Source organism: Salmo trutta, chromosome 20 (genome assembly GCF_901001165.1).
Source record: "Salmo trutta chromosome 20, fSalTru1.1, whole genome shotgun sequence".
In the NCBI taxonomy this organism is placed as follows: Eukaryota; Metazoa; Chordata; class Actinopteri; order Salmoniformes; family Salmonidae; genus Salmo; species Salmo trutta.
In genome coordinates this window covers 21254667-21477339 of record NC_042976.1, presented here as the reverse complement: position 1 = coordinate 21477339, position 222673 = coordinate 21254667, and the positions used below count along the sequence as shown (strand labels likewise).

General features: G+C 43.2%; 4 protein-coding genes across 13 annotated transcripts; all 4 read left to right on the top strand.

The window, feature by feature from the left end:
* The first annotated feature begins 36104 nt into the window (after positions 1-36104).
* LOC115155675 (LON peptidase N-terminal domain and RING finger protein 2) lies at positions 36105-42958 on the top strand. Its single transcript, XM_029702552.1, has 10 exons — positions 36105-37411; positions 38505-38623; positions 39413-39535; positions 40210-40371; positions 40490-40815; positions 40944-41058; positions 41349-41470; positions 41587-41908; positions 42053-42202; positions 42339-42958. Exons 1-10 carry the CDS (start codon positions 36670-36672, stop codon positions 42495-42497), a joined length of 2340 nt encoding a protein of 779 aa, XP_029558412.1. The 5' UTR covers positions 36105-36669; the 3' UTR covers positions 42498-42958.
* A 22493-nt stretch (positions 42959-65451) lies between these two features.
* On the top strand, positions 65452-160962 carry LOC115155674 (mitogen-activated protein kinase kinase kinase kinase 4). Of its 9 annotated transcripts, none has more exons than XM_029702544.1 (32): positions 65452-65833; positions 66143-66208; positions 117530-117586; positions 120969-121094; positions 124205-124315; positions 124668-124758; positions 124929-125059; positions 125367-125421; positions 125542-125620; positions 126016-126191; positions 126291-126363; positions 126491-126701; positions 129174-129335; positions 129423-129491; positions 133130-133285; positions 134743-134958; positions 137365-137477; positions 139300-139457; positions 139658-139755; positions 139980-139988; positions 140532-140713; positions 141590-141692; positions 142291-142623; positions 144199-144313; positions 144550-144717; positions 144812-144955; positions 148224-148358; positions 148858-148958; positions 149132-149281; positions 149486-149645; positions 149768-149907; positions 157753-160962. In XM_029702544.1, the coding sequence occupies exons 1-32, from the start codon at positions 65777-65779 to the stop codon at positions 157834-157836; spliced, it is 4029 nt and encodes a 1342-aa protein (XP_029558404.1). In that variant the 5' UTR covers positions 65452-65776; the 3' UTR covers positions 157837-160962. The 9 variants fall into 9 exon arrangements, with proteins under 9 accessions (XP_029558404.1, XP_029558402.1, XP_029558403.1 ...); XM_029702542.1 differs by having other exon boundaries at positions 129423-129506; XM_029702543.1 differs by lacking the exon at positions 139980-139988 and having other exon boundaries at positions 129423-129506.
* A 21224-nt stretch (positions 160963-182186) lies between these two features.
* Positions 182187-185016, top strand: LOC115155672 (interleukin-1 receptor-like 1). Its single transcript, XM_029702541.1, has 2 exons — positions 182187-183236; positions 183922-185016. The coding sequence occupies exons 1-2, from the start codon at positions 183146-183148 to the stop codon at positions 184413-184415; spliced, it is 585 nt and encodes a 194-aa protein (XP_029558401.1). The 5' UTR covers positions 182187-183145; the 3' UTR covers positions 184416-185016.
* An 8204-nt stretch (positions 185017-193220) lies between these two features.
* LOC115155671 (interleukin-1 receptor type 1) lies at positions 193221-218519 on the top strand. Of its 2 annotated transcripts, none has more exons than XM_029702539.1 (11): positions 193221-193511; positions 208249-208326; positions 210583-210835; positions 211093-211273; positions 211903-212092; positions 213981-214043; positions 214217-214352; positions 215639-215790; positions 216011-216154; positions 216741-216920; positions 217649-218519. In XM_029702539.1, the coding sequence occupies exons 2-11, from the start codon at positions 208251-208253 to the stop codon at positions 218140-218142; spliced, it is 1869 nt and encodes a 622-aa protein (XP_029558399.1). In that variant the 5' UTR covers positions 193221-193511; positions 208249-208250; the 3' UTR covers positions 218143-218519. The 2 variants fall into 2 exon arrangements, with proteins under 2 accessions (XP_029558399.1, XP_029558400.1); XM_029702540.1 differs by lacking the exon at positions 193221-193511 and adding an exon at positions 197375-197408.
* Positions 218520-222673: the final 4154 nt, after the last annotated feature.

The following is a 222673-nucleotide window of genomic DNA, read 5'->3' as shown; positions in this document are numbered from 1 at the left end:
ATGTTTGCCAAAAAAGTATTTGACACTTCTCTCTTTTCTCAATGACATTCATACATCATTGAAAATAGGCGCAAATTTACATTTGTTCAACGTGAGCGAGTCTGACCATAAATCAGAGACCACTATGATGACACCCCAAATGTGTATTATGGATCGCGGGAAAAGGCCAGGAATAGGCTTTTGTAGGCTACAGTCCAAGTGATTTCTTCCAATGGTGTGACTGCTGTCGGCATCCAAAGATTATCCAACTTGAATAAACTCTAGAAGATAAGGATGACAGCAGTGGTGTAGTTTACGGTGATACTGATATCACTTATTATTGATATCTACATAGCGCATTGATGTGAATCACACTGCTGCTTTTTCATTTAGCTATTTGCGCCTTATGGATTGTGGTTGTTGTGGATGGCTGTTCACAAATCTAAATGTGTATTTGAACCCAATAATGGTTGAATTTCAGAAGTTGAAGCTGCCTATCAATCATTGTTTTTTAAACCAGCGGACAGAGAGTGAAAAAAAATCCATAGGCCTAATGGACACATGCTCAAACTCGCTCACTTTTGATAGACATAAAGGGACAATCTGTAGTTGCTACTTCCATTTTTGTATTTATAAATTATATACAGTACCAGTAAAAAGTTTGGACACCTACTCATTCAAGGGCCAAAAAAGTGTTAAACAAATCAAATTATATTTAATATTTTCAAATCTTCAAAGTAACCACCCTTTGCCTTGATGACAACTTTGCACACTCTTGGCATTCTCCATCTTCATGAGGAATGCTTTTACAACAGTCTTGAAGGAGTTCCCACATATGCTGAGCACTTGTTGGCCACTTTTCTTTCATTCTGCGGTCCAACTCATCCCAAACCATCTCAATTGGGTTAAGGTCGGGTGATTGTGGAGGCCAGGTCATCTGATGCAGCACTTCGTCACTCTCCTTCTTGGTCAAATAGCTCTTACACAGCCTGGATGTGTGTTTGGGGTAATTGTCCTGTTGAAAAACAAATGATAGTCCCACTAAGCGCAAACCAGATGGGATGGTGTATAGCTGCAGAATTCTGTGGTAGCCATGCAGGTTAAGTGTGCCATGAATTTTAAATAAATCACAGACCGTGTCACCAGCAAAGCACCCCCACACCATCACACCTGCTCCTCCATGCTTCACGGTGGGAAGCACACATGCAGAGATCATCTGTTCACCTATTCTGCATCTCACAAAGACATGGCGGTTGGAACCAAAAATCTCAAATTTGGACTCATCAGACCAAAGGACAGATTTCCACCGATCTAATGTCAATTGCTCGTGTATCTTGGCCCACAGCAAGTCTCTTCTTATTATTGGTGTCCTTTAGTAGAGGTTTCTTTTCAGCAATTCAACCTTGAAGGCCTGATTCACGCAGTCTCCTCTGAACAGTTGATGTTGAGATGTGTCTGTTACTTGAACTCTGTGATGCATTTATTTGGGCTGCAATTTCTGAGGCTGGTAACTCTAATGAACTTGTACTCTGCAGCAGAGGTAACTCTGGGTCTTCCTTTCCTGTGGCGGTCCTCATCAGAGCCAGTTTCATCATAACGCTTGATGGTTTTTGCGACTACACTTGAAGAAAATTTCAAAGTTCTTGACATTTTCCGGATTGACTGACCTTCATAACTTAAAGTAATGATGGACTGTTGTTTCTCTTTCGTTATTTGAGCTGTTCTTGCCATAATATGGACTTGGTCTTTTACCAGATAGGGATGTCTTCTGTATACCACCCCTACCTTGTCACAACACAACTGATTGGCTCAAACGCTATTAAAGAAGTAAAGAAATTCCACAAATGAACTTTTGACAAGGCACGCCTGTTAATTGAAATGCATTCACGGTGACTACTTCATGAGGCTGGTTGAGTGTTCAAAGCTGTCATCAAGGCAAAGGGTAACTACTTTGAAGAATCTCAAATATAAAATACATTTTGATTTGGCTACTACATGATTCCATGTGTGTTATTTCTTAGTTTTGATGTGTTCACTATTATTCTACAATGTAGAAAATAGTAAAATAAAGAAAAACCCTTGAATGAGTAGGTGTGTCCAAACTTTTGACTGGTACTGTATATATTATATATATCCATTGATTGTTGAAGAATATAATTTATAATTGCCTCATGAGCTTAGTTCAACTGTCACACTCCACAAGAACCCAAAATATAAGCTTGTTTTTCTCCAATGTTTGTAAACATTGTAAATGTACAGAAACACGGTATAGCATCATAACATGGTTAAAACAATCATTTTGATATCATGGATGGTCAGTCCTTGCATCCATAGCTCTGTGTATTCATCTGAGAGTGGTTACATTTCTCCAGGCCCATCCCTCAGCTTTTACCAAAACAGAGGCTGGGCGGAAGTTTTGTTATTGTTTCATCTGTGGATTTGCCCTTTAAACAGCTGCATATTTTCAAGATATCAAAGTGTCATCAGCAAAAAGGTTAACAATAGGCCTATAGCAAATGCAGCATATGGCATTCATTTTTCACGTAAATAGCACTTTTCAGTGGTGCTCAAAGCATACCATTCCATGAGTGCAGCATTTATTTTTCAACTCGAATCAATGAGCCAAATCAGTCCTCCATGACAATAAAATCATAAACAACAGAGTAGAGCTGGCTAATAAGTCCATAGTTTTGGGGTTATGCTCAGGTTAAACAATTTTGCTAATCTATACTTCCATATTTCCAAGTCCTATTTTTGAAGATTAAGAGGTATAACATTTATTGGAATGACTGGAATTCTGATAGACTTTGGTTTTTAATGTAAAGATATAATTGAATCATATTATTATATGTAGTAGAAAGCGATGGGTTTGAAGAAGCCTACATAACAAACCCATAAAGTAAAATGTAACATCCATATATGGCCAGCTATGTAAACGTTAACATACATTTTTCCTGCAATAGATGATGTTCACTTGGTAACATACATTTTTGTCTTCTTCTAATGCCTCCTAATGGGAAATAAATCTAAAAGTAACAGAATGTAATCAGATTACATTACTGAGTTTGGGTAATACAAAAGTTACGTTTCTGACTACAGTTTTGGACAGGTAACTAGTAACTGTAACGGATTACAATTAGAAAGTAACCTACCCAACCCTGATGTCACATATCTGTGTGTGTATCTATTTACCAATCTTTTCAATCTGTGATCTTGAGAATGAAATCAGTGAATTCTTTTGAATGAAAATGTGTCATCTACATTTACATTTTTGTCACTTAGCAATCGCTCTTTTCCAGAGCAACTTACAGTTAGTGCATTCATCTTAAGATAGCTAGGGGAGACAGCCACATATCACAGTCATAGTACAAGTAGCTTACAGTTTTTCCTCAATAAAGGAGCTATCAGCAAAGACAAGGGCCAGGGTTATCTTAAGAAAAGCAAGGGTGTTAGTCTCATTTGCCTCTTCTAATCTTACCTAATTGAAGCTACATGAATGTCAGTGTTATCTGTGTACATTTAATGATATTTAAGTGTAATTTTTCAGTCTTCATTTGTGTGAGCACAGAGAATGACTGTGATTGCTGGGGCCGGTTTCCGTATTTAAGTGTGAAAGCTGAAGTGTGGGTCGGTGTATCAAGTTTCACCTGGAGACAATATTCGAGAGAGGCTGTGGATTTGCTGTACCTGTTCGATTGACCATGGATGGAAAATAGGGCAGAACACTCAAGGAGACCCAGACACCCGCCTTGGAACATGTAAAACACAACCACATGTAAATTCTCCATGCTGTCTGTTTAGTCTATGTTAATTAGTAGTTATGATTGCTTATAACATGGTTATGAATGCTTATTACATCCTATAACATCCTGCTTCTGATAGAGTCACTATGCTCTATGATGGAAAAACAAAAGCTTTTGCGGTTAGACTTCAGCTTAACATATCCTTAACAAAAATATAAACGCAACATGTAAAGTGTTGGTCCCATGTTTCATGAGCTGAAATAAAAGATCCCAGAAATGTTCCATACGCACAAAAAGCTTATTTTTCTCAAAGGTTGTGCACAAATTTGTTTACTTCCCTGTTAATGAGCATTTCTCCTTTGCCAAGATAATCCATCCACCTGACAGGTGTGGCATATCAAGAAGCTGATTAAACAGCATGATCATTACACAGGTGCACCTTGTGCTGGGGACAATAAAATGCCACTCTAAAATGTGCAGTTTTGTCACACAACACTATGCCACTGATGTCTCAAGTTGAGGGAGAGTCCAATTGGCATGCTCACTGCAGGAATGTCCACCAGAGCTGTTGCCAGAGAATTGAATGTTCATTTCTCTACCATAAGTCGCCTGTAATGTCGTTTTAGAGAATTTGGTAGTACGTCCAACCGGCATCACAACCGCAGACCACATGTAACCACCCCATTCCAGGACCTCCACATCCGGCTTCTTCTCTTGCGGGATATTCTGAGACCTACCACCAGGACAGTTGATGAAATTCTGGGTTTGCACAACCAAAGAATTTCTGCCCAAACTGTCAGAAACAGTCTCAGGGAAGCTCATCGTCGTCCTCACCAGGGTCTTGACCTGACTGCAGTTCGGCATCGTAACTGACATCAGTGGGCAAATGCTCCCCTTCGATGGCCACTGGCATGCTGGGGATGTGTGCTCTTCACAGATGAATCCCGGTTTTAATTGTACCGGGCAGATGGCAGACAGAATGAATGGAGTTGTGGGGGAGAGCGGTTTGCTGATGTCAACACTGTGAACAGAATGCCCTATGGCGGCAGTGGGGTTATGGTATGGGCAGGCATAAGCTACGGACAACGAACACAATTGCATTTTATCAATGGCAATTTGAATGCACAGAGATACCGTGACAAGATCCTGAGGCCTATTGTCGTGCCATTCATCCACCGCCATTACTTCATGTTTCAGCATGATAATGCAATTCCTGGAAGCTGAAAATGTACTAGTTCTTCCATAACCTGCATACTCACCAGACATGTCACCGATTGAGCAAGTTTTGGATGCTCTGGATCGACATGTACGACAGCGTGTTCCAGTTCCCGCCAATATCCAGCAACTTCGCACAGCCATTGAAAAGGAGCGGGATCACATTCCACAGGCCACAATCAACTACGAAGGAGATGTGTCGCGCTGCATGAGGCAAATAGTTGTCACACCAGATACTGACTGGTTTTCTCATCCACGCCCCTACCTTTTTTAAAGGTATCTGTGACCAACAGATGCATATCTGTATTCCCAGTCATGTGAAATCCATAGATCAGTGCCTAATTTATTTATTTCAATTGATTGATTTCCTTATATGAACTGTAACTCAGTAAAATCTTTGAAATTGTTGAATGTTGCGTATATATTTTTGTTCAGTGTAGAAAGGACAGTACATTTCAGAGATGAGCCTCAGAGACAGGTGCGAAGATTTATACCTCTAATAAGACATTGTATTGATTTGCCAACACTGTAATCTGGATTGAGGGACCAACTACAGCCAACCTAGAGGCATGGCTCAAAAAAGGGTTTAGGCGGTGGCCTCGTCAGGGGGCGTGGCAATAGGCACGGTCAGCCCGTCGGCACAGCTGAGTTGTACAGAACATTTTGGCGGTGTAGAGAAAATATTGAAGTTTTAAAGCTAATTTCTGGCAATTCTTTGCATTTTGCCATGTCTATTGATGTGTTATTTTGCTCAAGCATAATAACAAAATAAATACTGCTAAATTAATCGTTTTTGGAATTTTCATTCTCCCCGACTGTCTAGCTTTTATTGTGGTGATTGTAAATTCTCAAAGATTATATTATTTAAAAAAATATATACCGTAATTTTCGGACTATTAAGCACACCTGAATATAAGCCGCACCCACTGAATTACATTTTTCTTTTATTTTGAACATAAATAAGCCGCACATGTCTATAAGCCGCAGGTGCCTATGCCTATGAACTTTACACAGGCTTTAACGAAACACGGCTTGTAACAAAAATAAATAGGCTTTAACGAAACACGGCTTGTAACAAAAATAAATAGGCTTTAACGAAACACGGCTTGTAACAAAAAATAAAAAAATAACAGAAAGCTTTAGTTGTCTTTTTGCACTGAGGCAATTCCTCACGCTGCTGTTTCCAACGTCTTATCATCGACTCATTAAGACCAAGCTCCCGTGCAGCAGCTCTATTTCCTTTTCCAACAGCCAGATCAATCGCCTTCAACTTGAAAGCTGCATCATATGCATTTCTCAGTGTCTTTGCCATGATGAGGGTGACAAAATGACTACCGTAATCAGAATGATGGGAAGTTTGAGAGCACTCGATTTCATCTAAACAGTAAACAATTTTTTTTTTTACCTTAACCCGTTCGGCAATTTCATTGGTCTAATGAAAGCTTCATGCAGCCAAAAAACTGAGCACGTCACAGAATGTGTTTTTTTGGAGAAAAAAAATGGAAAGCGGGTAAAATCCATATATTAACCGCGTCATTGTTTAAGCCGCGAGGTTCAAAGCCTGGGAAAAAAGTTGCGGCTTATAGTCCGGAATTTACGGTAGGTCCATTATCTTTTCTACATACTTTATATCTAGTTTAAGTCATTTCATTTTACACTGAAAGCATTTTTCCATCCTGAAAAGGAATTTAATATATATATATATATATATATATATATAAATATATACTGCTCAAAAAAATAAAGGGAACACTTAAACAACACAATGTAACTCCAAGTCAATCACACTTCTGTGAAATCAAACTGTCCACTTAGGAAGCAACACTGATTGACAATAAATTTCACATGCTGTTGTGCAAATGGAATAGACAACAGGTGGAAATTATAGGCAATTAGCAAGACACCCCCAATAAAGGAGTGGTTCTGCAGGTGGGGACCACAGACCACTTCTCAGTTCCTATGCTTCGTGGCTGATGTTTTGGTCACTTTTGAATGCTGGCGGTGCTTTCACTCTAATGGTAGCATGAGACGGAGTCTACAACCCACACAAGTGGCTCAGATAGTGCAGCTCATCCAGGATGGCACATCAATGCGAGCTGTGGCAAGAAGGTTTGCTGTGTCTGCCAGCGTAGTGTCCAGAGCATGGAGGCGCTACCAGGAGACAGGCCAGTACACCAGGAGACGTGGAGGACGTGGACGTGGCAACAACCCAGCAGCAGGACCGCTACCTCCGCCTTTGTGCAAGGAGGAGTAGGAGGAGCACTGCCAGAGCCCTGCAAAATGACCTCCAGCAGGCCACAAATGTGCATGTGTCTGCTCAAACGGTCAGAAACAGACTCCATGAGGGTGGTATGAGGGCCCGACGTCCACAGGTGGAGGTTGTGCTTACAGCCCAACACCGTGCAGGACGTTTGGCATTTGCCAGAGAACACCAAGATTGGCAAATTCGCCACTGGCGCCCTGTGCTCTTCACAGATGAAAGCAGGTTCACACTGAGCACATGTGACAGACGTGACAGAGTCTGGAGAAGCTGTGGAGAACGTTCTGCTGCCTGCAACATCCTCCAGCATGACCGGTTTGGCGGTGGGTCAGTCATGGTGTGGGGTGGCATTTCTTTGGGGGGCCGCACAGCCCTCCATGTGCTCGCCAGAGGTAGCCTGACTGCCATTAGGTACCGAGATGAGATCCTCAGACCCCTTGTGAGACCATATGCTGGTGCGGTTGGCCCTGGGTTCCTCCTAATGCAAGACAATGCTAGACCTCATGTGGCTGGAGTGTGTCAGCAGTTCCTGCAAGAGGAAGGCATTGATGCTATGGACTGGCCCGCCCGTTCCCCAGACCTGAATCCAATTGAGCACATCTGGGACATCATGTCTCGCTCCATCCACCAACGCCACGTTGCACCACAGACTGTCCAGGAGTTGGAGGATGCTTTAGTCCAGGTCTGGGAGGAGATCACTCAGGAGACCATCCGCCATCTCATTAGGAGCATGCCCAGTTGTTGTAGGGAGGTCATACAGGCACGTGGAGGCCACACACACTACTGAGCCTCATTTTGACTTGTTTTAAGAACATTACATCAAAGTTGGATCAGCCTGTAGTGTGGTTTTCCACTTTAATTATGAGTGTGACTCCAAATCCAGACCTCCATGGGTTGATAAATTGGATTTCCATTGATTATGTTTGTGTGATTTTGTTGTCAGCACATTCAACTATGTAAAGAAAAAAGTATTTAATAGGATTATTTCATTCATTCAGATCTAGGATGTGTTATTTTAGTGTTCCCTTTATTTTTTTGAGCAGTGTATATATATATATATATATATATATATATTTATTTTTGCACTGTTTGGACTTATGCTTAGGCGAATAATGCTTAGGCGGCCCAGCCAAGAATTTAAATGGCAGAAGAATCCATGAGTGTACTGCCTCAGATGGCTTGACCCGCAGCATTGATCTGCCCCCTGCTTTGAACCAATTAGCCCATTTGATTTTAATCCCTGCTAGCCAACAGGAACCTTTCCTGTTCAACTGTGTTTATGACTCCCACTGTTCCCACAGGTAACTCCAGAGAGATACCATACATAAAGCTAAAGCCTCACATGAGAGTGATTGTCACGATTGTCGTAAGGAGTGGACCAAAACGCAGCGGGAAAATGTATACTTATGTTTTTTTATTTGAAGAAGGAAAAACAAAATAAACACGTATACAAAACAAACGACTCCAAACAGTCCCGTCAGGTGCCACAAACACTAAACCAGGAAATAACTACCCACAAACCCCCATAGAACAAACACCCCTATAAATAGGACCTTCAATCAGAAGCAACGAGAAGCAGCTGCCTCCAATTGAAGGTCAACCCAATAAACACCACATAGAAATAGACCAACTAGAAATACACTAACATAGAACATAACCCAAACAACCCCGAAACACCGTAAACAAACACCCCCTGCCACGCCCTGACCAAACTACAATAACAAACAGCCCCTTTACTGGTCAGGACGTGACAGTGATAAAGGGGGAGATAGAAGGCTGTACAGAGCGAGAAAGAGATACAGTAGATGAAATGAGAGGCAGAGAAATGCCAAAAAGGAGAGAGGTGGAATGAGAGAGAGAGCAGTTACCTGATAGCCAATGCTCATATTCTCCATTAAGTAGGAATCTTGTTTTATATGAGTAACGCCAAGACTGCGTCAGGGTCTGAAGAGTCCTCTAAAGAGGGCCACAATCTCATAATGAGCCTCAGAACAGCACAGTGGGCCGAACGCTTTTAAATGGCCTCATCACTAGTTTCCTATTTTTGCTGTTCTTTTCAGGGCAATCACACAAGACAGTTGGTGATTACAACACTTACATATACATGAAACTCTGCGTATGCATGACTATTGACAGTTGCAGACAAGTGTTTATGACACGGAACTCATCCCTCTGTTAGATGAAAGCATACTTGCTCCTTTGTAAATATCAGAATACCTATTAAACCAGGGTTAGGGTAAATGCCATTTTAATTGCAGTCAATTCTGAAAGCAAACCAAATTCCAATTCCACATTTTTCTCATGGTTTGGAATTTCAGTGTGCTCTCTGAATTTACATGGAATTGATCCCAAAACTGCATTGAACCTGGGGATTTTTGCATGATGCAGGGTAGTGTGTGTCACGCTCGTCGCAAGGATGGGACCAAAACGCAGCGGGAATGTGTATACTCATCTTCTTTATTTTGAAGAAAACCAAAATAAACACTTAATCAAAAAAACAACGACGAGAAACAGTCCAGTAAGGCACACAGCTACACATGGAACAACTACCCACAAATCCCAATGAGAAAACACTCCTATTAAATAGGACCTTCAATTAGAGGCAACGAGGAACAGCTGCCTCCAATTGAAGGTCAACCCAATAAACTAAGCATAAACTAAGCATAGAAATATAATAACTAGACAGACATATTCTAACATGGAACATTACCCCCCAAAAAACGAAACACACTAAACACACGGAAGCTCTGGACGGGGCACTGTCGCCGGAAGCTCTGGACGGGGCACTGTCGTCGGAAGCTCTGGACGGGGCACTGTCGCCGGAAGCTCTGGACGGGGCACTGTCGCCGGAAGCTCTGGACGGGCACTGCACACTGAAGGCCTGATGTGTGGGGCTGGCTTTGGAGGCGCCAGACTATTTTCATGCACCACAGGGCTAGTGCGAGGAGCAGGAGCAGGACGAACTGGACTGGGCTGACGCACTGGAGGCCTGGTGCATGGGGCTGGTACTGGAGGTACCAGACTGGAGACATGCACATCAAGGCTAGTGCGAGGAGCAGGAACAGGACGTACTGGACTGGGCTGACGCACTGGAGGCCTGGTGCGTGGTTCTGGCTTTGGAGACGCCAGACTAGAGACACGCACCTCAGGGCTAGTGCGAGGAGCAGGAACAGGGTACACCGGGCCATGAACAAGCACTGGAGTTCTGGAGCGCACAGCCTGCACCACCCATCCTGGCTGGGTAGTCACAGTAGCCCTGCACGGGCGGAGTGCTGGCACAGGGCGAAATGGGCTGTGCAGAGGCCTGATGGCTGCTGTGCGTAGAGCAGGTGTAGGGTAGCCTGGGCCTAGGAGACGCACTGGTGGCCAGATGTGCTGCGCAGGCATACTCCTACCTGGCTGGATGCCCACTCTAGCACGGCACTTGCGAGGGGCTGGGATCGCTGGCACCGGACTGTGTGTGCGCATGGGCGAGATCGTGCGCACTTCCGCATAGACCAGCGCTCTCATGATCCGCTGCTCCCTATAATAAGCATGGGGAGTTGGCTCAGGTCTATTGCCTGACCTAGCCACACTCCCCGTGTGCCTCTCGGGTTTTCTTGCCAGCCGTGTCCCAGCATAGCGTTCTCTCCAATCTCCTGCTGCCTCCGCTCTCCTGGCTTCCTCCACCTGTTCCCATGGGAGTCAATCCCTTCCAGCCTGGATCTCCTCCCATGTGTAGGATCCCTTTCCGTCCAATATCTCCTCCCATGTCCATAAATCCAAAGAGCTCCTCTTCTGCTCCTTCCTCCGCTGCTTGGTCCGTTGGTGGTGGGTAGTTCTGTCACGTTCATCGTAAGGATGGGACCAAAACGCAGCGGGAATGTGTATACTCATCTTCTTTATTTAGAAGAAAACTAAAATAAACACTTAATAAAACCGACGACGAGAATCAGTCCTGTAAGGTACACAGCTACACATGGAACAACTACCCACAAATCCCAATGAAAAAACACCTCTATTAAATAGGACCTTCAATTAGAGGCAACGAGGAACAGCTGCCTCCAATTGAAGGTCAACCCAATAAACTAAGCATAGAAATAGAATAACTAGACACAGACATAGAAATAGACTAACATAGAACATTACCCCAAAAACACTAAACAAACACCCCCTGCCACGCCCTGACCAAACTACAATAACAAACAACCCCTTTTACTGGTCAGGACATGACAGTGTGTGTGTGTGTTACAGTGAGTGAGAGCGAGAGAGTGTGTATATCTGTTTTTCTGTCAACACATAACGTTTGTGTCCTTCTCCCTAACCCAAAGTGATGACCAAACCCACTTCAGGGAAGGACTTAAAGGACAGTGATACACCTCTCCCACAGTGCTGTAACCCAACATGCTGATGCTAGGCTGGATCTGGAGTCCCTTATTGGCCGTGGGACTTTATAGACCTTTGGGGACAGCTGAGGAGGATTTGCCTCAGGCACTCCACTGGAATCAATCAATCAAATGTATTTATAAAGCCCTTTTAACATCAGCCGATGTCACAAAGTGCTATACAGAAACCCAGCCTAAAACCTCAAACAGCAAGCAATGCAGATGTAGAAGCATGGTGGCTAGGAAAAACTCCCTAGAAAGGCAGGAACCTAGGAAGAAACCTAGAGAAGAACCAGGCTCTGAGTGGTGGTCAGTCCTCATCTGGCTGTGTCGGGTGGAGATTATAACAGTACATGGCCAAGATGTTCAAACGTTCATAGATGACCAGCAGGGTCAAATAATAATAATCACAGTGGTTGTAGAGGGTGCAACAGGTCAGCACCTCAAGAGTAAATGTCAGTTGGCTTTTCATCCCCGAGCATTCAGAGTAAGAAACAGCAGGTGCGGTAGAGAGAGAGTGTCAAAAACAGCAGGTCCGGGACAAGGTAGCACGTCCTATGAACAGGTCATAGTTCTATAGCCGCAGGCAGAACAGTTGAAACTGGAGCAGCAGCACGACCAGGTAGACTGGGGACAGCAAGGAGTCATCAGGCAAGGTAGTCCTGAGCCATGGTCCCAGGGCTCAGGTTCTCTGGGAGGGGGGGAGAGAGAGAAAATTAGAGGGAGAATACTTAAATTCACACAGGACACTGGATAAGACAGGAAAAATACTCCCAACACAAACAATTGCAGCATAAATACTGGAGGCTGAGACAGGAGGGGTTGAGAGACACTGTGGCCCCTCCTGACGATACCCCCGGACAGAGCCAACCAGGCAGGATATAACCTCACCCACTTTGCCAAAGCACAGCCCCCATACAGCTAGAGGGATATCTTCAAACCACCAACTACCCTGAGACAAGGCTGAGTATAGCCCACGAAGATCTCCCCCACGGAGCAAACCTGAGAGGGACGCCAACCCGGACAGGAAGATCACGTTAGTGACTACACCCATTCAAGTGACGCACCCCTCCTACGGAGGGCATGGAAGAGCACCAGTAAGCCAGTGACTCAGCCCCGTAATAGGGGGGAAGAGAGGGGAAGAGAGGGGAACCGGCCAGGCAGAGACAGCAAGGGAGGTTCGTCGCTCCAGTGCCTTTCTGTTCACCTTCACACCCCTGGGCCAGACTACACTCAATCATAGGACCTACTGAAAGTGATGAGTCTTCAATAAAGACTTAAAGTTTGAGACCAAGTCTGCATCTCTCACATGGATAGGCAGACCATTTCATAAAAATGGAGCTCTATAGGAGAAAGCCCTTCCTCCAGCTGTTTGCTTACAAATTCTAGGGACAATAAGGAGGCCTGCATCTTGTGACCGTAGTGTACGTGTAGGTATGTACGGCAGGACCAAATCGGAGAGATAGGTAGGAGCATGCCCATGTAATGCTTTGTGAGTTAGAAGTAAAACCTTGAAATCAGGGAATCTCCCATGAGGATTCCCTTTCAGTTGCATTCTACACAACTATTTGATGTGATTTGATCTTGATCTCCTAAGCACACTCAGATAAGTAGTAAAAGATATTGGCTCATTATAGTGAGTTTCCTTAATCTTGTACTAATTATTGGCTCCCAATCTTTTAATTTCCTGTGTTTCCCTGTTGGTACTTGAAAATTATGTGATAATATCCACCTCACTCTCCCTTTCCTTGCTTGGTATTAACCTCTGAGGGAGTAGAGTGTAAATGCCTACCTTAGTGAAGGTGTGAGGCCTTCAGCACCGTGTTAATTAGCCTCACAGCGAGACATGGCTACGACGAGATATGACGTTAGCACACAGCCACATGCCCAGTTCCAGGGATCCTATGAATCACAGTCAAATGTCAGGGGAAACCCTAGAAGGTGTCAAATCACCTGTCCCTAGATTAGACGGTTTTATGGGAATTAGTGGGACGTAAACTTCATTATACGGGCATTATAGGGGGCAGCGTGACGGGGGCTATCAATGCCTAACAGTAGGGCCCAGTAAACCCACATATCCTGCTCAGGATAAAAAAAAACACCTCTGATCCCCCTTTGACTGTTTTCTTTCCCAATGAAAAGTGGTAAATGTGAGTGTCGATGGTAATACGGTTAAAACAACCCACTGCTGTAGTTTAATGTTTGAATTAATATCCTTCAGAATGTTTTTCTTTCAGACAGTGAATATTGTTTTATTGACTAAATGACTCTACTATAAACACACTATATCACAGCTGAACATTTAAGTTGTCCTACCTTAACTTATTTGGTCTTTCGTCTTTTAAAAGTTAGGGGACAACAAAGCGCCGTCTTGCACACACAATGCTGTGTATTCTCACTGAAATGTGTCTATGAGCAAATTAGGTAGCATTTAATGTTTATCTATTCAGCTGTAGTTAAACTTTCATTATTGACAGTACTGGTCAGGCTGGACAGGGATGGGACAAATCTAGATTTTATGATTTAGTTTATTGACGGTCATAGATCTTCCTTCCAGGAATTTAACACTGTGATGCTATGGTCGTGAGTCTGTAATAGATTGACTAGGTTAGTCATCCTAGCCCAATCAATGACAGACTGAACACTTCTCTCTTCAACAAAGGTCATATTCTCAGTTAATGCTGGATGACTAGCTAGGATGGAACCTACATGTCTGTTGATGACTCAGTAGATTGTCTTACAACCAACGGCAAAAAAGGGTTTACATTTTTTTATGAGAACGAAACTGGAATAAGGCTGTAAAGGACAGGGTGCCATCTTGTGGTGTATAATGGTAGCAGACAAACATCTGTATAGAATCAGATAATGAACAAGATGAAAATCCTGAACGAGCACTAGTGTCTGCTTGAGCTATGGTCAGACTTGCCATCTGTCTCACTAAAGCAGAATAAGTGCACGTTCATTAATATGAGGGACAGAGAATGCTAATAAATGAATTCAGTATTATTACCCTGCCGTGTTCCACTAGTTGTTCTTTTGTTTTGATCAATCAAATCAAATCTTTTCACGTCAGATCTTTTCTAGAGCTGATTTGATTGGTCAAAAGACCAATTAGAGGAAAAAACATCGGAATTGGGTTGACTGTGTAAAAGCAGCAGTTGATCCATCTTCCATGCCTTAAAGAGGGGCACTAAATGAGCAGAGACTAGGCACTACACAGTGTGAATCATTAATGAGCCTATTACAGACTACATGTACGTAAGCCTACCAGATGAGCTAAACTACTACTCACTTCGAGGCAAATAACACTGAAACATGCATGAGAGCACCAGCTGTTCCGGAAGACTGTGTGATCACGCTCTCTGCAGCCGATGTGAGTAAGACCTTTAAACAGGTCAACATTCACAAGGCCGCAGGGCCAGACGGATTACCAGGACGTGTACTGCAAGCATGCACTGACCAACTGGCAAGTGCCTTCACTGACATTTTCAACCTCTCCCTGTCCGAGTCTGTAATACTAACATGTTTTAAGCCGACCACCATAGTGCCTGTGCCCAAGAACACTAAGGTAACCTGCCTAAATGACTACCGACCCGTAGCACTCCAGTCTGTAGTCATGAAGTGCTTTGAAAGGCTGGTCATGGCTCACATCAACACCATTATCCCAGAAACCCTAGACCCACTGCAATTTGCATACCACCCCAACAGATCCACACATGATGCAATCTCTATTGCACTCCACACTGCCCTTTCCCACCTGGACAAAAGGAACACCTATGTGAGAATGCTATTCATTGACTACAGCTCAGCGTTCAACACCATAGTGCCCTCAAAGCTCATCAATAAGCTAAGGACCCTGGGACTAAACACCTCCCTCTGCAACTGGATCCTGGACTTCCTGACGGGCCGCCCCCAGGTGGTAAGGGTAGGTAACAACACATTCGCCACGCTGAAGATCAACACGGGGCCCCTCAGGGGTGCATGCTCAGTGCCCTTCTGTTCACTCATGACTGCGCGGCCAGGCACGACTCCAATACCATCATTAAGTTTGCCGATGACACAACAGTGGTAGGCCTGATCACCGACAACAACGAGACAGCCTATAGGGAGGAGGTCAGAGACCTGGCCGTGTGGTGCTAGGACAACAACCTCTCCCTCAACGTAATCAAGACAAAGGAGATGATTGTGGACTACAGGAAAAAGAGGACCGAGCACGCCCTCATTCTCATCGACGGGGCTGCGTGGAGCAGGTTGAGAGCTTCAAGTTCCTTGGTGTCCACATCACCAACAAACAACATGGTCCAAGCACAACAATACAGCCGTGAAGAGGGCACGACAAACCTATTCCCCCTCAGGAGACTGAAAAGATTTGGCATGGGTCCTTAGATTCTCAAATGGTTCTACAGCTGCACCATCGAGAGCATCCTGACTGGTTGCATCACTGCCTGGTATGGCAACTGCTCGGCCTCCGACCGCAAGGCACTACAGAGTGTAGTGCGAATGGCCCAGTACATTACTGGGGCCAACCATCCAGGACCTTTATATCAAGCAGTGTGAGAGGAAGGTCCTAAAAATTGTCAAAGACTCCAGCCACCCTAGTCATAGACTGTTTTCCCTGCTACCGCACGGCAAACGGTACCGGAGCGCCAAGTCTAGGTCCAAGAGGCTTCTAAACAGCTTCTACCCCCAAGCCATAAGACTAACCAACACCTAATCAAATGGCTACCCAGACTATTTGCATTCCCCCCCACCCCACCCTCTTTTACACCGCTGCTACTCTCAGTTGTTATCATCTATGCATAGCCACTTTTTACTTTTTTTTTTATTTCACCTTTATTTAACCAGGTAGGCTAGTTGAGAAGAAGTTCTCATTTACAACTGCGACCGGGCCAAGATAAAGCAGTGCGACACAAACAACAACACAGAGTTACACATGGAATAAACAAACATACAGTCAGTAACACAATAGAGGACTTTAATAACTCTACCTACATGTACATATTGACTCTGTACCGGTACCCCCCTGTATTTTGTCTCGCTATTGTTATTTTACTGCAGCTCTTAATTCAATTACTTGTTACTTTTATTTCTTATTCTTATCCATATTTTTTTTCAACTGCATTGTTGGATAGGGGCTCGTAAGTAAGTATTTTACTGGAAGGTCTACACCTGTTGCATTAGGCGCATGTGACAAATTGGATTTGATATATACAGTGTGGTCCAACATTATTTATACCCTTGATAAAGTTGAGAAAAAATGACTGTATAAAATAAATAATGAAAATACTGAGCTATATTTTTTGACCAAAATAAAGGGGAGAAATTATATAAGTTTATACTAATACAATTGCTCAAAGAAAGAGATTTTGTTTCTCCCAAAAAGGTAGGTGTCAAGATTACTGACACCCCTGTTGTGAATACCTTTCAAAACCTTACCGTGCCAGGATAACGGCACTGCCCCTTTTTCTAAAATGTTTCATGAGTAAGAGAACACATTAGGAGGGATCTTAGACCATTCCTCTATACAGATTCCTTCCAGATCCTTGATATTCTTTGTCTGCGCTTATGGACTGCCCTCTTCAATTCAAACCACAGGTTTTCAATGGGTTCCATGTCCGGAGACTGAGATAGCCATTGCAAAATGTTGATTTTGTGGCTAATTAACAATTTATTTGGGGATTTTGATGTGTGCTCGCGGTTATTGTCTTGCTGTAAGATCCACCTGCGATCCACCTACCAAGTTTCAGCTGGGTCGTTCCACCTCAAAAGGCACAAGAAAGAGGATCTCGACACCCTCTATCTCCGATGGTTCTGAAAACATTTCTGTTGTTAGAAATAGATAAGATTAGCATTCCTGCAACATTATTTTGTATAAATTTAATATGATCTTTGAGAAATTAAGCTAATTGATTGCATCCAAATTGGCGATCTTTATTTATAGGATTCATATAATATTCAATAAATATAGTACCTTACATCCGATTTGGACCAAACTGTTTTCTAACAATGAGTTAGAATCCAAAGGAATGGCCAAAAGCCACCCACAAAACCTCCACAACCCACACCAATCCCACACCAATCCCACCCACACAACGAGTATATAGTATCAGTTCTCTGTGTCTGACAAGTAGTTTGGAGCTGAGCCTCAAAGTATTGTTTCTTCATCCTATGCAATGTATTTCCAGTGAATTTGGTGATGTTTTTTCCCCCTGTCAAATGAGTCAATTAAGTTGATAAGCTTATGTCCCATTCTACATCCTGATATTACCAGGTTCTGACCACTAGATAGTGCTGTTCCTGCTATTAGATGAAAACAGTTTGAAGATCCCCCTTCAAAGTTAAAGGGATAGTTCACCCAAATTACAAAATTACATTGGTTTCCTTACCCTGTAAGTAGTCTATTGCCAGGATATGACAGCAACTCATGCTTTGGTTTTGTTGGCAACTGTTTCCAATGTTTAGCATTTGTGGCACAAATCCAATGCAAGTGAATGGTACCTACAGTGCATTCGGAAAGTATTCAGACCCCTTCCCTTTTTCATTTTTTGTTACGTTACAGCCTTAATCTAAAATGGATAAAATATTTGTTTTCTCAATCTACACACAATACCCCATAATGACACAGCGACCCCAGATTTGTAGACATTTTGGCAAATTTATTAAAAATAAAAGCAGAAGTACCTAATTTATGTAAGTATTGAGACCCTTTGCTATGAGACTCGAAATTGAGCTCAGGTGCATAGTTTCCCTTGATCATCCTTGAGATGTTTCTACAACTTGATTGGAGTCCACCTGTGGTCAATTGAATTGACTGGACATGATTTGGAAAGGCACACACCTTCCTATATAAGGTCCCACAGTTGACGGTTCATGTTAGAGAAATAAACCAAGCCATGAGGTCGAAGGAATTGTCCGTAGATCTCTGAGACAGGATTGTGTCGAGGAACAGATCTGGGGAAGGTTAACCAAAAATGTCTGCAGCATTGAAGGTCCCCAAGAACACAGTGGCCTCCATCATTCTTCAATGGAAGAAGTTTGGAACCATTCAGACTAGAGGAGGCCGCCCGGCCAAACTGAGCAATCGGTGGAGAAGGGCCTTGGCCAGGGAGATGACCAAGAACCCGATAGTCACTCTGACAGAGCTCCAGAGTTTCTCTGCGGAGATGCTAGAACCTTCCAGAAGGACAACCATCTCTGCAGCACTCCACCAATCAGGCCTTTATGGTAGAGTAGCCAGATGGAGCCACTCCTCAGTAAAAGCACATGACAGCCGCATGGAGTTTGCCAAAAGGCACCTAGAGGACTCTCTGACCATGAGAAACAAGATTCTCTGGTCTGATGAAACCAAGTTTGGCCAGAATGTCAAGTGTCATGTATGGTGGAACCTGGCACCATCCCTACAGTGGCAGCATTACATTTATATTTTAGTAATTTAGCAGACGCTCTTATCCAGAGCGACTTACAGTAGTGAATGCATACATTTCATGCTTATTTTTATATTTATTTTTTATTTTTTTGTACTGGCCCCCCGTGGGAATCGAACCCACAACCCTGGCGTTGCACACACCATGCTGGCGTTGCAAACACCATGCTCTACCAACTGAGCCACAGGGACGGCCAGCATCATGCTGTCGGGATGTTTTTCAGCAGCAGGGACTGGGAGACTAGTCAGGCTCAAGGGAAAAATGAACGGAGCAAAGTACAGAGAGATCCTTGATGAAAACCTGCTCCAGTGTGCTCAGGACCTCAGACTGGGGCAAAAGTTCACCTTCTAACAGGACAATGACACTAAGCACACAGTCAAGACAACTCAGGAGTGGCTTAGGGACAAGTCTCTGAATGTCCTTGAGTGGTCCAGCTAGAGCCCGGCCTTGAATCCAATCTAATCTAATCTCTGGAGAGACCTGAAAATAGCTGTGCAGCGATGCTCCCCATCCATCCTGACAGAGCTTGAGATGAGAAGAATGGGAGAAACTCCCCAAATATAGCTGTGCCAAGCTTGTTTATTTAATTTCACCTTTATTTAACCAGCTAGGCAAGTTGAGAACAAGCTCTCGTTTACAATTGCGACCTGGCCAAGATAAAGCAAAGCAGTTCGACACATACAACAACACAGTTACACATAGAGTAAAACAAACATATTTCACCTTTATTTAACCAGGTAGACAAGTTGAGAACAAGTTCTCATTTGCAACTGCAACCTGGCCAAGATAAAGCGTAGCAATTTGATACATACAATGGGCTGTTTACAGATGGGCTATGTACAGGTGCAGTGATCTGTGAGCTGCTCTGACAGCTGGTGCTTAAAGCTAGTGAGGGAGATATGAGTCTCAAGCTTCAGTGATTTTTGCAGTTCGTTCCAGTCATTTGCAGCAGAGAACTGGAAGGAAAGGCGACCAAAGGAGGAATTGGCTTTGGGGGTGACCAGTGAGATATACCTGCTGGAGAGCGTGCTACGAGTGGGTGCTACTATGGTGACCAGTGAGCTGAGATAAGGCGGGGCTTTACCAAGCAGAGACTTGTAGATAACCTCTAGCCAGTGGGTTTGGCGACGAGTATGAAGCGAGGGCCAACCAATGAGAGCGTACAGGTCGCAGTGGTGGGTAGTGTATGGGGCTTTGGTGACAAAACGGATGGCACTGTGATAGACTGCATCCAATTTGTTGAGTAGAGTATTGGAGGCTATTTTATAGATGACATCGCCGAAGTCGAGGATCGGTAGAATGGCCAATTTTACGAGGGTATTTTTGGCAGCATGAGTGAAGGATGCTTTGTTGTGATATAGGAAGCCGATTCTAGATTTAATTTTGGATTGGAGATGCCTGATGTGAGTCTGGAAGGAGAGTTTACAGTCTAACCAGACACCTAGGTATTTGTAGTTGTCCACGTATTCTAAGTCAGAGCCGTCCAGAGTAGTGATGCTGGACGGACGGGCAGATGCGGGCAGTGATCGATTGAAGAGCATGCATTTAGTTTTACTTGCATTTAAGAGCAGTTGGAGGCCACGGAAGGAGAGTTGTATGGCATTGAAGCTCGTCTGGAGGGTTGTTAACACAGTGTCCAAAGAGTGGCCAGAAGTATACAGAATGGGGTCGTCTGCGTAGAGGTGGATCAGAGAATCACTAGCAGCAAGAGCGACATCATTGATGTATACAGAGAAGAGAGTCGGCCCGAGAATTGAACCCTGTGACACCCCCATAGAGACTGCCAGAGGTCCGGACAACAGGCCCTCCGATTTGACACACTGAACTCTATCAGAGAAGTAGTTGGTAAACCAGGCGAGGCAATCATTTGAGAAACCAAGGCTGTTGAGTCTGCCAATAAGAATGTGGTGATTGACAGAGTCGAAAACCTTGGCCAGGTCAATGAATAAGGCAGCACAGTATTGTTTCTTATTGATGGCGGTTACGATATCGTTTAGGACCATGAGCGTGGCTGAGGTGCACCCATGACCAGCTCTGAAACCAGATTGCATAGCGGAGAAGGTGCGGTGGGATTCGAAATGGTCGGTAATCTGTTTGTTGACTTGGCTTTCGAAGACCTTAGAAAGGCAGGGTAGGATAGATATAGGTCTGTAGCAGTTTGGGTCAAGAGTGTCCCCCCCTTTGAAGAGGGGGATGACCGCAGCTGCTTTCCAATCTTTGGGAATCTCAGACGACACGAAAGAGAGGTTGAACAGGCTAGTAATAGGGGTTGCAACAATTTCGGCAGATAATTTTAGAAAGAAAGGGTCCAGATTGTCTAGCCTGGCTGATTTGTAGGGGGCCAGATTTTGCAGCTCTTTCAGAACATCAGCTGACTGGATTTGGGAGAAGGAGAAATGGGGATGGCTTGGGCGAGTAGCTGTGGGGGGTGCAGTGCTGTTGACCGGGGTAGGGGTAGATAGGTGGAAAGCAAGGCCAGCCGTATAAAAATGCTTATTGAAATTCTCAATTATAGTGGATTTATCGGTGGTGACAGTGTTTCCTATCCTCAGTGCAACGTAATACCCAAGAAGACTCAAGGCTGTAATCACTGCCAAAGGTGCTTCAACAAAGTACTAAATAAAGGGTCTGAATACTTATGTAAATGTAATATTGCTTTGTCATTATGGGGTATTGTGCGTAGATTGATGAGGGAAAAAAATATTTAATCCATTTTAGAATAAGGCAGTATCGTAACATTTGGAAAAAGTCAAGGGGTGTGAATACTTTCTGAATGCAATGTATATTAGCATTTTCAAAATGTCATGTTCAAATCATCCTAAGGCATCTAAAAATGTATTCTGTAACTCAATGTTACTTATCGATGATTTGGAAATGAAGCGTGAATATGCGAATGTAGGTACCATTGACTTTCATTGAATTTCAAGCACAAATGCAAAAAACTTTTACATTTGAAACAGTGGCAAGGTGCGAAGATGCTGGAGGAAACAGGTACAAAAGTATCTATATCCACAGTAAAACGAGTCCAATATCAACCGCTCAGCAAGGAAGAAGCCACTGCTCCAAAACCGCCAGAAAAAAGCGAGACTACGGTTTGCAACTGCACATGGGGACAAAGATCGCACTTTTTGGAGAAATGTCCTCTAGTCTGATGAAACAAAAATAGAACTGTTTGGCCATAATGCCGATTGTTATGTTTGGAGGCAAAAGGGGGAGGCTTGCAAGCCGAAGAACCGTGAAGCACGGGTGGCAGCAACATGTTGTGGGGGTGCTTTGCTGCAGGAGGGACTGGTGCACTTCACAAAATAGATGACATCATGAGGTAAGAAAATTAGGTGGATATATTGAAGCAACATCTCAAGATATCAGTCAGGAAGTTAAAGCTTGGTCGTAAATGGGTCTTCGAAATGGACAATGACCCTAGGCATTCTTCCAAAGTTGTGGCAAAATGGCTTAAGGACACCAAAGTCAAGGTATTGGAGTGGCCATCACAAAGCCTTGACCTCAATCCTATAGAACATTTTTGGGCAGAACTGAAAAAGTTTGTGCAAGCAAGAAGGCCTACAAACCTGACTTAGTTACACCAGCTCTGTCAGGAGGAATGGGCCAAAATTCACCCAACTTATTGTGGGAAGCTTGTGGAAGGCTTCCTGAAATGTTTGACCCAAGTTAAACAATTTAAAGGCAATGCTACCAAATAGTAATTGAGTGTATGTAAACTTCTGACCCACTGGGAATGTGATGAAAGAAATAAAAGCTTAAATAAATCATTCTCTCAGCTATTATTCTGACATTTCACATTCTTAAAATAAAGTGGTGATCCTAACTGACCTAAGACAGGGAATTTTTACAAGGATTAAATATCAGGAATTGTGAAAAACTGAGTTTAAATGTATTTGGCTAAGGTGTATGTAAACTTCCGACTTCAACTGTATTTGTTTGGTCTTCTTGCAGTCAACTTGCAGTCTTCAAATGATTTGTAATTATGTTCTGGCCCCTTGACCATCTGCAAAAACAATGATTGGCTGCGACTGAATCTAGTTGATGAACCCTGATCTAAAGGCTTGGTTTCTCTATGGACTCTATTGACAAGGTATGACTGCAACCAATGCTTTGGTTTTGTTCGCAAGGTCTTTTGCTGTTGTTCTGGGATTGATTTGCACTTTTCGCACCAAAGTACATTCATCTCTAGGAGTCAGAATGCGTCTCCTTCCTGAGCGGTATGACGGCTGCGTGGTCCCATGGTGTTTATACTTGCATACTATTGTTTATACAGATGAACGAGGTACCTTCAGGTGTTTGGAAATTGCTCCCAAGAATGAACCAGACTTGTGGAGGTCACCAATTTGTTTTCTGAGGTCTTGGCTGATTTCTTTTGGTTTTCCCATGATGTCAAGCACAGAGGCACTGAGTTTGAAGGCAGGCCTTGAAATACATCCACAGGTACACCTCCAATTGACTCAAAGGATGCCAGTTATCCTGTCAGAAGCTTCTAAAGACATGCCATCATTTTCTGGAATTTTCCAAGCTGTTTAAAGGCACAGTCAACTTACTGTATGTAAACTTCTGACCCACCGGAATTCACTGATCCAGTGTATTAAAAGTGAAATAATCTGTCTGTAAACAATTGTTGGAAAAATTACTTGTGTCATGCACAAAGTAGATGTCCTAACTGACTTGCCAAAACTATAGTTTGTTAACAAGAAATTTGTGGAGTGGTTGAAAAACGAGTTTTAATGACTCCAACCTAAGTGTAAAAAACTTCCGACTTCAACAGTATAATATTTCACTAAAACATAATCATTTCAAACCTTGCTTACATTTGTATATGATCACATACAGTACCAGTCAAAAGTTTGGACACACATACTCATTCAAGGGTTTTTCTTTGTTCTTACTATTTTCTACATTGCAGAATAATAGTGAAGACATTAAAACTATGAAATAACACATATGGATTCATGTAGTAACAGAAAAAGTGATAAACAAATCAAAATATGCTATATTTGAAAATCTTCAAAGTAGCCACCATTTGCCTTGATGACAGCTTTGCACACTCTTGGCATTCTCTCAACCAGCTTCACCTGGAATGCTTTTCCAGCAATCTTGAAGGAGTTCCCACATATGCTGAGCACTTGTTGGCTGCTTTTCCTTCACTCTCCGGTCCAACTCATCCCAAAGCATCTCAATTGGGATGAGGTCGGTTGATTGTGGAGGCCAGGTCATCTGATGCAGATCTTCATCACTCTCCTTATTGGTCAAATTGACCTTACACAGCCTGGAGGTGTGCTGGGTCATTGTCCTGTTGAAAAACAAAAGATAGTCCAACTAAGCACAAACCAGATGGGATGGCGTATCGCTGCAGAATGGTGTGGTAGCCATGCTGGTTAAGTGTTCCTTGAATTCTAAATAAATCACAGACAGTGTCACCAGCAAAGCCCGCCCACACCATCACACTTCCTCCTCCATGCTTCACGGTGGGAACCACACATCAAATCAAATCGAATTTTATTGGTCACATACACATGGTTAGCAGATGTTATTGCGAGTGTAGTAAAATGCTTGTGCTTCTAGTTCCGACAGTGCAGCAATATCTAACAAGTAATCTAACAATTCCACAACAACTACCTAATACACACAAATCTAAGTAAAGGAATGGAATAAGAATATATACATACAAATATGTGGATGAGCAATGACCGAGCAGCATAGGCAAGATGCAATAGATGGTATAAAATACAGTATGTGACTTCAGGTGCTGTAGGTGTCCTGGAGGGCAAGCAGCTTGCCCCTGGTGATGCGTTGTGCAGACCACACCACCCTCTGGAGAGCCCTGCGGTTGTGGGCAGTGCAGTTGCCATACTAGACGGTGATACAGCCTGACAGGATGCTGACATGACGACAGTTGTGCGTCTGTAAAAGTTTGTGTCACATCTGCTCCCACTACGCCCTCCGGTGTTCAAATAATAATGTGCAAATATTGTACAATCCAGGTGTGCAAAGCTCTTAGAGACTTACCCAGAAAGACGGCACTTCGTACGCTAGAAGAAGAGGAATGTGCGAGAAGGTTCAGACGGAACTGGCCTGTCGAGACAACAACCTCTCCTTGGACACACTCATCGCGATGCCCATCCGTCTGGATAAACTTCTTCGGGCACGTCGGCACTCATCGCTCAGTGAACACTTTGGATCAGAGCCTGGAACCCATGGAGGTAGGGGTCACATGCCTCCCCCGCAGCAACGCAGACAGAGACAGCTGGGGCTCTGTCTCTATTGTGGTCAAGGAGGGCACCAGTTCCAGCAGTGTCCGGTACATCCCAACTCAGGACCCACAAGAGCAGAGAGACGGTCACGTGATCTTCCACCTCCTGGGGTAGGTGTGAGTATCCCCTCTTCATCACTTTCAGCCAAACCCTTTTTGGTGTCGATCGCACTAGTTGACTGTCCCTCATGTACTGTTTCGACAGCACTGGTGGAGTCCGGTGCCACGGGGAACTTTATTTATCAGGCCCTTGCCTCCTCTCTCAACATCACCTCATACTCGCTCTCCTCTCCTTTCCCGGTTCAAGCCCTCGATACTCGGCTATTAGGTTCCACACACCCTCACCGTGGAGTCCATCCATCAGGAGAACATCCCCTTCTTCATCACCAGTGCACCAGCTCACAAGATCATCCTCGGCCTCAACAACACAACCCAATCCATCTCATGGTCGAGGATGAAAATCACAGACTGGGCACCCGAATGCCGGAGGACCTGCTTCCCCATCCCCTGTGGTTCCACGTCGGTTGAGAGTCCTGTGGTTGCCCTTCAGCCAAACATCCTGGAGGTGTACCAGGACCTGCGGGAGGTATTTTCCAAAACCCACGCCACCATATCTACATGTACATACTACCTCAATCAGCTTGACTAACCGGTGTCTGTATGTAGCCTCGCTACTTTTATAGCCTCGCTACTGTATATAGCCTGTCTTTTTACTGTTGTTTTTTTTCTTTACCTACCTATTGTTCGCCTAATACCTTTTTTGCACTATTGGTTAGAGCCTGTAAGTAAGCATTTCACTGTAAGGTCTACACCTGTTGTATTCGGTGCACGTGACAAATAAACTTTGATTTGACCTGTCTCCCTCATCGCCCCTTGGACTGCCATCGACCTGCTTGCAGGCTCTGTGCCCCGCGCAGACGCATCTACCCTCTGTCGGTGGCTGAAACCCAGGCCATGGAGGATTACATGCATGAGGCAGTTCAATGTTTCATCGGCACGTCCACTTCTCCTGCGTCGGCAGGTTTCTTCTATGTGGCCAAGAAGGATGGAGGGTTACACCCATGTATTGATTACAGAGGACTCAATGAAAACACCACCAGGTACCGTAACCCTCTCCCGTTGGTGCCGGCAGCCATCCAACAGCTCCGCGGAGCCCGGTTCTTTATTAAATTGGAATGCATACAATCTCATCCGCATCTGGAAGGGGGATGAATGAAAGACAGCTTTTAGCACAATGTCTGGTCACTACAAGTACTTGGTGATGCCATTTGGCTTAGCCAATGCTCCGTCAGTGTTCGAGGCATTCGTCAATGATGTGTTCCGGGACATGCTCGGAAGCCAGATGATCGTGTAAATCGACAACATCCTGGTCTACTCGGCTACCTGGAGGATCACATCGCTCACATCTGAGTAGTCCTGGAACACCTCCTGGCTAACCACCTGTTTGTCAAGGCTGAGAAGTGCCAGTTTCATCAGGAGACTGTCTCCTTCTTTGGCTACCAAATCAGCCCGCAAGGAGTGAAGATGTTCAAGAAGATAGGGCCAGTCCCAACCACCATAAAGTCAGGGGCAGTCCCAACCACCATAAAGGGGTTACAGTGGTTTTTGTAGTTTGTCAACTTCTACTGCAGTTTCATCATGAACTTCAGCTCCATCGCCGCTCCTCTCACCTCTCCTCAAGGGTGGGTGTGGAGTCCAGCAGCTGACGAAGCCTTACGACTACATAAGGGACATTTCTCCTCCGCCCCATTGCTCAAACACCCAGATCCCACGATGTCCTTTGTGGTGGAGGTGGACGTTTCAGAGGTGGGCGTGGGGGCAGTTCTGTCTCAACGACAAAGTAATCCACAAAAATTGTATCTGTGTGCATATTACTCTAAGAAACTGTCCCCTGCAGAGAGGGATTACAACGACAGTGATCGGGAGCTCCTGGCAGTGAAGTTGGCATTAGAGGAGTGGAGACACTGGCTGGAGGGCACCAAGGACCCATTCGTCATCCTCACGACCATCGGAACCTGGAGTACATATGGACAGCGAGGAGACTGAATCCACAACAAGCAAGCTGGGCCCTTTTCTTTACAAGAGTTGACTTCATGCTGACCTATTGCCCAGGTTCAAAGAACACCAAAGCCGATATCCCGTCTGTTCGATTTGGGAGAGTGTCCTATCCAGAATGCACCCATAATCTCTTCCTCTCGAGTCATAGCCACTGAGTTCTGGGACGTAGATGTGGACACCCGCCAGGCTCTGTAGAGGGAGCCCTGTCCTCCTGAGCATATCTATGTTCCCATGGAGATAAGGGATTGACTGCTGACCTGGGCGCACACAGTTGTCGTTGCTGGACATCCAGGTATTTCTTGCATCCCCCAATCTATCTCTGAGAAGTATTGGTGGCCTAACTTGGCTCAGGACGTTAGTCGCTACGTCAACTCCTGTTCTGTATATGCTCAAACCAAATCCCCCTGGCACACTCCAGCAGGGAAACTCCTTCCCCTTCCCGTGCCTCAGCGTCCCTGGTCTCATCTATCCATTGACTTTGTCACTGATCTCCCCTCTGACGGTTTCACTACCATTTTGGTGGTTGTGGATATATTTTCTAAATCCTGTCGTTTCATCGCTCTCTCTGGTCTCCCTACCGCTCTCCAGGTCTGAGGCACTATTCCAGCAGGTCTTCTGGCATTATTGCCTTGTGGAGGACATCGTCTCAGACCGTGGCCCTAAATTCACCACACAGGTATGGAGAGCCTTTATGGAGAAGCTAAGGGTCACGGTCAGCCTCACTTCTCTGCGCGGCGTCATCCTATGGCTGGAGCCGGGGGGGGGGGGGGGGGGGGGGGGGGGGGGGGGTACTGTCACGTCTAATCCCAATCCTGCCCTCCAGCATTTGACGTTGCCGGTTTGCTAACAACCGGTCCTCAAAACCATCATTACGCGCACTTGGCATTCATCATTACATGCACCTGCGCTTCATCATTAGGCACACCTGGGCTCCATTACCTCCCCTTTATTTGGCACTCCCTTAGGTTCTTTCCCCAGGCAGTATTGTTTCTGTTGTTCATGTCTAGACCATACTCCTACGTTGTATCGTTTCATGTTTGTTATATTAAACTTACCACCTGCTTCTCGACTCCCAACGTCTACGTTACAATACTGTATACTCGTTGTTGGGACTGGCATGCAGTCTGTGGGTGGCTTTTGACGATTTATTTGGATTTCCCATGTCTTACTCATTGTTAGAAAAAAGTTTGGTCCAAATCAGATGTTAGGTACTATATTTATTGAACATTATATTAATCCTATAAATTAAAATGGCCAATTTGGGTACAATCAATTAGCTTAATTTCTCAGATCTAATTATATTTCAACAAAATAATGTTTCAGGAATGATAATATTATCTGTTTCTAATGACCGAAACAATTTCAGAACAATGTGTGATTGGTGGGTGTCATGGCTTGCTGAAATTACATGGAACGACCCAGCACACAAGCACACATCAAAGTCCTTAAAAATACATTTTTAATTGGGCACAAAAATCAAAATTTTGCAATGGCCGTCCCAGTCTCTGGACTTAACTCATTGAAACCTGTGGTTTGAACTGAAGAGGGCAGTTCATAAGCGCAGATGAAGGATATCAAAGATCTAGAAGGATTCTGTTTGAAGGAATGGTCTAACATCCTTCCCAATGTGTTCTCCAACTCATAAAACATTAGGAAAAGGGCCAGTGCTGTTATCCTCACAAGGTGAGGTATTGAAAAGTACTGAAAACAGGGGTGTCAATCATTTTTACTCCTTACTTTTGAGAAAAAATATTATTACTTGTTAAACAAAATATTTCTCTGAGCAATTGTATTAGTATAAAATATTATTCCCCTTTATTTTGCATACTTAGCTCACTATTTGAATAATGTATTTTATATAGTCATTTTTGCTAATCTTTATCAAGGATGTCAATAATTTCAAACTGCACTGTATATATGAAAGTTTGTCTTTGGTTCTTAAATGAAATCATTGTTAGAACAGGAATGGCTTTGGTTCTCAGTTAAAGTGTTAAGAAATCATTTTTAAAATTAAATATAAATGTCATATATCAAACTGTTAATTCAATTACATTGCGATCACTGACAATCAAAATAATAACTGTCAATGGCATTACGCAAATCCAACTAAATCTTTCTCAACAAATTATGTAACCAAATAGACATAGCGGCCTTGATTAGAGGGGATTACATGGGGCCAGTCCAACCCAGGTAGCTAAGCCTTCACTTCCTCCCTGAGAGAGAGAGAGAGGCCTGACCTCTGGGATTCAATCCAACCAACCATAACAATGTTTAAACAGTGTCTCTGTTTACCTACTACTACCCATGCACACTCTGTATTCTGGAAGTATCTACCTGTGAGGGTCTCTACCCGGGCTGGTAGTGGTGGTAGTATGTTTTTAAAGTAAAACCTGTCATTTTATTTGAACATGGGAAAAATAACTAATGCCCTTAAAGGAAGTATCGCTGTCTTCAGACTCAAGCCATCTATCAGCCCAGCCAGCAGAGCTGACCGTTATGTGTGGCCACTCAGGGCGTATACTCCAACCCTGGCTAATCACCTCATCAAGTGGTCACAGCCGGCAATTTGAGGCCAAAGAGGCGCAAAACCAGCATGACTGTTGTTATCAAGTAGCCCTGTTTGCATCTTAAGCTTAACAACAAGCCCCAAGTTATGTTGTTTTCCTTCAGGGGGAGATGGTTATTGCATCTCTCACAGAACTAAGCAAATGAGAGGTTGTATGGGAAGCGCTTTCTCTTGTGTTAGAGTAGAAGAGGACTCCTTATTTTAGATTATTGAATTTATTGATACCATGGAGAAGACTGTTTCTTTGAATTGACAATTGCGCATTGAAAATAGAAACAATGTCTCTTGGGGCTGTTTTGAATCAATAGCGAGAGTGGAAGGTTTGCATGCATATATAATACGTCATCCACACAACTGAAAGGTTGCTGGTTTGAATCCCCGAGCCGACTAGGTGAAAAATCTGTTGATGTACCCTTGCCCAAGGCACTTAACACTAGTGTTGCTCTGGATAAGAGGGTCTGCTAAATGGCGAAAATGTAAAAAATGTTCAAAGAAATATGTCATGCATCTTGCATGAGGGCAAATTAGTTAGTATTGTATAATGACTGTTTCAACCAACAGGTACGTTCTGTTTTTTTATTCTAGATAAGTGGCACCTGGAACTTTTCCCAAATACTGTGATATCATGAATGTAATTTAGCTCTGGCAAATCCTGACCAAGGTGGCCCAGATCCTAGGCATAAACATCCAACATAATCCTGATAATGTCAACAGCCTGTTCTGTGTTTCTGCTCCCCAAATACCAGTATATGATATGATCAATAACCCTAACTGTTTTACTGGACTTTTTTGAACAATTTAATGGCCCAAATATATCACTTTGCTCAGACACGTTCAGCACCTCTTGGCATGATCTTATCCCAACTCTTATGCTAACATAACTCTTATGAAATATAACTCATATGTCAACATTCTATAACATCGCTAGTCATGGTGATTCATGAGATACATGGTGGTGAATGTGGTGAAACGTGCATAACGTACTGGGAGGCGTTTCCACTCTGTCAGTGAGTTTCATAACAGTGAGTTTCTTCCTGAGCGGGAATCCTATAGATTACTCTTCTTAACCAGAATCTCAGGTTAGCCACGGACAATTTTAAAAACATAGCGATGCATTCACAGATTTCACAACACACTGTGTGCCCTTAGGCCCCTACTCCACAACTACCACATATCTACAGTACAAAATCCATGTGTACGTGTGTGAATAGTGCATATGTTATCGTGTGTGTGTGTGTATGCATGTGTCTGTGCCTATGTTTGTGTTGCTTCACAGTCCCCGCTGGTCCATAAGGTGCTTTTTAATCTGTTTTTAAATATAATTTTACTGCTTGCATGAGTTACTTGATGTGGAATAGAGTCTGTTCTGTTCTTGGGGATTGTGAAGAGACCTCTGGTAGCATGTCTTGTGGGGTATGCATGGGTGTGTGAGCTGTGCACCAGTAGTTTAAACAGACAGCTCGGGGCATTCAACATGTCAATGCCTCTCATAAATACAAGTAGTGGTATTTGGTATTTAATTAGGATCCCCCTTAGCTGTTGCAAAAGCAGCAGCTACTCTTCCTGGGGTCCACACAAAACATGAAACATAATACAGAATGACATAATACAGAACATCATTAGACAAGAACAGCTCAAGGACAGAACTACATACATTTTTAAAAGGGCACACATAGCCTACATATCAATGCACACACACAAACTATCTAGGTCAAATAGGGGAGAGGCGTTGTGCCGCGAGGTGTTGCTTTATCTGTTTTTTGAAACCAGGTTTGCTGTTTATTTTAGCAATATGAGATGGAAGGAAGTTCCATGAAACAAGGGCTCTATATAATACAGTACGTTTTCTTGAATTTTCTCTGGATTTGGGGACTATGAAAAGACCCCTGGTGGCATGTCTGGTGGGATAAGTGTGTGTGTCAGAGCTGTGTGTAAGTTGACTATGCAAACAATTTGGGATTTTCAACACATTAATGTTTCTTATAAAAAGAAGTGATGCAGTCAGTCTCTAATCAACTCTTAGCCAAGAGAGACTGGAATGCATAGTGTTAATATTAGCCCTCTGATTACAATTAAGAGAAAAACGTGCCACTCTGTTCTGGGCCAGCTGCAGTTTAACTAGGTCTTTCCTTGCAGCACTGGACAATAATCAAGATTAGACAAAACTAGTGCTGTTAAGAAGGTAGAGCAGCGCTTTATTAAGGACATACTTCTCACTGTCTAATAACGGATGTAAAAAAAGAACAATACCAAAAATGAGTTATGTAAAAATGATTTCATACTCCACATTTAGGGGGGCCAAAAGGGGGTCCAAAATTGTTGTCACAGGGGCACTGGCCCTCCCTGGCCCTCCTCCCCAGAACCGCTAGTGGGAGGGAGGGAGAGAGGAGGGATGGTGAGTACGGTGAGAGGCAGCCTCGCTGCTGTTCCCTCTCTCCCCTCAGACGGACCATCAGATTCAGGCCATCAGTCCAGTAAAAAAAAGGTTGGAAAACACCTACTCATTCAAGTAGCCACCATTTGCCTTGATGACAGCTTTGCACACTCAACCGGCTTCACCTGGAATGCTTTTCCAACAGTCTTGAAGGAGTTCCCACATATGCTGAACACTTGTTGGCTGCCTATCCTTCACTCTGCGGGCCAACTCATCCCAAACCATCTCAATTGGGTTGAGGTCGGGTGATTGTGGAGGCCAGGTCATCTGACGCAGCACCCCATTACTCTCCTTCTTGGTCAAATAGCCCTTACACAGTCTGAAGGTGTGATGGGTCATTGTCCTGTTGAAAAGCAAATGGTAGTCCCACTAAGCGTAAACGAAATGGGATGGCGTATCACTGCAGAATGGTGTGGTAGCCATGCTGGTTAAGTGTGCCTTGAATTCTAAATAAATCACAGACAGTGTCACCAGCAAAGCACCCCCACACCATCATACCTCCTCCTCCATGCTTCACGGTGGGAACCACACATGCGGAGACCATTCATCTACTCTGCGTCTCACAAAGACACGACTGTTGGAACCAAAAATCGCAAATTTGGACTCATCAGACCAAAAGACAGATTTCCACCAGTCTAATGTCCAAATCCTTCTGTTTCTTGTCCCAAGCAAGTCTCTTCTTATTATTGGTGTCCTTTAGTAGTGGTTTATTTGAAGCAATTCGACCATGAAGGCCTGATTCACGCAGTCTCCTCTAAACAGTTGTTGAGATGAGTCTGTTACTTGAACTCTGTGAAGCATTTACTGGGGCTGCAATCTGAGGTGCAGTTAACTCTAATGAACTTACCCTCTGCAGCAGAGGTAACTCCAGGTCTTCCTTTCCTGTGGCGGTCCTCATGAGAGCCTGATTCATCATAGCGCTTGATGATTTTTGCGACTGCACTTGAAGAAACTTTCAAAGTTCTTGAAATGTTCCGGATTGACTGACCTTCATGTCTAAAAGTAATGATGGACTATCATTTCTATTTGCTTAATTGAGCTGTTCTACAACACAACTGATTGGATCAAACACATTAAGAAGGAAAGAAATTCCACAGATGAACTTTTAACTTGGTTTCTCAAATTATTCCCTCGCCTGGTTCTCCAACTGCTTCTCTGATAGAGTTCAATGTGTCAAATCGGATGGCCTGTTGTCCGGGCCTCTGGCAGTCTCTATGGGGGTGCCACAGGGTTCAATTCTTGGGCTAACTCTTTTCTCTGTATACATCAATGATGTCGCTCTTGCTGCTGGTGATTCTCTGATCCACCTCTACGTAGACGATACCATTCTGAATACTTCTGGCCCTTCTTTGGACACTGTGTTAACAACCCTCCAGACGAGCTTCAATGCCATACAACTCTCCTTCCGTGGCCTCCAACTGCTCTTAAATACAAGTAAAACTAAATGCATGCTCTTCAACCGCTCGCTGCCTGCACCTGCCCGCCCATCCAGCATCACTACTCTGGACGGTTCTGACTTAGAATATGTGGACAACTACAAATACCTAGGTGTCTGGTTAGACTGTAAACTTTCCTTCCAGACTCACATCAAACATTTCCAATCCAAAGTTAAATCTAGAATTGGCTTCCTATTTCGCAACAAAGCATCCTTCACTCATGCTGCCAAACATACCCTCGTAAAACTGACCATCCTACCGATCCTCGACTTCGGCGATGTAATTTACAAAATAGCCTCCAATACCCTACTCAATAAACTCGATGCAGTCTATCACAGTGCCATCCGTTTTGTCACCAAAGCCCCATATACTACCCACCATTGCGACCTGTACGCTCTCGTTGGCTTGCCCTCGCTTCATACTCGTTGCCAAACCCACTGGCTCCAGGTCATCTACAAGACCCTGCTAGGTAAAGTCCCCCCATATCTCAGCTCACTGGTCACCATAGCAGCACCCACCTGTAGCATGCGCTCCATCAGATATATCTCTCTGGTCACCCCCAAAGCCAATTCCTCCTTTGGCCATCTCTCCTTCCAGTTCTCTGCTGCCAATGACTGGAACGAACTACAAAAATCTCTGAAACTGAAAACACTTATCTCCCTCACTAGCTTTAATTACCAGCTGTCAGAGCAGCTCACAGATCACTGCACCTGTACATAGCCCATCTATAATTTAGCCTAAACAACTACCTCTTCCCCTACTGTATTTATTTATTTATTTTGCTCCTTTGCACCCCATTATTTCTATTTCTACTTTGCACTTTCTTCCACTACAAATCTACCATTCCAGTGTTTTACTTGCTGTATTGTATTTACTTTGCCACCATGGCCTTTTTTTGCCTTTACCTCCCTTATCTCACCTCATTTGCTCACATTGTATATAGACTTATTTTTCTACTGTATTATTGACTGTATGTTTGTTTTACTCCATGTGTAACTCTGTGTTGTTGTATGTGTCGAACTGCTTTGCTTTATCTTGGCCAGGTCGCAATTGTAAATGAGAACTTGTTCTCAACTTGCCTACCTGGTTAAATAAAGGTGAAATAAATCAAAATAAAAGATGTGTGCCATTCAGAGGGTGAATGGGCAAGACAAAATATTTAAGTACCATTGAACAGGATATGGTAGTATCTGTCAGGCTACCGGTTTGTGTCAAGAATGGCAAATGCTGATGGGTTTTTCATGCACAAACAGTTTCCCGTGTGTATCAAGAATGGTCCACCACTCAATGGACTTCCAGCAACACAATATTAGGAAGGTGTTTTGTATTAAGTGTGTATAGTTCTATATTCAGGAAAATAACCCTGATTGTTTCACAATATGTGATGTGAGCAATCAACACAGTGTTCCTATGACAGATGCATTGTGTCATAGACTAGTCAGGTCAAACAAAATGAGAGACTTTTAAAGAGTTTACCTTGAGGGGTGCAACAACTGTGTGATATAATCTTAAAACAAAACATTCTCTCTGAAAGATAAAGGATGTATCTTCCCTGTACTTTCGTAATGTGATTATTCCTATTTTCTTTGTTTAGTTTAGACCATTGAGATGGGTAGAGCAGCAGCCAGTTGTTTACGATTCATGAGGCCCCCCTTACAAGGGCCGAGCAAGCGCCCCCCAGATTACTTCCTGTAATCCTACACATGGGGGAGACTGAACATTTTGTGAGTTTTATAACTAATCTCATGCTATAAAAAAATCCCATGAGGCTGATTGAAAATGTTGCCGTTTTAAAGCTAATTTCCTGTTATTCTAAACATTTTGCCAGTGGCAGCATCATCGTACAAATGCGAAACGTTGGGAGATGTAAATCATCATAAAAGCGGAGCCTTTTACAACTTTCAAATGACACAAAAGCTATTGTTACCTGGCTGAGAGATGGAGAGAGGAAGAGTTAGGGAGACACTTCCACAGCCATTACAAAATTATACATTTTGTAGCTACTTAGCCTGCTATCTGAGTTGGTCATATTCTTGTTATTATCATATCGAATAATGCCTAAAGTTTCTTTTGAAAATGGCATCCACCAGCAATTTTGACCACATTTTCAAAGGATAGGATTACAGTTTTCCGTGTCTTTTAAATCACTGCAATAGGTTTTGACAGTGTTCTCAAAACAATTGTAAGTGTTATTCTCGCTTTGCTTCTCATGTAAATGATTACATAAAACAATATATCCCACCGGTTGTTACATGAATTGAGTGCGGGGTGATTTACAATGTTGATGGTATTGGGTATATACAATGTGTCGTAACCATATAATGGACCAATGACGTTTCACCAAGTAACGACACGTGCTTATGTGCGCGGCGATGCGTCTCTGAAATTGAATTCATCAACTGAACAGCAAGATACCTGCCTTTTAATTTAATTTTTCCTAACAGTTAGAAGTTCATTTGGCCATTTAAACGGAGTAGGAAATTTGCAAACCTCCGATGAAGGATTTGTGCTGCCAACAATGTTTTACAGACCGCCTTCTTGCTGTGTTTTGAGGAGGCGTAGCTAGCGAAGTTAACGTTATGTCACAGATTGGAGGTTTGGTTATGTCAGCCACCTAACGTTAGGCACATGGGAAATGGGCATTACGGTGCTGTAATGCAGAATCGGTATATATAGGTTGACAAAATGGGAAGTCTTCATACGAGCTATTTTGACGTTAGTCACCAGCTTGGTGCGTGTTCTATTCGGCTCTCGCGGAATACGGCCTACTAGCTTTTCTCTTGGAAAACAACACGGGTCTTTCACAATGGCACATGTAAAAGAGTCTGAATTATTTTTCTGATGAGTAAGGAGTGTTTTTGTCTGATTATCAGCTAAGTTGTCAACACTGCTAGCTAGCTAGCTATACGTTTATAGTCCGAGACGAAAATGGAGACGGGAATCCAAGCTCATCAGTTTGTCCACGCGTTATCCAGCCCCGGAGCAGCGGGTATATGCACTGAAATGCTCGAGGTGGCAGCGGAAGCAACCCGGGCAGGTGACTACGACCTTGCCGCGGAAATCTATAGCTCTCAGCTGGTGGACCTCCAGCATCCAGACCGGGGCATCTGTTTGCTGAAAGCTGACGCTCTTGCCCAGGCCGGGCGGATAGCGGAGGCGCTTGACTCGTACTGCACCGCGGCCAACATTGGCGAACTTCGGCCGGACGAATTGCAGCTTTTGGTTGTAAACATAGCACGGACTCTTCGCGAGAAGGAGCTAAACATTCAAGGGAAGGCAACGAGTTGTCATAAAAGTGGGAATGGAGACGATGGTGTTGGGGGCGATACAGAGGCATTTGAGGACGAACCCCTGGACTTGTTTTCGTGCCGCCTTTGTAGGTGTTTACTGTCCGAACCAACCACCTTGGAGTGCGGCCATACGTTTTGCAAACATTGTTTAGAAAAAGAAACTGTCAAAGACTGCATACAATGCAAACATAAACTGAACAAAAAAGACGTACAGATCCTACCCATTGGGCTTAGAGTAAATGTCATCCTCAGTAGTTTGTTGGATAAATGGTTCGACTCTGAAAGTAAAGCCAGGAGGCATTGGATAGAAGGTGAGGTCTCACAGAAGAAGCACGACTACTCAGATGCTTTGGAGAAGTACAACAAAGCCTTAGAACTGGGTAAGATAATGTAACATTTACAGTTGGGATAAGCAATTGTCTGATTCTTATGTTTTAGAACAGATTATGTATTTTATGTAACCCCTTTACCGATTTAAAACCAGATGACCTACTTTTCACTATTTCACATCGTGTCACCGATAGGGGGCGACACTGCACTGCATCTTTCGAAGCAATTATTTCATAAACCCAGTAGTCCCCACTCCCCACATTTCTACTCTGACTCCGAGTCTCATACCCCATGGATTGATATAATATTCATTGCATAATGGTTGTGCTGTTACATTAAAATTGACTGAACTCCATTATCTTTCCCTCACCAGCTATCATTTTACCAACATACTCCATGTGTTTCTTATTTAGGGAAGCTGCCGGGATTTAGGTCACTCCCTCCTCCTCCTTTCTACTTTTGAAACACCCGATCAGCGCTGAGCAGTTCACTCCCTATAGATATGGACAGGAGTTGTTTTCCCCAACTGTGTGACCCGAGTTTGACCAAGAGAAACTCAGGCCCCTAATTAGCCCCTTAGAAAAAAACTTGTGTCCTGACCCTTAATACAGAGAGAGCATTGAGTCACAGTCAGGAGTGAGAGTGAGCCAGCATCAGTGTGATTAAGTCCTTTGGCGTTTCAGTGGAGGCTGGCCGCACAGCAGCTCTGACTGACTCCATTCTTTCTGCTTTAATGTCAGCTACTGACCCGGTTGTGTAAATTGGGGCACAGCGGAGTCATGTCATCCACAGAGATTAGCCAAAAATAGGCAATCATTAATCAGAATGTTGACCTTCTCTCCCCTCCCCACTAGCCAGAAGGGCGATACATGCTATTGTAGGCCTAATTCCCAGCACAGATTGTGCATGGGAGATTACAGTGCAATATTCTAATTGAAGGAAAATGTTTTCTTCTGTTTGCACATGATAAAAGCATTTGGTTGTTTTCTGACTCACTGTAGGATTGTCTGTGCATTTACAGGCTGGATGCCTGCCCAGTAGCAAATGTCATACTGTGATTAACATCCAACGTCACAACAATGTACCTGTTTGAAAAGGTGTAAATTACATTTTCTCATTCTGCTTGGTCTCTCTGTTGTGCAGCGCCATCTGTAGGTCGGCTACTGGGACAGCGTGCTGAGCTGCACTTAGAGAGTAAGAACTACAGCCAGGCCATCCAGGATGCAGAGAGCCTGTGTAGACTCAACCCTCTCTGGCCAAAGGTGAGCGAAATAGATATGCAACTCAATCTACCCAGCAGAGTATAGACCACTAGATGGTCTCTGTATATGTGGGCCTAAAATATTAATGTCTCTGTCTAGTTATTCACATTTGACATTTTAGTCATTTAGCAGAGGCTCTTATCCAGAGCGACTTACAGGAGCAATTAGGGTTAAGTGCCTTGCTCATGGGCACATCGACATATTTTGTACTTAGCCGACTCTGGGATTCGAACCAGCAACCTTTTGGTTACTGACACAACGCTCTTAACCGCTAGGCTACCTGCTGCGGTTATGTAATGAACACCAACTACCTCTCCACAGCCACAGGCTGACCCAGCTAACACCCAACACATTATACATGCTTAGGACTGTGTAGCTATGTATGTGTTAAAGTATGATTTGGAGGCTGCTATGTGTGTTCACAGGTGATATAGGATGCTACACGCTTGTGTGCATGTTAATATGCAAATTACCACTGCTGACAGAGATATGCAAAATAGAACAGATAGAGCTGAAACCCAGGCACTGTGGATAGGGAAGAGCTTATGTTGACCTGATTGAAGAGCTCCTGGATGTTATGACAATAATTACCAAGTTGGGGATTTAATTCCCATGTTTTGCCGTTTTTAAAAAGTTATCTCTTAAATTGTTTAGGAAGGGCACTAACAATACGTTATCAGTGTTTTGAATATATACTTCAGAGGTATAATTGAAATGCCAATAGAGTAGTTCCTGTTCTCTTTTTGTGTGTCCCTACTCAATGTTTTTCCTCTCGCTGTGTTTTCCCAGGCCCACTACATCAAGGCCTCAGCCCTGAGAAAAGCCAACCGCAACGATGAGGCCTTAAAGGAGTACTTCATGTGTGTGGCACTGAAACCTGATTGGATGATGGTGAAGCTGGAAGCCCAGAAGGTAATACACAATTTTACCCCCCCTTCAATTCAGCATTCCTGTTGAAGCTAGTTCAAAAATGTAAAAAGTTTCACTCTTTTGTCCATTTATTTCCATTACACAGGATCAACCACAAACATAATGCCCTTAATGTCACATCACAATAGTATAAAAAAATCACTGTACAATTGCTATGGTACTAATGCAGTATCACTATGTACGATATGACAGTGTAAATCTGGCTCTATGCTTACCAGACAGGATTAGTTTGGTTTTAAATCCTGCTCCACAATAGGTGATGACGCAATGCCCCCATTCCAGCTGTCTTAGCTGGGGAGCTATGCCAACCCTATCCCCTGCTGTCACTGTGGCCTGTTTTAGTATCTCCACTGCTGTTACATATTCACTGCAATATGTACTGTCACTATGACAAGACCATCTGTTCAGTATGTGAGCCATGTCCTTTATTTCCACTGTCACATATTCCCTTTACACTATGGATACTATTTCAAGTTCCAAGTTTTTTTGCACTTGCACAAGTACAATAAAACACCTTTCTTACAGAGAGAGTATTGAGGCAAGTCAGGAAGGAGAGTGAGCCAGCGTCAGAGGGTGATTAAGAGTTATAAGCTACTTATGAGTGCTATGACATTGTATGAGCGTACTTACTGACAGTGTGTTCTCTGTTTTTGTAGGTGCTTAGTGAGCTGTTCTCGTCAGTGTTTGAGAAGGATGGTCAGCCCACTCCCATACATCCTCTACAGGGTGGTCCCTCCACTCGCCTCCTCAAGCCCCCTGCCCTGTACGGCTCTCTAAACCCCTTCACCACGCCACAGAGGCCTGGCTGCACCTCACAGGTCAGTACGTGCATACATACATGCGCACACACACACACACACACACACACACACACACACGTTTACACTCCCACACACCTATTTCTCATAGTAACCCCTCTCCTTTTCCATTCTCCAGGACTTAGAGTTCAGAGTGAGTAAGAGTTCTTTGTGCGATGGTCCCTCAGACTCCAAACATCCCCTGTCCCCCAGCAGTGAAGCTGAGAAGCCCTTGCTAGAAGACGCCAAGAGCCTGGCCAGTGTCCTGGCTGCCCAGCCTGCCCCCCCAGGCAGCCTCAAGAGACGACACAGTGGGGAAGGCCTAGCCTTCAGCCCTCCCTCCAAACTTCTCAGACCAGATGAAGCCTGCTCCTCCTCTCACCTTCCTGTTGCTTCCCTCTGGGGAAGGACGGTGTCCTCAGACCTGCTCGACAGTAGAGATATGGAGTGCTCCCTCTGTATGAGGTAAGAGGACCATCAACCAACCACCACACAATTATATCTTTACGGTTAGCTACTCAGGATGTTTGATTTTCAGTCAATAGTGATAATTACCTCTACTGATAAAGCTCCTGTTATTGTGTTTCTTCCAGGCTGTTCTTTGAGCCTGTTTCCACCCCCTGTGGACACACCTTCTGCCTCAAGTGTCTAGAGCGCTGTCTGGACCACAACCCCAACTGCCCTCTCTGCAAAGAGAACCTCTCCGAGGTGTGTGTATATATATATATATATATACACACACACACACACAGGAAGTAGCTGTGCTCTATATGTGTATGGAAGGCTTAAGGCAGAGCTGGTGATTATGAAAATTTGCCTGTAATTTCTGTCTTGTGTGATAGAGATTTAGTGTGACAAAAACAAAGTTGGCACAAAGCTTCCTCTGACACAGGTATTAAGCTAGGATATTGGACCAATATAAAATGTAAAGAAAAATGCACAAAAGACATGGATGATCCAATCAAATGTAAATGTTCTATTCCACTGTGTAATTCCAGTATCTGGCCACTAGAGGGTTCAACAAGACCCTGCTGATGGAGGAAGTGCTGCAGCGTTACCTGGGAGATGAGCTGGCGGAGAGGAAGAAGATCCACGAGGAGGAGATGAAGGAACTGGCAAAGTGAGTCGCAGATTTGATCATTTTACTTAGCCATTGACTTAATTGGTAAATTAATCCTGTAGTCCTGCTTTCTATGCTAATCACTGACCAATCTCGTGTCCCTCCTTCCACCCTAGCTTAAACCAGGAAGTGCCGATCTTTGTGTGCACCATGGCCTTCCCCACCATCCCCTGTCCACTGCACATCTTCGAACCGCGCTACCGCCTCATGATCCGCCGCTCCATGGAGACCGGCACCAAACAGTTTGGCATGTGCATCGCTGACGAGTTGAAGGGTTTTGCTGATTACGGCTGCATGCTGGAGGTCCGGGACGTCAAGTTTTTTCCTGACGGGAGGTCTGTGGTCGACACCATCGGTGTGTCCCGCTTCAAAGTACTGAGCCACGGCCAGAGAGACGGATACAACACGGCCAAGATCGAGTACCTGGAGGATAAGAAGGTGTGTACTGGCAAACGCTGTGTGTGAGGAAGGTCATGTATGTGGATACAAAAAGTGCGTTATAGATACTCGTATCCTCACTTTTGTACGTTTGGTGTGATTAGAGTGTGTGTACGCTAACTGTTTTATATTGTGTGTGGTCAGGTGGAGGGCCAGGAGTTAGTGGAGCTGCAGAAGCTTTATGTCTCTGTGTATGACCAGGCCAGCGGCTGGTTCACCTCCCTTAAAGACAACATGAAGAGCCAGATAATCAGCCACTTTGGACACCTACCCGGGAAGGACCCTGACCCACAGGTACGACACTAACCTAAACATCTCTTACACACACACACACACACACACGTCTCTCTTGGTGAGACCCACACACTCATGTCATACAGTGATTGAGTGTGTTGCTGTTATCAAGTTGACTTCCTCCCTCTCCCTCCAGGGTAATCCCAGTGGTCCAGCGTGGGCTTGGTGGCTGTTGGCTGTGCTGCCTCTTGACAACCGTGCCCAGCTCACCATCCTGGCCATGCCCTCCCTCAAGGACCGCCTCATTGCCATCCGCAGGGTCCTGATCTTCGTCACGCGCAAGAGACCACGATGACCGCTCAGCCACCACCACAACCACTTAGACCATGCATGGTCATTCACTCAATCAGTAAACCCACTCAGCTTTCATATGAGGGAAATGCCTTTGACTCCTTTACAAATGGCGCTCTCTGAATCTGAAGACATTGGGTTGGATTGTAGGGAGGGATAGGGAGGTCATTGTTTCTGGTTACCCATCCATCCACCTATCAATGTCCAGTTCACCTGTCCTCTGTCACAAGAACTCACTGGAATTATGGACTTCTGTCACGCTATCTCTCAACTTCTTATGTCCCCTCTCTCAAGGGAGGGAATAAGAGAGGGCAAAAATCAGACTGGTGACTGTCATGATGTGCCAGAACTGAACAGAACTGGGCCGACCAATTAACGGTGTTGGGTCCACAATGTGACTTGGTGTACTTTTTTTTTTATTTTTAAGAAAAATAAAGACCTGACAAGTAGCCAATGGCGAATGTATTGGGTTGTCTTCAGTTTGGGTGTTATGTTTCTGTTTAATCCCTGCTGACTATGGTGACTCATATATAAAACCCAGAGTGATAGAAACCTCCAAATGGAGTAGAAGGTGTACATATGAGAACCTGCTCCTGCTTAAATGGCCTCTTCATTTCTACATGGCTGGGGAAATGGATGCAAAACCAGAAGTTTTGCATCTAGCCCAGTCATATGTACAGTTGAAGTTTACATACACCTTAGCCAAATACATTTAAACTCAGTTTTTCACAATTCTTGACATTTAATCCTAGTAAAAATTCCCTGTCTTAGGTCAGTTAGGATCACCACTTTATTTTAAGAATGTGAAATGTCAGAATGATAGTAGAGTGATTTATTTCAGCGTGTATTTCTTTCATCACATTCCCAGTGGGTCAGAAGATTACATACACTCAATTAGTATTTGGTAGCATTGCCTTTAAATTGTTTAACTTGGGTCAAATGTTTCAGGTAGCCTTCCACAAGCTTCCCACAATAAGTTGGGTGAATTTTGACCCATTCCTCCTGACAGAGCTGGTGTAACTGAGTCAGGTTTGTAGGCCTCCTTGCTCGCACATACTTTTTCAGTTCTGCCCACACATTTTCTATAGGATTGAGGTCAGGGCTTTGTGATGGCCATTCCAATACCTTGACTTTGTTGTCCTTAAGCCATTTTGCCACAACTTTGGAAGTATGCTTGGGGTCATTGTCCACTTGGAAAACCCATTTTCGACCAAGCTTTAACTTCCTGACTAATGTTTCTTAAATATATTCACAATCTTCCTCCCTCATGATGCCATGTATTTTGTGAAGTGCACCAGTCCCACCTGCAGCAAAGCACCCCCACAACATGATGCTGCCACCCCCGTGCGTCACGGTGGGGATGGTGTTCTTCGGCTTTTTCCTCCAAACATAACGATGGTCATTATGGCCAAACAGTTCTATTTTTGTTTCATCAGACCAGTGGACATTTCTCCAAAAAGTACGATCTTTGTCCCCATGTGCAGTTGCAAACCGTAGTCTGGCTTTTTTATGGCGGTTTTGGAGCAGTGGCTTCTTCCTTGCTGAGCGGCCTTTCAGGTTATGTCGATATAGGACTCGTTTTACTGTGGCTATAGATACTTTTGTACCTGTTTCCTCCAGCATCTTCACAAGGTCCTTTGCTGCTGTTCTGGGATTGATTTGCACTTTTTGCACCAAAGTATGTTCATCTCTAGGAGACAGAATGCATCTCCTTCCTGAGCGGTATGACAGCTGCGTGGTTCCATGGTGTTTATACTTGCGTACTATTGTTTATACGGATGAACATTGTACCTTCAGGCGTTTGGAAATTGCTCCCAAGGATTATTCAGACTTGTGAAGGTATACAATTTTTCTTCTGAGGTCTTGGCAAAAAGGCACTGAGTTTGAAGGTAGGCACTGAGTTTGGAGGTAGGCACTGAAATACATCCACAGGTACACCTCCAATTGACTCAAATGATGTCAATTAGCCTATCAGAAGCTTCTAAAGCCATGACATTTTCTGGGATTTTCCAAGCTGTTTAAAGGCACAGTCAATTTAGTGTATGTAAACTTCTGACCCACTGGAATTGTGATATAGTGAAATAATCTGTAAACAATTGTCCTAACCGACTTGCCAAAACTAGTTAGTTAACAAGAAATTTGTGGAGTGGTTGAAAAACGAGTTTTAATGACTCCAACCTAAGTGTATTTAAACTTCCGACTTCAACTGTATATACCTCAATAATAGTGGTAAAGTAATAATCGCATGTCAAAGAAATGCTAAAGAGTCCTAAAATTGGTTTAAATGTAGATTGAAGAGATTTGGGGTTAAACTCATATTGACATTTTTGGAAACTTTCAGTAAAATAGACACATGCGTTTCTACACTGTAATTTGACATTGTTTATGAACATACTTTTGTATGTAGAGACCTAGTGGATTAAGCTATTTCAGGGGTGTGTAGAGAGCAGCGCTGGGGTCTTGAGGTTGCGAGTGGAGGGACCACCCTGCAGAGGATGTATGGGAGTGGGCTAGCGAGGGTGTATAAAATCAAGCACACAGCCATGCAATATCCATAGACAAACATTGGTAATAGAATGGCCTTACTGAAGATCTCTGTGACTTTCAACATGGCACCGTCATAGATTACCACCTTTTTAACAAGTCCGTCAAATGTCTTCCCTGCTAGAGCTGCCCCATTCAACTGTAAGTGCTGTTATTGTGAAATGGAAAAGTATAGGAGCAACAACGGCTCAGCCGTGAAGTGGTAGGCTACACAAGCTCACAGAACCAGACCGTTGAGTGCTGAAGCCTGTACAAATAGTCTGTCCTCGGTTGCAACATTCACTACCGAGTTCCAAACTGCCTCTGGAAGCAACGTCAGCACAATAACTGTTAGTCGGGAGCTGAATGAAATGGGTTTTCATGGCCGAGCAGTCGCACACAAGCCTAAGATCACCATGCGCAATGCCAAGTGTCGGCTGGAGTGGCGTAAAGCTCGCCGCCATTGTAGTCTGGAGCAGTGGAAACGCGTTCTCTGGTATGATGCTTCACCATCGCAGTCTGACGGACGAATCTGGATTTGGTGGATGCCAGGAGGAGAACACTACCTGCCCGACTGCCTAGTGCCAACTGTAATGTTTGGTGGAGGAAGAATAATAGTCTGGGGCTGTTTTTCATGGTTCGGGCTAGTCCCCCTTAGTTCCAGTGAAGGGAAATCTTAACGCTAAGGCATATGACATTCGAGACCAGGGGTGGGCTACTCCAGTCCTCAGAGGCCTGATAGGGGTCGAGAAAAAGTGTGACACCAAACAAACACAGAAGATGAATCAAATTGCATTCCAAACTGAATATCACGATTAGGTGATTATTGGAGTCAGGTGTGTTAGCTGAGGCTGGGGCAAAACTCTGACACCAATTAGGCCGTTGAGGACTGGAATTGCCTCCCCTGTTCTAGACAATTCTGTGCTTCTAATTTTGTGGCAACAGTTTGGGGAAGGCCCTTTCCTGTTTCAGCATGATAATGCCCCTGTGCACAAAGCGAGGTCCATATGGATTTTTTGTTGTTATGAGATTAGTGTGGAAGTACTTGACTGGCCTGCACAGAGCCCTGACCTCAACCCCATCGAACACCTTTGGGATGAATTGGAACGCCGACTGCGAGCCAGGCCTAATCGCCCGACCTCACTAACGCTCTTGTGCTGAATGGAAGCAAGTCCCCACAGCAATGTTCCAACATCTAGTACAAAGCCTTCCCGGAAGAGTGAAGGCTGTTCTAGCAGCAAAGGGGGGGACCAACTCCATATTAATGCCCATGATTTTGGAATGAGATGTTCGAGCAGGTGTCCACATACCTTTGGTCATATAGTGTATCATAGTTTAATGTAATCAAACTATGATAATCCAAATGATAGTCCAAAACAACAATAATGTACTGTACGTGTATAATTATTTTGTTTCACCTTGATCTGTTTGAAACATAACTCATTTTTGGGTGGTGATATGACATGCTGTATTCCCCATGTATATTTGTAAAAGTATCTGCATCAATTTTGTATCTGGAATAATAAAACACTCATGTTCAGATATGTCTGAAATGTATTTTGTTTCTGATTGTTTTGCTTGAAGTGGTCAAAAGATTAATGGTCGGCATATCATTGTGATGTTATCTGCACAGGAAGCTGAACCAACTAAGTCACAGTAGAGATAATGGATTGAGAGCATGTTTTGCAGAGACAAACACAGTGCACATAACATGCAAATTACTCTCATTGAGGAAAATAAGTCTCCTATAATATTTATTCAGATATTTGTAGAATATCCCCCATTTTAGCACCTGTAGGTATAATTGTATTTTATATTACTTGATAAAATATTGAATTTGGCCTTTACATACTATTTTACACGTTGAATAACACTTTCATAAATGGCAAAACAGACAAGTCAAATAAATGATAAGGAATAAGGTTTCGAAGTGTCTACTATATCTAGGAGATGTAAGAAAGGTCAGGATATATATATAACCCCTTTTTTTGTGGGGGGTGCAAAACTACTTCCATTCATTTTTGGTACTGGGACCGGGTTACCTTCATACTAGTCCCGTGACACCTGTGGGGGTCATAGAGCAAAACGGAGAACACCATCTTGTTTGTGAGAGTGGTATAGTAGTTTGGATGCTACAGACGTTTTCGTGAGAAGACCGATTTTCGGGATGTCTCTAAAAGGCGCTGCATGGTCTGACGTCTGCGTTGGCCGTGCAGTATTTACGGTGATATGGCCTCTGCAAGAGTCAGGGCATTCATACGTATTGTGCTTAGAGCTGTTGTGGAGGAAGTTCTCAAGGAAGTGAGTGGGCCTCCTGCCCTCACCTACCTTCAACCAATCATGTCAGTACGGAGCCCTCCGCATTGTTACAAAATTTGAGAGGCGCACAGCGATGCGGTACGGAGGTCAATTTGGCCTCTGGATGCCTCCGGGGGCTCCGACCACATTTACAGATCAAGCTTAAATTGTCTTTTAGTCTGACAAACAATGCTGTAGCTCTGCCTTTTTCCACCGCAGATGCGGAAGGCCGACATAGGCGGTTGTGACAGACATTTTGTATTATGTTAATTAGATTTAATGATTAAATAAAAAATATTCCGTTTTGAAACTCTGATCTTCTGACATAATCTGCTGCTACCTTTGGCTTGTCCCTCTTAAATATCTGTTTTTATAACATGTTTGCTTGGTGTTGTCTGTTTATCCTGGAAGGGTTTATGAAATGTTATTTTCTGGCCTTGATGTGGACCCTCTGCTTTTACAGGCAAAGAATTTTACACCAAGGTTTCTGTGCCAATGCACCACACTGTTGACATAAGAGTGTAAAAGCACCAGCAAATCAGCTCCAAGTGATTTTAATTTGAGAAATCTGTTCCAAATTATTCCCACACAGAGACATACAGTAGGCCATGTGATCGTATACAAATGTAAGCAAGGTTTGAAATGATTATGTTTTAGTGAAATATAGTGCTGAGCGATTAACCAACATTTTTGGGGGGTTATTAAACAACTAATTGACCAACATCGGTTCAATTACTTGAATTCCATTTAGGTCGGGTTTTGTGAGCCCAACGCGCCGTTTCTCTAGAGAGAAATCAAATCATTCAAAAGAGAAATCAACTCTAGAGCTATGTGGGACGTTGGGCTGAAGGGAGTTGTAGTTTTCATTAAACAAATATTGAACCTAGTTCAGCACAGAAACGTGGTAATTAACTACAATAACCATAATCCACTGCTTCATTTCCCCCGGCTCGGCTACGTGTCAGAGGAAAAGGCGAAGCTAAAGGTTTCTCTCTCTACATCTGTCCAAGATAATCCCAATTCGTCTCTATTCTTTTATTTTGGGTCTAAACTGGTTGCCTGCCTTCCTGCCAACGACTCCCATAGAGCCCCTCAGTGGAGGTGTCATAATACCCATAAAACCTAGTGGTCAAACAAGGAAATTGTTCAAAATTGTTTTTCCACCATTAATTTTTCCCATAGGGGATTTTTAGAAACTCTTAAAATAAGGGCTGTGTTTTATGTAGGCAGAGCAACACTTGTTTTGAGCCTCACATTTTTAGCAAGGCTTGCCTGTTTTACATGTTATTTTGGCATTAACACGTGTCACAAATCAGTTTGCAAACAATGTAAAATATATATATATCATTGAGTTAATAAAGCTGCAAGGCAGCTCCAAAATGCAGGTGTTTCAGCCTAGCTCAGTGCTTTCTGTGGTGGTGGGGCAAGCCAGCAGAAAATACAGAGCATTGTGCTGTGATTGGCTCAGTGTTCTGTCACTCATGGAGACAATACATCACTACCAAGTCTAAGGGTAGTGCTCGAACATTCAAGCCCGTTGAGTGCTGCCATAGAGATATATTAGAAGTGCCCATCCAAGAAGGCTCAAGGTAATTGGCCACAGATAAAATGACAACAAATCATGTGATATGTATAGTAGCTTTGATTGGACTGATCATGTTAACATCATACTTTCAAAATCTTAGCTAGAAGTCATCATCATGAATCAAGTCGACAATCTACTGGCAAATCCTTTTTAATCCTTGTCATATGAAGATAAATAATGAAGAGAAATTATAGATGTATTGGTGCTCATTGGCCATTGGCTCATCGGCCAAGTTGGAAATTGCAAATTCAACAATGAGTGGTTTGGAAGGAATCAGTGGCTAACCGTAAGCATTGCAAAGCAATCATTAGCCTGCTATTCAGTGGTGTCATGACGTTGGCCTGTGGGTAAGGTTTATGACCCCCCCCCATAAATACCTTTCTCCCTTTCTCTCTCTGACCCTACTGAAGGACTGCTGTCCTGAAGGACTGCTGTCCTGTTAAATATAGAGAGTCTGGGAACATCAAACAAATGGGGAAAGGAACCATATTTTGGTAATAAAACCAGTTGGAAATATGCTTTGGAATGTAATGAGTATGGATGTCAGTTCGGTTGTCATCTGAGACATTATGACTGATGACAGGACGACATAAACTGTACCTGGGAAAGTATACACCCTCTAGTTATCAGAGTCACATGGAATTGTTATGCAATTGAAATGTTTGATATTGAAATTGTTTGTTAGGAGATTAAATGTAATTTTAGCTTCCAAATGAGAGAAGTGGGTTTTCATAAGGAAAGTGCCCTGCTTGATCAGTGGCCCAACCCTGTGAAGAGACAGGGGTTATAAACGATGAAACACCTCCTTCCCCCTCTCCACTATATAAGCCTTTGATGAAAAGATAACCACATGTTCCAGTACGTGAGGTCTGCAGTCTCTACGTTAGAAGGACACACATGTCAAGTACAGAACTAAGCCAACCTCAGCGTGAGCTTTGGTGGTGAATGGTATGAACTTTGAGCTTATTCACTACAGAAGTGATACTTCCTAGCTGTTGAGTTAGCAGCGGCCGCTATAGACGTGGGCTAGGAAAGGACAGACGACGGATCCAGTCTAACAACCAGACGAAGATACCACCACGTATCCAATGTACCACCAGAGACATTCTTCCGAGGACAGGAAGATCTGTTGGCCAACCCGGCCAGCATCTACGACCAATCTACCGAAGCGCAGCTCAGAGTAAATATTTATTGCATTTTCCTTTTCCAAATGGGAGGTAATTTAGAATGCATAAGATAATGTATTTACGATAGCATAGCTGCTGTTTCTTTGTTCCTAAATCTTCCCACTCTTTCATTCAAGCCCAACCCCCTTTCCTTTGTGTAACCAGCCATCATGTATGACATCATTTGTATTCGGTGTATTTGTAATTCTGTGTGATTAGTTTAGGTATTTAGTAAATAAATAATTAAACCCAATTTTGTATTGCTGATTCAACTTGTTAGCCCAGAGTATACTCTGCTTCCTAAGAATTTAACATTGTTCAATGATCCGAAAAGGGTGTGAACAGACATATTTGGCGCACCCTGTGTGGACTCTAAAACTAGGCTGCACGTTTGGGTAATTTCGATAACATATTGGAGCCCCCGTGCGAGGAATCTAAAATAGGATGACGCTTTCATTTTGATTCAGCCTATATAAAATTGAAAAGCAGATTACATAATATACCAAGTTTATTATATACATTATGGGAATTGTAGACCGGAATTATTGGTGCGTGTGTGCTCTGGAGAATCGCCTCCGTGTTGTGCTCTGACGTAGTCAGTGGGTAGCATAAACTATACATTTATGTATGATGGCTGATAAAGCTATCTGAGAAATAGCGCATTTGGCCAAACGCTGGGCTATTTCTGCCTCTCGCGTTTCAGACGCGTGTTGGCTAGGTCATTATTAATTTCTCGAGCGAGGACAAAGAGCCAGCCGATTTAAATTTAGGAGAGATTAGCTTGACCAGCGATAAGTATCTCTCTGTCTCTCTCGCGTTTCGATGCGAGTAGACCACGGTGCATTTCGTTGTTTGCCGCGAGTTCCAGTTAAAATATCGTCAAATATCGCCGAAAAGGGTTTGAACATAATACGTTATAAGTAAAACCTTTCCCTTGCCAAGGGAATCCTATGTTGAGCATTTTTCAGGCATAAAGTAGCATTAGCTTGCTCGAGATGCTAAGCTAACAAAAGGGAAAACAGCCATTTTGTTATGTGCCACATTGTAAATCCTCCGCCTTGGGTACTTCCGCTAGATTTCAGCGTGTGCCAGCAGGGACCTCTGAAGAGTCACCAGTACTTTCCTTCAAGAAGAATTAGTCAGGTAACACTCAAGTCGTTACTCATGATATCCAGACGGATATCGATGTCTTATCCAATTGAACTAATAAGTGAAATTGCCAGATTTACATTCTCAAGTGGATCTTTTAAATAATATCCAAATTGATGAGTTTTCTAAATGAGACATTGTAATCTTTTTTCCACATTAACCTAGATGAATAAACCTCTCAGGTTAATTAAAGTTTAAATCCCAAATAGCCTATACAGGTTTGATTTATCATTAAAATTGATCAATCAGTAAAATTTGGTTTTTGCAAAACCCATTCAGTAATCCAGTACTGACAGAAGTCCTGCCCCCGCGGGAATCCCATGTGGCTTCGGCCCAAGGAAGAAGTGTACCATAGTGGGGAGTGTTCCCAACATTTGATCTACTGTTTACACTTATGATATCCAATCAATGGAGATTGTATGGATTATCATCTCATTCAATTTAATAAATTAAATTGTTGAACATACCTTAATGTTCTTGCAATCAAATGAGACACTTTTAAACTTCCCATATTATACTGGATGAAGCAACCTCTCAGGTTAATTCAAGTTTAATACCCAGATAGCCTACCCAGGTAGGATTAATCATTGGCATTGATTAATTAATTCAATTTGCTTTTGCAAACTCATTCACGTCCAACTTCCACATTACTGGTACAGTACTGATGGTTCGTCAACATCTATAAATAGATTAAACTTGTCTTTGCAGCTTCCAATGAATTCCAAACCCAAACATTGAAAAAAGTAGGAACATTTTTCCTCTACATTTTTCTAATAATGTGCAAGCTACCAAAGGAGGTAGTCACCACTCCTCCGCTAATTAGTGAACCTCCACCCATAAAAGGATTGATCTCTGACCTCAGCAGCGATACCAACCCTAATTATGCCATTAGCGAAAAAACAGCCGAAATTGCGAACGCTCTCCAAAATCAACCATCAAACACAGGCTTTGTGACGGTTCTCTCCACTTTAGCACTTATGTATTGCCATCAAAGGTTGGCATCGGTCCAATACCACAGTGCACAGCTGAAGCACGTGCAAGACATGGCTAACATGAGCGCACAGGTGGAGAGAACTGAGCAACTATTGACAAAAGCAGGAAATGAAAACATTCTGCTAGCCGAGGAACTGCGTTTGAAATCGGAAGAATTAAAAGTTGCAAATACTTATGACGATGAACGAGCACAAACTCTCGAACAAAATCGTAATCTGCAGGAACAACTCGATTTAGCCAAAACTAAATACGATGTAGTCCACTCCAAACTAGATAAATCTGTCGAGTTATCTATAAACAGGAGCGCACAATTTGATAACATGAAGGCAGTTTTGTTGAACGTTTTGTTGAACGTTACTCAAGGTAACAATGTTCTACTCCAAATTCTGCAGACCAAAGACGATCAGTTGATGAACACAATGACAAAGTTGGATGACAAATCAGCAGAACTTATTGAAGTCGCTGACCAAATGAATGATGAGAGAACTCAGGTGATGAGGATGGAAATATTGATTTCTAAGCAAGCAGAGGAAATCTCATCACTGAATCTCTCGCTCCGTACTCGAGACCTCTATCTGCAAACCATGACAGATAAGTTTGAGACCGAAAGGAGCAGAGGTGACACTCACGTGTCCAAAATCGGTACTCTAAGCGCTCAAGTGGACTCTGCAATGCAGCAGAAGACCACCCTTAGGTACCATCTGGAGGAAGTCCAGAATGGTCACGCTCTACAGCATGACTACCCATCCAAGCAACCGGAGTCCGGTACTCAAAGGAGTGAAGACGATAGGTTTCAGACATTGCCTCCATCATGTGTCCCTCAGTCTTCTCCTCTTGGCCATTCGGCACTGAGTAATATGGAGCCTCTTGGCCAACAAAGCCAAAGCTTGGCTTCTCCTCTTGGCCTGTCGGCCCCAATTTCTCCACAGGATGAAGCCAACCCTCTCCGCCCGCTTGGCGCGAAATACCTTGACAAACTCGTCAAGAATTTCCCCACCTTTGACCCCGTTCCAGGTCAGCCAAACGATACTGAGACGTTCCTAGCTGACATAGAAGATGCGTTGGATGGCTACCCGAACGCTACGGGGTCTGACAGGGTTTACCTGTTGAAGCGAACGTCGAATAGACACGTGACAAGGTTCATACGTCTACAACAGCAACACGTGCTAAATGACTACGCTAAACTTGCCACAGCTTTGAAATTAGAATTCAGTGGTTCTGCGACTCACAAACACGATAGCTCACTGGCTAACACGGTCAAACAAGCTCGGGACGAACATCCACAAGCTTTCTACCATAGGCTTCGTTCAGCTTACTTTGGCCTACTCACGGAAACAGGAATGGAAGAGCTGTTACCATTCAAACAAATGTTTCTGTCGAACATGTATCCCACCTTCATTACCTACTTGGGTCCTGCAGCCCACGTTGGCTTGCCTATCTTACAACTCAGAGAGCTTGCAAGCACAGCTTTTGAGGCATCAAAAGCTTGCAACATTAAGAGCCTTGACCACTCGGTTTTGAAGTTTGACCAGGAGCACTCACTCCAGTTAGAGGGTGCATTATCAGGTATTGGAGCGTCGAGAGATGACGCACAACAACAGTTTCTACCACGAAACCATGATTCCAATAACCGCCGCGGTCGAAATAACTGTAAAGTACGTCGCCTTCAAAATGACTACCGCTACAATCGACCTGTTCGCTACGTTCCTGCACCTAACCCACACAAAGTGTCAGAGCACAAGGGTAACAAAGGGTTGAAGGACAATCAAAACGTAGACCAATGTTCTCCAGAAGTCCCACTACGGGAAGAACTAAAGCGAGAACAATTTGAGAAAAGGGTAAAAGATAAGTCACAAGGACTAGACGGGGAATTTACGGACACCAGGTCCGCAGAAATTAACACCCATAGCAAGGACGTTAAAGTTCAAATTTCTCCCGCTCTCATTCAAGACCCTATCCAGGGCCCGCTTGATCAAGAAACAAGCCCCCGGGCTTTGTCTGTAGACTCTGATACAAAAGTTAAGAAGAAAAAGGTCAAACGCTTCGTTAAAGCCAAGCCCACTCTAAATCGGAAAAGTCAATCTGCTTCCACCTTGAACAGAAATGGCACATCACATCGTTGCGAACGACCACTCCACTTTGTGGGGAATATGTTCACTAACCACGAATCTAAACGGCCATACCTGGAAACAGTCCTGGAGGACTGCTTAACTTGTCATGCGCTAATTGATTCGGGTGCGACAATATCACTCATCTCTCAAACATTGTTTGATGATCTCAAAAGGGCTTTGAAGCCAACTAAACGTTGGTTAAAAGTGGAACAATGCGAAACTACACTTCGAGGGGTCACTCAGACTGCCTCGCCTCTCACGTTGAGAGTCATGCTGAAACTACACTTCAAGGACGTATCGCTCGTTCACCCTGTGTATGTTACCAGCCTCGAAACTGTACCCCTGCTACTTGGAGCAGACTTGATGGATCGATTACTCCCATTGATGGATTGGAAAACCAACCAGGTATGGTCACAGGCCACAGTGCCTTCTCCACTGACCAAACTGTCTTCCCTTAACGCTAGCTGCAACGCAGTCATTCACGAGGGGTATCTGTCGAAAGCACCCCTTGGGAAAAAGACGTTTAGAAACCGCTTGGTGCAGAATCCGATCCAAGGAGATATTACGATATCTCGACACATTCCATCAGCCAATCTGATTGACCATTCTTTTCATGATTTCGAGCCAGCTGTCTCTGTGAATGAGCAACTTCCCTCCTCCTTGCAGTCGTGCAATACGGTAGTTGAGATGAACTTCTCTTGCCCTTCGGACACTTCCGCAAGCACTGCGGCCGTCTCAGCAAGAAAAACATTGATGCGCAGAGTACACTCTGCTTCCGATGATACACCTTCTGCTTTGTTGGGGACTGTCACCCCTTACAATGACACTAATGGCGTCAGTCCAGCAACTGACCCGATGACTCCCACTGGTGAAACACTTTGCGATATCACAGACCGATATCCTCGTCTCAGTTTGCAGGTACTGAAGAGGTTGCCACACACGGACACGGTGGTGACTGACAGACCTCGACAGCCACTGAGGGTGTTGAAGCACAAACACCAGGAGATTTGGTTGAAAGGTTACAGCCATTCTCATAATAACGCGGCCACTGACAACTCGTACATAGGGTCCGACCTTTTCGTTTGCGCCTCGGACGCCAACACCACCCGCTGGTGGGGGGGTCCCGAGACACAAAGGGGGGGAATAGTAGCCCAGACCCACGATGAGCCTCATCGAGGCCGGTGGGGGGGTCGAGACTACGGACAACACCGTACGAGGCCGCCAGAGCATAAATCAAATCTAGTTGTAAACTCCCCTATGAGAACAGTGAGGAGCAGACAGGCCCCTAGACGTGGATTATCTTAGAACACATCTAAGATAGTACTGAGGTGTACCACACTGGTCGTAAAGGAAGTCCAAAGGACTTGTCCACCTCCAAAACAAATGGCAACAATAATCATTCCTTGCCATGTGTAGGTTCAACTACAATACAGCTAGTAATATGCTCCAATCATGTGTTCCGGTAGATAATATTTCAGAATAAATCGGTAGGACAACTGGACCCCTTGAATACCAGTACCAATACCACAGTCAGTCCAGCAACACTCAGTAAGAGTAAGAGGATTAGTAACATCACAAGTTAAATTGCTATTGATAATAGCGACATAGGAGTCACTCAGAGTGCAACACGGGGAAGGGAATCTCCATTGCACTCTTCCAATGGTTAACACATGCCACTAATAAATAGAACCCTCCGTTCAGGAGAAAAGTTATTAGAAGTCATTAACCATGATCACACCACGTACGACTGGTCTAATACTTAGAGGACTTCCGTCGTGAGGTTAGCTCCTCCGTGGATAACATAGCTGTGAAATAGACTTCATACCTACCGCCACTACAATAGTGGAAGACACCGTGACTTGTAGAAAACTACTACAGACTCCCTTGACACCAATTCTGACTGACCTCCAGGCATTGACCTGAAAATTACCTGACTACGTCAGACTCATTCTGAACAAGTTGTAATCTGCCAGGATACTTGGTTTTCTTCCCTTGACATGCGCGATTGTGTAAGCATAAACGCACATGCACAACGGAACATCCAATTAGGATTTATGCTAGGACCACTTAAGGGTCCAAGCAAAATACCAGCCTTAGTAAAGTTGAACATTTACTTCTAGGCCTTTGACTCTACAGCACTCACCAGTTTTCTAACCAGAAGTCCATAGGTCATCCTTGTAGACTGCCCAATACTAGTGCCTTACAGCTGTAGACTTATCATATAGTTGTCAACTTAGGATAGTACCCTAAGCGCCACCCCGCAAATTAGGAAAGCCCTAAATATGACATTAGACAATGCCATGATAGGGTCATTTTGCCAAGACCATGGACGTAGATAGAATACAGTCCAATTAGATGATTAAGGTGGCATAACTATATTTTGTTTTGTTTATGCTTTCATTCATTTTGTTTAATTTTCTTCGGCACATAGAAAGTGATTAAGCCATAAACAACTTGGAACGTAATGAGTATGGATGTCAGTTCGGTTGTCATCTGAGACATTATGACTGATGACAGGACGACATAAACTGTACCTGGGAAAGTATACACCCTCTAGTTATCAGAGTCACATGGAATTGTTATGCAATTGAAATGTTTGATATTGAAATTGTTTGTTAGGAGATTAAATGTAATTTTAGCTTCCAAATGAGAGAATTGGGTTTTCATAAGGAAAGTGCCCTGCTTGATCAGTGGCCCAACCCTGTGAAGAGACAGGGGTTATAAACGATGAAACACCTCCTTCCCCCTCTCCTCTATATAAGCCTTTGATGAAAAGATAACCACATGTTCCAGTACGTGAGGTCTGCAGCCTCTACATTAGAAGGACACACATGTCAAGTACAGAACTAAGCCAACCTCGGCGTGAGCTTTGGTGGCGAATGGTATGAACTTTGAGCTTATTCACTACAGAAGTGATACTTCCTAGCCGTTGAGTTAGCAGCGGCCGCTGTAGACGTGGGCTAGGAAAGGACGGACGACGGATCCAGTCTAACAACCAGACGAAGATACCACCACGTATCCAATGTACCACCAGAGACATTCTTCCGAGGACAGGAAGATCTGTTGGCCAACCCGGCCAGCATCTACGGCCAATCTACCGAAGCGCAGCTAAGAGTAAATATTTATTGCATTTTCCTTTTCCAAATGGGAGGTAATTTAGAATGCATAAGATAATGTATTTACGATAGCATAGCTGCTGTTTCTTTGTTCCTAAATCTTCCCACTCTTTCATTCAAGCCCAACCCCCTTTCCTTTGTGTAACCAGCCATCATGTATGACATCATTTGTATTCGGTGTATTTGTAATTCTGTGTGATTAGTTTAGGTATTTAGTAAATAAATAATTAAACCCAATTTTGTATTGCTGATTCAACTTGTTAGCCAGGGTTCGTGAAGATAACCAAGAATTTACAACTTTCATTATGAGACTGAAAATAAAATGATTAAGATGACGGCTATCGATGTAAAAGATTACTAAGTATTTTAAGAGTTTATTCGGAAGATAACGGCTCTATAAACGTTCTTCCGTGGTGCCCCGACTTTCTAGTTAATTACATTTACATGATTAGCTTAATCAGGTAATATTAATTACAGAAAAAGGATTTTATAGAATAGCATGAAATATCACTTAATCTGGCATAGCCAAAGACACGACAGTGGAGTGGCTGTGTGTTCCCAAGATTAAGGGTCTCTTTTCCAAGTTTAAAATGATAAACATTCAACATTGGCCATGCTGTCAATGAAGCATGATTGCTCGAAACAACTGTTAACTCTGAACTGCAAAATCTGACTTTAGTGAGTTCAAGACAACTGGGAATGTTTTGAACTTTTATCCAACTCGGAATTGTGAATCGTGAACTCGGGCCTCTTTGTAGAGCTACGACCTGAAGATCACTGACGTAATCATGATTCAACCTTTTTCTTCCAGTTCCCAGTTGTCTTGAAAGCACCATAAATCCAGAGAATGCTAGACTTTGATGACAAAGTTTGCCCACAAACGACCGCCACACCACCTTCCTGTTCAAGTGAGCACAGCACAACAAGGTGAGTCCAAAAATGTATTGTATTCTGCTGCATAAATTATGTATTATGCCAGGGAGATATGTATACTGTATCTAAGAAAGTAATACTAAGTGTATGTTGTGTAGTAAGTTGTTAGTAGCCCATGTGCCTCACCTTAATTATTTGGTATATTTTCACCTCTTAATTTCGCCTAATGTTCTGACTTGGTGGTGCACACATAGCCTATAACCTATTTTTGAGAAATGTAATCATCTAATATTGTAAGAGCTTTCATTGGCTGCTTATATGCCACCTTTATTTATCCTATGGTTCTGACATGGAGTACAGGAAGAACACTGTAAGAACGGCACATGTTCTGAATTCTATCGCTATACATTTCAAAAGTGATGAACAAATAGTTATATTGACTACGTCCGTCCTATCTCGCTCATTAATGTCTTCATTGAAATTACAGATTGCCTCTTTGTCATAAACAAATGAATATATACCATATGAAGCATAACATATCATACCAATTGAAGTGCCCCGGCTTTCCAGAGCCCTATATTCCCCTTTAACTTTGTGTTTTCTCCTTTCTAACCTCTAACCGTGTCTCTGTGTGCAGTATCCTGTGAGGCCCAGAAAGTCAGTGCTCAGATGGAGTGCGGTAGCAATGCTGGCCTGGTGGCATGGGAACAATGAGAGCTCAGGCGGCTCCCGAGTGGCGCAGCGGTCTAAGACACTGCATATCGGTGCAAGAGGCGTCACTACAGACCTGGTTTAATTCCAGGCTGTATCACAACCGGCCGTGATTGGGAGTCCCATAGGGCATTGCCCGGGTTAGGGCTTGGCCGGGATAGGTCGTCATTGTAATTAAGAATTTGTTCTTACTGACTTACCTAGTTAAAAAAAATATTGAATAAAAAAATGTCTTCCTACCTGGTGCGTGCAGTTGGCCCAGACTGCCACTGGACCCATTGTGACAGCAACTCCACCAGCTGCAGTATACCCAGCATGCACTGTGGTCAGCACCACAACCTGACAGTCACAGCCCAGGTGTTCGTAATGTTTTGTACACAGTGTATAGTTAGTCTGCAATGTGGCTGTTGCTGGGCAGTGACGTTGAGCTCTTAGCTGTTGGTAGCCTGCAGTAATGTTGTTTGACCACCGGGTGGTAGTGGAGAGTTACAGTAGATGAGTCACTCAGTGTGGTGATTGTTGGAGCACTGAGTTCACAGACACTCAGACAGACAGGCAGACTCCTCATGTTCTCCCTTTGTGACAACAACAACAGACAGAACACACCCCAGTCTGCCTTTGATGGTCACCTAGATGCTGAGCACAGATGTCAATATAAGGCCTTGATCCATGAGGTGAATATGTTGATTCAGAACCGTAATCTATTTCCCAATAGATTGATCAAAGTAATTTAATATTTTTCCTAATTTCATCTGCTGTGTTAGTCTGTGTCTACATCAATCAGCTTGAGAATGTATAGCCTACAGCTATCTGCGTGTATGGTTTATCTGTACATGTTTATACATGGTTTAAGGTATATCTGACAGAAGGAACAGGTTTGAGGATGTCTCTGTAAAGTAATTTTTGCCATGTAATGTTGTAGAGTTGTTTTTGTTATGGTAGGTGACTTAACTAAGTCATCATCCAGCTGGAACTCCAGGTCTTTGCTGATCCTGTCGCAGCCCTTACGAGTTTGTAAAACACTCAAGCACTCAGGTGTGCGCACACACACACACACACACACACACACACACACACACACACACTTGTGGTGCATGACAGTACAGAAGCCTGGAACTGTATCATCGTATCACATGATGCTTGAACCAACAGATCCCGTGAGATATTATGTTTGTTGGCATCTCATTTCATTTAGATTATCATTTTGTAATAAACCTATCCCCTGGAGGTGCGTGAAATTGGCTGAGGCTTTTGAGTTACACACACACATCCTGTATATTCTCCCCTCCTGTATATTCTCCCCTCAAACACCATACACATCTTACCTGTAAATATGAAACTAGTAACTGGGTTGTACAGGAATTACAACGCAGACACGAGGAGTATTTGCATAGTAATTTGAGTATTGTCACAACATTATTTTCTAGACCAGAGTAACTGAGGTACTGTCTACTCAGCAGGAGTATAAGATGGGTTGCATTTGTTTAGAAGGGTGTCAAATATGTTATCCTTGTCTGTAGTGTATATTATGGGGTAAAGGGCCACGGAAAACTCTTCATATCGTTCACCTGCCCATAAAACCCCTCACTCCCTCCCTCTTCCTCACCTCAGTGCAGACCATCTGTGAAAGTGTGTGATTGTGTCTGGAGTGCTGTGGTAGCTGGATGGGTCCTGAACAAACATTGTATTTTTGCCCACACCTGCCGCCTATATATTGTATGCAAACGGTTTTGCTTTTCTGCTTTTCTCTGTGGCCGGAGGAGGAAGCAGTGTTTGTGCGTGTGTGTACAAGCACAGTGTGACAGTTATCAGACACCACAGGTTGTAAAGGTGGTTAACTGTAATACTGAATAAACAGGAAGAATTGAATGGCTCTGCTTTTGCACTTCCAAGTCTTTACCACCCTCTTCAATGTGTCTGCTCTTGTTTTCCACTTTTGCGCCCCTGAGGCAAGTAGGCAAACACACACACACACACACACACACAGACACACTCACACACACACACACCCCCTGAGGTGAATCTCTTCTGTTTACCCAACCAGCTCTAGTGTGTAGGGGGAGGTATGAGGTTGTTAGGACAGACAATATTTAAATATTCTGTTTGCATGCTCAAATATTGAACTTTACTCTACTTTTATAGACTGCAATGGTTAATGAGAGTTTTTGTTTTGGGCATATTTGGATCTGCTTACATGAGAGAAATCACACAGACTGAGTGATGAGGATTGTTTAGGAACCGAGGAACTGTTTACTTCCCATATTGCCAAATTAGATTCTGTGAGGGAATGCAATTTGGAAAGTGACATCATTGTAATGTATAGGGTGTTGGCATTAAAGAAAGGTACATTACATACACTGAGGGTACAAAACATTAAGAACACCTGCTCTTTCCATGACACAGACCAGGTGAATCCAGGTAAATGCTATGATCCCTTATTGATGTCACCAGTTAAATCCACTTCAATCAGTGTAGATCAGGGTTAGGCAACCCTAGTCATGTTTTTTATTTAACCGACCTAGAAGACCAGGTGTGTTGAATTTAGGCAATCACTGAACTGATCAATTAGCTCAGTTGGTCAGGTGTGGTGCCTAGTTGGAACAAAATCCTGCAGTATCTGTGGCACTCCAGGAACAGGGTTGCCTACCGCTGGTGTAGATCAAGGGGAGGAGACAGGTTAAATAAATGTTTTCAAGCCTTGAGACAACTGAGACATGGATTGTGGATGTGTGATATTTACAGGGTGAATGGGCAAGAAAAAATATTTAAGAGCCTTTGAACGGGGTATGGTAGTAGGTGCCAGGGACATTGGTTTGGTGTCAAGAACTGCAACACTGATGGGTTGTTCACACTCAACAGCTTCCTGTGTGTATCAAGAATGGCCCACATCCAGCTAACTTGACACAACTGTGGGGAGCGTTGGCGTCAACATGGACCAGCATCCCCCTTGGAACGCTTTCGACACCTTGTAGAGTCCATGCCCAGACAAGTTTTTAGGCTGTTCTCAGGGCAAAAGGGTGTGCAACTCAATATTAGGAAGGTGTTTCGAATGTTTTGTGCACTCAGTGTATATGAGATAGAGTAACAACTGACTGCAATATGAGTGGTATTACAGTGCAGTGCAGATGCAGAATAAAATGCTCTTATGTTACAATAAGGCCCTTTTGACTGAGGTGAACTAATCATAAAGGCCATGTGATGCCAGAGAAATATAATTCACATTCAACAAAAGAGCAGGGATAGATGCTCTATAGAACATGGTGAAAAGGAAATGTATTGAATAGAATTACTGTGAAAATATACAAAACTGTTCAAAAGTTTGGGGTCACTTAGAAATGTCCTTGTTTTTGAAAGAAAAACACATTTTTTGTCCATTATAATAACATCAAATTGATCAGAAATACAGTGTAGACATTGTTAATGTTGTAAATGACTATTGTAGCTGGAAACGGCTGATTTTTTATGGAATATCTACATAGGCGTACAGAGGTCCATTATCAGCAACCATCACTCCTGTGTTCCAATGGCACGTTGTGTTAGCTAATCCAAGTTTATCGTTCTAAAAGGCTAATTGATCATTAGAAAACCCTTTTGCAATTATGTTAGCACAGCTGAAAACTGTTGTCCTGATTAAAGAAGCTGGAGCATCAGCATTTGTGGGTTCAATTACAGGCTCAAAATGGCAAGAAAAAAAACTTTCTTCTGAAACTCATCAGTCTATTCTTGTTCTGAGAAATGAAGGCAATTCCATGTGAGAAATTTCCAAGAAACTGAAGATCTCGTACAACGCTGTGTACTACTCCCTTCACAGAACAGCGCAAATTGTCTCTAACCAGAATAGAAAGAGTGGGAGGCCCCAGTGCACAACTGAGCAAGAGGACAAGTACATTAGCGTGTCTAGTTTGAGAAACAGACGCCTCACAGTCAACTGGCAGCTTCATTAAATAGTGCCTGCAAAACAGCAGTCTCAACGTCAACAGTGAAGAGGCGACTCTGGGATGCATTAACAATGTCTACACTGTATTTCTGATCAGTTTGATGTTATTTAATGGACAAAAATGTGCTTTCTTTCAAAAACAAGGACATTTCTAAGTGACCCCAAACTTTTGAACGGTAGTGTATATACTCAGAGACTTGTCCCGAAGCCACTCCTGCATTGTCTTGACTGTGTGCTTTGGGTTGTTGTCCTGTTGGAAGGTGAACTTTCACCCCAGTCTGAGGTCCTGAGTGCTCTGGAGCAGGTTTTAATCAAGGATCGCTCTGTACTTTACTGCATTCATCTTTCCGTTGATCCTGACTAGTCTCCCAGTCCCTGAAAAACATCCCAACAGCATGATTCTGCCACCACCTTGCTTAACAGTAGGGATGGTGCCAGATTTCCCCCAGACGTGATGCTTGGCATTCAGGCCAAAGAGTTCAATTTCAGTTTCATCAGACCAGAGAATCTTGTTTCTCATGGTTAGAGTCCTTTAGGTGCCTTTTAGCAAACTCATAGGGGGCTGTTATGTGCCTTTTACTGAGGAGTGGCTTCCGTCTGGCCACACTACCATAAAGACCTGAACTCTGGAGCTCTGTCAGAGTGACTATCGGGTTCTTGGTCACCTCCCTGACCAAGACCCTTCTCCCCCGATTGCTCAGTTTGACCGGGCGGCTAGCTCTAGAGACTTGGTGTTTTCAACTGCTTCAATTTAAGATTGCCACTGTGTTCTCGGGGACCTTAAATGCTGCAGAAATGTTTTGGTACCCTTCCCCAGATCTGTGCTTCGACACAATCCTGTCTCGGAGCTCTACGGACAATTCCTTCGACCTCATGGTTTTTGCTCTGACATGCACTGTCAAATGTGGGACCTTATATAGACAGGTGTGTGCCTTTCCAAATCATGTCCAATCAATTACATTTACCACAGAATGATCAATGGAAACAGGATGCACCTGAGCTCTATTTTTATTTTTAATAAATTTGCTAACATTTCTAAAAAACTGTTTTCACCTTGTTATTATGGGCTATTGTGAGTAGATTGATGAAGATTTTTATTTATTTAATCCATTTTAGAATACGGCTGTAATGTAACAAAATGTGGAAAAAGGGAAGGGGTCTGAATACTTTCCAAATGCATTGTACATACTTCCATGTACATACTTCCACTGTCATATATTTCTTCCCACAGTCCAGGGCCTCAGCGGCCCGCTCAGACAATACCCAGCAGTCAGACGTACGTACAGCAGTAAATAATGTACATGTCCTATTTCTGGCAGCTAGAAGAACTGTGACATTGCCACATTGTAAAGACAGCTGTGGCCGGAAGAAATAGGGAACCATTTTAACGATGGCAGCAAGATAAACACATTTACAAACTTTAGTACTGTGATGTTGATGGTGGGACAGCATGACTAACCTAGTTCTTCAGCAGCAATGACTGCTGTTATATACAGGATAATTTGGGGCCTTCATGGGCCTGTCTTAGTTGAGTCATGGGGCATGGATAGGAAACTGATCCCCACAAAGAGCACCTTGCTTTGGGACACAGCCTGGACAAACAGCCTGCTCACTGACATTTCAGTCATTGCGTATGACATGAAAAGAGTTTGCAAAAAAGTCTGCTGATATTCAGTGGTGTTGGAAGCAATGGGATAGAACCCAACAACAATACCAGGGTTGACAGCAGTGGTGAAATATTTAGCACTGCTTCCATTTCACATGCTCTAATTAACTCTTCATCTGACATAGAGAGCTGGAGGTTGGCGACATTCACCACGTTACTGTGTTGCCTACAGCACAGGCCTCAGAGAAAGATGGAGGGTGTTTTCATAGATTTTTAAAGAAGGTTTGTCCAGCTTTTGTTGGTTAAGTCAATGTTTTGAGAGGATGTATTGATTCAGTACAATTCAGCCGTTCAGCTGATCTACCACTGTAAACATTGTCTGCACTAAAGCTACAAAACGTCCTTTTTATGAATTACAGGCTATTTGTCATTGTTAAAGACTAATGAGTTAACTGACCAAAAGCCTTATCTAACAAACTGACAGACAGCAGAAGAAGAAGTTTATGTGCCCTTGCAAGCACATAAACACATTTTGACTACACCTTACAGTAATATAGTAAACAGTTTATTTATCCATCATAAACATGAATAAATCCAAAAGGTGACACTGATCTCTACTTCAATCCCTCTCCCACCAATACAATGTGATGAACAGACCCAGGGTCAAATAAAGATTGTGTCCTTGCATGGATGTGGTTTTATGAAGACTACAGGAAAACAACAATGCTCAAAAAGTCATTATTATGAGTTTAGCAGCAGGGCACATGAATTCAGCATGTTTGGATTAATTTCTGATGGGGGAGCTCTTCACTATTATTCTCTCCATCCACTCCCCCCTGCACCTGCAGCGTCTTTCTCTCGGTCTATCTGTCTCTCAGACACTGACTGATTCTGCTTCCTGTGTTGGTGAGGCTTTACAGTGGAGTGAGTGGGAGAGCGAGAACGAGAGATAAAGCTCTTAAATTGAATTGAGACTGAGAGAGGGGCAGGGCGGAGAATTGAGAGGAGCAAGCTCACTGCCAACCGTGGTAGCGCAATATGGAGTAATCGCGTCCGATCGACAACGACGGGTTGTAGTTTACAAAGAAAAACCCGCTTTTGATCGATAGCAAGGAATAAGATAACAATTTCAATTATGAGATTACGGCATTGCATATAGACAATTGACTTGAAGAGACTAAAATAGACGTTGCAATTTCTATTTATTATTGAAAAATGGCGAACGAGTCTCCAGCTAAAAGTCTAGTGGACATAGACCTTGCCTCTTTGCGGGTGAGTGCAATGCATGTTATGCGGATTTGTGTTATTTGCTGTTCAAATCCTTGTATTGTAATTTTATTGACGCCACCATGGGATAAACCCTGGTAAAATGTGTCACAAATAGTATGCGTTGTTCTTGTTGTGGATACCGTTAGATGGCTGAGTTCCTATCATTCTTTTGTTTGTAATGCTCTGGGATATGAGGCAATTCGGTCGCAACCACCTGATTTAACGGGTTGTAACGTGGCCCTAACTAAACCATCCCTATCTCACAAACAGTTATTTGGTAAATGTTAACCATTTGATCATTTAATTTTATAGGACCCAGCTGGTATTTTCGAACTGGTGGAAGTGGTCGGCAATGGTACCTATGGACAAGTATACAAGGTTTGTTTGGATTTTCATATTCCATATAGGCTATATACTCGAAACTAGCTCAAACATGTATTTTTCTCCCTGCTCAAGATAAGCTGCAATTATAGACCGTTGGACCAGTGCGGACTGGATTAGTAATGCGCTGAGATGTAAAGGCAAACCTATATAACTGTTCCTTTTATTTTCTTAACGATTTTTTCGTGTGTTTTATTGTGTTAGGATATACCAACTGTTCGTTTATTTATCCGTCAACAACATGTAAGCCAAACCAGACCCTCATTTCCCTGCCAATGCTTAGGCTATCATACGCGCCTGACAAACTTCTCCTGTTGCGCTACTGGGTGTGCACGGTTGCGCATTCTAGTTAGGCCTACTGTATACTCAGATCCGATGCCGTGATAGGCAAATTGACATGCCACTGTAATAACAGTCGACTAGCTCAGCATGGGATTCGATGTGGAGGAGATTGCGCCTACAGTATCCAGCTACCGTCACCCCTTCCCCATGTCACTGGAGAATGGTTAGAGCGGCCTACCTACATCACATCCTGTTGTTTTGAAGCTGCTGTTACCTTGTAGAAAGAGAGAATATGTCCAGACTTGTTCAAAATAGACGACTTGGATCACCCAGTTGTCGCCTGATTTTATTGGTCACATGGATTCCAATGGAAGACTATTAGACCTGGGTCAAATATATTGTTTGAAAACTTTCAAATAGCCAATTTGATAATGATTTAGCTTGCCTGGTAGCATATGCAATAGAATAGTCTCAAAAGTGCCAACTCAAAGCCAAATAAATTGCGCTATATAGATTATGTAATTAATTACATATGTCAAATACATAAACTTATTTCACATAAAATGATCTGTAAAACTAACATTTGGACAAAAGAGTCCTCCGTGGGTGGAAACACTCCAACAAACACATGGATTCACAGTGTACACAACTACACCCTACTGTATACAATGACCTGGCTGACCAGGACTGGAAACACTCCAACAAACACATGGATTCACAGTGTACACAACTACACCCTACTGTATACAATGACCTGGGCTGACCAGGACTGGAAACACTCCAACAAACACATGGATTCACAGTGTACACTACTACCCCCTACTGTATACAATGACCTGGCTGACCAGGACTGGAAACACTCCAACAAACACATGGATTCACAGTGTACACTACTACCCCCTACTGTATACAATGACCTGGCTGACCAGGACTGGAAACACTCCAACAAACACATGGATTCACAGTGTACACAACTACACCCTACTGTATACAATGACCTGGCTGACCAGGACTGGAAACACTCCAACAAACACATGGATTCACAGTGTACACAACTACACCCTACTGTATACAATGACCTGGGCTGACCAGGACTGGAAACACTCCAACAAACACATGGATTCACAGTGTACACTACTACACCCTACTGTATACAATGACCTGGGCTGACCAGGACTGGAAACACTCCAACAAACACATGGATTCACAGTGTACACTACTACACCCTACTGTATACAATGACCTGGGCTGACCAGGACTGGAAACACTCCAACAAACACATGGATTCACAGTGTACACTACTACACCCTACTGTATACAATGACCTGGCTGACCAGGACTGGAAACACTCCAACAAACACATGGATTCACAGTGTACACTACTACACCCTACTGTATACAATGACCTGGCTGACCAGGACTGGAAACACTCCAACAAACACATGGATTCACAGTGTACACAACTACACCCTACTGTATACAATGACCTGGCTGACCAGGACTGGATCAGGGGCCTAGTGATGAACTGAGTCAGTCGATATCCAGTGATACAGTGATCCAAGCTGACCTCCATCAGCTCTACATAGCTGTTCAGCAGGGTATGATAGAAACATGTAATAATCAGAGCACATGTCAGAGGTTCAGAGTGAGGATACACAGTGGTGTGTATTCACGGACGCCAACGGAAGCCAGGTGTCCCAAAAATATCTATCTTTTGTCTCTCATAAATTTTCAAGAGGCTGAATGTATCTCACTGGAGAAAGCATCCCTCTGTCTCAGTATGTTTTTTTTAACAGGTAAGTTGACTGAGAACGCATTGTCATTTACAGCAACAACTTGGGGAACAGTTACAGAGGGATGAATGAGCCAATTGTAAGCTGGGGATGATTAGGTTACCGTGATGGTCAGATTGGGAATTTAGCCAGGACACCAGGGTTAACACCCCTACTCTTACAGTAAATGCCATGGGATCTTTAACAACCACAGAGTCAGTCCACCGTTTAACATCCCCCTACACAGGGCAATGGGATATTTCATTTAGACCAGAGGAAAGGGTGCCTCCTACTGGCCCTCCAACACCACTTCCAGCAGCATCTGGTCTCCCATCCAGGGACCAACCCTGCTTAGCTTCAGAAGCAAGCCATCAGTGGGATGCAGGGTGGTATGCTGCTGGCGAAGGCTATCTGTGTAGCGTATCTATCTGATGTCTGGTCAGAAAGAGTGTGACATTGTTGCCACCCGTATCATTGAATGCATGGGAAGCCAGCGAGCATTTGGCATCCCTTGATTAAAATAATAGCCAATTAGCGTTGAGCTAAACTGAGTGAGCTCAGCTGTGAATGGTCCTGGCGCACCCCAAAAAAATTATCAAGGGAAGCCAGTTTGGGTTTGGCTTCAGACCAATCACAAGCCAAATGTCATTATTGCGGAAAACAAAAATTAATTTGTTGCATTTCAATGTGTTGTTGTCCTCTGGTGGCTAGCTGGCTAAAATCGTCCCTTTTTCTAAATTAGCCATGGATGGAGATAGGGATTTGGACTTGTGATTTTACTTAATTCTCCATACTGGCTAATGATTATAATGGCGATTCTGATCGACCGTAAATTCATACATTGTGCCCCTGGCCTGAGAGGATGGAAGATCAACATGTAGCTAGATATAGTATGCTAATGTTATCTAGCTGGCCTGGCACATCGTTGCCCATGAAAGGAAGTTAGTCTAGTGAGCAAGTATTTTAGCCAGGTAGTCTAGGACAAAAAAAACAAAAAGTGTGTACTGTATGACCGAGTGATAGACCGTTTAGGCAACATGAAAGAGGGGAATGGTATTGGCGTTTCTCTACATGTAGAGTGAGTCAACATGTTTTTTCTACTTACACACACACAGAAATCAGTACCATGGACAGCCACATCATATTTAGCTTACATTGATGGGACTAAATCGTTTTTGCTATCTTTTAGTTGCCATTGTATTAGACTAAGCATAGGTGATTAGATGTTGAAATGGTGCCGGAATAGTGGAAGCAGCTCCCGTTTTCTTTGTGTCTTGCGGTAACTCTCCATGGTTCTAAATCAATAGTTGATTAGTAGTCTGAAAATTTGTCAAAAACATTACTTTGCTTGACCATGCCTAGGGCATGTAACTGTTTGTTACATGCAATATGTTTTGTGGACTTTACCGGACAGATGTTGCTCTCCGGTTTTGTGATGAAAGAAATGTGTGGTTGAATTTATTCTGTCACTGTTTTCTTATTGTCTCGACCTTTCGGCCGATATCACGGTGTCCAGGCATATGAACTAACAGGTTATAGAGCAAACAACCCAATTATCACAACACAGGTTGTAATATATGCCTTTCCTTCTGCATCGGCTTCCCCGGTGATTTTACCCACACACAGCTACTGAAGATACAGGCCCCTCTTCCCTCCAGGAATCCACAGAATGTCAACATCAAGATACAACCAAGATTTTTCTGTAGTGTGTCATTATCTTGATTCTGTCTAAAACCATCCACTCTGCATTTGGGTGTGTGCTGACAGGTTGTCTTCCTTTTAGGGACTGTAGCAGATATTCTCTGTACATAAATCTAAAAACATACATTCTGTAGCAGCCATTTTCTCTTGAACAGATGATATCCTTGACTGAATCAACTTGTTTTATATGAAATAATTCACCATGAGTAGCTAGCTACAATGTCTTCTTAGATCCAGGGACTGGCACATAAACAATTTGCTATATATAAATAACCGGGCATAAAGAAATGTTACATCAAATCATATTGTTTAGGGACTGCCAACGTTATGAAGGCTGCCGGTGGATTAAGCCTACTCGGTCATTAAAATAGAGAGTTTCCCATATCCCACATTCATTTAGTGCCTCAGTCTTGGTGTGTGTTTGGGGTTTGCATATGTTTTGATCCACAGCTGTGTGTGTTTGTGTTAGGATCTGCATGTGTATATTCGATCTACAGCCCTTTTTGATTGGTCATCATATTCAGACGTGCTAATGCCTTTTTTGTAGCTGTGTGGACAGCAGCTGTTGTGGTGGAGAGAGAGATTTCCCTCAGATTACACAGACCCACAAAGAAAACAAATCCAATTTTAATAAACTCCCAAATCCAGTTTTGATAAACTCCCATGTCTATTAGTTGAAATACCACAGTGTGCAATCACAGCAGGAATATTTGTGACCTGTTGGCACAAGAAAAGGGCAACCAGTGAAGCACAAACACCATTGTAAATACAAACTACACTTAGTATGCAACACATTACGAAAATGACAGACTGACCAGGTGAGTCCAGGTGAAAGCTATGATCCCTTATTGATGTCACTTGTTAAATTCACTTCAATCAGTGTAGATGAAGGGGAGGAGACAGGTTAAATAAGGATTTTTAAGCCTTGAGACAATTGAGACATGGATTGTGTATGTGTGCCATTCATAGGGTGAATGGGCAAGACAAAAGATTTAAGTGCCTTTAAAAGGGGTATGGAAGTAGGTGCCAGGCACACCAGTTTGTGTCAAGAACTGCAACGCTGATGGGTTTTTCATGCTGAATAGTTTCTTGTGTGTATCAACAATGGTCCACCACCCAAAGGACATCCAGCCAACTTGACACAACTGTGGGAAGCATTGGAGTCAACATAGAGAGAGAATCTCATAATCAAAGGTGTTTTTGTTTAGAGCAGGAGTTGTAATGGGACATTCTGCATGCATGTCTCACACCCTCTAGTCCTAAAAACATCCTACCCACACTGTCAGTCAACGAGTAAGTTTAGCATTTCCCCCGTGGGGGTAAATATTTTAACCCAATTATAACCCCTCATAATAACTGTCTGGTCCACTCTACAACTGGTCAACGGTTCAGTTAATTCTAGTTCGTCTGACATGGTTATTTTCAAGGAACTTGATATTGTTTGCTTGGTCATCAGCTTTGCTGTAGAGAGCTGGTGGATGTTAGTCAGACGTGAGGAAGTATCAAAATGGCAGAAGTCATCATGTAATGATGAGAAGTTGGTGGCTTAAGCGGTGTACTGTGTATACCGGGGTATTTGGAAATAGCCACGGGATGTTTTTTCATTACCGTCTATACCGTTGAAAGGATTTCTTTGAAGTTTTTCAATACATTTGGATATTTATAGATATTTTTTTTCAACTTGTGCAATGCGTTAGAAGATAAAGTAGATTGTGTTTTTCATTTCACCTGTCACATAATTTTACATTAGGAAGCTTACGTAGTTACCCAGAACAGCTGAGCCAGTCAGGTGATTGTAAATAGCACAACGGGAGAAATCGGGAGCAAGTGAGTCCAGCTCTGTATTGACAGGGTTGCGTTTTATATTGAAAGTCAAGTGTTTTTTTGCTTCTATAGAGTGATTAGGGACGTGCAACTATAGTTTTCCTTAACAGAAAATACATTAGTGCAACAAATTGATTAATTTTCATCAGATGACAACAGAAGTGTATTTGACTGCCAGCCAGACAAGTAAATGAGCTTACAATGAAAAAGCAAGGTCTTTCTTCTAATGTTTAGACCTGTCATATAAAGCCAGATATATTTCCTAATGTTTTTCTTAAAGTTAATCTTGCATTTTACTGGAGAAAAATGGTCTGGCTTCACCGAGAGGAGAAAAGTAGCTAGACATCAGTCAGAGTGCTGTCAGCTGATAGAATGCCGTTCGTGAATTCTCATCTGAGTTTAGAAGTGAAACTGAAGCACAAAATTTGTCTGATGCTGAGCAGAAATTACAATAAGAAGCATTTTAGATCTGCGTTTACGAAACGCAGCAAGATATTTCTCGGCCGTCTGCTCCTCCCTCTTCTTCGAGCAGAGCATGTCCAAACTCACCAAAGTCTTCGGTTAGCTCCTCCCTATAAATGTCTAACTTTATGAGCTGGATTGCCTGTCTTTGCAATTAGTTTATTTTCGTTTGTGCTTATTTAGCTATCAGCCTCCATGGAAATGTTCTATTACTTGTGCTAATTTTGTTAGCATTCTGGTAATAGATGCCAATGGTATTTTTAGCATTTTTGGCGCCCCCTTGTGTACCAAGCCGGTAATAGGGTAAATCCCGGGGTGACAGAAGGACGGTATGACGATATGAAAATCTGGATACCACCAAACCCCACACTGTTTGATGCAATGTCAATCTGAAGTTCCATTTTGGACACAGAGAATGATGTCGAATGAGTCTGATTGCTTATTTGAGCTGGCTCAAACGCATTAAGAAGGAAAGAAATTCCACAAATGAACTTTTAACAAGGCACACCTGTTTAATTGAAATGCATTCCAGCTGACTACCTCATTAAGCTGGTTGAGAGAATGCCAAGAGTGTGCAAAGCTGTCATCAAGGCAAAGGGTGGCTACTTTGAAGAATCTCAAATATAAAATATATATTGATTTGTTTAACAATTTTTGGTTACTACATTATTCCATATGTGTTATTTAATAGTTTTGATGTCTTCACTATTATTCTACAATGTAGAAAATAGTAAAAATAAAGAAAAATCCTTGAATGAGTAGGTGTGTCCAAACTTTTGACTGGTACTGTATGTGCCTCACCCATACCTATGCATAACACATTCCTTTATGGTTGCACCTAAAAATCAGCTCCTGTAGCTATCATTAAGTTTACAAGGGACATCTTTGGATCATGGCGGAAGGAAGGTTCTGTGTCAGTCCATCTTTTCCATTCGTTTGAAGCACCTAGGCATGGTTGGCTGAGCTTGCTTTTTGAACTCTGGCTTCTTCTTCTCCTTCTCTCTCTGGGACCGAGGGCTTTTATCAGGCGCATGTTTGGGTTGGGCATCAATACCTTACATCAGAGTAAATACTGGCAAAGACGGAGAGACAGCGTTGCAGCACTTTACAGATGGGCCAGGGGGAATTTTGGCTTGGCTCTGCAGGAGCTGGCTGCTTTAGAGATCTCCCCCTGCCCTGACCCTCCACCACCTCCTCCTCCATCTGCCCTAGGTTTACAAGAGATGAGAGAGGACAAAGATGAGAGAGCGAGTGAGGAACAGGGTTATGGTCCATGGTGGGAGGTGTGATGCGGTACAGTGTCCATGTAGTTTGTAGTGGGCACCTACACTTACTTACAGTAGCTTAAACGTACTAGAAGCCTGGCAAGAAGTATGGCCTGATTTTTCACCTGACTTTCATTTCCACCCTCTGCTGATTCAAACCATCATCCCTGCTGGTGTCTTTAAAAAAACTGAAGGAAAGTGTAAATTTAACACTGGATTGCTCCTTTTCACAGTAATGTCAGGCACACCAGTCCATGGCATTAGCTACCCCCTAATTAAAACACTGTTTGTGGTTAACACCTAGTTTCCCCTCATTACCTGCTCCAGGTGTAGGTCCTTCATGAACATACCGACATTCTACCCAGATGAAGTCACTGCTACTGCGTACTGAAACGCTGGCTCGACTCTCCCTAAATAAGAGTTTAATAGAGAGACTGCAGTTGTCCTTTCCTTCCCAGAGCCCGGCCACCCAAGCACATGGGCTCGGGCCTAATGCTTAACCCCTGGCAGCTTGCTGTGAATGGTGGAAAAAGCTGCAAAACATACAGCAGTCCACCTCTTTCCTCTCCCTCTGCTCTGGCAGTAGTGGATGAGCCCTCATTGTGGAATGCAAGGCCTGGGCTGTGTCCATGAGAATTAAGAGGGGGGGACTGGGGGGGTGAAGAGGGAGCGAGAGAGAGAGACCTGGCTTTTGGCCCCAGATTGACTTGACACCCCTTTGACTGCCCTCAGGGTCAGGTGGCTGGCTGGCCCATTATCCAGCCATGCATAGCCATGTCTAATTGGCAGCTTATGGCCATGATGTGACTGGTCGGCAACTTTACCCCCTCATTTAGATCTTGTCCATTTACCTCCTCCCCCTTTTTAACTTGTCCCCTGATTATTAAGCTAGCTTATGTCCTGCTATCTACCCAGCTAGCCCCCAGTGCACCATGCTCACCCAAATGAAGACGCAGTGACGGGAGTTGAGACCTGATCAATAAGGGCTAAGTGTTGTTCTTCGCTTGCGTGCCTCCAACAAAATACAATCATCACAAGCACCAGCTGCTTGTTTGTCCTGATCGCCTTCAGACTCATTAATTTCCAAACCATAAGCATCTTTATGTCCCCTGTGAAGAGACAGATTGTTATACAATGCACTCAGTATGTGTTCATGCTCTGTTATAGGGCGGCCCAATGACTAATACATTCAGACAATGGGGTAAATAGACAGCCATTCTAGCTCCCAGAGACAGTGACAGCACTGATCTTTTTGAGTGCATTTCTGTGAAAACACTATTTCCTCTGTGTGGGTTTGACAGCTCACTGGATACTTTCTTCACAGATACAACTTTGAAGTCCACAATGCTATTTTGCAAGACTTGCATTGTTTCATTGGTCTGAAGAAGGCATTACAGTATTATGTCTATGTAGTGTGTAGAGAACAAGTGTGCTATGCTGGCTTTTAGGTCTTTCAAAATGAGGCTGCAGCTCTATCCCTAAAGAGGGTTAGTTTTATTTTATTTTTTAATTTCACCATTATTTAACCAGGTAGGCTAGTTGAGAACAAGTTCTCATTTGCAACTGCGACCTGGCCAAGATAAAGCGTAGCAAGTCGACACATACAACAACACAGAGTTACACATGGAATAAACAAAACATACGGTCAATAATACAGTAGAACAAAAGAAAACAAAAAGTCTATATACAGTGAGTGCAAATTAGGTAAGTTAAGGCAATAAATAGGCCATGGTGGCGAAGTAATTACAATATAGCAATTAAACACTGGAATGGTAGATGTGCAGAAGATGAATGTGCAAGTAGAGATACTGGGGTGCAAAGGAGCAAGATAAATAAATACAGTATGGGGATGAGGTAGGTAGATAGATGGGCTGTGTACAGGTGCAGTGATCTGTGAGCTGCTCTGACAGCTGGTGCTTAAAGCTAGAGAGGGAGATATGAGTCTCCAGCTTCAGAGATTTTTGCAGTTTGTTCCAGTCATTGGCAGCAGAGAACTGGAAGGAAAGGCGGCCAAAGGAAGAATTGGCTTTGGGGGTGACCAGTGAGATATACCTGCTGGAGTGCATGCTACGAGTGGGTGCTGCTATGGTGACCAGTGAGCTGAGATAAGGCGGGGCTTTACCTAGCAGAGACTTGTAGATAACCTGTAGCCAGTGGGTTTGGCGACGAGTATGAAGCGAGGGCCAGCCAACGAGAGCGTACAGGTCGCAATGGTGGGTAGTGTATGGGGCTTTGGTGACAAAACGGATGGCACTGTGATAGACTGCATCCAGTTTGTTGAGTAGAGTGTTGGAGGCTATTTTATAGATGACATCACCGAAGTCGAGGATCGGTAGGATGGTCAGTTTTACGAGGGTGTGTTTGGCAGCATGAGTGAAGGATGCTTTGTTGCGATATAGGAAGCCGATTTTAGATTTAATTTTGGATTGGAGATGCTTAATGTGAGCCTGGAAGGAGAGTTTACAGTCTAACCAGACACCCAGGTATTTGTAGTTGTCCACATATTCTAAGTCAGAACCGTCCAGAGTAGTGATGTGGACGGGCGAGCAGGTGCGGGCAGTGATCGATTGAAAAGCATGCATTTAGTTTTACCTGCGTTTAAGAGCAGTTGGAGGCCACGGAAGGAGCGTTGTATGGCATTGAAGCTCGTCTGGAGGTTAGTTAAGTGTCCAAAGAGGGGCCAGAAGTATACAGAATGGTGTCGTCTGCGTAGAGGTGGATCAGAGAATCACCAGCAGCAAGAGCAACATCATTGATGTTTACAGAGAAGAGAGTCAGCCCGAGAATTTAACCCTGTGGCACACCCATAGAGACTGCCAGAGGTCAGGACAACAGGCCCTCCGATTTGACACACTGAACTCTATCAGAGAAGTAGTTGGTGAACCAGGCGAGGCAATCATTTGAGAAACCAAGGCTGTCGAGTCTGCCAATAAGAATGTGGTGATTGACAGAGTCGAAAGCCTTGGCCAGGTCGATGAATACGGCTGCACAGTAATGTCTCTTATCGATGGCGGTTATGATGTAATTTAGGACCTTGAGCGTAGCTGAGGTGCACCCATGACCAGCTCTGAAACCAGATTGCATAGCGGAGAAGGTACGGTGGGATTCGAAATGGTCGGTAATCTGTTTGTTAACTTGACTTTCGAAGACCTTAGAAAGACAGGGTAGGATAGATATAGGTCTGTAGCAGTTTGGGTCTAGAGTGTCACCCCTTTTGAAGAGGGGGATGACCGCGGCAGCTTTCCAATCTTTGGGAATCTCAGACGATACGAAAGAGAGGTTGAACAGGCAAGTAATAGGGGTTGCAACAATTTTGGCAGAAAAATGTAGCTAGACATGCACGAGTCTTTTCTTAGTTATTCTATCTAAACCAAGAAGGAGACCAGTAGATGGCTATGAGTCATAGGTCTACACAGGAACGCACACATGTCATGTCACTGTCAGTTCATCAGTCATGCGTGTTCGATGTGTCCTGATAGGTGTCCCGTGGTGTGGGGTAGTAGGTTTAGCTTAGTCAGATGTCGCTCTCCGTCTCCCCCTCTCTCTCTCTTTCTTCCTCTTTCTTGCTCTCTCGCTCGCCTGGCTGTATTGATTCTAAACAGAGAGCCTGGTGCTAACTGGCCTCACAGACAACAGCTCATTCATTCTGCTATCTATTTCTGACCTCCTTCTGACTGATAAGGCCTAGAGAAGAAGGCCTCTCTGTTCCACACCAAAATGTCCGTTGTGGCCGGCCAGCTGCCATCAGATCCATGTGTACCGGACAGACAGATGTACCAACATTACAGACCCCTGCTGTAATGTTGTACCTCACTCTTCTTTGTTTTAATGGCTTTTTGTATTAAATAAAAGTTGTATCTCCTCCAAACACATTTCTGACCATGGCCCTATTGTCTTCCATTTTGGTTTAACCTTAAATATATCTATCAGTTTGTATCAGTGTGTTTATTTATACAAAGTTTAATTTGTCTTATTTTGTAGTTTTTCTTCACTTAAACTCCCACCCACTTCCCACACACACTCACTTAACACACACTTCCATGCAATCTCCATATGTCCCTGATTCTTATAATGGCTGTTTTTCTTCATTGGGGGCTGCCTCTTTCCTTTCACCCCCTTCCCCTCCACTTTCAGGGCCAGGCAGCTGACTGACTGGCTGGTTGAACTGAATGACTGGCTGACTGAATGACTGTGGGCCTCATTAAGGTTGTTTTAATCTGATTCACAACGCTTGAGTGCTGCCCAAGTCACCTGACTAGAACACAGGTCACCTGACTAGAACCTAGGCCTGTGATTGGAGCAGAGCACCAGAGCACTTCCTCCTGTAGCTGGGCAGACTCTCTAAACTCCCGAGAGAATGTGTACTTCAAACGCACAAATGCACACAAAGATACATCCTCATAGTCTATCTAACACATGCATACTTCCACACACTGATGGAGATTCAGAGTTGAACCCGGACGTGCTACCTGTCCCAGACCTGCTGTTTTCAACTCTCTAGAGACAGCAGGAGCAGTAGAGATACACTGAACGATCAGCTATGAAAAGCCAACTGAAATTTACTCCTGAGGTGCTGACCTGTTGCACCCTCGACAACCACTGTGATTATTATTATTTGACCCTGCTGGTTATCTATGAACATTTGAACATCTTGGCCATGTTCTGTTATAATCTCCACCCGGCACAGCCAGAAGAGGACTGGCCACCCCTCATAGCCTGGTTCCTCTCTAGGTTTCTTCCTAGGTTCCTGCCTTTCTAGGGAGTTTTTCCTAGGGAGATTTTGTCGTGCTTCTACACCTGCATTGCTTGTTGTTTGGGGTTTTAGGCTGGGTTTCTGTATAGCACTTTGAGATATCAGCTGATGTAAGAAGGGCTTTATAAATAAATTTGATTTGAACACTGACACTCTTTCGCATGCACTGACTGTACACATACACAGGCTTGTGTTGAGACACTGACTTTCACTTTCTCTCTCCCGTATCACATTTAAATTATTTGAATACCCTGAGGAACACACACATACAGTACCAGTCAAAAGTTTGGACACACCTACTTATTCAAGGGTTTTTCTTTATTTTTACTAGTTTCTACATTGTAGAATGAGAGTGAATATGTCAAAACTATGAAATAACACATATGGAATTATGTAGTAACCAAAAAAGTGGTAAACAAATCAAAATATATTTGAGATTCTTTAAAGTAGCCACCCTTTGCCTTCATGACAGCTTTACACTCGTGGCATTCTCTCAACCAGCTTCATGAGGAATGCTTTTCCAACAGTCTTGAAGGAGTTCCCACATATGCTAAGCACTTGTTGGCTGCTTTTCCTTCACTCTGCGGTCAAACTCATCCCAAACCATCTCAATTGGGTTGAGGTCGGGTGTCATGTCCTGACCAGTAAAGAGGTTATTTGTTATTGTAGTTTGGTCAGGACGTGGCAGGGGGTGTTTGTTTAATGTGTTTCGGGTTTTGTTGGGCAATGTTCTATGTTAGTCTATTTCTATGTCTGTGTCTAGTTTATCTATTTCTATGCTTAGTTTATTGGGTTGACCTTCAATTGGAGGCAGCTGTTCCTCGTTGCCTCTAATTGAAGGTCCTATTTAGTAGGGGTGTTTTTTCATGGGTTTTTGTGGGTAGTTGTTCCGTGGTTAGCGTTTAGCCTGACAGGACTGTCTTCGTCGTCATTGTTTGTTATTTTGTTTTGTGTTCACGTTCCTTCTAATAAAGAAGATGAGTTTCCACATTCCCGCTGCATTTTGGTCCAATCCTTACGACGAGCGTGACATCGGGTGATTGTGGAGGCCAGGTCATCTGATGCAGCACTCCATCACTCTCCATCTTGGTCAAATAGCCCTTACAGTGGTTCCTCCTTTAAAAGTTGCAAGCTTACGCCGCAGGACTTAGAGGTAATTTGTGGTTTAGTACGGTGCCCTGCGTCACCACTTCATTGCACCAGACCAGCGCAAGGGAGAGTTAGAGCACTGATTATGCTTTTGGGGCCTACTGTGTCTCTGACAATGAATGGGCGACATAAACCTAAATAGAAACTGATAATTGTGCACGACTTCAGTATTACTCACTAAAACTGTTGTTACACTAAGGTTTTTATAATTTTATTTTGTTAGGATTATTTTGCTCTTACTGTAGTACTGTAGCCCACTCCTGACCAGTCACGTTGTACAGCGCCTGAGTCGGTCTAAGACACTGCATAGCAGTGCAAGTTGTGTTGCTACAGATGCTGGTTCAGTATCCGTGCCGGCCTCGACTGGGAGACCTATGAGATGGCTGTAGGTTTTTTGGTTTTTCTCCCTCTAAAAACAGAAATAAATAATTCTAAATAACAAACTGGCTTTATTTACAGATTAGTAACAATGTCTCACCCCATGTTCAAGAATGGCCTTTTTCTCACTAATTTTACGTTATTTGAAAACAAAATGATCTCCAAAATATTTAAGGGGCATTACACTAATAATAGCACTGACTAGGGAAACGTTCCCGCTGTTCTGTTCTTAGTGCCAGTCTGCACATTCAGACTAAAACAATGTAACTAATAATGGCATCTTTATGCATTCATTAATACAATAATGATACAAATACAGATGTTTATTTAGTTATGAATCCATAATGAATTACTATGGGAATAAATATCACTGAATTACAGAAATATCCCCCAATCCTCTATATGTAATTATTGGTGGAGAGTCGCGTCATATTTTTCAATATACTGTAGGCCTACCGTAAGCAACATGAGTCTCACTAGTGTTGAGTAATGTGCAGTTAACCTCTTACATCTAGGCGTTCCGCTAGCGGAACCCCGTTCTGCCAGCGGAACGCCTAGCCAACAGCCAATGGGATCGCATGGCGCGAAATACAAAACCTCAAAAATCCAATAATTTCAATTTTTCAAACGTATGACTATTTTACACCATTTGAAAGATAAACCTCTCCTGAATCCAACCACGTTGTCCGATTTCAAAAAGGTTTTACAGCGAAAGCAAAACATTAGATTATGTTAGGAGAGTACATAGACCAAAATAACCACACAGCCATTTTCCAAGCAAGCATAAATGTCAATAAAACCCAAAACACAGCTAAATGAAGCACTAACCTTTGATGATCTTCATCAGATGACACTCCTAGGACATTATGTTATACAATACATGTATGTTTTGTTCAATCAAGTTCATATTTATATCCAAAAACAGCTTTTTACATTGGCGCATGATGTTCAGAAAATGTATTCCCACCAAAAACTTCCGGTGAATTTACAAAAATACTCATCATAAACATTGACAAAATACATAACAATTATTTTAAGAATTATAGATACAGAACTCCTTTATGCAATCGCTGTGTCAGATTTTAAAATAGCTTTTCGGCGAAAGCAAATTTTTTAATATTCTGAGTAGCTCGCCATCACGTTCAGGTCACTATCCAAAGGGTAACGCGCGAGTGCAATTCGAGACACAAAAAGTCAAAATGTTCCATTACCGTACTTAGAAGCATGTCAAACGCTGTTTAAAATCAATTTTTATGGTATTTTTAACGTAAAATTGCGATAATATTCCAACCGGACAATAGTGTATTCATTCAAGGAGGAAAAGAAAAAACAGCATGCTCGCAGGAACGCGCATATCCAATCTCTTTGTCCTCAGGCAGACCACTCAGTAACTGAGCTCCTATACTCTGCCCAGAGATAGGAGAAGGCTCAATCCACTTTCTGAAGGCTTTAGACAGCCAATGGAAGCCTTAGAAAGTGCAACGTAACAGCACAGATACTGTAGTTTCGAAAGGGACTAGAAAGAAGAACTACATTTCTCAGATCCTACACTTCCTGGTTGAATTTTTCTCAGGTTTTTGCCTGCCATATGAGTTCTGTTATACTCACAGACACCATTCAAGCAGTTTTAGAAACTTTAGAGTGTTTTCTATCCAAATCTACTAATTATATGCATATTCCCGTTTTTGGGCAAGAGTAGTAACCAGTTTAAATCGGGTACGTTTTTTCATCCGGCCATGAAAATACTGCCCCCTCTCCATATCAGGTTAAAAGTGGTGTAGGTCTTATTTATTTAAAGAGCATATTGAAGTTAGAAGCAATAGAATTTTAGCACCGTTCCCCGCTGCTCTGAGACGAGCATGGGGACTGGTCTTGATAAATCAATGAGATTTTATTTTCACTGAATCCCCGTTTGGGTATTGGTTAGACTAGAATTAGAAAATGATGGTGTAGAAATGTAATGCTCTTATTGCAACCTTTATTTAACTAGGCAAGTCAGTTTAAGAACAAAATTCTTATTTTCAAGGACAGCCTACTCCTTCCTCCCCTTCGGGGAATTGAACCCCGGTCTCCCGCAGGACACTGGATTCATTAGCTAAATAGCCCAGTACTCTACTCCCGACCATCACGTTGTACAGCGCCATATTTTCCGTTCCATCCTAATGGAAACCCAAAGGGTTTTTTCGTTTTCCTTGGAAAAGAAACACCATAATATTAATCAAATTAATCCCAAGCTAAATTTATAAAAGTAATTGGAAAGGTAGATACAAATTATTTGTGACATTGTGGTTACAATAAAGAATGTAAACAAGGTGCTGTGTTTTTATTTACGGTAGTGATGGACAGCTGGTGGCATTTTGAAAACAGGTTTTCAAACACTTGTGGCCAGATTAGCAGGACAATAGACTCTTTATAACCCGGATACTGTAGGTGTGAACATCCCCCTACCTGCAATGTATTCGATGCTTAAGTACTCTGAAGTGTTACATTTCCAACTCAAAACAGCAGTACATTATTCTTCATCAACATCTTTATGCTTTCGTTAATAAAATAATGATAAAAAATACTCTTTCAAACTGCTGATATTTATTTAGTTATGGATCCATAACAAATTTACTATGGGAATAAATATCAGTGAATTACAGAAATATTGGAACAAAGTTGTCTAATGAAGGTAAACAAATGGTTGCTTACTGGAAAATACTCTTTCAAACACACGGTCACGTTGTACAGCGCCATTATGGCTATTAGCATAGCTATATTTTGGCCTTTATGGGAGACGCACAATTGGCCCAGCGTTTCTCTCCCTCTAAAAACAGAAAAATATTTAAAATATTTTTTCCTTTACAAATATTATTTTGGCATTTATTCAGATTGCAATCGCTCTCTTCCATTTTTTTTTAAGACGAAATAACCTCCAAAATATCATTATATATTATCAAGTTGATGACACAGTCATATAGTCAGCACCTACATAAAGCTGGGTGACTCACTCACTCATGGCTTTGGATCAAAATAAATACGTACCAACATTCTTTCTGATAGTCTTTAATAAAGAAATGTCTTAGTTATCCTGACCTGGACACCATGTATAGTATTATAATAGCCAATTATGGGCTATTAGCAGGACAATATACCTTTACCAGCACCTCTCTGTATTTTGATACTTTGCTCCGGAATGGATGGGCATTGCTACAGATGCAGGTACGATACCCGTGCCGGCCATGAAGGCCTGACCCATGAGGTGGCTTTTGGTTTGAATTTAGAATCCTCCAATCGTCTATATGTAATTATTGGCGGAGAGTCATGTCATTTTTTTACGATATACTGTAGACCTACCGTAGGCGACATGAGTCTCACTAGTGTTGAGTAATGTGCTGTTAAAAGTGGTGTAGGTCTTATTTATTTAAAGAGCATATTGAAGTTAGAAGCAATCTCCGTTAGTCTAGAATTTGAAAATTAGGGTGCAGAAATGTAATGCTCTTAGTGTAAACTTTATTTAACGAGACAAGTCAGTTAACAACAAATTCTTATTTACAAGGACAGCCTACTCCTTCCTCTCTGTCGGGGAATTGAACCCCGGTCTCCTGCGTGCCCTGCCCACACGACACAAGGATTCTTTAGCTAAATAGCCCAGTACTGTACTCCTGACCGTCACGTTGTACAGCGCCATATTAACCTAGTCTGTGCCTCACAATGACACAGTGGTTGGAACCAAAAATCTCAAATTTGGACTCATCAGACTAAAGGACAGATTTCCACAGGTCTAATGTCCATTGCTAGTGTTTCTTGGCCCAAGCAAGTCTCTTCATGTTTGTGTCCTTTAGCAGTGGTTTCTTTGCAGCAAATCGATCATGAAGGCCTGATTCACGCAGTCTCCTCTAAACAGTTGATGTTGAAATGTGTCTGTTACGTGAACTCTGTAAAGCATTTATTTGGGCTGCAATCTGAGGCTGGTAACTCTAATGAACTTATCCTCTGCAGCAGAGGTAACTCTTGGTCTTCCTTTCCTGTGGCGGTCCTCATCAGAGCCAGTTTCATCATAGCACTTGATGGTTTTTGCGACTGTGTCAAAGTTCTTGACATTTTCCGCATTAACTGACCTTCATGTCATAAAGTAATGGTGGACTATCATTTCTCTTTGCTTATTTGAGCTGTTCTTGCCATAATATGGACTTGGTATTTTACCAAATAGGGCTATCTTCTGTATACCACCCCTACCGTGTCACAACACAACTGATTGGCTCAAACAAATTCACTTATAACAACTCACACCTGTTTATTGAAATGCATTCTATGTGACTACCTCATGAAGCGCTGGTTGAGAGAATGCCAAGCGTGTGCAAAGCTGTCATCAAGGCAAAGGGTGGCTACTTTGAAGAATCTCAAATATTAAATATATTTTGATTTGTTTAACACTTTTTTGGTTACTACATGATTCGATGAGTAGGTGTGTCCAAACATTTGATTGGTAGTGTGTGTGTATGCACATATACACAACCAACACACACTCACCACCCTGTTTGCTACAGTGGAGGTGAATAGTGAAAGCCTTGTCTCATTGTAGTTGTGGATGCAGCCGTGGGCATTTTGACAAAAGGCACGAGAAGGGCAGCCTCGTTCTCTCTCCTCCTCCTCTCCTGTCTGTGCCAACTCTTTGCTCTGAGCTGGAAGACTCATTAGCAAGGTGTTCTACATGCCAACACTGCCTTTAACAAGACGGAAAGAACTGATGCAATCCTCTCCCGCCAGCGAGCTTATATACAGCACTGGGACCCCCTTCCCAAGTGTACTGCTAAGGTATTGAACTGACTTCACAAAGACCTTCCCCCTCTCTCCACAAAAGCCTTGCAGTTCCGACTAAGTTTGTCTCAGTTGCACAGGTGTATTCATTGAGGGGAAGTGGGTGGTAGGTTAGGGGGGTGCGGTATAGTTGTCATGGCGATGAGTTGCCATGGTTTTGTCTCAGGGTTCTGGACAGTATGGTACTTCATTTAAACTCTGGTTCCCTGTTGTGTGTGTGTGTATAAAGGGTAATCTGTTTCCAGTTCCACACAGCGATTCTCAGTGTAGTGAAAGTCAGGCTTTAACTGACTTGGTGACCTGTAACTACCTCTCCACCCCCTCTTCCCCAAAAACAAAAGCACACTTTCACCCTTCACCACATACTGTAGGGCAAGTCCAGACAAAGAGGAGGGCTAGCACGTGCTCCCCTCGTCTCTCTTTCTGCAGGTAAGCTCATCTGATGCCTGTCATGCTTAGCCCATATCAGTTTCATGTGGAGCAGGGCCGTACCCTGAGGAAACAGGGAGGTAGAGGGGTTTAGGCAGGTCTTTAATAGCTGGGCTCAGGACCAGCTGGCAGAGGATGGGATGGGAGGGGAGGAGAGAGCCCTGGGTGGTGTAATAGAGAGAAGATGGACCAGGGTATTTTTGGATAGAAGTGTGTTACTGGTGGTGAATCCCTAGCTCTACTGAATGAATGGCCATGAAGGTGCCCCAAGACTTCTGTCTTGCTGGCTGTTAGTTTTCACCTATCTCTCTGGCTCTATCTGATCTCGTCTGTCTCTTGCACTCTTTCTTTCTAAATCCCCCATCCCCATTTCTCTCTCCCTTCCCTCCTCCCTTTCTTCTCTCATCCCTACATAGGGTTAGCTGTGCCACATGTGTAAGTTATGTGCCAGACAGTGGTGGGTTAAGGCTGAGGGTGAGCGTCCTGCCTTAAATCAATTGGCCTACTTTTGCACTGCACTCAGCTCAGGGGCTGTGACTGGTGTGTGCTTTAGGGATGGGCATTTGACATTTTTAAAACACAAGGCCCACACTAGGGAAAACAATGTGTGCATTTGTCTATACGCCAACAGTGCACAACAATTCCTAATTTGTCATAACCATTACAGATATCAAATCCTAATTGCTAAATTGCAATATATGTACAGTTGAAGTCAGAAGGTTGGAGTCATTAAAACTTGTTTTTCAACCACTCCACAAATTTCTTGTTAACAAACTATAGTTTTGGTAAGTCGCTTAGCACATCTACTGTGTGCATGACACAAGTAATTCTTCCAACAATTGTTTACAGACAGATTATTTCACTTATAACTCACTGTATCACAATTCCAGTGGGTCAGAAGGTTACATACACTAAGTTGACTGTGCCTTTAAACAACTTGGAAAATTCCCGAAAATTATGTAATGGCTTTAGAAGCTTCTGATAGGCTAATTGACCATTTGATTAAATTGGAGGTGTACCTGTGGATGTATTTCAAGGCCTACCTTCAAACTCGGTGCCTCTTTGCTTGACATCATGGGATAATCAAAAGAAATCAGCCAAGACCTCAGAAAAGAAATTGTAGACCTCCACAAGTCTGGTTCATCCTTGGGAGCAATTTCGAAATGCCTGAAGGTACCACGTTCATCTGTACAAACAATAGTACGCAAGTATAAACACCATGGGACCACGCAGCCGTCATACCACTCAGGAAGGAGACGCGTACTGTCTCCTAGAGATGAATGTACTTTGGTGCGAAAAGTACAAATCAATCCAAAAACAACAGCAAAGGACCTTGTGAAGATGCTGGAGGAAACCGGTACAAAAGTATCTATATCCACAGTAAAACGAGTCCTATATCAACATAACCTGAAAGGCCGCTCAGCAAGGAAGAAGCCACTGCTCCAAAACCGCCATAAAAAAAGCCAGACTACAGTTTGCAACTGCACATGGGGACAAAGATTGTACTTTTTGGAGAAATGTCCTCTGGTCTGATGAAACAAAAATAGAACTGTTTGGCCATAATGACCATCATTATGTTTGGAGGAAAAAGGGAGAGGCTTGCAAGCCCGAAGAACACCATCCCAGCTGTGAAGCACGGGGGTGGCAGCATCATGTTGTGGGGGTGCTTTGCTGCAGGAGGGACTGGTGCACTTCACAAAATAGATGGCATCATGAGGAAGGAAAATTATGTGGATATATTGAAGCAACATCTCAAGACATCAGTCAGGAAGTTAATCTTGCGTATATCCTACCACTGGGGGCGACACAGCGCATTTTGGAAAAAATTCGTTCCCATTTTCAACGGCCTACTAATCAAACTCAGATGCTAGGACATGCATATACTTATTTTATATGGATAGAAAACACCCTAAAGTTTCTGAAACTGTTTGAATGGTGTCTGTGAGTATAACAGAACTCGTATGGCAGTCAAAACCCCGAGACCGATTGAACCAGGAAGTGGGATTCTGAATTGTGGACTCGACTTCACAGCCTTCCCTGTAATTCACAACGTGAAAAAATGATAATTGAGCACTTTCCAGTGCATCCACTAGATGTCCCCAGTCTTTACAAAGTGTTTTGAAGCTTCTGCTGTCGAAACTCAGTGCAGGAGACGATGTGGCAATTGGTCACAGTAGGAGGGCCATCAGCATTGTGACGTCGGCGGCCGTGTCTGCCCCCACCTTTGGAAACGTTTTGAAAAACAATGAAATCGTCCCACTCGAATCTGATTGGCTCTCTTGTTGAAACAGGCCCTGAAGATTAATGTTATACAACGTTTGACATGTTTGAACGAACCTAACGAAGGGAAAATAGTCATTTTTCGTTAGCCAAGTGCCGCGCACGGATCAACATTTGGTTACAGCCTTAGGACGCGCTAACAACAGCAAGCTAATGGAACATAAAGGATGGACTTTTTCGACCGAAAATACATTTGTCGTGGACCTGGGATTTCTGGAAGTGCTTTCTGATGAAGACAACTAAAGGTGAGGGATTATTGGCAATATTATACAAGATCAGATGTGATGTGCGATTGTTCCAAGATGGCGACGAGCTAGGCTTTCTAGCTCATTTTCTGAGTATCGCATCCCCTTTTATCTCAAAGTGTGATTACCCTGTAAAGTTAATTTAAAATCTGTTATGACGGGTGTTTTCAAGAGATATTCATCTATAAATCTTAGATTGACAATATAAAAAAAAAAAAATCTTTTCGAATAGTAATTTATAAAATTGTAGCACTGTTTCCCGGGACGCATTTTATGAAAAAATAGTTAGTCAACGTCAGGTGCCGATGTAAAATGCTGTTTTTATATAGAAATATGACCTTTATTGAACAAAAGATTCCATGCTGTGTGTAACATGATGTCCTAGGTGTGTCATCTGATGAAGTTTGTAAAAGGTTAGTGCTGCATTTAGCTGTTTTTTGGTTATATGTGATGCATGTGCCTGGTCGGAAAATTCATATGATGCTACTTTTACCATGTACTCCTCTAACATAATCTAATATTGTGCTTTTCCTGTAAAACCTTTTTGAAATCGGACAACGAGGGTCGATTCAAGAGAGGTGTATCTATAAAACGATATGAGACAGTCCTATATTTGAAAAAATATATATATTGAATTTCGTTATGCTAATGTCGCTAGGAGTTTTTCGCTGGAAAATGATCCCGCTAACGGGATGAGAGTCTCAAGAGGTTATTAAAGCTTGGTTGCAAATGGGTCTTCCAAATGGACAATGACCCCAAGCGTACTTCCAAAGTTGTGTCAAAATGGCTTAAGGACAACAAAGTCAAGGTATTGGAGTGGCCATCAGAAAGCCCTGAGCTCAATCCTATAGAAGATTTGTGGGTAGAACTAAAAAAGTGTGTGCGAACAAGGAGGCTACAAACCTGACTCAGTTACACCAGCTCTGTCAGGAGGAATGGGCCAAAATTCACCCAACTTATTGTGGGAAGCTTGTGGAAGGCTACCTGAAACGTTTGACCCAAATTAAACAATTTAAAGGCAACGCTACCAAATACTAATTGAGTGTATGTAAACTTCTGACCCACTGGGAATGTGATGAAAGAAATACAAGCTGAAATAGATCATTCTCTCTACTATTATTCTGACATTTCACATTCCTAAAATAAAGTGGTGATCCTAACTGACCTAAAACAGGGAATGTTTTCTCGGATTAAATGTCATGAATTGTGAAAAACTGAGTTTAAATGCATTTGGCTAAGGTGTATGTAAACTTCCGACTTCAACTGTATGTACTGTATATTCAGTCAATGAAAAGGCCAATGCCTTTCAAGATGAATTTATCTAACCCGTAATATCAACTGGTTATATTATATCATGGAACACAATCTTCAGAAAGGCAGTAACCTCAGCAGTGGTGCTTGCTTGAAGAAGCCTATGGCTGTGCAGTGGCATAGCCTTGTTTTGTTAATTTAACAGACAACACACTGTTATTTCCCAAGCCCTTATCACAGCCAGACCAACCTATTTTATTGTAAAAACATGATGTAATATAGAACAGAATATTTTTTCAAATGACAAAAGTTGCAAGTGTGAAGTGACGCGCGTCTGGAACAGTTATTCTCAAAGAGTGATCATTTGAAGCTGGGCTCAATTGGGCAATGTTGATATAAAAACATTGCAGGGTTACAAATGAAAATCGTTCTTTTCGCTATACAGAGGTTTGATCTAGATTATTCTGCCATCTTGTTTTTTATGTTCTGAGTGGATGAACAGCTCCACATTGAACAGTGCATGGTGATGAATCACAGCCAGGACATCTGTTTGGTGAGAAGGACTATGCTTAATGATTCTGATGAAAATACGCTCTTTGTCAAACTAATGTTTTAGCATGTTTTCAGTGTGGAACCCGTCTAGCTAGCCTAGGCTAACCAATTGTAAATGGCATTAGCAGTTCGCAAAGTAGCATCTCATCCCTAATCTGCGTGTGTGCCGTGCACACACATATTTGTAGGTCAGACTCTGATAAGAAGACATACGGACAGACTAACAGTGCATGTCTTCAGAATGACATGATACAAGTCACCATATTGTGTGTTCACATACATTAGGTGGCTCACGTGATGTTGTGTGAGAAGGTGACTTTATCTCGTTGGTATTGACTTGAGGTGTTAGAAGAAACTCTTCAGATGACCAACTGTGTTAGCTGATGTTATTCATTAGTTCCACAGGTTCACTTTTTCCACACACACACACACACACACACACACACACACACACACACACACACACACACACACACACACACAAACACAATCCCACTTATGAATGAGGGAAAATCAGACCCCAGATTGTGGCACTAAGGGGTGGGTCAGGGATGTTACTCAACAACAGTAATACATCACAGTAAATATTCTGTTCATCATTGTGGTGTGTGTGTGTTTGTGGCATGTGTGCATGAGTGTATGTGTGTCAAGTGGAAAAAGCATCAATGGAAGTCAACAACAGTACACAACACATAAATGCCTTGGATGCACGGAAGATCTGTGTACTCATAAAACTCTCCCTCTCTTTCATCATCCCTCCTAGGGCTGGGGATGAGACGATATGTATTGTGCATATCGGATATGCATTGCGTCTCCCGATTTTATATGTACTGAGATTGCAATTATTGCAATTTGATGTTCGAAACATTTTGCTCACTATATATCTTCTGCAGAGAGGAGAGAGAGCAACAGAAAAGTCAGGGAAATAACAGTGCTGAAAACATGTTGGCTCACTTTAAAAAGAGAACAAGGATGAAAAATACTGGAGTTTTGGTGCCAGTACAGCCGACTAGCCCTAGCTAACGCTACCTACAGTAGTAAAAAATATGATACATGTATGAAATATATATAACAAATCGATACTTGGAGTCAAATATCGATATAATATCCTCCAAAAATATTGCGATATGTAACTGTATCAATGTTTTCCCCATCACTACTACCTCCCTTCCCCCTCTTCCTACTTGGTAAATATCTCAGTCTCTCTGTGAAGGCCTCATTCTTTCTTTTATTATCATGGCATTGCTCTGCACTGTAATCATTTTGTAATTGCTCTCTCCCTCCCTCTTTCTCACTCTCTTTTTCTTCCTGACTAACACCCACCATCCCCTCCATATGATTAAAACAAGCCCTTGGCAACCATGGTCCCATGGCAACTTGTGAGGCAGACAGGTATAGCTGCTATATTAGGCCGCTCCGCTGAGTGAAGCGAGAGAGTGACCGAGCTAGTGAATCAGCTGATCTGTGTCAGGCCCAGTAGGAAAGTGTTAATGGCTTCAGTGGTGTTAATGGCAAAGTCTTGCCGAGCTCTATCTCTCTCCTGAGTGCTGTTGTGCACAGTTGCTTTGGGACAATTTATGAGCTTGGGCCTCACAAGCCCACAGCGCTTTATAGGGGAGTTTGTTTGTTTTTGTACCGGCAGTGGTCCATTGCTGAGAATCAGGTTACCCCCCTAAAAACCACAATAATGTAATATTCTGGCGAGGCAGTAACAGATTGCATAAAATAAAGCTATTTATCATGTCGTGCTGATTTGGCTCCTATTCTGTCTCCTCTCCTGCTGACTAGTGGCTAATGCTGTCCTTAAAAACACCTTCCAACCACCGATCTGTTTTACCATCATCAGTTTTCTTCCCTTCCATACCATTATAATCACACCCAAACTTCTCTCTCCTTGTGGACTGTAGCTCAGGCCTATTTTTAGGAAGGATTTGTTATTTTGCAAAGCATTCTGGGAGGATAAAGCATAGGGGGGCATCATAATGGAGAACAGATAGATGGAGGAGTGGGAATTGAGGACAGACCGAGGCTGATGATGCTGATGAGGATGCAAGGGAGAGGCAAGTTTACCTTAACAGAACCCTACGACAGGGTTTATAGACTGTTGCCTGGATGGGCATATGGTTAAATGTTTTATTTTTCCCTCTCTCCCTTTTTCTTCTCCCATCTCTCTATTGTCTTCTCTATCCTCTATTGTAATCCCCTCTCTCGTTCTCCTAGCCATCTAAATAAATGATCCCCTGTTTCCTGGATGTGTAGCCTAAATGGCAGAAGGTTTTGTCAGACCAGATGCAGGAGGCTGGGAGCTCATTAACCCCAGCGCTGCTGGTATCTCGGGCAGACTGGCACGTGAAGGGTTAAACTGCTCTCTCTGTCTGCCTCTCCTCTCGCTGTGGATTAACAGCTATTTTTGTAGCTCAGCAGGGCTGCATTGTGGGTTAGTATGTGTTTCAGGCAGAGGCAGGGGGCTGCAGTCATATGTGATCTGGTTAGTGGTTCAGGGTGAGGCCTCCACGGCGCTAGGCTAGCCCAGGAATCAGAGTTTTGCGCTAACAGCCCTTCACAGCCTCCAACTGTTTGCTCAGTTTAAGAGCGTTCAACGTTCAAATCCATCTTTCTGCTGAGTCCTCCAACCACGATAACATGCATACGGTCTTTCATAGGCATACACACTATTAATACACAGGCATATTTTGTTTTAGTACACACACACACACACACACACACACACACACACACACACACACACACACACACACACTAGAGCTGGTATGATAAACTGAAAAGTATCGACAAGTGACCATACGATCACTTATTACAGGCATTTTGCTGATATCATTCATTACGATAAGAAATGTGAAGTTTGACATGAAATAAGGTTGACAATCTGGGAGATTGTTAATGGGACAATTGATGACTCCAACCATCTAACTAGTTGTTTAAAGGATAAATAAACAAAACTGTGGGGCAGATTAATGTTCTATTATCGTTATCGCATCAATTCAAGCAATTTACCGCAATATGGATTTCTGTCCATATCACCCAGCTCTCTCTCTCTCACTCACACACACACACACACACACACACACACACACACACACACACACACACACACACACACACTGAAAGAACCCTTGCACTGCGTACATGTTCACAGAAGGAAGAAGCCGGTGGAGCTCTGCTCCTGCACTAGGGGTCTGAATAGCGGACAAAATGCTGTCTGCTATTATTAGCCTTGGATTGTGTGTTTATTATGATTGGTGATATGATTAGTATTAAAATACACACAGACACCTAATCTAAGACAAACACAGGTTTCAGCCTCCTGAGTGTATAGCTAACAAAGCACACAATAGTCAGCTTTTGTATGTTCGTTGTATGACCTTGTGCTTTGACTGTATGCTGTTCTGTAAACCCCCACCTTAATGAGTGGTACCAGTACAGATCCCGGAGGTACACCCAGTCTGAGGCCTTGTTTTTGGGCTACTCCCCTGGAACAGGAGGTGGATGGGTGTTGAATGTGTCACCCTCTCACTAAGAGGGCCGGGGTTTGACCCGGTGCGACAACGAGCATTAATGTCTCCTTGTTGACATGTTGGTATGTGGGGTTGTTTTGGAACTGAGAGGGTGGATAAGCTTTTTTGTAAAAGAGGACCCATACAGTTTTGGCTTTCCAATGCCATTGCCCGAACAGAATGCTCTCTTCTATCAAAACTTTTATGGTTCACACAACTTCACAGCACTTTTGCTGACCATGTCAATGCTTGTCCAGTTCTTGGCAAAGAAGGTCAACTTAAATCATTTGGGCTGTCCATGGCGTTGCCGGAGCAGAATTCTGTGTCCTGCAGCTGCTCAGCTTTGGGGAAGAAGCTCTTCTCTGAAGCGGCTCATTGTGTCAGGCTAGCCATCATTGCGTGCCGTGAGAAAGAAAATGTTGACGAAACAACACCGGGCACTGTGTTCTTCTCAAGAACTGTTATCCAATCTCCAGTGTAATGTTTCTCACTCCCCGGTTCTCTTTTTCTGGCAGTTGTTTTTACTGGCGGTTAAAACAACTCTCTCTTAATTAACTGAGCCTCGCCCTTCCCTGCACCAAAGAGGCAGTCTTTTATTACTGTGAATATGAAACCTCCTCATCGCAAGGACATATATTTATCATAACCCCGGCCCTTTGAGGAGGTGATAAAAAAGACTGTGTAAAAAGTTCCAGTGGTTTAGATATCACCCCACTTGTTCCCACAAAATGGACGGTTATGAAGCCATGAGGAGGCCTGGTGGACTCAAAGGCCCCGACAGCAGCTTCCTGTCTGGGAGACGTGGAGAAATGACCGAGCAGGATAGATCCTAGAGAGTTTTTTTTAATTTGGTTTTCAGAAGCATTTGACTCTCCCTGTCAAGATGCTTTCATGGACTATTGGAGCTCATTGCTAGTTTTCCTTTAGCATCCACCTACAAACACATCCAGAATAGCTCCTCTTTCTTTCTGACGCATAGTTATCCAGGATCCTATCCACTCCTTTGAGAATGACGAGTCCAAAGACTTTACATGGATGAGTCGTCAAGGGGAATGGAAGGAAGCAGGAATCCCTGGTTTGTCATTGGCTGGAGTGTCTTTGATATCATACTCCATACGATCCTCTGTGATTGAAGCTTGGCGTGTGTGGTGATGTTATTGCTCAGTGCACTTAAAGGAGCTGGTATGGGAGGGTCTCCCCTTGGCCCTGGGAAGGTTGGTGTGTGTGTGTGTGTGTGTGTGTGTGTGTGCTGCAGCCTCTCGCTGTGTGTAATTGGTAGTCATACAGGCCAACCAGAGAAACAGATTATAAACCCAGCCGGCCGAGTGGAGTGGACGGGGCAACCCTGTCTCTGTCAAACTGCGCCTATATACACCGCCAGGACCACCATGCAGCGCTCTCCATCTTTACCTGTCCTCTCAGTCTTTCCATCACATTACTGCCACTCAATGATGCATGAATACAATACATATGATCAGAAATGGTGTGGATGTTTGGGTAGGTTGGAGACCTTTCTGACCTTTGACCTCTATAGATTGGTCTTTATGACAGAGCTAAATCAGGATTATGATGTTGGCTTGTTTCCATGGTGATGCAATCCTTGCACTCTGTAGTGCAACCAGAGGTTTATGTCTTATGGGAATGAGAATATGCACACCACGCCACCCCTGCACTGTTGTGTGTCCAGTCAAGAAGATGACACACACACACACAACCACACACACACACACACACACACACACACACACACAACCACACACGTTTTGTTCTTCTATCCTCATGGGGACCTACAATTTATTTCCGTTGAAAATCATTTTTTCCCTTAACCCTAACCCTAACCTTAACTCGTAACCCAAACCCTAAACCTAACCACTAACCCTTTACTCTAAACCTAATTGGTAACCTAACCGCTAAGCTTAAAATAGCCTTTGTCCTCATGGGGACGTGGGAATTCTCCTTGTTTTACTATCCTTTGGGGGATTTTAGGTCCCCACAAGGATAGAAAAACCAACTCACACACCCTCCCTCCCCTCCCTCCCCCCCTCCCTCCCTTCCTCCCTCCCTCCCTCCCTCTTCCAGATGTACACTTCTCCATTCACACATTCATTAACCTTACGTAGCAGGCGTAAAATAAACGGCTGAGTGGGATTCCCCACATCCTGGTCCTGACGAGAGAAAACAAATACTATCGGGAGATTCTCTTCTGTTCAACCAATCCAGTAATTGTGGAGGAGGAGCTAAGATGGATTGTCGCCTTGTGAACGTCCACAAGATCTCTTCCATCTCCCCTAAAAACCGGATGTATCCGATTCCGATTGTTTCTGTCCTCGCTGAGGGTGCACATTCATGCAAGAATGCACTGATGCTTTACACTATTCATTTGCATAAGAGCTGCGTATAGGCCTACTCTACATTCACGCACACACACACACACACACACACACACACACACACACACACACACACACACACACACGCACACGCACGCACGCACGCACACACACACACTTCCCCCCGAGGCTTGATAAAGAATACATATGCTTTCTGTATTAACCCCTGTAACCCAATGGAATGGAAATAAAAAAGGAGTAAAATACTGCTGTGTGTGTCTCTCTCCAGTGCTCATGTACTATGTAGCTCTCTTAGATACGTCATTTGTACAGTATTCAGGCATGCTGCATTTAGAAAGCAGCAGAGGCTAATAGATTTCTGTAGAAGTGCTCTTCTTGCATCACTACCCAGCCAGAGAAACTAGGCCTTTTGACTTTTCACATACAGGAAGGCAAATGAGACCAGGCAGGCTGAACAACTGATCACTATTGAAGTCGTGTCAGACAACAGACATGCGTCTGTGTTGTTTCATAATGGTTGCCTGTAGCTATAACTAGCTGGCTGCACTGAATTCGATGGACTGTCTGTCCTTGAAATGGTTGGTGTGTAAAATGATTCTGAGACTCCATTATCTGCTCGTGTTAACGGTGCTGTGAGATTATCTGTTAGTTGACTGGTAGGGCTGTATTTTGGGTTGCTCAACAGTGCACTAGGTAAGTAGCTAGTTGGCATTGACAATATCCATCAGTAGTCATGTTTTTCTGGGTTTTCCTGCATTTCTAAGCATAGTTATAATAGTCTCATAATGGTCTGGTTTTATTGAGTTCCCCCATCCGGATGTTATCTAAGGTAATTGTCACTCCCCATAGCAATAATGAATCCTAATATCAGAGCTTGGAGTATAAATCATAACTGGAAGCCAGACCTAGCAGCTCGTCTTATTCGCTAATAAGAGCTAGGCTAGTTCAGCCATTAGCGCTCCCCATCCGTTTAAGAGGGCAGATAGGCTAATAGCTAACACAGACAGCTCCCGCTAATTCAGTTACCGCTTTCCCCTGCTGTCCCCTCTCTGATTAACCGTAGCATTGGTTCCAGGTTTGGTTTGGTTTGGTTTTATCAGGTTCTGGCGCCTAAGAGGATAATTAAAATTAGCTATAGCTGGGCTAATAATTCACTTACTAGCAAATATAAGGAAAAAAATGTGCACACGTGGCTACATGCAGCTCTCGCTTGGATCTCAAAACAAGAGCATCTACTCGTGACCACTCATGCTGTAAACGCAGTCCAGTTCAAAGGAATGGCACAGATCCATATATGGCAATGATCTATTTGCATAAAGGGATACTGCATCTGATTGGTTGTCGCACCTGTCTGTAGAGTACAGCTGAGTCGTGCCTATCAATGCAATAGAATCCCCCATCCGGTGCATTCTGCCTACAAGAAAATCTCTTGCATAGTTATGTTTCGCTATGTTGCATTGCAATTGCTAATATTGGCAATTCCTACAGTAGAGGGAAATGTTGATAGTGTTAACTAAAGGGAAAGTGAAGTTCAATCTCGTGCTTCTTGCGCGGGCTGATATTTCTTCTGCGCTGCAGTCCCAGGGGAGCTGCATGCAGCTTGGAGGGAACGTTGACTGTGGTTTTGTCTCGGTCCGTTAGTACATTAGTCACATGTGATATCTCAGACAGCACTGGCCCAATTTTGAATAACATGGGTGAATGATGTGTCTTGCCATAAAGATCCTGCATTTACACTATTACACTGATTGGCCAGATGGTGGCGCTATAACAAGCGATTGACAATTACAACTTTGAAAAGTCATGAAATTAGGTAAACTCAGCAAAAAAAGAAACATCCTCTCACTGCTAACAGTCAGTATCTGGTGTGGCCACCAGCTGCATTAAGTCCTGCAATGCACCTCCTCATGGACTGCATCAGATTTGCCAGTTCTTGCTGTGAGATGTTACCCCACTCTTCCACCAAGGCACCTGCAAGTTCCTGGACATTTCTGGGGGGAATGGCCCTAGCCCTCGCCCTCCGATCCAACAGGTCCCAGACGTGCTCAATGGGATTGAGATCCGGGCTCTTCGCTGGCCATGGCAAAACACTGGCATTCCTGTCTTGCAGGAAATCACGCACAGAACGAGCAGTATGGCTGGTGGCATTGTCATGCTGGAGGGTCATGTCAGGATGAGCCTGCAGGAAGGGTACCACATGAGGGAGGAGGATGTCTTCCCTGTAATGCACAGCATTGAGATTGCCTGCAATGACAACAAGCTCAGTCCGATGATGCTGTGACACACCGCCCCAGACCACGAAGGACCCTCCACCTCCAAATCGATCCCGCTCCAGGCCTCGGTGTAACGCTTATTCCTTCGACGATAAATGCAAATCTGACCATCACCCCTGGTGAGACAAAACCGCGACTTGTCAGTGAAGAGCACTTTTTGCCAGTCCTATCTGGTCCAGCGACGGTGGGTTTGTGCCTATAGGCGACGTTGTTGACGGTGATGTCTGGTGAGAACCTGCCTTACAACAGGCCTACAAGCCCTCAGTCCAGCCTCTCTCAACCTATTGCGGACAGTCTGAGCACTGATGGAGGGATTGTGCGTTACTAGAGTAACTCGGGCAGTTGTTGTTGCCATCCTGTACCTTTCCCGCAGGTGTGATGTTCGGATGTACCGATCCTGTGCAGGTGTTGTTACACGTGGTCTGCCACTGCGAGGACGATCAGCTGTCCGACCTGTCTCCTTGTAGCGCTGTCTTAGGCGTCTCACAGTTCGGACATTGCAATTTATTGCCCTGGCCACATCTGCAGTCCTCATGCCTCCTTGCAGTATGCCTAAGGCACATTCACGCAGATGAGCAGGGACCCTGGGCATCTTTCTTTTGGTGTTTTTCAGAGTGAATAGAAAGGCCTCTTTTAGTGTCCTATGTTTTCATAACTGTGACTTTAATTGCCTACTGTCTGTAAGCTGTTAGTGTCTTAACGACCGTTCCACAGGTTCATTAGGGTTCATTAATTGTTTATGGTTCTTTGAACAAGCATGGGAAACAGTGTTTAAACCCTTTACAATGAAGATCTGTGAAGTTATTTGGATTTTTACACATTCTTTGAAAGACAGGGTCCTGAAGGGGGGACGTTTCTTTTTTTGCTGAGTTTATATAGGTCTCTCACAAATAACTAATTTGCGACTCATAAGGTACGCCATGATGGATTTTCCGCCATTTACAATTTTGTGAAAAACACTTAAAGCGCTTCTCTTCTGGCACCGAATTACTGATTTGTGCAATACCTGATTTGTGGCATCTGTGGACAAAAGTTCTCAACGCAATATTTTCCAGACTAGTACCTAAAATATTAATGTGGATGTCCTGGCACATAAATGCATATAAATCAGTCATGGATATTCGTATTGAAACAAAAGTGGGTATACATGTTGCAAACACTGTCAGGACTCAACATATTCAAGAACATTCATATCGACTACATGGTGGCGCTCTAACGGGCATGTTTATCTCTTGACCTGTTTGATTTGGCACACATGCCCAGGGATATGAGTATAGCTAACCCACGCGATATCTCAGACACCACTGGCCCGATTTTGACAACTTGGGTGAATGATGCATCTTGACATAGCGATCCGGCATTTACAAAATTACACTGATTGGCCCAGGATGGATGCTATAGTAATCAACTGTACGTACACTACTGTTCAAAAGTTTGGGGTCACTTAGAAATGTGCTTTTCTTTCAAAAACAAGGACATTTTTTGTCCATTATGTCACGAAGCAGCTCGGAGTTCGAAACAAAAGGGAGACAACGTGGAGACAAGGAATAACAAAATATATTTATTAAATTAAGTAAACTAAATACAATTAACAATGGTGTGTAATCAGTAGTGTAAGTGAGTGTTTGCATGCGTAAATGTGATAATGTGGGGTGTTGAAAGGTGCCAAAATAAACAAAAGGCCACCAAAAATACCACAACAAAATCTATAAATGTGTCTGCATGGAGAGAGTCTCCTCCATGAATGGGGAAGTGGTGTATTTATCCTGGGACACACCCGGGCCCAGGTGTGTCCCATGTCGCTGACGACCCTCCCGGCTCCGCCCACCGGCATCCTAATAAGGAAAACGAGAGCAAAGAGAAAGAATACGGCAGACAGAGTGGGAGTGTCGTCACTATTAAAATATCACCATATTGATCAAAAATACAGTGTAAACATTGTTAATGTTTAAAATTACCATTGTAGCTGGAAAAAGCTGATTTTTAATGGAATATCTACATAGGCGTACTGAGGTCCATTATCAGCAACCATCACTCCTGTTTTCCAATGGCACGTTGTGTTAGCTAATCCAAGTTGATCATTTGTAAAGGCTAATTGATCATTAGAAAATCCTTTTGCAATTATGTTAGCACAGCTGAAAACTGTTGTCCTGATTAAAGAAGCAATAAAACTGGCCTTTAGACTAGTTGTGTATCTGGAGCATCAGCATTTGTGGGTTCGATTACAGGCTCATAATGGCCAGAAACAAAGGACTTTCTTCTGAAACTCGTCAGTCTATTTTTGTTCTGAGAAATGAAGGCTATTCCATGCGAGAAATTGCCAAGAAACTGAAGATCTCGTACAACGCTGTGTACTACTCCCTTCACAGAACAGGGCAAACTGGCTCTAACCGGAATAGAAAGAGTAGGAGGCCCTGGTGCACAACTGAGCAAGAGGACAAGTACATTAGTGTCTAGTTTGAGAAACAGATGCCTCACAAGTCCTCAACAAGTAGCTTCATTAAATAGTACGGCAAAACACCAGTATCAACGTCAACAGTAGAGAGGCGACTCCGGGATGCTGGCCTTATCGGCAGAGTTCCTCTGTCTGTGTTCTTTTGCCCATCGTAATCTTTTCTTTTTGTTGACCAGTCTGAGATATGGCTTTTTCTTTGCAACTCTGCCTAGAAGGCCAGCATCCCGGAGTCACCTCTTCACTGTTGACGTTGAGGCTGGTGTTTTGCAGGTACTATTAGTAGCTGTAATGTTACAGGGACTTTCGTGTTATTTATGGTGAAAATGCCATTTAAAAACATTATGATACAGATTATTTATTGCTTTTTTGGGGGGGCAAATTTTAACATTGTGATTAACTAATGCCATTAACTCGATTTTGAATTAATTTAAATTGTTTGAGAGCCCTAATTCTGGACGATGGATATGATTAGCATCTAGCTAGCCACTTTAGTTTGTAACTTCCTCAGGCTCCAAATCCTCATTATTTCCCCCCCCCCCCCAATGTTAGTCTAAGAAATCTTTCCTTTGAGCCCCTTTGTTTTGTGGATTCTCTGATTTGTATCTCTGTAATTCACTCACCCCAGATCCACACGCTCTGAATGAGTTTATGAAATAAAATCATCAACGCTCCCCTTCTCTCCCTCTGGACAACGTGGATCTGACAGGGCGAGGCAGAGCTCCAGATGATAGTGCTCCGTAATAACATGAATAATGGCGTCGGACAGCGCGCTAATCCTCCTGTGTGCCCAGGGATTCACTTGGCTTTATTCAGGGGCTCAGGCCTGGCTCTCTGGCCCGGGGGGGGGGGGGGGGCTGCCTCTCTAACACTGCCCCTGCCTCTCTAACACCTCCAGCTCCACTCCCCTGGCTGTTTTTACTAGTGATTCTTCTGCTTCAAATGAGGAATGTGAGGAGGGGATGGGTGTATGATAGAGGGGAGGGGAGGGGGGATCCTCTGTCTGTCTGAAAGCTAACACCATAAAGCAGGGAATGCTTAGCGGAGCTGCAGTATTTATCTAGCTTCTGGCTCCCGATGAATGCTAGATGGTTGAAGCAATGTTTCTCTATAAGATTCTAGGCAGGACAAACAGCTAAGCAAAGCAGCGAACTGGGCCTATGGGACCAATATATTCACTGGTTTGAAGATACCAGTCATGCCTTCAGAAAACAAAGCATCCATTTTGCTTTGTCATGTACTGTCAGCCAGTCTGTGAACTCACTGTGTTTAAAGCCCATGCAAAATTGACCCAGTGTCGTCCGGGTTTGGATGGGGTAGGCTGTCATTGTAAATAAGAATTTGTTCTTAACTGACTTGCCTAGTTAAATAAAGGTTACATTTAAAAATTGTTTAACCTGTTTTACTGTCTCCAAATGGTCTTATGTTTAGATTTGAAGGTGTTATGCTTAGGTCTCTCTGCGGCACGTCTGGAGGAAGCGTGGAGATTTACTTCACACTATCCAGAGTGCTGATTTTGGAGAACCTTTCATATTGTAGTCTATCACCACTTATAAACCGTATCCATGCCTGTGTGTGTGTGTAACTCAAACCCCAGTGGATCTAAATATGTGCTGAGCACCCTTAGGTGTGGGAAAGTTGTGCCACTGCGCAGAATTTAACTTCTTACTTACTAGTACTTGACCTGATGGTATGTGCAAGACACACTTACACCTACGGCTGTGAAGGTCATGGAATTTTGGATGACTGTAATTGGCCAGTCCAAAAGACCGCAGTCTCCGTAATAACAAAATGGCAACAACAAAAAAAGTTGAATATATATACACACACACACACACACACACACACACACACACACACACACATACACATACACACACACACACACACACACACACACAATTGAAGTCAGAAGTTTACATACACTTAGGTTGGAGTCATTAACAAACAGATCCGACCATTTTGAATCCCACCGAACCTTCTCCGCTATGCAATCTGGTTTCAGAGCTGGTCATGGGTGCACCTCAACCACGCTCAAGGTCCTAAACGATATCATAACCGCCATCGATAAGAGACATTACTGTGCAGCCGTATTCATCGATCTGGCCAAGGCTTTCGACTCTGTCAATCACCACATTCTTATCAGCAGACTCAACAGCCTTGGTTTCTCAAATGATTGCCTCGCCTGGTTCACCAACTACTTCTTTGATAGAGTTCAGAGTATCAAGTCCGAGGGCCTGTTGTCTGGACCTCTGGCAGTCTCTATGGGGTTGCCACCAGGTTCAATTCTCGGGCCGACTCTTTTCTCTGTATACATCAATGATGTCGCTCTTGCTGCTGGTGATTCTCTGATCCACCTCTACGCAGACGACACCATTCTGTATACCTCGGGCCCTTCTTTGGACACTAACCTCCAGAAGTAAAACTAAATGCATGCTCTTCAACCGATCGCTGCCCGCACCTGCCCACCCGTCCAGCATCACTACTCTGGACGGTTCTGACTTAGAATATGTGGACAACTACAAATACCTGGGTGTCTGGTAAAACTGTAAACTCTCCTTCCAGACTCAAATCAAGCATCTCCAATCCAAAATTAAATCTAGAATTGGCTTCCTATTTCGCAACAAAGCATCCTTCACTCATGCTGCCAAACATACCCTTGTAAAACTGACCATCCTACCGATCCTCGACTTCAGCGATGTCATTTACAAAATAGCCTCCAACACTCTACTCAACAAATTGGATGCAGTCTATCACAGTGCCATCCGTTTTGTCACCAAAGCCCCATATACGACCCACCACTGCGACCTGTACGCTCTCGTTGGCTGGCCCTCGCTTCATATTCGTCGCCAAACCCACTGGCTCCAGGCCATCTACAAGTCTCTGCTATGTAAAGCCCTGCCTTATCTCAGCTCACTAGTCACCATAGCAGCACCCACCCATAACACGTGCTCCAGCAGGTATATCTCACTGGTAACCCCCAAAGCCAATTCTTCCTTTGGCCGCCGTTCCTTCCAGTTCTCAGCTGCCAATGACTGGAACGAACTGCAAAAATCACTGAAGCTGGAGACTCATATCTCCCTCACTAGCTTTAAGCACCATCTGTCAGAGCAGCTCACAGATCACTGCACCTGTGCATAGCCCATCTGTAAATAGCCCATCCAACTATCTCATCCCCATACTGTATTTATTTATTTATCTTGCTCCTTTCCACCCCAGTATCTCGACTTGCACATTCATCTTCTGCACATCTACGATTCCAGTATTTAATTGCTATACTGTAATTACTTCGCCACCATAGCCTATTTATTGCCTTACCTCCCTTATCCTACCTCATTTGCACATACTGTATATCAACTTTTTTTTACTGTATTATTGACTGTATGTTTGCTTATTCCATGTGTAACTCTGTGTTGTTGTATGTGTCAAACTGCTTTGCTTTATCTTGGCCAGGTCGCAGTTGCAAATGAGAACTTGTTCTCAACTAGCCTACATGGTTAAAAAAAGGTGAAATACATTTTTTTAAATAATTAAAAATCGTTTTTCAACCACTCCACAAATTTCTTGTTAACAAACTAGTTTTTTTTTTTTTTTCTACTTTGTGCATGACACAAGTAATTTTTCCAACAATTGTTTACAGACAGATTATTTCACTTATAATTCACTGTATCACAATTCCGGTGGGTCAGAAGTTTACATACACTAAGTTTACTGTGCCTTTAAACAGCTTGTATTCAAGAAAATGATGTCATGGCTTTAGAAGCTTCTGATAGGCTAATTGACATCATTTGAGTCAATTGAAGGTGTACCTGTGGATGTATTTCAAGGCCTACCTTCAAACTCAGTGCCTCTGTGCTTGACATCATGGGAAAATCTAAAGAAATCAGCCAAGACCTCAGAAAAGACATTGTAGACCTCCACAAGTCTGGTTCATCCTTGGGCGCAATTTCCAAACGCCTGAAGGTACCACGTGCATCTGTACGAACAATAGTACGCAAGTATAAACACCATGGGACAATGCAGCCGTCATACCGCTCAGGAAGGAGTTCTGTCTCCTAGAGAGGAACGTACTTTGGTGCGAAAAGTGCAAATCAATCCCAGAACAACAGCAAAGGACCTTGTGAAGATGCTGGAGGAAACGGGTACAAATGTATCAAAATCCACAGTAAAATGAGACCTATATCGACATAACCTGAAAGGCCGCTCAGCAAGGAAGAAGCCACTGCTCCAAAACCTTCATAAAAAAGCCAGACTACAGTTTGCAACTGCACATGGGGCCATAGATCGTACATTTTTGAGAATTGTCCTCTGGTCTGACGAAACAAAAATGGAACCGTTTGGCCATTATGACATCATTATGTTTGGAGGAAAAAGGGGGAGGCTTGCAAGCCGAAGATCTCCATCCCAACTGTGAAGCACGGGGGTGGCAGCATCATGTTGTGGGGGTGCTTTGCTGCAGGAGGGACTGGTGCACTTCAAAAAATAGATGACATCGTGAGGGAGGAAAATTATGTGGATATATTGAAGCAACATCTCAAGACATCAGTCAGGAAGTTAAAGCTTGGTCGCAAATGGGTCTTCCAAATGGACAATGACCCCAAGCATACTTCCAAAGTTGTGTCAAAATGGCTTAAGGACAACAAAGTCAAGGTATTGGAGTGGCCATCACAAAGCCAATCCTGTAGATCCTCAACCCTATAGAAAATTTGTGGGCAGAACTGAAAAGTGTGTGCGAGCAAGGAGGCCTACAAACCTGACTCAGTTACACTAGCTCTGTCAGGAGGAATGGGTCAAAATTCACCCAACTTATTGTGGGAAGCTTGTGGAAGGCTACCCGAAACGTTTGACCCAAGTTAAACAATTTAAAGGCAATGCTACCAAATACTAATTGAGTGTATGTAAACTTCTGACCCACTGGGAATGTGATGAAAGAAATAAAAGCTGAAATAAATCATTCTCTCTACTATTATTCTGACATTTCACATTCTTAAAATAAAGTGGTGATCCTAAAACTGGGAATTTTTACTCGGATGAAATGTCAGGAATTGTGAAAAACTGAGTTTAAATGTATTTGGCTAAGGTGTATGTAAACTACCGATTTAAACTGTGTGTGTGTATATATACACACACACACACACACACACAGTGCCTTCAGAAAGTATTCAGAACTCTGAATCTCTGTCAGTGACCATCGGGTTCTTGGTCACCTCCCTGACCAAGGTCCTTCTCCATCGATTGCTCAGTTTGGCCAGGCAGCCAGCTCTAGGAAGAGTCTTGGTGGTTTCAAACTTCTCCCATTTAAGAATGCTGGAGACCACTTCATTCTTGGGGACCTTCAATTCTGCAGCCATTTTTTTGGTACCCTTCCCCAAATCTGTGCCTTTACACAATCCTGTCTCAGAGCTCTACGGATAATTCCATCGACTTCATGGCTTGGTTTTTGCTCTGACATGCTCTGTCAACTGTGGGACCTTATATAGACAGATGTGTGCCTTTCCAAATCATGTCCAATCAATTGAATTTACCACAGGTGGACTCCAATCAAGTTGTACAAACATCTCAAGGATGATCAATGGAAACAGGATGCACAGCTCAATTTCGAGTCTCATAGCAAAGGGTCTGAATACTTATCTAAATACGGTGTTTGTTTTTTATTTTTAATACATTTGCAAACATAAAAAAAGTTTTTCGCTTTGTCATTATGGGGTATTGTGTGTTGATTGCTTCAGATTTTTTATTTAATCAATTTTAGAATAAGGCTGTAACGTAACAAAATGTGGAAAAAGTCAAAGGGTCTGAATACTTTCTGAAGACGCTGTATATGTGTTTTCCTCTGCTCCTGACTGCATGTGCTGCCATAGATTCTATTTCTGTGTCCTGCTGCTGAACCTTTCTATGTGTGCTCGTTTGCTACAACACCTTGCTTGTTTCAGCAAGGAGCAACAGTGTCATCACGTTAAGAATCCATGTTACTGCAGAAACGGATTCAACCGCACGGGTGCCCGGCTGTCCCGTCTTCAGTCAGCAGTTTGATAAAATGTTTTATGCATTATTAAACAACTAATTGACTGATGTCGGTTCAATTACTTGAATTCTATTTAGTTTATTTAAAATACTTTTTTTTAAGCCTAACACGCTGTTTCTCTAAAGAAATCTAAAAATTCATGACAGAAATGAAGTCATTAACTAAATGGGATGCTGGGCTGAAGAAAGTTGTAGTTTCATTAAGCCAATATTCAACCTCGTTCAGCATAGTAACGTTGTATTTAACTACAACGACCATAATCCATTGAGCCTGCTATTTTCCGTCTCGGACAGATATGGACACACTTTTAGGCATGCTACGTTAGGTTAGATTACACACATACCGCATATGTACACAACACAATGATGAGAAAGGGGGATAGAGAGAGTTTGTGAAAGTATGCCTCATCTTCTTTCAAAAACGAGTTAAATGATTGTTAGACAGCTCTTCAACACTTAGGAAGGCTAGCCTAGCAAAATTGGATGACTAAAGACAGTACAGTATGGAGAGAACAGAGATCATGTTAGATGGTTGGCTGGTTGGCTGCTACTGCCTGAGCAGAGATGAGATGATGACTTTAAGGAATGAGAAATGATATAGTCATCAAATAAAAGTAAGTAATATACACAACTGAAATATGTTATTTCATAGTAATTTCTTTTCTTTTGTCTACCCAGTGTGGATCTGACAGAGACAATTTAATATTTTAAATGTTTTGGCAGTTGAATGTTCAACATTTTTGGCTTTAGAATTTCCATGAAAAAGCTCTAATCATTTTAATCTCATTATTTCATAATGCATTTAATGTTTAAAATAAATGATTGAAAACGGATAATTTTTTTCATAATCGAACCTAAACCTAACAACGTCAAAAAGCACTAATCGCTCAGCACTAGCCGATACTCCTGGCTTGTTTCAGATGTACTGCAGCGATCAATAGATGTTTATTATTGACCAGCAGCACCCCTCCATTTTCTCTCTCTCTTTATTTCTCTTTCTCTCTCTTTCTCCATCTCTCCCTCCAGAGCAGGGCTGTACAGTCGTAGCCAAAAGTTTTGAGAATGACACAAATATAAATTTCCACAAAGTTTGCTGCTTTAGATATTTTTGTCAGATGTTACTATGGAATACTGAAGTATAATTACAAGCATTTCATAAGTGTCAAAGGCTTTTATTGACAATTACATGAAGTTGATACAGAGTCAATATTTGCAGTGTTGACCCTTCTTTTTCAAGACCTCTGCAATCCACCCTGTCATGCTGTCAATTAACTTCTGGGCCACATCCTGACTGATGGCAGCCCATTCTTGCATAATCAATGCTTGGAGTTTGTCAGAATTTGTGTGGTTTTGTTTGTCCACCCGCCTCTTGAGGATTGAGCACAAATTCTCAATGGGATTAAGGTCTGGAGAGTTTCCTGGCCATGGACCCAAAATATCCAAATACCCAAAATATGTTTTGTTCCTGGAGCCACTTAGTTATCATTTTTGCCTTATGGCAAGGTGCTCCATCATGCTGGAAAAGGCATTGATCGTCACCAAACTGTTCCTGGATGGTTGGGAGAAGTTGCTCTCGGAGGATGTGTTGGTACCATTCTTTATTCATGGCTGTGTTCTTAGGCAAAATTGTGAGTGAGCCCATTCCCTTGGCTGAGAAGCAACCCCACACATGAATGGTCTCAGGATGCTTTACTGTTGGCATGACACAGGACTGATGGTAGCGCTCACCTTGTCTTCTCCGGAAAAGCTTTTTTCCGGATGCCCCAAACAATCGGAAAGGGATTCATCAGAGAAAATGACTTTACCCCAGTCCTCAGCAGTCCAATCCCTGTACCTTTTGCAGAATATCAGTCTGTCCCTGATGTTTTTCCTGGAGAGAAGTGGCTTCTTTGCTGCCCTTCTTGACACCAGGCCATCCTCCAAAAGTATTTGCCTCACTGTGCGTGCAGATGCACTCACACCTGCCTGCTGCCATTCCTGAGCAAGCTCTGTACTGGTGGTGCCCCGATCCCGCAGCTGAATAAACTTTAGGAGACGGTCCTGGCGCTTGCTGGACTTTCTTGGGCGCCCTGAAGCCTTCTTCACAACAATTGAACCGCTCTCCTTGAAGTTCGTGATGATCCGATAAATGGTTGATTTAGGTGCAATCTTACTGGCAGCAATATCCTTGCCTGTGAAGCCCTTTTTGTGCAAAGCAATGATGACGGCACGTGTTTCCTTGCAGGTAACCATGATTGACAGAGGAAGAGCAATAATTCCAAGCACCACCCTCCTTTTGAAGCTTCCAGTCTGTTATTCGAACTCAATCAGCATGACAGAGTGATCTCCAGCCTTGTCCTTGTCAACACTCACACCTGTGTTAACGAGATAATCACTGACATGATGTCAGCTGGTCCTTTTGTGGCAGGGCTGAATTGCAGTGGAAATGTTTTTGGGTGATTCAGTTCATTTGCATGGCAAAGAGGGACTTTGCAATTAATTGCAATTCATCTGATCACTCTTCATAACATTCTGGAGTATATGCAAATTGTCATCATACAAACTGAGGCAGCAGACTTTGTGAAAATTAATATTTGTGTCATTGTCCAAAGTTTTGGCCACGACTATATTCTTGGCCTATTTACACAAAGGACACACCTCTCTTGCTCGAGATGGAAAGTTGTAGTGGTGTATTCCCCTGCGTGTTCTTGCAAATAAGTCTACATCACAGGCCTTTTACAGAGTTGTGCTGCACTAAATTGCTTGGTTGCATGGTGTGTTTGTGGTTTTCTGTGTCAGTGTGGTTGCATTGTTGTTCGTAAGTGTACATCTGTTCACGTGTAAGTGTGTGTGTACATGAGATTGAAACATACGTATATCAGAAAAGCAACAAACAAAAAATAATTCTGGTTTGCTAATTCTGTTCTGGTATCTAGAATGCAGTGCTTCAACATTAATTCCTCTGCTCTGGTTCTCTCGTCTCTTGTCCCCCTCCTCAGTGTGCTGGATTGCTCTTTATTGTGTGTGTGGTTGTGTGTGTACCTCCAGTTTTTGGGACAAGGGGTTCTTTATTGCACCCCTCTAGGCTTGGGGAACGGGACAAGAGGGCCAGGTGCGGGCATGGAGCACTACTACTACTACACACACACACACTTTGTCTCGCTTTTTCTCGCTCTTTCTCGCTCTCTTTCGTGCTCTCTCTTTCACTGCTCAGGGCCAGTTTCCAGTCATAGACATTTATTTTTGCATGGTGGCATTTCGGTATTGATAGACACAGAAAAACAGGAATGTGTATAGGCTCCTGAGTGGCGCAGCGGTCTAAGGCACTGTATCTCAGTGCTAGAGGCATCACTACAGACCCTGGTTCGACCCCGGGCTGTATCACAATAGGCCGTGATTGGGAGTCCCATAGGGCGGCGCGCAATTGGCCCAGGGTCGTCCGAGTTAGGGGAGGGTTTGGCCGTGGTAGGCTGTCATTGTAAATAAGAATTTGTTCTAACTTGCCTAGTTAAATAAAAATGTGTGTGAGAAGCTTCACATTTGTGTGTGCTGGTACAGGATGACTCTACTCTGCTGGTATTTCCTCAGGGAAGTGGCTCTCTTGGTCTGTCTAATCTGGCTTTTATCTTCCTCAGACACAAGACATTCAACTACACACTTCCTATACTCTACTGCTTTATTAACTTTTCACTCTTTTTCAGTTTTCAGCTTTGGTTTGTTCTGTACTTGATATACTACTGCTTTTGCATTCTTTGTTTTTATTGATTTCCTCCTAGTGTGTGTGTGTGTGTGTGTGTGTGTGGTTCCGTTCTACAGTAAGTCTAATGGGTACGTTCTATTGGCTGAAACAGTAAACAACAGACTGACACATTAATGCTAGTCATCGTCACTGACATCATTGTCTCATCACTTTTATGGTCCCTAACATCATCAGTAGCAGTACTGTCATTGCCATTACGACTACGCATCTGTTCCATTCTTTCACCTTAACTAGTTCCAGTCAGTCTTTGACTGTCACCATTATTTACTGCATAGGAGAATAATTAATGTTCCACCATTTGTTGACATTTGTAGAGAAGAGGTGAGGTTAGTTAGTTCGGAATGGGTGTTGGGTTATGGTTTGGGGAGGTCGACCAGACAGGAAGCCAAATGGTGCTCTGGTCCTTTTAATGAGGACTCTACATTAACCCCTTGTGTGCTGGGGTCAGAGGTCAGACTCCCAGAATGATTATCTTATTAACTGAAGGGGTCTGGTCCCCATAGTCCTAGAAGGCTTAATTACCACATCTCCTTCCCTTGGTGATTACTGGATTGGGAGTTAGAAGGTTGAAGGAAAACAGGCCTTTCAAGACTGTTGGAACATGACCAAAGTTTTGTGAAATTACTATTATGGAGGAAGTCACTCCAAAATGGTTTGCTTGTGGTCAAAGATGTAAGTTTTGCACAGTCAACTGAGACGGTGGACTTTAGTCTATTTTATGTAATTTGTTTTTATTCATTCAAGCCGCAGGTAAGACAAACTAACCACTACTTTCTATATTTGACTGACTAGAGGCAGAGAGTACAGACTGGAAACTTTTCAGTAGGGTTGGGTAGAGAAGATACATTATGATACAGCACAGAGACTGGTCATAGAGCAAGTTATGGGGAAGTTAATGCACAGAAAATAGAAACACTCACATGATGGGGGGATTATTGTCCTTTTTGTGTGTGTGTGTGTGTGTGTGTGTGTGTGTGTGTGTGTGTGTGTGTGTGTGTGTGTGTGTGTGTGTGTGTGTGTGTGTGTGTGTGTGTGTGTGTGTGTGTGTGTGTGTGTGTGTGTGTGTGAGCATGCTCCTGTGTGTGTGTGTGTGTGTGTGCATCTGTTTGTTTTAGGCAGACAGAGGGCAGACTCAAGATTGTCTAGAGTAGAGGAACCTGAGAGGAGGATGATGTCATAGTGAAGTTGGCCTCCGGTGATTGGTCTGGGAGAGAACACACACACATGCACGCACGCACACACACCTCTGAAAGTGAGCTGGTTGGGTGCCAATCATTTGTGGGTTATTTTACTTCAAAGAGGCCTGAAACCAAACCCCTCGAAGCAGAGAGCGAGGGAAAGAGTGAAAGAGTGAGCGAGTGAGAGACAGCTCATTGAGACACAGCCAAAGGCTGACACTGACATCATGACAGTCAGAGCACCTATATCAGCCCTGCCTACCATATGCACCCAGTCTGTGGCGGTATCTGAGAGTTTGTGCATGTTTTTGTGTGTGGGGAGGGGCTGTGATTAGGTCCAGTCGACACACTCTTTTCCCAGATTCTGCCGGAAAACCTCTTAGATCAGCAGAAAAACTTGGCCTTCCGCCTCTTTTTCTTCCTTCTGTTTTTCCCTTTCCCTCTCCTCCCCTGCCACCTCTCCTCCACCTCTCTTGCCCCGCCACCTCTGTACCCCACTCTCTCTCTCTCTCAAACTCATATACACTTAAAATTGCAAAAAAGCCTTTGGAGAGAGATAATGTGTTCTACAAATTCTCAAGGTGAGGGAAAGAGGCTAGACTGAATAGGCAATAAGCACAGGATATTGCTTTGTACTGGGTGTGTGTGCATGCTCATAGTGTGAGAATGTTGAGAATGTGAGTGCATGTTATGTGCGTCTATGTATGTATATACAGTACCATCAAAAGTTTGGACACCTACTCATTCCAGGGCTTTTCTTTATTTGTACTATTTTCTACATGGTATAATAATAGTGAATACATCACAACTATGGAATCATGTAGTAACCAAAAAAGTGTTAAACAAATCAAAAAATATTTTATATTTGAGGTTCTTCAAAGTAGTCACCCTTTGCATTGATGACAGCTTTGCACACTCTTGGCATTATCTCAACCAGCTTCACATTGAATGCTTTTCCAAAAGTCTTAAAGGAGTTCCCACATATCAAATTATATTAGTTACATGCACCGAATACACCTTACAGTGAAATGCTTACTTACGAGCCCCTAACCAACAGTGCAGTTTCAAAAAATACGGATAACAATAAGAGAGAAAAGTAACAAGTAATTAAAGGTGCACTGCAAATAGTCTGGGTAGCCATTTGACTAGATATTCAGGAGTCTTATGGCTTGGGGGTAGAAGATGTTTAGAAGCCTCTTGGACCAAGACTTGGCGCTCCGGTACCACTTGCCATGCGGTAGCAGAGAGAACAGTCTATGACTAGGGTGGCTGGAGTCTTTGACCATTTTTAGGGCCTTCCTCTGACACCGCCTGGTATAGAGGTCCTGGATGGCAGGAAGCTTGGGGGCTGGTGCAGCTGTAGAACCTTTTGAGGATCTGAGGACCCATGCCAAATCTTTTCAGTCTCCTGAGGGGGAAAAGGTTTTATCGTGCCCGCTTCACGACTGTAATGATGTGCTTGGACCATGTTAGATTGTTGGTGATGTGGACACCAAGGAACTTGAAGCTCTCAACCTGCTCCACTGCAGCCCCATCGATAAGAATGGGGGCGTGCTCAGTCCTCTTTTTCCTGTAGTCCACAATCATCTCCTTTGTCTTGATCACGTTGAGGGAGAGGTTGTTGTCCTGGCACCACATGGCCAGGCCTCTGACCTCCTCCCTATAGGCTGTCTCATTGTTGTTGGTGATCAGGCCTACCACTGTTGTGTCATCTGCAAATTTAATGATGGTGTTGGAGTCATGCCTGGCCATGCAGTCATGAGTGAAGAGGGAGTACAGGAGGGGGCTGAACACGCACCCCTGAGGGGCCCCTGTGTTGAGGATCAGTGTGGCGGATGTGTTGTTACCTACCCTTACCACCTGGGGGCGGCCCATCAGGAAGTCCAGGATCCAGTTCGAGAGGGAGGTGTTTAGTCCCAGGGTCCTTAGCTTATTGATGGGCTTTGAGGGCACTATGGTGTTGAATGCTGAGCTGTAGTCAATGAATGGCATTCTCACATAGGTGTTCCTTTTGTCCAGGTGGGAAAGGGCAGTGTGGAGTGCAATAGAGACTACATCATCTGTGGATCTGTTGGGGCGGTATGCAAATTAGAGTGGGTCTAGGGTTTCTGGCATGATGGTGTTGATGTGAGCCATGACCAGCCTTTCAAAGCACTTCATGGCTACAGACGTGAGTGCGATGGGTCAGTAGTCATTTAGGCAGGTTACCTTAGTGTTCTTGGGCACAGGCACTATGGTGGTCTGCTTAAAACATGTTGGTATTACAGACTCGGACAGGGAGAGGTTGAAAATGTCAGTGAAGACACTTGCCAGTTGGTCAGCGCATGCTCGCAGTACACGTCCTGGTAATCCATTTGGCCCTACGGCCTTGTGAATGTTGACCTGTCTAAAGGTCTTACTCACTTTGGCTGCGGAGAGCGTGATCACACAGTCTTTCGGTACAGCTGGTGCTCTCATGCATGTTTCAGTGTTATTTCCCTCGAAGTGAGCATAGAAGTAGTTTAGCTCATCTGGTAGGCTCGTGTCACTGGGCAGCTCTCGGCGGTGCTTTCCTTTGTAGTCTGTAATGGTTTGCAGGCCCTGCCACATCCGACGAGCATCAGAGCCGGTGTAGTACAATTAGATCTTAGTCCTGTATTGATGCTTTGCCTGTTTGATGGTTCGTCGGAGGGCATTGCGGGATTTCTTATGAGATTCCAAGTCTCGCTCCTTGAAAGCGGCAGCTCTAGCCTTTAGCTCAGTGCGGATGCTGCCTGGCTTCTGGTTGGTGTATATACGTACGGTCACGGGGGGGGGGGGGGTACGTCATCGATGCACTTGTTGATGAAGCCAATGACAGACGTGGTGTACTCCTCAATGCCATTGGAGGAATCCCGGAACATATTCCAGTCTGTGCTAGCGAAACAGTCCTGTAGCTTAGCATCTGCTTCATCTGACCACTTTTTTTTATTGATCTAGTCACTGGTGCAGGAGTCAGGAGGATAAAATTATGGTCAGATTTGCCAAATGGAGGGAGAGCTTTGTATGCGTCTCTGTGTGTGGAGTATAGGTGGTTGAACATTTAACATGCTGAAAGAAATTTGGTAAAACTGATTTAAGTTTCCCTGCATTAACTAGGAGCTCCTCCTCTGGGTGAGCGTTTTCTTGTTTGCTAATGGCGAAATACATCTCATTCATTGCTTTCTTAGTGCCAGCCTCTGACTGTGGTGGTATGTAAACAGCTACAAAGAATACAGGTGAAAACTCTCTTGGTAGGTAGTGTGGTCTACAGCTTATTATGAGAAACTCTACCTCAGGCAAGGAATAGCTCGAGACTTCCTTTGATATCGTGCACCAGCTGTTGTTAACAAAAACACATAGACCACCACCCCTTGTCTTATCAGACACCGCTGAGCACTTGTTGGCTGCTTTTCCTTCACTCTGCGATCCAACTCATACCAAACCATCTCAATTGGGTTGAGGTCGGATGATTGTAGAGGCCAGGTCATCTGACGCAGCACTCCATCACTGTCCTTCTTGGTCAAATAGCCCTTACACAGCCTGGAAGTGTGTGTTGGGTCATTGTCCTGTTGAAAAACGAATAATAGTCCCTCTAAGCGCAAACCAGATGGGATGGCGTATCGCTGCAGAATGCTGTGGTAGCCGTGCTGGTTAAGTGTGCCTTGAATTCTAAAAAAATCACTGACAGTGTCACCAGCAAAACACCATCATACCTCTTCCTCCATGCTTCACGGTGGGAACAACACATGCAGAGATCATCCGTTCGCCTAGTCTGCGCCTCACAAAGACACGGCAGTTGGAACCAAAAATCTAAAATATGGATTCCTCAGACCAAAGGACAGATTTCCACCGGTCTATTGTCCATTGCTTGTGTTTCTTGGCCCAAGCAAGTCTCTTCTTCTTATTGGTGTCCTTTAGTAGTGGTTTCTTTGCAGCAAATCGACCATGACGGTCTGATTCACACAGTGTCCTCTGAACAGTTGATGTTGAGATGTGTCTGTTGAACTCTGTGAAGCATTTATTTGGGCTGAAAAGGCTGGTAACTCTAATGAACTTATCCTTTGCAGCAGAGGTAACTCTGGGTCTTCCTTTCCTGTGGCGGTCCTCATGAGAGCCAGTTTCATCATAGCGCTTGATGGTTTTTGCAACTGCACTTGAAGAAACGTTCAAAGTTCTTGAAATGTTCCGGATTGACTGACCTTCATGTCTTTAAAGTAATGGACTGTCATTTATTTCTATTTGCTTATTTGAGCTGTTCTTGCCTTAATATGAACTTGGTCTTTTCCCAAATCAAAATCTATCTTCTGTATACCACCCCTACCTTATCACAGCACAACTGATTGGCTCAAACACATTAAGAAGGAAAGAAATTCCCCTATATAACTTTTAACAAGGCACACCTGTTAATTGAAATGCATTCCAGGTGACTACCTCGTGAAGCTGGTTGAGAGAATGCCAAGAGTGTGCAAGCTGTCATCAAGACGAAGGGTGGCTACTTTGAAGAATCTAAAATATATTTTGATTTGTTTAACACTTTTCTGGTTACTACATGATTCCACATGTTTTATTTAATAGTTTTGATGTTTTTTGGATTATTCTACAATGTAGAAAATGTAAAAATAAAGAAAACCCTTGAATGAGTAGGTGTGTCCAAAATTTGACGTGTGTGTGTGTGTGTGTGTGTGTGTGTGTGTGTGTGTGTGTGTGTGTGTTTGTGTGTGTGCATAGTGGTCACTCAGAGTGAAGGACGCCAGTGGTCAACTTCCATCAGCTTCCATTTAACGGCAGCATCCATCTTCCTCAAGCATGTGTGGCCATTATACCAGCTTAGCTGAGTCATCCATTACACACACACACACACACACACACACACACACACACACACACACACACACACACACACACACACACACACACACACACACACACACACACGTGAGCCAAATGAGTCCACTGAAAGCCTCACAGCACACTGATAGGAGTTAGAGTGACTCGTGACTGGAGTGGCCTCAATGATAGAAGCCATTTACTGGACTTCAGCCAAGCCTTCTCATACTAAAGGTCTTGTCAAGGTAATAACATCGCTGGGTAATAACACCACTGTTAGATGACCATTCTGCACCATTATCGAAAGACCAATTCAATACATGAACAGTTTTGGAATTGTAACTCTGCAATTTAGTTTTATGTAGTTGTTGGTATGTAACAGTGATGGGACTTTTTCTGTTATGCTTACAACAGGCTGCTCTTTGTGTTGTACCTATGTGTGTTTGTGTAAATGTGGACTGGTGAGACATTCTTTAATCCCCACAGTCCTTAGACAGATCTCCAGATTAGATTACCCCCTCTCCCAGACAGGACCCCCCAGGACCACAGCTGCCCTACACCCTGCCTGTCATTAAACAGGGAAAGAGTTAGTCCAGTTCTGTTTGATAGGGAGTGTATGGTTCATTTATAGGGCCTTTCTGGTCTGGCGTATCCCTGGGCAGCCCAAGGGTGTTGTGGTGCAGTCTGTATGGTAGCTGGCAGGGTCCTCGTTGGGTCCTGTGCTGGGAGGTCCTGTGTTGCTGCTGCCTGGCTGAGATCCCTGCCCTCGGTGGGGTGTCTTTGTCAGAGTCCTCTCTCAGCAGAGCTTTTAAATCTTGTGTCCTGTCTAGTGCGACTCAGGCAGGGTTGCCAAGCCCTGAGGATGGACACACACACACACACACACACACACACACACACACTCACTAAACCTGTCACTCCTCTACTTCAGCCTTCTCTCCTCCCTCTCTGTTAAAAGCTGTGGTAGGACAGGTTGTCATGGTGATTGCTCCAAGCAGGGCACCGAGGAGACTAAAGCATTCTGGGATAAAGACTAGCACTGTGAGACTGACTCCCAAACTCAGCACTGACATATGGCCCATACAACTGAGCTGTCGTGACTCTGGGATTCTCTGTTTCTCATCTCTCTCTCTCTTACAACTAGCTTACTGTGATTATGATTTTTAAGCTGTAGAAAATGCAATGTTTTAATGCAAGGTTGTGAACCCACTTCTTTCTTTGTTCTAGTCATCCTTCTAGTCTGCTTCCAGTCAGACCAACAAAGCCTGTGACCCCCTCATTACCCCCTCCCCCGCCGAGCCGAAGTGGGTTAATCCCTCATCACTCAGCGCCCGGACTCTCCCATTTTAGACAGGGGGGGTCAGGTCCAGCTCAGGTGTCGCCGGTTCAGACAAAGGAAACCCAATCCTGCAGCAGTGTTATTCCCCTACCCTTCACTGACCCTCTCTCTGTCTGGCAGTTTCACTGCAGAGTGGTCCCCTCTATTCTGCTGCTTCCTCTGTTAACAGAAAATATGATGTCATTGAAGTCTGCAGTGGTTAGAGTCATTCACATTGTGAGGTAACTAAAGACTGGTTTCAGCTGAAAAGAGAAAAGCATGGCGCTGATGATATGGACTGGGTTGTTGCTTAGGTATATGATTTCAGGTGTTTCCATGATCATCATGTAGAGTTATAACTCATGGTTAGGAATCACCAATACTTAGTCTAGGATCAAGCACTCAAGGTCTTTCTGACTGAAACTACGTCACATGGATACTTTGCATGTCAGGGTTGAAATTACGTCATTAATTCATCCCTTTTTCTCTCTGCAGGGCCGACATGTCAAGACAGGACAACTGGCGGCCATCAAGGTCATGGACGTCACAGAGGTAAGCTGGTGCTCGATTGGGAGAGGTTTGTGTGTGATTTAACAGAGAGCTGGTTTGACTGACAGATTTACTTGGTAGTCGCCATAGCTTTACTTGGTTGTCCATTTGCTCCCACACATTCACTTCCATTCATTAACAGTTCCATTTTGGTTCCCAGTGTTGTTAGACTACTTCCTGAATAATCTGTTGATTTATAACATCACGGTCTAATCCTTCCTTGGACTCATTCTAGACTTTATATTCCCTCCAATAGACTCCTCAGAGAGACATTTCCTTTTTAAGACCCAAACCATTAGATACACAAATTACATCCCTTGTCAGACGTTATGTCAAGACCAAATCAAGTAAAAATCTGGATCACAGAATAGATCTTTAGTACTTGACTCAATGATCCAGCTATGCTTAATAATAAATACTTTATAACCACATTCTAGCCCATGTAGATTTGGGACATATCCCAAGTTGAGTTTTATTGCATCCGAGGCCCTAGATACAGTATGTCTTTAATTTGAATCAAAACACAAATACTGTAGCAGGATAGCAACAGTCGCCAAGATAAACCTCCACCACCCCCTGCTCTCTCTCCTTTCCCCAATTCCCCTGGTCAATATTTTCCCTCCTAAAATAGCCATAATATCAGGCTTATATGAATCTAGGGCTTCAACCTCCGTGTTTTTCCTCTTCATGCCACAAAGCTGAGTTTGTGTTTGGAGCTGTATGGAGGTGGTTTTATGTAGCCCAGGGCAGCGTTAGGCAGTGCTGAGAGGTCTGGTGTTCAGATACTCTGGAGGAGGGTTGCACACAGCCTCTATGGACCCCTGTCATGTCTTGTGAAGTCAGCCTGCCTTCGAGGTGTGTGTGTGTACTAAGTGTCTGCCTCCACCCATTTGCCTTAACAGTGTCTCTTATGGTGCCTGAACAGAAAGACAGACCCAGGCTATTGTCACTAAGCAAATGTTAGACTGTATTTGTCTACATGACAAAGCATCTTCCTACCCTGTCTCTAATAATTGATTTGATAAGATATCTGAGCACAATCCTTTCATTTCTCATGTGAACGTTGCAAAATAGAGACTAAAGAAAAGATGGAATAGCGATTAGGACAGGGAGAAGGATGGATAGTCCGTAGGAGCACAGAGAATGAGAGTGTTGCCGTGTGGCTATACAGTCCTGATGGTGATCTACACATGTTAGAGATATTTTACACACATCAGCTCTTTTCTGAGAGGAGGGTTTTTTAAAGCCGTTTTGTAAAATAAACAATTCAGTTGCGGTTTGGGTGTTTGCCAGGAGCGAGAGTTAGTTGGGTTGGAGTAGCTTGTTTATTTTTGAAAATGTTCTCTGGTTGTCCTGCAGGGGGATAGATAAGCTAGTCTAGTGAACCGACAGGACATATGATATGTGCCATCCAGGAACTCCTGGTCAGCAGAAAACATCTGTTTGTGAGCTATGACTTGAGGTATTTTCGGTATATTTTGTTGAACTGTGTTGTTGTAGCCTACTACTTGAAGAAACAGAGTCAGGTAGCATCATTGAGGTGTGTAGCGGTGGTGCACACCAGTTATAGGGTCTATGCCTAGGATGGAAACATGCCTAGGATGGAAACATGTATTGTCAGCCTAGTACTTCTGGCCAAGCTCCCTACCATGTACGTGTGTTCCTGTATAGAACATACTACAGTAGATCTAGAGACAGCTCCAGTATAGTTCTAGCTTCACTTTACTCTACAGGCTCATCTCAGCATATGTGCCCTGACCCAGATACCACATCCTGTTCTACATACAGCACAGAGAGGGGGAGGGAGGTTGAGTTTGTTTTTCTTTCCTCCTCCTCTCAGAAGGTTCAGTTGAAGTGCAGTGGGATTATGGGAGGGGTCTAAGGCGCTCAGCCGCTTGGCTCTCTTCACCTCTCTTGACCACGGTCTCGCTCTTCTGTCCCTCTTTCTCTCCCTCTCTTCCTATCGCTGCCCTTTTTCTCTTGGTTGCTTTCCCTCACACCCTCTGTCTTGCTCCATCTCTCTCCGTCTTGCTCTCTTTCCCATCACTACCCTCTCCTCTCTCCCTTCCTCTCTTGCTCTTTCTCTACCTACCACTCCTCTCCCTGCCTCTCTGTGTCTCACTGTATAACTTCTAATCACATTAGGTCTACTTGCGGCAGAGCAGAGGGCTGGCTGTACTATCTAGAGGCCTGCTCCCCTAACCTAGCAGAAAGGCTGCTGTTGGTGGCTATCATTCACTGTGATTCAATAGTAATCAGAAGTTCTTAGTAAAAGCCCTGATACAGACACAGTCTCTCCATCTTTCCACTCTCTCTTGTGCTCTCTCTCTTTCTCGTGCTTTCTCTCTCTCCTCTCTCTCCCAGCTGAATATCTTTACAGTGTAGAAGGTGAGAAAATGGTTGGCGGAGGTGTTGCATCACTCTCTGCACCCAGTAAAAAAAAAAGGGTTGCACATCACCCTTATTTGTTCCATTGTGTGATACTATCTGTATGATGGCTGATTCCACCTTCTCCCACCATTTCATGAGTTAGAATGGTGATTATTGCATCAGGACAATGAGGAAAGTGGGGCATACGAAGGACAGAGTGAGAGAAGATGGGGTGATGAGAGATGAGGTTATGGAGAGTGCAGACTGATGTGAAGGTGAGATAGAGGAGAGAGATGATGTCATATTTCCTTGCATGTGCAGCTGTAACCCAGACACCCAACCGCTTCTGTCTGTCAGCTCCTCTCTGTCTCTGTCTCTCTCTGTCTCTCTCTCCCCCCTCTCTGAATGATAAAACCAGGCAGGGGAAATGTCACGTCATTCTACCAACAGGAAGACCACATGTTGAGGGAGTATTGTTAAAAATGACACTGAATCGATGTTTTCTCATCGAATGGATGCCTGACATGGTTTATGAGTGAATCCTACACACTGTGTGTGTGTGATATTGGTTTATTAGGCTCCATTATCTTGTACGATATAGAATGTGCTGTTTTCACTGCCATGCTCTTCAACAGTCTCGGTTTGACTGAATATCAATAAATTGTGGTATTTACTAGGCTCATAATGTGGTTGAATAAATACCAGCCTGTTCTGTTATTGTTGTTGTCATGATTACAATAAACTTACGGTCTGAAGAATGCCAAGAGTGGTAAACAATCATGGAATGTCATCTCATAAGCCATCATAAGCAAAACAAATAGCTTGTTAGGAAGTGTGTGTGTGTGTGTGTGTGTGTGTGTGTGTGTGTGTGTGTGTGTGTGTGTGTGTGTATGACTGTGGTTGGTTGGTTGTTTGTTTGTCTTGGGGGCTCCCAGATTAAACTGTTATCAGGTCATCTGGGAGCCATTAACTCAATTAATGGTCTCCCTCATTCGCTCTCCTGCGCTCTTTATAGGATGAAGAGGAGGAGATTAAACTGGAGATTAATATGCTGAAGAAGTACTCCCACCACAGAAACATAGCCACCTACTACGGAGCCTTCATCAAGAAGAGCCCCCCAGGACACGACGACCAGCTATGGGTAAGTTGGTTTACCTCCCGCTTTCCCTCAGCCCCAGGGGTTAAAGTTCTCCGTCACTGCGGCGGATTTACATCATATGGATGACTCGAGGTTTAGGTAAAAAACACACTCCAGGCCACACTAAAACTAGGTAGAAAGTATTTAGAAATGAAATGTATGTTTTTAACCACAGTATTGTTGACACTCATTTCTGATTGAATGGACGGGCATTCTAGAATGGATATTAACACCAGATAACGGGACAGTTGGAAAAGATATCGGGACAACTTGCAATCATGACGCAATATGCGCCTACACATGCAGACCGTACTTGCTACAAAATTACAGAAAGCTAAATCAACAACCACACAAACCGAAATTGGATATCTTATCAATGCAGGTCCAACAGGGAAAAAAGGTAGCTCGCTAAACAACCAAAAGTATACCACAAGAGCATTAGTGAGGTTGTTCACTGATGTTGGGTGATTAGGCCTGGCTCGCAGTAGGCGTTCCAATTCATCCCAGAGGTGTTCGATGGGGTTGCGGTCAGGGCTCTGTGCAGGCTAGTTGAGTTCTTCCACACCAATATCAACAAATCATTTCTGTATGGACCTCACTTTGTGCACAGGGACATTGTCATGCTGAAGCAGGAAAGGGCCTTCCCCAAACTGTTGCCACAAAGTTGGAAGCACAGAATTGTCTAGAATGTCAGTGTATGCTGTAGCGTTAAGATTTCCCTTCACTAGAACTAAGGGTCCTAGCCCGAACCATGAAAAACAGCCCCAGACCATTATTCCTCCTCCACCAAACTTTATAGTTGGCACTATGCATTTGGGCAGGTAACGCTCTCCTGGCATCCGCCAAACCCAGATTCGTCCGTCGGGCTGGCAGATGGTGAAGAGTGATTCATCACTCCAGAGAACGCGTTTCCACTGCTCCAGAGTCCAATGGCGGCGAGCTTTACACTGACGCTTGGCATTGTGCAAGGTGATCTTAGGCTTGTGTGCGGCTGATCGGCCACGGAAACCCATTTCCTGAAGCTCCTGCCAACAAGTTATTGTGCTTACGTTGCTTCCAGAGGCAGTTTGGAACTCCATAGTGAGTGTTGCAACCGAGAACAGACGATATTTACGCTCTTCAGCACTCGGCAGTCCCGTTCTGTGAGCTTGTGTGGCCTACCACTTCGCGGCTGAGCCGTTGTTGCTCTTAGACATTTCAACTTCACAATAACACCACTTACAGTTGACCGGGGCAGCTCTAGCAGGGCAAAAATTTGACAAACTGACTTGTTGGAAAGGTGGCATCCTATGACGGTGCCCCGTTGAAAGTCACTGAGCTCTATAGTAACACAATTCTACTGCTAATGTATGTGTATGAAGATTGCATGGCTGTGGGCTCTAATTTTATACACCTGTCAGCAACGGGTGTGGCTGAAATAGCCGAATCCACTAATTTGAAGGGGTGTCCACATACTTTTGTGTATATATATAGTGTTGCTAGCATTGCTTTGTTTTTGCAGATACATATTTTTTTGGACCATCTGATGACCTAACGTGGTGATTGATGAACATGAATTTCTCTGGTCCCTATGTTGCAGTCATGACGCAAGTGGCGCTATGCTATCAAATACTCCTACATGTTTCTAGTTTGACCAGCTGTTTTCAGCAACTGGTATTTTTTTAATTTGGTTGTCATATTGGCAGGTTTGCTAGCAACAAACTATTTAGCTAGCTTCTAGCCTAGTGTTTGATATGCAATGTGATCTCCTCGTAATGGACAGTGTCTGAGTGTCCTGACGCGAAGGCAGACTTTTCTAGCTATGCCAGGCAAAAGCAGGCCTCATCAGCTCATTGTTATGGATGTATCCAAATGAATGTAAATAGAGAAAAAGTTAAACACAAATGCAGCTACATTGTTGTTATTCTGGCTGCAGAGTTTGTGACTGTGTTAGCCATAGCTAGTTGGCTAGATTGCAAGCAAGGGACAAGAACGTTGCCAGCGAGCATGTGGAAAAATCTATTGAGTCGCATCCATAAATATCAAGCTAATCGAACGAATGACTGGGTCACGTCTCTAGCAACCAAAATATGAGAAAGTATGAAATGAAAATATCTTATCATCAAAATGTTATTTCTAATGGTAATTGTGTGCTTTAGTATTGCTTTCTTTCGTAATTGTGGTATAAATCTTTCCCGCCGATCTGATATTGACTTAAGTTTGTAATGGGATTTTTTTTGGTTGCTTTAACCCCTACAGCCTAAATTACCCCACCTACAAACGTTAGTATCACTATGACAAAGATGGATACCATAGCTGCCTCCAACCTAACTCCAACCCACTCATATCCCTCCTCAAGTGAGTGGGTAGTGGGTACATGTATACCACAGGAGGTTGGTGGCACCTTATTTGGGGAGGATGGGCTCGTGGCAATGGCTGGAGCGGAATAAGTGGAATGGTATCAAATACATCAAACGCAGGGTTTCCATGTGTTTGATGCCATTCCAAAGGCTCCATTCCAGCCATTATTGTGAACTGTCCTCCCCTTAGCAGCCTCCACTGATGCATACCCTCCACAAACCACCCTTCCTTCTCTCCTCCAATCCTCTAAAGGTTGGGTGAAGTTTGAACTCCTCCTTCCTCACCTCCCTTCTCTCGGAGTCAGTCCCTGTGTGTTTGCCTGAAAGTGCTACCTTTGATGGCCCCTGTCAAACTCGGTGGATTTTTGTCTCTCAGAGGTGGAGGTGCATCAAGAGACTGAAGGGGGGAGAGGAGGAGGGATGGAGTAGGGGAGAGAGGGATTTATCTTGCTATAATTTTCTTAGAAAGAGAGAGGGAGAGAGAAGGAAGGAGAGTGAGTGGTTCTCCCAGTAAAGACTCAAGTACTCGGTCTAGTGTTTTCACAGCTGTGACTCTAATCTTTCACATCTACACTGTTAAAATAATGGCTGCATAGTGTGTTTTGTGTGTGCTTGTGTATGTATGCACGTTACTCTAACTCTCTCTCTCTCTCTCTCTCTCTCTCTCTCTCTCTCTCTCTCTCTCTCTCTCTCTCTCTCTCTCTCTCTCTCTCTCTCTCTCTCTCTCTCTCTCTCTCTCTCTCTCTCTCTCTCTCTCTCTCTATGGGTCTCTAGCTGGTGATGGAGTTCTGTGGTGCAGGCTCCATCACAGACCTTGTGAAGAACACCAAGGGCAACACACTGAAGGAGGACTGGATCGCCTACATCTCTCGTGAGATCCTCAGGGTGAGTCCACATTTACGCCCTACAAGTTCCCCTGCTGTTGCATGCTGGGATCTGTAGCTTATTTTTCTTTGTTTATGTAGCCTTTATTTTGAAAGGGAGTCATGCTGAGACCAAGGTCTTTTACAGATGAACCTTCTATCAGACATACACATGAATATACATAATACACTATACACATCAATATACACGAAAAGCAAAACACTATATAAAACAAACACTTTCTTCAGTAAAAAGTTACTCAGTCAGCTGCCTGAATTGCCCTAGAAGCCCCAACTCTTCCTATTTTTGAGCTTTGGAGATTCTATAAGGTAAAAAAACAGTAAATGACTGTTATGACTGTGTGTCTCCTCAGGGGTTGGCTCACCTGCACGCCCACCATGTGATCCACCGTGACATCAAGGGCCAGAACGTGCTGCTGACTGAGAACGCAGAGGTCAAACTAGGTGAGTTCACTGATTTAAACTGGTTTCAAATGGGCCTGATTGGAACTGGGACTGCTTTATTACTGGTTTGAACTGGTTTAAGCTGGCTTAAACTGCATGGGGCTGGTTTGATATGTGGGGGTTAAACTAGTTTGAACTGGTTCTGACCGGTTTACTCCCCCCTCCTCCAGTGGACTTCGGTGTGAGCGCCCAGCTGGACCGGACAGTGGGTAGGAGGAACACCTTCATTGGTACGCCCTATTGGATGGCGCCTGAGGTCATCGCCTGCGACGAGAACCCAGACGCCACCTATGACTACAGAGTAAGATGCGCTCAATAAAACCATGCTGCTTTCTGTCAGTGTCCAGCGGTGTGTCGAGTTGGTGGATTGATAGCTGTTTGCGTTTGTGCCATTGTATGTGGCTGTGTAGGCTGATGGGACAGTACAGTAGCAGGTTGGGGCTGATGTTGTCAGGACCAGAGAGGGTGGTAATTACCATCCTATAGACGTATGCATGCATAGATTTACGCACACACACATTCACACACACACACACACACACACACACACACACACACACACAATGGTAGCTGTGTCCATATCTTTCATAGTGTGTTTTCTCCTGCAGAGTGACTTGTGGTCCACTGGAATCACAGCTATAGAGATGGCTGAGGGAGCTCCTCGTAAGTACAGCCACTCTTTTACTATTGGACTTCTACACTACAATTTGTCCCAGAGGGCAAACCTGGTTGAAATTATGTTTGTTTTCCTCTGGCTGACCTGTGTTTGGTCTTGTCTTCCAGCGCTGTGCGATATGCATCCAATGAGAGCTCTCTTCCTCATTCCCAGAAACCCTCCTCCTCGACTCAAGTCAAAGAAATGGTATGTGACTAATCTCTGCCATTATGATTTCAGACATTTAAGCCACCATTTTACAATCCCACTGTGAACAATGACACTGGTGAAACTCCTTCATACCCCAGTAGCAGAGCAGTCTAAGGCACTGCATCTCAGTGCTAGAGGCGTCACTACAGACCCTGGTTTGAACCTGAGCTGTATCACAACCGGCCGTGATCGGGAGTCCCATAGGGCGGCGCACAATTGGCCCAGCATCGTCTGGGTTAGGGGAGGGGGTAGGCCGTCATTGTAAAATAAGAATTTGTTCTTAACTGACTTGCCTAGTTAAATAAAGATTAAATAAAAACAATAGCTAAGCTGACATCCCCTGGTAGATATAGCATAAGCTCATAAAAGTAACAAATGCCTCCTCTCCTCAGGTCTAAGAAGTTTTGCAGCTTCATCGAGGGCTCCCTGGTGAAGAACTACACCCAGCGGCCCCCCACCGACCAGCTGCTGAAACACCCCTTCATCAGGGACCAGCCCAACGAGAGGCAGGTCCGCATCCAGCTCAAAGACCACATCGACCGCACCAAGAAGAAGAGGGGGGAGAAGGGTGAGTCTTAGACATACTAATACACACACTTCTCCAGAACCTCTACTTCACAAGATTTCTTTTTTACCTAAACATTCTCACCGTTCCTCTCTTCTCTAGATGAGACCGAGTATGAGTACAGCGGGAGTGAGGAAGAGGAGGAGGAAGCTCAGGAGCAGGAGGGGGAGCCCAGGTAATTAACCCACATGTACCTGTGGCAAAAACTAGCCAACATACTAATAGCAAATGCGTTAGCTAAAGTGTCTGTTTGGTCCATAGCTCCATCGTGCTCCATACTAACGTATGTCTTTTTCCTGTAGCTCCATAGTGAACCAACCAGGGGAGTCAACCCTGCGTAGGGATTTCATCCGTCTGCAGCAGGAGAACAAGGAGCGCTCAGAGGCCCTGCGCAGACAGCAGCTCTTGCAGGAGCAGCAGCTCCGGGAGCAGGAGGAGTACAAGCGCCAACTACTGGCAGAGAGGCAGAAACGCATCGAGCAGCAGAAGGAGCAGAGGAGGAGGCTGGAGGAGGTATGAAAGAGTGTGTGTGTCTAAGATTGTTTGTGTGTGTTCCCTCTCCCTGTCTAATGGTGTGTGTTTGTTCCTTTTACTCTGCAGTCTGCACCCATAAATTGTGTATGTGTGCATAACGTGTGTTTGTGTGTGTGCTAAAGCAGTCAACACACTCCTCACAGACGTCTCCCCCCTCTGTGTTGTGTTTCTAGTAATGTGTAGTGATTAGTGTATTTGTGTGCAGCCTCTGGCCCTCTGGGCTGTGTTTCCTAATTGGCCTTTATCTCTCTGAGGAAGACCACAGGGCTCTGTGAGTGAGTGAGTGAGTGAGTGAGTGAGTGAGTGAGTGAGTGAGTGAGAGTGAGTGTGTTTTAGTCTGCAGAAAACAGCACAGCCAATTCCCTGACCCATGCCTTATATGCAGTAGTCCCTATGATATTACCATGTCTAAGTTATCTGCTTGGAACCTATTTAAAGACACATAACCTGTACAATTGAGTCAGAAAATATAACAGCTGAGTGCTCCTCCGGTGTAGAATAGTTCAAAATCAGACATTTTCCCATAGTTTCTCCATACAGTTTCCCATACACAAGGGTTAAAGTTCTCCGTCACTTCGACAGATTTCCGTCATATGGATAATTTATTTAACTTTTTTGTTTGTTCAATTTTTTTTGTTGGATTTCTAATTGGTCAAACTCACAGTTTAATACATGTACAAAAGGATCCTCTTTCCCTAAAAGAAGGTCAGGAATTTTTTACATGAAATGGGAGTGTAACTTCGCCCCACAGACAATCAAAATGTGACCAACTTTTCAGTCATCAACTTGTTTCAGTCATTTTTTGTTGTTGTTGCTTTAACCTCTGCATACACTTTCCTACAGTTTCAGGCTTTTTTCTGATTAATGAGAAAGTGCATTAACGAATCATATACTGTAGGGTCAGGGAATCCTCTTGGCATAGTCCATGTTTAAAGGTTAAATACGGAGACATGCTTTTTCATGATGCAGCCAGGGACCACCACAGGGTACTTAATGGAACTAGGGACCACATCTAGTGCAGGTCTTATTCTACTTAAGTGATAATGACCACGAAGCCGGAGTTTGGAGGATATATTGGCACGGGTGTTGTTAGGCCCGAGCCAATATATCCTCCAAACATCAGCTTCGAGGGCATTATCACTTTTATACAACAGGTTACCAACATATTCACATAATGATTGACATATTTTCATTAAAAACATTAGTTTGATCAATTTATTAATATTTTTTCATCCTTCCAGAAGATATAATCCCGACACAAATCTAGGGTTGCTAGAGACACGTCCAGTCATCGTCTTTTTGTTCTCGATCTATGGACGCAACCCAGTCGTTCGTTCCAAATGTTCCATTGCCATACTGGCTGGCAACGTTCTTATCCCTTGCTTGCTAGCTAGCCAACGACCGCTAACTTACAGTCTTGTCGAAAAGTGCAGCCAGAATAACAGCAAAGTAGCTGCATTTGCATTTGTTTAAGCTGTTTTCTAGTGACATTTATTTGGATACATCCATAACAATAAGCTGATGAGGCGCGACTTCACCTGGCATAGAAAATGTGCTCATTCGTCAGGACACTGTCGTTCAGAGGAGCTAGTCAACAACACAGCTACAGTAATACAATCACTTCAAACTGAAGCTGGAAAGACTGCAAATTAGCTGCGTTTCATTTGACCATTTCTCAATTAACATTTTTGGGGATATTTCCATAAAAATGATGGCAGCTGAATCATAATTTTGACTGGCTAAGAAACGCTGCCTGCCTGTCTGTTTCGTCCCGACTCACGACAGCTAATTACTATGGGACAGTAGGAGATCGAATTTGAATATTGAAACAATGTTGCAAATGTCAGAGAGACAGACAGCAAGGTTTATACAAGTCTCTGCAGTTGAAAATTAAATGTTAGTCTAAAATAAATGTGAGATAATGTCTAGATGCTTTTTATAGTGGAGATCAAGTTTATAAATTGCCTGGCTGGGTTGATGAGACCGTGGATTGCGCAGTCAGATGGAACAGAGTAAATAGGCATTTTAACGTCATAGATTTAACCGGTGGCAACTTGTGGAATAGACACCGGCTGGAATGCAGTTTTAACCAATCAGCATTCAGGATTAAACCCACCCATTTTATAATGGGGTAGAGCTACTTACTGTAAATCAACACTAATTAGCCAACTGAGAAGCCTGCCAGTATTACTGAAGTGGTGATGGTAAGCCTACAGGTAAAACTGTATGGTAAGCCTACAGGTAAAACTACATACGTAGTGTAGTCCACCAACCGTGAACCCTGGGAAGTGAGACTAGCATCTCACATCCTCACAATAAGAAATGGCTAGCTTATCTCATAAAAGCCAGATATGGTGACCAGAAACAAGAGAGCTAGCTAGCTCAGAGTGATAATGCATAGTGATGTCTGCTCCTGACGCCTGCTCTGTCGCCCCCTATGGTCGTCCACAGCAACAACGTCGTGAGCGGGAGATGAGGAGGCAGCAGGAGCGAGAGCAGCGTCGCCGGGAGCAGGATGACAAGAGGCGCATGGAAGAGGTTGAACGCCGGCGTAAAGAGGAGGAGGAGCGCAGGAGGGCTGAGGAGGAGAAAAGGAGGGCTGACCGGGAGCAGGTAGGAGAACTCTCTATCGACAACAGTTTCTTTCATGATACTTGTAGTCTACCCCTGACACTTGCTTGTGTGTGGTTTGATTGACAGGAGTACATCCGTCGCCAGCTGGAGGAGGAGCAGAGGCACCTGGAGATCCTACAGCAGCAGCTGCTACTGGTGAGACCAAACTCTGTAAGCCTATCTATCTTCTTCTATCCATCTGTATATCTCCCATTATCCATCTGTTCTTCTAGCCTTTAATACAGTACCAGTCAAAAGTTTGGATACACCTACACATTCAAGGGTTTTTCTTAATTTGACTATTTTCTACATTGTTGAATAATAGTAAACACATCACAACTATGAAATAACACATATGGAATCATGTAATAACCCCCAAAAAGTGTTAAACAAATCAAAATATATTTATATTTGAGATTCTTCAAAGTTGCCTTGATGGCAGCTTTGCACACGCTTGGCATTCTGTCAAACAGCTTCACCTGGAATGCTTTTCTAACAGTCTTGAAGGAGTTCCCACATATGCTGAGCACTTGTTGCCTGCTTTTCCTTCACTCTGTGGTCCAACTTATCCCAAACCATCTCAATTGGGTTGAGGTTGGGTGATTGTGGAGGCCAGGTCATCTGATGCAGCACTCCATCCCTCTCCTTCTTGGTCAAATAGCCCTTACACAGCCTGGAGGTGTGTTGGGTTATTGTCCTGTTGAAAAACAAATGATTGTCCCACAAAGTGCAAACCAGATGGGATGGTGTATCACTGTAGAATGGTGTGGTAGCCATGCTGGTTAAGTGTGCCTTGAATTCTAAATAAATCAGTGTCACCAGCAAAGCACGCCACACCATCACACCTCCTCCTCCATGCTTCACAGTGGGAACCACACATGCAGAGATCATCCGTTCACCTACTCTGCATCTCACAAAGACACGGCAATTGGAACCAAAAATCTCAAATTTGGACTTATCATTCAAAAGGAAAGATTTCCACCGGTCTATTGTCCATTGCTCGTGTTTCTTGGCCCAAGCAGGTCTCTTCTTATTGCTGTCCTTTAGGAGTGGTTTCTTTGCAGCAATTCAACCATGAAGGCCTGATTCACGCAGTCTCCGCTGAACAGTTGATGTTGAGATGTGTCTGTTACGTGAACTCTGTAATGAACTTATCCTCTGCAGCAGAGGTAACTCTTGGTCTTCCTTTCCTGTGGCGGTCCTCATGAGAGCCACTTTCATCATAACGCTTGATGGATTTTGCGACTGCACTTGAAGAAACTTTCAAAGTTCTTGAAATTTTCCTGATTGACTGACCTTCATGGTAATGATGGACTGTCGTTTCTCTTTGCTTATTTGATCTGTTCTTGCCATAATATGGACTTGGCCCTATTTGGTAAAAGACTATCTTCTGTTTACCACCCCTACCTTGTCACAACACAACTGATTGACTCAAGAAGGAAAGAAATTCCACAAATTAACTTTTAACAAGGCACACATGTTAATTGAAATGCATTCCAGGTGACTACCTCATGAAGATGGTTGAGAGAATGCCAAGAGTGTGCAAAGCTGTCATCAAGGCAAAGGGTGGCTACTTTGAAGAATCTCAAATATAAAATATATTTAGATTTGTTTTACCACTTTTTTGGTTACTACATGATTCCATATGTTATTTCATAGTTCTGATGTCTTCACTATTATGCTACAGTGCAGAAAACCCTTGAATGAGAAGGTGTGTCCAAACTTTTGACTGTTACTGTATATCCCCCCATTATCCATCTGTTCTTCTAGCCTTCTAAGTCAGTGGTTTGCAGTCTATGGGTTTTGCTCTGTAGTAGGGTGTTGAAAAATGGATTTATTATCACACCCTACTCTTAATATCTAGTTAGAGTATATCACAGTGTATCTGAATGGAGCTAACTATTGAGGTTGGAGTTATTCATTCTCTGGGCAAAGTTTGGGAAGCCAGAATGTTTATTACAGTCCTTAATTGAGGATGTCACCAGGATGTGGGAGTGTCCTACCAACAGGAAGAGAAGGTTTTCATTGTTTCTCTACCAATGTTCCTAACTCTGCTGAGATGGTGTGTTGTTAGCGGATCTGCGTGGCAACATGTTAACACTGTGTATGTTGTTGAAGGCCTCTGTTCCTCCAGGGGTTTGATGAGGACATTAGATAATGTGAGGATATGATCACCCACATCCCTTCAACTTCACACCACCGTTGCTTGTCATCGTTTCTCTCTCTCAACCAATGTCTTACTGTCTCCCTCATGTCTTCTTACGCATCATCAGCTTTTAGCTCAGTCATTTTTCCTTTTTACATTTTAAACCAATATTTGGCCTATATTGTAATAGTAAATATTTTCAAAGCATTTAAACGCTTAATTGGGTCCCAGTGAAAATACAAACCCACTCAACATTTCCCTCGTTACATGGATACAGCTTATTTATACAGAACTACTTCAAATAGAACAGCACACACCATGCTTCAGTGGGGGGGCCACGTTTAGATGTTGATGCACCACCACACCTCCCTGCACCCAGTAGAACAAGTGTTGGGAGCTGGAGGAGCAGCGTAAGGCCCTGAAGCAGCTATAGCAGGAGCAGACCTATCTACTGCTCCTCCAACAGCAGCCAAAACCCATGCAGCCAGCCACCAACAGGTCTGAGTATCCACAACTACTATTGATCCAGGAGAGGACCAAGTCCCCACAGCTGTTGATCCAAGAGAGGACCATGTCCCCACAACAACTATTGATCCAAGAGAGGACCAAGTCCCCACAGCAACTGACCCAAGAGAGGACCATGTCCCCACAACAACTATTGATCTAAGAGAGGACCATGTCCCCACAACAACTATTGATCCAAGAGAGGACAAATTCCCCATAACAACTATTGATCCAAGAGAGGACAAATTCCCCATAACAACTATTGATCCAAGAGAGGACCATGTCCCCACAACAACTATTGATCCAAGAGAGGACAAATTCCCCATAACAACTACTGATCCAAGAGAGGACAAATTCCCCATAACAACTATTGATCCAAGAGAGGACCATGTCCCCACAGCTGTTGATCCAGGAGAGGACCAAGTCCCCACAGCAACTGACCCCTGACCCCAAAGGCCCCACGCCTGGGCCAATTGGAGAGGTGAACCCAAGCTTCATTGCCATGACGCTACTGTCGAATGCTGCTTTTGCTTGTGCTGCTGCTGTAGTCATAAACTGCTGTAAGGTGTGCATTTTTATGTGGGGTGTGTGGCTTGATTTCTGGTGTGAGGGTCTTTCACTTTAGTGATCATGTTACTATTCCTGCTCAGGATGAGGCCTCTATAGAAACTACAGATACAGCCCTGGGAAAATGCATGTCCAAGCTACCTACCCATATCCTTTCAACATTCAGATGGCAATATATTAACGTTTCACCAATCTGTCCAATCAAGTGTACATGGAAGTGTCCTGTTTGGGTTTTGTTGTCAAATGGAGACCCCTGTTGTCAGATGGAAGTACAGCACCTTGGAAAAATGAAAACTCTTCTTTATATTTGTCTCTTCTACAAACTAAATTATTATGAACATAAAACATTAAACGCCCAGTGCAGCCAAAAACGTGATTGTCCTGTGTTTTTTATATATTTCCACACTGAGGTTGGAATAATACTGTGAAATTGTGAAAATTATGATAATGCCCCTTTAGTGTAACAGGTATTTCAAAAGACCACCTGAAATGTCTTACTACTTACTGCTGCTGTGGCTCGATCCTCTTTGTCCTGATGATGGTTAATGACTCTGTCCCCCTCTCTCTGTCCCTCCAGGCTGATGAGAGGTACCGTAAGAACATCCAAGGTTCTCCTCAGGCCGCCCAGGTTAAGGTTCAGCCCCCGGTTCCTCCCCGCGCCGCCGAGACCATGGCCAATGGAAACGCCCCCATTGCTGTCCAGCCTGCCATGCAAAGGCCCATGGAACCCCAGGTAACCACAACAACCAAGATGGCCGATCGCCAGTTGCTTATTCCTCCTTTTGTTACTCTGCCCTTTTCCGTAGCTCTACTTTTTCCAATCCCTTCTTCCTTCCAGGTAGTTCTAACAGGGTGGTCTCTCTCTCTCTCGCTCTCTCTCTGGGTTGTGTATCTGCAGTAGTGGTGTCTTACTACCTACAGTAGATTTTTGTTCTTGTGTTTACTATCTCTTCCCCCTCGCTAACTCTCTTCTAGCCTCTGTTCTAGCTGAATTCTTTCACAGTGTGGAGAAATGTGGGTGTTGTTCTCTGTCCCTTACTGATGACATAGTTGACCTTTTCTAGTCCCTTAATAGGTAACTCCATCGTCTTTGATACTTCCCTGGGTGACAGCCTATCCTCCACCACTGTGTTATTAGGAGGTCCAAGCTGCTTGCTTCTATTCTGGCCACTCATTGCTCAATACCAGCTTTACCCACTCGCTCTACCTCTGACTGCTTTCTCTATTGTGTGAGTGTGTGTGTACATTGCCAGGTTGGTGACTCCTTTTATAAAGGTAGAGCTGTTACATGTACATCTTGACTGTGTGCTAAACAACACAAACACATCCATAATTCGTCTTTCTGATTTCACAGTGACTCAGTATATCACTAATATCATCTGCTCAGAGACTCAACCAACCCAGCGTGAATACAGTCATTAATGTCACAGGGCACCATTCAGGGAAACATTCTGTTTTTGGATAATGTCATGGTAATTAGATGTAACAGTGTGGAATTTGGTGATGATGATGATGTAATTGATTGCTAAATGATTTAGCAGAGCCATTAAATGCATTAGTCACTTTTCTCTCGTTAGTGACATGTCATTAGAGACAGATATGAGGCGTGTTGGGCTTGTTACAGAAAACTCATTTGTTGAGTGATACATCTTTTTGGGGTTTCCTGTCTGAGTGCTTCTCAGTGCATATTTGAAATCAATTGGAAAGGGAATAAATTCAGTCATAAACCTAGTATGGATATGTCCCTATTGGATTATACTCCTCTTAGTTGTACCAGAAAAAGTTTTCTTGAATGTGTGCATGCCGTTATGTGAGTGTTTGTGTCAACTGTCTATGCATGATGCTACAGTAGTTGATCTGTGTATGCCTTGTTTATGTGATCCATGCTCATTCTCACAACTGGTGATGAGACTGAAGCGTCATGAGCATCAAAACGGGTGGAGCAGTCATTGGGAGCAGTCATTGGCTGTTTGTGATGTGAAACAATCAAATGCTTCCTAAGACTTCCCATTGGTCTCAAGACAACTCTGCCCATTTTGATGCTTCCTGAAGTTTCAGTATCCAATCACTGTCTGCTGCTTGGGTTTGTGGTCTTGTTCTCTTTTCTCCCTCCTCCTCCCCCAAACCTCCCCACTCCTCCCAATGTGTCCTCCCCCTCTGACACCACCCGTCTGTCTCTGTCCCTGGAAGGTCCAGTGGTCCCACCTGTCCGCTTCCCCCGTCGTCTCATGCTCCCATTCCTTCAGTGAGCCCATCGTCCCTAGCTTTGCACACCTCCACCTGTGCTCTCAGGAGCAGCACCATCACCCTGCACCATCATCACCCGCACGCACTGACCCGCAGTCCAACCCCCAGCCCAAGGCCCTGCCCCTTGACAAGGCCCCCACAGACGACACCCCTCCCAGGGTAAGATAGGCCCATCCTCTGGCAAAGTCGGGTAAACTGGTAGTCATTAGACGGCTTTGCTAGGAAGTCTGAACTGTAGACCGGTATACTAGTAGTCACTAGATGCTGGAGAGGACAACATTGGAGTGAGTGAGCAGAGTGACATTTGTCATAGTAACATTTCTAAGACGGAGCGACCTCCTCCTCACCCTAGCCTGCTGAGAGGATTCAGAGAGAGCATAACGTTATGAAAGGATTAGAGGCTCGTTCTCTATTCCCCCTCTGTCTCTCCTCTCAGAACCCTCCCTCGTTCAGCCTCCCAGACCTCCATAGCAGACTGATGTAAAAATACCAGAGAAAGAAAGCTGCAGCAGCAATCACTCGACAGCTGAGTGCTTTTGCATTTCAGCATTTTAGAGATGCTCCCAAATCAATGGGACGCTGGAGGCTGTCACAAATAAAGGGTAGGATTCAGACGGTTAGAAACGTTCTCCAAGGAAAATATTCCTCATGTTGAAATCGTGACCTTTTTTTGCCCCCATCTGCACAAGTTAGAGGTGGTATTGTTGTCCTCTCTTCACATAGGGCCTACCTATCAAACATCACTTCCTCTTCTTTGGTGAGGTATGAGTATGCCATTTCCTGTTCTGCCCCCTCCTTCCTGTGTAAGCCTTTGGTAGTTTCTCATATCAATGTCAGTGTTAGTTAGCGTTCCATCTGAATGGAGTGGCTTTGTTCCGCCCTGCTTTGCTTTGGATGCTGCCCCCTGTTCCTTCTTAAGCTGTTCTCCCTCCTGTCCCCTGGAAACTACTAACAAGAAATGCTGAAATCTATAATATAACTTTAAAGCTGTTTTTGTGTTAGCCACCCCACTGAAAGAGAGGGTTAGGTCTGACACAGCAAAAGACAGCGTTATATCCACACGCTTCCCTTATCAACCCCTGTGTGGGCGCGCAGCTCCCCGGGACTGCCGCGCAGAATAAATATTCATGCGCGCAGAGAAGCACATCGGACTAGGATTCTATTACATTGACAGGCACGGCTCTACACAAACCTGTGCACCATAACCAATCAGAGCTGCAGTAGACCTATATGCAAAAATACCATTGCCATATATGGATCTGTGCCATTCACTTTTAACTGGACTGTTTTTACAGCATGGGCGGTTGTGAGTAGATGTGCTTGTTTTGAGATCAAAGCGAGAACTATGTGTAGCGACATGTGCACATTTATACATTTGTTCATATCCTTAGTGAGTTATTAGCCCAGTTATAGATCATTTGTTCATATCCTTAGTGAGTTATTAGCCCAGTTATAGATCATTTGTTCATATCCTTAGTGAGTTATTAGCCCAGTTATAGATCATTTGTTCATATCCTTAGTGAGTTATTAGCCCAGTTATAGATCATTTGTTCATATCCTTAGTGAGTTATTAGCCCAGTTATAGATCATTTGTTCATATCCTTAGTGAGTTATTAGCCCAGTTATAGATCATTTGTTCATATCCTTAGTGAGTTATTAGCCCAGTTATAGATCATTTGTAGTCAGCAATGGGGGAGTGATTACTTCCTGCAAGAGCACAAAACGTGTGCATTTCTAGACGTCTTTGAAAAGCAAGTTAGCTAAAGCGCATGTTCTTGTCTTAAAGGGGGCAGTGTTGTATTTTGAGACAGGCTTGAATAAGCTAAGTAGCCAATAGGCAGAGGGTAGCATAATTTGTCTGATTCTCTGCAATAATGGTATGGGATTAATTATGCGTTTTATTTAGTAAAATGGTTTCTTCCATCAAACAACACAACATTTTCAGTCACCTCCTTGTCTGAAGGACAATAATGTCAAGCCCTGCATGTTTTTTTCAAAGGTCTCATGGAATGTAGGCCTACATTGAACACCACACATTGGCTGCTACTGTAGGCTGAACGATAGAACAGCAATTTCCATGTAAAAATGTTATGGGATGCATTTTCTCCATTGTTTTTAATGGTAAGCCACTCTGTGGTAGGCCTACGTTATGATCAAATAGCCACAGTAGCCTACTTGACCACTGTTAAAATTAACTTAAAGCGGGTACAGCCTTAGTGTTCACAGTAAAAGCACGCACAGAATTTTCTGCGCTCAGCAGACCTGAAATTTGCTCAGTGATGAAAAACATTTGAGGGAAGATTGGTGTGGATATAATGCTGTCTTTTGCTGTGTCAGACCGATCTCACTTTCAGTGGTTTGGCTTTACGCAGTGTGAGTATGCAGGGACATAGTTTGGACGTTGTAGAAACGTTTTGGGGACTTTCTAAGGACATCTTAACAATGTGTGTCTAGCTTTTGTGCTTCTGGCACCCCATGTCACACTCTCTTGTACACATACGCCCTCCGAGAGTGTGTATGTGCCCGTAGAGTGTGTTTGTGAGCAGGCATCTGTATGTGTGGAAGGTTCCTGTGAGGACAACGTCCAGGTCTCCAGTACTGTCACGCAGGGACTCTCCTCTCCATGGCAACTCCAATGCCACGCCTAACAACCCGGCGGGCCAGAGGAACACCTGCAGGTACCTTTTCACGTCCCTCCATTTATCTTTTTCTCTGTCTCGTTTTCTTTATTTCTCTCTTTCGATCGATCCTTTTTGCTTTATTTTGTTGTCACTCTGTCTGTCTCGCCCTCCGTCTGTCCCTCTGTCACCACTCCACCATCTCCACTTCTATTCGGGTTGTTAGTACTGGGAGGCAGGTAGTCTAGCGGTTAAGAGCTTTATGCCAGTAACCGAGAGGTTGCTGGTTTGAAACCCTGAGTGGGCCCTGGTGTAATAACCTTCTGTTCTGCCCTTGAGCAAGGCAGTTAACCCCCAACAACTGCTCCCCAGGTGATGATGATGTGGATCTCGATTAAGGCATCCCCCCACACCTCTCTTATTCAGGGAGGTTGGGTTAAATGCAGAAGACAGATTTTGGTTGAATGCATTCAATGTGCAACTGACTAGGTATCTCCTTTCCCTAATGTAAAACCTCTACATTGTGTGTCTATCTGTTCTCTGTAGAGCCCTCTTCTCAATGTGTGGATACTGGGTTGGATTTATGGAACATTACTTACTGTTCTGCCATGCTTAACATATCCTTGTCTCCTATGTGTGTGTGCACACTGTCACACACACTCTTCCCTTCTTAGCATGTCTCTATAATGCTGAGCTTCATCTCCTTTGAGACTGTGCATGTCTGTGTCTATGGAAATGTATGTGTGTTTCTTTATGGGTCTGTCTATTAATATGTACTTTATGTATGTGTATACATGTCTATATGTAAAGAATATCTGTGTATGTAAAGTATTATTAGGTACACCCATCTAGTACCGGTTTGGACCCCCCCCTTTGCCCCCAGAACAGTCTGAATTCTTCGGGGCATGGCAACATTGCTCAATTGGTATCAAGGGACCTAACGTGTGCCAAGAAAACATTGCCCACACCACTGACACCAGCCAGTACCGTTGACACCTGTCAGGATGGGACCATGTACTCCTGACTATCATCAGCATGACTCAACAGGAACCGGGATTTGTCGGACCAGGCAATGTTTTTCCACTCCTCAATTGTCCAGTGTTGGTGATCTCGTGCCCACTGGAGCCACTTCTTCTTGTTTTTAGCTGATAGGAGTGAAACCCGGAGTGGTCGTCTGCTGCAATAGCCCAAGACAAGGACTGATGAATTGTGCGTTCCGAGATGATGTTCTGCACACCACTGTTGTACTGCGCCGTTATTTGCCTGTTTGTGGCCCGCCTGTTTGTGGCCCGCCTGTTCGATTGCACGACTGCCATTCTCCTTCAACCTCTCAACAAGCTGTTTCACCCACAGGACTGCCGCAGACTGGATGTTTTTTGTTTGTCACACCATTCTCTGTAAACCCTAGACACTGTCGTGCGTGAAAAGCCCAGGAGGCCGGCCGTTACTGAGATACTGGAACCAGCGCGCCTGTCACCGGTCATACCACACTCAGTCACTTTGGTCACTCATTTTGCCCATTCTAACATTATATCGAACAGTAACTGAATGCCTCGATGCCTTTCAGCCTGCTTTATATAGCAAGCCACGGCCACCTGACTCACTGTCTGTAGGAGTGAACGGGATGGTGTAGCTAATAAACTGACCACTGAGTGTATGTAAAGTACAGTGTGTATGTAAAGTATGTGTCTATACAGTATGTAAAGGTTGTGTGTCTATACAGTATGTAAAGGTTGTGTGTCTATACAGTATGTAAAGGTTGTGTGTCTATACAGTATGTAAAGGTTGTGTGTCTATACAGTATGTAAAGGTTGTGTGTCTATACAGTATGCAAAGGTTGTGTGTCTATACATTAACAACCCCTCTGTATTTCTCTCCACAGTGCTGCAGCGGAGCCGCGTCTGCTGTGGGAGCGGGTGGAGAAACTGGTTCCCAGGCCAACGAGTGGCAGTGGTAGTACTTGCAGCTCCTCTGGCTCCAGTAACTCCAGCTCCCAGCCCAGCTCTCACAGTGGCTCAGGGGAGAGGTTCAGAGCCCGCTGTGAGTCTGATATTCCCCTGATACACACATGCATTCATAGTCTCACGCATAGTTTCCTACATGCACACTCTCAAGACACACACACACACACACATAATTAATGTTTACAAAGTACTCACATTTACAATTAAATTCTTGGCACAATTCTCCACATAGCTCTTTAATTTACTGACCGGTATCCCCCATTGTCCCTCTCTCAGCCTCATCAAAGTCTGAGGGTTCTCCCCTCCAGCATCCAGAGCATGCTGGGAAAAAACCTGAGGAGAGGAAGGAGTCGGTCAGAACTAACCGACTGGCGGTGAGACCTTACCCCCGTGAAACTAGTGGTCTAGCTAGTGTACTAACTAGTGTTGAACTACACTTAGTGTTGAACTACACTAAGTGTTGTGACACTTCAGAAAGCGGTGGAATTAAGTTTTGAGTGGGAATGATGGTTTTACAATAATCTGACATAGTTCTTTGTGTGTGTGTGTTTGTTTCGCCCTCTGCGCTGTGGATTACCGGTACTTGTGAATTCTGTAGGGGGAAGTGGTAAGCTAGAATGAAATGGGGTGTGTATTTGTACTGACGTTCTCATTGGCTGAAGGGTTCTGTACTAATGGCTTGCCTTTCTCCTGATTGGTGCTATTTTACTCATGTTCCTTTTAACCTCAATCTCCTCCCCTCATACTTGTTATTTATTTTTATTGGATCATTCAATCACTCACATACTTGCAGCCCCTTCCTTCCTTGTATGCTCGGGTCTGGTCACTTGATGGACTCACTAACCTCTTCCAGCCTTGTGGACACATTGGCAGTATGGCAGCAGTGTATGTACTTACTCATCTCTTTTCTCATATCCTATTGGCTTTGCTACTCACCGGCCGGCTCTTCATTGGCTGGCGCACCTGTGACCTCACTTCTTTCCCCAGCAGCTTCCTGCATCCTGTCTCCTGCATTTAACCCTGCGAGTGACCTGGCAACACATCCACAACCCGGAAAGAGAGCTAAAAAAAGAGAGGGAGATCAAGACTGAAAGAAAGAGAGAGAAAGGGATGGAAGCATAGTTTGACCTCTGCCCCCCCCCTCCCCCAGGATCTGACCGCGCTGGCCAAAGAGCTGCGTGTGGTAGAGGACGTGCAACGCCCCCACAAGGTGACGGACTACTCCTCATCTAGTGAGGAGTCGGGGACCACGGATGAGGATGAGGATGATGAAGAGGTGGACCAGGAGGGAGGAGAGGAGTCTACCTCAGGACCAGAGGACTCTCATGCTGTGTATGTAGAGGAGGACACTAGTGACCATGTTATTTATGGGATAACTATTTGATTCTTAGATCGGACATATTAAAGTGTGTATATGAAAACTATTTCTAAGATGCATACTTTGTTTTTCCGAACTCACTTCACTCGCGCAAAAGAAGGAAGCTTGCGCTGCTCGTGCTAGCACATGCACAGATCAGCTGCACAGCTGGAACTCTGACTAAGGCATTTACATGTCCTAATAATTAGAAAGACTGCTCAGAAAACCAGGTGTTTAATCATTGTATGCTTACTTCGATTATGACCTTACACTGATTTAAAATGAGCAGTTAGGTGTTTACTTGACTATTGCCATACTCAGCCTAGTGCCATAATCTGTTTAATATCGAATTATTAGTGTGCATTTAAACGTACTCAATGACATCATATTGCAATGACATTTGAGCTTGTGATTGCAATGAAGGAAAAGTCCGGTCATTATAACTAGGACTGCCAGGGACCTCAAGATACGATAATATCACCATACTTCGGTGCCAATATGATGTGTATTAGGATTCTATATGTATTGCGATTCGATGGTCTAAACCATACGTCTGCTGCAGAGAGACAAGAGAGAGCCTTGAGAAAACGAGCTTTGATCAGTCATGGAAATAAAAGTGCTGAAAACAAATTGGCTCCCTATTTCAAAAGAAGATGGAGTACAAGCTATGAAGGAAAAATACTGGAGTTTTGGTGCAGGAACAGAAAACTACTGCAAAAATAATATTGCCATATTGTGAAAACGATACCATATATCATCAAAAATAATATCCCGATATGTAACTGTATTGATTTTTTCCCCCAGCACTAACCATCTTCCTGGTTCTCTGTTTATTCGACCTCCTCCACCAGCTCCTCCAGACTAAGCAACGGAGAGATGGAATCGGTGAAGATCTTGATCGTTCACGACAAGGGCGAGAGTGACTGTAAAGATGACACTCTGATCGTCAGACCGGTAAGGCCAACACCCAGGCCATGCCGTCCACCTCTCTTATAACAACATATCAGTCACACACTGTAAACCTTTTAGTTATTTTATTGTGGTATTTAATTTACTAATTTGTCCCCTTATAGTTTACCCACTGTGTTTGATATTGTGTTGGACCTCATCTTATTTGTTCTGTCATTGTTTACTTTGTGTTGCTGGTGAAGGGGTTTGGGTTAGAGTGGAAGGGGGTCGGTTAGCCTGGAGAAATGGACCTACTCCCAGTATTAACCACCCGCTCCCCCATTAGATGACAGTATAAAGGCTAGATGGTAGTCCTGCAACAGATTGAACATCATAAAATGGCTCCACTAAAGTCATAGAAATTATTTATTAATACATGTAAACTAAATTATTACACTTTTGGTGTCTGTTGACCATTTTCTTATACTTAATCCTCAATTGAATGTGTCTGAAGTCTCTTACAGTAGTAGACTGTAGCTTCAATAGACTACTTTACTAGACTACTTTAGTAGACTAGTCTTCCCTTAACACAATAGCCAATAGAATCCCTCCACCGCAGAGAAAGAAATCTAGACCCAAAGTGTGCACCTGTTCTTACTTCCAGAGTACAGGTGACAACAAAAAGCGACCTGCCCCCAGCCCTGGTCATGGCCTTGTCCCTGGGTTTAACACCAGCCCCGGGCTGATTCACCCTGCCCTCCAGGGCCTTCCAGGCCTCCAAGGCCTTCCAGGCCTTCAAGGCCACCCTGGTCTCCAAGGCAACCAGGAGAAAAATGGCTTTGTGGGCCGCATTCACCTCCTGCCTGACCTGATCCAGCAGAGCCACCACTCCCCCTCCTCCTCTGCCTCCTCCTCTCCCTCCTCATCCAGCATGGCGAGCCCCACCATGTCCATGTCCCCCCAGAGCCCACTGGACAAGCTCAGCATACTCCTGGAGGTATGTCCCTCAGCCCCCCTCTGACCCCTGGCCCTCCTTCAGGCCTGGGTCTGCAAGGAGCACCCTCTGCTGGTTGCATCTGCTCTCTCTCTCTGGCCACCTAGTGGTGCTCTTTATCGTTTCCTTTTTCTGAGTGCAACGACTAATCTAGTTTCCTCCAAGCTCTGTAGGTAAGGTGATGTGGTGATGGATCATTTTTGTTGTTCCCTCTGAAAAAATATTATTTTTACAGTTTTTAGCAAGTTTCTGGTATTTGACATAATTTCTTCTTTTTGAGACTATATTAGGTTGCACTGGCTTACATGTTCTTGGAGGCCCATTACAGGTATTCCTTTAGCCCTAAGATCTCTATCTCTGATTATTATTTGTTTATTTTAATCAGTCAGATCGTTAAAGACATTCCAGAAACCCTCTCAAGACTAGGCTACAACGTAGCGTATTTCATGAATAAGCACTGGCAATTGCTTTACCATAAAAAGCCATTCCTTGAAATATATTTTTGTTCCTCAGCTTTTGTTTTTACCTGAACATTCCATCTGTTTTACTTTTACCCACCACCATAGAGACCTCTTGTTTTTTCCTTGTTCACTTTACTTCAATGTGTGATTTTGTGAATTTTTCCCTATGCCTGATGGCTGCATGCTCCTTACATCTGCCTCAGTTTCTTGCTTCCGTCTTTCAACATTTCTCTTTGGTAGTCTTTGAACTTTATATTGAACTTATACAGTGCCTTCGGAAAGTATTCAGACCCGTTGACTTTTTCCAAATTTTTCTACGTTACAGCCTTATTCTAAAATGTATTAAATAAAATAATGACAAACTGAAAACAGGTTTTTAGAAATTGTATTTATTTACATAAGTATTCAGCCCCTTTGCTATGAGATGCAAAATTGAGCTCAGGTGCATCCTGTTTCCATTGATCATCCTTGAGATGTTTCTACAACTTGATTCGTGTCTGTCTGTGGTAAATTCAATTGATTGGACATGATTTGGAAAGGCACACACCTGTCTATATAAGGTCCCACAGTTGACCGTGCATGTCAGAGCAAAAACCAAGCCATGAGGTCAAAGGAATTGTCCATGGGGCTCCAAGACAGGATTGTGTCAAGGCACAGACCTGAAAATAGCTGTGCAGCAATGCTCCTCATCCAACCTGAGAGCTTGAGAGGATCTGCAGAGAAGAATGGGAGAAACTCCCCAAATACAGGTGTGCCAAGCTTGTAGCGTCATACCCAAGAAGACACAAGGCTGCAATCGCTGCCAAAGGTTTTTTTTTAATACATTTGTTAACATTTCTAAAAACCTGTTTTTGCTTTATCATGATGGGGTATTGTGTGTAGATTGATGAGGGGAAAAAAACATTTAATACATTTTAGAATAAGGCTGTAATGTAACACAATGTGGAAAAGTCAAGGAGTCTGAGTACTTTCTGAAGGCACTGTATATTTCATATTGCACACACTGCTGCCATTGTTGTCTTGATCTATGAGTTGGCAGGTAAGTCAATGTCATAATGGTAGAAATACATGTGATTCTATGTATCCTCATTGTTGTTCTATTCTCCTGCTCCTCTAGAGTCATTCTGTCAGCAACACAATGCAGAAACACAAGTCCTCCTCCTCCTTCACTCCTTTTATCGATCCACGCCTCCTCCAGGTCTCTACATCCGGCGCCGCTCTCAACAACCTGGGTAAACCCATTCTCCCAGCCCCCTTATTGGATGACAAGTCCCCTTCAGTAGTATCTGAGTGGTTCCCTCCAGTGTCAATCAACCTGGTGTTAGATTCTGAGGCAACACCAGAGAACGAACACCTGTTTATAACTGACAAAAGTTATATAAATGTATACTAAATATAACTAAATCTGTATGATAGTAAAACATAATCTGCTTGTATTTACACTCAATCCCTTCCTTGTCCTCTGCAGCATTTGGGAACGATGCCAGGCTGGCGGAGGCACTGAGGGCGGACCCGTCACGTAAAGGCTCCGTGGTCAATGTAAACCCTGTCAACACACGGCCGCAGAGCGACACCCCAGAGATCCGCAAGTACAAGAAGAGGTTCAACTCTGAGATCCTGTGTGCTGCGCTCTGGGGTGAGTGGTCACAATTATCTCTGCTATGTAGTTATCTCAGTCATATCAGTCTTCGCCACAGGTGGCAGCAAACTAAATGCGAAAGTGTTTGTAGGAGTGAACCTGCTGGTGGGGACAGAGAGTGGTCTGATGCTGCTGGATCGTAGCGGTCAGGGGAAGGTGTATCCCCTCATCAGCCGACGCCGCTTCCAACAGATGGACGTCCTGGAGGGACTCAACGTCCTGGTTACTATATCAGGTTTGTGCACGCTATACATATAGTTACTACACACACTATACATGCACAGTTACTACACATACAGTTAAAGTCGGAAGTTTACATACACTTAGGTTGGAGTCATTAAAACTAGTTTTTCAACCTCTCCACAAATTTCCTGTTAACAAACTATAGTTTTGGCAAGTCGGTTAGGACATGTACATTGTGCATGACACAAGTAATTTTTCCAACAATTGTTTACAGACAGATTATTTCACTTATAATTTACTGTATCACAATTCCAGTAGGTTAGAAGTTTACATACACTAAGTTGACTGTGCCTTTAAACAGCTTGGAAAATTCCATAAAATTATGTCATGGCTTTAGAAGCTTCTGATAGGCTAATTGACATCATTTGATTCAATTGGAGGTTTACCTGTGGATGTATTTCAAGGCCTACCTTCAAACTCGGTGCCTCTTTGCTTGGCATCATGGGAAAATCAAAAGAAATCAGCCAAGACCTCAGAAAAAAATGTGTAGTCCTCCACAAGTCTGGTTCATCCTTGGGAGCAATTTCCAAACACCTGAAGGTACCACGTTCATCTGTATAAACAATAGTACGCAAGTATAAACACCAACGGACCATGCAGCCGTCATACCGCTCAGGAAGGAGACGCATTCTGTCTCCTAGAGATGAACGTACTTGGGTGCGAAAAGTGCAAATCAATCCCAGAACAACAGCAAAGGGCCTTGCGAAGATGCTGGAGGAAACGGGTACAAAAGTATCTATATCCACTGTAAAATGAGTTCTATATTGACATAACCTGAAAGGCCGCTCAGCATGGAAGGAGCCACTGCTCCAAAACTGCCATAAAAAAGCCAGACTACGGTTTGCAAATGCACATGGGGACAAAGATCGTACTTTTTGGAGAAATGTCCTCTGGTCTGATGAAACAAAAATAGAACTGTTTGGCCATAATGACCATTGTTATGTTTGGAGGAAAAAGGGGGAGGCTTGCAAGCCGAAGAACACCATCCCAACTGTGAAGCACGGGGTTGGCAGCATCATGTTGTGGGGGTGCTTTGCTGCAGGAGGGACTGGTGCACTACACAAAATAGATAACATCACGAGGAAGGAAAATTATGTGGATATATTGAAGCATCATCTCAAGACATCAGTCAGGAAGTTAAAGCTTGGTCGCAAATGGGTCTTCCAAATGGACAATGACCCCAAGCATGCTTCCAAAGTTGTGGCAAAATAGCTTAAGGACAACAAAGTCAAGGTATTGGAGTGGCCATCACAAAACCAATCCTATAGATCCTCAATCCTATAGAAAATTTGTGGGCAGAACTGAAAAAGTGTGTGAGAGCAAGGAGGCCTACAAACCTGACTCAGTTACACCAGCTCTGTCAGGAGGAATGGGCTAAAATTCACCCAACTTATTGTGGGAAGCTTGTGGAAGGCTACCAAAAACGTTTGACCCAAGTTAAACAATTTAAAGGCAATGCTACAAAATACTAATTGAGTGTATGTAAACTTCTGACCCACTGGGAATGTGATGAAAGAAATAAAAGCTGAAATCCATCATTCTCTCTACTATTATTCTGACATTTCACATTCTTAAAATAAAGTGGTGATCCTGACCTAAGACAGGGAATTTTTACAATGATTAAATGTCAGGAATTGTGAAAAACTGAGTTTAAATGTATTTGGCTAAGGTGTATGTAAACTTCCGACTTCAACTGTACACGGGAAAACACAGACATGCAAACACTGTCGTGTGAAATTCAGTACTGAGAGAGACTTGGTAATTTCTTCAAACAATCATCTTTATTTAATATCGATTAATTATTGCAATAATGAAACCATCAGCCCAACAGTCTTGTTCTGACTGTTAGGCTGAGAGCCTAACTGAAAATGAAAATAATTATATTATATCGGACCTACAAATGCTTAGTCACAATGGTTCCATCTCCCATAAGCCATCTTGGTTATCTACACAGGATGGTGTTTTAGCCCCAACCTGGCTTTGTTTCCCAGATGCCAGGAAGAATAGGCAATGCGGGATTGTTCTAAACTCTTCCAGGCTATCTCTATCTCGGGTCACACACACCACATCTTGTCTATGGAATGCCGGCTTTTAGGTTTTTATCACCAATTGTCAGCTTCAAGCTATCTCTAGTAAAACCCATGTCCTCAACAACCAGACTAGCTGCAAGGTGCTAGAGTGGAGACCATAAAACACAGCATTAGAAGGACAGAAATATCTTACTGTTTTGTTAAGTAAATAATTGTTACATATCCAACAAATAAGGTGAATACATCATTTTTCTATCGCAACACATACACACACACACACGTTTAAGATGTCTAGGTGATCTCTCTGATGAGACCGTTCGTGCAAAGGTGTCGGGCGGTGTCTGACTGTAGGTTCCTGCTTCTCTTTCCTGTGCTGTGGTCACGTCATTCATTCACTGTAACAACCAACGCTGGTTCCTCTGGTGTCACCCAACAGACATTCAGCCAGAGGAAATCGAGTAAATGGCTAGTTAGAGTGTACCACATCATATATTTGTATTGCATGTCCACTGACACACACGCAAAGGTTTCCATGGTGGAAGCACAGAAACACACATAGATGCAGTGTCATCTGTCATTTTGATGTCATTTTGCAATGAATGAAGAAAGGATCCATGCTCAAAAGAGACGTGGAGACAATTTGATGTTGCTTCTTCAGTTTTTAGCTTAGATAGAAATACATATTTTTTATTCTTCAAGTCATTGTACTTTATCATTCTCAGTAGATTAATATAAAAGTTGTGTGTGTGTGTGCCGACTTGTTGGTCAGTTTACAGAAAATGTTGTCTTTCAATTTGACCTTGACCTAAATTTACAAACACAATATTCCGTTATGTTGCAATGTGTTGTCAAATATTCAGTACAGGTTCTACAACAATACAGACTCTGTCATTGACTCAGCATATCCTCTGTACTAGTATTGATAATGATGTCTAATATAATACCAGTAATTAAATACATAGTAAAAACTCCAATAATACCTTTATTCATTCAATAAAGACGCTTCCTCCACACATTACATAGGAGTAGGGTGAAGTTGCCCCTACATGCTGATCTTAGGTCAGTTTGGGATTTTCCCCACTAATGGTTAAGTTTAGGATTGGGGAGGGGAAGCTGATCCTAGATCTGTACCTAGGGAAACTTCACCCCCTGTGCCATTACATATGGATTATATATCGTAGGTACCCTGACTCTTGACCTCTCCCGCTTGTCTGACCCTGTCCCGTGAAGGCAAGAAGAACAAGTTGCGTGTGTACTATCTGTCCTGGTTGAGGAACAAGATCCTGCACAACGACCCTGAGGTGGAGAAGAAGCAGGGCTGGGTCACTGTGGGAGACCTGGAGGGTGCTGTTCACTACAAAGTTGGTATGTCCCATCTCCAGCATGCATCTGGCCAATGGAGTTGTAAGGATGGGAAGTTCATTTTTGCGGAGAAAATTGAGGACAGTTTTTGCATAGAAATTGATGTTATGGTCAAATGAGTCTGCACCCATGTTTAGGGACCCCTGTTTTATAAGTCAGCACTTCATGTCATGACTGGAACATGTTGGAAGGGATAAAGTCCAGAGTTTGGTAATGAAATCTACAGCAGCGTATGAAATACCCTCTGTCTACCCAGCAAACACCATGTCCCAATTCTGCACTGTCACATCTCTGAGTAAGATAATAAGACTGTAATATATGTCAGCTAATAGCATTTTGGTAGAATTTGATTTCATACTACATATAGTATCTGGGGCAGAGAACTTAAAAACAATAAGGCTACTGTGTCATTAAACGTCTTGAGGATGCTCTGAATTGACCCTGTTAGTTGGTGCCTCCTTATGGCAACATCCTCATGTGTCCCAACTGGTTTATTCCCCAGTGAAATACGAGAGGATCAAGTTTTTGGTTTTGGCCCTGAAGAACTCGGTGGAGGTCTATGCATGGGCACCGAAGCCCTACCACAAGTTCATGGCTTTCAAGGTGAAACCTTCGATGCCCCTGCTTATGCATGACAGATATTCACTTCCATCTATTCAATTAGTCATGCAGCTATTGTGAATTGTCATGACAATGATAAAATGACTCCCAGACACACATGCACACACTACTGTACTGTATGTGAATAACCTTTGCCTCCTGGTTGACCCCTGCAGTCATTTGGTGACCTGGTGCACAAGCCCCTGCTGGTTGACCTGACGGTGGAGGAGGGTCAGAGGTTGAAGGTAATCTATGGCTCCAGTAACGGATTTCATGCTGTGGACGTGGACTCAGGGGCCGTCTACGACATCTACCTGCCCACCCATGTAAGAAACACACTCATGTCTATGGAACCTCTCATTCCCTTCTCTTCCTCCTTTTTTTTCAAGGATAACTTCATTATTGAATTAATAATTTCTCTCTCTCCCCCTCTTTTGCTCTCTCTCCCCCCCTCTTTTGCTCTCTCTTATACTTTCTTCTCTTCCCCTCTCTCTTTCTCTCTCCCTCTCGTGCTCTCTTTCGCTCTGTAGATCCAGACCAGTATCCAGTCCCATGCCATCATCATCCTGCCCAACACAGATGGCATTGAGCTGCTGGTGTGTTACGAGGACGAGGGTGTCTATGTCAACACCTACGGACGCATCACCAAGGACGTGGTGCTGCAGTGGGGCGAGATGCCCACTTCTGTGGGTAAGTGGACACAGACACACTCACACACAATAGGTCCTTAAATGAAGTATTTAAACATGTTAACTCGGTTGCCATCCCACCTACTCACAGCCCTATCCCCCTCTTTGTCTTTCTCTCTGTAGCCTATATCCGTTCTAACCAGATAATGGGCTGGGGGGAGAAAGCCATAGAGATCAGATCTGTGGAGACTGGACATCTGGACGGAGTCTTCATGCACAAGAGAGCCCAGAGACTCAAGTTCCTGTGTGAGAGGAACGACAAGGTGAGACGCCTGGACACGTACACACACATTTGGAGGTACTCTCCCCAGGTCTGTTTACACGAATAACTCTGTCAAAATCACATTTTATTTGTCACATGCGCCGAATACAACAGGTGAAGACCTTACCGTGAAATGCTTACTTACAAGCCCTTAACCAACAATGCAGTTCAATAAATAGAGTTAAGAAAATATTTACTAAATAAACTAAAGTAAAACATTTTATAAAAAGAAACACAATAAGATAACAATAATGAGGCTATATAAAGGGGGAACCAGTACCAAGTCAATGTGTGGGGGTACAGGTTAGTCGAGGTAATTTGTACATGTAGGTCGGGGTAAAGTGACTATGCATAGATAATAAACAGCAAGTAGCAGCTGTGTAAAAATAAAGGGGGGGGGGGGCAATATAAATAGTCCGGGTGGCCATTTGATTAATTTGTTCAGCAGTTTTATGGCTTCGGGGTGGAAGCTGTTAAGGAGCCTTTTGGTACAAGACTTGGCGCTCCGGTACCACTTGCCTTGCGGTAGCAGAGAGAAGTCTTTAAAATAAAAAAATATGGGCCTTCCTCTGACACCGCCAAGTATATACAGTACCAGTCAAAAGTTTGGACACACCTACTCATTCAAGGGTTTTTCTTCATTTTTACTATTCTCTACATTGTAGAATAATAGTGAAGACATCAAAACTATGAAATAACACAAAGGGTTTGAATACTTAATGTCATATTTCAGTAAAAAAAATGAAATGCACAAAAATCAAACTATTTTTGCTTTGTAATTATGGGGTATTATGTGTTGATAGATAAGGGGGGGACTATTTATTTTAGAATAAGGCTGTAATGCAACAAAATGTGTAAAAAGTTGCGGGGTCTGAATACTTTCTGAATGTACTGTATACTTCTGGGAACTTGTTAGACAATCCAGAGGCCAGAGAATTTCTATCTTGGGTTTGACTTCCTGGTGGTTGATATAGCTTTACCATAGATTTTATGGGTTGTATTACTGACTGTTGTTTAAACAGGAATTCTCTGCATTGTTATCACTAGAGGTTTCTTATGATTCATGACGACACATCTTGATTTCCATGGTCACAATGGATCAATGATTGTGAATGGCATCAAAAAATCATATGCATGTCTGTAAGTTCACCCCTATCTTGATGTATCACCGATCAATCAGTCAAATGTAGTTATAAACCCCTATTACATCAGCAGATGTCACAAAGTGCTATACAGAAACCCAGCCTAAAACCCCAAACACCAAGCAATGCAGATGTAGAAGCATGGTTGCTAGGAAAAACTGCCTAGAAAGGCAGGAAGGAACCTAGGAAGAAACCGAGAGAGGAACCAGGCTCAGAGGTGGCCAGTCCTCTTCTGGCTGTGCCGGGTGGAGATTATGGCCATTGAGGCCTGATTGTTCTTCAAGATGTTCAAACATTCATAGATGACCAGCAGGGTCAAATCAGAGTAATCAGGCCAGGTAGTCCTGAGACATAGACCTTAAATTCACACAGGACACCAGATAAGACAGAATAATTACACCAGATAGGACAGACTGAGCCTAGCCCCCTGGCACATAGACTATTGCAGCATAGCTACTGGAGGCTGAGACTGTGGGGGTGTCAGGGGACACTGTGGCCCCATCCAACGATACCCCTGGACAGGGCCAACCAGGCCCGGATATAACCCCCACCCACTTTGCCAAAGCATTCCCCCCACACCACTAGTGGGATATCATCAGACCCCAATTTACTACCCTGAGACAAGGCTGAGTATAACCCATGAAGGTATGTACGGCAGGACCAAACCCTTATGAAGGTATGTACGGCAGGACCAAATCGGAGAGATGGGTAGGAGCAATCTCATGTAATATTTGAGGTTAGCAGTAAAACCTTGAAATCAGCCCTAGCCTTAACAGGAAGCCAGTGTAGAGAGGCTATCACAGGAGTAATATGATCAAATTCTTTGGTTCTAGTCAAGATTCTAGCAGCCGTGTTTAGCACTAACTGATGTCTTTTTACTGCTTTATCCGGGTAGCCGGAGAGTAGAGCATTGTGGTAGAATAATCTAGATGTGACAAAAGCATGGTGTCGTGGAATTATTCCAGTCAAAGGAGAGAGACTTTTAGATTTCTTCAAAACAATTGAACTTTATTTTTTAATTACAGCAGTAATGGAGTTGGTCGGTAACCACCCTTAAGGTAATCACTGAGAACTCTACGAGCAGAACTAAGCCACAGCATTTTATAGTTAAGACACATCCACCTGAATACGGGACAAACAGATTTGTGAAATTATACAAAGGTAGATTGTGCTCTCATGCAACAGACAGCAAGATTTACATTGCACCAGGTTTCTGTCTCTAGGTCATTTTCTACTTGTTTATACAAATATACTAATGCAACATATGACACCAGGTCCTTCGCTTAATTTATGAAGTCCAGTATTCATCTGCCATGTGGGAGAAATAAACTGGAGGGAGGGTATGCCTGGTACTGGCAGACATGCACACAGACACTAATCATGGAATGGAATGCAGTCTTTAGGTTTTATCACCAAGGCATTGTAAATCAGCTGTCAGCGTTAAGCCTCAGAGACTCCTCTCAGAAGGACAGACATTGTGAAAATACTAATATAGGAATACATTCTAATATAAAAGTAACGTGATTAACATAATGTTGTAATTCTACCACATCATTTTTGAAATGTTACGAAGATGGAATAAAGTTGTCCTTGAAATATTATTGGTCCTTCACTGTTTTGAGACTGTACAACCTTCAAGATTTATTGTCAGATCCAACAGCAGATCTTTGTTTCTTGGGACCTAGAACTAGCATCTCTGTTTTTTCAGAGTTTAAAAGTAACACATTTGCCACCATCCACTTCCTTATGTCTGAAACACAGGCTTCCAGGTAGGCAATTTTGGGGCTTCACAATGTTTCATCAAAATATACAGCTGTGTGTCATCCTCATAGCAGTGAAAGTTGACATTGTGTTTCCGAATGACATCACCAAGAGGTATAATAATGAAGAGGTTCGATATAGGCCGATTTTTACATTTTCCGGGTCAAGGTTTAGCTTTTTCAAGAGAATTTATTACTGCCGCTTTTAGTGAGTTTGGTACACATCCAGTGGATAGGGAGCCATTTATTATGTTCAACATAGGAGGGTCAAGCACAGGATGTAGCTCTTTAAGTAGTTTAGTTCGAATAGAGTCCATGCAGCTTGAAGGTTTAGAGGCCATGACTATTTTCATGAATGTGTCAAAAAACTTGTCTCCATTGATCCAAGGTTCTGACAGTCTTTGCAGATTCAGGACAACTGAGCTATGGAGAAATACGCAGATTCAAAGAGGAGTCTGTAATTTACTTAAGTTGCAATTAGGTTTGACAAATTGGATGATTGAGCAGCAGTGAGGACTCTTCCGATATTGCACAGTACTGTCTTTCCAAGCTAGTTGGATGACTTCCAATTTGGTGGAGCGCCATTTCCGTTCCAATTTTCTGGAATCTTGCTTCAGGGCCCGGGTATTTTCTGTATACCAGGGAGCTAATTTCTTGTGACAAATGGTTTTTGTTTTTAGGGGTGTGACTGCATCTAGGGTATTGAGCATTGTTAAATTTAGATCCTCGGATAGGTGGTTAACCGATTTTTGTACTCTGACGTCCTTGGGTAGGTGGAGGGAGTCTGGAAGAGCATCTAGGAATCTGGGTTGTCCGAGAATTTATAGCACGGCTTTAGATTATCCTTGTTTGGGGTCTGATCAGATTTGTTAACGATTGCAAACGTAATAAGATGGTGGTCCGATAGTCCGGGATTATGAGGAAAAACATTTAGATCCACAATATTTATTTCATGGCACGAAACTAGATCCAGGGTATGACTGTGGCAATGAGTAGGTCTGGAGACATGTTGGACAAAACCCAATGAGTCAATGATGGCTTCGAAAGCCTTTTGGAGCCTTTTCCATGTGAATATTAAAGTCATCAAAAAATGTTAATATCTGCCATCACTACAAGGTCCGATAGGAATTCAGGGAACTCCATGAGGAACGCTGTATACGGCCCAGGATGCCTGTAAACAGTAGCTATAAAAAGTGATTGATTAGGCTGCATAGATCACTGGTTGCTCACTAGTGTAACCAGGAGGAGAGGCCTTATTTAACACAGTAAATTCATCAGGCTTAAGCCATGTTTCAGTCAGGCCAATCACATCAAGATTATGATCAGAAATTAGTTCATTGACTAAGACTACCTTGGATGTGAGCGATCTAACATTAAGTAACCCTATTTTGAGATGCGAGATATCACAATCTCTTTCAATAATGACAGGAATGGAGGAGGTCTTTATTCCAGTGAGATTGCTGAAGTGAACACCGCCATTTTCTGTTTTCCTCAACCTAGATCGAGGCACAGACACTGTCTCAATGGGGATAGCTGAGCTGACTACACTGACTGTGCTAGTGGCAGACTCCACTGAGCTGGCAGGCTGGCTAACAGGTTGCAGGCCAGGCAGCAGGCTATCTCATTGTGGAGCTAGAGGAGTTAGAGCCCTGTCTATGTTCATAGATAAGATGAGAGCACCCCTCCAGCTAGGATGGAGTCAGTCACTCGTCAGCAGGCCAGGCTTGGCCCTGTTTGTGGGTGAGTCCCAGAAAGGGGGGCAATTATCTACAAATTCTATCTTTTGGGAAGGGCAGAAAACAGTTTTCAACCAGCGATTGAGTTGTGAGAGCTCATCACTCCCCCTAACTGGGAGGGGGCCAGAGACAATTACTCGATGCTGACACATCTTTCTAGCTGATTTACACGCTGAAGCTATGTTGCGCTTGGTGACCTCTGACTGTTTCATCCTAACATCGTTGGTGCCGATGTTGATAACAATATCTCTATACTCTCTACACTCGCCAGTTTTAGCCTTAGCCACCCTCTTCAGATTAGCCTTAACGTCGGTAGACCTGCCCCCTGGTAAACAGTGTATGATCGCTAGATTATTATTTTTAAGTCTAACACTGTGGGTAATGGAGTTGCCAATGACAATGGTTTTCAATTTGTCAGAGCTAATAATGGGAGACTTCGGCAGCTCAGACCCTGTAACGGGTGGAGGAGAGACCTGAGAAGGCTCGGCCTCTGACTCCGACTTGCTGCTTAATGGGGAAAACCGGTTGAAAGTTTCTGTCGGCTGAATGAGCGACACCGGTTGAGTATGCCGACAGCATTTCTTTCCAGAAAATTGTCCGGCTGCGGGTACTGTGTGGGGATATTTATACTACTATCTGTACTTACTGGTGGCACAGATGTTGTTTCATCCTTTCCTACACTTAAATTGCCCTTGCCTAACGATTGCATCTGAAGCTGTGCTTGCAACACAGCTATCCCCACCATAAGGCGATAGTTCTCCTGTATATTATGAGTACAGCTACTGCAATTAAATGTCATAGTGTTAATGTTACTACTTAGGTTCGGCTGGTGGAGGTTCTGTAGAACCATGTCCAGATAAAGCGTCCGGGGTGAAAAAGTTGAATGAAAATAGTAGAGCGAGGTAAAAACTAAGACATTGGTAAATGTGTTAAATGCAGATTTTGATTAAACGGTTAGTAAAAGTAAAAACCAAAAGGTTGGTGGGTAGCCAAGTAGCAACAAACAGCACAGCAGCATGGAGACAGGTCCAAAGGTTGTGACTTTGTGGCAGTGGTAACTAACCGAATTATGTTTTTATTTATTTATTTATTTATTTTTATTTAACTAGGCAAGTCAGTTAAGTTCTTATTTACAATGACGGCCTACCAAAAGGCCTCTTGCGGGGATGGGGGCTGGGATTAAAAATACAAATATAGGACAAGACACCACAACACTACGTAAAGAGAGACCTAAGACAACAACATAGTATGGCAGCAACACATGACAACACAGCATTGTAGCAACACCACATGACAACAACATGGTAGCAACACAACATTGCAGCAGCACAACATGGTACAAGCATTATTGGGCACAGACAACAGCACAAGAAGGTAGAGACAATAATACATCACGCAAAGCAGCCACACTGTCAGTAAGAGTGTCCGCGATTGAGTCTTTGAATGAAGAGATGGAGATAAAACTGTCAATTTTGAGTGTTTTTTGCAGCTCGTTCCAGTCACTAGCTGCAGCGAACTGAAAAGAGGAGCGACCCAGGGATGTGTGTGCTTTGGGGACCTTTAACAGAATGTGACTGGCAGAACTGGTGTTGTATGTGGAGGATGAGGGCTGCAGTAGGTATCTCAGATAGGGGGGAGTGAGGCCTAAGAGGGTTTTATAAATAAGCATCAACCAGTGGGTCTTGCGACAGGTACACAGAGATGACCAGTTTACAGAGGAGTATAGAATGAAGTGATGTGGGGAATCTGATGGCCAAACGGTAAAGAAAATCTAGCCGCTCGAGAGCACCCTTACCTGCCGATCTATAAATTATATCTCCATAATCTAGCATGGGTAGAATGGTCATCTGAATCAGGGTTAGTTTGGCAGCTGGGGTGAAAAAGGAGCGATTACAATAGAGGAAACCAAGTCTACATTGAACCTTAGCCTGCAGCTTTGATATGTGCTGAGAGAAGGACAGTGTAACGTCTAGCCATACTCCTAAGTACTTGTATGAGGTGACTACCTCAAGCTCTAAACCCTCAGAGGTAGTAATCACACCGTTGGGGAGAGGGACATTCTTCTTACCAAACCACATGACCTTTGTTTTAGAGGTGTTCAGAACATGGTTAAGGTCAGAGAAAGCTTGTTTGACACTAAAAAACCTTTGTCGTAGAGCGTTTAACACAGAATCCTGGGAGGGGCCCGCTGAGTAGAAGACTATCGTCTGCATATAAATGGATGAGAGAGCTTCCTACTACTTGAGCTATGTTGTTGATGTAAATTGAGAAGCGCGTGGGGACTAGGATCGAGCCTTGAGGTACTCCCTTGGTGACAGGCAGTGGCTGAGACAGCAGATGTTCTGACTTTATACACTGCACTCGTTGAGAGAGGTAGTTAGCAAACCAGGCCAAAGACCCCTCAGAGACACCAATACTCCTTAGTCGGCCCACAAGAATGGAATGGTCTACTCTATCAAAAGCTTTGCAGTGAGAAACTTTGTAGCGGGGCAGGGGAAAAAGAAGGAGGAGCATCGGGGTTAGTCGCATTGGAAGGGGTGGGAGATGAGGAAATGTTGGACGGGCAATGGCTGAGTCAAATAGCAATCCTGACTTAATGAAGTGGTGATTAAAGAGCTCAGCCATGTGCTCCTTGTCAGTAACAGCCACATCATCAACATTAAGGGACATGGGCAGCTGTGAGGAGGAGGGTTTATTCTCCAGGTCTTTAACTGTTTTCCAGAACTTTTGGGGATTAGACCCACAGAGAGAGAACTGCTCGCCTGAGTGTACTTATTTCTAATTTTCCTGAACTAGAGCCAGTCAGCCTGAGTATGTGTGTGCCAAGCCTTTCGCCAAATGGAATTCTTGAGGTGGAGTAACTCTGCCAGATCACGGTCTAACCAGGTGCTGAACCTGTTTTTAATTCTCATTTTCTTTATGGGGGCGTGTTTGTTAACAATACCACTGAAAATATCAAAAAAGAAGGTCCAAGCGTCTTCGACAGAGGGGATCAAGCTGATTCTATACCAATTTACAGAGGCCGGGTCATGAAGGAAGGCTTGCTCATTAAAGTTTTTTAGCAAGCGTCTGACAAATCAGGACAGGTCGTTTCACTGAGCATCCATTACGAACACAGGCTGTAAAACAGTGATCACTAAGGTCATTACTGATGTCACTGATTTGTTTCATTATTGACTGACGTGTGTGCATGTGTTCCCATCCGCAGGTGTTCTTTGCCTCAGTGCGATCCGGAGGAGCCAGCCAGGTGTACTTTATGACCCTGGGGCGCACCTCTCTGCTCAGCTGGTAGAGAGACTATGCCCCCTCTACACTGGAAACCAACCAACCATGTTTTACCCGACGTTCAGCGATGCCAACGGACAAAAGCCAACCACCTCCGACATAATCATGACCTTCGACCCGGAGCATCGTGCTATATTGAGGATACACAACATCCAGATGACGTCGCCCCAGCCGTGAATACCAGATATGAGAATTGTAAAAAATGAAGTTAATTGATTATAAATCAAATAAAAAAAATGTGAAGAAAGGTGGTGAACAGTTTGCCCCACTTTGGTGCTCAACAGATTGTGGACACACGTCTGTGCGGGGCCGTTGCCCTGAAGGCGTGTGTGTGTGTGTTGTTGTGGTGTGTGTGTGTGTGTGTGTGTGTGTGTGTCTGTGTGTGTCGTTCCTAGTTCCTGACTGTGGTATGGGCTTGAAGTCTACTACTAACTACTCTGTGCATCTTCTGCTCGTATTTCAGGAGCCCCCCTCCCCTCCGCCCCTTTCCTTAGCGAAGGAGGGGCAGGGGGCGGAGCATACAGTGTTAATGCTACAGTAGTGTGTGTCAATGTCTTTCTGTTTGGTTCAATGATTGCTGACTGCAGGGGGGGCAGGGGTTGAAGCTGTCAGTCAGGTAGGAGGCGGGAATAAAGAAGCTGAGCAAGGGAGCCAATTGGTTCTAGGCTCAGTGCTGTCATGACACAGTGTGTGGGAAGGGCCTATGCATTTTACCGTAAGTCTGTTATCTGAGAGGACTCAGCTGGAGTATGTTGATAGTTAGGACAGCTACCATATTTTAATGGGCAAGTTCATGGAAAAGGATTTGAACCAGATGGACTTTGAAATAGTGTTTTTTATTTTATTATGATTCCCTAAAAAAAGTGTAACTATTTGGAGTTAATATTTCTTTTACCTTGGTTTTAAATCACAATGCACATAGCCTCCAGTTTTCTTTGCTTTTATTCCAACCCACAACACATGCAATGCTTTAGGAGTCAGAGAGTGGGTGGGTAAAACATTTAAATAGTATCTATGTATAATAAATATTAATTTAATATCATTCATAGTTTCAATGGTCATGTTAGTGGAATCCTCAGTCCAACATGACGCTGTGATCCGGCTTGGACCATCAGAGTCCAGGATGGAGGACATTGTCCTGATGTGAATAGACAGATATAATAAAAGAGAGTGGAGGAGAAGGTTCAGGTCATATACAGTATGTGTGTGGTTGTAAAGGGGCCAATAGATGAGAGAGGAGGAGTGTCAATGTAAGTTTTTGTAGCAGAAAGGTTACACATGGTCAGCAAAACTCAATGGACTCATAGTCGGTGGAGGGGAAAAAACGGTGGTGTTTTCTTGTTTTTCATTAATATCTTTTTATGAATGCAATGCACAAAGTGTCAAGAATGTAGAAAGAAATATACTGTGTGGTGGTCAAAGGCATGATCATTTTATTTTTGTTCCTTGTCACAAGTGATCAATTTCAAGTTGACACAAGTGAATATTAAGCAATGGAGGCTCTAAGGAAGATGTCGGTTTTGGGGGCAATTCTGAATCGTTTCTGAGACTAGGTTGTGACACCTTTCACAAACTCAATGTTTTAAAGTGAATCGGGGCTTGAGCGTTGCTAGGCTACAGTAGTTTCCTGTGGGGAAAGTATGCTCACAGTAGCTTAATCAACCTGATGCGCTAACAGGGCTTAGACCTCAGTGTTTAACTGTAAACAACATTGCCAGGCTCAATAAAGAAGTCTTAAGCTCTACTTCTTGTCCTTCTCGTGTGATGTGTCAGCTTGTTAATGGAAGGCAAAACAAAACAGCTATTTCAAATCAGAGGAGAGCAGACTGGTCATCAGGAGCCAGAACATGGGTGATGGGTGATTCTACAGCTCTCTGAAGGTGTTCACCACAGAAACCCACTTTGGGAAGAATCTTTTTTGTTGTTGTTCACTGTTAAAGGGTATAGTCTGTAATTCTGTACATCTGAAGACTATTCAATACACTGCAATATTCCCTGCCACGGCTCTCTCACGACAGGGTATCCCACCTGCCTAAACCATGGTGACAAACAACAATAATATTATTTTCCTGAGGTGGATTACCCTACTTTTCCCAAGGAACACAAATGTGTTTTAAGGGTGATGATGGATCAAAGCTATTTCACCCAAGGGGACAGATTCTCTACTCTAACTGTGTCAGACTCCATGGTGGGTCAATCACTCTCTGAGTTGGGTCTTTCTCCTACTAACTGTCATGCCATTCATTGTGTGTAGGGCTGTGGGAAAGGCACTGAAAATTATACATCACAGAATTGTTTCACAAGCCAACCTTTTTTATATATGGAAAAAGAAACCAGTTTGAAAAGCGAACCCCAATGCTGTATGTGTGTGTGTTGAATAGCCCTCCCCCCCCCCAGCGCTGTCCCACAATGTCTTTCTGGTTACATCAAGGCCTTCATGAGTGGCATAAGTGAGTTTATTAAGGTTATGGTTATTGATATTCTATTAATGGAAAAACGGACAACAATTTCTTCGCAATCTGAAAAGCAGTTGCTTGCTGATTTTATGTTTTATAAAAGTGCCAAGATGGCAACATTAAAAGTGTAAAAGGAATGACGAAACCACTATGTTGATAAATATACTTTTTTAAGATCTCACTTGAAGCATTAAGTTTTAGACTTAGTTAAGAAGCTTAACAATAGTTTATGTACTCTGCAGTGGTTGAATATTATAACGCTCATGTTAGGTTGAGAAAATGGCAATGTTTACAGAGGCAATGTTTTGTTACACTAATGTGTATCATGATATTCGTTTTTTTAGCTTGTTTTATATTGAACATTATTTTCGTCAATAATCCTAAATTATGCCATTTTTTTTGTTTTTGTTTTTCTCAAACAACTCAAAACACAATAAAGAATACACATGCAACATTTGATTTTCCAGATGATCCCATAACGTCGTTCCCAGCATTGTGGGGACATTGTAGAGACATAAAGTCCGTTCCTTGCAGGCTTGGATGTCAGTCAGGCTTGGGTGTTTTTCTCCAGTGTTTCTGCCATGCTACTCTAACTTATGTGCTCTCTGTGTATGACAGGAAGTCTTGTATTTTCCTGAAGGTCTTTTCTCTTTGAATAAACTCTAAAGTAATTTAAAGATTTACTGTAGTCTTTTGTCTGAACTGAAATATTTTCTACAACAAATACATTATATACAAAAGTATATGGGCAGCCCTTCAAATTAGTGGATTTGGCTATTTCAGCCACACCCATTGCTGACGGGTATAATAAAATCGAGCACACAGTCATGCAATCTCCATAGACAAACATTGGCAGTGACTTTCAATGTGGCACTGTCATAGGATGCCACCTTTCCAAAAAGTCAGTTTGTATAATTTCTGCCCTGCTAGAGTTGCCCCGTTGAACTGTAAGTTATGTTATTGTGAAGTGGAAACGTCTAGATTCTAGAAGTAACAACGTCTCAGCCGCGAAGTGGTACAGTAGGCAACACCAGCTCACAGAACAGGACCGCAGAGCAGACACTGAACATCCCTTTGAGCATGGTGAAGTTATTCATTACACTTTGGATGGTGTATCAATACACCCAGTCACGACAAAGATAGAGGCGTCCTTCCTAACTCAGTTGACAGAGCGGAAGGAAACCACTCAGGTATTTCACCATTTGGCCAATGGTGACTTTAAAACAGTTACAGAGTTTAATAGCTGTGATAGGAGAAAACTGAGGATGGATCAACAACATTGTAGTTACTCCACAATACTAACCTAAATGACAGAGTGAAAAGGAGGCCTGCACAGAATAAAAATATTCCAAAACATGCATCCTGTTTGCAACAAGGCACTAAAATAAAACTACAAAAAATGTAGCAGAGAAATTAACTTTTATGTCCTGAATACAAAGCGTTATGTTTGGGACAAATCCAACACATCACATCACTGAGTACCACATCATATTTTCAAGCATGGTGGTGGCTGCATCATGTTATGGGTATGTTTGTCATCAGCAAGGACTAGGGAATTTTTTAGGATACAAATAAACTGAGTAGAGCTAAGCACAGGCAAAATCCTAGATGAAAACCTGGTTCGGTCTGCTTTCCACCAGACACTGGGAGACAAATTCACCTTTCAGCAGGACAATAACCTAAATCACAAGGCCAAATATACACTGGAGTTGCTTACCAAGACGACATTGAATGTTCCTGACTGGCCTAGTTACAGTTTTAACTTAAATCGGCTTGAAAATCTATGGCAAGACTTGGCTGTCATGCAATGATCAACAACCAACTTGACAGAGTTTGAATAATTTAAAAAAGATGAGCAAATATTATACAGTCCAGGTATGCAAAGCTCTTAGGGACGTACCTATAAAGACTCAGCTGTAATTGCTGCCAAAGGTGATTCTATAGTGTATTTACTCAGAGGTCTAAATACGTTCGTAAAATAGATGTTTCTGTATTTTATTTGCAAGACATTTGCAAAGATTTCAAAAAACATGTTTTAATTTTGTAATAATAGAGTTTTGTGTGTAGATGGGTTAGGGAAAAAAATATTTAATCCATTTCGAGTTCAGGCTGTAACAACAAGATGTGCACACGCTAACAAGCTTGATTTGATTTGGTACATACAAAATATACACTAGGGCATGTGTTGGCTTGTACTGTACAAATGTAATCTGAGGGAATTGAGACAGTTTGTTTTTATATTTTCCCAACTTGAGTTTAATTAACTGCTCTGTATTAGTGGTAGTGGTAGACTCAGACAGTGGGTATAACAGTTTACATATATGTTATTTTTCTCTTCCCTTTGACATCTTCTAACAAAGCAAAAACAGGTTTATGTGTAGATTACTGAGGATTTTTTTTATTTAATCAATTTTAGAAGTCTGTAACATAACAACATTTGGAAATAGTCAATGGGTCTGAATACTTTCCGAAGGCACTGTATGTGTGTGGTCATTCACCTGCCAAGGATCCTGGGGGATTTGATGGGCGTATGATACCGAAAAAACCAACAACCACAGTTTAGTCACCTGGTGGACATGCACATGGTCTCACACGTACGCACGCACACGGACACACACAGCTAAGAGAGTTAAGTTGAATTTGCAGTAATCCACATACACACACAATGCTTCTCAAACAGAGGAGGCTGGTGGGAGGAGCTATAGGACAGGCTCATTGTAATGGCTGTAATGGCATTAATGGAAGGGTATCAAAAATATGGAAACCATGTTTGACTCCGTTCCATAAATTCAATTCCAGCCATTACAAGGAGCCTGTCCTCCTATACCTCCTCCCATTAAACTCCTCTGTCCTCAAATCACTGTTGTCTTGTATTCTATTGCGTCTTTCCGGTGTGTAAGGGAACTGGATTTCTCAATCTGCTGTTTTATTTTACTCAGTGTGACGGTATAACATGCATGTTCATAAAGCAAGCGTGATGATGTCAGAAGATATCAAAGGGAAGAGGAAAATAACTTATATGTAAAACGTTATACCGACTGTCTTAGTCTACTACTACCACTACAACTACTACTAATGCAGAGCAGTCAATTAAACTGAAGTTGGGAAAATATAAAAACATAAACTGTCTCAATTTCCTCAGATTACATCTGTACAGTACAAGCCAAACACATACCCTAGTGTATCTTTTGTATGTACCAAATGAAATCAAGCTTGTCAGTGTGTGCATGTGTGTGTTTGTTTTGGTAGTGATGAGGTGTCTTCATCATTAGCTGAGCTGAACTGTTGATCTCACTGGGAAACATCTGGAAGGAAACCTTAGAGTGAGATAGGTTCCCTCAAGTGACTAATCTGACTGACAGTCACACATAAGGAAGGGACCTGTCACACTCACTCTGTCACAGTATCAAATCAAATCAAATGTTATTTGTCACATGCGCCGAATACAACAGGTGTAGACCTTATCATGAAATTCTTACTTATAGGCCCTTAACCAACAATGCCGTTTTAAGAAAAATAAGAGGTAAGAAGCTGTTTAGAAGCCTTTTGGACCCAGACTTGACGCTCTGGTACCGCTTGCCATGAGGTAGTAGAGAGAACAGTCTATGACTAGGGTGGCTGGAGTCTTTGACAATTTTTAGGGCCTTCCTCTGACACCGCCTGGTATAGAGGTCCTGGATGGGAGGAAGCTTGGCCCCAGTGATGTACTGGGCCGTACGCACTACCCTCTGTAGTGCCTTGCGGTCGGAGGCCAAGCAGTTGCCATACCAAGCAATACAACCAGTCAGGATGCTCTCGATGGTGCAGCTGTATACCTTTTTGAGGATTTGTATTTGTATTTGTACTTTTTAGGGATCACCATTTGCTGCTGCCAAGGCAGCAGCCACTCTTCCTGGGTTCCAAACACATTAAAGCACTTACATTACATATAAAACAAAAGATTAAACAGTACATCATATACATTATTACACCACTACATATCTACAATACAAAATGTACAATACAAAATGTATAATACCACCATACAACAATATTACAATGTATGCATATGCGTGTGTCTGTACCTTCGTGTGTATCTCTTCACAGTCCCCGCTGTTCCATAAGGTGCCATTTTTACCTGTTTTTTAAATCTGTTGTACATATAGTCGTGGCCAAAAGTTTTGAGAATGACACAAATATTAATTTCCACAAAGTTTGCTGCTTCAGTGTCTTTAGATATTTTTGTCAGATGTTCCTATGGAATACTGAAGTATAATTATAAGCATTTCATAAGTGTCAAAGGCTTTTATTGACAATTACATGAAGTTGATGCTGTAACGTCCGTCGTTAAAGGTAGACCAAGGCGCAGCGTGGGTTGGGTTCATTATATTTTATTAAATGGTGAACCAGCAAAAAACAAAACAATGAACACAACGAATGAAAAGTTTTGCAGGCTACTCATAGCAACACAAAAACAAGATCCCACAAACACAGGTGGAAAAAAGGCTGCCTAAGTATGGTTCCTAATCAGAGACAACGATAGACAGCTGCCTCTGGTTAGGAACCATACTCGACCCAACACAAAGAAATACAAAACATAGAATGCCCACCCCACACCCTGACCTAACCACATAGAGAAACAAACCCTCTCTCTCAGGTCAGGGTGTGACAGTACCCCCCCCCCCCCCCCCCCCCAGGTACGGACTCCCGGCTGCAAACCTGAACCTATAGGGGAGGGTCCGGGTGGGCATCTATACTTGGCGGCGGCTCTGGTTCGGGGCATAGCCCCACACCGCCCGCTGATCCCCCCGCTTCTGTGTCGCCGGAGGAACCAGACCGTGGATCAGCGCCGGAGGCTCTGAACTGCCGACCGCCGCTGAAGACTCTGGGCTGCAGGCCGCCGCTGAAGACTCGGGGCTGCAGACCGCCGCTGAAAACTCCGGGCTGCAGACCGCCGCTGAAGACTCCGGTCTGCAGACCGCCGCTGAAGATTCCGGGCTGCAGACCGCCGCTGAAGACTCCAGACTGGGGAGCGTCGCCGGAGGCTCCGGGCTGAGGAGCGTCGCCGGAGGCTCCGGACTGGTGAGCGTCGCTGGAGGCTCCGGATTGGAGAGCGTCTCTGTAGGTTCCGGACTGGGGACCTTTGCTGCAGGCTCCGTGCCATGGATCATCACTACTGGTTCTGCGCCATGGATCATCACTGGAGGCTTTGTGCCATGGATCATCACTGGAGGCTCCGGGCCATGGATTATCACTGGAGGCTTTGTGCCATGGATCATCCCTACAGGCTCTGGGCCATGGATCATCACTGGAGACTTCATGCCATGGATCATCCCTACAGGCTCCGGGCCATGGATCATCACTGGAGGCTTCGTGCCATGGATTATCACTACAGGCTCCGGGCCATGGATCATCACTGGAGGCTTCGTGCCATGGATTATCACTGGTGGCTTCGTGCCATGGATTATCACTGGAGGCTTGGTGCCATGGATTATCACTGGAGGCTTCCTACGGGGAGCTGGAACCGGTCTCACCAGACTGGGGAGACGCACAGGAGACTGGGTGCGCAGAGCAGGCACAGGGCACACTGTGCCGTGGAGGTGCACCGGAGGTCTGGAGCTCAGGGCTGGCACACCCCGTCCTGGATGGATGGTCACTGTAGCCCAGCAAGGGCAGGGCGCTGGTACAGGACGAAATGTGCGGCGCTGGTGAACGGGGGGTACCGTGCGTAGAGCAGGCGCAGGATAACCTGGGCCGTTGAGACGCACTGGAGACCAGATACGCTGAGCCGGCGCACTTCTTCCTGGCTGACGGCCAACTCTAGCATGGCAACGGTGAGGAGCTTGTACCAAGCGCACCGGGCTTTGAGTGCGCATGGGCGACACAGTGTGCTTCACCGCATACCACGGTGCTTGTTCAGTCACTCGATCCCCACGGTAAGTACGGGGAGTTGGCTCAGGTCTTAAAACCGCCTTAGCCAATCTACCCGTGTGCCCCCCCCCCCCCATTTTTTTTTGCTGCTGCCTCTCGGGCCTCCGTTGTTGCTGTACCTGCCTCGCTGCTTCCACTTGTTCCCATGGGAGGCGATCCCTTCCAGGCTGGATCTCCTCCCACGTCCAGGATCCTTTGCCATCCAGGATGTCCTCCCATGTCCAGTCCATCGGCCCACGCTGCTTGGTCCTTTGGTGGTGGGATCTTCTGTAACGTCCATCATTAAAGGTAGACCAAGGCGCAGCGTGGGTTGGGTTCATCATATTTTATTAAACGGTGAACCAGCAAAAAACAAAACAATGAACAACACAACGAACGAAAAGCTTTGCAGGCTACTCACAGCAACACAAAAACAAGATCCCACAAACACAGGTGGAAAAAAGGCTGCCTAAGTATGGTTCCTAATCAGAGACAACGATAGACAGCTGCCTCTGGTTAGGAACCATACTCGGCCCAACACAAAGAAATACAAAACATAGAATAGCCACCCCACACCCTGACCTAACCACATAGAGAAACAAACCCTCTCTCTCAGGTCAGGGCGTGACAGATGCAAAGAGTCAACATTTGCAGTGTTGACCATTCTTTTTCAAAACCTCTGCAATCCGCCCTGGCATGCTGTCCATTAACTTCTGGACCACATCCTGACTGATGGCAGCCCATTCTTGCATAATCAATGCAAAATATCGATGTTTTGTTCCCCGAGCCACTTAGTTATCACTTTTGCCTTATGGCAAGGTGCTCCATCATGCTGGAAAAGGCATTGTTCATCACCAAACTGTTCCTGAATGGTTGGGAGAAGTTGCTCTCGGAGGATGTGTTGGTACCATTCTTTATTCATGGCTGTGTTCTTAGGCAAAATTGTGAGTGAGCCCACTCCCTTGGCTGAGAAGCAACCCCACACATGAATGGTCTCAGGAGGCTTTACTGTTGGCATGACACAGGACTGATGGTAGCGCTCACCATGTCTTCTCCGGACAAGCTTTTTTCCGGATGCCCCAAACAATCGGAAAGGGGATTCATCAGAGAAAATGACTTTACCCCAGTCCTCAGCAGACCAATCCCTGTACCTTTTGCAGAATATCAGTCTGTCCCTGATGTTTTTCCTGGAGAGAAGTGGCTTCTTTGCTGCCCTTCTTGACACCAGGCCATCCTCCAAAAGTCTTCACATAACTGTGCGTGCAGATGCACTCTCACCTGCCTGCTGTCATTCCTGAGCAAGCTTTGTACTGGTGGTGCCTCGATCCCGCAGCTGAATAAACTTTAGGAGACGGTCCTGGCACTTGCTGGACTTTCTTGGGTGCCCTGAAGCCTTCTTCACAACAATTGAACCGCTCTCCTTGAAGTTCTTGATGTTCTGATAAATGGTTGATTTAGGTGCAATCTTACTGGCAGCAATATCCTTGCCTGTGAAGCCCTTTTTATGCAAAGCAATGATGACGGCACATGTTTCCTTGCAGGTAACCATGGTTGACAGAGGAAGAGCAATGATTCCAAGCACCAGCCTCCTTTTGAAGCTTCCAGTCTGTTATTCAAACTCAATCAGCATGACAGAGGGATCTCTAGCCTTGTCCGTGTCAACACTCACACCTGTGTTAACGAGACTGACATGATGTCAGCTGGTCCTTTTGTGGCAGGGCTGAAATGCAGTGGAAATGTTTTTTGGGGGATTCAGTTCATTTGCATGGCAAAGAGGGACTTTGCAATTATTTGCAATTCATCTGATCACTCTTCATAACATTCTGGAGTATATGCAAATTGCCATCATACAAACTGAGGCAGCAGACTATGTGAAAATTAATATTTGTGTCATTCTCAAAACTTTTGGCCTCAACTGTACACACCACATCTGTGAGAGAGCTTTAATAAATTGTGCCCAGTACATTCTATACAATTTATTTGATGTCTTTATCTACTTAAAACAATTTCCCACCAAAATGTTCCTTTATTCATTCATTCAGGATTGTTGAAAGTATATATTTTCAGATTTAACAATCATCCATTGAGATGAGCTATAAGTATTAAACTAATATTTATGAATGCAGGTATTTATGAACAGCTTACTGACATTTATTGTTAAATGTTTTATAAATGGTGAGCCGAATAGCTTATATGATTTATTAAAGCACATTGCTCAAACTTCAGTTTGGAGAAGATGGAGAAGATGATTGTGTCCTAGCTCTTTTGTTATGGCTAGCTTACACACAGGTAGGCCTTTAGCTGTGACTGGTAACCTGCTTTACTGTAATCCAATGTGATCATAGGCCATTTCAAAGAAAGTGTGGTTAGGAGGACTGGAGATTCTAAAATCAAATGGGGGAAAATCCAGCTGAGGTTGTTTCACACCTGAAGAAAACATTCTCCAACATTGTCTTGTCAAACTGAAGAATCTTCCTTAAAATCACACTTCAGTCAACCTGAAACCACTCAGTGTGAAACAAAGTGAAGAGGAGGACCTTGGGTTTATCATCTCTAAGAAGATACATAGATTCATGTAAGTACTGTAATTGCTACTGCAAACTGTTGGTACACTTAGGCTTAATATGTAGCATGAAGGTAGCCATTAGGAAGGATTAACAGCAGGTTTAAAGTTAGTTCTGATAAAAGAGTAACGCTTTATAGATTTTAGAATGGTCCAGCAGTTACCAAGTCAGAACAGTAGGCTAAGTTATGAGGGCGAAAGGGACCAAATTATTAGGGTGAGGCACATGGGTTACTAACAGCTTACTACACAACATACACTTAGTTTTACTTTCTTAGATACAGTATACATATCTCCCTGGCATATTACATAATTTATGCAGCAGCATACAAGACATGTTTGGACTCACACTAACTAGCATTAGTGCAATGACTGGAAGTCTATGGGTATCTGCTAGCATAGATTCCCTACACTATTCATTGTTTCTTTTCTCACATAAACTGAAATTAAGCAAACAGTGTCGAATTTTAGCAACCAAGAACTGACAGAGCGATTTCCACTAGATAACATAGACACAAAGTCATAACAGCTTTCCCATTTTAACAACAGATGCCGCTCCGGCGAGAGAGAACAAACAATAAGCGAATATCACAGCCAATCACAACGCTGGTGGGTAAGTACAGTAATACTGTGAAACACTATCATTCTACTATTACTTCAGATATATTATGGACATTTTCTGAAATTACGATACAAAAAGAATCCCATGTGTAGCACCTTTAACCAGTGATAACTAGAGAAGTAACTTTAAAGCTAGAATTCTTAATTGAAATGCCCCCCCCCCCCCCCCTCCACCTGAGGGGTGGGCCTGGAGAAATGTAAACACTCAAATTCATAGACACAGCTTTCGATGCAAGAACTGACCATCCATAATATCAACATTTGAGTTTTAGCCGTGTTTTGAGGCTATACAGTGTTTGTTTACATTTACATTGTTTACAAACATTGGAGTAAAACAAGCTTGTATTTGGTTCTGAGGGTGTACGACAGTTGAACTAAGCTCATGAGGAATTTATAAGTTATATCCTTTAAGAGTCAATGGGTATACAGTATATCATTAATTTATGACTATATCATGAATGTATGCTAAGAATGTGTTAGTTGTTGCTGCCAGTTAGTACTCTGTATGATCATGGAGTAAAAAGCATGGGCCATGCACGTATTAAAGAGAGAGTGTGCAGAGTTGTGGCTCTGCATGAGTAACCTGCTAAAGTCAACTGTGTCAACCCCAGGAGTGGAATTTTCGAGGGTGTTTAGTGGTGTGTGTGGTTGACTTCTGAGTAAAGTGTTGACTAGGGTTCAGTCAGGTAGTGACATTTAGAGTTTTTTTTTAATTGTATTTTGTACTGCCTTGATGTTCTTCTCCGTTACGTTCTTTGTGAGTCACATTATCTTGTTTTGCATTTCACGTTATAATCCCTTCTGTTGCGTATGAAAGTAGTGTAGTGGATCATGCACAAAGTAGCCTACACAATCACAAAGCATGTAAAATATAGTTGATAAACTAGTTTCAGTGGAATATCATCTGCAGGCAGCAAGAGCACTCAGCTCTTAACTGGTTGTCGCATGGAGCAGCTCACAGAAGAATGACATCGGTATCCGGTAGGTAGGAAATACGTTTCTACGTATGATATCTACCAGTAAATGCTAACTATGGCAACAATGGGTATGCAAATCAGGTATTGAACAAGTTTTGTCCTTAGTCTTGGTTAGTAGGCTATTTGCAATGTGCAATCCATTCACCATGCACTGTTTGCATGAACATTTCTAAAGGGTTTCCCCCAAAAACTTTCCATTTAAATGTTGACTGCAATGTAGGCCTACCTGACAGAATTATATAATGCTGAGTTGTGTCAATGGGGAAGTCATTTGTTTTTCTCAATTGAATTAAAGGGAAACTACACCCACACAAAAATATTTTAGATTTTTCCCCAGACCTCAATGGTGTCCTGATGTGGTTTAAGCATTGTTATGGACTTTTTATTTTTAAAAAGTGTGATTTTGAGAGTGAAAATCTGAAAAATATATAGGAAAACATAGGATTTTTTCACACAGGGTGCCTTCACAAGACCCACTTCTCCAGGCACCACTGCACCACTGAATAGGGCCGATGGAAAGACAGTAGTCAATTCACTCGAACATAATAAGCCAGTAGGTCCCAATCATAACAATACAAAAACACAACCATTAGGTTAAGTGTACAACCATTAGCCCAATCTAAATGTACAACTATTACTTCCCATTGCAAAAAACATTTCACATTTAGCACACAAAGTAACTGGAGATCTTTAGTTTAAATGCAACAATGTTTCACACACATACACTACATGACCAAAAGTATGTGGACACCTGCTTGTCGAACATCTCATTCCAAAATTCTGGGCATTGATGAGGAATTGTTCCCCTTTTTGCTGCTATAACAGCCTCCACTCTTCTGGGAAGGCTTTCCGCTAGATGTTGGAACATTGCTGCAGGGACTTGATTCCATTCAGCCAAAAGAGCATTAGTGAGGTCTGGCACTGATGTTGGGCGATTAGGCCTGGCTCGCAGCCAACGTTCCAATTCATCCTAAAGGTGTTTGACGGGTTGAAGTCAGGGCTCTGTGCAGGCCAGTCAAGTTCTTCCACACCGATCTCGACAAACCATTTCTGTATGGACCTCGCTTTGTGCACGGGGGCATTGTCATGATGAAAGTTGAAAGCACAGAAATGTCTAGAATGCCATTGTATGCTGTAGCATTAAGATTTCTCTTCAGTGGAACTAAGGGGCCTACCCGAATCATGAAAAACAGTCCCAGACCACTATTCCTCCTCCACCAAACTTTACAGTTGGCACTATGCATTGGGGCAGGTGACGTTCGTCCGTCGGACTGCCAGATGGGGAAGCGTGATTCATCACTCCAGAGAACACGTTTCACTGCTCCAGAATCCAATGGCGGCAAACTTTACACCACTCCAGCCGACTCTTGACATTGCGGTGATCTTAGTCTTTTGTGCAGCTGCTCAGCCATGGAAACCCATTTCATGAAGCTTCTGACGAACATTTATTGTGCTAACGTTGCTTCCAGTGGAAGTTTGGAACTCTGTTGTGAGTGTTGCAACGAAGGACAGATTATTTTACACACCATGCGCTTCAGCACCCGTTCAACTGGATTTATCACCACCTTCAAGGAAAGTCACTTTGAATATGTCAAGATAAGATTATATGCTGCGCCATTACAGCAACGGCTATAACTCATCTAGATTTGCTTATATTAAAAGATTATGTTTCATTATGTTGTGTTTGGAATTCGTTGAAATGATAACAAATGATAATTCATCAAAATTTAACCAAGTAAATCTTATGGCCTGGCAGTTAAATCCCAAAATTGTGCAAATTGTCATTACTGACACTGGGATTACCACCACAAACTGTGTAGGTAATAATGATTTCCAGGTCATTACCATCAGAAGGTTAAAATTTTTATAAATATATTTACATATGAAATATCACAAAAAATGTAATATAAATATATAACCATTTCAACAAGAAATTGCGTTGTTGGTGGTAGCCTTCATGAAGGCGTACAAGCACAGCCGGCACAGGCCTATATTTATGGATAAGGAATCAAATGTATTATTTCTTAATGTTGTAGTGCCAAATTCCATAAACAAATAGTCAAAAAACCCATTGTTTTTGTCATTCAGCTTTAAACTAAAATGAAAGGTTTTATGATGAGATGGTGATGACATCATGCGGAAGGTGTTTTGGGAAATCTGAGTTAAATTGTCACGCCTACTCCCGCTCTCCCACTCTGGCTCTCGACGTTGCTGGTTTACTAAACACCGGTCCTGGCAATCCATCATTACGCACACCTGGCAACAATCATTACATGCATCTGCGCCCCATCATTATGCACACCTGGACTTCATCACTACCTTGATTACTCCCCCATTGCCTAGCACTCTGTAGCCTCACTCATCAGGCAGTATTGGTTCTGTTTTCTTGTCCAGACGCTACTCTTGTTTTCCATCTCTCCATGTTCTTTATTATTAAACTAACCTACTACATCTGCTTCCTGACTCCCTGCATCTCCGTTACATAAATCCATGTCTTGTCAAATAAAATGTCCACAGCCAATACCATTTTATGGTTCCTGAAAGAATTTGAATTTTTTGTAAAATAAGAAATGCCAAAAGTGCCAGTAAATGCAAATGCATATACAAAACTTTTTTTCCCCCTCGTACTTTTTCCCCCTTTCTCCCCAATTATTGGGATATCCAAATGGTAGTTACGCTCTTTTCCCATCGCTGCAACTCCCGTACTGACTCAGGAGAAGCAAAGGTCGAGAGCCATGTGTCCTCCGAAACACAACCCCCGCCAAGCCGCACTGCTTCTTGACACTGCTTGCTTAACCCGGAAGCCAGTCGCACTGTACAGCTGGCGACCGAAGTCAGCGTGCATGCGCCCGGCTGCCACAAGTAGTCGCTAGAGCGCGATGGGACAAGGACATCCCAGCCGGCCAAACCTCCCCTAACCCGGACGATGTTGGGCCAATTGGGCGCCGCCTCATGGGTCTCCCGGTCGCGGCCGGCTGCAAAACAGCCTGGGATCAAACCCAGATCTGTAGTGAAGCCTCTAGCACAGCGATGCAGTGCCTTACACCGCTGCGCCACTAGGGAGGCCCCATATACAAACTTAATTTGAGTAGTATTTGATCTATTGCTGGTTTCATACATTTAAGTTGACCTATTCCCTTGAGATCAGCAAGACTAAAATCAAAAAAATGACACATGACATTAATAGTAAGTTGGTGGTTGCATAGTTCCCCCCCACCTGAGTATAAACCGCTGTGTGTTTGTGTTTGAGCGAGAGTCCATGTGCACCTGTGGTTGTGTGACTACACGATAGGTTCCAAGAAGTGCATCCACATGATGTTTCTGTGAATCTCTAAGGTAGAAGCCACTTCCTAGCTCTAGGACAGAAGTAGGGCAGGGCCCCTAAAAGGTGTGGGTATTCTACATCTTCTGACTCACTCCTGTACCTCTGTTTGGTTAGGACTGGGGATTCTGAAATCCAATGGGGGAAAATCCAGGTGAGGTTTTACACCTCAAGAAAACAACCTCCAGCATTGTCTTGTCAACCTAAAGAGTTTAACTTAAAATCACACTTCGGCAAACCTGAAACCCCTCCGTGTGAAACGAAGTGAAGAGGAGCACCTTTGGTTTATCATCTCTAAGAAGGTAAATGTATTCATATAGGTACTGCAATTCTTACTCCAAACTATTGGTACACTTGGGCTTATTATGTATGTGGCCATTAGGAATGAATAACAGCAGGTTTCAAGTTAGATCTGATAATAGAGCAAAATGTTATCCAGAATGGTCCAGCAGCTATGTCATGAGGCCCACCTTGCTACCACAACAGACTGACTATAGTAAGGGTTGTGGTCCCTACGATGAAGCTATATACAGGGAGTACTGGTACAAGATCAATGTGCCAGAGTAATTGAACTAGATATTTACATGAAGGCAGGGTAAAGTGACTAGACATCAGGATAGAGAATAATAAGAGTAAAATAATGAACAGAGTAGTAGCAGCATATAATGAGTGTAAAAGTGTGTGCGTGTGTGTGTGTTTGTGTTGTGTCGGTAAAGGTGTGTTTGTGTTGTCGGTATGCGTGTGTGTGCTACGTATGTGTCCGTATGTAATGTATGTGTGTGTATATCCTGGTTCCCCAACAGGCGGCCCACTGGCCGAATTTAGACATTTCGACCATGGATTCATTGTTTTATATATATATATCATTGTAAAAATTCCCTGTCTTAGGTCAGTTAGGATCACCACTTTATTTTAAGAATGTGAAATGTCAGAGTAATGGTAGAGAGAATGATGGATTTCAGCTTTTATTTCTTTCATCACATTCCCAGTGGGTCAGAAGTTTACATACACTCAATTAGTATTTTGTAGCATTGCCTTTAAATTGTTTAACTTGGGTCAAACGTTTTTGGTAGCCTTCCACAAGCTTCCCACAATAAGTTGGGTGAATTTTAGCCCATTCCTCCTGACAGAGCTGGTGTAACTGAGTCAGATTTGTAGGCCTCCTTGCTCTCACACACTTTTTCAGTTCTGCCCACAAATTTTCTATTGGATTGAGGATCTATAGGATTGGTTTTGTGATGGCCACTCCAATACCTTGACTTTGTTGTCCTTAAGCATTTTGCCACAACTTTGGAAGTATGCTTGGGGTCATTGTCCATTGGAAGACTCATTTGCGACCAAGCTTTAACTTCCTGACTGATGTCTTCAGATGTTGTTCAATATATCCACATAATTTTCCTCCCTCATGATGCCATCTATTTTGTGAAGTGCACCAAGTTGTGGCAAAATGCTTAAGGACAACAAAGTCAAGGTATTGGAGTGGCCATCACAAAGCCCTGACCTCAATCCTATAGAAAATGTGTGGGCAGAACTGAAAAAGTGTGTGCTAGCAAGGAGGCCTACAAACCTGACTCTGTTACACCAGCTCTGTCAGGAGGAATGGGCCAAAATTCACCCAACAAGATGTGTGAAGCTTGTGGAAGGCTACCCAAACCGTTTGACCCAAGTTAAAACATTTAAAGGCAATGCTACCAAATACTAATTGAGTGTATGTAAACTTCTGACCCACTGGGAATGTGATGAAAGAAATACAAGCTGAAATAAATCATTATCTCTATTATTATTCTGACATGTCACATTCTTAAATAAAGTGGTGATCCTAACTGACCTAAGACACAGAATTTTTAATATAATTAAATGTCAGGAATTGTTACTAGAATTCAATGTCAGGAATTGTGAAAAACTGAGTTTAAATGTATTTGGCTAATGTGTATGTAAACTTCCGACTTCAACTGTAAGTCGCTTTGGATAAGAGCGTCTGCTAAGTGACTCAAGTGTAAAAAAAATAAAAAGTTGTTGTTCTGTTAATATAACAATTTTGCCTATTCCACCGTTTGCAGAATGCATACTGGCATTTGCGGGAAAAGAGAATTTGGACAATATGTGGACATGGTGGACATTTAAATGCAGCTGTAGATGCATAACGTGTTCGGAATTCCATTCCCAGAACTCCATGATCAGAATACAAAAACTGCATTAACTGTCGAGTCTAGACATGGCCTCACAAGACTATGCATACACATTTAATACACCAGGGATCATCAACTAGATTTGAACGCAAGAATTCCAAATCGATGTGATATTTGACTAAAACAATAATTTGTATAAAATCGCATATTTAATATGCAAGGGAATACTTTGGAACAGATTGTAGAAAATAGTAAAAATAAAGAAAAACCCTTGAATGAGTAGGTGTGTCCAAGCTTTTGACTTGTACTGTATATAAATTGTTGGACATATATGATTGTAACACCAGTAAATCAGCTCCAAGGGATTCGAATTTTAGACATCTGTTCCAAAGTATTCCCATGCATAATATAGATGTGATTGTATAGAAATGTAAGCAAGGTTTGAAATTATTGTTTTAGTCAAATATTAAATATATTTTGACTTCTTGCGTTCAAATCTAGGAGTAGGCAAGGAGTAGGCAGACAGGCTCGTGGTCAAGGCAGGCAGAGTGGTCAGGCAGGTGAGTACAAAGTCCAGAAATAGGCAAGGGTCAAATCCGGGAGGATTAGAAAAAAGAGAACGCAAAAGCAGGAGAACGGGAACACCGCTGGTTGACTTGGAAAACATACAAGACGAACTGGCACAGAGAGACAGGAAACACAGGGATAAATACACTGGGGAAAATAAGCGACACCTGGAGGGAGTGGAGACAATCACAAGGACAGGTGAAACAGATCAGGGCGTGACAATAAATTAAATTCTTCAACAATTAATGGGTATATATTGTTAATTTATATGTCAAAAAATGTATGTAGCAACTAAAGATTCCATGTTTAATAACTATTCTTTTCTTGTAAAATCCATATTCTTTGAGGTTTCAGGATTTTGAGGAACTCTCAATTCTGGTACCACATTTATTAAAGGTGCATATGCACAAAAAAGACTATAAACATTGCATGCTCCACTTTTCCCGCAAAAGTTGGTGTTTATCAAATGTGAACTTGACAGGAAAGTTTGCGTATCCCCACGCAAATCTTAGACCACACGTACGCACAACTTCTAGTGGTTGAGGAATTGTATTACAAGCAAATGTGATTATTATCGGGGAAATGTAGGTGTTTGACAGACAGGGATTAAATAGCATTGTTTTGAAGGCTTGAATTCCTCCTTTCCTCAGTCAGGAAGTTGTGCTATGTGTTCAAGTGACAGAAAGATGAACCTTATCTGTCTTACCATGTGCGTTGCTATAGTGCTAGGAACGTGTTAGTTGTTGCTGGTTAGTACTCTGTATGATGATGGAGTAAAAAGCATGGACTGTGCACGTGTTACAGAGATAGCGTGCAGAGCTGTGGCCTTGCATGAGGACTAAAGAGTAGCCTGTTAAAATGTCAACTGTCAACCCCAAGAGTGGAATTTCCGGTCTTGTGTGGTTGACTTCGGAGTAAAGTGTTGACTAGGGTTCAATCAGTTAGTTGACATTTTGTGTTTTTTGAATTGTATATTTTGTACTGTCTTGATGTTCTTCTCTACTGTCTCGATGTTCTTCTCTGTTGCGTTCTTTTGTGAGTTACGTTATCTTGTTTTACACTCTGCTGAGTTTTTCACTCCAAATCTTCTCTTTGTTTTGGTTCTGGTTATTAAAGTCTCTAACATCAGTAATCAGATTCATTATGAGAGGTCAATCATGTCAGATAAGAGTAATTTCATTGACAGTGTGGGAGAGTTACCTCAATTCACTTTCCTCTATGTGGTGATCGTCTACTAATGAAATGACTTACTATAATCAGCTTAATACTGTATTTCTCTCACCAGAGAGAGCATTCCCATCATCCATTTGAATGGGCAGACATTGTTTCTGCAGCTGGTTGACTAAAGCCATTAAGTGTCCATATCGGTAACGCTTTACTGTAGGTGTCCTTATGAATGCATTCATAAAGCCTTTATAACAGCTGTATTACACATTATAATATGTGTCATAAGCTGCCATAAGTTGTTTTAAATGGTAATGAGTAACAGCATTACATGATATAAAACGAGTTATAATGGGTGTTATAGATGACTGTTCATCCTGTTGTCATATGCTCTAATGTCAACAGTTACTCAGTCTGCATGACAACTTATGTCATATGTTATTACATGCTACATAAGAGTCTACATACCAGATGTTATAACAGGGTGTTTTGTCATTTACCAACCTCTGTGTCACATTATTAAATTGAATGGAATGACGGACGTCATAACCTTGTCACATGGCTTCATAGTGTGTGCACAGACACCTTCAGTATAGCGACATTACATTACATAAGTAGTCTGTTACCATTCAAATGATCTTCAAGAAACATGGACAAATGGGAGCACAGATGTAGGCATAATTAGGATATATTTTTTTCAAGGAGACAAGAAACTACTCTGAGTTCTAGCTACAAATTGGACCACATCGAGATATAAAAAGGGACACATTATAATATGAAAACTTGCTAGAAATCTAAAAATAAATAAATGAGTACCACAAATCTAACTTAATCCTCTTTCTCACTGTTTGTTGGCATCATTCACCTTTCTCTATCTTTAACTTTCTGTCAGTTTGTTTTCATCTCTCCATCAGTGTGTTTTCATGTGGGGGTTGTGTGGAGAGGTAGAGAGACCATTTCCTGTATCGCACCATCAGTCATTTCGGTCGACTCCACATCAATCAGATTCTGGTGCCTACTAGCACTCTTGTTTGATAGACGTCATAACCTTGTCATATGGCTTCATAGTGTGTGCACAGACACCTTCAGTATAGTGACATTCATTTGAGGTGTTATGAGTATAGCCAAATGGCACAATGGCACATCATCCAGAATAGACACTATGTTGTTACACGATATAAAGCAAAGATATTGAACAAAACTTCAGACAAACTCCATGTAGAAGCAGAATGTACATTTGATATCACTCTCATTACAAGTGGACATAAGTAGTGTGACACCACACAGTTGACAACTTAGTTATAATAACAGCTGTTATACAGTTAAACAGTTGTACACCTCCACTGTGAAGTGTGTCTGTCAGACTTCGTATAAACTGGCCACCAAACATCCCCCTTGATAAAGAGTCACGCTTGTATTGAAGGAGGGAATTCAAGAGTCAAGTCATGCAGTGAGTCAATCCAGACCAGCTGGGAACAGGAAGCTTAGCTTTCACAACCCTGACACCGCACAGTATCATCACTCCAGGGATAGCCAACCTTGTTCCTGGACAGCAACTGGGTATGCAGGCTTTTGCTAAATCACACCTTGTTACGTTCCCCAGTTTCTGTGTTGTTGTGGGTTTGTATGTGTTTATGTGTGTATTTCAGGAAATGGCTTCCTGAAGTCCTAAGCAGCTGATTGGTCGTCCCCATTGATGATTGGAGCTCTGACCCCGCCCTCTCGTCAGGAGATACAGCTGTTATCAATTACCGACTCCTTCTGCAGCTTTAAAAGCCAGTGTTCCTTTATTAGGAAGAGAGAGCCTCTGGTTATGTCCTGTGTTTTGTTGTTGGTCTGTATGGATTTTTGGAAAGTATTTTGTAGCTGTTCCTGCTAAGTTATGTTTATGTCAAAAGGACTGTGTTTTGATTATTGAAGTTGTTCACTTTAAGTTTGTATTCTGTTTTTGTTCCTGGGAGTGCTTAGGCAAGAGGCCTGTGGGCATACATATACCCGTAGTATGTACTCTGTATATGCACACTATGTAATGCCTGGGTGGACCATCCCCTGTATTTTGGTTAGTGCGCCAGGTGGTGCTAAGATTGGGTAGGAGAGAACGCTCTAACTTTTAATTTCTTCACTTTGGTTCCGTCCAGCGCCTTTTCCCCAAAATACCGTGTGAAGGAAATAAATTCCCTGTTAACGGTAAAATTCTCTGCCTCTGTCGTCCTTACCCACACCTGCAGTCACATACCTCTTTCACTCCACGGGGAGTTGAAAGTAGCAGGGTGTTGCGTTTCCCCCCCTCCAAGAGGCGTGCGTAACACCTGATGTTTGACATTTTACTGCACGGTAGGGATCTAATAATGCAAGCAATTCGCTGCACCCACTCTAACATCTTCTAAACTGTGTATGCGAGCAATAAACTTTGATTAGATTTTTGATTCAACTAATCAACGTCCTGGTGAGCAGCTAGTAAAATCTGGTGTTAAGGGTTTGAGTGCAGTGGGGTAGTTCTCCAGGGTTAGGCTTGTTCACTCCTGGTGATCAATTTCTCTCTCCGTTACCATTGTTTTGTCTTAGCTTTAGTCATCTACTGAACTGCAGAGCCCTGGCGAAGTCAGTCTTTCTGTGGTAGAATGGGGAATGTGTCTGGCCCTGCTCCAGGTATTAGCCTTCCCGTGTCACGGGCTGTGGTGGTTCCCCTATGGACTTCATCAAGTGAGCTCCTAAGTGAATATGTTATCATTAAAATTGAACTATTTACAGATATTGGACAGTCAAAATCATGTTTTTCACAAAATTGGATGATATTTGAAGGAAACCAGATCGAAGTATGAGGACCAAAGTATGAAAAATGACTTGATTCTAGATAAAGTTACTGGTCCCTTCACCCATTTTAATTTAAAAATGTAACCTTTGAACTTGGTAGGTCAGTCAAGAACAAATTCTTATTTACAATGACGACCTACCCCGGCCAAACCCGGACGATGCTGGGCCAGTTGTGTGCCGCCCGGATTCAAACCAGAGACTGCAGTGATGCCTCTTGGACTGAGATACAGTGCATTAGACCGCTGCTCCACTCAGGAGCCCCATGTCAAACACTTGGATTCATTATTAATGGGACAAGGTGACATTACCTTAAGTCTCATTTTAATACCCCAATGTTAACATTTACATAAGTACCGCCTTGTAACCAACATTGGAGAAGGCATGTTTACATAGGGATGTGTTTTATGTAGCTAGAAAGTTTATCTTCTGGTGCCAAAATGTGACTTTAGGGTGTCATCAAAAATAAATAGTTTACCCTGTTCATCTATGGCAAAGATACATATGTTTCCCCTTTCATCTCTGTCTGGTGTTAGCTAGTTACTGGCTAGCATGGAACAAAGGAGGAGGTGTCATTCAAAACTCTGATGCAGTTGTCATGTCAACACATCCATCAGTGCATTTGTGAACTGCATCACAAGAGACATGCCAGACAGGAGATGTATAAAAAGTGATTGATATCATTGATGCAATTTCAGTGTTTAAGTTACTTTGTGTATCAGCAAATTAGCTTGATTTTGCTGCAACACTGCATTCAAGTTGTTTGACATGGGAGTTTCAAAGAACTGCCAGTCAAGGCGAGCTCATGAATATAAGCTCCCTGCATACTCATCCTCTTAAAACTTCCTCGTAGTTAGCCATAAGAGAAATAAGTACTTGTGTGACCGCTTGCATGATGACTAGTGTCTCACGCGACTGGCCTATCTGGGTGATGTTTTTCTCGCCTGAATGATCTGAATCTAGAATTACAGGGACTCTCTGCAACTATATTCAATGTGCAAGACAAAATTGAAGCTATGATTAAGAAGTTGGAGTTCTTCTCTGTCTGCATTAATAAGGACAACACACAGGTCTTTCCATCATTGTATGACTTTTTTTGTGTGCAAATGAACTCAAGCTTACGGACAATCTCAAATGTGATATAGCAATTACGCAGGTACTTTCCCGAAATGGGCGACACAAACAACTGGATTCATTGTCCCTTTCATGCCCTGCCTCCAGTCCACTTACCGATATCTGAACAAGAGAGCCTCATTGAAATTGCAACAAGCGGTTCTGTGAAAATGTAAATTAATCAGAAGCTACTGGCAGATTTCTGGATTGGACTGCGTTCAGAGTATCCTGCCTTGGCAAATCGCTCTGTTAAGACACTGATGCCCTTTGCAACCACGTACCTATGTGAGAGCGGGTTCTTGGCCCTCACTGGCATGACAACTAAATACAGGCACAGACTGTGTGTGGAAAATGATTTAACACTGAGACTCTCTCCAATACAACACAACATTGCAGAGTTATGTGCATCCTTTCAAGCACACCCTTCTCATTAACCTGTGGTGAGTTATTCACAATTTTTGATGAACAAATAAGGTTTTATATGTAAGATGGCTAAATAAAGAGCAAAATGATTGATTATTATTATTATTTGTGCCCTGGTCCTACAAGAACTCTTTGTTACTTCCCACGAGCCGGGTTGTATGAAACTCACACTCATTCTTATGTTTAATAAATGTATCGTGTAGTGTGGCAGGCTTACAATGATGGCAAAAAACAACATTTGAGAGTGCGCTGACCCTGGTGCTAGAGGGGTACGCAGCTGGAGGTTGAGTGTTTGAAGGGGTACGGGACTATAACAAGGTTGGGAACCACTGGGTTAGACAATCCTGTCTGGAGGATAACAAAGTTGCTTCAGAAGAGATCACACACATATTATCCTGTCCCTTTACTCTTGTTTTGATAGTGTATTATAACATCTGCAACCTCACCACTTTTGAAAAAACAGGTTGAAGAATTAAAGCCAGTCAGCTTGAACTTTGGTAAAAACTGTTGTTATTTACTGTTGTTATTTACCATCGCTTTAAGATTGACATTCTGCTGTCACTAAGGAGGATGTTCCCGCTTCTCCACACAAACACAGGTACACAATGAGAGACACTTTACCACACAAATATGCTGCCCAAGTACACTCAAGGAAACATTACTAGAAACATGCTTGAGAGCGCACACGCAGACATGCACACACACATACACACGCACGCACACATACACACTATCTGCAGACTCATTGCATACTGTGCATTCACAAAATGGAAACTCACAGTAACATAAACGTATACATTCCTTCACCAGATACAGACAGTAATGCACATACAGCATGTCTCCCCACAAACCCCCAGGCCCACACTTAAACCCACACACACACACATGAATGTTGCTTTGCTTGTTTCCCACTCCCCACCTGACCACAAGTAAAATAAGTAGCAAATGTGGCAAGGTACTGTAGCACATCCCACACCTGCAGTATACAAGCACAGCATTTTCCATCACAGAGGAAACGGAGAGAAAGTTTCATATGAGGCACTGAATAGGCCATGTTACCATGAAACACAAGCAACTATGGTGCCATTAATAACCAAGCCTCCTCTGTTAGGCAGGTTTATGGAGACTTTTGTTCCAGCCCAGCACTAACACACCTATTTTGTTTTACCTGTCCTTGTCCTGCATGCAACAGAGTCTGATGGGAAGCTGTATGATGCGTACGTGGCGTACCCCCGTCTGTTTGGGGATGGGGATGGGGGCAGGGCCTGTGGGAAGGCAGAGATGTTTGCCCTCCACACGTTGCCCCAGGTTCTGGAGGGGAAGTGTGGCTACAGGCTCTTCATACTGGGCCGGGACAGCCTACCAGGGGAAGGTAAGACATCTCGGTTCGACCCTGGGGCTCCAGGTTCCACAAGATTATCTTAGCATTGGCATTAGCACACATGTAGCATGATGATGAAATATGTGGAATCTTTCTGAAGTCATAAAGACCTTCTGAAACCATCTTAATTGTAAATCAATGTTTTAATAACCATTTTCCATGCTCCCTTTCCCCCTCTCCCTCTTCTCCTCCATCCTCTCTTTCCCCCTCCTCCTGTTCTTCTCCCTGCCCCCCTCTCCCTCTTCTTGTCCCTCCTCCCTTCCCCCCTCTCCCTCTCCCTCTTCTCCTCCCTCCTCCCTTCCCCCCTCTCCCTCTTCTCCTCCCTCCTCCCTGGCCCCCTCTCCCTCTTCTCCTCCCTCCTTCCTGCCCCCATCGCCTTCTTCTCCTCCATTTCCCTCTTCTCCTCCGTCCTCCCTATCCCTCTCTCCCTCTTCTCCTCCGTCCTCCCTTCCCCCTTTCCCTTTTCTCCTCCCTCCTTCCTGCCCCCATCTCCCTCTTCTCCCCCTCCTTCCTGCCCCCCATTTCCTTCTTATCCTCCCGCTCCCTTGTCTCCTCCCTCTTCCTTTACCCCCTCCCTCTTCTCCTCCCTCCTCCCTCCTCCCTGCCCCCCTCTCCCTCTTCTCCTCCCTCCTTCCTGCCCCCCATCGCCTTCTTCTCCTCCCTCCTCCCTCTCTAGCCGTAGTAGATGCTGTGGAGAAGAGCATGCTGGCCAGCCGGCGTCTCCTCCTGGTCTACTCTGGCTCTACGTTCTGCAGTGGAGGCCACAGTGACAGCAGCAGCGGTGTCCTGGAGGCCTGGCAGAGCTTCGAGAGTCAGACGGCCATGCACCGTACCCTGCTGGAGGGCTCCCTTAAGGTGGTCCTGGTGGAGCTGGAGGAGGTCACCCCTACACAGCTGGCCCTCTTCCCTGAGTCGGTGCGCCACCTCCGGGAGCGCCAGGGAGCCGTCTGCTGGTGGAAGAGTAGCAGGACAAGGAGGACCAAAGGGTTGAGGTGTGGGAGGTGGAGAAAAGAGGAGGTGGAGGAGAAGAGAGGGGTGCTGGCTTCGCCCCCTCTCTCCTCACCCTCTCTTTTCTTGTCCTCACGCTTCTGGAAGGAGCTGAGGTATTATATGCCAGTGAGGGGCATAAGGACGAGGTGCCCAGAGAAGAACAGCCTGTTGAACTTGTGATGGGATTGATGGGCTTTGGAGAGGACAGTGATAGACATAAGGAGGAAATATGTTGAATGAAAGAACTTCTGATACCATGGAGAGTATAAAATGTTGTTCCTGACTCTCACAACACATTTTCATGAAATATTCTTGAATCAGACTTTGGAGGACTGATCCTCTGGGGTGAGATTTATTTGAGGAGGGATGATGATTGATCATCCTGCCGACTAATATTGTAAAATGCACAGTTAATAGTGTATTAATTCTGACCATATTGGCAGAGCAACTCACACACACAGACACACACATACACACAATTTACCACCATGATGTACATACACACCACATCTGTGAGAGAGCTTTAATAAAGAGTGCCCAGTACATTCTATACAATGTATTTGATGTCTTTGTTTGTCTACTCTAATTTCCCACCAAAATGTTCCTTTGCTTATTTAGGATTGTTAAAATGTTTTTTTTCTTCAGATTTGTTAATCCTCCATTGAGATAAGCTATAAGTGTTTAAACTAATATTTATGAATGCTGTTGTTTATTAATAAGAGGCCAAAGTATTTATGAACAGCTTACTGACATTTACTATTAAATGTTTCCTAAACGGTGAGCTGACTATTAACAAATACCTTATATGATTTATTAAAGCACAGTCCTGGAATTTCCCAGACACTTCCTAGAAAGGGTATGGCAGGTTAGCTCTTTTGCTATGGCTAGCTTACATAAAGGTAGGCCTGGTGAACTGGTTTCACACCTCAAGAAAACCTCCAGCATGGTCTTGTCAACCTGAAGTATCTTCCTTAAAATCACACTTCAGCGACCCTGAAACTACAGTGTGAAACGAAGTGAAGTGTAAATGGATTATTGTAATTGTTACTCCAAACTGTTGGTACACTTGGGTTTATTATATAGCATGAAGGTAGCCATTAGGAAGGATTTATAGCTGGTTTAAAGTTAGTTCTGATAAAAATAGTTAAACTTTATACATTTTTGAATGGTCCTGCAGCTATGTCATGAGGTCCACCTGGCTATCACAACACAGTGTCTTCAGTAAGGTTTGTGGTCCTCACGGAGAAGCAACTCCACCATGGGGCTCATGATGTGTCTCAATTGCACTGGCTCTTTAACTAGTCCCCACTATGCAGCTCTGCCTGGAGGCTCTCTAAAGTCTTGTTCACACTGCAGGCCTTAAAAGGATACTTTAGTATTTTGGCAATGAGGTCCTTTATCTACTTCCCCAGAGTCAAATGAACTTGTGGATAACATTTTTATGTGTCCAATATGAAGGAAGTTATAGGTAGTTAGCGTAATGACTGGAAGTCTTTGGGTATCTGCTAGCATGCTATTAGATACCCATAGATTCCCTACACTATTCAGTGCATGTTTTCTCAGAAAACTGAAATAAAGCGAACAGTGTCAAATTTTATCGACCAAGAAATGACAGAGCGATTTCCACTAGATAACATAGATCAAAGTCAGAACAGCTTTCCCATTTTGACAACAGATGTCGCTCAGTCGGGAGAAAACAATAAGCGAATATCACAGCCAATCACAAAACACTCGCGAGTAAGTTATACTGTGAAACACTATCATTTTACTATTACATCAGATATAATATCGACATTTTCTGAAATTATAATACAAAAAAATTCCTATGTGTAGCACCTTGAACCAGTGATGAATAGAGAAGTAACTTTAAAGCTAGAATTCTTAATTGAAACAATAACAAAGTGGAGAAATGTAAACGCTTAAATTCATAGACACAGCTATGGATGCAAGCACTGACCATCCACGATGTTTACATTTACATTGCTTCCAAACATTGGAGTAAAACAAGCTTGTATTTTGGTTCTGATGGTGTACGACAGTTGAAGTAAGCTCATGAGGGATTAATAAGTTATATCATTTAAGAGTCAATGGGTATACACTATATCATTCATTTATATGTCCAAAAATGGATGTAGCGTCTAAGGATTCCAGCTTTAACCATTAGTTTCTTGTAAGATCCATCCTTTGGAAGTTTCAGGATTTTGAGGAACTCCCTCTCCTGGTTTTATAACTCTTATCACAAACGGCACGCTTCACGTTGTCATTTATATGCTCGGAGATAATTGTGTTGAAGGCTTGAATTCCTTCTTTCCTCAGTCAGGAAGTTGTGCTATGTGTTCAAGTGACAGAAAGATGAACCTTATCTGTCTTACCATGTGTGTTGCTATAGTGCTAGTAATGTGTTAGTTGTTGCTGGTTATTACTCTGTATGATGATGGAGTAAAAAGCATGAACCATGCACGTGTTACAGAGATAGCATGCAGTGCCGTGGCTCTGCATGAGTAACCTGCTAAAAAAGTCGACTGTGTCAACCCCAGGAGTGGAATATTCGAGGGTGTTTAGTGGTGTGTCTGGTTGACCCCTGAGTAAAGGGTTGACTAGGGTTCAGTCAGTTAGTTGACATTTTGAGTTTTTTTTATTGTATGTTGTACTGTCTTAATGTTATTCTCTGTTACGTTCTTTTGTGATTTGCGTTCTCTTGTTTTGCATTTCATGTTTTAATCCCTTCTGTTGCGTATGAAAGTAGTGTAGTGGAGGTATATGGCTTGTTAATTATGTAGTACAATAGAGAAATCATGCACAAAGTAGCCTACACAATCACAAAGCATGTAAAATATAGTTGATAAACTAGTTTCAGTGGAATATCATCTGCAGGCAGCAAGAGCACTCAGCTCTTAACTGGTTGTCGCATGGAGCAGCTCACAGAAGAATGACATCGGTATCCGGTAGGTAGGAAATACGTTTCTACGTATGATATCTACCAGTAAATGCTAACTATGGCAACAATGGGTATGCAAATCAGGTATTGAACAAGTTTTGTCCTTAGTCTTGGTTAGTAGGCTATTTGCAATGTGCAATCCATTCACCATGCACTGTTTGCATGAACATTTCTAAAGGGTTTCCCCCAAAAACTTTCCATTTAAATGTTGACTGCAATGTAGGCCTACCTGACAGAATTATATAATGCTGAGTTGTGTCAATGGGGAAGTCATTTGTTTTTCTCAATTGAATTAAAGGGAAACTACACCCACACAAAAATATTTTAGATTTTTCCCCAGACCTCAATAATGGTGTCCTGATGGGGTTTAAGCATTGTTGTGGACTTTTTATTTTTTTTAAGTGTGATTTTGAGAGTGAAAAACTACACCACTGCACCACTGAATAGGGCCGATGGAAAGACAGCAGTCAATTCACTTGGACATAATAAGCCAGTAGGTCCCAATCATAACAATAAAAAAACACAACCATTAGGCTAGGCATTTTCCAATCTAAATGTACAACTATTTCTTCCCATTGCAAAAACATTTCGCGTTTAGCACACAAAGTAACCTGGGATTTTAAGTTTAAATGCAACAATGTTTCACACACATACACTACATGACCAAAAGTATGTGGACACCTGCTTGTCGAACATCTCATTCCAAAATCCTGGGCATTGATGAGGAATTGTTCCCCCTTTTGCTGCTATAACAGCCTACACGTTTCTGGGAAGGCTTTCCACTAGATGTTGGAACATTGCTGCAGGGACTTGATTCCATTCAGCCACAAGGAAGGCCTGGCTCACAGTCAGCGTTCCATTTCATCCCAAAGTTGTTTGATGGGGTTGAGGTCAGGGCTCTGTGCAGGCTAGTCAAGTTCTTCCACACCGATCTCAACAAACCATTTCTGTATGGACCTCGCTTTGTGCACGGGGGCATTGTCATGATCAAACAGAAAGGGTCTTCCCCAAACTGTTGCCACAAAGTTGAAAGGACAGAATTGTCAAGAATGTCATTGTATGCTGTAGCGTTAAGATTTCTCTTCACTGGAACTAAGGGTCCTACCCGAATCATAAAAAACAGTCCCAGACCATTATTCCTCCTCCACCAAACTCTACAGTTGGCACTATGCATTGGGTTAGGTAGTGTTCATCCATCGGACTGCCAGATGGGGAAGCGTGATTCATCTCTCCAGAGAACACGTTTCCACTGCTCCAGAATCCAATGGCGGCGAACTTTACACCACTCCAGCCGACTGTTGGCATTGCGCATGGTGCGCATGGTGAGCATGCTCAGCCATGGAAACCCATTTCATGAAGCTTCTGACTAACAGTTCTTGTGCTGACGTTACTTCCAGAGGAAGTTTAGAACTTGGTAATGAGTGTTTCAACCGAACAGATTATTTTACGCGCTATGCGCTTCAGCACTCGGCTGTTTCGTTCTGTGAACTTGTGTGGCCTACCACGTTGCCGCTGAGCCATTGTTGATCCTAGACATTTCCACTTCACAGTAACAGCACTTACAGTTGACCGGGGCAGCTCCAGCAGGGCAGAAATTTATTTGACAAACTGACTTGCTGGAAAGCAGGCATTCTATGACAGTGCCACGTTGAAAGTCACTGAGCTCTTCAGTAAGGGCACTCTGCTGCCAATGTTTGTCTATGGAGATTGCATGCCTGTACGTTTGATTTTATACACTAATACACTAATTTGAAGTATGATATTGTGTATATTGTGTATGATATATCCTACCAGCTCTCACAGTCTCACATCAGAATTAGATGTTCATCCATGTTTCTCAAACGTCACATTTTGAAGTTGTTCCAAACATCAAATTTCAAAATGTTTAAGGTTAGGTTTAGGCATAACTCTGAAATGTTAAGGAAAGGTGTACGTTTTGGGATATGCTTAAAACAAAAATATTAAAAACAACTTTCTTTTGCTGGATTCAAACTTGCAACCTTTGGAACAGAGGCAGATGCTTACACCTTTCCAACATCCCTGTCCACAATGCTGTAGCAAAACCAAAACCTGCTTGAATGTAACAGCGCTCACTGTTGCCTCTATTGGCCGGTTTCCAAGTCATCTCCTGGTGTCCTCAGACATGGATGGACGTCAAATACTGACTTGTATGACGGGTGACCAGGCTGGATTTATCACCACCTTCAAGAAAAGTCACTTTGAATATGTCAAGATAAGAGAACATTCTGCGTCATTACCGCAATGGCTATAACTAGATTTTCTTCTATATAAAATAATATGTCTCATTATGTTGTGATTGGAATTCATGAAATGATAACTGATCATGTTAACTAAGTAAATCTTATGGCCTGGCAGTTAAATCCCAAGATTGTGCAAATTGTTATTACCGACACTGTCATCACAACCACAAAATGTGTTTGTAATGATGATTTCCAGGTTATTACCATCAGAAAGTAACCATTTTTATAAATATATTTACATATGAAATATCACTCTTCTGTCTACTTCAAGAGTTAAACGCTTGTTCCCAATATAAAATGTGATTTTTTTTATAGATAAGCATTTGAACAAGAAATTGCATTGTTGGTGGTAGCCTTCATGAATGTATACAAGCACAGCCAGCACAGGCATATATTTATGGATTAAGGAATTACAATTATTATTTCTTAATGTTGTAGTCCCAAATCCTATAGACAAATAGTCCAAAAAAACATTGTGTTTGTCATTCAGCTTTAAACTAAAATGTAATGTTTTATGATGAGATGGTAATGACATCTGAAGAAGGTGTTTTGGGAAAACTGAGTTAAATTGTCACACCTACTCCCCCTTTCTCGCTCTGGCGCTCGACGTCGCAGGTTTACTAATCACCGGTCCTGGCAATCCATCATTACGCACACCTGGACTTCATCACTACCTTGATTATTCCCTCTTTATCTAGCACTCTGTAGCCTCACTCATCAGGCAGTATTGGTTCTGTTTTCTTGTCTAGATGTGTTGCTTGTTTAGTGTCTTGCCATGTTCGTTATTATTAAACTCACCTACTGCACCTGCTTTCTAACTCTCTGTGTTTCCGTTACAGAATACTGCCTCTACAAATGGAAGCAGCAGGTAATCAAGACATCTCCCTGATGGTCGGTGAACAGGGACACCTACTTCGCCAACACCACGACCAGCTGGCCAACCGGGGACAGCTATGGATGAGGTCCTCAGCGTTCTTCAACGCCTCGACATTACCCAAGGGGCATCACCTCAAACTAGTGAAGGATTCTCTACGAGTCGACCCAACGAGCTAGCACCCCAGCCCATCCAGCAGTCCGCCAGGTCAGCGATGCCTGATTGTCGGACAAATATGACGGGACTCGGTCTAAATGCTGTGGCTTCTTACTCCAGTGCTTCCTCTATTTTGCCCATCAGATGGAGCTCCCACCACCTTGAGGTCCAAGGTTTCTACGGTTATTTCCCTGCTGACCAGACCGGCATTGGAGTGCCAACGACAGAGTCCCACTTCCCTCTCATTGCACCAAATTATTACTTCCTATCACTTCCTATGATAAAAAATGACAAATAGACCTTCTAGGTTGATTCAGGGCTTAACGTAGTGATATATATCATTTGGTCAGTATAAATGCCATTTGGACATGGTTCACTGACTTTTGGGTTCGGAAGCCGACTTCCTATGATCATATATTGCAAATGGACATAACATCCTGATTTGGTACTTTCAATACTTATGTATGGCATTTGGACATTTCTTATGCCATTTGGCCATGGTTCACTGACTTTTGACTTCCTATGATCATATATTGCAAATGAACAAAACATAGGCCTTATGGACATACTCAATAATATAAGACATAGGTATGTTCATATGGTTGTTATATATGTATAATTGACATAATCTTTATTTTTTCTTCGAAAAACGGTCCAGAAAGCACTTTTTAGAGGGGGTTGTATTTTTGATTTTTGTTTAAAATGTTCACAATTTGACCCTTGGTCTTGACTTTGTGTCCATTTGCAATATGAAAATCTACGGTGGAGCACGCTCACCATCTTTGGGATTTTTGTTGTATGACACTTGGCATTTTCCACATGTCACTTGCCATAAAGTTTGGATGAATTGCCATCCATTTGAGTGGTATTTGCGATTGTGTATATGTTTGACCCAGTTGCAATAAGTTGCCATTCATTTTTGTCCATTTCATGGGGGTCTTCCTTTACCTGCATACATGACAACCGACCCATAGCACTCACGTCTGTAGCCATGAAGTTTTTTGAAAGTCTTGTCATGGCTCACATCAAAACCATTATCCCAGAAACCCTAGACTCACTTCAATTTGCATACCGCCCCAACAGATCCACAGATGATGCAATCTTGATTGCACTCCACACAGCCGTTTCACACCTGGACAAAAGGAACACCTATGTGAGAATGCTATTCATTGACTACAGATCAGCATTCAACACCATAGTGCCCTCAAAGCTCATCACTAAGCTAAGGACCCTGGGACTAAATACCTCCCTCTGCAACTGGTTCCTGGACTTCCTGATGGGCTGCCCCCAGGTGGTAAGGGTAGGTAACAACACACCCGCCACGTTGATCCTCAACACAGGGGCCCCTCAGGGGTGCGTGCTCAGTCCCCTCCTATACTCCCTGTTCACTCATGACTGCACGGCCAGGCACGACTCCAACACTATCATTAAGTTTGTCAATGACAAAACAGTGGTAGGCCTGATCACCGACAACGACTAGACAGCCTACAAGGAGGAGGTCAGAGACCTGGTCATGTGGTGCCAGGACAACAACCTCTCCCTCAACGTGAACAATATTAAGGAGATGATTGTGGACTACAGGAAAAGGAGGACCTCTATACCAGGTGGTGTCAGAGGAAAGCCCTAAAAATGGTCAGACTCCAGCCACCATAGTCATAGACTGTTTTCTCTGCTACCGCACGGCAAGGTGTACCGGAGCACCAAGTCTAGATCCAAGAGGCTTCTAAACAGCTTCTACCCCCAAGCCATAAGACTCCTGAACATTAAATCAAATGGCTACCCAGACTACAGTATTTGCATTGCCCCACCCTCTTTTATGTTGTTGCTACTCTGTTTGTTATCTATGCATAGTCACTTTAATAACTCTCCCTACATGTCCATATTACCTGCATTACCTCGAGTAACCAGTGTCCCCGCACATTGACTCTGTACCGGTACCCCCCTGTATATAGCCTTGCTATTGTTATTTTACTGCTGCTGTTTACCGCTGCTGTTGAATTATTTGTTACTTTTATTTGTTTCTAGGTATTATTCTTAAAACTGGATTGTTGGTTAAGGGCTTGTAAGTAAGCATTTCACCATTTGTATTCAGCGCATGTGACAAATAAAATTTGATTTGATATCCATATGGTAGTTAGTCTTTTCCCATCACTGCAACTCCTTTACGAACTCGGGAGAGGCAGGGGTTGAGAGCAATGCATCCTCCGAAACACGACCCCGCCAAGCCGCACTGCTTCTTGACACACTGCTTGCTTAACCAGGAAGCCAGCCACACCAATGTGTTGGAGGAAACATCGTACAGCTGGCGACTGAAGTCAGCGTGCATGCGCCCAGAGAAGTCGCTAGTGCGCGATGGGACAAGGACATCCCAGCCAGCCAAACCCTCCCTTACCCCGGACGATTCTGGCGCAATTGTGCAGCGCCTCATGGGTCTCCTGGTCTCAGCCGGCTGCGACACAGCCCAGGATCAAACCCGGATCTGTAGTGACGCCTGTAGCACAGTGATGCAGTGCCTTAAACTGCTGCACCACTCGGGAGGCCCCATATACAAACATTATTTGGGTAGTGTTTTATCTATTGCTGGATTCATACATTTAAGTTGACCTACTTCCATTGAGATCAGCAAGACTAAAATGAAAGTTGGTGGTTGCATAGTTTCCCCACACCTGTGTTTGAGCGAGAGTCCATGTGCACCCGTGGTTGTGTGACTGCACAATAGGTTCCAAGAAGTGCATCTACATGATGTTGCTGTGAATCTCTGAGGTAGAAGTCACTTCCTAGCTCTAAGAGAGAAGGCAGGGCCCCTAAAAGGTGTGGGTATCAAACATCTTCTGTCTCACTCCTGTACCTCTGTTTGGTTAGGACTGGGGATTCTCAAATCCAATGAGGGAAAATCCAGCTGAGGTTTCACACCTCAAGAAAACAACCCACAGCATTGTTTTGTCAACCTAAAGAGTTTAACTTAAAATTACACTTCGGCAAACCTGAAACCCCTCCGTGTGAAACGAAGTGAAGAGGAGCACCTTTGGTTTATCATCTCTAAGAAGGTAAATGTATTCATATAGGTACTGCAATTGTTACTACAAACTATTGGTAGACTTGGGCTTATTATGTATGTGGCCATTAGGAAGGATTAACAGCAGGTTTCAAATTAGTTCTGATAATAGAGTAAAGTGTTATCCAGAATGGTCCAGCAGCTATGTCATGAGGCCCACCTTGCTACCACAACAGACTGACTATAGTAAGGTTTGTGGTCCCTACGATTAAGCTATGATGAGTGTAAAAGTGTGTGTGTTTGTGTTGTGTCGGTATAGCTGTGTTTGTGTTGTCGGTATGCGTGTGTGTGTTATTTATGTATGAGTATGTAATGCGTGTGAATGTGTGTGTATATCATGGTTCCCAAACTGGAGGCTCACTAGCTGAATTTGGCCAATAGATTACATTTTTATATACTATATATATATATATATATATATATATATATATATATATACACATATATATATATATTATATATATTAAATTTGTTCAAATATTTTTTATTGAACACATACACAAGAATGGTGTATAGGTATAAAAGACAAGTTTACAGTTCTTATCTAAACATAAGAGAGCAGACATTAACCAAAAGACCCAGAGTTCTGGGCACAAAACAAATATTACAAAACAAGACATACAAAACAAGGACAGGTAGAAAGAAAAAAGAAAAAAAAAAAAAAAAAGGTTGATGTAGCCCCCCCACTTATACCACACTTTATCCCCCCTTATTCCACCCTATTCCCCTCCCAACTGCTCGGGTGGCGGGGCCAGCACACGCTGCCCAAAGGTAGATTACCGCATGACAATTGAGAGTGCGTTAAGTGCAAATTCACAGCGCCGCCTGGTCCAAGTAAGAGAGGAAAGGCTGCCAGATTTGATCAAATGTTGATAATTTATTGTTCAAAATATATCTAATTCTTTCTAAGTGTACAGTATTTGCCAATTCGCTGAGCCATAATTTGGTAGAGGGCGCTTCCCTCTTTTTCCAAAAGAACAAGATTAATTTTTTTGCCGAAATGAGACTGTAAGAGATGAGTTGTTTTTGGGAGTTGGTTAATCCGTTTAGGGAATCGGACACTCCCAGGATTATCAGAAGCGGGTCTGGGTCTATTGAAGTCTCCAGAACTTCAGAGAGGACCCCAAAATTCCACACCAATACCCATACAAGTTAGAGCATAGGGCAAAGCAGTGGAGAAGTGTACCCTGCTCAGCCTGACATTTATCACACATAGGGGATGTACCAGGAAATATCCTATGCAGTTTGGTTTTGGAGTAGTGTAATCTGTGTAGTACCTTGAATTGTATGAGACGATGTCTGGAGTTAATGGAGCAGGTGTGGATATACACCAAGCTATCTTCCCAGTCTGCCACCGAAATGTCAGTCCCTAGTTCTTCCTCCCATTTTGCCTTAATGGCATCAGTAGAGGGTGCGCTAACAGATTGAAAAGCATCATATATACGAGATATCAGTTTGTCTGAGGTGGGGCATATTTTTATGCATCCGTCAAACATGGAAGGTTTAGCATTCCCAAATGTTGGGAGGTATTTTCTAACATAGTCTCTAATCTGTAGGTATCTGAAAAAGTTACTTCTGGGAAGATTATAAGTTTCCCTCAGCGATTCAAAGGAAGCAAAGGTTCCCCCTATATATAAATCCCCTATGGTACTTATCCCCAACTCTCCCCACCGCTCAAAGGTGTTATCGAGGTTAGAGGGGGCAAAGGAGGGATTCCTGGCAACAGGAAGCATGAATGATATTGGTCTAAGATCAAAGTGGACTTTAATTTGCTTCCAGATTCGGACTGTGCTATGTATAATAGGATTGTTACGGTAAAGTGACATCTCCAGATTGACAGGTGACAGAATCACAGCACCAATAGAGAAGGGGTGGCACTCCTCTCGCTCCATACTAAGCCAGCTGGGTGGCGGGAGTGCGTCATCCAGCAGAAACGTAACAGCGCGGAGGTTGGCGGCCCAGTAGTAAAATATAAAGTTTGGGAGAGACAATCCTCCTTCCAGCTTGGATTTACAGAGGTGTTTTTTACCTATCCTGTGTGTTTTATAATCCCAGATGAAAGGATTGATAATAGAGTCCAGTTGTTTATGAAAGGCTTTAGGTATGAATATTGGGATGTTCTGGTATAGGTAGAGCAGTTGTGGGAGGAAGACCATTTTAATGGCATTAATTCTTCCGAGCAGAGAAATTGGGAGAGTTCTCCAAAATTGTATGTTTGCCTTAAGTTTTTGCATCAGAGAGGGGAAATTCTCTTTAAATAGTAAGGAGTATTGTTTGGTAACTACAATTCCAAGGTAGGTAAATGTATCTGAAGATAGCTTAAGTGGAAGATGTTCTAGCCAGGAGGTGTTTTGCAACCGAATGGGCATTAATTCACTCTTGTTCCAATTTATTCTGTATCCCGAGAAGGTACCAAACAAATTAATCACCTCCAGAATAGCTGGAATACTATCTTGGGGTTCTGTTACATAGAGGAGAATGTCATCTGCGTATAGGGAAATCTTATTTAGAGTATGTTTAGTATTATAGCCGTATATTGCTGCGTGAGATCTGATCGCTCGCTTGAGCGAGAGGTTCAATAATTAGAGCGAAGAGCATAGGCGACAGCGCACAACCCTGCCTTGTCCCTCTGTGAAGGTTAAATCGGGGCGACAATGATTGGTTAGTGAGTATTCTCGCACAGGGCTTCCTATATAAAAGCTGGATCCACTTTATGAACCCATCTCCAATATTAAATTTCTGTAGGACCTTGAATAGATAGGGCCACTCAACTTGGTCAAAGGCCTTTTCAGCGTCAAGAGATATAACGGCTAGGTCCACGTTAGGTAACCTCTGAGAATACATAATGTTGAATAGGCGCCTGAGATTGAAGAATGAGTTTCTGTTAGGGATAAAGCCGGTCTGGTCTGAATGGACCAATTTGCCAATTAAAGTGCTCAGCCTGTTAGCCAAAGTTTTTGCTAAAATCTTTTGGTCTGTATTAAGGAGGGATATTGGTCTGTATGACCCTACCTCTTCCGGATCCTTACCCTTCTTATGTATAACTGTAATAAACGCCTCATCCAAAGTGGATGGGAGCACTCCATCCTCGTTGGCCTGAACCAACATTTTGTGTAGGTAGGGAGAGAGCATGTTGCTGAATGTTTTGTAGAATTCACTCGGGTATCCATCTGGGCCCGGGGTCTTGCCACTCTTTAGAGATTTTATTGTTTCTGTAATTTCTTCAAGAGATATTTCCTTATTCAGGAAGTTAGAGTCTTCCTGGTTCAGGGCAGGAAGATTACAGTTCTCCAAAAAGTTTTGCATAATTAAGGGGTTAGGGTCCGCTTTAGATGTATATAAAGTCTCATAAAACTGACGGAATCTGTCATTTATGTCTCTGGGGGAAGAGAGTAATTCCCCAGATGCAGATTTAACTTTGTGAATCATACGGTCACTCACATTCTTACAAAGTTGTCTGGCGAGTAGTTTGTGTGGTTTGTCACCAAACTCAAAATATTTTTGCTTGGCATAGAGAAAAGATTTAGCAATTTTAGCAGAGAGGATCTGATTGTATTTAAATTTTAAAGACATCATTTTTTTATGTTTCTCCCTAGATGGGTGTCTAGCATTCTCCCTATCCAGTAAGTGAATTTGTCCCTCCAGTTCTACCAATTCTCTTCTGTTTTGCCTACTCCTGGCAGTCTGAAAGGAGATGATACAGCCTCTCAAATAAGCCTTCAGTGTTTCCCACAATAATGCTGGGGAAGTCTCTGTGTTGTCGTTGGTATCAAAGAAAAATTTAATTTGATCTTTAAGATGTTCACAGAATGTTGGTTCAGTGAGGAGCTGAGGATTCAACCTCCAGACCCTCTCGTCTGGTACGATGTCACCCAATCTCAGGGAGAAGGTGAGTGGACTGTGGTCAGAGATCATAATATCATGATACCTCACATTACAGGTATAGGGGAGTAGTTTAGCATCAACCAAAAAGTAGTCAATTCGAGTATAAACATTGTGAACATGAGAGTAAAAGGAGTACTCCCTACCCGTAGGGTTAGAGATCCTCCATATATCAAATAAGTTCGAATTTTTTATGTAGGTATTCAAGAATTCACTTGAATAGGAGGTAGGGGTTCGCCGGGTAGAGGATCTATCCAAATATTGGTCTAGCACACAGTTAAGGTCCCCTCCAATGACCAGGTTAGTATGGGAGATATCTGGAATCAGGGCAAGGACTCTTTTGAAAAAAGAGGGGTTATCAATGTTTGGCCCATAGATATTTAGTAGAGTTACAGAAGTAGAGTGGATCTCTCCTATTACGATCACATAACGACCCTCTTTGTCCACAATAGTGGTTTTATGTTGAAAGGGAATTCCTTTCCGTACCAGAATCGCTGTGCCTCTCGTTTTGGCAGAGAAGTTAGAGTGATACACTTGCCCCACCCACTTACATTTAAGTCTGTTATGAGAATTGTTTTTCAGATGGGTTTCTTGCAAAAATATAATATCAGACGAGAGTGCTTTCAAGTGGGCTAGGACCTTGCCTCTCTTAATTGGTTCATTTAAACCCTTGACATTCCAGGAAGTGAATGTAAGCCCCGCCCTCCTCTCATTTGTAGTTCCTATGGTGGCCTGCATAGCATGTAAGTTACTAAAAAGGTAAGAAAGCGCACCAAACCATCATGATCAGCATATGTAGCACCTACACCCGAGCAGTATCCAACCCACCCCTCCCCCCCTGCAAGCACCTTTACTTTCCACCCTGTTCCCCTACTTTCCCCAAAATTTACCCCTCCCATCAACCCACATTTAACAGGCATACACAAAAAGGAGAGAAAAAAACATGAAAATAAAAATAATAAACACATTGTCTGGCCGATGCCAAAAAAGCACGGCGCGACCTCGAACAAGAGGTAAAACAAAAATAAAATCCCAACTATACGTTCACCTCTCATTATCCTAGAACTTCTACTAACATCTGAACTGAGGAGGCTCCCGCGAATAAAGTGTTCAATTAGCATCTAATAAACCTAAACAGAATAAGTTGCAACTTAAACATATTGTGCACTTAAGCTTCATCTTGGGTCAATCCCTGAGATAAGCAAGATATAGCATCACAAGATTACATTGCTAAGCAATGCCGGTCTAAACATAAACCATCAGCAACCGACATAGACAGCAGTACAATTACATATTGTGGGTTAGGAGATGGGAACAAGGATTTTGATAAATTGAATATACCCCCCAATAAAATGTAAAAAAAATAAATAAATAAAAATAAATAAAAAAATAATAATAATAAAAACACATTTTTTTTCCCTTCTAAATAAAATTTAAAAAATTATCTTTTTAATAACTAAAAAAACAATAGTGATATATATATATACATACATACACACATACATACACACACATACATACACACACATATACATACATACACACATACATACCTATATACACACATCCATACACACACATGTACATATACATACATACATACCTACATACATACATACATACACACACTTGTACATATACATACATACATACATACACACACACACGTGCACATATATACACACATGCACACCTACCTACACACACCCATGCGCAAGTATATACACGCATACCCACATACGTACACACGTGCATACACATACACACACGTACACACGTTCATACACATACAACCAAAAATATATACTTATAGAAATAAATATTAAAAAAAATATATATACAGACACACACACACACACACACACATACATCTACATACCCACCCCAGAATAGTAATCTACACTAATTTAAAATATACACATACCTAATACTAAAATGCTAAGAGAGAATAATAATAATAAAGTACACATAGTAATTATATGTACGCACACCTACACAGACACAAGCACCACGGAGGTCTGGTGGGAATCTAATCGTGAGAGCGGGCCAGGCTATGACAAAGGCAGAACAGCACAAAACATCAACTTGCAATCCAGGTGTTTGCGTCTGCCCCTTCCCAGCCATCACCCCCAGACCCCCGCAAGCAATAACTAACTGGTATGGTAATAGGAATAATGTAAGAATTGAAAAATAAATAACGAAACAAAACAAAAATGGGGGAACATAAGTATATCCATCCGAAAGTGTCAATGATCAGACCTGGAAGGCCTCCCAAACAGGCACCACCCCGAACCCAGTCGGAATTAAAGTGAAACTGACGTTAAATGAGAGCTCTAACCGCCCTCCATTGGTCAGCTCAGCGTGTTACATGTTCGGCAGGCCCTGTCGAGACCGTTTAGTACGGTTTCACCCGTTATGGTATAGTATGGGTTCGAGTCCATGAGCAGACCCTAACACACAATGACAAGGCACTCTAACCTGTACGGGGGATTGGCGTATATTCCCGGATAAACTTCTCTGCGTCCAAAACCGAGGAGAGCCAAATCTTCTCTCCGGAAGGCGGGGTAATTCTTAGTCTTGCAGGGAAGAGCAAGGCTGGGCGAAGATGGAGTTTGTAGAGTTTGGTCATGACATCTCTGTAGCCGGCGCGGTGCTTTGCCACATCGGGCGCATAATCCTCGTAGACACGGAAGGGGTGCCCTTTATGTAACAGGTTGCCCCTCAGTCGAGCCTCGCGCAGGATAAGATCCTTGGTCTTGAAATTGTGACAACAGATGATTACTGGGCGAGGACGTTGGCCCGGTCGAGGCACTGGGACAAGGGCGCGATGTGCACGGTCCAGTTGGGGATCTGAAGCCAAAACATCCGATCCCATTGCATCCTTCAATAGCTTGGCGAAGAAGTCGGTGGGGCGAGAGCCCGCCTCTATCCCCTCTGCCAGCCCAACAACGCGAAGGTTGTGACGTCTGGATCGGCCCTCCAGGTCGACCACTTTCACAGAAAGCCTCTGCACACTATCCTGCAATGACGTGCATAGCTTCTCCAACTCGTCGATCCTACCAGCGTTGAATTCAGAGGCTTTCTCAAGGTCCACAATACTCTGGCCCTGCGAGGCGACCGTTCGAATGGTGCTCTCAATTTTAGTGTCCAGTTCAGCAATAGTAGCCTTAAGATCCTCAGCTATAGCAACACGTAGTTCTCCCAGAGCGCGGGTAAGTTCTGTAAGTGCCACGTTGTTACCTGTGCCTTCCGCCATGTCTGTCTCGTTGTTTGGCGGGGAGTAGGCCTCCGAAGTGGATTTATTGTCCTTTGGTCGCTTATTACTCGGCATTTCCACATAGAAAGTTACAATATTGTATTAGAAAGAAACGCTTGTTGTAAAAAGTGCAATAAAGTAGGTTAAATTAGATTATTTTGCTAAAAAGTTGCAGGAGCCTCTCACACACAGCCGTTCACTCCAACATGCTAGCTCCGCCCCCCTATATATATATATATATACACACAGTACCAGTCAAGTCTGGACACACCTACTCATTCAAGGGTTTTTCTTTATTTTCACTATTTTCTACATTGTATAATAATAGTGAAGACATCAAAACTATGAAATAACACATATAGAATCATGTAGTATCCAAAAAAGTGTTAAACAAATCAAAATATATTTAGGACTCTTTAAAGTAGTGAAGCCACCCTTCTGCCTTTTTCGACATCTTTGCACACTCTTGGCATTCTCTCAACCAGCTTCACCTGGAAGGCTTTTCCAACTGTCTTGAAGGAGTTCCCACATATGCTGAGCACTTTTGGCTGCTTTTCCTTCACTCTGCAGTCCATCTCATCCTAAACTATCTCAATAGCTTCCCTGTGGCTCAGTTGGTAGAGCATGGTGTTTGCAATGCCAGGGTTGTGGGTTCAATTCCCACGGGGGGCCAGTACAATTTTTTATTTTTTTTAAATGCATGAAGTGTATGCATTCTCTACTGTAAGTCGCTCTGGAAAAGAGCGTCTGCTAAATGACTAAAATATGTCAAATGTAATTGGGTTGAGGTCGGTTGATCTGATGCAACACTCCATCACTCTCTTTTTGGTCAAATAGCCCTTACACAGCCTGGAGGTGTGTTGGGTTATTGTCCTGTTGAAAAACAAATGATAGTCCCACTAAGCATAAATCAGATGGGATGGCATATAGTTGCAGAATGCTGTGGTAGCCATGCTGGTTAAGTGTGCCTTGAATTCTAAATAAATCACAGACAGTGTCACCAGCAAAGCACCCCCACATCATCACACCTCCTCCTCCATGAATCACGGTGGGAACCACACATGCGGAGATCATCCGTTCACCTACTCTGCGTCTCACAAAGACATGGCTGTTGGGACCAACAATCTCACAGTTGGACTCATCAGACCAAAGGACATATTTCCAATGGTGAAATGTCCATTGCCCATGTTTCTTTGCCCAAGCAAGTCTCTTCTTACTATTGGTGTCCTTTAGTAGTGGTTTCTTTGCAGCAATTCAACCATGAATGCCTGATTCACGCAGTGTCCTCTGAACAGTTGATGTTGAGATGTGTCTGTTACTTGAACTCTGTGAAGCATTGATTTGGTAGTCTGGTAAATCTAATGAACTTATCCTCTGCAGCTGAGATAACTCTGAGGCTTCCTTTCCTGTGGCGGTCCTCATGAGAGCCAGTTTCATCATAGCGCTTGATGGTTTTTGCGACTGCACTTTAAGAAACTTTCAAAGTTCTTGAAATGATCCAGATTGACTGACATTCATGTCTTAAAGTAATGATGGACTGTCATTTCTCTTTGCTTATTTGAGCTGTTCTTGCCATAATATGGACTTGGTCTTTTACCAAATTGTCACGTCCTGACCATAGAAAGCTGTTATTTTCTATGGTAGAGTAGGTCAGGGCGTGACAGGGGGGTGTTCTAGTGTAGTTTTCTATGTTGTCAGGTTCTAGTTTTGTATTTATATGTTGGGTTTTGTTTGGGATGATCTCCAATTAGAGGCAGCTGGTCCTCGTTGTCTCTAATTGGAGATCATACTTAAGTAGGGTTTTTTTCCCAGCTGGCTTTGTGGGAGATTGTCTTTGAGTTAGTGTATGTTTCACCTCTGCATCACGGTTTGTTGTTTTGTTATTCAGTTTATTTATATGCATGCATAGTTTCACAGTGAAAATAAAATGGGGAACGACACACACTGCACTTTGGTCCTCTCCTTCCTACGACGGCTGTGACAGAATCTCCCACCACCAAAGGACCAAGCAGCGTGTAATGGACCAGTGGACTTGGGAGGAGATACTGGACGGGAAAGGACCCTGGAGGCAGGCTGGGGAGTATCGACATCCTAAAGAGGAGATTGAGGCAGCGAAAGCGGAGCGGAGATATTACGAGGCATTATACCAACCACGAGGCAAGTGCGAGAGGCAGCCCCCCCCAAAAAAATTGGGGAGGCACACGGGGAGATTGGCAGAGTCAGGGTGGAGACCTGAGCAAACTCCCCGTGCTTACCGTGGGGTGCGAGTGACGAAGCAAGCACCGTGTTATGCGGTGATGCGCACTGTGTCGCCAGTGCGCATTCACAGCCCAGTGCGTCCTGTGCCAGCGCTCCGCGTTTGCCGGGCGAAAGTAAGCATCCAGCCAGGACGGGTTGTGCCAGCTCTACGCTTGAGACCTCCAGTGCGCCTCCAAGGCCCAGTATATCCTGTGCCTGCCCCACGTACCCGGCCTCCAGTGAGTCTATCCAGCCTGGTACGCCCTGTGCCTGCTCCTCGCACTTGCCCTGAGGTGCATGTTACCAGTCTGGTGCCACCTGCGCCAGCCCCACGCATCAGGCCTCCAGTGCGCCTGCCCAGTCCGGGGTGTCCCGTTCCTGCTTCCTGCACTCGCCCTGAGGTGTGTGTTACCAGTCTGGCACCACCTGTGCCAGCCCCACGCATCAGGCCTCCAGTGCGCATTCCCAGTCCGGTGTGTCCTGTTCCTGCTCCCCGCACTTGCCCTGAGGTGCCTGTCACTAGTCTGGCGCCACCTGTGCCAGCCCCACGCATCAGGCCTTCAGCACACCTGCCCAGTCCGGGGTGTCCTGTTCCTGCTCCCCGCATTTGCCCTGAGGTGCGTGTTACTAGTCTGGCGCCACATGTGCCGGCCCCACGCATCAGGCCTCCAGTGCGCATTCCCAGTCCAGAGCTTCCGGCGACAGTTCCCAGTCCAGAGCTTCCGGCAACAGTTCCCAGTCCAGAGCTTCCGGCGACAGTTCCCAGTCCGGAGCTTCCAGCGACAGTTCCCAGTCCGGAGCTTCCGGCGACAGTTCCCAGTCCGGAACCTCCTGAGACGGCCCGCGGTCTGGAACTTCCTGAGACGGTCCGCGGTCAGGACCCTCCAGCGACGTTCCACGGTCCAGAGTCTTTGGCGATGGCCTGCGGTCCAGAGTCTTTGGCGACGGCCTGCAGTCCAGAGTCTTTGGCGACGGCCTGCGGTCCAGAGCTTCCGGCAGCGGTCTGCGGTCCCAGTCCAATATGAGACTACCTAAAGCAGTGGTTCCCAACCTTTTTATAGTCCCGTAAAAACATTCAACCTCCAGCTGCGTACCCGCTCTAGCACCAGGGTCAGCGCACTCTCAAATGTTGTTTTTGCCATCATTGTAAGCCTGCCATATGCACACTATATGACACATTTATGAAACATAAGAATGAGTGAGAGTTTCTCACAACCCGGCTCGTGGGAAGTGACAACGAGCTCTTATAGGACCAGGGCACAAATAATAATATATTAAATGATTTTGCTCTTTATTTAGCCATCTTACATATAAAACCTTATTTGTTCATTGAAAATTGTGAATAGCTCACCACAGGTTAATGAGATGGGTGTGCTTGAAAGGATGCACATAACTCTGCAATGTTGTGTTGTATTGGAGAGTCTCAGTCTTAAATCATTTTCCACACACAGTCTGTGCCTGTATTTAGTTTTCATGCTAGTGAGGGCCGAGAATCCACTCTCACATAAGTACGTGGTTGCAAAGGGCATTAGTGTCTTAACAGTGCTATTTGCCAAGGCAGGATACTCTGAACGCAGTCCAATCCAGAAATCTGGCAGTAGCTTCTGATTAAATTCAATTTTCACAGAATCGCTTGTTGCAATTTCGATGAGACTCTATTGTTTAGATATCGGTAAGTGGACTGGAGGCGGGCATGAAAGGCATAATGAATCCAGTTGTCTGTGTTGTCCGTTTTGGGAAAGTACCTGCGTAATTTCACACCCAACTCACTCAGGTGCTTTCCTATATCACATTTGACATTGTCCGTAAGCTTGAGTTGATTTGCACACAAAAAAACATACAATGATGGAAAGACCTGTGTGTTGTCCTTGTTAATGCAGACAGAAAAGAGCTCCAACTTCCTAATCATAGCCTCAATTTTGTCCTGCACATTGAATATATTTGCAGAGTCCCTGTAATTCTAGATTCAGATCATTCAGGCGAGAAAAAATGTCACCCAGATAGGCCAGTCGTGTGAGAAACTCGTCATCATGCAAGCGGTCAGACAAGGGAAAATTATGATCAGTAAAGAACACTTTATTCTCATCTCTCAATTCAAGAAAACATGTCAGTACTTTGCCCCTTGATAAGCAGCACTATTCTGTATGTTGTAAAAGTGTTACATGGTCGCCTCCCATATCACTGCATAATGCAGAAACTACACAAGAGTTTAGGGGCCTTGCTATAACAAAGTCAACCATTTTCACTGTAGTGTCCAAAACGTCTTTCAAGCTGTCAGGTATTCCCTTGGCAGCTAGAGCCTCTCGGTGGATGCTGCAGTGTACCCAAGTGGCATCGGGAGAAACTGCTTGTTCTCCCGTTACCACTCCACTATGTCTCCCTGTCATGGCTTTTGCTCCATCAGTACAGATACCAACACTTCTTGACCACCAAAGGCCATTTGATGTCACAAAGCTGTCCAGTACTTAAAAAAGATCCTCTCCTGGTTTCCAGTAGTTTGCAGAAGAGGATGTCTTCCTTAATTGACCCCCCATAAACGTAACGGACAAATACCAGGAGCTGTGCCAGGCCCGCCACATCTGCTGACTCATCCAGCTGTAACGCATAGAATTCACTGGCTTGTATGCGAAGCAGTAATTGTTTCAAAACATCTCCTGCCATGTCACGGATGCGTTGTGAAACAGTGTTGTTTGATGCAGACATTGTCTGTATAGTTTTTGGGGCCTTTTCCCTCAGCATTGTCCCAAACATATCCGCAGCAGCAGGAAGAATTAAGTCCTCCACAATAGTATGGGGCTTGCCTGTCCTAGCCACTCGGTAGCTCACCATATAAGATGCTTCTAGCTCCTTCTTTTTTTATTTTATCTTTATTTAACTAGGTATGTCAGTTTAGAACAAATTCTTATTAATTGTATCTATTGTTTTACTACTCGAAAGTCATCTTAATTCTCGCTCAAAACCTCCCGTGGCTTATTTTTAAGTTTGGCATGTTTTGTTTCTAAATGTCTGCGCAAGAGTGAAGGTTTCATCGAGTTGTGAGATAGTACTTTTGCACATATAACACACTGTGGCTGAGGAAATGCACTACTCCCAATATAAGTGAACACCAAATCAATGTAGTTCATCATATTTGCGCCTCTTGGATGGTCCAACGTCCCTGTCTGTTGTTCGGTGCTTTCCCGGGTAAGGGGGGAGTAACTCTTCGGCTGCATCAGATTCACAACTGTCAGTGTCCATGCTAGCTGGGCTAACAACAAATGCAGAATTACTGATGCTAGCATTGGATGTGCTTGTGGAAGCAGAACAGCTTGTGTTGTCGACAGGTGCAGGTGTAGTACTGCTGCTATGTGTCTCTATGGATGCGGACCTTACTTTTTTTTAACCATTTATCCATTTTCGAGCAAACGGAATGAGCAGCAGCTACGTTTGACTACATACGGACTGGTATTGGAATTCCCGCGAGAGAGTAACGGTTAATGTGATTGGATGTTAATTATTTGACTAGGCTACCTGTATTTGACATCGTGTTGTTATTTCGCTGAACACTAGATGGTTTAATTTTATTTTTGGCACTGAAACGAGGCTACTAAGGTGAGAACGAAACCTCACCCAAGTGTATAGCCCCGTTGGAAAATATAAATGGACTGTTTGAAAATGTGAATCACATTTATATTTGGCGTACCCCCGACGGCATTGTACATACCCCAGTTTGGGAATACCTGACCTAAAGCATCTTGTGACGCTCGCCGTAAGGAGTAGACCAAGGTGCAGCGTGTTGAGTGCTCATAATAAATATTTATTCTAACTCAGAACACTAGACAAAACAATAAACAAAGGAAAAACGAATGTCACGTTCTGTAGGCTTCACAGAGCAATACAAAAACAAGATCCCACAAAACCAATTGGAAAAAAACCCTACTTAAGTATGATCTCCAATTAGAGACAACGAGGACCAACTGCCTCTAATTGGAGATCATCCCAAACAAACCAACATAGAAATACCAAAACTAGAACCTAACAACATAGACATAGAAAACATAGAATAAACCCCCCTGTCATGCCCTGACCTACTCTACCATAGAAAATAACAGCTTACCATGGTCAGGACGTGACACATCTAAACTGGAACAACCATTTCAGTAACTGGCGCAATAAATCCAAGTAACACGTCGGCTTAGTTTGGAAAATGTATGACATTTATGTTTGAGATGCATGACATTACTTAATCATTGTACTTGCAATTTTAAATCAACCTGAAATAGAGCACGCTGTGAAATATGATTATGATGGGTGTGGTTTTGGTTCAACTCTGGTTATTAACACCAACACTGGGGTTATTTTACAACAATGATTGTTAATTCAACATTTAATTGTTATGTTCAGAGTAGGCCCTTAACATTATGCCATATGAAAAATGTATTGTATTGTGTTAAATAATAAACCATTTATGGACCTTGGACTGAAAATAGATGTTTTTATTTTATTTCACCTTTAATTAACCAGGTAGACTAGTTGAGAACAAGTTCTCATTTACAACTGCGACCTGGCCAAGATAAAGTAAAGCAGTACAACACAAACAACAACACAGAGTTACACATGGAATAAACAAGCGTACAGTCAATAACACAATAGAAAAAAAGAAAGTCTATATACAGTGTGTGCAAATGGTGTGAGGAGGTAAGGCAATAAATAGGCCACAGTAGCAAGTAATTACTATTTAGAAAATGAACACTGGAGTGATAGATGTGCAGATGATGATGTGCAAGTAGAAATACTGGTGTGCAAAAGAGCAGAAAAGTAAATAAAAACAATATGGGGATGAGGTAGGTAGATTGGATGGGCTATTTACAGATGGGCTATGTACAGCTGCTGCGATCGGCTAGCTGCTCGGACAGCTATTGAATGCAACAACACTGTCTCTGTTACTAACAAATACAGTCTCGGATAGTACTGTATCTCCACAATTCACTTGAAAGGCAATGCACTCTAGGAAAAAGTAAAAATAAATACAAAATAAGGCTTTACACCAAGCAGTGTGTTTATTTAAAATGTTCCAGTGTCTATAGGGGTACACACTTTCAGTGTTATTTTAACACTCTCGGTGTTGATTTAACACTGGATAATTTGTGTAGCTGTGGAGTGTGTTTGTGTGGGAGAAAGACATTCAGTTGACAAGTAAGGGATCCAGTGGATGATTAGAAAGAGGCATGATAATATTGTATGTGAGATCATCTTGCTTGCTGAAGATTTTGGACAGTGTGATGTGACCCTTGGTTCTAATAGTTTATTTGAGTCTATTATGGCAATCCGTGACTAAAACTCACAAGTGATTCTGTGTGTCTCTTTGTTTCAGCTATGGATTGGAGTCAGAGGTTGCAGCTCTTGCTCTTCTCACTCCTCTGTCTCACTGGCAGCTCCAAGGCAGTAGGAGGTAAGTAGGATGAACTTTACCCACAGAATTCATCAGCCATCAATCAATCAATCAACAAATCAATCAACCATGTTACGAGGACAGTTAGAAGTACTGATTGAATTAAACTGGATCAAGTTAACAGCTCTATATCCAGAAACATGGTCCTTCACTTTGTCATGACTTAAGTCTGACCTCTGGGGGGTGTTGATGGAATAATATAATTTTATAAAGCAATGCTGCAAATATCTGCGTGCAGTTTTAAACTACCCTTCCCCCCCTTTTGTTCCATGCTGGCTGAAGACCTGGCTAGCCAGTAACTAGCTAACACCAGACAAACATGAAAGGGGAAACATATAAGAATATTTGCCATAGATTAATAGGGTAAACTTGTAATTATATTTGCTGACATCATTCAGTCACATTTTGGCACCAGTAGAGTAGCTATCTAGCTATATAAACCACGCCCCTCTGCAAACATGTCTTCTCCAATGTTGGTTAAAAGATGATAGTTATTTAAATTAGGTAAGGGAATATCATGGTACAGTACCATTGGTGTATTAAAATAAGAGTTAACGTGATGTCACATTGTCACCTAAATAATTAATCTAAGTGTTTGACGTGGGAGAGGGGACCAGTAACTTTATGATCAAACTTTATCAATGTAGAATCTACAGTCATTTTTCATACCTTGATCATCATCATTTGATCTGGTTTCCTTCAAATATCATCCAATTTCATGAAAAACATCATTTTAACTATTCATGACCTTTAAATCAACACTGAAAGTGTTGTCTATGGACCCCATATAAAAACCGGAACGGTGTTAAATTAACTTTCTGCTTAGTGTAAAGCCTTATTCAAATATTTCCCAGATTGTCTTGCCTTCTGAGTAAATTGTAGAGTTACCATCCATGACAATATTTGTTATTAACAGAGACATGGTTGTTGCATTCATCCATTTTCAGTCATATGGACTTCACCCAGTATTATGTGAGATCATCCGTGAATGTTATCATAAAATATATATATTTAACACAATACCATATGTCTTTCATAAGGCCTTATTTTGAGGGCCTAGTTTTACCCTAATACAGGGGCCTGAAACTCATGCACATCACTTTGAATCAAATCTATGGCCGGCGTATGCTGTTTTGCAGGTTGATATTTTAGAATTGTTTGTTTCAATATCTATGTTTGTGCACGTACATTGATTGACTGATTTATCGTATACTACACAAAGATAAACTACATACATTTTTCTAAACTAATCCAATCACTTAGTTGAAATCAGTTAGTTCCTAATGTTCCTAACCCTGGCAGTCATTCTGAATGCAGGTTGCAGATGAATTCATTTTCAAACTGTTGGATCGCCACCCACTGATTGGATTTCAATAGGAATTACACATCACCTTGTAAGCCAGCATAATGTGATTTGCAGGCCTGATGTGGCTTGTAAAACATGGATTTCAGGCCCTTGTATTACACTCTCAGAAAAAAAGGTTTACATTTGTTGCTAATGGGCTACAAACACTTAATCAATCAATGTACCAATGTACCTGCACAAACAGATATTGAAACAAACAATTAACTTTGAACTAAAACCATGCCCATCATCATATTTCCCAGCATGCTCTATCGCAGGAAAATATGATGATGGGCATGGTTTTAGTTCAAAGTGACGTGTATGAGTTTCAGGCCCCTGTATTTGGTTAAAACTATGCCTGCAAAATAAGGCCTTATGAAACACATTTGGCATTGTGTTAAATATACATTTTTTATGACAACATATTCATTTAGGATCTTACTTTTTTAAGTCTACGTGACAAAAAATGGATGAATGCAACAATTGTGTCTCTGTCACAAAAAAAAACATTCACGGGTGGTAACTCTACAATTTCCTCGAAAGGCAAGGCACTGTGGGAAATATTTGAATAAGGCTTTACACTAATCAGTGTGTTCATTTAACACTGTTCTGGTGTCTATGGGTCCACAGACTCAACACTTTCAGTATTGATTTAACACCATCAGTGTTAATAAAAAAATGAACACTGGAGAATTTGTTGTGAAGAGATATATTTTGAAGGGACCATCTCTGTAAAAACTCTGTCTGTGTATACTACATGACACGTGTAATAATTGCATTCTTTTTTGGTGTGCATCATTTCCCCAATATATTCTGTTCTTTAAGAGGTGGCCTCATTAAATAAGATGGTGGTCCTCAAACAGTCCCTGTACTGCATGTTTGTCTTCACTCTATACACTCTTTGTGTGCAGAGCTCTGTGTGGACAACGGACGAGAGACTGAGCAGGTCTTTTCAGTTTCCGGTGATGCTGCCATGTTGACATCCACCCTGGTGGACCTCAACGTGTCTGACAACCGCAGCAACCCCTATAACATCTCATGGTATGACCCAAGGACTGGGACAGAGCTATCCAGGGAGACAGGAAAGACTCTGGTGCGGGGGAAGACACTCTGGATTTTTAACATCACGATGGAGGATGCTGGAGACTATGTGTGTGTTGTGAGGTAGGGGCTATACTTTTGTCTGCTGTGTGTGTGTGTGTGTGTGTGTGTGTGTGTGTGTGTGTGTGTGTGTGTGTGTGTGTGTGTGTGTATATGTGTATATATGTGTGTGTATATGTGCATATGTGCGTGTGTGTGTGTGTGTGTGTGTGTGTGTGTGTGTTGCGAGGCAGGGGCTATACTTTTGTCTGCTGTGTGTGTGTATATGTGTGTGTATATGAGTGTGTGGTGTAAATCTTTCCTGTTACCTTTGATAACAGACTACCCACCGAGTGCTACAAGAAGGTGGCCTTACTGATTGTGAACCACACCAACCCAGAAGAATGCGGTCGACCAGAAAAGGCCCAGCAGGTCCTGACCAACACAGCCACATCTTTCCTGAACTGCCCATTGAGTGACCATATCAGGGAAGTGGACAATTACTCCATCCAGTGGTACAAGGTGAGTCCAATGGGGTAAACAGACAGTGCAGTAGGAGAGTGTTGAGAGGGGACGCCTGACAGCAGGGGCGGACTGGCCAAATGGCATTTCGGGAAAATACCGAATGGGCTGGTCCAATGGGAACGTCTAACTTGGTTTTTTTTTGTACAGAATTATAATTATCTGGCTGAGAATGGGGGCCACAGAGACAAAAACTGGCATTTTGGGGGCCTCAAGGAAAGAAAATGGGCCAATGTCAGGGCCTCAATGGAAAAAGGGTCTGGTGTGTCAGAATTGCCCAGGCGGATTTCTGGTCCCATGCCTGACAATGCTGGAAAGCCTGTTTGAAATCTTTATTTTCAGTCATTCAGTCCATTTTTATGTATGCTTAATTTGTGTTTAAAACTATATGAATGTAGGGTTATTGCTACTAGTGACTACATTTGAGACAGTGTTACTTCAGACACAGTATATACACTTTCATTGTTCATTGCTCTCACACATTGTACTGCATTGAATTGTTCTGAGAGTTGGTCTTCTAAGGTAAGACATTATCAGAACTTATCTGTAATTGTGTATTCATTTTGTACTACTAGCCATTTTCCATTACCACTATCTTTCACTGTGCATTTCTATTTGATCCCTGTCAGGACTGTGAACCCATTGTGAAAGATGATCCCTTGTGGAACAGGTTTAGCTATGTCAGTCACAATGCTATGGAGTTACTCCAAGTAGAAATGGTCACCCTTGAGGACCATGCGTTCTACACCTGCACCATGACCTTTACCTTGGAAGGGCTCAGCGGCAGGATCTCAGAGACCATCAACGGTTTGGTGAACGGTGAGTATTGTTGGCACAGCTCAAAAGTTGTCCCTAACCACAGAGCTAGGATCAAATTATTACCATATACCCCCAATCCTTACCACAGCCATTACAGAGATACAGTAACTTCAGAAAGTATTCACACATCTTGTTGTGTTTCAAAGTGGGATTAAAATGGATTTAATTGTCTTTTTTTGTTAACGATTTACACAAAATACTTTGTTATGTCAAAGTGTAACAGAAATTCTAAAATGTTTTTGAAATATATAAAAAATAGGAGACTAATATATCTGATTACACAAATATTCAACTCCCTGAGTCAATATATGTTAGAATCACCTTTGTTGCGATTATAGCTGTGAGTCTTTCTGGGTAAGTCTCTAAGAGCTTTCCACACCTGGATTGTGCAACATTTCCCCATTATTGTTTTTAAAATTCTTCAAGCTCAGTCAAACTGGTTACTGATCATTGCTAGACAACCATTTTCAGGTCTTGCCATAGATTTTCAAGCAGATTTAAGTCTAAACTGTAAATCGGCCCCACAGGAACATTCACTGTCTTCTTTGTAAACAACTTCAGTGTAGATTTGGCCTTGTGTTTAATGTTATTGACTTGCTGAACGGTGAATTCATCTCCTAGTACCTGTTGGAAAGCAGACGGAACCAGGTTTTCCTCCACGATTTTGCCTGTGTTTAGCTGAATTCCATGTATTTTTTATAATGGAAAACTCCCCAGTCCTTAACGATTACAAGCATACCCATAACATGATGCAGCGACCACTATGTTTGAAAATAGGGAGAGTGGTAGTCAGTAGTGTGTTGCATTGGATTTTCCACAAACATAAGACTTTGTATTCAGGACAAAAAGTGAATTGCTCTGCCACTTTTTTTGTAGATTTACTTTAGTGCCTTATTGCAAACAGGATGCATGTTGTAGAATATTTATATTCTGTATAGGCTTCCATCTTTTCACTCTGTCAATTAGGTTAGTATTGTGGAGTAACTACAATGTTGTTGATCTATCCTCTGTTTTTTCCTATCACATCCATTAAAGTCCATAACTGTTTTAAAGTCACCATTGGCCTCATCGTGAAATCCCTAAGCAGTTTCCTTTCTCTGACAACAGAGTTAAGTAGGACACCTGTATCTTTGCAGTGAATGGGTGTATTGAAACACCATCCAAACTGTAACCATCCAAAGTGTAATTAATTTTACTCCTGAACTTATTTCACCATGCTCAAAGGGATATTCACTGTCTGCTTTATTTTTATTTGACCCATCTAATAATAGTTGCCCTTCTTTGCGAGGCATTGGAAAACCTCCCTGGTCTTTGTGGTAGAAACTGTGTTTGAAATTCACTGCTGGACTGAGGGACCTTACATGTAGTTGTGCTGTATGTGTGGGGTACAGACATCAGGTAGTCATTCAAACATCATGTTAACCACTATTATTGCACACAGAGTGAGTCCAGGCAACTTATTATGGGACTTGTTAATCAACATTTTACTCCTGAACGTATTTAGGCTTGCCGTAAGAAAGGAATTGAATACTTATTGACTGAAGACATTTCAGCTTTAAATATTTTATTAATTTGTAAACACTTTGAAAAACATAATTCCACTTTCACACTATGGGATACTGTGTGTTGGCCAGTGATACAAATATTTAAATGTAATCCATTTTAAATTCAAGCTGTAACACAACAAAATGTGGAAAAGGTCAAGGGGTGTGAATACTTTCTGATGACAGTGTACAGTACATGTCCCTGAATCAGAGGTTATGATTTCATAGAGGCTGCTTTGAAACTTTGCTCTGTGAGAGCTTAGAAATGATTGTGTTCAATAGGGTCATGTGACTGCATTTTTCTGTCTGACTATGATGTTTATGAATCATTGTCATAATTTCAGTGGAGTATTGCCTGGAGCCCAAAGTGGTTGAACCTGCCAATGATATCATCAAAGCAGATTTGGGTGAGTAAGCCACTATAGAACATGTACTGTATATGTGTGTGCATGTGTGTGTGCGTGTGTGTGTGTGTGTGTGTGTGTGTGTGTGTGTGTGTGTGTGTGTGTGTGTGTGTGCGTGAGTTTGTACAGTTCTTTAATTCATGATGCAAATAAAGAATTAAATGTTTGCCCCCTAGGTTCTTCCTTCAGTAAGATGTGTCGGGTGTTTGTCCCGAGTGTGGGGAATAAACATTGTGCAAATTTGAATTGGATTTCTAGAGAAAACTCAATTTCCAAAAATGTCTCAGAGCGCGTCTTTCAGGAATCACAAAGGTAGGTTGAGACAACACAACAGCATCACAATACACAATGTAAGAATTCTACAGTTCCATGAAGAAGTATTTGCCGCCTTTCTGATTTGCTCTTTTTTTGTATATTTTTGATTCTAAATGTTATCAGATCTTCAACCAAAACCTAATATTAGATAAAGGGAACCTGAGTTTACAAATAAAAGTTTAAAAAAGTATCAAAGTTATGCACCACCCAATTCCCCTGTGCCTCAGAACCTGAACAACTTTCTGTCCATCTGTCTGTGAGCTGAAGCTGAAGCACAGCTTGGTCATGCAGCAAGACAATGATCCAAAACACACAGTCAAGTCTACATGAAAATGGTTAAAAAGCAACAAATGTGAAGTTTTGTAATGGCCAAGTCAAAGTCCAAATCTAATCCCAGTTGAGATGTTGTGGCAGGACTTGAAACGAGCAGTTCATGCTTGAAAACTCACAAATGTCGCTGAGTTAAAGCAATTCTGCATGCAAGAGTGGGCCAAAATTCCTCCACAGCGATGTGAGAGACTGATCAACAACTACAGGAAGCATTTGGTTGCAGTCATTGCAGCTAAAGGTTGCACAATGAGTTGTAGACTGTAAGGGAGCAATTACTTTTCACACTTGCATAACTTTAATTAAATAAATGAAATAAGTATATATATATTATTTTTGTACACTCAGGTTCTCTTTATCTAATATTAGGTTTTGTTTGAAGATCTGATAATATTCAGTATAAAAAATCTGCAGAGAAAATCAGAAATACTTTTTCATAGCACTGAATAAGCCTGTCTTGTCACGCCTGCTACCACTCTCTCGCGCCAGGCTGCCCAGCACTGTGCACTCCTGCTACCATCATTACGCACACCTGCTTACCTCATCGCGCATCAGCACATTATTGGACTCACCTGGATTCAATCACCTGTGTTATTACCTCCCCTATATCTGTCAGTTCCCCAGCTCTTTTCCCCGCTGCTGCATTAATTGTCATATGTCACCATGTTACCTGTGTGTTGACGCTGGCCCATGTCTGTTCCTTATTCAATGTTTACTCCCCGTACCTGCTTCTCTACTCCGGCGTTGGTCTTTACGTGTATTCTGTGTCATCCAGATAGATGTTCTACTGTATAGTATCTAAACTGTTGGAACCATATCAGGTATAGCGCTAAGATTACAATTGGATCCATATACCTGAATACATACAGTAGCGTTTGCTTGGAATGGAACTTAACATAACATACACTGCTATTTTGTGAACTGTGGCCATGATGGTTTGATTGTGTGTTCACAAGGGGGAACTTGTCTGAAGAGAAGGAGGGTATATGGTTGGAGCTTAATTTGACTTTCTTGATGGTGGAAGAGGAAGACTTTTACATCAATTACACGTGTAAGGTTTCCAGCGACAGAGGCAGTCCTTCAGCCTCCTTCACACTACAGCCTACAGGTTAGACAACACTTTCTGGAAGATAACATTTTTATGTTTCAGAAGAGATCACACACATATTATCCTGGCCATTTACTTGTTTTGATAGTGTATTATAACATCTGCAACCTCACCACTTTTGAAAAAACAGGTTGAAGAATTGAAGCCAGTCAGCTTGACCTTGGGTAAAAACTGTTATAAATGCTGTTATAAATGCTATCTTCTCTCTTTTTCTGCACAGATCCAAACAACCTGCTCCCTATTGGGGTACTACTGACTAGTCTGGTATTGGTGTTTACTGTTAGTGTTGTTATTTACCATCGCTTTAAGATTGACATTGTGCTGTCGCTAAGGAGGATGTTCCTGCTTCTCTACACAAACACAGGTACACAATGAGAGACACTTTACCACACAAATATGTTGCCCAAGAACACTCAAGGAAACATGAATAGAAACATACCTGAGCACGCACACGCAGACATGCACACACACACACGCACGCACACATACATACTATCTGCAGACTCATTGCATGGTGTGCATTTACAAAATGGAAACTTGCACTAACATAAACATACATTCCTACACCAGATACAGACAGAAATGCAGATACAGCATGTCTCCCCACAAACCCCCAAGCCCACATTTAAACCCACACACACATGAATGTTGCATTGCTTGTTTCCCACTCCCCACCTGACCACAAGTAAAATCAGTAGCAAATGTAGCAAGGTACTGTAGCACATCCCACACCTGCAGTATACAAGCACAGCATTTTCCATCACAGAGGAAACGGAGAGAGAAAGTTTCATATGAGGCACTGAATAGGCCATGTTACCATGAAACACAAGCAACTATGGTGTCATAAATAACCAAGCCTCCTCTGTTAGGCAGGTTTATGAAGACTTTTGTTCCAGCCCAGCACTAACACACCTATTTTGTTTTACCTGTCCCTGTCCTGCATGCAACAGACTCTGATGGGAAGCTGTATGATGCGTACGTGGCGTACCCCCGTCTGTTTGGGGATGGGGATGGGGGCAGGGCCTGTGGGAAGGCAGAGATGTTTGCCCTCCACACGTTGCCCCAGGTTCTGGAGGGGAAGTGTGGCTACAGGCTCTTCATACTGGGCCGGGACAGCCTACCAGGGGAAGGTAAGACATCTCGGTTCGACCCTGGGGCTCCAGGTTCCACAAGATTATCATAGCATTGGCATTAGCACACATGTAGCATGATGATGAAATATGTGGAATCTTTCTGAAGTCATAAAGACCTTCTGAAACCATCTTAATTGTAAATCAATGTTTTAATAACCATTTTCCATGCTCCCTTTCCCCCTCTCCCTCTTCTCCTCCATCCTCTCTTTCCCCCTCCCCCTGTTCTTCTCCCTGCCCCCCTCTCCCTCTTCTTGTCCCTCCTCCCTGACCCCCTTCTCCCTCTTCTCCTCCCTCCTCCCTCCTCCCTTCCCCCCTCTCCCTCTTCTCCTCCCTCCTCCCTTCCCCCCTCTCCCTCTTCTCCTCCCTCCTCCCTTCCCCCCTCTCCCTCTTCTCCTCCCTCCTCCCTGGCCCCCTCTCCCTCTTCTCCTCCCTCCTTCCTGCCCCCATCACCTTCTTCTCCTCCATTTCCCTCTCTCCCTCTTCTCCTCTGTCCTCCCTTCCCCCTTTCCCTTTTCTCCTCCCTCCTTCCTGCCCCCATCTCCCTCTTCTCCCCCTCCTTCCTGCCCCCCATTTCCTTCTTATCCTCCCGCTCCCTTGTCTCCTCCCTCTTCCTTTACCCCTTCCCTCTTCTCCTCCCTCCTCCCTCCTCCCTGCCCCCCTCTCCCTCTTCTCCTCCCTCCTTCCTGCCCCCCATCGCCTTCTTCTCCTCCCTCCTCCCTCTCTAGCCGTAGTAGATGCTGTGGAGAAGAGCATGCTGGCCAGCCGGCGTCTCCTCCTGGTCTACTCTGGCTCTACGTTCTGCAGTGGAGGCCACAGTGACAGCAGCAGCGGTGTCCTGGAGGCCTGGCAGAGCTTCGAGAGTCAGACGGCCATGCACCGTGCCCTGCTGGAGGGCTCCCTTAAGGTGGTCCTGGTGGAGCTGGAGGAGGTCACCCCTACACAGCTGGCCCTCTTCCCTGAGTCGGTGCGCCACCTCCGGGAGCGCCAGGGAGCCGTCTGCTGGTGGAAGAGTAGCAGGACAAGGAGGACCAAAGGGTTGAGGTGTGGGAGGTGGAGAAAAGAGGAGGTGGAGGAGAAGAGAGGGGAGCTGGCTTCGCCCCCTCTCTCCTCACCCTCTCTTTTCTTGTCCTCACGCTTCTGGAAGGAGCTGAGGTATTATATGCCAGTGAGGGGCATAAGGACGAGGTGCCCAGAGAAGAACAGCCTGTTGAACTTGTGATGGGATTGATGGGCTTTGGAGAGGACAGTGTTAGACATAAGGAGGAAATATGTTGAATGAAAGAACTTCTGATACCATGGAGAGAATAAAATGTTGTTCCTGACTCTCACAACACATTTTTATGAAATATTCTTGAATCAGACTTTGGAGGACTGATCCTCTGGGGTGAGATTTATTTGAGGAGGGATGATGATTGATCATCCTGCCGACTAATATTGTAAAATGCACAGTTAATAGTGTATTAATTCTGACCATATTGGCAGAGCAACTCACACACACAGACACACACATACACACAATTTACCACCATAACGTACATACACACCACATCTGTGAGAGAGCTTTAATAAAGAGTGCCCAGTACATTCTATACAATGTATTTGATGTCTTTGTTTGTCTACTCTAATTTCCCACCAAAATGTTCCTTTGCTTATTTAGGATTGTTAAAATGTTTTTTTTCTTCAGATTTGTTAATCCTCCATTGAGATAAGCTATAAGTGTTTAAACTAATATTTATGAATGCTGTTGTTTATTAATAAGAGGCCAAAGTATTTATGAACAGCTTACTGACATTTACTATTAAATGTTTCCTAAACGGTGAGCTGACTATTAACAAATACCTTATATGATTTATTATTAAAGCACAGTCCTGGAATTTCCCAGACACTTCCTAGAAAGGGTATGGCAGGTTAGCTCTTTTGCTATGGCTAGCTTACATAAAGGTAGGCCTGGTAAACTGGTTTCACACCTCAAGAAAACCTCCAGCATGGTCTTGTCAACCTGAAGTATCTTCCTTAAAATCACACTTCAGCGACCCTGAAACTACAGTGTGAAACGAAGTGAAGTGTAAATGGATTATTGTAATTGTTACTGCAAACTGTTGGTACACTTGGGTTTATTATATAGCATGAAGGTAGCCATTAGGAAGGATTAACAGCTAGTTTAAAGTTAGTTCTGATAAAAAGAGTAAAACTTTATACATTTTTGAATGGTCCTGCAGCTATGTCATGAGGTCCACCTGGCTACCACAACACAGTGTCTTCAGTAAGGTTTGTGGTCCTCACGGAGAAGCAACTCCACCATGGGGCTCATGATGTGTCTCAATTGCACTGGCTCTTTAACTAGTCCCCACTATGCAGCTCTGCCTGGAGGCCCTCTAAAGTCTTGTTCACACTGCAGGCCTTAAAAGGATACTTCGGTATTTTGGCAATGAGGTCCTTTATCTACTTCCCCAGAGTCAAATGAACTTGTGGATAACATTTTTATGTGTCCAATATGAAGGAAGTTATAGGTAGTTAGCGTAATGACTGGAAGTCTTTGGGTATCTGCTAGCATGCTATTAGATACCCATAGATTCCCTACACTATTCAGTGCATGTTTTCTCAGAAAACTGAAATAAAGCGAACAGTGTCAAATTTTATCGACCAAGAAATGACAGAGCGATTTCCACTAGATAACATAGATCAAAGTCAGAACAGCTTTCCCATTTTGACAACAGATGTCGCTCAGTCGGGAGAAAACAATAAGCGAATATCACAGCCAATCACAAAACACTCGCGAGTAAGTTATACTGTGAAACACTATCATTTTACTATTACATCAGATATAATATCGACATTTTCTGAAATTATAATACAAAAAAATTCCTATGTGTAGCACCTTGAACCAGTGATAAGTAGAGAAGTAACTTTAAAGCTAGAATTCTTAATTGAAACAATATCAAAGTGGAGAAATGTAAACGCTTAAATTCATAGACACAGCTATGGATGCAAGCACTGACCATCCACGATGTTTACATTTACATTGCTTCCAAACATTGGAGTAAAACAAGCTTGTATTTTGGTTCTGATGGTGTACGACAGTTGAAGTAAGCTCATGAGGGATTAATAAGTTATATCATTTAAGAGTCAATGGGTATACAGTATATCATTCATTTATATGTCCAAAAATGGATGTAGCGTCTAAGGATTCCAGCTTTAACCATTAGTTTCTTGTAAGATCCATCCTTTGGAAGTTTCAGGATTTTGAGGAACTCCCTCTCCTGGTTTTATAACTCTTATCACAAACGGCACGCTTCACGTTGTCATTTATATGCTCGGAGATAATTGTGTTGAAGGCTTGAATTCCTCCTTTCCTCAGTCAGGAAGTTGTGCTATGTGTTCAAGTGACAGAAAGATGAACCTTATCTGTCTTACCATGTGCGTTGCTATGTAAAATATAGTTGATAAACTAGTTTCAGTGGAATATCATCTGCAGGCAGCAAGAGCACTCAGCTCTTAACTGGTTGTCGCATGGAGCAGCTCACAGAAGAATGACATCGGTATCCGGTAGGTAGGAAATACGTTTCTACGTATGATATCTACCAGTAAATGCTAACTATGGCAACAATGGGTATGCAAATCAGGTATTGAACAAGTTTTGTCCTTAGTCTTGGTTAGTAGGCTATTTGCAATGTGCAATCCATTCACCATGCACTGTTTGCATGAACATTTCTAAAGGGTTTCCCCAAAAAACTTTCCATTTAAATGTTGACTGCAATGTAGGCCTACCTGACAGAATTATATAATGCTGAGTTGTGTCAATGGGGAGGTCATTTGTTTTTCTCAATTGAATTAAAGGGCAACTACACCCACACAAGTATATCTTTTTTAGATTTTTCCCCAGACCTCAATAATGGTGTCCTGATGGGGTTTAAGCATTGTTGTGGACTTTTTATTTTTTTTAAGTGTGATTTTGAGAGTGAAAAACTACACCACTGCACCACTGAATAGGGCCGATGGAAAGACAGCAGTCAATTCACTTGGACATAATAAGCCAGTAGGTCCCAATCATAACAATAAAAAAACACAACCATTAGGCTAGGCATTTTCCAATCTAAATGTACAACTATTTCTTCCCATTGCAAAAACATTTCGCGTTTAGCACACAAAGTAACCTGGGATTTTAAGTTTAAATGCAACAATGTTTCACACACATACACTACATGACCAAAAGTATGTGGACACCTGCTTGTCGAACATCTCATTCCAAAATCCTGGGCATTGATGAGGAATTGTTCCCCCTTTTGCTGCTATAACAGCCTACACGTTTCTGGGAAGGCTTTCCACTAGATGTTGGAACATTGCTGCAGGGACTTGATTCCATTCAGCCACAAGGAAGGCCTGGCTCACAGTCAGCGTTCCATTTCATCCCAAAGTTGTTTGATGGGGTTGAGGTCAGGGCTCTGTGCAGGCTAGTCAAGTTCTTCCACACCGATCTCAACAAACCATTTCTGTATGGACCTCGCTTTGTGCACGGGGGCATTGTCATGATCAAACAGAAAGGGTCTTCCCCAAACTGTTGCCACAAAGTTGAAAGGACAGAATTGTCAAGAATGTCATTGTATGCTGTAGCGTTAAGATTTCTCTTCACTGGAACTAAGGGTCCTACCCGAATCATAAAAAACAGTCCCAGACCATTATTCCTCCTCCACCAAACTCTACAGTTGGCACTATGCATTGGGTTAGGTAGTGTTCATCCATCGGACTGCCAGATGGGGAAGCGTGATTCATCTCTCCAGAGAACACGTTTCCACTGCTCCAGAATCCAATGGCGGCGAACTTTACACCACTCCAGCCGACTGTTGGCATTGCGCATGGTGCACATGGTGAGCATGCTCAGCCATGGAAACCCATTTCATGAAGCTTCTGACTAACAGTTCTTGTGCTGACGTTACTTCCAGAGGAAGTTTAGAACTTGGTAATGAGTGTTTCAACCGAACAGATTATTTTACGCGCTATGCGCTTCAGCACTCGGCTGTTTCGTTCTGTGAACTTGTGTGGCCTACCACGTTGCCGCTGAGCCATTGTTGATCCTAGACATTTCCACTTCACAGTAACAGCACTTACAGTTGACCGGGGCAGCTCCAGCAGGGCAGAAATTTATTTGACAAACTGACTTGCTGGAAAGCTGGCATTCTATGACAGTGCCACGTTGAAAGTCACTGAGCTCTTCAGTAAGGGCACTCTGCTGCCAATGTTTGTCTATGGAGATTGCATGCCTGTACGTTTGATTTTATACACTAATACACTAATTTGAAGTATGATATTGTGTATATTGTGTATGATATATCCTACCAGCTCTCACAGTCTCACATCAGAATTAGATGTTCATCCATGTTTCTCAAACGTCACATTTTGAAGTTGTTCCAAACATCAAATTTCAAAATGTTTAAGGTTAGGTTTAGGCATAACTCTGAAATGTTAAGGAAAGGTGTACGTTTTGGGATATGCTTAAAACAAAAATATTAAAAACAACTTTCTTTTGCTGGATTCAAACTTGCAACCTTTGGAACAGAGGCAGATGCTTACACCTTTCCAACATCCCTGTCCACAATGCTGTAGCAAAACCAAAACCTGCTTGAATGTAACAGCGCTCACTGTTGCCTCTATTGGCCGGTTTCCAAGTCATCTCCTGGTGTCCTCAGACATGGATGGACGTCAAATACTGACTTGTATGACGGGTGACCAGGCTGGATTTATCACCACCTTCA

What these genes read in the sequence shown, in the direction of transcription:
- LOC115155672 (XM_029702541.1), top strand. Translation starts at nt 183,146, where the DNA reads ATGTTTGCCCTCCACACGTTGCCCCAGGTTCTGGAGGGGAAGTGTGGC. An exon ending in GGACAGCCTACCAGGGGAAG is followed by an intron (nt 183,237 to 183,921) that starts GTAAGACATCTC and finishes CTCCCTCTCTAG; the next exon opens with CCGTAGTAGATGCTGTGGAG.
- LOC115155675 (XM_029702552.1), top strand. Translation starts at nt 36,670, where the DNA reads ATGGAGACGGGAATCCAAGCTCATCAGTTTGTCCACGCGTTATCCAGC. An exon ending in CAACAAAGCCTTAGAACTGG is followed by an intron (nt 37,412 to 38,504) that starts GTAAGATAATGT and finishes TCTGTTGTGCAG; the next exon opens with CGCCATCTGTAGGTCGGCTA. An exon ending in TCAACCCTCTCTGGCCAAAG is followed by an intron (nt 38,624 to 39,412) that starts GTGAGCGAAATA and finishes GTGTTTTCCCAG; the next exon opens with GCCCACTACATCAAGGCCTC.
- LOC115155671 (XM_029702539.1), top strand. Translation starts at nt 208,251, where the DNA reads ATGGATTGGAGTCAGAGGTTGCAGCTCTTGCTCTTCTCACTCCTCTGT. An exon ending in ACTCCATCCAGTGGTACAAG is followed by an intron (nt 211,274 to 211,902) that starts GTGAGTCCAATG and finishes GATCCCTGTCAG; the next exon opens with GACTGTGAACCCATTGTGAA. An exon ending in GGACAGCCTACCAGGGGAAG is followed by an intron (nt 216,921 to 217,648) that starts GTAAGACATCTC and finishes CTCCCTCTCTAG; the next exon opens with CCGTAGTAGATGCTGTGGAG.
- LOC115155674 (XM_029702542.1), top strand. Translation starts at nt 65,777, where the DNA reads ATGGCGAACGAGTCTCCAGCTAAAAGTCTAGTGGACATAGACCTTGCC. An exon ending in TACTGGTGAGACCAAACTCT is followed by an intron (nt 129,507 to 133,129) that starts GTAAGCCTATCT and finishes CTGTCCCTCCAG; the next exon opens with GCTGATGAGAGGTACCGTAA. An exon ending in GGAGAGGTTCAGAGCCCGCT is followed by an intron (nt 139,458 to 139,657) that starts GTGAGTCTGATA and finishes TCCCTCTCTCAG; the next exon opens with CCTCATCAAAGTCTGAGGGT.